This window comes from Neltuma alba, unplaced genomic scaffold (genome assembly GCF_004799145.2).
Source record: "Neltuma alba isolate B1F8T4 unplaced genomic scaffold, ASM479914v2 tig00012515_pilon, whole genome shotgun sequence".
Taxonomy (NCBI): Eukaryota; Viridiplantae; Streptophyta; class Magnoliopsida; order Fabales; family Fabaceae; genus Neltuma; species Neltuma alba.
Window position 1 is genome coordinate 267,924 of NW_021636982.1, and position 281,137 is coordinate 549,060.

Genomic DNA, 281,137 nt, shown 5'->3' on the forward strand with positions numbered 1-281,137 from the left:
GACTTTAATAGTTTATGTTGTTAAGTTATGTTAGAAATGTTTTGAAATTTTGACTTGTTTGCAGTATTAGAAATACGTATGGACTTTTAAATTAAATATTTTATTACGTATGTTGATACAACTATACGAGGTGTTACAAGGACAATCAGCAAACAATGAATATTCATTCTATTGATATACTTCTCTAGTCCCTCATTCAGCACACACTGTCACAGAGGCAAGAGGATTATAGGAAAGAGATATAGAACCAGAGAGGAGGGAGAGAGATGCGAAGAACAGAAACGGAGTGGAAGAGAGATAGAACAAGAAAAGAGGACAATGTAGTTATTTCAAAAGGCATCAAATAATATTTCATTCATCAAAAGACATTGAAACGTTTCAGGCTTTTGGTGGGCATCAGGCCAAGCACTGTTTGACCACATGAGAGGACACAGAGCCACCCTCAACGGCATCGTCATCCACCTTAACTTGACCCCTCTCGAGAATGACATCAAGCTCTTTTTTGGCAGTGAGGCACCTGAGATTGATGCCCTCATCTGATTCCATTTGTTCTTCTGGTGTGATTCCAGTGTTGTGATCGAGGAATTGTCATGGGTATGAGAATTTGGTCTCAAAAAGGCTTTCTTTATCTTAGCATGGTCAGCCTAATTTATGACATCTTTTTGCGTTCTGCCAGAAATTTTTCTTTCCTTGAAACTGCAATTTTAGGTATGGCTCTGAATTCTATCAGCACGCCACTAATGACTTTATACATGCAAAATAATTTGTCGCCAATGATATCTTTTTTATTCCTATGCCTATAGCCACTCTCAAGCCCAAATAAAGGAGAAGGGTTGTCTTGACAGCCAACATAAAACTCGAAACCTAGAGTTGAAGTAATTTCTGGTCTTTTAATTGCTTAAAATACTACTCTATTTTAGCATAATACATGTGACATTGTCTACCACTCTAGTTTAGCACACCACTATTTGGAACCGTGAATAAGTATGCTAAACTTTAAAACTTGAGTATACTGTGTATTTAAAGAAGAAAAAAAAAAAGGAAACTTGAGTATATGATTGGAAGGGAGGGATGACAACGTTTGTCTTCTTGCTGCTACTCACCAATTGCTCTCCGAAGTCATTGAATGACCAGAATCTTTCTCTATCAGAGCTTTGGTAGTTGCATTATAAAAGCTGAGCTTTCTTGTTATGTAAAATTCTAGTAACTGGACCTTCTTTCTTCTTTTGAAATTAGGTGATAGACAGACATTGTTGGAAGAAGTATGCTTTTCAGGTGAACAAATGTTTGGGATCTTAGCTTAACCCATGCTGCTGCCACTATATGATGGCCGATCATGCCAAAAAGTACTTCACACGTGCCCTTGATAAAGTTCTTAAAAACTCATTGTTTTACAAGTACATGTATCTTAGATCAGCGGAATTCATCTCCTCTAAGGTGCAAGCTGCTCTTAGAGAGTTTAGCACGAGTAAGTAATTGTTGGTGTAGAAATTAAAGGAGTCGGTTTTCACTCATCTGTTGGTTTATATCAGGTCATTCCTTCTCTGAAAAGTTTCAACAGTTGATTTCAATATCATTGGTGGTCTCCCATACCCCTTTCAATGGATGGTTTCCTAGATAACTGAAGGCTGAAACACCGACAGGCAATGTGCCATATTTCACCTTACTAGCTCACCGTTCTTGTTATGTGGTTTATGACATTTTGAAACGAGTTACAAATGCCGAAATGGAATTTCGCTGGTTGAAATGAGATCAACTGCAGTGCTATTTTTTATGTTGTTCAACTCAGGTTGAACGCGCCGGTTATAAGTTCGAAGGCTAATATTGAAGAATGTTAAGCTTTCCTATGCCATTTCCATTTGTAGGCAAGTAAAGCAGTCCTGAGTTCTTTTCATTCCATTATCAACTCGTAGTTCACAAGCAAGGTCATAATTTGGAAGCAGCATTCTTATGTCTCAAAGTTCACCAGGTCTGAAATCACCCCTCCCTTCTGAAGCGACAATTAATTTGGAGTGCATAAAAAATCATCACTCGCCTATTATGAGGTTGGATTTTTCACAAGTTGTAAGTTTGAAATCCAAGTCTCAGATTAAGTTGACCTCCAAATGAAAGGTTCTAGTTATGATAATTATTTGAATTTATTTATCTTGTTTTGTTTCTACTTTTAGGAGAGCATACACATTAGCGGCTTAATATTACTAGCAAGATCCATCTGCGATTTCCCATTTTCATATTACTAGACCATAAGACTATTGTCTATCGTTTGTACTTACCTTTAAGGTTTTCTATATTTTGATTTAGTAGTATTTAGTAATATGTAAACTTATACATTTTATTTTTATATACACAATTTTAATACTTTAATTAGATTTTGATGTTTAGAATCTCTTTTTCCTTCTAATTCTCTCCATATGGTCTCATTTTTTGAAACCCCAATGTTGGTTCTTTTTAAAAGAGCTTTAAAAAAAAAAAAGGAAAGCTCACCTTTCCTCCTTCCATGGTGGCGACCAAATTAGACCATTTTTCTCATTAAAATTTTTTTGGTAAGAACTATTTCATTAAATTTTTAACATAATGAGATGACTCAAACAGGATAAAAAAAAACATATTTTCTAACTACTCTATAAATAAGATTAGAGGGGCATATTTGGAAATAAATGCTTTATATATATTAATTACTTATAATTCACAATCAATCACCATTATATCTTGTTAAAAACATGCATTGATACTAATCTCCAACATATCCAAATTAATGTCCAGTTAGAGTGAGCAAAAAGGCCCCCGCTCATAATATTAGAGTGCCACCCAACTTGCTGGGGCCTTTTTCTTAAAAGAGAAGTTACGAATGGGCTCTAAACCTTTATTGTTTTCCTCTTTGCTGGTATGCTTTGGGTCAAACGCCCATGCTCTGATCGCCTAAACTTCAAATCCATTATCCATAAACCCCAAAAAAAGGACAAAAACTATTGCAATAAAATTTTAAAAAAGAAAAATAATTATTAAAAAATCTTAATAACAACTAAGCAGCTTATAATGATAAGTTTCACAATAAAAAATAACAACTTCTCACTTGTCATTGTGATGTTTTAGTAATTATTTACTTTTTATGAGACTCTATTGCAATTCTTCTTAAGCTCTTTTTTTTTTGCCCCCTAAATCGGCACATGTGGGTCCCTACCAATAATATATTGTACTCCTCATGTTCTTAATATAGGACCCAATTATTGAATTAGTTTTAATCTTAAATACAAGATCCATTTTTCATATTTATCAATTTTTTTTAAATTACCTCTATGGGTACTCCCTCAACCATAATCAAGTAGAAGATGAAGATGAGATATTAAGTAAGATGATTATGGTGTTTTAGAAAAAACGTGTCACATTTCTTATAATTAACTAATTTACCTAACTTTCTTAATTTAATCAAATTAGTTAATTGAGTCTTATATTAAGAATGAAGAGTATTTATTATTTGTTCTGCGGTTCCACCAATAATGTATTACAACAACCCAATGACCAAGGCGATACATGCGAAGAAATCCGAAAAGCATAAACGAAAAGCATTGTTGGGTGGCTGCCCAATACGAAGCCATATAGAGATGCGGCCATGAATTCTCACGAAGATTTTAAAAAACAATAAAAAAAATTGGGAGAGCCATGCATACGCAAGATACGTGAAGAATCAAAGTGAAGTGAGCCTCATTTTAGTTAATTAGCCTGTTTTACGTATATGACTTTTTTTCTTATCGCAAATATGAATTCAGTTCATTTTTTTAAACTCCATTTGATTTTATTAGTGTTGTAGGTTTCAAAAAGTTTTTAAAAATAATTAAATATAAATTCATCAAAAAGAAATTACATAATTTAAAGAAAATACATACTCTCTACTTACATAGATTTTGTATGTCGTCTTGTGCTATTCATGACTCATGAATATGGATATGATATGATATTCAATTTTTTTCATACTATACTAAAAGCATATTAAGTAGTCTTTTTTTTTTTTTCCTTTGCCCAAATATTAAGTAGTCTTACTTCCTGGGATTTGCAGGAAGATTCAGATTTTTCATAGCACATATTTTTTTAAAAAAAAAAACAATATACTCTTGTAAAAAGTAACTTGATAATATATCTACATTCTGTATTGTTCTTATCTTCATAAACTCTCTATGCTCTCTCTCTCTCTCACAAAGACACACCCCATTCTTTCTTGAGTACCAATGCCGGTTTTTAGCTTTCGTCCTCCCAATACAGTGCAGGGGCTCATGTTGAATTTTTGAACAAGATTATTGACTACTTTTAAATGTCAAATTTTTTCTTCTGTCCGAAGAAAAAAGTCCAATTTTCTCTGTATATCAATTACTTGTAGTTTCGCATTCAATCACCATTACCTTGTTAATATGATATTCGACCTCTAATTTTTAATATAAGAGCCATTTAACTAATTTAAATAGATTAAAAAAATTAATTAAATTAGTTATTTATCATAAATAGAAATTAATTTTCCTAAAATACGTTTTTTTAATAATAACCTCTCTCGGATGGAAAACTTTAGATGTGTATAATTTAATGGGGATATTTTAAAACTAAACTTTTTATTTAACAGACAAAATAAATTGATATCTAGTAGGATCAAATCAAATTTTCAAGTTGTTCTATTAATGATCGGAGGTAGTACATTACTGAATAATCAATAAAAGAGCGTGATTTTACATATTACACATGATAAAGCGAAGATCAACTAAATATTAGTTAGTCCAGAGTCCACACAGCTTGTTAACAAAGTCAAAAAGTTGATTCCTTTCCCGCTCCTTTCTTACTTTCTCTAGTGTATGGGGGGAAGCTGTAACTTGGATGAATTATTGAAGGAAAAAGCCGCGTGAATTCCACAACCCTAATTCCTACGATCCTCTTGTGGTTGCGGCCGGCGATTCTGGGTAGTGTGGGAGGGGGCGTTTGATTGAGGTTAGTATATGTCTCTTCGATGAATTTTTTCTTTGGTCTGTTGCAGAAATCTTGGTACAAGCTCTGCTATACTCTGCTTTTGGAATTTGAATCCTTGTTCATGAGGAATTAAACGCATTAGATCTGTTTGCCATTTTTTATTCTCTGTTATGCTTTAGCTGAGCTTAGTCTGCCTTTTTTGGTGATAACTTTAGGCTGTTTCTGATAACTGGGAAAGAAAAAAATGAGCGATCAGCGGCCCTGGGTTTGGCAATCTGTGGAACGTGTTTCAGCCGTAGGTGGCCTGGTTTTCTTTCTTCTCAGTTCGACCTACGAAATGTCATTTGGAAAGTGGGGTTGTGGCGGTCTCCTTGCTTATCTGTTCGTCGGTTTAGTTATGTGGTGCCTTGTCTTCCTTGTCAAGAGCATCCAGCTTCCAGAGAATTACCGAGATCGTGTGTTAGCTACAACTTTTATTGTGATCTGTGTGATCTCCGTTCTGCTTGACAAATCTTTAGCTGGAAAATCAGATGCATTGAGCATCATCTCGTATGGTTTATTCTCCTTGATGTCGCTGTCCGTGTCAAGGAGTTCTGAGCTTGGATTCAAGACAGGGTGCTCCACTTTTTTCCTCACCTTTTTCGTTGAAGAAATCCTAAAAATCAGCTGGATCTTCTTATTACCGATCGCATTAGTTCTCCTCTGCATCTGGGTCATCCCCATGCTCCGCCGCAACAACTCAGAATCCAGAGTTCAGGTGAGTTCCATCAGTCCATATGCTCTTATCACGGTGAATTGTTGCTGACGATGAAAACACCAATTTGTAGGTCTTAATTGAGTTTTGCAGCAAAATATTCAAGCAACTGAGCCTGGTACTTGCATTTATCTTACACTTGTTCAGTATTTGGATATAATGCTCTAGTCTCGTATTAACTGACTTCACTTATTTTCGCTTTCATACTGATGTATCATTCTCTTATTGAGGACCATCAGCAAAATAACGAAGATGAGGAAAGCCGTTCGCTTCTTCCAGGTGTAAGTGACCAAATCCAATATAAATATTCATTTTACTGATGTACTGCTCTAGTCTCCCATGCAGCTCACACCGTCAGTGAGAGCCAAGAGGTTCTAATGCCCCACTCTCTAATGCCCCTTGACACGCCCCAACTTCCCAAATGTTTTTTTCTCCTCTCTTTTCATCACTAAATTTTATGTAAAATGAGCAACATTTTTGATATCTTATGGGCAAAAAGTAGTACACTTTAAATTTTTTATGATTTTTTGGTGAGAGGATTATAGGAAAGAAATATAGGAAAGAGAGAGCCTGTTACTTGCATTTATTTTATGCTTGTGGATTTTGTCTTTTGCAGAGCCAAGATTCCCAAGTTTCAGAGCAAAGCCTGTCATCTGCGAACAGTCAGCAAGGTTATGACCAAGATGAGCCTCCTCAAGATGTAAGTGATCGCCAAAACGGAATATAGATGTTTAGTATTTGGATATAATGCTCTAGTCTCCTATTAAATGACTCCACTTATTATCGCTTTCATACTGATGCATCTTTCTCTTATTTAGGACCATCAGCAAGATAACGGAGATGAGGAAAGCCCGCTTCTTCCACATGTAAGTGATCAAATCCAATATAAATATTCATTTTATTTATATGAGTACTGCTCTAGTCTCCCATGCGGCTCACACCGTCAGTGAGAGCCAAGGGGTTCTAATACCCCTCTCTCTAATGCCCCTTAACACGCCCCAACTTCCAGATGCTAACTTCCAAAATGTTTTTTTCTCCTCTCTTTTTATCATTAAATTCTATGTAAAATGAGTGACATTTTGATATCTTATGGGCAAATGTTTTTCTCTCCTCTCTTTTTATCATTAAATTCTATGTAAAATGAGTGATATTTTGATATCTTATGGGCAAAAAGTAGTGCAGTTTTAAATTTTTAATGATTTTGTTGCAAGAGGATTATAGGAAAGAGATATAGAAAGAGAGAGGAGGGAGGGAGATGCGAAGTAACAAGAAGGAAGAGGAAGTAGTTATTTCAACAAGGCATCAAATAATATTTCTTTCACCAAAAGCCTCCGGCATAAGTTGCATGGTGGATATTTATAGAAGTCACTTGCTTGCCAATGGCCCATCTGCCTTCATGGAATCATTACGACTCATGAGGCTGAGGGTTCTACCCTTGCAATGGCCTGGGTGAAGGAAGTCTAGAGAGCTTTATGTGAATAGCATACAGCCATTTTTGGGATGATTAATATCCTTTGTTACGATTGAACTGATCTCCTTGCCTTTCTTCGTTTTCTCTCCCCTCCCCCACCGTCTCTCTTCTGCATTCCCTTTCTTTCCCTCTGCTTCTCTAACCCTCCCCTGGATTCTCCTCTGTTTGAATCAGTGACAGTGTGTTACATGACATCTGTCTCCTATTAAATGACTGAACATGTTTTGTTACTTCCATGCAGACGCATCATTCCTCAGGGATGGGAGAAGTTTCAGAACAGGAAAGCACATCAGATAGGGGCACTGAGCGAAATAACGAACAAGGAGAGGAAGGTCCTTCCTTTTTGGCAGCTGTAGGTGATCAAATCCAATACTGGGGTTTATGTGGGTTATCACATGCATGCTTCAGTCGCGTGTTAACGGTTTCCGTTTTTCGCAGGAATCCCCGGACCAAGATTATGTTCCATCAGGAAACAACGACGTGATACTCCAAATCGAGGAGACGCACCCCATGCCTGGATTAAGGTAGTCCTCTTAAACCCCCATATCATACACTGTTTGTGCTGAATTTTTAGTGTCATGGCAATTATATTTGATCGTAATAGAATTTGCATGGATCATCAAACAAAGCCAAAGGAAACCCTAAATCACTACAAGCTGGGTGTTACTCAACAGAAACTCTGATCAGATAGATGCAGTACTCAAGACAGACCCTATAGCTATTTCCTACCACAAGATTGTTTTGGATTGAAAGAATATAACAGGGGGAGTGAAGTTGATGATGTTATAAATTACTCATCCAGTCCTTAATATAAGACCTATTTAACTAATTTGATTAGATTAAGGAAGTTAGGTAAGTTAGTTAATTATAAGAAAAATGACATATTTTCCCTAAAACACCATAATTATCTTTCTTAATATCCTATCTCCTTCTTCTATTTGATTATGGTTAAGAGAGTATCCAAGAGGTAATTTAGAGAAAATTGATAATATGAGAAATGGATCTTATATTTAGGATAAAAACTAACTCAAGAATTGAGTCCTATATTAAGGACCGGAGGAGTATTAATAATATAAAAGAAGAAGAGTTTTTAGGAGCTATCTCTTCTGTTCTCTACTGTGATTTCATTAAGCTGAGTATATGTTTTACAAGAATTTATACATTATATTTATGACTTGTTATTAGTAAGGGTAATTGAGTAAAAGAAAAATAAAGTGACTCGAATAAGCGTGGTACTGTTTGTTATGCAGGAGGAGGCGGACGCCATCTGGAATTCAAAACATATCAAGCCGCGTTGTACACACGCTTGGGCTGTTGCGGCGCCAGGTGGCCCCCGGCTCTTTTAATTTCCCTTTTTTTTTTTTTGAATGGGAGTCACTGTACAATATGCATTTGACGAGAACCAAAGGAACGGGAGCTGGTTGACTTGGGCTAAGGCATCTTATCTTTTGAGTTGGTTGTCTCCCCCTAAAGGAGCATCCAGGGGCGGAGGGACCCCCTTTGATGTTGACACTCGACACTTTTTCATCAGCTGGCATGTAACCCGAATACAATGCTGCTATCAGAGTCATATGGAAACATTAAGTCGGTTGATTCAGTTCACGTGCTTCTCTCTTCCATCTACTTTCCAACTGCACATGCATTGTTTACATATTACTCCTATTACTATTACTGTTAATAACATCTATAATAATTGTTGCTGCCAGGAAAAAATAAATAAAAATTCCAAGCCATAGAAAGGCAATGCCCATTTTTATGCGTTGACCACGTTATCTTACAATAATTATTTAACGATTAAGTTTTGGCAAATGATTTTCTGTCTGAAGCATGCAGCACAAACATTCACGGTTTATAATATTCTGAGTTCTTGTAATAATTTTGTTTATATGTCACAATTTTATGATGAGATCTTCTCCAAAAATGGTGCGCCGAAGGGCAAATAATCTTAAATATTTATTTCTCATCAAGTTATTTTAGAACAAAAAATTCTCCCATTCAACTTTTGTAATGATCATTAGATTTTAATACTCTTTTTTTTTTCTTTTCCATTCAATGTGATTTTTTAACATATGTAAGATTCTGATTTTTTTTTAAAATTTAATTAGAACGATTTATGCTTCAAGTTTCAATATCTTTAAAATGTATGAATAAAATACTTTATAATCATTTTGCATTTTTACTTCATTTAAATACAAATATTAAACAAAACATAAGTAAAGATAGTTCGCTCTTTGTACCCAAACATCAACATCCAATGATACAAACCCAAGCAAAGAGTTCATTCATTCTTGGTTATTTTGGATATCATACCTAAGCTTTTGACGAAGACAACTTACACACTATGCAGAATTTTTGGGGTGTTTGAAAAAAAAAATCATAATTTTAAAAATAATTTACTGGGTATTAAGTAAGTGAAAAAGGCTCTATCTTAAATTGTGTAAAAGTATTTTTTTTAAAAAAAATGTTTTTTGGGTGACCCAAACACCTTTTTTATGTGAGATAAGTAAGATTTACATTCAAGTTGAAATAGTGGCATGAATCCTCTGAATTAAATCTTAACTGGAATAAAATAGTGAATCTTCCGGACGCACTCCAATGAAGAACCAGTAACTCACTCCAACTTCAAAATTTTGTAAGCAGTGCAGGCTGATCAACCTTCCTCTGCTTCCCAGTTATGAGAAGCTTCTTCATATAACTGCTTACAAATTTACAATTAAAAATGTCGATGAACCAAATAAATCAATATTTATGTCTTAACTTCCAGCCTACATCATAAATTCATTTGTAGGGACTATATAACGAGAACACTCTAAAATTCTAAAGAAAGAAAGGATTTAAAGCAGATTGTGCTAATTGTATTGACAACTAGGAATACTTATTTGGTTAATTAACCGAAGTAGGATTTCTTCTGTGTATAACTTCATTATACCCCTTCTGATTCAAAATATAAGATACACTTTATCATTTACGTTTATCAAAAAATTAGTTAAAATTAATTTAAAACAATAAAAATGCAAGGCATGATTTTTTTCCCTCCAAATATGCCTTTATTAATATAAAAAAATAAGTAAAAGATATAATAAATGAATCAAAAAGGAAAAAATATGTGTTAGAAGTAAAATTAGAAAAAAAAATTATTAAATGTTTAGACAAAATGAATATTATCTCATAAAAAAACTAAGTTCCTTCAACAAAATTTATCTTATACTCTTATTTTGAACCGGATGGAGTAGTTACTAAAACAAATTCTTCTATATGATATGGTCTTGCAGCTGAGGTTGAAAATAGACGACAGATCTGAGGGAAAACGTTGGAGGTGATGAAGCCAAATATTCCCACTCTGTGACATCGTTTGGAATATATTTAGAGAAAGTCTATAACGTTGTCCCACCGTCAATCTACGAATGCAAGATAATTGGTGAACCAACGAGTACAACGCATCGTTTCGTTGCGATTCCGACGAGTTCATTCAAAGACTATTATTGGGACATTTTAATTCAGAAACATAAACACTTATATTTAAGGTTGTGAATTCTCTTATAAATTTTGTAATGTCTATATTTTTCATGAATAGCTGAACTTGGGTTGCATATCCTTAAATTTTTGTTGTAAATCGCTAAATTTCATTTTTTTCATTCACACTTACACACTTATATTTGGGATTATGAATTCCTTTATGTTTTTTATGAATTGCCAAATTTGAATTGTAAATCACTGAATTTTTGTTATAAATTTTTAAATTTTACATACTCATTCATACTTAAACATTTATATTTGTGGTTGTAAATTTCCTTATATTTCTTGTAAATTGCTGAATTTTTGTTGTAAATCGTTGAATTTCACTTGTAAATTGTCAAATTTTATTTGTTCATTTATACTTGAATACTTGCATTTATTTTGTTGTATATATTTTACTTTGTATTATATGATTAAGTGGCTTAATTGGCTTGATGGTCATATTATTTTGGGAAAATGGCAATTAGGTCCCACTTAAGGAAATCAAATACAAAAAGGTCCCTTGAAATCATGAAATTATTTTTAAGTCCCAAAAATTTTTTTGCATTAAATTTTATTTATTTACTTACCAAATTACCCTTCATTTTTTTTAAAGTTTGCATTAACAACTGAAAGAGCAGTGGTTGACAACTCAGGATGTAAGGATTGACAACTATCGTGGCTGGTTTGACAACTTATGGTGTGATATGCTGAGAAAATGTGTTGTCAAACCAGCCGCGATAGTTGTCAATTCTTGCACCCTGAATTGTCAATCACTGCTCTTTCAGTTGTCAATACAAATCTTAAAAAAAAAGAAGGGTAATTTGGTAATTAAACAAATAAAATTTATTGCAAAAAGGTCCCTTGGAACTTCAGAATAATTTCATGATTTCAAGGGACTTTTTTGTATTTAATTGCCTTGAGTGGGACCTAATTGCAATTCTCCCTATTATTTTTGTTATGCCAAGGAATCATCATGAGTTCAAATCCCCTCTTGACCACCATATTTCAAAAAAAAAAAAAAAAAAAGCTAGCTAGGTCGAGTTCTGATGACAATTAATATTTATTTTTTGAAACAGTCGAAAGGAAGGATAACATTGTATTTTTACCCTTAGATTTTTAATTTTATTTGGTCTAAGAAGGTTTACTGAAATTTTAAAAATATTTTTAAGGTCAACTGATATTAATGAAATTTTCCCATTATTATTTCCCAGATTTCCATTGTTCAAAAGCTTTGGACTATCTTCGTGGTGCTCTCCCAATGGATGTGGCAACTTCTGACTCTGATTATGTGGCCTCTCCGGACGACCCTGTCAAGCTCAACGCCGGCGGGGAGCTCTTCGAGGCGTCGCCTGCCACCCTTCGCCCCGGGGGTCCCGATTCCCTTCTCACCGCTCTCTCCCTCCGTAACACCTGCGATAACCACCCTGTTTTCATTGACCGGGACCCCAAGATCTTCTCCGTCCTCTTCTCTTCCCTCTGCCGCTCGTCGTTTCTCCAGGCAACAACTTCCCGATGAAGCCCTTTACTACGGCATCGACGCCCAACTCAGGTCGGCCATGGCGGCGCCACCGTTGGATGGGATCGACGGCTCTATCACCGCAACAATTCCACCGGCGTCTGAAGGCTTGTCTCCCACTTTCACCGCCGCCGAGGTCGACAGATCCATTTGGATAGCGGACGGTGGTCAGATTTCTTGCTACGACTGAAATCTCAGCCACTCATGCACCATTCGGACTCATCTAGACCAAACTGATTCGATTTGCCAAGCCTGCACTCCTAATCTTATACTCACGGATCTCCCATACTTTTCATGCTCAGTACTCACTTATTTAATTAAAGTCATGCAATGATAGATCTGATGCAGTAGTTAATCCATTTCTTTTTTAGTTTTAATTTCCTTTATTCTCTTACACAACTTTGTTCCTTTTTCTAACTTCAAAAGAGCGAACAATAAAATTTGCCCGTGCATTATAATCAGCTTTCTATTTCATTTTACCCATTCATAGAATTTGTCTTCATGACTCTTAAATACTATCTCCGGTCTTAATTATAAGAGCCAATTGACTAATTTGAAGAGATTAAGGAAGTAAGTTGAGTTAGTTATTTGTCCTAAATAGGTATTGTCTTTTCTAAAATATCCTTGCTAATCAAGTGTATTGATTAGAACTATCATTATTTGAAAGGCTATTTTGAAAAAATATATATAAATATGAGAGACAAAGTGGATTGAGGTCTTATATTTAGGATCAGAATAAAAATCAAATGAGGCCTTATATTAAGGACCGGAGATAATATGATGTGATTTTTCTATTTTTTTTTTTTCATATTATGCGGAAAGTATATTAAGATAGTCTTATCGGTTCCAAGTATTTGCATAAAGATTCAGATTTATTAATTTTAAAAAGTGATAGTAGTCATGTTAATGAATAGTGAAAAATGACGTAATAATATGCATACACATTCTATAAAAAATTATTGATAAGCAGAAAAATGACGAAACTGTCTCATTCATTATGAACATCTAACCCCAATTAAGTGGCTCGGGAGGCAAATATATATTGTTCTTATCTCCATACACTCTTTATATGTTGACACACAAACAGTTTTTACATGCCATTCTCATAGTTTTTAGTCACTAATCTCGTCCTTGCAATTAATGTTTTTCCGTCAAGAATGACTACTTCTGTGTACTAATCTTCTATGCACGCGCGCACACACACACAGTAATTACTTATAGATTAACAAGGAAACAGCACTACCTTGTTTAAAATACGTATTGATGCTAAAAAGTGAACTGGTTCCTTTTGAACACGTAGCAACCTCTTTTACATGTTAAAAGTATCCTGAGTTAACAAAGGAGCTTGATTTTGCACATCATGGGGTGTTTATAAATCCTAAAAATCACTTAAAATAAATATTTTTATATAAGTTAAGATAAAATTCTTTTCGTATATTTACTTAAAATTACTTTTAAAAGTCTAATCCTTGTGGTGATAAATCAAACACCATTTTGTTTAGACAATAGTCTGGATGACAGCTTCTTGTTATACTTTTGGCCTTTTGCTAAAAAGTTGATTCCTTTCCCAATTTCCTCTCTACATGACTCTCATGTGGGGAAGCAGTGGTAACAAGAGATGAATTATTGAAGAAAGAAACCGTGTGAATTAGAGCTGAGTGATTTGCAGCGATTCTGGGCATTCAGTGTGGGAAGGGGGGCATTTGATTGAGGTTATTATGTCGTTTTGATCATTCTTTTTTATTTGCTTTGACCTGTTATAGAAATCTTTTTACAATCTCGGCTATGCTCTACTTTTGGCATTGGAATCCTATTTTGGCTATTCTTGACGTTTTAAACACATCCGACCCTTCTCCCATCTCCGATTCTCTGTGGTTCTTTATCCGAGCTTGGCCTGTCTGTCTCTCTCTCTGTTTTTTTCGCTTGTAAGAGAAATCTTTGTACAATCTCAGCTATACTCTGCTTCTGGAATTGGAATCCTTTTTCGGCGACTAGAATCTGAATCCTTATATTCAAGGAATTAAACACATCTTACCTTTATCCCATCTTCGATTCTCTGTGATGCTTTGCCTGGGCTTGGCCTGTCTCTCTCTTTGTTTTTTTTTTTTGGCAAAAATTAATTCGCTAGTGTTTAGTTTACTTTTATTTTCAATCAGGTGTTTCTAATTTATTTTGCTTGAATTGAACCCTTTATAATCAATGCTATAGGCATCAATCCCTGAGTTAAAAATCATTTTAATGTTGTTAATTTCAATTTATAGAATTTATTTCATTTTATGAAATTTCTATGATTTATTTAACACCGTTTTATAGTATTATTGGTATATTTCTATAAATGAAATAATGTCATCAAATATATAAACTAAAATTAACAACTTAAATAATAAGGGGATAATTTTTTTTAAAAAAAAGTATAAAAACTGATTTAAAATTAAGATATAAGTAGAGTGGTGGACTAATTTTCTTTCGTTTTCTTTTTATCAACTTTAGGCTATTTCAGATGCCTAGAAAAGGACAGAATGAGAGATCTTGTATATCATCAGCCCTGGCTCTGGAAATTTGTGGGAAGTGTGTCAGCCATAACTGGCCTTGTTTGCTTTGGTCTCAGCTCCACCTACAAAATCTCATTTGGAAAGTTTGGCATTGCGATCTCCTTGTTTATCTATTCCTCAGTTTAACGGTAGGGTGCCTCATCTTGTGGGGCAAGAGAATTCGAGTTTCAGATAAATTCCAAGGCCCTGTGGCAGCTCTAATGTTTGATGTGATCTGTTTGATCTCCTTGTTGAATGACAAACTTGTGCCTGCAAAATCAGATGCATTGAGCATTATCTCGTATGATTCATTTGCCTTGCTGTCGCTGTCCATGTCAAGGTATTTTGTGCTTGGATTCAAAACTGGCTTCTCCACATTTTTCCTGTCCTTGTTTGCCACAGGACTTTTCAAAATCAACTGGATGCTCTTACCCATCGCGTTATTTTTCTGCTCGCTCATCATTATTCTTCACCACTACTCAGAATCCCCACTGTACAGTTTGGTTCCATCACTCCAAATGGCTATCTTCACCCCCGGCAGTGATAGAAATTGGCGATGAGGATGTCTTAACTGGGTTTTGCAGCAAAATATTCAAGCAATTGATCCCTGACGTGAAACGTCAATTGTTACCTGACTAACATGTGTTTAATCCTTGTAGATTTTGGCTTTTGCAGAGCCAAGATTCCCCAGAGATGGGAAAAGTTCAGGACAAAGCCTATCTACGATCAATGTAACCAGCAAAATAACCAAGAGGAATCTTCTTAAGCTGTAAGCGACAATAATGGAATATAAGTATTCAGTTTCCCGATCGATATACTTCTCTAGTCTCCTATTAAATGATTAACGCTTATTATCACTTCCATACAGAAGCATCATTCTCCAAGTAATGGACAAGAGCAAAATAACGAACAATAGGAAGATCGTTCGTCTTTGCCAGCCGTGGGTGATCAAATCCAATATTTATTAATATTGATTTGGTTGACAAGACCTTTCAGTATTGTGTTAATGGCTTTCCATTTTGTTGCAGGAATCAAGGGACCAAGATCATGTTGATCATCAGGAAACAACACGCTCACAATCCATGACGTCTGGATGCACAGTTCTACCGATCCTGAACTAGTTCAGCAGCGTCACGACGGGAACTCCTAAGGGTCCCCTCTCAACTAACACCCATATATGCTCAATATTAGTATCATGGCAATGATAATTCACGGTAAAATTAGCCACACCATATATTTTGCCCCAAAAAAATCAAATTTTTATGGATATCCCAAAATCAAAGAATACAATCACCAACAGGCAAAGACCATAAAACAGCAGCATTCAACACAAACCAGCAAAAACAAAAGCAAGTGAATTTGGTGAAGTTATTATTATCATTATTCTTAATTAACTTAAAAGTTGAAGAGTTTTTTAGGCATAAGATATGTTTTACAAGAATCTCTACGTTTTGTGCATGAGTTGTTGGTGGGAGTAATTGAGTGGGAGGAAAATGGACTAATTGGAATGATTGAGTAATTAGAATAATAGGAGGAGGAGGAGGCGGACAACACGTGGACGAATTTGACGAGGAAAGATAAGGAGGCCATGCTAGCTGGAACAGATGGGAGGATTGCATTAAAGAAGGACAAGGAGAAGAATAAGAAGACTTGAAAGCTTGAAATTAAGTCATAGCAGATAGGGACAAGAGAAGTACGCAAGTACGTGGTAGATTGGATATTCTTTTGTATTATGAATATAAATTTAGCGCGTTCCCGATTGAGTTTCTAAATGTTTAGAATACGTATATGTGAAAATACATATTGCAATAAGCCAATAAACATACTCATATTTGTGATAAAGTAATCAATAATCTATATGATTGTGCTTTTATTTTGTTCTTGTGATATAAATTAATGCCAGTTGTATATTTGGAAAACTGGAGATAAATTTTTTATGGAGAAATTAATTAGCAAATAGTCCTTATGGACTTTGTACAACTCAACTTTCATTACGTGCAACTGTTTTTTTTTTTTTGTAACCCATCTTTTTTTGTGTGCAATTACCATTTTTTATGCAACTCAATTTCCCTTTGTGCAGCTAAACTTTTTTTGGTGTGCAAGCTATCTTTTCTATATATAACTTAGTCTTTTTATATCCAAATAATGTTTTGTGGAAATCATCTCTTATTTGTGCAACTTAATTTTTTTTTTTTGTGTGCACCTTATATTCCTTTGTGCAATCTATCACTTTAGAAACTGTTTGCCAATTAAATTTTTAATAAATGATTTATTCTCAATTTCCCATGGTATATTCTCTATCCACATGCTGGATTCATGACTCCCGAAATCTTCTACAGCCTTCATGGTCTTCAAGATTTTGCAAGGGTAGTTTTAGACTGCTACAGGATTGAGCAGTTAACAATATCCAGTTTGAGTGAACAAAAACAGAGAAGGACCTCAATTGTAACACTAGTTGCGGCCTAACTTTTTTTTTTAATAGATACACACATACTTCTGTTAGAAGCAAACCTATTTAAGGCACTATAATGTGGCCCAACTTCATGATGATTCATACTTTTTTAACAATTACAAGTGGGTTCAAAAACTTTGATTGATTTTCTATCTGCTTGTACGCTTTGAGCCAAACGTTAATGATCCATTAACTACAGAGAAAGAAAACACAAAAAGGCCTAAACTGAAACGATACTCTTCTATTAGTGCATTGGTTCTCTTTCTTCAGGGTCGGCGCACATAAGCCCCAACCTGTAATTATGTTTATTACTCGTGCTATCTAATCTGTCATTACAAGCCAACGAACAAGACAATGTGAAGATTGAAGAAATTAGTGGATTGTCTGGTTGTGGCCTTTGAGAGGGGTAGTTGAACCCCTTCGGTTTGGCTTGGTTTGTTTTGTTTTTCCTTTCAAACGCAAGTATGCTTAATATAATAGTGATTTTACATATTTTATTGACAAAGCAAAGAGCCAAAGACCAAGTCAAGGTTGTACTTTTGGGCCTCTGCCACCGGAGTCAACAAGTCGATACCTTTACCATTCCTTACTCGGTTTCTCTCCGCGTCAATTCGAGTCCCTTATTCAGAGTTACGTTCCTTTGTTGTGAGACGATTCTCTGGGAATGGGCAGTGTGGCGTGGGAGGGAGCGTTTGATTAAGGTTAGTAGTAGGTCTCTTTGATGATTTATTTGTTTGGTCTGGAACAAAAATCCTAGTACAATCTCTGCTATACTAAGATTTCGAAATTCCTGACAAATTAAACACTTCTGATCTCTTCCCCATTTGTTGAGTCTCTGTTAAGCTTTTGTGGTGCCTACACAAGTGTTTAAACGCGAGTGTTTAATTTACTTTATCTTTCAATCAGATCTTTTTAATTTATTTTGTTTGAATTCAATCCTTTGATTTATTATAGGCATCAATCCTCGGGTTAAAAACCATTTTCATATTATTAATTTTAATTTATAGAATTTCATTCACTTTATGAAATTTTTATCATCTTATTTAGCACCGTTGTAGTATTGGTTTATTTCTATAACTGAAATTTCATCAAATTTATATATTAAAATTAAGAAATCAAATAATGAGGGTCTCATTTTTTTGTTAAATAAATTATGAACAGGATAAGAGATCTTGTATGCCATCGGGCCATGATTTGGAAATTTGTGGGAAGTTTGTCAGGCATAGCCGGCCTGGTTTGCTTTGGTTTCAGCTCCACCTACAAAATCTCATTTGGAAAGCTTGGTATTGGCGGTCTCCTTCTTTATCTATTCGTCGCGGTAATCATATGGAGCCTCATCTTATGGGGCAAGAGAATTCGAGTTTCAGAGAAATTCCAAGGCCCTGTGGCAGCTCTAATATTTGATGTGATCTGTTTGATCTCCGCGGTGAATGAAAAACTTCTTCCTGCAAAATCAGATGCTTTGAGCATTATCTCGTATGGTTCATTTGCCTTGATGTCGCTGTCCATGTCAAGGAAGTTTGAGCTCGGATTCGAAACTGGCTTTTCCACCTTTTTCCTGACATTGTTTGCCACACAACTGTTCAAAATCAAGTGGATCCTCTTACCTATTGCATTAGTTTTCTGCTCCCTCATCGTGATTCTTCGCCACTACTCAGAATCCGTAGTACAGGAGGTTGGTCCCATCAGTCCAAGTGACCATCTTCACGTTGATGTTGGTCCTTCGATGGCAATGAGGTCTTAACAGAGTTTTGCAGCAAAATATTCAAGCAACTGAACCTGTTACTTGAACTAACATGTGTTACATCATTGTGTATTTTCATTTTTGCAGTGGCAAGATTCCTCAGGGGTGGGAGAAGTTTCGGGGCAAAGCCAATTATCACGGCGGGGAGGGGCAAGCACAAAAGCAACTTTTCTTTTTTACCTCTCTTGAATACACACCAATTACTTTATAATTACAAAGAATCTGGATTGCTGTGGAGTTTAACTAATAATTTCTTTATTAATTTCTTTTTTTTGGTCTAGCTTCTAACTGAATTTTCACTCAGGTTGGCAAAGGTTTGTACAAGAATGAGAAGGCGCAAAGACTAGCCCGGCGACATTGGCTTGAAGCTGTAAGGCCTTGAAGCCTTCTCTGTTCTTATCCATTATTCCAATACGTTAGCCAAGAAGAGTACCCTCTGTGATCTTGAAGCTTTTGAACAACAGATTTGATCCATATTAAGTGTTGACAATGTTACTTTCTTTTTGTTTCTTGCACAGGTTGACCCACGTCATCGATATGGTCACAATATATTGCTCTATTATAATGTCTGGCATAGAAGCCAAAGCAGCCAACCATTTTTCTACTGGTAAACACTCGTTTTGAAACTTAATCTCTTCACTGTAATTACCATGAAACATGGTAGATGAGGAACTAATAAGGATTTGGATGGCTAACTTCCAGCTTTTATTACATTTAGGTTGGATGTAGGAGAAGGCAAAGAAGTGAATCTTGAGAGATGTCCAAGGAGCAAACTTCAACACCAATGCGTTAAATATCTTGGACCGGTAAGTTCTCACTAATATATGTATGTTTAACATCCATTTTAATTAGATATAGATTCACATCCAACAGACTTAGCTATGAAGATTTGCTTTTTATTTGGCCTGAGTCTATCTGAAAACTGCTGTTGCTATAGCTCATTTAGCTGATTGATGGTGCTACCAATGCAGAAAGAAAGGGAAGAATATGAAGTTATTGTTGAAGGGGGCAAGCTGGTGTATAGACAAAATGGGAAGGTTCTCGATACTAGAGATAGGTCCATATGGATATTTGTTCTGAGCCCCACGAGGTCTTTGTATGTGGGGCGAAGGCAGATGGGTTTGTTTCATCACTCTAGCTTCCTGGCTGGAGCAGTGCCCGCAGTAGCAGGGAGATTAGCGGCTCATGAGGGTGTTCTTAAGGTACTAATAATATATATCACACAGCATAATCGCTTTCATTCTATTACTTTTTCTAACTTTCTGGTACTTCCACTTGTAAGTGTTGTTGCATTAAAACATTTCAGGTTATTTGGCTTGATAGCGCATACTACCTCCCTACAGTAGAGAGTTTCAGAGAAGTCATTAGCTTTCTTGAGGAGCACAATTTAGACCCCTCCGCTGTCAAAAAACTTAAGAATTTATAATATAGTAATTCATTAGATTAATAGTTATCATATTGACAATACGCATTATGTGATATCTGACATGAATAAAAAAATTTAATAATTATCTATATGTTGCCTTGTAAACATTGTATAGATTGAATTTTATATTTAAAATTTTCTGAATATTAGTATATATTTCATTGATCAGATTTATTATAATATTTAATTACAATACTTATTTGTAAATAAGCTCTTTGTTAGATAACGTCTCTAGTTTTTAACTCAATCCATTTAATATATTGATTCCAACAAATATTGTACGCATTTGAATGATTGCTTAGTTTTTTATTTTAGTGAAAAAGGTATAAAGATCATTCACACTATACCACCAGGACTCTCCCAATCCTCCTCAATTCTAGTTATTTATGTCCTTATTTGATAATTTTACATTATTTACAGATGAATATGACACTTATTTCTAAATAAGATGGCCTATCAAATGAAGCATTACCGACAATTAATTTCTTTAGTTGAATAACCTTGAATTAATTTAAATATGCTAACTATGCAGACAAATGAGATATTTGATCAAACTTAATAAGAAGTGAATATGCAACAACAACTACAATGTATGCAAAGGAGTTTAAGATGTGGTACCACGAGTCATTATTTGTAAGGTAGATCAATTTTTATTGTTTGTTCATGTCAAATTAATCATGACTTGTTATTAAATTTTTAAAACCTAAACATTACTTATTTTCATTAATAACTTTTTTTTATTAATATAGTACTCCTTCGACCCCAAATATAAGATCCATTTTATCGTGTAAATTATATTTAGGACCAGATGGAGTATTAACCATTGCCATTATTATCATATAATAATTAACACCCATCTGATTATTTACTAATAATTCATTATTCAAATGATAATCCAATCCAATTATTATTAAAATCATTGTAGGGGATATGTGTGAGGTGAGAGATTGTAAACAAGTTGTTTAAGATAAAGTTCAAGTGCAAGAAACTTATTGAAAATGTTGTTCTTAGTTTGATGAATTTTAAAACTTGTTCTAATCTTGAACAATTTTGACTATACCATCTAGGAATATAATTCCCACAATATGGTGTGTGGAGAATTTTTCTGTATTATTTATAGGTTATTAGTAAGAAAACCTCAGCCCGTTTCGGATTAGCTCATACCCACACCACAAGAGGTAAGGCTAGACACAGCTCAGAGCCTCATCTTCATCTTTAAATGAAGAACCAGAAACTTACTCCAACTTCGTAATTTTGCAAGGGCTGATCAACGTTCCTCTACTTTCCAGTTACGAGAAGCTTATTCATATCACTGCTTATAGATTTACAACTACAAATGTCGATGAACTAAATAAATAAATGAGTATTTACTCTTTCATGCCTTAAGTCTCAGGTTACGTCATAAATTCATTTTTGCAGGACTGGATAGCGAGAAGACTCTAAAATTCTAGGAAAAAGAAAGGGTTTAAAACAGATTGTGCTAATTGTATTGACTGCCGGGAAAATTTACTTGGTTATTAGCAGAAGTAGGATGCTCTCTCTGTGTAACTTAATCATATTTGCTATAACAAATTCTTCTATATGATATATGATATACTCTTGCAGCTGAGATTGAAAATAGACGGCGATGAGAAAAGCAGATCTGAGGGAAAACGATGAAGGAGACGAAGCCAAAGATTCCAACTCTGTTACATCGTTGGGAACGTTTCGGAAAAAGTCCAACGTTGTCCCACCGTAATTGGTGAACCAACCAGTGGAACGCATCGTTTCGATTCGGAGATGTTAATTCAGAGACCATTATTTCCCAGATTTCCATTTTCCAAGCTGGTCAAAAGTTTTGGACTATCTTCGTGGTGCTCTCTCAATGGATGTGGCAACTACTGCCTCCAGTTATGTGACCTCTCCGGACGACCGTATCAAGCTCAACGTCGGCGGGAAGCTCTTCGAGACGACGCTTGCCACCCTTCGTTCCGGTGGTTCGGATTCCCTACTCACGGCTCTCTCCCTCCGTGACACCGGCGATAACCACCCTGTTTTCATTGACCGCGACCCCGAGATCTTCTCCGTCCTCCTGTCCCTCCTCCGAACCAAGCAGCTCCCCTCCACCGCTCGTCGTTTCTCCAAGCAAGAGCTCGCCGATGAAGCAATTTACTACGGCATCGACGCCCAACTCAGGTCGGCCATGGCGCCGTCACCATTGGATGGGATCGACGCCTCTAGCACCGCAACAATTCGACCGGCGTCTGAGGGCTTGTCTCCCACTTTCACCGCCGCCGAGGTCGATGGATCCATTTGGATAGCCCACGGTGGTCAGATTTCTTGCTACGACTGGAATCTCAGCCACTCATGCACCATTCGAACCCATCTAGACGAAATTGATTCTATTTGCCGTGTCTGGCCCGAAATTGCGGCTATAGGGTCAGAATCCAACGCGGGACTGCACTTCTACGATTTCTCCGATGGGCGCAACATCGGGACGGTTCAGTGGACTGATCCTTCTGATCCCCGTATCTTCAAGGCCCGAGTGAACGCAATAGCTGGCTCAGAGAGTTCCATTTTTGCGGCGTTTGATTGCCCGCACAGAGAGAATTCTGTCCTTGAAATAGATAAAACAAAGCTTCAGATCGTGTCTCAGCTCGCTAGACAATCTGGTAATCAGGCTAAGCATACGGTTCCTGGGAAGCTGACGTGGGTACCCCAGAACGGCGTGCTTGTTGGAAGTGCAGTTACGAGCGGGGCTTTTGGATACTCTGGCTACATCAGATTGTGGGACCCTCGTTCCGGCGAGGTGGTGTGGGAGACGAATGAGCCGGGTGCAGGTAGAAGCAGTAGGTTTGGGGATTCGTTTGCGTGCGTGGACGTCGACGTGGAAGGCTTGGCTTTGTTCAAGCTCTGCTCTCAATCCGGGGATTTGGCAATGGCGAACATGCGGCATTTAAAAGAGGATCCGTGGATTTATTTGCAAGAAAAGAACCCAAGCTTGGTGAACACCGGGAGAGTTAGCAACAGTGTGATTCATTGTTACAGGAAGCAGGTGTTTGTCGGGAGAGAGGGTGATTTAGAGGTTTGGTCCAGGCTCGAAGGGATGAAAATGGTGCAGAAATAGCTGGTGGAGATGCTGAGGGTTTGTATAGAAGAAATTTCGTGGACAAAATAGAGGATTCAGAGAGGGGGATTATTAAGCAGATCGATGGTGGTGGGAACAGGTTGTTTATTAGCAGAGAAGAGGTTGAAGGTATTGAAGTATGGGAGAGTTCTTGTTCTTCTGGCGCGATTTCAGTTTTGTGATCAAGGAATTGTCATGGATATGAGAATTTGGTCTCAAACCGGCTTTATTTAGTTGAGCGTGGTCAGCCTACTTTACAACAGACCCTTTTGCATTATGCCAGAGACTTTTCCTCCCTGGAAACTGCAATTTTAGGTATGGCTTCGAATTCTATCAGCGTGTCACCGATGATTTTATACTTACAAGATACTTTGTCCCCGATGATATTTGTTTTATATCTCTGCCAATATTTCATAGCCAGCTCCAAACTCGAATAAAGGAAGGAAGACGATTGTATTAGGCCCAGATAGCAAAAGTAAAACTTGTGAATGGGACAATTTTTTATGGAACCAGAAATTGAAGTCATTTCTGGTCTATTAATTGCTTAAAATACTGCTCTCTTTTAGCATAATACAAATGACTTTAGTTTAGCACACCACTATTTGGAACTGTGAATCAATATGCTAAACTTTAAAACATGAGCATATCATTGGCAGGGAGGGATGACAGGGTTTGTCTTCCTACTACTACTCACCAATTGCTCTCTGAAGTACTATTGAATGACCAGAATCTTTCCTTATTAGAGCTCTGGTAGTTTGGTGCCTACAGTATACAAGCTAAGCTTTCTTGTTATGTAAAGTTCCAGTAACTAGACCTTCTTTCTTCTCCTTTTGAAACTAGGTCGTAGACAAACATTGTCGGAAGAAGTATGCTTTGCAGGTGAACAGATGTTTGGGATCTTAGCTTAACCCATTCTGCTGCCATTGTACATGCCAAAAAGTTCTTAAGATGCGATCTTGATTAAGTTATTCAAACTCATTGTTTTACTGGGATGTTAGGTAACCAGGATTGAGCTCCTCTAAAGTGCAACTGCCCTTAGAGAGTTTCGTGCATAATGCTGGTCTAAAAATTAAGGGAGCCGGTTTTCATTCATCTGTTGGTTTATATCAAGTCATTCCTTCTCTGAAAATTTTCAAGAGTTGATTTCATTGTCAGCGGTGATCTACCACGCCCCTTTTTGTTTCCTAGATAACGGAAGGCTAAAGCATATACAGGCAGCATCCTATATTTTACATTACCAGCTCACAGTTCTCTTTTGCTATGTGGTTTCTGACACTTCTGAAAGAAGTGTTTGTGAAGACTAAAAAATAGTGCTGAAACTTGTAGAATTGCCATACAAATGCCGAAGTGCAATTTCGCTGAGTGAAGTGAGATCAACGGCAGTGCTATTTTGTATGTTGTTCAACTCAGGTTGAATGTGCATAGTGATTATAAGGTTATAAGGTCCCGAGTTGGTTGGATGCTGGTTATTATGGTGAAGGAATTACGAGATCCGAGGTTAACGACTTTTTGTTGTAAAATGTGTGCATATGGGGATGGTATACCATGTTGTAAGCGACAATGGTCATTCTTATGTAAAACAGTAAAAAATTCGAAGGCTAATATTGAAGAATGTCAAACTTTCCTATGACATTTCCATTGGCAGGCAAGTAAAGCAGTCCTGAGTTCTTGTCATTCCATTGTCAACTTGTAGTGCACAAGCAAGGTCATAATTTAGAAGCAGCGTTCTTATGCCTCAAAGTTTACCAGTTTTTCTATGCATCTAAGGATTTTTCGAAGACTGTCTGAAATCAACCCTCCTTTCTGAAGTGACAATTAATTTGTAGTGCATAAGCAAGTTTCTACTTGCTCTTTCCTGGAAAAATCATCATTCACCTACTATGAGGCTGGATTTTTCATGAGTCGAAAGTTTGAAATTCAGTTGTCTCAAATCAAGTTGATCTCCAAATGAAATGTTCTAGTTGGGGTAATTATTTCAACTTACTTCTCTTGTTTTGTTTTTACCGTTAGAAAGGCGGATATTAGCCTCTTAATAATACAAGCGAAATCGATTCTATGATTTTCATAATTTGAATGAACCTTTTACAAGTGATCTTCTAGTATATGAAATAAATATGTAATTTTTTAGTATACGAAATAAATATATAAGAAGAATTTTGTTGAAGGCGCTGTTTTTATGTAATTACAGGAAGTTGCCCGTATAGAAATTTTCATAGCACTACTCCGTAAGGCCATTGTCTACAATCTGTACTTGCCTTTAAAGTTTTCTATATTTGATTTAGTTGTAATTAATTAATAATTATTTGGTGTCAAGGATGTACTATGTAAATTTATACATTATATTTTTATATACACAAAAATTTAATAATTTAATTAGATTTTGATGTTTAGAATCTTATTGATACTTTTCCCTTCCAAGTCTTTCCATTTCATCTCCCACTTTTGAAGAACGCACCGTTGATTGTTTCTAAAGAAAGGACTTAAAAGAAACAACAAGGACCTTTGCTCGTTCAATGGTGGCGACCAAGTTAGACCAGTTTCCTCATCTATCTCCAGCTACCAAAACAAATTTTAGATTAATCATGATAACATTTTAACTCGACTCGCGACCCTCAGGAAACCCACTAATTTTAATTGACAGAAAAAATCTACGCCCCTTCAATTAGCGGCCCGACCAGTTTCCATATTTGATGAATAGCAAGAGAAATATTTAGTAGGTTTCAACCTGCCATTAATTCAAGCCAACCAGAAGAAGAAGAAGAAGAAGAAGAAGAAGAAGGCAGAGTTGAAAGAGTTATGGAAAAAAATTCTCTTGTGCTTTGAATCAGTAATCCTCAATTATCCAGACTGTGCAAATAATTCGGCCAGTTTAATAAGTGCATCTTTCTCCTATCCCAATTACCTCGTCGCTTTAGCAAAGAAGATATTCTCATCCGGGCAGGAAATTTTAATGGATGCAGGATGCTGATTGCTCCGTGAAAAGGGTTATAGATAAAAAGACTTGCAGGGAGGCAAGATTAATGAGGGGTATTTCAAATATTTTGCTAAGTGCAATATGAAATCGGGTCCCTCATAATAATTTTACTTATTCAGACAACTTCTGTGTAATTTTAATAATTCAGGGTCTTTATTTGTGATTTTTCTTATTAACAAACTGCTTCAGGAAGGTGATGGCTTGGTGATTTTTCCTGAAGGAACCACTTGCTGAGAATCATTTCTGTTAAGTTTCTGTGCTCTTTTCGCAGAATTAACTGGGAGGATTATTCTTGTGGCTATCAACACAAAGAAGACTGTTTAATGGAACCACAGTTCGTGGCCATAAGATTTTGAACCCTTACTTTGTGTTCATGAACAATATTCCCACATTTGAGATCACTTTTCTGGACCAGCTTCCAGTCGAGCTCACATGTAAGGGAGGGAAGTCCAGTTTTGAAGTTGCGAGTTACATTCCGACAGTTCTTGCGGGGACGCTTCGGTTTGAGTGGACGAATCTGACAAGGAAAGATAAGTACAGTATGCTTGCTGGAACGGATGGGAGGATTGCATTGAAGAAGGAGAAGGATGGAGAGAAGAACACTCGAAAGCTTGAAATCAATTAAGTGTGATAGCAGATAGGGACGAGGCAAGTACGTAATATATAGCAAATATAATTTTTTTCCTCAAATATATCCTTATATATAAATAGGTAAACGTGAAAGAGTAATAATAAAATAAATAAATAAATAAAAAGAATATATTAAATACGTCAAATTATAGATAAAATAGGTAATAATACATTAAATGTTCAGATAAACTCAAAGAGGATCTTATAAAAAAAATAAACCTATTCAAAAAATTAGATCTTATAATAAAGAACGAAAGAATACACACAGCAATAAGGCAATAAACAGAATCATATTTCTGATAAAGTAATCAATAATCTACATGATTGTGCTTTAATTTTTTTGTTGTTGAGACATGAATTAATGCCCGTTGTATATTCTCTATCGGTTGCATGTTGGACTAATCAGTCCCGAAATCTTCTAAGCCTTCATGGCTTGAAGATTTTAAAAGGGTAGTTTTAGGCTTCTACAGGGTACTATGTCCAGTTGTTGTGGGCAAAACTAAAGAAGGCCTTCAGTTATAACATTGGAACGTGGCCTAACTTCTTGATGATGTCGTCTCTTAGAAGTTACAAGCGGCCTCAAAAACTGGATTGATTTTCTCTTTGGTTGTATTCTTTGGGCCAAACCTTAATGATCCATTAATTACCCAAAAAAAAACCAACACAAAAGGCCTAAACTGTAACGATACTCATATATTAATGCGTTTTTTTTTTTAACGGGCAAGAGCACAGGCTGTCTCTTCGGGGTCGGCCCATGTGATTCCCTTACCACTATGGTTATTATTATACTTCCTGCATAATCTATCATTACAACCCAATGAACAAGACAATTTGTTGTCTAGGTTTTCCTTTTGGTACCAGAGGACGGAGCTGACCAAAAAACCTTTGCCGTTTCTTCCTCGGTTTTTCTCCAGGTACGATCTCGTTGTGGTCGCCACGATTCTCTGGGAGGGGGCATTTGATTAAGGCTAGCAGGTCTCTTTGATGATTTGTTTTTGTTTCGCCTGTAAATGAAAATCTTAGTACACTCTCTGCTATGCTATACTCTGCTTTTTGGAATTCCTCGGGAATCAAACACTTCTGATCTAAGCTCTTTCTTCTCGATCGGCACAAGCGGGTCCCGATCTATTGTATTTTACTATTTTTAATCCGTTCTACCCAATTTATTATTACAACCCAACGAACAAGACAAAGAAAGCTATGCACTGTGCACACAGCAAATGATATATTGTACTCACGGATCATACTTATACTTATATAATTTGAGGTTTTTCTGGCTAATTAAAATTTTAAATAGGAATTTTTTACTATTTTCCCTTAAAACTAAGTTCATCTAATTGAGCTTACAGAATTTAAAGAAAATACATACCCTCTGCTTACATGGATTTTGCATATGATATTGTACAGCATGTTAAGATAGTAGTCTTTAAGTTATGTTACGATAGTAGTCTTAAGTTCCAAGCATTTGCTTAAAGATTCAGATTTTTCAAAGGACACATTCTACCTTTTTTTTTTGGAAAAAAAATTAATTCCCAAAACTGCTTCATCACGAACATATCTAACCCAGTCAAAGTGGCTTGGGAAGCAAGTATTACTTTTACATCTCCAATGTTCTGTATATTAATTACTTAAAGAAGTCACCATTGCCTTGTTAAAAATATGTGCTGGTGCTAATCTCTAACATGCTTAAATTAATGTTATAATTTTATTTACTTGCACGTAATATTATACTACCTCCGCTCCTATTTTTGCCATTTTTTAATTCTCTGCCCTTTCTTTTTCTGTTTTTTTTTTTTTTGGTTGATAACTTTAGGCCGTTTCTGATACGTGGAAAAGAACAGAATGAGCAATCTTATGAATTTGGAATATGTGGGAAGTCTGTTACTCATTGGTGGCCTGGTTTGCTTTGGTCTGAGCTCCACCTACAGAAGGTCATTTGGAAGGTGGGGTATTGGCGGTCTCATTGCTTTTGCTTATCTGTTCGGCGGTGCAACTCTGTGGTGCCTTGTCTTTTGGGTCAAGAGCATCTGGGTTCCGGACCGTCACCGATTTGGTGTGTTAGTTGCAATTTTCATTGTGACGTGTGCGATCTCCGTCCTGCTTGACACACTTGTAGCTGGAAAATCAGATGCACTGAGCATCATCGCGTATGGTTTACAGCATGTTTGGATCAACGTTTTCAACGGAAAACGTGCATTGGAATGGCGCAAACTAACGTTACAAGCAGAGAAATGCTCAACCAAATGTTTGGGTGAGCGTTTTTGCAGATGAACTTCTGGGTAAAAAGTCGCCTAACACTGAAGCTAATTTTTTGAGCTTTTGCCGTCACAAACGTGGAGAGAGAAAAGATGGTAATGAAAAAAGACAAAATTATCCCTAACAAACCCAATAATTTGATACTACATATTTTTAATATAAGAATCATATAACTAATTCGAAGATATTAATAAAATTAATTAAGTTATTTATTTATAATAAATTGATGTTATTTTGTCTAAAATATTTTTGTTAATCATGTGTATTAAAACTACCCATTAATAAAAATTCTTTAATATGTATAATCATTACAAGGATTACTTGAGAATAAAATAAATCAATATTTTATAATTTCACAAATAAACTATTTTTATTTTGTCATAATAATTCTAGATATTTTTTTAATAATTATCATATTAAAAATATAAAATATCAAACATTACTATTCAATAAAGTCCTTGTCCTTTTCAGTCATTTTATAACTAAACTCACTTTTCCATTAATCATCCAAACAACTTTTAATTTTTTTAACCGACTTTTTAAAAGCACCTATCCAAACATATCCTAACTGACTTTTACTCTAACTTCAGTTACAAAAGTCAATTGGGTTAGAAGTCAATTTTGTTCAACGCTAATCCAAATATACCCTTATTCGCCTTGATGTCGCTGTCCGTGTCAAGGATGTCTGAGCTTGGATTCAAGACAGGGTTCTCCACTTTTTTCCTGTCATTGTTTGTCGAAGAACTTCTCAAAATCAGCTGGTTCTTCTTAGTACCGATAGCATTAGTTTTGAGCTTGTTCATCTTTATCCTCTGCTGCAACAACTCAGAATCCGGAGCGCAGGTGAGTTCCATCCTCTCATCACGGTGAATTGTTGACGATGGAAACATCAATGTGGATGTCTTGATTGAGTTTTGCAGCAAAATATTCAAGCAATTGAGCCTGTTACTTGCATTTATTTTATGCTTGTGGATTGTGTCTTTTGCAGCGCCCAGATTCCCGAATGACGGAAGAAGGTTTAGCGCAAAGCCGGTCATCCACGACCATTCAGCAAAATCATAACCAAGAGCAGCCTTCTCAAGCTGTAAGTGATCACCAAAGCGGAATATAAATATTCAATACTTGGATATAATGCTCTATTATCCTATTAAATGACTCCACTTATTTTCGCTTTCATACTGATGCATCATTCTCTTATTTTGGACCATCAGCAAAATAAACGAAGACGAGGAAAACCGTCTGCTTCTTCCAGACGTAAGTGACAAATCTAATATAAATATTCACATAAATATTTATTTTATTGATATACTTCTCTAGTCACCCATGCAGCACACGCCGTCAGTGAAGGACAAGGGGTTCTAATGCACCCCTCTCTAATGTTCCTTGAAATGCCCCAGCTTCCCAAATGTTTTTCTCCTGTCTTGTCATCATTATTATCGTCATTAGATTCTACAAAAATGAATAGAATTTTGATGTTTTATGGACAAAAAATAGTGCAGTTTTGAATTTTTTATGTTACTTTCATACAGACGCTGACGGGAGAAGTTCCACCTCAGGAAAGCACATGCGATAGGAGCACTGAGCAAAATAACGAACGAGCAGAGGAAGATACTCCGTCTTTGCCGGCTGTAGGTGATCAAATCCAATATTGGTGTTTATTTGGCTTATTACATACATGTTTCAGTCGCGTGTTAATGGTTTCCGTTTTTCGCAGGAATCCCAGGACCAAGATCAGGAATCCCGGGACCAAGAGCGTGTTCCATCAGGAGACAACGACGTCACAATCCAAATCGGGGAGACGCAGCCTGTGCGTGAATTAAGGTAATTGACAAACTCAATTATTTTTATATATTTTACTATCTTTTATATGAGTTTTGTTAGCTTAATTGGTCCCTTTTTGCCTTAATTGATTTAATTTATTTTATTTTGAATTATTATTTTATAAGGGCAAAATTGTCATATTTTGATTTAATTGTGATTAATTGATTTTTGAGGACAATTAATGCTACCTTATTTTTGAATTTTGTTTCAGGGTTTTTGAAAGATTTAAAAATAAAAAAATAAAAAAAGAAAAAAAAATATAATTCAAAAAATAAATATATAATATAATAAAAAGAGGGAGCAAAACGTTGTGTTTTGCTCCCCCAACCTAATATCCAATAATCACCTTCAGCTTGAACGAGGAGAGAGCGATACACGCAAGCGGCGCTGGAGGCCGAAGGAGACAACGAAAACAGAGCAGGCGGCCGAACGAAAAACAGAGACACACGAACACGCCGCACGGAGCAGAGCACACACACGCGGTCGAGCAAGCGGGCTGGAGGACACAGGAGCTGAGGTGCGGCGGACAGAACGAGCAGACGCAACACGCCGAGGAAGCACTATTCATCATCTTCATTGGCGGCGTGAAACAGAGGAGACGGCACAATCACAACCTCCATCATTCTCTCCGTTCGCTGCTCACCTTCTCTGCGTCTTCTCACTGGTGGCAGAGAGAAGACGGCGTGGTGAAACAAAGGAGACGGCCGTGCGAACAGAGAGACAGCAGCTTGAACTGAATGCGCACACACGAAGAAGAGGCACGAACGAGCTGGACGGCGCCTTCCTTATTGTTCTCCACGATTTGTTTCTGGTGGCAGAAATAAATCAGCGACGGTGTGAAGAGGCAGAAAGAGTGACCAACGTGAACAGGATCATCATCACCACCGTCTTCTTCACTGCCATGGCCGAGTGTAGGAGGAAACTGATCGAAGGAGATTCTGAAATCATGGCAAACCGTGGCTAATTATTGATTCTCTAATTCAACAATAATGGCAGGAGCTTGGATCTTCAAAGGGGAGTTCTAGTTACTTTAATTTCCTACTCAATAATTGTTTAACAATTCCTAGGTCTTAGGATAGTTTTTCTGATTGTTGGGATAATTGTATTGCTTAATCTGATTATATTTGGGGATTATTGTGACTGAATTATTGTTTAGTATTTGACATTGGGCTGTTTATAGTTTTGATCTCAATTATAATGTTGTGGTTATGACATTTGTATTGATTTTGGAATTAATATATTGTGATTTTCTAAGGTGGCTTAGAATTTTGGATCATATAGTCTCTTTAGCTTTAATTCTGTTATTTTGGATTTAAGAGTTCTAATTAAGCATTGGTTTTTGGCATCCTTAATCCCATTTTACTATTCTGGTTGCAGTTAGTAAGTTGGGATTTTAGGAAAATATTTTGTGACAACTCGAGGTGGCTCGGTTGTTGGATTAAAAGCTTAATTATAATTCTTAATTCATTGTTTTAACTCCCACATCTTTTAGAGTGATGATTGCCTGCGTTGTTGAATTGGAGGATTGATTTTTATTAGTGTTATTTGTGTGTCTCATTTTCATTTCTTTAATCTCCATTCATTTTAATCACTTTTATATAAAAACAAAAAAAAAAGTATTTTAATTTCAATTTGATTCGTAGTATTTAATTAACAGCTTTTCAAAATCAAAAATCTCTTTTTATAGTTTAGGTTGCTTGCATTCATTTACTAGGGTTTAATTTCGTTTTCGGCTCCTCAAAGTAAAACGACCCGAGTTTTGCACTATATTGCATTAATTCGGTTAATTTTTGGAGTAACCCCAAAGCGACAATTAAGGGAAGTTCAACTTCAGTAATCCAATCCATATCATACACTGTCTATGCTCAATATTAGGATCATGGCAATTATAATTGATCGTAATAGAATTTGCATGGATCATCAAAGAAAGCCAAAGGAAACCCTATCACTACAAGCTAGCTGTTACTCTAACAGAAACTCTGATCAGATAGATGCAGTACTCAAGACAGACCCTATAGCTATTTCCTACCACAAGATTGTTTTGGATTGAAAGAAAATAATTCGGGGAGTGAATTTGATGATATTATTAATTATTAATAATATAAAAGAAGAAGAGTTTTTTTGGAGCTATCTCTTCTGTTCTCTACTGTGATTTCATTAAACTGAGGGTATGTTTTACAAGAATTTATACATTTTATTTATGACTCGTTATTAGTAGGAGTAGTTTGAGTAAAAGAAAGGGGAAATTTCACTGTAGGACCGCAGAAGACAAAAAATTTCAAAGAGCCTCCAAAACATTCTGAAATCTCACTGCAGGACCAAGGGGCCAATCTGATATTAATTCCACAAGCGAAATGACGCCACTGCCCCTCATTTTACTTCCGCTGAAATTTGAAAATAAGGCGAAAAAGCGACGGTCAAAAGTCCTCCCGCTCTCTCTCTATATGCGAACGTAACCCGTGTGCGAAAAGTGTTCCCTCTCCCGCTCTGCGAACGTGCAACCACTCTGGGAAAACTGCTGCGTCTCTCGGTCTGCGAACGTGCTACCACTCTACGAAAAATCTGCCCTCTCCCGACTGCGAACGTGCTACCTCTGTGGGAAGATTCCTGCCTCTCGCAATCTGCGAAAAGTGTTCGACGTGGCCCCCAAAAATTCTATCAGCTTCAATCTGCGGGTTCGTGGTAATCACTAGAAGCGGAAGGAGAATAAGAAGAGGCCGACAAAGGAGGAAACTTGCAAGGCTATCGACAAAGAAGGAAGAAGCAGGGCGAGAAGAAGTCACTGATTTCCATTTGGTAAGCTTCGCGGTCCCCGTTAAATGCAGTAGATTTCTTGGATTTTGTTTTCATGGTAGGTTAAGGAGGAATGACCCACTGAAAGGTGGGTGTGTTTGGTAATGACATTTAGGTTCTAACCCAGGAATGATTACCAATGTGTCACATAGTGTTCGGCCATTTCCCTGACTGCCCTTTAGCAAATGCTCCTGATTTAGTGAGCGAACGCTTGTGAGTGTAGCATGAAGAGTTTGTGTGGGGGCTAAGTAAGAAAGTTATTAATTATTTAGGGAAAAATTAGTGTTGGTAGTTAACTGCATTGCTATAGTGTTTGTAGGCATTTTGCAGGAATAAGGAAAAGAATTGGGAGGGGCAAATGTTGTCGTATGGATTAGGCAAATGAGTTTGTTTTGTTTGGTTTATCCCGTTGATCGTTGGAATGTGAGATTTTGTGGGCTAACAATGGGAGTTAGTCAATTGACGTGAAGAATTAGTTGACTAACCAGTTGCATGTGACAACCTCATGTGTGCATATATCTGTCAACTTAGGCAATTTACACGAAGAATCAGTAAATTACCAGCTATGTTTGTTGGAATCTGATTTGTAGTGGCCTCACAAGGAAAATTAGGAAATTGACACGAGGAATTAGGGGTTTATCCAGTTAGCTTATGTCAAACAGTTTTCATGTTTCCGGGAATCTGTCAAGTTAGGAAATTTACATGGAGAATCAGTAAATTACCCAGAAAGTTTGTGGGAAATTGGTGTGCAGTTGCCTGACAGGGAAAATTAGGCAATTGACACCACGAGTGAGCTGGATTTCCACTTAGCTTATGTGTAACTGTTTGATGCGTGGTGGACTGAGAAAGTTAGGAAATTTACCTCGAAAATTAGTTAATTAACCACCTCTGCTGCATAATTGCATGTTTGTGGGAATGTGGTTTGCAGCGGCCTCACAGGAAAATTAGGTGATTGAGACGAGCAATTAGGTGAATTTGCACTTAGCTTCTGTTTAAGTGGTTGATGTGTGGTGGACTCTGGAAGTTAGGGAATTTACATGAAAAATCAGTAAAGTAACAACTGGCAATTCAAAATTTCATGTTTGTTGGCATGTGATCCGTAGCGGGCCTCACAGGAGGAATTAGTCAATTGACACGAGGATTTAGGGGATTATCCGCGCAGCTCCTGTCTGACGGTTTCATATTTTTGTTGAATCTGTCAAGTTAGGAAATTTACATGGAGAATCAGTAAATTACCCACAAAGTTTGTGGGAAATTGGTGTGCAGTTGACTGACAGGGAAAATTAGGCAATTGACACCACGAGTGAGCTGGATTTCCACTTAGCTTATGTGTAACTGTTTGATGCGTGGTGGACTGAGAAAGTTAGGAAATTTACCTCGAAAATTAGTTAATTAACCACCTCTGCTGCATAATTGCATGTTTGTGGGAATGTGGTTTGCAGAGGCCTCACAGGGAAAATTAGGTGATTGAGACGAGCAATTAGGTGAATTTGCACTTAGCTTCTGTTTAAGTGGTTGATGTGTGGTGGACTCTGGAAGTTAGGGAATTTACATGAAAAATCAGTAAAGTAACAACAACTCAATTCAAAATTTCATGTTTGTTGGCATGTGATCCGTAGCGGGCCTCACAGGAGGAATTAGTCAATTGACACGAGGATTTAGGGGATTATCCGCGCAGCTCCTGTCTGACGGTTTCATATTTTTGTTGAATCTGTCAAGTTAGGAAATTTACATGGAGAATCAGTAAATTACCCACAAAGTTTGTGGGAAATTGGTGTGCAGTTGACTGACAGGGAAAATTAGGCAATTGACACCATGAGTGAGCTGGATTTCCACTTAGCTTATGTGTAACTGTTTGATGCGTGGTGGACTGAGAAAGTTAGGAAATTTACCTCGAAAATTAGTTAATTAACCACCTCTGCTGCATAATTGCATGTTTGTGGGAATGTGGTTTGCAGCGGCCTCACAGGGAAAATTAGGCAATTGACATGAGCAATTGGCAGAATTTTGACTGTTCGCCGGTGTAATTGTTTGATCTGTGTTGGAGTGTGAAAGTTAGGGAATTGACATGAAAAAGTAGTTAATTAACCACCTCTGTTGCATAATTTAATGTTAGTTGGAATCTGATATTTTGTGGCCTGACAATGAATGTTAGCTAATTTACACGAAGAATGGTGTCATTATCCAGTTAACCTGCATGTAACAATTTGATGTCCTGTCGTATGACAAGTTAAGGATTTAACAATAATAATTAGTGTGTATATAATTTCCGGGTTTATGTTACAAGAAATGTTTGGATGGTATGAATGTTGCTGTTTAATGTACTAACTAATGACTTTGTGATTATTGGATACAGGAAGAAGATGGGAAAAAAGGACGCACAAGTTACCGGCTGGAAAGTATTCAAGGGAGAATATTGGGAGCAAAAGAAGCAGGAGATGCATGGAAATATGGGAGCAATCATAGATGCGGCTTCAGCAATTTGGAGGGAGATGAGTGATGCTAACAGGGAGCCGTACAGGAAGAAGGAGGAACAGCTGATAGAGGAGAAGAAGAAGAAGGAGAAATATGTGTCCCCATTTTCTACTCGGTGCTCCCCCACAAAATTCAAGGAAGTGGCAAAGTTTATAAATGGCAAAGAAAATTTAAAGCGCAAGGTAGAAGAAATGGGGTTTGGTCATCTTCTTGGTATTACTTTGAATAAGTTGCCCAGAGATTTATGTCTGGAGTTGATTCATGCATATGACCCCCCAAGTAAACAAATTACCATAAGGGGGAAGACAAAGAAGGTCACGTGTACAGATGTTAGGAGGGTTCTTGGGTTACCAGATAAGGGCTCCAAAGTGAAGTTGGATGGCTTCAAGGATGAAGTAAATGAGCTGAAGAAGGACTATACTCCACTGACATATTCTCAAATTGCGGAGAAGATAAAGAGTGATAAAGAAGATGGAAACTTTGAATTCTATTTTGTTCTTTTCACAGTGGGCACTCTTCTTTGTCCCACGGGAAGTGCAAGTGTGAGTGACAAGGTGCTAAAAGTAATGGCCTGCACAGAAAATAACTGGAAAAAATTTGACTGGGCTTCCTTTGTGCTTGACGAGCTCAGTGAGGAAATTAAACGGTACAATAGGAGCAGTAAGGAAGGACAGACCGAGAGTGCCAGAGTCGTCGGAGGGTGCATCTACTTTTTATTGGTACTTGCATATTTCCTTACAAAATATGGCCTGTTGGATATGCTTTGAACATTAAACTGTTGATGTATTATGTAATTTGAGTTTTGAGTCATATTTTTTCTTTCTCTGCAGTTGCACTTCCTGCAAAGGTTCCCTCTACAGGGAGGTGAACCAAAAGACAAAGACGCCGTCACACATTGGGATGATAAGGCTGTGAAGAGGAGAATTGATGCGGAAAAGGAGAGTCGACATGGCATTTTCTACAGTCCACCCGCTGCTGAAGTGAATGAGTCAACACAACCGGGGAGCAGTACAAGTTTCCATCATCCGGTGAGTAATACCAATGTGATAATGTCTGTTGGTGAGACTTAATATCTGTTTGATGACATACATTTACAATGTGCAGGACATTAAGGAGTTTTGGCTCAATTTCAACACCACATTGAACAATGAGATGACCAAGATTCAAAACTTAGTTTGTGATGAATTAGTTAAGCTGGAAAATAAACTTCTTAACCGGGAGGCAATGAAGAAGAAGGAAAAGAACACCACACTGAGGAGGATGAAAATGAGCGGCCACAACATGATGAAGTTATGACTGTAGAGAGCGGAGAAACACATGAAAGTGGTGACAAATTGCATGATGATGAACAGCAAGAAGAAGAAGAAGAAGAAGAGGAAGATGAAGACGAGAACGACAATGTGAGAGAAGATGAAGCTGCAGATAAGGATACTGAAGATGAACAGGCAGCTCAAACGGAAGAAGGGAAAATGGTGGGCAAAGCAGTGCAGCTACCCACAAGGAGGTCAAGTAGACGTAAAGTCCCAGCAGTTAAATCTCCTTACATGTCTACTTATGGCAGAAAGGTGAAAATGAGTGAGAGGGATGCATTTTATACTGTGTGTACTGAGTGGTGTCAACCAGATGAGGCTCAAGAGTAAGTATAGTCAGTTATTATGGAAAAGACAGCCTGTGAATAATACTACTATGCAACACTGACTACTTATTTTCACTTTCATATTTGTTGTAGGGTCATGGTAGATATGTTTGGGCATTTGGCAACACGATCAGACCTACAAGCACTGGGTCCCAGAAGGTGGATAAGCAACAGGGTACGTGCACCTATTCAAGTTACATCAAAGTGGCCATATATGGAATGTGCCACAATTTTAATTTAATTTTCCTGCTCCTTTATTCTACAGATCATGACTCTGATTGCCCACACCTTGAACGCTGACCAACATGAGAGTGCCTCTGCGGTTAAAAGACACATATTTGATGCAGATTTCACGGTTAGTGCTATCCCCTGTTAATGGATCAATGCTTTAAATTGTGCAATAAAGTTATCGATACAGTTTCTTCACTGACAATTTGCATTGCTGTGCAATTTGCTGTTGTGATAGGCAAGGATGGTGCAGCAACACACAGCATGGCAAGTGGACAAACACCTGAAAGAACTACTTCCCCAACACGTGGGATACAATTTGGCTGAATGTGAATACATATTTGCACCTGTTGTGTTTGCACTGCATTGGTTTTGCTTTGTGTTTGAACCGAGCACACTAAAGTTTTATGTGCTGGACTCTCTGCGTGGTGGTGAGGATACAATGAAGCACCAAAAGAAGAAGAATAAGTCTGATCCAGCATTAAAGGGGCAGCAAATGATGGCGCAAACTTTTGTAAGTGGTGTAATTATTCTGCTACTTTTGTGTTGGACAACCATAGTATCCCCTGTGTGATAATCATCTGTAATTGTGTAGAGGGCACACTTCATTGAAATCCTAAGGAGAGTGAAGCCTGAGCTGGAGGGGTTGGCCAACCCAGATTCAAACAATGACATCTTGTATCCCACGGTTCATGTTCAAGACAATACGTGAGTCTTTTGTTCACTGAAAGTTATTTGTCATAAATTATAATCGACATACATAAGGCAGCATAGTGATGTGTTCATTTTTTCAGTGATGATTGTGGGGTTCATGTCATCACATATCTAAGAGAGTGGCCCAACCCACAAGAGAAGGATGGAGTTCTATTCACCATGCCTTATTATACAGCAGTAGGTGTTGAATTATATATTAATGACATCATGCATTTGTGTCAACTTACTGAGAACAGTTGTTGTTGTCCCATAGGATCAATACACATCTATACGGTGTGAGCTATTGTGGTGGCTCGTGACGCATCAAAGAAACATCAAGTCAGATGCTGTTACCAAACACCTTGACCACATTAACAGACAACGCAAGAGAAAGCGATGACTGATCAAATTCCTACCTTGTAGTTTTTGCTGATAAGCACTGTAATTGTTGTTGTGAACACTTTATGCGGACTAAAATGTTGTGCATACAAACGATGTTAATGAAGACTGTTTTGATGGATTCATATTATCACTACTTGTTTACTTTCATTAGATGTACGGTTAACAACACAAATTAGGGAATTTGCACCAAAAAAACAGGAATTAACACCAAATGTTCGTCCATTTCCAACTGAACAACCTACATCAGGGATTAGACCTTTGCACGAACGATTAGACAATTTGCAAGAGAGACAAATAAGTTAACAACAGAAATTAGAGCATTCACAAGTGTCGTTCATCTGCTGAACAACGTGTCCTCTTAAATATGCAAGTGCCCTCCTTCACCTGAATAAGGTGTCCATTTCCATGAGGAACTAGGGAATTTGCTACTCCGATACATATATTCACAACTGTAATCAGTCCATTTACATGTGCCGTCCTTGACCTGAACAGGGTGCGCATTTGCAAGGGAACTAGCCAATTTGCTAACACATACCTATATTCACACGTGGAATCAGTCCGTTCACATGTCGACTGGTCCAGCTGAAGCATGTGTCCGTGAGGGAACAAGTGCGGGAGAGCGCATTTGCAAGGGGAACTAGCCGATTTGCACAACAAATACCTATATTCACACGTGGAATCAGTCCGTTCACATGTCGACTGGACCAGCTGAAGCATGTGTCCGTGAGGGAACAAGTGCGGGAGAGCGCATTTGCAAGGGGAACTAGCCTATTTGCACAACCAATACCTATATTCACACATGGAATCAGTCCGTTCACATGTCGACTGGACCAGCTGAAGCATGTGTCCGTGAGGGAAGAAGTGCGGGAGAGCGCATTTGCAAGGGGAACTAGCCTATTTATAAAATACATACCTATATTCACACGTGGAATCCGTCCGTTCATATTGGCAAGGGGGACTAGCTAATTTGCAAGACACATACTTGGCTTCACATGTGGACTGATTCACCTGATGCATGCGTCTTCCTTAAGTGTGGGACAGCCCATTTACAAGTGGGACTAGACAATTCGCACCATACATGCATATTTTCACAACTATAAATAATCCATTTGCATCTGACCTACTCGTACTGAAGGAGGTGTCCGTGGGTGAACAGCTGTGCAAGGGCCCATTTGCAAATGAGATTAGACAATTTGCCACATACATACATATATTTACAACTAAAAATAGTCCATTTGCATGCGGACTGATTCACCTGGAGAAGCTGTCCAAGTATGGTTTCTTATACCATTTGCAAGTGACATTAGACAATTGGCAACATACATATATATATTCACAACTGTAATCAGTCCATTTACATATGACGACCTTCACCCGAAGAAGCTGTCCGTAAGTGGACAGGCAGGGGAATCTCCGTTTGCAAGTGAGATTAGACAATTTGCAACATACATACAAATATTTACAACTAAAAATAGTCCATTTGCATGCGGACTGATTCACCTGGAGAAGCTGTCCAAGTATGGTTTCGTATACCATTTGCAAGTGACATTAGACAATTGGCAACATACATATGTATATATTCACAACTGTAATCAGTCCATTTACATACGATGACCTTCACCCGAAGAAGCTGTCCGTCAGTGGACAGGCAGGGGAATCTCCGTTTGCAAGTGACATTACACAATTTGCAACATACATACAAATATTTACAACTAAAAATAGTCCATTCGCATGTGGACAGATTACAGCCTAACATATCCTGCGACAGCTATAGTCACCTACTGTCATGAAATTTTTCAACTATTGACACCACTATACAAAATATAATCGAACCCACCACCAAAAAATCAAAATGGGTTGTCATAGCTACTTCCCCAACAACTCAACAACTACATAGTGGGGCTCATTTATGTACAAAAGTAGCTGTGTGTTGAACCAAAAAAATAAAAGACCATTTTCAGCAACAAAGTCACCCAGGGTTCGGGTTAGTGCAAATCTTTCTAGTGTGACCAGCTTCACCACATCCTGAGCAATGATACGCTTTCTTCTGCTGGAATTGTGATTCAATCCTCCTACCTCTGGGTCTTCCAGCACGCCGAGTTGTCAATGGTGGTTGTAGGAAGATGGTGGACGAGTAATCTTCATATCGAAGGGAATCTGGCCTAGGGATGTCATGGGTCTCAACTGGAATCATGAGTCTGCCATAAATTTTCTTTTGGGCTGAGAGTAAAAAGCAATCCTCGACATATGCATATATATTACCATATACCTTCTTGATTGCAGCACACGCATGTGGGCAAGGTAGTCCTGACATTTGCCAACCTTTGCAGGTACATTCACGTAACACAAGATTTACCCGCACATCTAGGTTTCCCCATCTGACCCTAAATTGTTCATTCCATAATTTTGCACATCCATTCTTTCTGATCTGGCCACATGATCCATCAACTTTTCCTCTATATTAGGTCCCACACCATTGCTCCAATTCGTCATGGCTTCTTTGCTGTGGTACATCTTGTTTGCCAATTTTTCCTGTGCTCATGTATCAAGACAGCTATGTTGTGCTTCCTCTCACCAACAAGCCAAGCATTAAAGGATTCGGCTAGATTTGTTGTGATATTGTCCCACCTCTTGTAAGGAAATTTGCTTTGTGCCCAACGGTCAATGTCTCCATTTGTTTGAAGCCATTGTCCTAATTCTGGACAAAATGCCATTAGCTTTTCCATACTGCAATCAAAGTCTCTATCAAGTCTTGCGTATGCAATAGAATCAAGTAATTTTAGTGCAACTTCCTTTGTCTGTCCGCTGGTCCTCCTCTTTCCCCTGGTTATCTTCAAAAACTCAGCACTGTAATTCTCCTTCACATGACGGTAGCAAAAAGCATGTCGATCTCCTCCAAACACGGCTTGCACTGCACCTTTTATTGAGTTGTGTCTATCCGATACTATTGTCACTTCTAATGAGCCCGTAATATCCTTTATGTTACCAAGAAACCATGCCCAGTCATCAAGCGTCTCACCTCCAACAATCGCATATGCAAGTGGGAATAATTCATTATCCGCGTCATACGCTTGTGCTCCCAATAACGTTCCTTTGTACGGACCACTCAAGTGGCATCCATCCACATATAATACAGGTCTGCCACCTTTCAAAAACCCTTCTACACAGCAACCGTATGCAATAAATACAGCTTGAAATCTATTATCTGATGATGCAACCCACTTTGCTACCGTTTCTGGATCACTTTCCTTCAGCCTTTCACATATCCAAGGGATTAGCATATAAGACTCCTGCGGACAACCATGAATTTTTCCAATGCTTTCTCTTTCGCCCTATATGCTTGTTGGTAGTTGAGCCTCAACCCATACTCTCTTTCCAAATCCCGTCTAATGTCATTTGGAGCTTTGTGCATGCAAGAAATCAACTCATCTATTATGACTGCTGAAGCAAGTTTGCACCTCTTTCTCTGAGGGACAACTAAGTTGTCTTGTGCATAATGCAAGTGTTCATAGTTAAATCTTCTCACAACTAGGAATCCATTATTCTCACCTACACCATATGCTGAAATTTCCCAGGGACAACCCTCTACACAGCACTTCACAATCATCTTATGCCTATCATTCTTTACGTACCGGTAACCAAACTTGTGTGCAAGGCTATACTTATATAATGCCTCTCTAAAATGTTCAGCACTAACAAAGGTTTGCCCTCTTGACATCAACAAATCTGCCCACTTTGATGAATTCATCACCGCTATTGGGGTTGGCAACGTTTCCATACCTACACTTCCTATCAGTGTTGGCACATCTTGTACGGAAGATATGTTTATGTTGTCTGTGTCTAGATCCAATTCCATTGCACATACTGACATTCCACAAGGGCCAACCAAATCATCTAACCTGCATAAACAAATACAGCTATTCAGTATTACAGTTCAATTTATCAAAATTGGACATATTCTTTCTTATCCTACACACAATCTTAATAAAACCAGTTGAGAACAACTTACTCTTGTACACTGTCCAGCTGTGACACTTGTGTGAAGTCTTTCTCATTCTCACAAACATAAACATGGCCACTACTATTGTTGTACTCAATTACTTGTCCAACACCAATATCGTCAACAAGATCCAAGAATGTATCCCGGTCAAAGCTAACTGTGTACTTCATTTTATATTCACGAGTCCCTGGCCACACATCATGAGCTACCATGCATTGTAGTTCTTCATATGTCATCCCTTCTCTAATCAATCTTCCAGTAATGATGCCCCCTTCATAAATGAATTTCCCTTCTGAGGTCTTTACAAAGTGCCCTCTAACATGAAAGATGCAAAATACTTGTTTCCTACTACTGCTAGCCATTTATCCTCTGCTGCTGCACATCATTCAAGTATGACACAACGTACGTTTACATCAGCAATTTGACAATTGACAACAAGAATTAGTATTTTCACAACATTATATTGCTTTTTCTCGCACACAACCAGAATTACCAAATTTACCATCGTACTATGTATTTTCACCATTCCTCTGCGCGTCTACCTGTCATATAACCCATTCCAGGCCACACACCCATTTCCCTTTCTTTTTCGCCTACCTATGTTCCTTCAGCAGTGCATTATTCTCAATATGCACCCACTTTTGAAAACATCACAAACACCACATCTTTAACAACTTAAAACAGCATCAGCATGAATTTCTCAAACCATAAAACCGTAAGATTTGCAACTCACTCCCAACCTACATGCCCATGCACTTAAATACTCATTTCTTCCTCATTCACCCATCACAACCCACCTGTGCTAACCGAATCACACCAACAAAACCGAAATTTTAACAACAAAATCTTACCTCCCACGCCAACCTGACGCTACTTCCAGAGAACACGCAACACTATAGGGCACACTTGCGACTTCTCTCTCTTGCACCAACTCTAGCTTGGAGTCCGAAAGACGGTGGAGGGACGGACCGCAAAAGTGAAGCTCCGCCACTGCGTTTTCTCAGCTCATGGTTGTCAGCTATCTCCCTTCCGCACCGGCGCGCTGCATGGGAGAGGCAGGAAATAACGCCATCTCCTCCCTTTCCGTCTTTCTTCCGTCTTTTACATCCGCTGATAATATGTCTCATTTTCGGAGGAAATAAGTCTTCATTAGGGGCAGTGGCGTCATTTCGCTTGTAGAATTAATATCAGATTGGCCCCTTGGTCCTGCAGTGAGATTTCAGAATGTTTTGGGGGCTCTTTGAAATTTTTTGTCTTCTGCGGTCCTACAGTGAAATTTTCCCTAAAAGAAAACTAAAGTAACTGGAATAAGCATAGTACTGTTTGTTTGTTGCGCAGGCGTAGAATGAGAATTCCAAACATGTCAAGCCCCGTTAGACGCACCCTTGGGGAGTTGCGGCGCCGGGTGGCCCCCCGCTCTTTTAATTTCCTTTTTTTTTTTTGAATAATGCCGGGTTTTTGTCTGATTTTCCCAGACGCTAAGGGAGCCTCCAGGGACCCACTTTGATGTTGACACTTGACACTTCTTAAGAGTTGGCATGTAACCGAACACTATGCTTTTTTCTGAGTCGTGTCACCTATGTAAACATTGAGTCGTGTGATTCACCTCACGTGCTTTTCTCTCCCTGCTGCTTTCCAACTGCACATGCATTGTTTACATGTTGCTCCTATTATTATTAATGTTAATGATATTCATAATATTTGTTGCTGCCAGGGGAAAAAAAAAATTATTCTGACCCATAGAATGGCAATACCCATTTTTATGCATTGACAACGGTATTTTCCAATAATTATTTGATGATTAAGTTTTGGTAAATGATTTTCTGACTAAAGCGTGCAGCACAAATATTGACCTTTTATAATATACTGAGGTCTTGTAATAATTTTGTTTATGTCACAATTTTAAGATAAGATCTTCTCCAAAAATGGAGCGCCGAAGGGCAAATAAATAATCTTAAATAATTATTTCTCATCAAGTTATAGAGCAACAAATTCTCCCATTCAACTTTTGTAATGATCATTAGATTTTAATCCTCCTTTCCCCCCCCCCCCCATTCAATGTGATTTTTTAATGTATGTCAAATTCTGATTTTTTTTATTTAATTAGAACAATTTATGCTTCAAGTTTTAATATCTTTAATAAAATACTATATCATCATTTTGTATTTTTACTTCATTTTTATACAAATATTAAACAAAACTTCAGTAAAGATAGTTTATTTTTTGTACCCAAACATGAACATCCAATGATACAAACCAAAGCAAAGAGTTCATTCATTCTTCATTATTTTGGACATCACACCTTAGGTTTTGACGAAGAGAATTTATATTCTGTAAAGAATTTCTAAGAGTATTTGAGTAAAAACCAAACCATATTTTTAAAAGTGATTTTATGAGATATTAAGTAAATATGTGAGAAAAGTTTTATCTCAAACTGTATAAAAATATATATATTTTTTAAAAACCCTTTTAGGGTAATACAAAAACCCCTTTTATGTATGATAAAGTAAGATTTACATTCAAATTGAAATAGTGGCGTGAATCCTCTCAATCAAATCTTCACTGGAATAAAATAGTGAATCTTCAAAATGAAAGCTTTCCGCTGGACGCACTCCACCCATAGCTCAGACTCTCATCTTCATCTTCAAATGAAGAACCAGAAACTCACTCCAATTTCGAAATTTTGCAAGCAGTGCAGGTTGATCAACATTCCTCTACTTTCATGTTACGAGAAGCTTCTTCATCTAACTGCTTACAAATTTACAATTACAAATGTCGATGAACCAAATAAATCAGTATTTACCCTTTCATGCATTGGTGATCTCCTTGTTTATCTATTACTCATTTTAATGATAGGGTGCCTCATCTTGTGGGGCAAGAGAATTCGAGTTTTAGAGAAATTCCAAGGCCCTGTGGCAGCTCTAATGTTTGATGTGATCTGTTTGATCTCCTTGGTGAATGACAAACTTGTGCCTGCAAAATCAGAAGCATTGAGCATTATCTCATATGGTTCATTTGCCTTGATGTCGCTGTCCATGTCAAGGAATTTTGTGCTTGGATTCAAAACTAGCTAGCTTCTCCACTTTTTTGCTGTCCTTGTTTGCCACAGAACTTTTCAAAATCAATTGGATCCTCTTACCCATCGCGTTACTTTTCTGCTCGCTCATCATTATTCTTCACCACCACTACTTAGAATCCCCAATGTACAGTTTGGTTCCATCACTCTAAATGGCTATCTTCACCCCAAGCAGTGATAGAAATTGGCGATGAGGATGCCTTAATTGGGTTTTGCAGCAAAATATTCAAGCAATTGATCCCTGACGTGAAACGTCAATTGTTACCTGACTGACATGTGTTTTATCCTTGTAGATTTTGGCTTTTGCAGAGCCAAGATTCCCCAGAGATGGGAAAAGTTTCGGGACAAAGCCTATCTAGGAACAATGTAACCAGCAAAACAACCAAGAGAAATCTTCTTAAGCTGTAACTGACAAAACTGGAATATAAGGATTCAGTTTCATCACTCTAACTTCCTGGCTGGAGCTGCAACCATAGCAGCAGGAAGATTAGTGGCTCATCAGGGTGTCCTTGAGGTACTAATAACATAATATATGACACAGCATAATCCCTTTCATCCTATTCCTTTAAACCTTATGGTACTTTCCCTAGAACAGATTCACTTATAAGTGTTGTTATTATATTAAAACATTTCAGGGTATTTGTCCTTATGGTGGACGCTACCTCCCTGCAGAAAAGAAGTTCAGAGATGTCATTAGCTTTCGTGAGGAGCACCATGTGGACCTCTCCAGTCTCAAAAAAATTAAGGATTTATGATATATTAATTCATTAAACTAATAATTAACATATTAGATTAATAAGGATTATGTGACACCTGACATGAATCAAAAAATTTAATTTTTTTATTGATTTATTTTGGTGTAATGATTGTGCTTTTATTTTGTTGTTGTGATATACTCCTCCGGTCCTTAATATAGGACCCAATTGTTGAGTTGGTTTTAGTCTTAAATATAAGATCCATTTCTCATATTTATCAATTTTCTCTTAATTACCCTTATAGATACTCCCTCAACCATAATCAAGTAAAAGAGGGAGAGGAGGTACATTAAGAAAGATGATTATGGTGTTTTAGGAAAAATATGTCACATTTGTTATAATTAACTAACTTACCTAACTTCCTTAATCTAATCAAATTAGTTAAATGGGTCTTATATTAAGGATTAGAGGAGTGTGTATGTTGTGTGTGTGTCTGTGTCTATGTCTGTGTCTGTGTGTGTCTCTGTGTGTGTGTGTGTGTGTGAGAGAGAGAGAGAGATACTCCCAGTATAGGCTCTATGGGTTGCATGTGGGATTGATCAGCCCCGAAATCTTGTAGAACGTTTGCGGCTTTAGAGGGGCTAGGCAGTTAACTATGGGTCCGTCAGGATTAGTGTGAAAAAATAATTTATTTTGAATATGACTTTTAGAAAAATGAGATTGAATAAAAGTTAGATTGGATAGTGTGATTTGTGTTTGGATTGATTTTTACAAAAGTTAGTTTGTAAAGTAAAAAAGTCGTTTAGATTATGATTGAATAAGTAAGTTTAGTTTGCATAATGACACTTTTATTAAATAATGAAAAATAATTAAACATATGAATTTACAAAATATAATAATTTTAAATTATGATAATATGAAAAATCTATATTTAATTAATAAAATATATTTAAATTAGAAATAAAAATTTTTGAACCAAATAATACTACATAATTAATTAGATGATATACTCTGTATAATTTATATAAATATAGAATAAAAATAATATTAAAAATTAAAAATATTATAACAATTGTTAAAAATTATTTTAGAATATTAAAAATAAATAACTAAAAACTAATCAAAAATTACAAGGAATATAGAGAGAAGCATAAGAATAACATATATATATATATCTATATATAAGGACAAAAATCTCTTTTAATTCCAAAAAGCTATTTTTGCATAAGTCATAGTAAGTTGTAGGTGTTTTTACAATCATACTTAAAAAAAACAGCTTTTGACCCTTATGTCAGATTGGTCAAAAACTGTGACAAACAGCTCCTAAATTTGCAAGCTGACTTATCACACTTATAAGCTACTTTTTTTCCCTCCAAAACACCACACCAAACAGATTGTATGTCTACTTGTCTAGTGTAGTTGGATCGAGCAAAAATAGAGAAGGCCCTCATTGGAAAAATTAGAATGCGGCCTAACTCGTTGAGGAGTTTAGAGATTGTTTGACATCACGATTGAAATTATTTTTGTGTAATTCGAGACAAAACTTTTTTCACATACTTACATCATATTTCGCAAATCATGATTAAAAAGCTGCTTATAAGCTACTCCAAATGAGTTCTAATCCGCATGAAACCTCTCCATTAAGCACCTTCTCCATTTAGATAAAACGGTCTCGTTTATCCATTTAAATAAAACACTGCGTTCAACAACCGGGCACTTGAGTAGAGCAGTAATGAAACAACAATGATTTTAGCACTTGTTCTGTGTAGGGGAAAAGCACTAATAAATTAGTCATTATAGGTTAGGTGAAAATTCCTTTCATGTTCTGTGTAATAGATTCAAAAACATGACAAAACCTTTAGGACATAATCATTCCCTTTGGTGGCCAGGAGTAGTTCTACTCCCCACTATTTAGCAGCTTTTGTATCAGCAATATAGCGAGCACTAAAAGATGCAACCTCATGTGGCAAATAAGATGTGCCCTCTTTGATCACCAACTAATGGTAGACACTTCAATTTGTGAAACACCCAACCACTTTGAAAAATAGAACTCTTACTTAGAAGACTGTAGATAAAGCAACGGAGACGCGGGGGTCTAATTTGTGAATCACAGAAGGGCATTTAAAGAGTAAGAAATAAGTGGGTATGGAAGAAGGGAACCTTACCTCTCTTCTCCCTATGACGAGCCAAATCTGGGCGATGGTGGGTGACGGTGAATAGGATCGTGGGTGGTGAAGACTTAGAAGAGCACAATGGATGAAGAGAATCACGGTGGGCAATCATGAATGATCACCAGTGACAGTGAGATGCGTGAAAGAAGAGAAGTCGGCCATGGAAGAACAAAGAACTCACTAGACCGAAACGATATACATACGCCCAATTGGATTAGAAAAGGTTGCAAATTTTGTTTTAAAAAGAAAAAATTGCAATAACGTCCACACGAGAGAATTAAATATAAAAAGGTTTTTTGAAATCATCAAAATTATTTTAAAGTTTCAAAAGACCTCATTGTAATAAATTTTATTTGTTTAATTACTAACTTATTCTTTTTAAAAAAAAATTTACATTGACAACTGAAAGAGCAATAATTGACAACTTAAAATGTAAAAATTAACAATTATCACTATAGGTATTGATAATATCATAGGTTTTTTTGTATTTAATTCTCTTAGCTGGAATTTTGGTACAACTTTCATCGTTTTTCTTTGCTTATATTCTTGAAAAAATTTTGCACGCTCCCAGTGCACCATGTCATCTGTGCACTGTCTAATAAAAATATGCCACGTGAGATTTATTTTATCTTATGTGCCATCAACTGCACTCTCCTCATGTATGTCACCTGACATTCAAACTATTTTAATAATTTGTCCCTTTAATTCCCCCCGGGGGGTCCTGTGCATCAATTTTTCAAAAACCCTCTTTCTTTCTCTTTTTCCCACAGAAGCCGCCATGCTCTACCGAAAAATTTATGAGTTCTGGCCACAATGTTTATGCACAACTCATAACCAGAACCACTGAAGGGAATTGAAAAACGCGCAACGGAAAATAAATTTAAAATTTCAATCCCTTGCCGGATCTACCGATCATGTTTAAGACAAGTAGTAAGAAGCATTACCTTCGATGTTCGATTTCTTGGTGGCTCGGTGATTCTGCCATTCAGGATGCCTCTGCTCGCCTCCTTTGTCGTTCGAAGTCGACAACTTCGGTCGGCTTCCTCTACCGGTATCCACACGAATAGCTCTCCAGTCACGAACGACGTGCTAGCGCCTCTTTGTCCGTCTAGGGTTTTTCAAAGAATCCGTCCTCCTCTCTCTATTTTTGGCCGTCTCTTATCTGCAAGCTTTCGCCTTTTTACTCACCAAAACCCTAGCTCCTAATATGAAATATATAGGATGCTATAGGTATTATGAATGATATTTAATTTCGAAATTAATCCTAAATTAATTCCAAAATTAATGCAATATCAAATATTGCCTAATCAGATAAGAGAACAATTAAATAAATATGGCTTATATTAAATCCGTCTCACAGATTTAATTCACCTATTTATTTAATTCAAAATAAAGATATGACGGAATTAATTTACATAGATCTAATTTATCCTTATAAATTAAATCTAACAATTAATATCTCTTATATTTATGTAATATATATATACGAATTTATATATATATATACACGTCCACCCTATATTATTCATTGAATCTGGATATATCTTAGATTTAATGAATCTAGACATCATAACTCGTGTTGGGCTATTTTGTGTGCGATCCTGTAGGCCCATATGAAGTTGGTAGTGGGCCATTAACTATAATAACTCACAAGTCGTAAGCGGTCTCTAGCAAGACATCACGACTACCCAAATCATATGAGGATCGTTGAACGATGTAACCTTTCATACAACCATATCACGTCCCTTTTGTCACACGACATTTTAGTCATGGATGAGGCATGGAGAACGTCATCCTCTTATTCATGACCGTTACTTTCTCGATCCCTGAGTAGTTTGAGTATAGAAATGGAACTACCTTTCCATTATAATATGGCCATACATTTCTCAGACTCACTCATTGAGGGGCCCAGTAATATCTCTCTACGAATGTGAGGGACAAATTCCATCTTGAACCTTCACATTCCTCCGCATGAAAAACCACTAAGCCTGAACATAGTCTTTATGATCACTTGGTTAAAAGTGACTTTTGACTAGGTCAAAGCTGAGCATTTCTGATGTAGGAATCCATGATGATCTTAGGTCAAAGGGCACAGTGACATGGTTTGTATATGAGAGAAGCTTATGACTTAACCCATGCAGCTATCTCATAGCAGGTCGGTCCAATACCTTGTACTCTTACATGTGCCTATGACTTTAATTTATATCTCTATATATCTTTAAAGTCATACTGGTCTTATTTCATCTCTGCTCCCACATAGATGACCGACCAGGAACATTTAGGATAAATCATGAGTTATCCAAGGATAGTCATCACAGTAAACATGCAAATGATATGATAACATAATCAATAAATTCATAAATCAACAATGTTCATAACATAATGACTGGCCCCTAGGGCACAATTTCCAACATCCTCCCACTTGCACTAGGTACAATCATTAATTTGTCTAATTCCCATTGACCTAACATGACGCTCATGCTTTGTTTGCACAAGCGGCTTTGTTAGAGGATCAGCAACATTGTCTTCTCCTGCTACTTTGCATATTTTTATATCACTTCTATCGTTGATTTCTTTGATGAGATGAAATCGCCTGAGTATATGCTTGGTCCTTTGATGTGACCTAGGCTCTTTGGCCTATGCAATGGCACCGCTGTTGTCACAAAACAAAGTTATTGGATCTGAGATGGTAGGTATCACCCCAAGTTCAGTAATGAACTTCCTAATCCAAACGGCTTCCTTAGCTGCATCAGATGCTGCTATATACTCAGCTTCCGTTGTAGAATCCGCTATAGTGCCCTGCTTAGAGCTCTTCTAGCTTACTGCTCTATTATTCAGGAGGAATATGTATCCCGATTGTGATTTACTGTCGTCCTGGTCAGTTTGGAAACTTGCATCTGTGTAACCAGTTACACAGAGCTCATCATCCAATCCACCATAGACCAAGAATAAGTCCTTAGTCCTTCTTAAGTACTTAAGGATATTCTTGACAGCAGTCTAATGGCCCTCACCAGGGTCCTGTTGATATCTGCTAGTCATACTTAAGGCAAACGAGACATCTGGTCGAGTACATAACATGGCATACATGATAGATCCTATAACCGAGGCATAAGGAACCTTACTCATGCGACCTCGCTGATCAGGTGTACTAGGACACAAATCCTTGCTGAGGTGAATACCATGAGACATGGGTATGAAACCCCTCTTTGATTCCTACATACTGAACCTATGCAGTATTTTGTCTATGTATATGCTCTGACTTAGTCCTAGAAGTCTTTTAGATCTATCTCTATAGATCCTAATTCCTAGGATGTAGGTGGCTTCACCCAAGTCTTTCATTGAGAAAGACTTTCCTAACCAAGACTTGACAATCTGCAAGGTAGGAATGTCATTCCCAACAAGTAGGATGTCATCGACATAGAGTACCAAAAATACAACTGTGCTCCCACTAACCTTCTTGTACACACAAGGTTCATCAGCATTTTGAAGAAATCCAAACCCTTTGACTACTTCATCAAAACGATGATTCCAACTCCGAGATGCTTGCTTCAATCCATAAATGGACCTTTGAAGCTTGCACACCTTACCAGAGTCCTCGGAACGCACAAACCCTTTAGGTTGTGTCATGTACACATCCTCAAGTAGCTTTCCATTAAGGAATGCTGTCTTGACGTCCATCTGCCATATTTCATAGTCATAATATGCTGCAATGGCAAGGAGGATTCTGATTGACTTGGCCATTGCAACCGGGGAAAAAGTCTCATCATAGTCTACACCATGAGTTTGAGTAAATCCTTTTGCAACCAGTCGTGCCTTGTAGACATTTACATTGCCATCCATGTCGGTTTTCTCCTTAAAAACCCACTTGCACCCGACGATTTTTACACCTTCAGGCGGGTCGACTAAGGTCCAAACCTGATTGTCGTACATGGATTGCATCTCAGACTTCATGGCATTAAGCCATTTTTCAGAGTTTGGTCCCACTATAGCCTCTTGATAGGTGGTCGGCTCATTATGCTCAATGAGCAACACATCACGATTGTCAGAAATCAGAAATCCATATCTCTGAGGCTGAAACCGTGCCCTATTAGATCTCCGTGAACCTTGCATGACTTGAGGAGTCTCAACAACTTGTTGTGAGTTATCTCCGATTTCCACCTGTAGGTCTGTGGTGTCTTGTGGCTCTCGAACTTCTTTGAGATGTACCTTGCTCCCTGTAACATACTTTTTAAAAAAAATAATTTTGCAAATCAAAAAATATATAATATTTTATTAGTAAAAAAAAAAAAGCCAACCCCCCTTTTCCACGGAGAGTTGAAAATTGGGGAGGGGTTTTACTAAGAAGGGAAAAGATAGGGGAAGGGAGTGATGTAAGTTGAAAAGAAGGGAGGAGTATTAAATGGAGCAGGAAAAAGAAAGAAAAGGAACGGACAAAGGAAGAATGTTGGGAAAGAATAGTAAATGAAGGTGGAAAAATTGGCAATAGTATTAATTGAAGAAGGAAAAAGGAAGGACGCAGGTTGGAAAAAATGGGGTATAGTACTTGAAAGGAGAATTTGGGGGAGGAGTAGTAGTAGTAAATGATAGAAGAAAAAGAAAGGGGAAGGTACAGATGGAAGTGGAAATTGGGAGGAGGACGGTGGAAAATTACATGTAGGAGTATTATATATATCCTCATCCGGTTGTTTCTTGCAAGCTAGAGGAAGAGAGACGGAAGAGGAAGAGAGAGCGAAAGAAGAGAAAAGAGAGTGAGAAGTAGAGAGAAAAGGAGAGAGAGAGAGAGTTGAGTTGCAGAGTACCTGACAGTTTTGGAGATAATTTAGGTACACAAAACTACTTCTTTTCATCATATTTTCTTTATGAATATTTTCTATATATTTAGAGCTTTATATTATTAGTTTCATTATCAAGTTTAGAGAAAATTTTACCGTTTAGATATGAAGTAAATATAGAGTTTTGACAATATATGACTGTAGAAATTTAAAAATCCATTATTAAGCAATTTTAATCGGTTTATTTTTGTTGAATGATTATTTTGAGAATTTTAAACTAAGATTTTAGTTGAAAATTTTTTATTTAGACTTGTAATATGTTTTTACCGATTAAATTTGAGTTAAATAATTTATTTGAGTTATTTAATATATTATTGAGGTTTTAATCGGTTTAAATATTGAATAAGTTAAAGATATATTGTTGAAATAATTTTTGAAGGCTTGAAAAATTATAAATTGAGAATTTTGTAAAATTAAATAAAGCCACAGTTTGTTTATAATTAAAAATAATATATACTTTTGTTAAATTTAAATAGCCTTATATGTAAATTATTTTTTCAAAATAATATCTATTATAAATGCCTAGATTTGGGAGAGTTAATATATTTATGTATTTTGGTTTAGAGGGTAGTCTTAGAATTTTAGAGTAGCTTTGGAGTAGTTCTGAGTTTATATTAATAAATATTTATGTGCAATTTTGTAGACTTGAGAATTTTGGAGTAATCTTTGTGTGAATATTTGTAAGCTAAAGAGTACCAGGTAACTCTGAAAATTCTTTCTTGTACATGTGAATTGTGTATGATTGTATTATGAATTTACTGTATTTTTATATATTGAAATATAATATTGTGATTTTTCAAAATGTTTTGGTATGTTATTTGATTTTGTTAAGATTTATTGCTATTAATTATGATTAATAATTAAATATATTGATGGCTATAGAATTGTCATGAGTTGTTATTAAACGGTATATAAGTTTTATTGCTATCTTATTTTTAATATATTTGAGGACGTATTTATGATGTAATATTATTGGCATCTGACATGCATTGTTGGGCTAAGGATAGAAGAAGCTTGCATGGATATAAAATTATCACGTGGTATGCCATCACTCGGTGCACAGTGGATGGCACTTGTCAGGGCCCCTTCTTCCATGTTTTCCTTTGGCCGGGAATTCATTGGAGTTGTGGGACATGTGACACCTCCCTATTCACAAAGGAGGGGAGCCATAGTCCGAGCTTGAGCTCTATATCTTTGGCCGGATATATCTCTAGTATCGGTGAGCTTGGAATAATTCAGTAAAATGGATTAGTTCCTATCGGATTATGTGTTAGCCTATAGCTCCAGTCAGCAGTATAAGGGTGGACGGTGATATAAGGGAGGCAGCATATTGTATTATTTTTGGATATATTAGAAAAATGATATTGGTATATTGTTGGGGAAAAAAATGAAATCGAATTGGATGTCTCAAATCCGTGATTTTTAATATATTTATATACACACATATAAACGGATTTTTGGTTTATCATATATGATTTGCTTGTATAGGTTAGAATTTCAGTAGTTACTGAGACGTTTGATCTCACCCCCTATATTAACAATTTTCAGGCGAAGGATCTAGTAGGAATCAAGGGAAGGCACTAATGGAGTGAGCCATGAAGGCTTCTATGCTCCTCAAGCACATGCTATGTTATATTTTTATTTGCCATGACTATAAGACTTTAATAGTTTATGTTGTTAAGTTATGTTAGAAATGTTTTGAAATTTTAACTTAATTGCAGTATTAAAAATATGTATGGACTTTTAAATTGAATATTTTATTGCGTATATTGATATAATTATGTGAGGTGTTACACTCCCACTGGTTCTTTTAGAGATAAATTCTCGTTCGAGAAAGATACCATTTCTTACAACAAACACTTTGTTATCGGTGGGGTTGTAGACATAGTATCCCTTGGTTTCCTTAGGATATCCCACAAAAAGGCACTTTGAGGATTTGGGAGCTAATTTATCTGAGGCTTGTTGCTTAACATAGACCTCACATCCCCAAATCTTGAGAAAAGACAAACTAGGTTTTCTCCCAGTCTATATCTCATAGGGAGTCTTTTCAACTGCCTTAGATGGAACACAATTCAGTGTGAACGCAGCTGTCTCTAGGGTATGGCCCCAAAAGGACAGTGGAAGATCTGTTCGACTCATCATGGATCGAACCATATCTAATAGTGTTCGATTCCTCCGTTCAGAAACGTCATTCCATTGTGGTGTTCCTGGAGGAGTCAATTGTGAGACTATCCCACAACTCCTAAGATGATCAATGAACTCTTGGCTCAAATATTCACCACCCCGATCAAATTGAAGGGCTCTAATTGTTTTGCCAAGCTGGTTTTGTACTTCATTTTGAAATATCTTGAACATTTCAAAAGACTTGGATTTATGTTTCATTAGATAGATGTACCCATATCTGCTAAAATCATCTATGAATGTGATGAAGTACGAATAACCTCCTCTGGCATTTGTATTCATCGGTCCACACACATCTGTATGTATGAGGCCCAACAAATCAGTGGCCCTCTTACTGTGCCTAGTGAAAGGTGACTTAGTCATCTTTCCTAACAAGCAAGACTCGCAAGTATCATATGATTCAAAATCAAATGAGTTGAGAAATCCATCTTGATGGAGTTTAGAAATGCGTTTCTCATTTATGTGGCCTAGACGACAGTGCCAGAGGTATGTCGGATTCAAATCATTTGGTTTGACCCTTTTGGCGGTTATGTTATAGATATTTCCATGATTGAGTTGTTCTAAATTCAATATATAATGATTACCATGCAAATCACCATGAGCATAGAAAACATCATTACGATAAATAGAACATCTACCATTCCCAGCAATGGAAGTATAGCCTTCCTTATCCAAGTAAGAAAGAGAAACAATGTTACTACTCAAAGCAAGAACATAATAGCAATTGTTCAAAACTAACAAAAGCCTAGTGGGCAGAACTAATTCATAAGCGCCTACAGCTAAAGTAGCAACCCTTGCTCTGTTTCCAACTCATAGGTCAACTTCGCCCTTCTTCAGCTTCCTACTGTCCTTTAGACCCTGCACATTTGTACAAATGTAAGAATCACATGCAGTATCTAATACCCATGTAGTGGAAGTAGAAAGATGAATGTCTATAACATAAATACCTGAAGTGATAGCCCCGCTATCCTTCTTGTTCTTTTTCAGATCTTTGAGGTAGAGCTTGCAATTCCTCTTCCAATGACCAGGTTCATTGTAGAAGAAGCAGACTCCTTCCTTTGGAGGCTTTGCCTTCTTTGGTGCAGGCTTAATTGGTTTGAGGATTGCCTGACTCTTTGGTCTTACCAGATGAGTCATGACCTTTACCTTTGCCCTTGCCTTTGCCTTTCTTCTTCATATCCTTTCCTTTCTGAACCATCAAAACAGAACTGGGCTTCTTTTTAACACTCGGCTCAGCAGTTTTAAGCATCCCTGCAGTTCAGAAATAGATTTCTCCATGTTGTTCATGTTGTAGTTCATGACAAACTGGTCATAACTTTCAGGGAGTGAGTTCAAGATCATCAAATCTGTAGCTAACTCCTGGCTCATGGGAAATCCAAGCCTTTCAAGGTGATCAATGTACCCTTTCATCTTTAAGACATGAGCACTGACTGATGCACCTTCAGCCATCTTGCAGGAATGTAAGGCCTTAGTGGTCTCATACCTCTCTTGCCTTGCCTGTTGCTGGAACATTTCCTTGAGATGGACAATCATCTCATAAGCCTCCATGTGTTCCAGATCTCTTTGGAGCTCTGGAACCATGGTGGCAAGCATCAAGCATCCCACATCGACAGAGTCTTCCTTATGCTTTGCGTAAGCATCTCTCTGACCTCTAGGAGCGTTGGCTGCTGGCTCTTCAGGAATGGGTTAATCTAGGACATGTGCCTTTCTTTCATGCTTGAGAACAATTCTCAAGTTCCTAAACCAGTCAAGAAAGTTTGTCCCATTGAGTTTGTCCTTCTCAAAGACAGATCGCAATGATAATGTAGCAGTATTACTAGTCGTCATGATTCTATAATTAAAATATACAATTGAATTAGCAATCTCCCACTAAATATACAACCCTCAATGTATTAATTAGTGGGCTAAGATCCATATTTGGCTTAAACTTAAGTCCGCTTTGGCAGGACGCTTAAAATTAAGTTATTTAGGTAGGTAACACCTTTACTAATTACATCAAATGTAACTCTTAGATGTTCATGGGATTCTATCATCATATGATCCGGCATGTCTTAATCCCATCTAATGCCTTGAGACCCAAAACCGTTTTGTTAGTCTCAATTAAGTCAAACAATAACAAACATATGTGAGTAGCACTATTACTCTTGCTTATCTCCCCAAGATAACTTAAATGCACCCACTTTGGGGGAGGCTACAAGTGAGTGATCGAGGTTTTGACAAGTGTTCATTAATTGACGGCATTATGACTTAAGATTTCATTTAGAGGGCTTAATTAACTATCTAGTTTACTAGAATGCATGTATCGCGGTTGTATCTCATACAAGTAATATGCATATAAAACATACATAGAGTAACATAATCATAAGATGCATGATTTTAAACATGACTCAATATGGCTCACCTACCCTAAGTCCCCTCAAGCCAATGAGAGGAGCTCTCTAATAAGAAAAAGAAAATTACATAAAGAAACCTCATTTTTAACATTGAGGGGAGTGAGATGAGAAGAGAATGTACATCGAGAGAAAGTAGAGGAAGGCACGACACGCAGGCCGTATTTAGAAAAATTACAACACTTGTAATCTAGAGCCATATTGTTCACCATACCCAAACAGTCAAGAATCAATATTCATATTATGTGAAGGGCAATAATGTTACAAAACTAAAACATTCATACATCAAGGACTCACATCACATGCTTGATTACATGTCTTGTTGATCAAGTTTTGATTATTGATTTTCGGGTTAATGTAAATTTTAGTTTCTCAAATTTACCTTCATTTTGGTTTTGATTCCTCAAATTTTAAATCATAGGTCTTAATCTCTCACATTTCTTTTCATTTAAAATATTGATTCTTATAATACAATAAAAATCTAACCATTTTGCTCTTGATAGAGCAAAATTTATGTTTTGAAACTTGAGAGACCAAAACCAAAATAAAGCCAAAAGGACCAAACATTATATCCACCCTTGATTTTCTGACTAACGACGCCGCACAAAGCTTAATCACTAACATCCTCTTAAATGTTGACATCAAATGCTAGTTTTTGTGATCATTTAGACTTTAATTCTTTTTTTTTTTCCCATTCAAGGCGAACAGTTTATGTTCCGAATTTCTTATGTTGAAAACATGTCTGTTTCTTTAAATATATGAATAAAATTATGATTTTGCATTTTTTACTTCAGTTACACAAAAACATTTGAAAAAAAATTAATCTTAGAATATTCCAGTCAAATCCTTTTCTCTTTCCATGGAAAAAAAAAATTCCCCCTTTCCTTTGTGTCCTAACAAGAACATCCAGGGATACAAACCTAAGTAAAGACGACTAATTTTTTAATTATTTTTATTAGGATAGCATTTCAAATTTTGAAGACAATGTGCATCAAATATTGTTGTTATTATTATATATTAAATAATAACAACATAAATTTAATTTTCCCAAAATGAAGTAATTAAAATAAGATTTACGTCAGGTAAAAAAAAAAAAAGATTTGCGTTCAATTTGAAATAGTGGCGTGAATCCTTGGAATTAGTCGCAGAAGTTTCTGCCTTTCTGTACAAAATAAAATTTTGGTAGCGAGACCAGAGGAAGGAATGAAGTAGTGAATCTTCCAAATGAAAGCTTTTCACTGAATGCACTATTTACCCATAGCTCAGACCCTCATCTTCATCTTCAAGTGAAGAATAATAAACTCTCTCAGGCTCCAGGGGCTTCTTTATGTGGCTTTATCCTTTCATGCCTCAACTTTTAGGGGGTGTTTGGATAGAAACCAAACCATGGTTTCAGAAGTGTTTTTACGGATTACGAAGTAAATATATGGAGGAGATTATCTCGTTTTGCAGAAAAGTGCTTCTGAAACCATGGTTTTGGGTTTCCCAAACACCCCCTTAATTCTGGAGCATTACAAAAGAAGTTAAATTAGTTATTTGTAACAAATATGTGTTAACTTTCCTAAAATATCCTTGTTAAGTAAATGTATTGGTTCTAACTACCATGGTTAAGAGGACTATCTTAAAAATATATATAAATATGAGAGACAAAATGGATTGGGGTCTTATATTTAAGATAAAAAAAAAGGTCAAACAAGATCTTATATTAAAGACCGAAGATAGTACTATATATATATTAATGTAATTCCTTGTTGGCTCTTTGTAAAATACTTGCTGGGACAAGGGCTTTCAAATACATCGTAAGTTATACCCGACAAATAACCAATCCATAGAGAGGGTACAGTAATGCTGTGAATAACCCAATATCAAATACTGGTAACAATATCAGCAAAAGAATGTTTTCTATAAAATATTGATTAGCAGAAGAATCCAAAAAGTGCAACATTAATAAGGACATCTAACCCTAGTGCCTATATTGCCTGTTCTTAGCGTCATACACTCTTTATATGTTCCCACGCACACCCACCCCATTCTTTCTTCATTTGCCAAAACTTTTTGCCCCCCTCTTTTTTTACGTGCCGTTTACGTAGTTTTCAGTTAGGAATCCGATCCTTGCAATGGATGGCTCATGTTGAGTTTTTTATAAAGAATAATTTACACGTACAAGTTCCTCTGCATTAATTACTTATAGATTCGCATTCAATCACTGTTACCAGCTTGTTAAAAATACGTGTTGATATTAATCTCTAACATATCTAAGTTAACGTTAATTTTATTCAACCGTACGTAATATATATATATCGGTACGTAGAAAAATCGGAACTGATTCATTTTGAATCAGTAGTCAAAGCTCAAAGTCAGTTTCGTCGAGCTTTCCAAAGGCTGCCGAAGGAGGAGCACCTGGCTCTGTTTCAAGACGTTTGCCAGCTTACAGCTTCTTTTACTAGCTGGCTCTGCGTCTTCTGTTGGCCATAGACGTACTTTAATCGTGTATTTCGCTCATATTATATATATATATATATATATATATATGTAAAAGAATATTACATTGATTTAATTAGCAAAGATCATTTAAATATTCTTCCAGACAGCTTGTCGTTAACGGTTTGATAAGGGGATCAAATGGTATAGTTCTTTTGTTGGTAAATTGGAGGATTAGAAACATGACTATTGCTTTCCAATTGGCTGTTTTTGCATTAATTGCTACTTCATCAATTTTACTGATTGGTGTACCTGTTGTATTTGCTTCTCCTGATGGTTGGTCGAGTAACAAAAATGTTGTATTTTCCGGTACATCATTATGGATTGGGTATGCTTTAGGCCTTGGGTTACCAGGGTCAAAAAGTTTTATTCTTTCCCACTCCCCTTCTCGCTTTGTGGGGAGCGGCAACTTAGATGAAGAAAAAAACCGCGTGAATCCCACAACCCTAACTTTACTATCATCTCGTGGTTGCGGCCATTCTGGGCAGTGTGCGTTTGATTGAGGTTAGCATGTCCCTTGGATTATTATTATCTTTGTCCTGTAACAGAAATCTTAGTACAATCTCAGCTATACTCTGCTTTTGGAATTTGAATCCTTACTTATTTCTCAGGAATTAAACACAGCTGATATTTTTCCCATTTTCAGCTGAGCTTTGTCTGTCCTTTTTTCTTTTGGCTGATAACTTTAGGCTGTTTCTGATACCCGGAGAAGAACAGAATGAGAGATCTTATAAATCAGACCAGGATTTGGATATTTGCGGGATCCGTATCAGCCATAAATGGCCTGGTTTGCTTTGGTCTCAGCTCCACCTACAAAATGTTATTTGGAAAGTGGGGCGTTGGCGGTCTCCTTTTTTACATATTGATCAGTTCAATTATGTTTTACCTCATCTGGCGAGTCAAGAGAATTCCAGTTCCAGAGAGATACGAAGGTCTTGTGAAAGCTCTAATTTTTGTTGTGATATGTTTGATCACCGTGCTGCTTGACAGCAAACTCGTGCCTGGAAAACCAGATGCATGGAGACTTATCTCGTATGCTTCATTTGCCTTGATGTCGCTGTCCACATCAAAGAAGTCTGAGCTAGGATTCGAAACTGGGTTCTTCAGTTTTTTTCTGTCATTGTTCTTCGAACAACTTTGCAAAACCAACTTGAAACTCTCACCGATTGCAGTAGTTTTCTGCTTGCTGGTCCTTATTTTTCGCCACTACTCAGCATCCGGAGTACAGTCTGGCTCCATCGCTCGAAACGGCTATCATCACGTTGAAGTTGGTCCTCCAGATGCAGATGTAACAAACAGTGGCGATGATGATGAGGTCTTAATTGAGTTTCGCAGCAAAACATTATTCAAGCAATTACTGAACCTGACGCCAAACATTAATTGTTACTACTCGAACTAACAGGTGCTTTATGCTTGTGGATTTTCTTTGTTTGCAGAGGCACGCTTCCCCACCGATGGTAGATGTTCCAGAGCAAAGCCCGTTACCTGCCGACAATCAGCAAGATAACCAAGAGGAGCCTTCTCAAGCTGTAAGTGACCAAAGCGGAATATAAGTATTCAGTTTGCTTGTATACTTCTCTAGTCTCTCATGTAACACACACTCATACATGTTTCAGTCGCGTGCTAATGGTTTCCGTCTTTCCCTGCAGGAATCCCGGGACCAAGATCATGTTCCATTAGGAAACAACCACGTCACAATCCAAATCGGGGAGACGCACCCGGTGCCTGAATTAAGGTACTCCTCTTAAAGCCCCCCATATCCTACCCTGTCTATGCTCAACATTAGTGTCATGGCAATTCTAATTGATCGTAATAGAATTTGTACGGATCATCAAAGAAAGCCAAAGGAAACCCTAAATCACTACAAGCTGGCTGTTACTCAACAGAAACTCTGATCAGATAGATGCAGTGCTCAAGAGAGACCCTATAGCTATTTCTTACCACAAGATTGTTTTGGATTGAAAGAAAATAATACGGGGAGTGAATTGATGGTGTTATTAATTATTAATAATATAAAAGAAGAAGAGTTTTTTAGAGCTATCTCTTCTGTTCTGTACTGTGATTTCATTGAACTGAGGATATGTTTTACAAGAATTTATACATTATATTGATGACTTGTTATTAGGAGGAGTAGTTTGAGTAAAAGAAAAGTAAAGTAACTGGAATGAGCATGGTATTGTTTGTTGTGCAGGCGGAGAAGGAGGAGGTGGATGCCCCCTGGAATTCCAAACATATCAAGCCGCGTTGGACATACGCTTGGCCAGTTGCAGCGCCATTCGGCTCCCCGCCTCTTCTTTTTTTTTTTCCTGTGACCACTGCTTCTATATATAGAGTAATCTCATATAACCCGGGGACCCACTTCGATGTTGACACTGGACACTTTTTAAGAGCTGGCATGTAACCCGAACAAAATGAGTCATGTGATGCACATCACGTGCTTTTCTCTACCAGCCGCCTCCCAACTGCACATGCATTGTATGCATATTACTCCTATTATTATTAATGTTAATAATATTCAGAATAATTGTTGTTGCCAGGAAAAATAAATAAATATTCCAAGCCATAGAATGGCAATATCCATTTTTATGCATTGACAACGGTATTTTCCAATAATAATTTGATGATTAAGTTTTGGTAAATGATTTTCTGACTAAAGCATGCAGCGCAAATATTAACGGCTTATAATATACTGAGTTCTTGTAATAATTTTGTTTATATGTCGCAATTTTATGATAAGATCTTCTCCGACAATGGTGCGGCGAAGGGCAAATAATCTTAAATAATTATTTCTCATCAAGTTATTTTAGAACAAAAAATTCTCTCATTCAACTTTTGTAATGATCATCAGATTTTAATCCTCTTTTTTTTTTTTATTCCCATTGAACGTGATATTTTAACATATGTAATATTCTGATATCTTTTTTTATTCAATTAGAACAATTTATGCTTCAAGTTTCAATATCTTTAAAACGTATGAATAAAATACTATATAATCGTTTTGTATTTTTACTTCACTTAAATACAAATATTAAACAAAATGTAAGTCAAAACAGTTCATTCTTTGTACCCAAACATGAACATCCAATGATACAGACCCAAGCAAAGAGTTCGTTCATTCTTGATTATTTTGGATGTCATGACTAAGCTTTTGACGAAGACAACTTATGTACTGCACAGAATTTTTTAAGGTATTTAGAAGAAAGCTAAACCATAATTTTATAAGTGATTTTAAAAGGTATATAGTAAGTAAGTATGTGAAAAAAAAATTTCCTTCGACTTGCTTAAAATAACTTTTTAAAAATTTTTTAGGGTGATCCAAACACTTTTTTTTTTTATATAAGATGAAGTAAGATTTACACTCAAATTAAAATAGTGGCATGAATCCTCTGGATTAAATCTTCACTAGAATAAAATAATGAATCTTCAAAATGAAAGCTTTCCACTGGACGTACTCCACCTATAGCTCGGACCCTCATCTTCAAATGAAGAACCAGAAGCATACTCCAACTTCGAAATTTTGCAAGCAGGGCAGGCTGATCAACGTTCCTCTGCTATCCAGTTGCGACAAGCTTCTTCATATAGCTGCTTATACAAATTTACAATTACAAAAGTCGATGAACCAAATAAATCACTATTTATGCCTTAACTTTCAGACTACATCATAAATTCATTTGCGGGACTACATAACGAGAACACACTCAAATTCTAAAGAAAGAAAGGGTTCAAAACAGACTGTGCTAATTGCATTGACACCGGGGAATATTTATTTGGTTAATTAACAGAAGTAGGATTTCTTCTGTGCATAATTTCATTATACTCCTTCTGGTTCAAAATATAAGATACGGTTTATTATTCATGTTTATCAAGAAGTTAGTTAAAATTAATTTAAAACAATAAATCTGTAAGACATTTTTTTCTAAATATGCTCTTATTAATAAAAAATGAGTAAAAGATGCAATAAATAAATCAAATACAAAAAAATATATGTTAGGGGTAAAATTTAAAAAAAAAAAAAAGTAAATGCCTAGAAAAAAAATGAATATTATTTCGTAAGAACACTAAGTCCCTCTAACAAAATTTATCTTACGCTACTATTTTGAACTGGATGGAGGATTTACTAAAACAAACTCTTCTACATGATATCGTCTTGCAGTTGAGATTGAACATAGACGGCAGATCTGAGGGAAAACGTTTGGAGGAGACGAAGCCAAAGATTCCTACTCTGTGGCATCGTTTGGAATGTTTTCAGAGAAAGTCCAATGTTGTCTCACGGTCAATCTACTAATGCAAGATAAGTGGTGAACCAACGAGTGAAACGCATCGTTTCGTTACGATTCTGACAAGTTAATTCAGAGATTATTATTGGGAAAATTTTATTTTAATTCACAAACATAAACACTTGTATTTGAGGTTGAGAATTCTCTTATAAGTTTTGTAATATTTATATTTCTTATAAATAGCTGAATTTGAGTTGCAAATCGCTAAATTTCACTTATTCATTCACACTTAAACATTTATATTTGGGGTTGTGAATTTTCTTATGTTTCTTATGAATCGCCCAATCTAAGTTGTAAATTACTAAATTTTCGTTATAAATCTTCGAATTTCATTTACTCAATTCTCTCCGAACGACCCTATCAGACTCAATGTCGGCGGGAAGCTCTTCAAGATGACGTTTTTTTTTTCTTTTTTCCTTTTTTTTTTTGTTGGGGGGAGTGCATTGGTTCTCTTTCTTCAGGATCGGCACACATAAGCCCCTACCTGTAATTATATTTATTACTCGTGCTATCTAATCTATTATTACAAGCCAACGAACAAGACAATGTGAAGAAATTAGTGGATTGTCTTGTTGTGGCCTTTGAGAGGGGTAGTTGAGCCCTTTTGGTTTGGCTTGGTTTGTTTTGTTTTACCTTTCAATTGCAAGTATGCTGATGATATCTCAGAATAATAAATATAATAGTGATTTTACATATTTTATTTACAAAGCAAGGAGCCAAAGACCAAGTCAAGGTTGTACTTTTGGGCTTCTACCACCAGAGTCAACAAATCGACACCTTTACCAATTACCATTCCTTACTTGGTATCTCTCCCCGTCAATTCCGAGGCCCTTATGCCGAGTTACGCTCCTCTTGTTGTCAAGACGATTCTCTGGGAGTGGGTAGCGTGGCGTGGGAGGGGGCGTCTGATTAAGGTTAGTAGTAGGTCTCTTTGATGATTTATTTGTTTGGTCTCTAACAAAAATCTTAGTACAATCTCTGCTATACTAAGATTTCGAAATTCCTGACAAATTAAACACTTCTGATCTCTTCCCCATTTTTTGAGTCTCTGTTGGGCTTTTGTGGTGGCTACACAAGTGTTTAAACGCGAGTGATTAATTTGCTTTAACTTTGAAGCAGATCTTTTTAGTTTATTTTGTTTGAATTCAATCCTTCGATTTATTATAGGCATCAATCCTCGGGTTAAAAACCATTTTCATATTATTAATTTTAATTTATAGAATTTCATTCACTTTATGAAATTTTTATCATCTTATTTAGCACCGTTGTAGTATTGGTTTATTTCTATAACTGAAATTTCATCAAATTTATATATTAAAATTAAGAAATCAAATAATGAGGGTCTCCTTTTTTTGTTAAATAAATTATGAACAGGATGAGAGATCTTGTATGCCATCGAGCCATGATTTGGAAATTTGCGGGAAGTGTGTCAGGCATAGCTGGCCTGGTTTGCTTTGGTTTCAGCCCCACCTACAAAATCTCATTTGGAGAGCTTGGTATTGGCGGTCTCCTTTATCTATTCGTCGGTGTAATCATATGGAGCCTCATCTCGTGGGGCAAGAGAATTCGAGTTTCAGAGAAATTCCAAGGCCCTCTGGCAGCTCTAATGTTTGATGTGATCTGTTTGATCTCCGTGGCGAATGAAAAACTTGTGCCTGCAAAATCAGACGCATGGAGCATTATCTCGTATGGTTCATTTGCCTTGATGTCGCTGTCCATGTCAAGGAACTTTGAGCTCGGATTCGAAACTGGCTTCTCCACCTTTTTCCTGACATTGTTTGCCACACAACTGTTCAAAATCAAGTGGATCCTCTTACCCATTGCATTAGTTTTCTGCTCCCTCATCATTATTCTTCGCCACTACTCAGAATCCGGAGTACAGGAGGTTGGTCCCATCAGTCCAAGTGACCATCTTCACGTTGATGTTGGTCCTTCACACGGCAATGAGGTCTTAACAGAGTTTTGCAGCAAAATATTCAAGCAATTGAACCTGTTACTTGAACTAACGTGTTACATCCTTGTGTATTTTCATTTTTGCAGTGGCAAGATTCCTCAGGGGTGGGAGAAGTTTTAGGGCAAAGCCAATTATCACGGCGGGGAGGGGCAAGCACAAAAGCAACTTCTCTTCTTTACCTCTCTCTGAATACACACCAATTACTTTATAATCACAAAGAATTTGGATTGCTGTGGAGTTTAACTAATAATTTCTTTATTAATATATATATATTTTTGGGGTCTAGCTTCTAACTGAATTTTCACCCAGGTTGGCTGTATGAGAATGAGAAGGCGCAAAGACTAGCCGGCGACAGTGGCTTGAAGCTGTAAGGCCTTGAAGCCTTCTTTGTTCTTATCCATTATTGCAATAAATTAGCCAAGAAGAGTACCCTCTTATGATCTTGAAGCTTTTGAACAACAGATTTGATCCATATTAAGTGTTGACAATGTTACTTTCTTTTTGTTTCTTGCACAGGTTGACCCACGTCATCGATGTGGTCACAAATATATTGGTTTAATATAATGTCTGGCATAGAAGCCAAAGCAGCCAACCATTTTTCTACTGGTAAACACTCGTTTTGAAACTTAATCTCTTCACTGTAATTACCATGAAACATGGTAGATGAGGAACTATTAAGGATTTGGATGGCTAACTTCCTGCTTCTATTACATTTAGGTTGGATGTAGGAGAAGGCAAAGAAGTGAATCTGAGAGATGTCCAAGGAGCAAACTTCAACACCAATGCGTTAAATATCTTGGACCGGTAAGTTCTCACTAATATATGTATGTTTAACATCCATTTTAATTAGATATAGATTCACATCCAACAGACTTAGCTATGAAGATTCGCTTTTTATTTGGCCTGAGTCTATCTGAAAACTGCTGTTGCTATGGCTCATTTAGCTGACTGATGGTGCTACCAATGCAGAAAGAAAGGGAAGAATATGAAGTTATTGTTGAAGGGGGCAAGCTGGTGTATAGACAAAATGGGAAGGTTCTCGATACTAGAGATAGGTCCAGATGGATATTTGTTCTGAGCTCCACAAGGTCTTTGTATGTGGGGCGAAGGCAGATGGGTTTGTTTCATCACTCCAGCTTCCTGGCTGGAGCTGTGCCCGCGGCAGCAGGAAGATTAGTGGCTCATGAGGGTGTTCTTAAGGTACTAATAATATATATCACACCGCATAATCGCTTTCATTCTATTACTTTTTCTAACTTTCTGGTACTTCCACTTGTAAGTGTTGTTGCATTAAAAACATTTCAGGCTATTTGGCTTGATAGTGCATACTACCTCCCTACCGTAGAGAGCTTCAGAGAAGTCATTAGCTTTCGTGAGGAGCACAATTTAGACCTCTCCGCTGTCAAAAAACTTAAGAATTTATAATATAGTAATTCATTGGATTACTAGTTATCATATTAACTTAATACGCATTATGTGATATCTGACATGAATTAAAAAAATTAATAATGATTTATATGCTGCCTTGTAAACATTGTATACATTGAATTTTATATTTAAAATTTTCTGAAATTTAGTATATATTTCATTGATCAGATTTATTATAATATTTAATTACAGTACTTATTTGTAAATGAGCTCTTTGTTTGATAACGTCTCTAGTTTTTAACTCAATCCATTTAGTATATTGATTCCAAGAAATATTGTACACATTTGAATTATTGATTAGTTTTTGATTTTACTGAAAAAGGTATAAAGGTCATTCACATTATACCATCATGACTCTCCCAATCCTCCTCAAATTTCAGTTATTTATGTCTTTATTTGGCAATCCCGCATTATTTACCAATGAATATAACACTTATTTTGAAGCAAAGTGGTTCATAAAATGAAGCATTTATCAATCCTCAACAATTAATTTCTTTCGTTGAATAACCTTAAATTAATTTTAAAACGCTAACTACGCAAACAAATAAGATATTTGATCAAACTTAATAAGAAGTGAGTATGCAACAAGAACTACAATGTATACGAAGGAGATCAAAATGTGGTATTGGGAGTCATTATTTGTAAGTAGATCAATTTTTATTTTTTTTCATGTCAATTTAATAATTACTTGTTATTAAATTTTTAAAACCTAAACATTACTTATTTTCATTAATAACTTTTTAATTAATAGAGTATTAATCATTACCATTATTATTATATAATAAGTAACACCCATCTAGTTATTTACTAATAATTCATTATTCAAATGATAATCCAATCCAATTATTATTAAAATCATTGTAGGAGATATGTGTGAGGTGAGAGATTGTAAAGAAGTTGTTCATATTAAGATAAAGTTCAAGTGCACAAAACTTATTGAAAATATTGTTCTTAGTTGGATGAATTTTAAAACTTGTACTAATCTTGAACAATTTTGACTATACCATCTGGGAATATAATTCTGTTGAGAATAGAAGTTTGTAATTTAGGTTATTAGGAATAAATAATCTTGTACTTAGAATTTAAGTTTCTGTTTGGACTTAATTATTTGTCTTGGGCTTTATTTCTTGTAAGGCCCAGTTCGTATAGGATAAATAGGGGGTTTGATGTAATACATTGTGAGTGAATAATCTGAGTAATAATACAGAATTATTCAGGAATTCCTGGGCCCACGTTTTACATGGTACCAGAGCACCAGGTCCGACGGGGACGCCTGGCCCAATTAGTTTAGGGTTCTCCACGAAAGCTTGATCGGAGAATCAAGATTTTCTTCCACTTTCACACGAGAAACCCATCCACGACGCAGCGTTTCGCAACAACAATGGCGGACAAGAAGACGTCCTCCGATGATATCTCCGCAGCAAGCCTCTCCTTCAATCACCCCTTGTACCTGCATCCATCGGATACTCAGGGAGCCACAATCATTCAACAAATTCTCACCGGGACTGAGAATTATACAGTCTGGAGTAGAGGAATGACGATCGCGTTGAGAGGAAAGCAAAAACTGGGTTTCATCGATGGAACGTGTACGAAAGAATCGCAAGAACCACACCTCCATGATCAATGGGAAAGGTGTAACGCAGTAGTTCTTTCGTGGATTTTAAATTCCATTTCGAAGGAATTGGCGAGCGGTATGGTGTACTTTCAAGGAGCGCAAGAGGCGTGGATCGATCTTAAAGAGAGGTTCGATAAAGTCACCGGCTCGAGAATTTTCGGTATTCATCGGGAAATTCATTCCCTTCGTCAAGGCGCATTGTCTGTTTCGGGGTATTATACTCGCCTCAAGCAACTCTGGGAAGAGCAGGCAGTGTTGATTTCTGTACCGACCTGCAAGTGCGAGACCTCGAAGGCATACACCCAGATGATCCAGCAACAAAGATTGTTGCAATTTCTCATGGGACTGAATGAGTCGTTCAGTCCGGCACGCGGTCAGATCCTCCTAATGACTCCTCTCCCCTCCGTTAACCAAGCGTACGCGCTGATTCTTGAAGATGAATCACAAAGACACATTGCTAATTCTACTGCGATGCAACCGATTGAAGGAGTGGCAATGTTAGGAAAGGGGAGAGGTCGCGGCCGAGGGCGTGGCAGACGATCTTCACCGGTGGAGTGCTCCCACTGTCGCAAGAAGGGACACACCAAGGACAATTGTTTCCAATTGGTGGGGTACCCTGCGGAATTCAAAGGATACAAGAGCAAAGGCAACCAAGAAGTGAGTGTAAATCAAACCGGGGTCGAGGTAGGACAACAACCTGAGACGATAACACACTCTGCGAACACGGTATCTCCGAGCTTCACATTGGAGCAGTACGAGAAACTACTTGAGCTACTCAGGAAGGAGTCTGAATCTGGGACCGTTCACGCACTCACTGGTACAGGTTTGACAACTTCTGTTTTATATAAGAATGCTCATACTCATTGGGTTATTGATTCTGGTGCGACTACTCATATGGTAGGAGATTTATCACTGTTGAACAGCTATAAGGAATATATAGGACCCATAAAATCTATTAAGATACCTAATGGACAGCGTGTTCCTGTAACTCATGTAGGACAAGTTAAATTTTCGAATGGTATTGAGTTATTAGAAGTTTTGTATGCTCCTGAGCTGAAATTTAATCTCATATCTGTCTCTAAGCTAACTAGGGAAGCATGTTGCATGGCTGCATTCTTTCCTGATTATTGCATTATACAGGCCCTTCAGGGTGGCAGAATGATGGGGACTGGTAAAGTTGTGGAAGGATTGTACTTGTTGAAACTGAATGAGGATCATGAGCATGTGAATTTTGTTGATAAACATAAGAAAGTTCATTTCGATTCAGATGATATTTGGTTGTTGCATCATAGGCTTGGGCATGCCCCTATCTCTGTCATGAGACATTTACATGTTGTAAAGGACAAAGATATTGATATGAATAAAATTTGTGAGATTTGCATACAAGCTAAACAGACTAGAATTCCCTTTTCCCCCAGTTTTATTAAGACAAATAGTTGTTTTGAATTGATTCATATGAATGTGTGGGGACCTTATAGAACACCTACACATTCAGGGCACCGGTATTTCCTTACTGTAGTTGATGATTTCTTGAGAGCAACGTGGATTTTTTTGATGAAACATAAGACAGAAACTGTCATGCATATACAGAACTTTGTTGCGCATGTTTCTACCCAATTTTCTGTTTCTGTTAAGAGAATCCGAAGTGACAATGGCACTGAATTTATTAATAATGATTTGAAATGCTTTCTTAGAGAAAAAGGGATTGTGCATGAAACTTCTTGTCCATATACTCCTGAACAGAATGGAATAGTAGAAAGGAAACATAGGACCCTAATACAGGTTGCTAGAGGGCTGATAATACAATCTGGGGTGCCAATTAATTATTGGGGAGAATGTGTTAAAATGGCTTGTTTTCTTATCAACAGATTGCCTTCTAAAATCCTGAATTTTCAAACTCCTTATGAAATTGTGTATGGAAAGGTTGCTGATTATACCAATTTGAAAACTTTTGGTTGTTTAGCCTATGCTACTAATTTAGTTAATGTGGATAAATTTAAGCCCAGATCTTTACCTTGTGTCTTCTTGGGGTATCCCAACAATCAAAAAGGTTTTGTGTTACTTAATTTACACAATAGAGCTATTTTTGTAAGTAGACATGTTAGTTTCATAGAAAACAGGTTTCCTTTCAAAGATGCCATGAGTATGAATCAAGGGGGAGTCAGTAAGGATTTTAGGGAAATGTTCATGTTTGATTCTGAGGATACACAAATAACGTTAGAAATTAACAAAGGGAATGAATCTAAAACTGAATATAATCAACAAAGAGATAATGATGTATGCGTAGAGGACAATACAAGTACTTCTGTTGAGTCACAAAGCCAGAATCGTGCTGTACAGCTTTCTACTAGACCTACCAGGGACAGACGACCACCAATCTGGGCACAAGATTATGTCTGTGGTTTGGTGAGCACTGGACCGAATAACAATCAGACAGGAAAAGGTAAATGTAGATACCCTATAGAGAAATATATGTCTTATGAAAATGTTTCTTCCTCTTACTTGTGCTTCTTATGCTCTATTGACTCTATCAGTGAACCACAATCATATAAAGAGGCAGTGAAGGATGTTAATTGGGTCAAAGCAATGAAAGAGGAAATAGAGGCCTTAGAACATAATAAGACTTGGGAACTAGTAAAATTGCCAAGAGGAAAACAAGCAATAGGATGTAAATGGGTGTACAAAGTGAAATATAAGCCAAATGGAACAATAGACAAATATAAGGCTAGACTTGTAGCAAAGGGGTGTACCCAAAGGGAAGGAATAGATTTTCATGAGACATTTTCTCCTGTGGTAAAAATGATTTCAGTCCGAATAGTAATGAAATTGGCAGCTGTAAATAATTGGAACCTTTATCAGATGGATGTGCACAATGCTTTTCTACAGGGTGATCTAGATGAAGAGGTTTACATGACTATACCCCAAGGTTTTGATAGTAAGGGGGAGAATATGGTATGTAAACTCAAGAAATCATTGTATGGATTAAAACAGGCCTCTAGACAGTGGAATCAGAAACTGTCTATGGCCTTGGTAAGTGGGGGATTTAATCAGAGTAAACATGATTATTCTTTGTATTATAAGAATTATCATGATGGGTCTGTGTTTGTACTAGTATATGTGGATGACCTTCTTATTACAGGTAGTACAGAAAAGCGAATTGAGGAAGTCAAAGACTATCTGCACAGAAATTTCAGAATCAAGGACTTGGGTTTGATGAAGTACTTCTTGGGAATTGAAATTGCTAGGTCCAGTAAGGGTGTAGTATTAAATCAAAGAAAATATGTCCTTGATTTGCTTGCTGAAACAGGGATGAGTGGGTGTAAGCCACTATCCTTACCTATGCTGCAGAATTTAAAGTTGTTGGCCTATGAGGAAGGAAAGAACAAACCAAATGAGTTGATGAAGAATCCAGAAAGATATAGACAGTTAGTGGGTAAATTGATATATTTAACCGTTACATGACCTGATATTTCTTTTCCTGTACAGGTCTTGAGTCAGTTTATGCAAAATCCGATGAAATCACATATGGCAGCAGCTCTTGGAGTGCTGAGATATCTTAAGCAATCTCCAGGAGTAGGTGTTTTTCTCAGCGCAGAAGGCAAGTTGGATCTGCAATGCTTCTGTGATTCTGATTGGGGAGCCTGTGGTAGCACAAGAAGATCTGTTACTGGTTATCTTCTCAAGCTAGGAGGATCCTTGATAGCCTGGAAGACAAAGAAGCAAACCACGGTGGCAAGGTCTTCAGCAGAGGCAGAGTATAGGGCTTTAGGTTCAGCAGTTTCGGAGGTTGTTTGGGTGCTTGGATTATTACAAGATCTGGGAATTAGCAGCAGAAAACCGGTTGATGTGTATTGTGACAGCCAAGCAGCAATACACATAGCTTCAAATCCGGTGTTTCATGAGAGGACCAAGCACATCGAAATTGATTGCCATTTCGTGAGAGAAAAAGTGACTCAAGGCCTGATAAAGCTGCAACATGTGAGGTCTTCGAACCAGGAGGCTGATATTCTTACTAAGGCTGTTAGCAAGGAGACTCAAAGGAGACTTCTCAGCAAGTTGGGAACCTTGAATTTGTTTGGTTCTCAACTTGAGGGGGAGTGTTGAGAATAGAAGTTTGTAATTTAGGTTATTAGGAATAAATAATCTTGTACTTAGAATTTAAGTTTCTGTTTGGACTTAATTATTTGTCTTGGGCTTTATTTCTTGTAAGGCCCAGTTCGTATAGGATAAATAGGGGGTTTGATGTAATACATTGTGAGTGAATAATCTGAGTAATAATACAGAATTATTCAGGAATTCCTGGGCCCACGTTTTACAAATTCCCACCATATGGTATATGGAGAATTTTTCTGTAGTATTTATAGGTTATTAGTAAGAAAATCTCAACCTGTTTCGGGCTAGCTCATATCCACACCACAAGAAGTAAGGCTGGACACAACTCATACCCTCATCGTCATCTTCAAATAAAGAACCAGAACCTTACTTCAACTTCGAAATTTTGCAAGTAGGGCAGGCTGATCAACATTCCCCTACTTTTCAGTTACGAGAAGCTTCTTCATATAACTACTTATAAATTTACAATTACAGATGTCAATGAACTAAGTACAATCAGTATTTACCCTTTCATGCCTAAGTCTCAGGTTACATCATAAATTCATTTGCAGGACTAGACAGCGAGAAGACTATGAAATTCTAGGAAAAAGAAAGTGTTTAAAACAGATTGTTCTTATTGTATTGACTAACGGGAAAATTTACTTGGTTAATTAACAGAAGTAGGATGCTCTCTGTGTATAACTTAATCATATTTACGATAACAAATTCTTCTATATGATATATGATAGAGTCCTGGAGAAATAGACAGCAAATGAGAAAAGCATATCTGAGGGAAAACGATGACGGAGACGAAGCCAAAGATTCCAAATCTACTACGGGTTTATTTAGATTGATTTATAAATGATTTTTTAATATGATTTACGGAATACGAAATAAATATAATATGAGAAGAATTTTATCTCGATTCATGTAAACTTATTTAGAAGTTTATTTTAAACAGAGTTTCAAACAAGTCTTATATCGTTGGCATGTTTCAGAAAAAGTCCCACGTTGTCTCACCATCATTCTGAGAATCCAAGTTATAAGTCTTGTCTGGCAGAATAGTGGAATCCTTTATAAATATATTTTTGTATAAATCAAGATAAATTCTCATCACATACTTATCACATACTTATTTTGTATACTGTAAATTACTGTTAAAAAGTAGGTTTATAAACTACTTATAATCTGTTCTAAACATGTTGATAATTGGTAAACCAACCAGTGAAAGCATCGTTTCGTTTCGATTCTGACTCTGAGGGGTTAATTCGGAGACATTATTTCCGAGATTTCCATTTTCCAAGCTGGTCAAAAGCTTTGGACTATCTTCGTGGTGCTCTCTCAATGGATGTGGCAACTTCTGCCTCTAGTTATGTGACCTCTCTGGACGACCGTATCAGGCTCAACGTCGGCGGGAAGCTCTTCGAGACGACGCTTGTCCACCCTTCGTTCCGGTGGTTCGGATTCCCTACTCACCGCTCTCTCCCTCCGTGACACCGGCGATAACCACCCTGTTTTCATTGACCGCGACCCCGAGATCTTCTCCGTTCTCGTCTCTCTTCTCCGCACCAATCAGCTCCCCTCTACCGCTCGTCGTTTCTCCAAGCAAGAACTCGCCGATGAAGCCCTTTACTACGGCATCGACGCCCAGCTCAGGTCGGCCATGGCGCCGTCACCGTTGGATGGGATCGACGCCTCTACCACCGCAACAATTCGACCGGCGTCCGACGGCTTGTCTCCCACTTTCACCGCCGCCGAGGTCGATGGATCCATTTGGATAGCCCACGGTGGTCAGATTTCTTGCTACGACTGGAATCTCAGCCACTCATGCACCATTCGAACTCATCTAGACGAAATTGATTCGATTTGCCGTGTCTGGCCGAAATTGCGGCTATAGGGTCAGAATCCAACGCGGACTACACTTCTACGATTTCTCCCATGGGCGCAACATCGGGACGGTTCAGTGGACTGATCCTTCTGATCCCCGTATCTTCAAGGCCCGAGTCAACGCAATAGCTGGCTCAGAGAGTTCCATTTTTGCCGCGTTTGATTGCCCGCATAGAGAGAATTGTGTCCTTGAAGTAGATAAAACAAAGCTTCAGATCGTGTCTCAGCTCGCTAGACAATCTGGTAATCAGGCTAAGCATACGGTTCCTGGGAAGCTGACGTGGGTACCCCAGACCGGCGTGCTTGTCGGAAGTGCAGTTACGAGCGGGGCTTTTGGATACTCTGGCTACATCAGATTGTGGGACCCTCGGTCCGGCGAGGTGGTGTGGGAGACGAATGAGCCGGGTGCAGGTAGAAGCAGTAGGTTTGGGGATTCGTTTGCGTGCGTGGACGTCGACGTGGAAGGCTTGGCTTTGTTCAAGCTCTGCTCTCAATCCGGGGATTTGGCAATGGCGGACATGCGGCATTTAAAAGAGGACCCGTGGATTTATTTGCATGAAAGGAACCCAAGCTTGGTGAACACCGGGGGAGTTAGCAGCAGTGTGATTCATTGTTACAGGAAGCAGGTGTTTGTCGGGAGAGAGGGTGATTTAGAGGTTTGGTCCAGACTCGAAGGGATGAAAAATGGCGCAGAAGTAGCTGGTGGAGATGCTGAGGGTTTGTATAGAAGAAATTTCGTGGATAAAATAGAGAATTCAGGGAGAGGGATTATTAAGCAGATCGATGGTGGGGGGAACAGGTTGTTTATTAGCAGAGAAGAAGTTGAAGGTATTGAAGTGTGGGAGAGTTCTTGTTCTTCCGGCGCGATTTCAGTTTTGTGATCAAAGAATTGTCATGGATATGAGAATTTGATCTCAAACCGGCTTTATTTAGTTGAGCGTGGTCGGTCTACCTTACAACAGACCCTTTTGCATTATGCCAGAGACTTTTCCTCCCTGGAAACTGCAATTTTAGGTATGGCTTCGAATTCTATCAGCGTGTCACCGATGATTTTATACTTACAAGATAATTTGTTCCCGATGATGTTTGTTTTATATCTCTGCCAATATTTTATAGCCAGTTCCAAACTCGAATAAAGGAAGGAAGACGATTGTATTAGGCCCAGATGGCAAACGTAAACTTGTGAGTGGGAGAATTTTTTATGGAACCAGAAATTGAAGTCATTTCTGGTCTATTAATTGCTTAAAATACTACTCTGTTTTAGCATAATACAAATGACTTTGTCTGCCACTCTAGTTTAGCACACCACTATTTGGAGCTGTAAATCAATCTGCTAAACTTTAAAACATGAGCATATCATTGGCAGGGGGGGATGACAGGGTTTGTCTGCGTACTGCTACTCACCGATTGCTCTCTGAAGTATCATTGAATGACTAGAATCTTTCCTTATTAGAGCTCTGGTAGTTTGGTGCCTACAGTGTACAAGCTAAGCTTTCTTGTTATGTAAAGTTCCAGTAACTAGACCTTCTTTCTTCTTCTTTTGAAACTAGGTCGTAGACAAACATTGTTGGAAGAAGTATGCTTTGCAGGTGAACAGATGTTTGGGATCTTATCTTAACCCGTTCTGCTGCCATTATACATGCCAAAAAGTTCTTCAGATGCGATCTTGATTAAGTTATTCAAACTCATTGTTTTACCAGGATGTTAGGTAACCAGGATCGAGCTCCTCTAAAGTACAACTGCTCTTAGAGAGTTTCGTACAAGTAGGTAATTGTTGGTGTAAAAATTAAGGGGGTCAGTTTTCATTCATCTATTTGTTTATATCAAGTCATTCCTTCTCTGAAAATTTTCAAGAGTTGATTTCATTATCAGCGGTGATCTTCCATGCCCCTTTTTGTTTCCTAGATAACCGAAGGCTAAAACACTGACAGGCAGCATGCCATATTTTACCTTACTAGCTCACAGTTCTCTTTTGCTATATGGTTTCACACATTTCTGAAACTAGAGTTTGTGGAGACTAAAACGTAGTGCTGAAACTTGTAGAATTGCTATACAAATGCCGAAGTGCAATTTCGCTGAGTGAAGTGAGATCAACGGCAGTGCTATTTTGTGTGTTGTTCAGCTCAGGTTGAATGTGCATAGTGATATAAGTTTATAAGGTCCTGAGTTGGTTGGATGCTGGTTATTATGGTGAAGGAATCATGAGATTCGAGGTTAACGACTTTTTGTTGTAAAATGTGTGCATATGGGGATGGTATGCCATGTTGTAAGCGACAATGGTCATTCTTATGTAAAAACAGTAAAAAGTTCGAAGGCTAATATTGAAGGACGTCAAACTTTCCTTTGACATTTCCATTGGTAGCCAAGTAAAGCGGTCCTGAGTTCTTGTCATTCCATTGTCAACTTGTAGTGCACAAGCAAGGTCATAATTTAGAAGTAGCGTTCTTTTGCCTCAAAGTTTACCAGGTTTTCTGTGCATCTAAGGATTTTTTGAAGAATGTCTGAAATCAACCCTCCTTTCTGGAGTGACAATTAATTTGTAGTGCATAAGCAAGTTTCTGCTTGGTCTTTCCTGGAAAAATCATCATTCACCTACTATGAGGCTGGATTTTTCATGAGTCGAAAGTTTGAAATTTAGTTGTCTCAAATCAAGTTGATCTCCAAATGAAATGTTCTAATTCGGGTAATTATTTGAACTAACTTCTCTTGTTTTGTTTTTACTGTTAGAAGGGCAGATATTAGCCTCTTAATAATACAAGCGAGATTGATTCTATGATTTCCATATTTTGAATTAACCTTTTACAAGTTATTTTTTAGTATATGAAGTAAATATATAAGAATAATTTTGCTGAAAACACTTCCCTTAAGTAATTATAGGAAGTTGCCCGTATAGAAATTTTCATAGCACTACTCCATAAGGCTATTGTCTACAATCTGTACTTGCCTTTAAAGTTTTCTATATTTGATTTAGTTGTAATTAATTAATACTTATTTGGTGTAAAGAATGTACTATGTAAATTTATACATGATATTTTTATATACACAAAAATTTAATAATTTAATTAGATTTTGATGTTTAGAATGTTATTGTTACTTATTCCCTCCTAATTCTTTCCATTTCATCTCCCATTTTTGGAAAACGCAACGTTGGTTGTTTTTAAAGAAAGGACTTCAAAGAAACAAAAAAGACCTTTGCTCCTTCCATGGTGGCGACCGGGTTAGACCAGTTTCCTCATTTATCTCCAGCTCCCAAAGCAAATTTTAGATTAATTATGATAACATTTTAACTCCACACGCGACCCTCAGTAAACCCACTAATTTTAATTGACAAAAAAAATCTACAGCCCCTTCAATTAGTGGCCGGACGAGTTTCTATATTTGATGAATAGCAAGAGAAATATTGACTTGGTAGGTTTCAACCTTCCATTAATGGATGCTGATTGCTCCATGAAGAAGAAGAAGAAGAAGGGAGAGTTGAAAGAGTTATGAAAAAAAAAAATCTCTAGTACTTTGAATCAGTAATCCTCAATTATCCCGAACGTGCAAATAATTCGGCCAATTGAATAAGTGCATCTTTCTCTTATCCCCATTACCTCGTCGCTTTAGCAAAGAAGATAGGCTCATCTGGGGAGGGAATTTTAATGGATGCTGATTGCTCCATGAAAAGGGGTTATATTATAAAAGACTTGCAGAGGAGGCAAGAATACAAAGGAATATATGTCGGTCCGTTTGGATAAATAGTAAAGAAAAGCAAGATTCGGATGAAGATGATCTGTTTTTATTTTTGGTGATAATCGTATGAAGATGATCACTTGGTTTGGAATCCGATCAAGATTTCAAAACTTGCCCGGCTAGTAAAACGGTAAGGAATTTGAAGAATCGTCAAAATATACTAAAGGATCCAAATATTGTGATTATGAGGATTAGAATTGAGCTACAAGTTTTGTGGCTATTGTTTTTTTTTTTTCCTTGTTGATTGTTATTGTAAAATGTAAAAGCATTTAATTTGGTTTTTTTACCCCAAAAAATTTTAAAGCGCTTATTTATCAACCAAGAAAAGGTTCTGACTCGATTTTTATGCTGTAAAAATCCATTGATTTGGTTCAATTCTTAGTCTGTCTCAATTTAACTTGAATTAAACTGAATCAAACTCTTTCATATCGAATGGAACAGATCGTATGTCTTTTTATCCAAAACAATTGGTTTGCTTGGATCCGTGTTTTCGCCAAAATGAATCTAATCTTTATACACTCTAAACTGTCCTTGCTACTCTTAATCCGTGGGATATTTGTTATCAAAATTAGGCCTTATTTTAAATAAAAGTATAATGTGTTTGAAATGAAAAAGACACTTTTTAAAAAAATAATTTTATCATCAATATTTTATTTTTATTTTTGAAATTTATTCTCACCGCTAAAATTTTTTAAAAACCTTTCTTTTTTTGGGCGTAAAGCTGAAAAGCGGAGCTCTGGAGCTATAACTTGATTTTTATATTGCTCGTAAAAAATAGAAATAGAACAGGGGCCGACGGGAAGAAGGGAAAGAGAAGGCTAGAAGGGTTTAGGAGGCGAGAGCGAGAAATCTGATACTTTTGCGATGGACGTGATAAAATCTCAGCAAATTTCATCCAGGCCCATAGAGAAGGTCATTGTGCATCCTCTGGTTCTTCTCAGCATCGTCGATAACTACAATCGGGTCGCCAAGGACACGCGCAAACGTGTCGTCGGCGTCTTGCTTGGTAGTTCATTTAAGGGCACCGTCGATGTTAGCAACAGCTATGCAGGTGAGTTCCCTTTGCTGAAATTTCCGATTTTGACTTCTAGATTTGATTGTTTTTATATTTTTAGGGTAAAATTTTGCAAATTTAAAACTCTGGGAGCGAAAACTAGTATTGATTTGAAATTTTGTTGGCCAACTAAGAAGAGAATTAGGGTTAGGTTTGCGAGTATGACTGTTATTATTAATCTAAGAAATATTTAATGCAATTGTAAACACTTGAGTAGCTGTGTTGGCACACTAAGATTGGTGATTAGGACTCGGACAATACAAAATGCGTTAGGACGGTCCTCTTCTAACCGAGTACTTTGTCGAATAAAACTCAGCAATAAATGACAGGATCAGCACCCCTCTACTTTTGAGTATTGCTATCTTAATATCCCCACGGTGTTCATGTGGAAGGGTGATCATGAGGATAGTCATAATTACGTTGATTCCTCTACTTATATTGAGGAACCGGTGTAGAATGGTTGTTGAAAATTTAGTTCAGAAGTGGTGATGAATAGGAATCTGCTTGTGATTACTCTTGTATGGACGTGCCAGTCCCAAATAGTGCTGTAAGCAGACTACTGCTAGGTCTAGGAACTCTAAGACTGGACATAATTGATTGTTGCGATTTGATTGTGCTATTGGCCATTCTTGTGTATGAATCTTGATTTGTTGCTTTTTTTAATTGATTTGTACATGAAGGTCATATTGTCTAGAGATTATTTTCAGTACATTTTCCTTTTCTAGAATTCTGTAATTCTTGAGCATCCATTAATATGAATGATCTTGTAATTTCAGTGCCATTTGAGGAAGATGACAAGGACCCAAGCATCTGGTTCCTTGACCACAATTACCATGAATCCATGTTTTCTATGTTCAAGAGAATAAATGGTAATCTTGCATTGACAATTCTTGTCTTGGGATTTTGAGGAATGTCATTCACACTAATAACGTGTTTTACTGCGATCATTTTTAGCCAAGGAGCATGTTGTGGGATGGTATAGTACGGGCCCAAAGCTACGGGAGAATGATCTTGACATTCACAGATTATTCCACAAGTAAGAACGTGTATCTTCATCTGCTAAGGATTGCTGGTAAAGAATATATGATTTTCTCTGAAAGAAATTGCATCAAATAAATTATATCTACTTGACTCTCTGGGTGCTCAGTACTTCTATGGAAAGCTAGCTGTCCTTACTTGTAAAGCATTTTGGCATATGACCTTTTTTTCCTGTCAAACTCTAGAAGATTGTTTTCCTCATTTGTTTATCTCTTTGTCCTATGCTAGCTATGTCCCAAATCCTGTGCTGGTCATCATTGATGTCCAGCCTAAGGAGCTAGGGATACCTACCAAGGCTTATTATGACGTTGAAGAAGTAAAGGAGGTAAGAGTTACATGGTGATACCTGAAAGCTTTATATAGTGATGAATGATTTGCATTATGATACACTTCTCATGGGGTTTGAAGATTTCAAGTTTTATTACTTTTGTTCCCCCTTCAAATACTTCCTTAATAAAGGCTAATGTTTATGTATCACAACAGAATGCTACGCAAAAGAGCCAGAAGGTTTTTGTTCACGTGCCTTCAGAAATTGCTGCTCATGAGGTTGAGGAAATTGGTATGCTAAGATATAAAAATTGCAGTTCACTATTAGCATTTAGCACATCTTTGCCAATCAGCCTCCGTAGACGGATGCTGAGTTTATCTAAGTTTCTATCCTTATTCAATCTGAGTTCTAATATATTATTACTTTTGTGCAGGAGTTGAACACTTGTTGAGGGATGTTAAAGATACGACCATCAGTACGCTTGCAACTGAGGTTCCAATCTCGCATTTCCCTCTCCATTGTCATTTCGTGCAGTTTATTTTGTTTTCAATCATACTTTCTTCAGTAGCAACTAGAGAGTTAGGGTATGTTTGGACTGAGGAGGAGAATGATGAAGGAGGAATGGAGAAGTAAACGAAGGGGGAGGTTTGTTTTGGATCTAAACCAAGGGGAAGGTTTGAATTGAACCTTCCATTCTCCTCAATCCAATCATAGTTCCAAACTTCAGTGTGTGCAATCTAATCCGCTTAATATAGAATTTGAACTGACAAACTGCCTACTTTGTTCAGGTTTCTGGTAAACTTACTGCGCTAAAAGGATTAGATGCTAGATTAAAAGAGATACGGGGTTACCTTGATCTGGTTATTGATGGGAAGCTTCCGTTGAACCATGAGATACTTTACCATCTGCAGGTACAAGGAATCACTTAAATTTGCAATAATGCTAACTACATTTTGTATTATCTAAAACTGAAATCTTTGTTGGTGTTCTTCCTTTTCATTATCCCCCAATAAAAAACAAAAAACAAAATAGAGTATGTCGAATTTATAGGCGGGTGCATGTACAAAAGCTTATCTGAAGAACTGTCTTAGATATTAATTTTTATCCTGTGATGTGACTTGCTTGTTCTGGTTTTAAATGGCTGCTGTCCATGTCAAAATTTACCTAGTTAAATGTTTTCTTATTTGGTCATACGGCTTGTGCCTCATATATGCTTGTTGATCTTATAAATTTTTTATCCATGATAACTACTTGCACGAAACAATCATGTCTCATAGAGTTCTCTTGTGCACTTGACAAATTGCAGGATGTGTTCAACCTCCTTCCTAATCTCAACGTTTCAGAGTTAATCAAGGCCTTTGCAGGTATTACATGCTTAATGTGGAAGGATTGAATTAAGTGTAGTTTTTAGCCGTTTTCTATTTGAGTCTTCATTACAACATAACAGGTGGTTTATTGTTGATTATGCTAGTTTCTTACCCATTTTGATTAAAAAAAAAATAATAATAAGAAGTTGCATCTTTTTGGAGATGAGATCCCTTCCTTTTTTTTGGCCAGAAGATTCCTTCCAAGTTAAACCTAATGGAAAATGCTCGAAACCCAATGCACAAAGCTCCTGTCAAACTCAGTTGAGATCTTTCGAGTCTCTTTAGATATAAGAAATAGTGTTTCTTAAGGAAGAAATAGTGGTTGCCTTAAAAGCCCAGCGCACATGGAGGAGAAGTTACATTCTAGCCTAGAATAGATTGAAAGGAAAAGATGTATGCCCTTGAATTGCTAGTTTCTTTTGACCTTGGGTCTACCAGTGTGATTGCAATAATAATGCATGTTCATTTGTACCTCTGCAGTGAAAACAAACGACATGATGCTGGTTATTTATCTTTCTTCTCTGATCCGGAGCGTCATTGCACTTCACAATTTGATTAATAATAAGGTGAGTTTTCATCTCTTACGAAGGCTTAAGCGGTTGGTGTGATATCTGTACATCGTTCTAACTTCTAACTGAACTATTTGATTTTCAGATGCTGAACAAGGAACATGAGAAAGCTGAAGATGCAAAGCCAGTTACAATCCCTGCTGTCAGTGGAAGCTGATTTTGGGGTTTCTTTCAAGGCGTTCCAAACCTGCTATCTACATTTGAGGCTTTCCATTCTTAATATTTTTGTATTATATTTATGCGATTAGATATTAGATTTGAATTGGACCTTATCTGATGAAATTTGTCAAATGTAATATTTTAACTTAACTTTTTTTTTTTCCCAGCTCTATCTATTTCTGATATTGTTACTCTGCTATTCGTTGTCAAATCTATTCATATCCCTCTCGACTCTACTTGTTTAAGCTTATAGTCATGTTCTAGTCACGGGTCTTGCTAGTTCACATAATTGTTGGTTTGCCAAACATGCCTGGATGTTGGTATTGCTCAAACGAGGGAAATGATTTTGCCTCGGCAAATAATATCATACGTGTTATGCTAGATTATGAGAATTTTTACTTTTTTTAATTTAGAAATCCAAGTACTAATTTTATTCTTAATTTTTTAAATTTTAATTCTATCACCTGCATTTCATTTCATATGCGTGATCTTAGTATAAGTGCTTCCAATTTTTGTTTCTTCTCATTATAACGAAGTAATATCAGGATAAAATTTAGGTATTTAAATTTTAAAATAAGTTGAAATCATTAATGATAAGTGTTGGTTGCGAATAAAAATGGGAATGTAATTTTGTGAGAATCCCAATTAAATTCAGCTAAAATATCTAAATTTAAATTTAGAGCTAATTAGGAATTTTTTTAATGTTGTAAACTAACTAGCATGCCCTTCTTTCTTACCCCTCTCAAGTCTCAAGTGATCCCTCATTCTTTATGATCATTTTTTCAGGCTAAAAGACATACAAGTAATTAAATTTGTACATATAACTTACACGATTAAAAATATTTTAATAAGACGTTAAATTACAAATATAAGTAACCTTTAAATAAATATCTTTTATTCTTTGTTCTTATAATTTATGTTAGTTTTATTTATTTAAGCAATATTGAATCCAACCGAAAATCTAAATTATTACATTTATAACTAAACATTTTAAAATCTTAAAATAAATATTTGCAATCTAAAAAGAAAAAAATATTTATTTAAAGACTACTTATATTGTAATTTAAGATGTTTTACGAAAATATTTTGAAGGTTTTCGTTATATATACAAAATTTCAAATACTAAAAAATTATTTATATTTCTTGTCTAAATATTAATAATAAGAGATGACGAACCACTTTAAAAAGATAAAATAATCAAATTTCATTTTTAATTAAAGAAGAGCGTTTGGTCATTTAACAACATTCAACAATCCCTAATTAGTTCTAATGTCTTGATTAAGAATTTATTAGAAGTGTATGCCTCAATTTGAATTTAAATATTTTTACTGGATTCAATTGAGATTTCTCCCATAATTTTTTTTAAAATAAGAATGGGAATATAATTTTAAAAAAATATTTTTATTTATAGAAAAATGAAAGTTACAAGGGAACAATAGAACTGCCCAGGTTTCACTTTGCTTAGAATTCGTTTTTTTTTTTTAAATCCGTAAATTTATGTATAATACATAAACTGATTTTTTTTCATAATCCGTAAGATAATGATAAAAATGTTAGATCTCACGCCATGTCCATTGGCGTAAGGAGGATCTAATGTAAGATTCTAATTTTCTCCTAAAAAATAAGATTTTAAAAATTTAAACTGTGAATGGTGAGATTTAATTTTCATTTTTCTTGAAGACACTAATTTTGGGTAAAACTCAAGCTATACTTGAACCCAAGTCTTCTTTCGGGGGAAAAAACAAGGAAAGATTAATTCAACAAAAGTCAACTTGATCAAATAATAACAGAACAACCTTTGACCTAAATATCCTGTAAGGACTAAAAAGATTGATCCATCAAGGTGTAAAAAAAGATTGATCCATGACTAATTCAAATAAACAAAATAAAATTATAAGAGAAGAAGAAATTGATTCTTTCCGTTGTATCTAGGGGTGTTCAATTTGTCCCGTTCCGGTCATCCCGTCCTGGTTCTGGTGAGTTTAGGACGGGACAGGACGGGACAAAAAAAAATTCGGGACGGGACGGGACAGTGACCGGGACGGGGTTGTCCCGTCTCGTCCCGGGATATTTTTTTAAAAAAAAATTATTTATTAATAATTATTATTAGATTATTCAATTTACTTATTATTAATAATAATTATTATTATAGTGATTTTTAACTCTTAAGTTGTAATATTATCTGAACAATATCTCCTTCCTCAATAAAATAATTCATAAAGCCATTATATAGTATTTTTTTTATCGTATTTTTTTTTTACAGTATTGTTTTTACACCTTTTTTATACTATATAATTGAGTTTTCTACATAATATTTTTTATAATGTTTTTATCTTTAAAAGCCTAACAAAAAATAAGCATTATAACATAAAAAATTTCATATAAAAAATTATAGTATTTTTAAAAAAAAAAAGGGGAGGGGAACGGGACGGGACACGGGACTAAAACCCTGTCCCGTCCCTGTTCACCGGGACGGGCCTGTCCCGGTCCCGTCCCGTTCCGTTCTGTGAACACCCCTAGTTGTATCGAGAAAGAAAAAGAAGAAATTGATGAGAGGGTTAAATTTTTAAGAAAGAAAAAAAAGTTTTTTTTTCAAATCATATTTAATGCTCAAGCTTGCTGGACCTAGCGATGAGGCGAGCCCAGGCAGGAGCTTATACAGCGCCGCGCCTGCGTTTCAACTTTCAAACGAACTGTACCTCACAAATCGCAGACGAGCTAAATTTTAACTCTTTCATCCTTTCCCTCTATCATCTTTTATTTTTATCAAACTAAGCTTGATTGCCCTTAATATTTGGCGGGTTCGTGGAATACTAACATTGCGAGTATTCTTGGTGAAAGGAGGCATTTTCAAATACAAAATTGATAACGCAGTAACTAAAAGCCATGGGCAAGGCTTCAAGGGACAAGAGGGTATACTGATATATATCTCTCTGATTATGTTCTCTTACTTTGTTGCTTCTTCGTGTTCAGCTGGATTTTTTCCCTCTTCTTTTAACAGGACATCTATTACCGGAAAGCTAAAGAGGAAGGTTGGCGTGCTCGAAGTGCCTTTAAACTTCTTCAAATAGATGAGGAATTCAACATATTTGAAGGTGCGTTCCTTGGGGGTCAAATTCGAATATCCTGCCACAATAAGTTTTTGTTTGCTTGTTTTTCTTAACGTTTTGGAGAAACAAACGAATGATCAGAAGGATTTCCCGCTGTTTTGTATTTGAGGCTGAGAATGTGATTAGTGTTAGATAGGAATAGATATCAAGCACTGGCAAATAACTGGAAGTTTTAGTGAGTTTTGTAGTTCACAACTTAACAGCACAACATACACACACTTGTGTGCATGTGTATCTGTATAGCTGTATCTATGGGCACAAGTTCCCTTTCTTGGCTTACAGTTACAATTTCTTTTGCAGGGGTGAAACGGGTGGTAGATCTATGCGCTGCCCCTGGTAGTTGGAGTCAGGTACTATTGATTAGAAATATGATAATATTGAGCATAAGAGAGATAGGGAACAATAAACAATCAATGATCGTAATTTCTTTTCTTTTCCTGTATGCTAAAAGAACACTGTTGATCGAGGGTGAATGAAGGATACAACCAAAAGAGCCAGATTTACTAGATCAATATGCTAGGTTAAGGGGAAAAGCATTGACTGATCTAAAAACGAAAGATTTGCTGAATAATGTTTGACATTATTATGAATGGGAAGCACAATCCACGTTGGAGATGAAGATACATCATTGGTGCTAGAACATTGATGTAAAAGTCTTGAGTCATGCATGTGCATTTTCGGATCTCATGTGGATTTCATCTTAGTCACTGGATAATTCCTAGTTCCTTTATTCAGGTTTTGAGCCGTAAACTCTATCTCCCAGCAAAACTTGCACCTGATACAAAGTAAGTTCACTTTCTCATAAAGTTCTTTGCTTTCTTTAGGATTTCCTTGATTTTAACGTTTCAGTGTACCAGTTTACAAATATGAATTATGAACCATGGCATAAATCACGGCCTAAAAGCATTTCACCTTCCCACTGATGAGCTTTTGCATGAAAGTGTCAACATTATTGACAGTGCAGAAGGATTATCAACCGTGGTATCCTTATTAAGCATTTATGCATTGAACATTACAAAAACAGAAATATGAGTTTGAGGATAAGCGACACATAAAATTGCTCTATATGTATCACTATCATATAATTAATCTTTGCATTTGACTATTGAATATTGATACATTGTGTATCTATATATATTTTTCATAAGCTATATACAGTTTTGTTCCTTTGCCTAAAAACTTAAATTGTTTAAGGTACAGTCACAAACTAGTTGGTTTTGACAGTATTAGCAGCCATTGGATTTAAATTTCATGAACATTTTGTTATTATGCAAATCTGATGTTTTGTAAGTGACCATCAAAAAGTCATTGACCCCTTCAAAAGTTTTAAACTTGTGGACTAACTTTGTTTATCATGAAATTTATCTTCAAAAATATCCATTGCTACTTTTTGATTATCATTGATGTCATTCTGTCAAGAACATAAATCTCTTGCTACACCATGATATGCAGGGATGATGATCTTCCTCTCATAGTTGCTATTGATCTACAGCCAATGGCTCCTATTGAAGGTGTTATTCAGGTGCAGGGTGATATAACTAATGCCCGTACAGCTGAAGTGGTATGTACAGCAGTATTATCTCGAAATTTTGATGTATCCTTTTATTTTTAATAGGAAGACATATTAATAATCACGCATTTATATCATAGAATTTTATTAAGAAGTTCATGTTTTGCTTGTCCTTTTTCCTTTTAGATATAAATGATTTTCTTTTGGGGGCGGGTGGATAATGCATGATACTGAAGATATTATGCTTCTGAACTATTTGGGTTAGAATCCATTATTGAAGGATATGTATAGATTGTGAATTCATATGTTTAAATCATTTATCTGCGATTGTATATTTATATTTTTATATCATCAAATCATATACTTATTGCTCCTGGTTTGTTTGAATACCAACTGCATACTCGCAACTCCCTTCTGCTGTTCTTTTCTTCTTGGAGAGAAGAAAACATGATGGTAGAAATGCAGTAAAGAAACAAAAGATAGCTATCGGATTGAAAGAAACTCAGTGCAATTGTGCACAAAATGCAATTATGTACATTGTTGTAGTTCCTTAGTATGGTCACTCAAAGTCATATGCATTTGACCTGGTCTTTAAATGATCCTTTTATCTTATATTTTCACCCTCTAGGAATCGGTTGGAGCTTAAAAGTATAGAACTTGCTCCTTCAATGCTGCTTATCGCCAACCAATCTGACTTTCTTCAATTGGCTTTTGTACCCAAGTATATGAAAGTGTCATTTGAATTGTTTTCTTCAGGTCATTAGACATTTTGATGGTTGCAAGGCTGACCTGGTTGTATGTGATGGTGCTCCCGATGGTAAGAAGCATTCATAATTTGACTTCATAATGTTTTAATGTGTAATATGTATAGTTATGTTTAGACTAGGAAACTAAGATTTGTTCCATATTTTCGTGCAGTTACAGGTCTTCATGACATGGATGAATTTGTTCAGTCTCAATTGATACTAGCAGTAAGTACTTAAACTGTTGTTGTAAACAGCTTTCTTAATGTTTCCCCCCTCTTTTGGTCTGCTATCCTGATAGTTCATGACAATTTGGAAATCAAAATATTATTGAAAGGGTGAATATATGCTGACCACTCAATTTTTATTCAATCCTCTATATTCTCTTGCTGGAAATGTATGAATGATGTTTTCCTTTGATTCCAATCAATAAACTTCTATTCTCGAGAATCACATCCTTTTGGATGGTGTATATATCTATGACATCCCAAATGATTCAAATCAGGCGGAATTGGGGTCTATATTTGAAAGCCATGATTTAATTTTTTGACCTGAAAGCCATGATTTAATTAAAGAAGCTGAAATATCATGGTGGAGCTAGTGGTCTAGCAGGCAAGTTTTTGGCATCAATCGCTGATTGGCTTAATGATGACATTGATCCTCTGAACATGAAACAACAGATTTATGAAATCAATAAATTCACTGAGAGTGTGGTCTGGAATTTCTTGGTATTGGTTTGGGAAGCCCTTCAATACTTGACTCATCATCTTTGGTGACCACGTCCAAAGGTGAGGTTGTTTCCCTTGATGAAGAACCTAGGAGTTATCTTAAGCTTACGGAAAACCAATTTGCAAGTGAGGCTCTTAGCTGTATGCCCTTGCCCATTTGGAAAAGGGATTCTCCGATACAGATCCCGCTCTTGTTTCTAGGTATTCTTGGATTGGAGTTGTTGGTAGGCTCTTGTTCTTCCTCTTATTAAAGAAACAGTTGAGCCTGATGTTCTGCTGGTATTACAGCAAGGATTGCAGGAAATAACGTTAATATTGAAGAGAAGCAATCATTTTCAATTGCTAATTTTCACCTTGAGGATAACGTGAAGCTTGGAGGGCCAGTTAATGATGGAGTCGTAACTTCTTGACTGAGGAGGCTAAAGGCCTATGGGAAGAGCATGTAAACAAAAAAGGGTACAAGGGATTGGCCAGTAGGAAGGGAGAGTTGTGTTCTGTGAGTTTCAGCTGGGGTATGAGTGTGGTGAGATGGATAAGAGTGTGTTTGTGATTGGAGATTTTTATGGAGTTTTGCGGTTTAAGAGAAGCAAGAAAGAACTTGGCTAGTGTTGAGGAAAAAGTCCAAGCCTTTTGAAAGCCTGGGGAGGGATTTCTTTTCCTTGTAGTTTGTTGTTTCTGTGCTTGTGTGTGTTTATATTTTGCGAGAACTGCTGTAATCGCTTGTCTTTCTGTTTTATTTAGCTGAGTCTATAGCAGAGTATGTTTCAGTTTCTTGTTTTGGTTTGGGTTCCATGAAATCTCTTTATTTTGTAATCAAATTTTTTATTGTTCTTTTTTTAACCCCGGGGGGGGGGGGGGTGGAGTTGGGGGGGTTTTTGTTTGCTGCCTTGATAACTCATCACAAATTGGAAATAAAAATAATATTTGAATGGTAGATGGATGCTGATGACTCAATTTTTATTCATTCCTGTTTACTCTCTTGCAAGTAAAGTGTGTGATTATGTTTTATTCTTTGTTTTCAATCAAACAACTTTTCTTCCTAAGAAGCACTTCGTTTTGGGCCGTGTGTAATCGCTAAAGGATTTATTCCTCATCTTGCTAGCAGTTTTGTAATCATTCTTGGCAATCTTGTTAGATTTTGAAGTTTATTACTTACCAGATTACCTCTTGCAGGGTTTAACAATTGTTACTCATGTACTCAAGGAGGGAGGCAAGTTTATTGCAAAGATATTTAGAGGAAAAGACACAAGCCTCCTATACTGTCAGGTTTAATTTGACATTGACTGAATCATGTTTCGCATTTATTTCCTCCAGTCTAACCTATCTGGATAGCTTTTTCAACATCCATGTGAAGGTGACTATGGATGTTCTTCTCTGAGAGTCATGATAGACACTGAGAAAGGAGAACGAAGAATAAGAACCTCTGGAAAAAGTATAGGCAATCCAGTGCCATGAGATTTGTTATTCTGAAAGTTAGGTCGCCATGTTTATAGATGCAGATTTCAGTAAAATTCTCCAACATCAGTTCGACCAGAATTCTTAAGGAAAAAGATGAGCTGACTAGATGATAAGTAATCAATATAGTTGTACTTTGTTAGAAATGGGAAAGCTTGGAGATACTTTCTTGAGAATTAGAAAAGTGCACTAGTAATGGTGGATTGTATTTTTCAAAATGGATTGTATTGTACAAAATTCTTTTGTACAGTTAAAAGAACCTACTCATGCAAGTATCTGAAATTGCAGCCATCCTTGTGACATTATCGTGCAGTTCTAGTTGCTGCTGCCAATTGCAATTGTTTTTTGAATTGTCCTAGAATCTTCTTCCGTTGCATGATTATGTTTTTAATAGCCGTAATGATTTAGTAGTTTTGATGTCTACCTAGATTTATGATTACATGCCCTATGTTTCTTTAGTTATATTCATTTGTTTGTGGGTTTGCAGCTGAAGTTATTCTTCCCTGTAGTGACTTTCGCAAAACCAAAAAGCAGTCGAAATTCTAGCATAGGTAAATTCTGGGTTACCTTCTTTTACTATTTTAACTTTTGACACGGGTTTCTTTGTTTTTTCCCCTTAGAAGGAATCACTTAGGAGCTGAGGGTTATGCCTTTTATGTATGAAAGTTTTGTATGCGAACTTCTGATTATTTAAATGGAGAACCTATTATACATTATCTGCTTCATTAGTGTCTCTATCTTTGTACTACTTTTCTTAGTTTAGCGTCTGCTTCCGTGCCTCCACCGATGCTTATTTTTGTTTGGATGCTAGGAAGGTATAGTTGGTTACTATTTGTACTCATTCTTAGTTTTCCCCCCTCCAGAGGCATTTGCAGTTTGCGAAAACTATTCCCCTCCTGAAGGATTCAATCCCAAAGATTTGCATCGCCTGCTAGAGAAGGTTGGAAGCCCCTCAGGGGCTGATGATATAGGTATATTCAATCCCTTTAGCTAATCTTTTGGCTTTTGTATAAAGTAATTCTGCTTCTAAAACTCATTCCTCCTCTTGTATGCTCAAGCGTCATAATCTGAGAAATTATTACCTTCCATTTTGCACGAAGGAAAATTTTGTTTGGCCCTTGAAAAGAGGGTGGACTTTCAATTTGGTCATTCACATATAGTTGTCACTTTTCTATTTCATTTGCATATAATGTTTAACATCAAATTTAATAATCGGATGACTTGGCTGTTATTGGATGGTTAAATTTGGCTTGACCTTGACTAATGGATGGCAAATAACATCCTGTCAACAGCATTTTAGATTTGGCGTTAAATTTTGGGTGAAACCGAATCATAATGGAAGGGAATTATAAGAATTTGAATTTCATCCATGGGGACCAAAATAAAAGTTCACCTTAGTTTTCTTCTTTATATAAAGACTAGAGTCTTTACTCTTTAGTTGATCTCATGTGACTGTGAAACGCATGCTTATGTGCAGATTGTAGTAGTGGGTGGTTGGAAGGACCAAATAAGGTTTATATTCCGTTTTTAGCTTGCGGGGACCTGAGTGGGTATGATTCTGATCGCTCATATCCACTACCCAAAGTTGCTGAGGGAACATATCAGAGCTTGGATCCTGTACAGCCACCTATTGCCCCTCCTTACAAGAGAGCCCTTGAGTTGAAAAAGGCCTCCACTCAGGGAATCCGACAACTTGAAGATCTCTCCTTGGATTCTTGATAATATGCCTTGCACTGCTAAATCATAATGCTGTTTGGAATCTTTATTCTTTTCCTCCTGCTATGATATAATTAGTGAATTGGAAATAAATGGACTTTTGTGGAAGCTTGGAAACACCTTCTTTTTTTTTTTGTGGGGGGGGGGGGGGGTCCTTAGGTAAATCTAATTCACGTCTGATTACAAGACATGCTTATCCTAGCTTAGTTTCTGTCTCTAATAAATTTCAGTTCATCTTTGAATTTTTTGTATTTTCTACTTGCATCATTGTTGCCTCACCTGGTGGTGATCATTTTGATCGTCATCTTAGAATACAAATGCAAATTCTTCAGAGATGTTGGTCCAAGCTTGTAACTGTTCACGGGTTTTGGTATAGAAATTAAATTTTTTGGCAAATAATTTTTTTAGAATGTTAGACTGAAGCTTTTGTGTAATTAGGACTAGATATATTTATGAATGAATGAATATAAAGATAAATATGAGAGATACATCTTTTAATATAACTAGAAAAATGGAACCCTGCATTGCAAGTCTCATCTCATAGCAACCTGCACTAAAGCATGGAATCTCATGATAAATTGTTCGATTGACCATTTGTGAATATTGTGTATAAGTAACACCCTTTTTCTGTAAAAATTTTTACTAAATGCATGAAGGTAAAGAATTAACATGGGCTGTTGTGCAGAGTTCAGTAGACAGAAACAAGACAAAAAGACTTGAGGTTACTGCGAAAGAAACAATGTAGGGTTGCATCAGTTCTTACCTTTTATTTTGCTTTAAGGGGGGGCACGGTTACCAGAGCACCCAGAATAGGGCTTTGGAGAAACATGAAGACATGACTTTGTATTTGCATGGAAAGATGTTAGCCTGGGTTCCCTCATCCCTCAGCAATAAGCTATTGGACTACAGTTCCTCTGGTCAAAAGGTTGTGTGGCAAAGCAGTGGATTGCCATTTGCATATTTACTCACGCTGGGTTTTTCTTTTTTCCCCCCCAATCCCAAAATTCTTATACGCTGGAATTAATTATGTAGAGAAGGGTATTTTTGATAATTGGGTATTAAAACATATTTACATATTAAAAAAAGAACCTTAGGACTTGAGAGCTGTTTTCGCATTTCATGAGACTTGACAGTTAAAATTCTTGTGTTGGACTTCAAAGTAATTTTCTCTTCTTTCAACAATAATAAAAGTAGTCTGTATATTTGAGCAAAAATTAAAAAAAAAATAAAGAATTACTAAAACAAAAAAAGTGAGATATCCTGCATAGAATCTTTTAAATACAGAATACATTATTACCATAAAAATATTACTTTATAGTGCTTGATATTTCAGAATATGACTGCGAGTCTGACATGTTCAATTATACGTAGAGGAGGCCTTGGTACTCGAGAACGCTTTTGCTTTAGAACTGTGTGTTGTAATGATGGATCATGCTTGAGTTTTCAGAATCTTGATTCTTCCCTGTTAAAATTGCCGAGTGGTTTCATTAGTTGCATTTTCTTCTGCAACTTTTTCAGAGATTGCATTGCATTAAACTAAGTGGCACTATATGATTTTTAAAAAAGTGAACTCACAGTTCAACGTTGTGGAAGACTGAAACTTCATTGTTGCCAAACAAAGTTTTTTAAATGAACAGATTCTTTTGAGTCAATATTATTAAAAAATCAAAAATATTATATATCCTCTGGAAATTCAGTTTTATCAAGATTTTGGAGCATGATCATTCTAGAATGGTTACCTTCTATGACTGAATGATTAAGATAGATAAAAGTTTATAATTTTCTGATGGATTAAAATTATAATACGTAGTCAGTAAGTCATGGATGCTAAACATCATTACTGATTTCCAACCTCTTTTGGGCAATCTAGTGGACATGGTTGAATTAGCAAGTAATTTTGAAATGATACTGCAAATCAACGTAAATCCTAGGTATCTCTTTTTATTTTGTTGACGTTAAGGAAACATTTTTTTTTTCCTTTCATCTTCTGAACCTACCTTCTTCCAAAACTAAAAAATTACGTGGTACAAGCCTCTGTCCAGCTCCTCCTTTTGTTGCAGTTCAAATTCTAATTAATTGTTAACAGTTAGTCACTGGTCAAATACAGATGAAATGGCAGACGAAAAAAGAACAGAAAAAATGGAAATCATACCAAAAATATGGTGGCGAATTAGATTGACTCTCAGAGAACTCTAATCAATAAGAGATTGCAATTTGCAATTCTATCTAACTAGTTTCTTACTCATTTCATGAACAAATTCATCAAAAATCAGACGAGCATCTCTTCAAATTCTACAGAACGACCAACGCAGGACTAATTCTTCAGAAACAAAAACAAGACAATCCTCAGATTACATCGAAACACAATATTATTTTTTTTTTCACGCCATATCATGTTTCTGGGATAACATATAATAGATTCTCAACTGGGTCTCTCTCTAGAAGAAGAAGAATGCAAGAACTCGATACAATCTTCAACAGCTTCAGCTCGATGAGAATCAGAAGAGCCTGCAGATAAGGAACGTGACCTAACCATGGTGGAAGAAGACACCTTTCTTGAAGATCTTCTTCTTATAGAAACAACCTTCATAGCTCCCGCCATCATCGTCTCTCCTAGCCGCAGCAAAAAGCTCACCGGCGACAACCTGCCACCGTCGCCATCGTGCTTGAGAAAGACGGTTGATTTCTCGTTGACATCAGGACTGAAACACACCCTTTTGCTATTTTTTGACATGGAGCGAAAATTTGAGCCCTGAGAGGGATGAATCAGAAACTGCGAATGTCTTCGGCTCCGCTCCTATGAGCGAGAGAGGAAGAGAGGAAAACAGAGCACGAGACAGACGGCGAACAAAAGTGAGAGGGGACAGTCGTATAAGTTAGCAAAGCATATACATATAAATACATGAATATATATATATATATAGAGAGAGAGAGAGAGAGAGAGTTTCGGTAAGACGCTTCACAGTAAAAACTAAAATGGAAAAGGAGATATTGTAAGATCAAAGTCAAGGAGCAAAAAGAGAGAGCGATGTTTGAATGATAGTTAAATCTTGAAGGAAATTTCAAGCCTTCAAAGTTCAAACTCATCACACAGAGAGAGAGAGAGAGGTCAGGTTGACCCTAAGATCAAGCAAGCCTCTGCTTGTACTTTCTGCGAACATACATTCATATAAAATTTTAATATATGCATCTATACACATAATTAAAAAATTTTGAAAAGCAACCCATTATTTTATCATAAATTCATAATAAACAGTATGCCTTGAATGTGATTCACACTAACTTTGTTTTATATTTGGTTAAGTAAAATAATTGCTCATGAACAGGCAGAAGATCAAGGAAGTTGATACTTGTTTATTCTCCAAAGTCTAATGAATCAAATCTCATAATTTATAAATAGGATAGCCCCTGCTCTAAATTTTATAAAACATTTGTGTCACTTTAAAGTAGGACCAAATAATGACATTTAAAGTGGGGTGTTGAGCTCAAATTTAATTAAGACTTGGGAGATTAAACATTTTCACGCAGGATTACTATTTCCAAATGTATTTTATGGTATGAACGATGTCATAAATATAATGTCAGCATGTGGGAAGATAAAGCTCAAGATAACATTAACATGAGTTTGGTTATAAACATACGAGAAAAGGACACATGCAGAGGTAGTGCTAAAGTGGAAATGACAATTCCAAATTCAATTAATGAGAGATACGTAGCATCATAAAACTAATTAGATGCAAGAGCAGTTGAGAGAAAAGCATGAGATTAAGAAGAAGGAGTGGTCAAAGAGAGAGGGGGAGAGAGAGAGAGTAGTGAGCGTTACTTTTTAGGTGTTTTCCTGCAGAGCCTATCCCCCTCCTTCTTTTTCCTCATATTCTCTGAACTTTGATGCATGACATGTAAATATTATATATAAAGTATTGTTATTAAAAGTACTACCTCATATTCTTATTATAAGATCCCGTTTGATTTTTTGTTTGGTTCTAATTATAAGACCCCAATCTATATTGTCTTTCATATTTATGTATTTTTTTCCAAAATAATCCTTCTAATAATGATAGTTCTAGCCAATATACTTAATTAGTAAGGATATTTTAGAAATGACAATACTTATTTATTACAAATAACTAACTTAACTTACTTCCTTAATCTCTTTAAATAAGTCAAATGAGTTTTAAAATTAGGACAGGAGGTAGTATATGATAAGTGTGAAGAAATGGAGGATTAAGATTTGGGAGAGAAAGAAAGCAAAAGAAAGTTGAGGAAGTGAAGAAATGATGGTCCCCATGAAGTAGAAAGCTATTGAAGAGATAAAGGAAGGAAGGAAGGAAGGAAGGAAGGAGAAGGATCTCTTTGTTTGAATGTGAGTCCGTCAACATGGCGTGAATATTAGGGCATTCTTTCTGTTCTTCATTCCCCTTTTTTGCCTTTTCCCTACGCTACTTTGCATACAATATATAATCAATCGAAGACGAAATTTCGGTATTTTAAATTAAAATGACCATCGAAATTATTCATATATATAATTTTTTACAATGAATTATTTTGATTTAAAATTGGAGGTTATGTGATTTTTTTTTTTTGGTGAGAAGGAAGGGAATTTGGGTGAGAGAGGAAAATGTGGAGACATGATGGGGGTGCAGTTTTTGTCTTTTGAGCTTTTTGAATAGTCAGGTTTTGTCGGGTCATAGGGCTGTCGTTTGGACCCTGCCTTTATTTCCCTCTTTTCTCACCTCATTCATTCCTTTGACCCAATCAAACTATAATCCTACCTCCGAAAATAACATGCATAATTAACTTATAGATGTTAGCTAAATTGATTGTTTATAATAAATTGGTATTATTTATTTTAAAATATTTTTATTAATTATATATATTGAAACTACTCTTTAGTGAAACTTTTAACATGTGCAATAACTATAAATATTATTTTAATTGAAAAGGACTAAAGTATACTTTTAATATTTTAACTTTACACAAGTTTTATTTTGGTACTTTAAATTTAAAAAGTAAATTTTTAGTCTCAAGTCCTAAAACTGTTAACAAAAAATTATGATACTAAGCTTTTAAATATTGATAAAATATTACTAAATACTAAAATATTAAGTTTAATTTTCAAAATAACTATGATTGTTATAAAAAAAACATCATTTAAGACTAATAATTTTATGGTTAAAAGATCAAAAATATACTTTTTAAAATTAAGAAACCAAACTGAAACTTTACAGAAAATTAAAAATAAAGTGAATATTTTGGTCTTAAAAAATAAATAAATATATGACATAAAAAAATAGGAGTACCACCAATACCACATTCACTTTTTTTCTCTTACTTTGATTTTTTTGGACAATAAATTAAATGTGAAGCTGTTAACAAGTCTTAGTCTGCGTCCAATAGTACAGTTGAATGAATTACGTGTCTGAAGGATGATGTCCTGAAAGAAACAAATTTGTATGCTCATGAGACACAGAACATGAGCCATGAAAATAGTGCTGTCACAGCAACCTTTGTTTTCATTATTTGTGTTATAAATAGGCTGCTCCTTCCAACTTCCAACTTGTCTTTCCCTTTTTTCCCGGTTAACCTTAATATTGCACAAAAGAACATTTTATTCAGTTTTTTTTTTTCTGGCGTTTTGGTCGACAAGTGTTCAAATCCCATTGACTTCAAAACTTGCACTTTAAATCAAGGGAAAAAAAACCGGACCGGACCGGCCGGTTCGACCGGAAAACCGGTGAACCGGTCTGCAGTCCGGTCTGGTTAAGGAGTTGAACCGGGATCCTATCGAACCGGTAAAGAACCGGTTGAACCGGTCATAACCGGTACAAAACCGGGTAATCCCGGTTCACTGGGTCAGCAGGTTCCGTTTTAAAAAAAAAATTCCTTCTTCCTTTCCTAATTCCCTTTCCCGTCGACTTCCCCCTATTTCCCTCCCCCGAATCTGAATATCTGATTCCCCATTTCCTCTGGCTCGCAAAATAGCATCTCGCTTCCCTCCCTAAAACCAAAATCACCTCCTCCAAAATCCTTGCTCCCTGGCGTCACTGACAGCACGGCGATCTCCGGCAGAGCTCCTTGTTCGGCAGAGCTCCAAAATCGCAATCTCGCAAGTCTGATCTCCGGTCTCCCTCAACATCTAAGCTCGTAAGTCTGAGGGTCTGAGCCCCAAAATGCAAAATCGCAATCATCGCAAGTTGCCGCAGGTCTAAGCCCCAAAATCGCTTCATCGCAAGTTAGCGTTCCCTTCGTCTTCGATGCATTAAGTTGTGTGTGGGTAAGCTCAAATATTTTCCCTTTCAGCTGGATTGTGCCTTCTTTCTCTTTTGCTGTTGAACGAAAGGTTTGGGAAGGGAGGAGATAACCGGTTATTTCCTACGCTGCTGCGTATGTAAAGATTGTACCTAGGAAAAGTATCTTTTTTTCGTTTTTAATTTTAACAAGAGAAAAATCTTTAGTTGAGAGATAGAGGATATGATTTATGGCAAAAATATACTTGCCTTGCATTGGAATTTGGAACTGTAAGTAAATTAATGTTAAGGCATCGCAACAAATAAGCTTATAAACAGCATTCACCGTTCTTGCTTCTGCCCCCCCTCAATCACAATTGATAGTACTTTTAAAGTTTTAAGATGGAGTCAACAAGATACATCGTATTCAATTGATGAGGAGTATATCCTTTACTGGTTGCATTTTTATCAACAAGATACATAATATTATGAATTAAATTATTTTATTTTAATATGACCGGTCCGACCCCGGTCCGACCTCGGTCCGACCAGTAACCCTTGACCCACTGTCTCAACCGGTTTAATACCCGGTCCGGTTTTTTGTTCCTTGCTTTAAATCTCCCCACGCAAAGATGACCACAGAGTGGAAGATACATGGGGGTACTGATAGAGATGGGCCTATTGAAATGTGTTAGCTGTTCACAACACAACAAATTAACGTTCAAGTTTGCTTGCTTTGAGAATAATTTTCACGTTTAGTTCTTTTTACCTCAGTTAAAAAACAAATGTGCACTAGTAAGAAAGAAGAAGAAGAATGAGAAAGAGATACAAGAGTAGAAAAGAAATGAGGAGAGAGATGCACATAATTTTCAGGGGTGATTTTCATTGCTTAGGTTCAAAGCTAAGCTTTCTTGTTATTTTTGTGTGTTTGAAAGTGATAGCATGCATGCTGGATGAGGATGCTTATTTTTCAAGCATTTATCAATAAATAATGGGACACATTTTGTTTTTAGCATTTTTCAACTTTTTGCTATATTACTAATGTCTAAAATTGCAGAAATTCAAGAATTGCATTGCATAGGCTTACCGAAATACATTATTGGAGGTCAGCTATAATAAATGTTTCGGGGTTTTATATTCTAATAGGTGAGTCCCATGTACTACGGAATTTTAATTAAAAAAAAAAAGAGTTTCACCAAAGTTATAATTCTCTTTTGTCAAAAACTCATAACCAAGTGTGAATTGTTAGAGATTTTATGTTACATGTAATTTTTTTTAAAAAAAGTATCTTTCTATTAAAGACAATCTTATTCAAGGTACTGTCAGGCACTACATGTGAGCATATCTCTTAACAGGGATTTGAATTTTGGTTCACCATGTTATGAGGGACTAACCTCATCTCCTAAACCCAATTCTGTTTTTATGTTAGAGATTTTATGTTATATAATGTTGGTAATATGAGCCAACCCGCAACCGTGGCTAGTTGAGCCCGTGACGGCTTGGACTGAAAAGGCTCGGTGGAACCTTAACCCAACAAGGCGGGTTGGAGGATTGGCCCATCACTTTTTTTTGGGGAAATTTTCTTTTACTTTTTAATATTTTTTTATATAATGTCCAAAAATAATAATAAATTTTTTGTTTTTCCTTGAAATATCTAATTGAAAGCATCAAATAAATTATATAAGTATTTTTTAAAATTTTTAGATAGGATATAATATATAATAATATAATTATAATAATTAAAAATTTTAAATAATAAATAATAAATAAACGTAGGTTAGCTTGCGGGTTGGTAGGCTAACTCGCGACGAGTTGCGGGCTTGGCGGTGTGGATTAAAAAGGCTTGTTTACTACAGGTTGGCTTTTGATCAATCCTAACCTGTTATTTTTGGCAAGTTGACAGGTTGGACTCGCAAGTTGACAAGTTGGACTCACAAGTTCAACCCATATTACCAGTTCTAAGTTTTATGTAAATAATTTTTTTTTGGGCTAAAACATAGGTATCCTCCTATTAGAGAATCCTGTTCGAGGCACTGTCGTACACTAAATGTGAGCACCTCTCCAAATAAAGAGTTAAACCTTAATTCACCATACTATAAAAAACTAGTCTTTTCTGCTAAACCTAACTTCGTTAGTATGTTACATGTAAATATATTCAAGTTTGAGAGTAACAAATGCGCTGATATTTTTGCGTTATAGGCCCATTTATTTCACTTTTTGGACATTTGAATAAGCCCACTTAACTCTGGCTAAAAAGACTAAGCCCAGTTCACGGCCCCAAGGGCCAATCTCTAATGGGTTAACCATCTCGGCCCAATAATAGCCCATGCTGATAATACTGCTTAGACCCAAAACCTAAAAATCTGATTTATTTTCCCACGGTTGATTTTTTTTTTTATTGTTATTCTTCAGCACAATTGAAGATTCTTTTGTTTTTTTTAAAAAAAAGTTATCATAACATACCATTTCAAATATTACTAATTGAAAATCACGCATGAGAATGATAAATGTGTATTCCCAGATATTGATTACTCTAATCTATCTCTAAGAGAGTGTTTAAATGGAAGCCAAATCGTAATTTTAAAAATGCTTTTACGGTATACAAAACAAATATGTGGAGGAGTCTATCTCGTTTTGCAAAAAAGTACTCCCTCCATTCCTTATTATAAGAGACATTTGATGCTTATAGCATGTTCATATATATAAGAGACACTTAAAAGTTGTCTCTACTTTTTTATGTTAATTTCCTATTTTACCCATATTTATTATCTCCAACTCACACTCTCTCTCCCTCCCACTTCTTTTTCTTTTAATAATTTAATTGTTTTCTCTCATGCTCTCTCCCCTTATTAATGAGGGCATTTTTGAAAAAAAATTATATTTTTTACACATTGATTGTTCTTAACTAATTTTAACTACTTTTTTTGTCAACGTAATTCGGTTATTTGTCTCTTATAATAAGAAACGGAGGGGGTACTTTTTAAGAGCACTTTTCCTTCTTGTCAAACACCCCCTAAATTGCATATGAAATCAGACGTGTTAAATTGGTTTTACGAATCGTGGTAATATTTAGGACTGATAGTACTGTAAATACGCGTAACAAAGAGACTTTCATATATTATTATTTATCCAATTAAGTAACGTAATTTGAGACAATATTAATATTAAGAGGAAGAGTATTTATTATCTAAACACGCTATCGATCGGCTCATTTATTTGTCTCTATCATTAACTTGAAATTTACGCGTTTTAAAATTTTATCGTGAATCGAATTAATCAATATACACATGTGTTACACTAGTTAATTTAGGGAAAAGTATATATTGGGTGCTTCAACTTGATGCAAGATTTCAGTTTGATGTAGTTCTTAAATTTTAACATTATTAGTTTGAAATGATGGTTTTTTATAACATTCAAGATATCAATATTATCATTTTTCATTAATGAGCAGTTTTAGCATTAAAAGACTAAAATTATAATTTTTAAAGTTAAGGAATCAAATTAAAACTATATATAAAGTTAAATGATTAAAAGTATACCTTAATCGTAAATTTAGGATTAAGATGTATCTAGATTATTCCAGGTGCATCTAGTAGCATGAAGTGTTTTTCTGGTACATCCACTACCTTAAAGCATTTTTTAGTGCAATTTTATAAAAATTAAAAATCAAAAGAAGAATATGCTTAACTTGGGGTTGCCCATTAATTAATGATGTTTCTTATCCAGCTCAAAACAAATCTTTGTGCACGAAAGTCTAGTTGATTATTTAACGTTATTAAATATTGACTTTATCAATTTTATAAACTAAAGGGTACTCCATCCATTTCTTTCTACTTGTAGTTTACGATTTGTGTGTGTGTGTAACATTTTTTTTCCTACCAAACAAATATTTCATTATTTCATTTCATCTTTTCTCTCCATAATGAAGTCCATAAAAAAAACAAAATTAAAGCTAGCGAAGAAAGTACATATTGTCTTGGCTACTTTTAAAATGACACCTAATAGATTTGTTTTCTACAAAATGACAAATAAAAATGGAAGGAATGTGTGTGTTTGTGCGCGTTGAAATATTGAACGCCATACAAGTTATTGTTTCGACTTCAAAAACTTAATTAAAAAATGGATAAACTCTGAAGTTAGGCAGATAATTATTGTTAATTATGCTAATATGAATTTGTTGTTATATGTAATACATTTATCTTCTTTCCTTGGCATAAAAAAAAAAAAACATTTGTCATCTTTCTGAACATAAAACGCCCTTACTAAGTTGGGTTATTTAATTAAAGTTTTTAAGTAGCAAGGATGTTTGTTTATGTTAAATTCTGGATAATAATTAAAAATAATAGAATACCGAAGACATTATTAATTATCTTAGTTGAGTGACACATACCTGAACAGCAAATTGAGACAAACCATGCGAATAAGTAAATTATAATTTACTCATGAATTATATTATTGATTGATCAAACTTGTGATCATATCTGTTGAGATTCTATAGCTAGCCAATCATGTAATCTTAACAAGTTTTCTATATACTACTCTTCCGGTCCTTAATATAAGACCTATTTAACTAATTTGATTATATTAAAGAAGTTAGGTAAGTTGGTTAATTATAAGAAAAGTGACACATTTTTCTTAAAACACCATAATCATCTTTCTTAATACCACATCTCCCTCTTCTATTTGATTATAGTTGAGGGAGTATCCATAGGGGTAATTTAGAGAAAATTGATAAATATGAGAAATGGGTCTTATATTTAAGACCAAAACAACTCAACAATTAGGTCCTATATTAAGGACCGGAGGAGTATTAATTATGATTCACATGACCCATTAACATTAGATTAAGAAAGTTTTTGGGTGGAAACCAAACTATGATTTTAAAAGTGATTTTATGATATACAAAATAAATATGTAGAGAAGTATGTCTCGATTCGCAGAAAAGTGTTTTTTAAAAATATTTTTAGGTGTTCTCAAATACCTCCTGAGATGTAATTAAGACGTTTGGATATATAATAATCTAAGGTCTTGTTTGGTACAAAATATTGAAAATAAGGGATTGAGATTGGGATTACAATTGAAAAAAATAATTAAAATAGTATTTAGCATAAGTAATTGTTTATTATATGGGATTAGACAAATTCATAGAGGTGAGATTGGGGAATACCACTTCCTTCATAGTATTCTCCAATCCTATATACAGAGGTTTGGCTAATCCTATATAACAAGCAATCTCTTATGCTAAATACTCTTTTAATAAATTCTTTCAATCACAATCGTAATCCCTACCCCTAATTTTTAATACTTCTTACTAATCGCAACCTAATTGTTTGCTTGTGGCCCAGATGATGATCACTTGCAAGTTGGTGGCCAGACGTTACGTTGTGGATCGAATATCCAATGGAATACGTTGTTCACATTTCCTTTTTCTTGTCATCAACTCTTCTATATATGAGATAACCATTGATATACCTTTCTTAATCCAACTTCGTCTTATGTTATTTTTTTTCCCCAAATGAAGAACTTACAAGTTTGCCACAACATCATCAACCATGTGGATGGTGTAACCTTAGGATCTGCCACTCGACATTATATTGCTCTATGTATTATTCTCCCAACTGCATTGAGACAATCGTATGAACCGATAATGATAAGGAAATAAAGAAGGGAAAATGACATACAAAGGTCTTGTCAGTGTGAAGAACATAATGACATTTTAGGACTTGAGATTAGGAAAATTTTCTGACGATCAAAAGGATGTTTATATCAACTTTTTAAAAAATAATTTTACAGTAAACGAATAATTAAGTACGTGAAAGTAGTTTTATCTTGAATTTTATAAAAACACTTTTTTTTCAGTGATTCTCAGGTTTGCCAACCTACCTTAAAAAGCGATATTCTTTACTCATGCCATGAATTCAAATGATATTTAATCAGGAACACTGTTACCCTTTTAAAGAAATTAAAAACTTAGTCAAAGAAATATGATGGTCAATTATGAGTAATATAAACTTAACAATTGACGTATTCTAGCTTCCAGTTATTTTCAAATTTAGGTACGCATATATCATTTGAGTCTTGAAATTTAGAAGTTTAGTTTAAGAATCAAATTGAAAGCATTGTAAATAATGAAAGTTTGGTGATAAACTATTTGAAACACTCTTTGAATTCTAAGCTCTTTGATACTCGGCCAGCATTTTTCAAATTTGAGAACTTTGACTGCCGTTGTATTTTATGGAGATAATCTCTATTAAATGATGGAAATTTTAGGGACGACACAAACACAACGCAAAAAGATGTCTGGTCAAGTTCACAACTTGACACTGACATTTCCAAAAATTGTGTCCTCACGTGTAAACACGTTTTTTTCTTTAAAAAAATCCTAATAAACTAGTACATGCATATACTGTTGGAATATTATTGATATTTTTTTTTTGTGGTTATACAAAGTCTAACCAATAAGATACACTACTCAATACTCATAACTTGTAAACAAAGCTGCATTGATATATTGATTTGCAAAGGTAAAGATGATATACTTTTTTCAGATATTTGTATCTAATATTCAATATAATTGAGTGAAATTTAAAGAAAAACGTTTAGAAGGTTATATAGTAATATAGATTAATTGTGGTCACAACTTAAAATTTAACCCATTTTTAGTTTATTTCGAACTTGAAGTGATAGAGTTGTGCATAAATGTTGAGTTCAACTTGGTCTTCTTTTTAAATTCCTTCTAATGACGTAAGGACTTGATAATAATCTAAAATAAAAGATCGATCCCTGCCAAAGTAACATGTTTTAAGGTAGTTTATTCCAATTATTAGGCATACAAAATCAAACAGCGTACCTTTTATATACTACCTTCAGTCTTAATTATAAAAGTTAGTTGATTAATTTGAGAAGACTAAGGAAGTAAGTTGAATTAGTTATTTGTCCTAAATAGATGTTGTCTTTCCTAAAATATCCTTGCTAATCAAATGTATTAGCTAGAACTACTATTATTAGAAGAACTATCTTGAAAAAAATACATAAATATAAGAGACAAAATGAATCGGAGTCTTATATTTAAAACCAAAATAAAAGTTAAACAACATCTTATATTAAGGATCAGAGGTAGTATATATATATGTATATAATATAAGATGATATTTTACACACACACAATATATATATATATATATATATAATATAACGAGAGATAGAGTAAGTGATAATTCTTGAAAGCTCTGCAAGTATCCACCTAACATTCAAAGCACCTGATGCATAATTGAAATCAATTGTAAAATTCGAAAGCATAAATAGTAGCAGTAATGAATAATATTGGAAGAGATTATTTTTGTCTTTTCGCTCTCTGTTTTTCTTTTTAAATTATCGGATCCCTAAGATGTGTTTTAAAAAATTAAGATATTTTAACGATATAAGTTTGACTAAATAGGTTTTTTTAAAAACTTTTTTGGGGTATTTTGCGTGGTTAAAAGAAAAATAATTTATATTATTTATTATTATAACTAGATGGCTGATACATGCCTTTAAAAAAATATATGGTGAGTAGTAAAAAATATTGTAATTATTTTGTAAATCATATTATTCCGGTTTTAGATATAAAAGTTAATTGATGTGATTATTTTCATTCTAAACAGAAGACCTTAATCTCACTTGCTCCTACTACTTTTATTTTTTTCCAAACTATTCTTTTTAATTACATATATTTATATATGTAATTAATAAGAGTAGTTTTAAATGCGAAAAAAAAAAATAAAACAATGAGTATTTTAAAAATAGATAAATTAACACATTATAGAAATTAATTTCTATCTACTGCGGAAATGAGGGAGTATATATATGTGTGTGCGCGCGCGTGTTTATATACCTTTTAGCATGGATTTTATGTAATATATTGATATATTAATTGATTGATGCACGGGCGTTTGATTGTCATTTTCCCAAAAGACAGATATGCCCCCACGGCTCCTTTGAATGAAAAGGGTAAAAATATGAAACAGACATGAAGAGAGGTCCCCATGCAGCACCTAACAATTCCAGCTACAAGTCTCAGTCCAAAAAAGAAATATTTCAGCTAGCTGCTAGTCTCCTTTATAGTTTGATTTTAATTTGTAAGGAGAAATCTTTTTTTATTTTTCTTAAAATTCAGGTCTGTAATTACGTTTCATATTTAACTACTTATTAATTAAATCATAGTTAAGTTAATTGACAAAAGAAAATTATATGAGTCTTTTGACAAGCTATACGAGTCTATCTTGATAATGCTGATAAGAATTTGATAACATGAAAATTTATTTGTACGAAATGAAAGATGATTATTGAAATAATTCAGTGTTAAAGCTATTTATATGAATATCTACTTCTTTAATCCTATTTATAGGGTAAAGAGAAAAAACATCTTGTAATCCTTAATATAAATTACCCCATTAAATTTATTGTTCTTTTTTATTTTTATATCCGTCTCTTTTCTCACTCATTATCCTTATAAATAAAAATATACATGGAAAAAAATTACATTTCTTACTTATTTATTGTACCTAACTCATTTTAATATAATAAAAAATTGCATTAGGGTCCTACATAAGTGAATTAAATACAATTTTTTTTAAAAATCATTAAATTAATCTAAAATCTCAAAGAATTTCATTGCAAGATATTCCACTTGTTCAATTATTAAATTACTCTTTTTTTAAGTATGTGTTGACAACTGAAAGAGTAGTCATTAACAACTTAAAATGCAACGATTAACAACAGTCGTGGTAGAATTTTTTGTATTTCATTCTCTTGGGTGGACCTTAATATAAATCCCTTAATTTAATTAGTTTTTACTTTTATATATATAAGGATGGAGGAAATTATATATATATATATATATATATATATATATGAAATAGAGAAAAAGACAGATATAGGGCCAGCGGCAAGAGATGAGAGTGAATGGTCCCAACTGATGAATGAACAAATTCCATTTGGCGGTCTCATGAAACATACTTGCAACCACTCGGCCTCATAATTCATCCCTTTTGGGTCCGTCTTAATTGCTAAAAACATTTGATGCTTATGACATGTTCTCATATATAAGAGACACTTAAAAGTTATCTCTATTTTTTGTATTGATTTTCTATTTTACCCCTATTTATTTTGTTTCCAACTCATACTCTCTCTCCCTCCCACTTCTCTTTCTTTTAATAATTTAATTGTTCTCTCTCATACTCTCTCCTTATTAATGGGGGCATGGTTGAAAAAAATATTATACTTTCTACACATTAATTGTCCTCAACTAATTTTAACTTTTTTTTTATCAACATAATTTGATTATTTGTCTCTTATAATAAAAAACGAAAGGAGTATCTCATTCCAAAATTAATCCGAATTTGAAAGCATCTCTCTCTACTCAGGCAATGAATAAATTCCATGTGCAGGGTTTCAAAGTGGGAGGAATTCTTAGGTACTCCCATAGTGCCACCTCATTCAAACCCTGTCTAATAAATGTATTCCAACTCCAAGCAGGGGCATTTTTATCTGACATGTAATTGGTAAAAAAAATCAGAGAACATGATTGTGGGTCCCGCTATTTTTTTTTTTGAAATTACTCCCTGCCCCTTGCAATTAATTCTCCCTCGTCCTCGGTTTTTACCCCGTGGCTCCTCTCCCTCTCGCTCCATATTATATCTCTCTCCCTTCACGACTAAGAGGTGTTTAGCAAGAAACAAAATCATAATTTTAAATGTATTTTTACGATATACGAAATAAATATATGAAGGAGTTTGTCTCAATTTATAAAAAAATGCTTTTAAAAAATGCTTTTGAGGTTACCCAAACATCCCATTAATTGTAGTGTGTTCACCAAAAAAAAAAGAACTTAATTGTATTGACAATGGGATGAAGAGGTTATTACTCTTCCGGTTCTTAATATAGGACCCAATTCTTGAGTTGGTTTTGGTTCTAAATATAAAACCCATTTCTCATATTTATCAATTTTCTCTAAATTACCCATATGGATACTCCCTCAACTATAATCAAGTAGAAGTGAGAGATGATGTATTAAGAAAGATGATTATGGTGTTTTAGGAAAAATGTGTCACTTTTCTTATAATTAACTAACTTACCTAACTTTCTTAATCTAATTAAATTAGTTAAATAAGTCTTATATTAAAGATAAGAGGAATAATATTTAGGCGTCTAAATATTTAGGCGTCTAAGTCAAAGCCACCTTCATTTCCCACGTGATGGAGAATCCTGTAGCATTCTCTGAAGGCCAAGCTCCTCCCTCTTCACCCATGGTGATGTCGCCGTCTAGCACCATCTCGGCTCCTACCCTTGCAACCTTTCCTGTCTCATCACCGAGTTCCCTCAGCCCGAACCCAACCTCCTCCTGAATCCTTGGCTCCGTCTTTAATGCCAGCGCCCAGGTCTTCCTTTATAGCACAAATCTCTGTGGCTTCCACACTTGGAAGCGACGCCTCTGTTATTGGAACTAGAGTCTCAATATTCTTATACTTGAAGGAGCTCTAATGCTGCTAGTTTGAATAAATCATTGAAAAATATTTTAGTTTTGGACTCCATTGCTAGAAGTTGAGACTGGATTTTGGCAGTAAAAAATAAGGAGGGAAAAAGAGGGGCCATAGGGATGGAGACGGAAAGGAAACTGTAGGGAGGAGGAAGTAATTTCAGAAAAAGAAAAAGCTGGACCCAAACTATGTTCTCTGATTTTTTTTTTTAATCAATTCCATGTCAGATCACAATGCCTCCACCTGTAATATATCTATTGGATAGAGTTTGAACGAGGTGGTACTCCTATAGCACCTAAGAATTCCTCTTCAAAGTGGAAGGTGGATTAGCATTTGCAGGAATGAATTCTGATTCCTTCAGATTGACGCCGCCCAGCTTCCTCCGAATCACATTCCTTTCCCACCCTTTTCCTCTCACTCACTTTTTCGCCTCTTCCATTTCAAAAATACTAAAAAGTTCCCATCTTTTAAAAAACTAGATTTCGTTCCTGCTCATGCCAATACTTGAATTAGGTATCCCTTTTACCTTCCACTTTCAGTCTGTCTGGCGAAATAATCACCACTTTGAATTTATTTCCCTTTTAACTACTTTATTCAAAACAAAAAAACAGTGCTTTTGAGAATTACATATCTTTTTTTTCATAACCACGCATACGTCATTTTTATTTTTATTAAGTACATAACACTCTGGAAAAAAAAAAAAAGCCCTTCGGGTATGAAATTTTTTCAAAGTCCTTTTCACCAACTAAATAACGGAAAGAATATAATTTGCTTTCCATCTGGCGCTGGAAAATGACGAAAGCGAGTCTGAACGGTTAAAAGGAATATGTTCCATTCTTGAATGACACAATTTCAAGATGTGCTGCTGATATTATTCGGTTTAAGATATTGAGAATACATTAATCACCATAATTTTCAAAATAACTTTCATATTTTCATTCAATGCCATCCATAAAAAGTTTTTACATTTCTCGATCGTGTTCAATTTTTGAAAACTAAAAAAAAAAAATCCATCATCTTCAGACCAGATTTCCGCTGTGATCTTTTAAAACTTATTATTACCTAATTCCTAGTTCTGAATTAAAATCTCAATTTCAGCCAATCGTGTAATTTAGATAATTAGGTGGGATTCAAATAAGGCCTGTACATCAGTTTGGATATATTGGATATATGGATTATACAAATATATATACTTCTAAAATTGAATATATATTTTTTTCAATATTCCTTCTTGTCAAATCTTTTACACGAATCAGAATTAAACGATGCCGAATTTGATTGATTTAGTGAAAGCGACTTTGACTTAAATTTTATATTCTGGTTATTGTGAATCATTAATTCTGCAAATATTAAAATGCTAATTTTCTATGTGCCCCTCGTGCTGTTCAGAAGAGGGAGGGAACACATTTTTCTAATGAGAAATTCGGCCCAGAAAATTTAGAAATTGTTAAACTGACCCCCACTGGACGAAAGAGAGTGACCCAACAGCATATGCTCGCACGCCTCCCCTTTTTATTCCTTACAGACCCGCCTTCAAAAAAGAATATCCGTAACAAGAGTCCTTTCCAAGTGTGTGAGATTCCTTTTCCTTCATTGGTCACTCAACCTCTCTTCTTTCTCTCTCTACCTTCCTTTGCCCAACACCTACTGTGCGAAACTAATGAATATATTTTAATTTCACTCGCTCACTTATAAGATCATGTGCGCTGCTTCTCTCTCTATAAAACCCTCTCTCTCTTCTTTTCTCTCCCTTTAGCGTCTGCTTCATTGTCTTCTTCCACATCTTGCTTATTCCCATCACAAGGTATTATATTTCATCATCCTCGCTCGGTGGGAGCAAAGCCCAGTAATCTTTACTACAGAAGGGTGCGATTCTGCCCTTTGTTGAGGTCAAAGAGCGTGAAGGGTAGGAAAAGTTTTGGTCTTGAATCTGGCAGGATGACCATTGCGGAGGCTGATTTACATGAGGAGGAGGAGGAAGGGCCTCCTGCTTTGCTTGACATTGAGAGTATCTCGACGCCTCGTCGAATTGCCCTCTTTGTTGAGCCTTCTCCCTTTGCGTGAGTTTCTATGTTGATCTTCACTGTGCTCAATTTTCATTGGTCAGTGTGGGGGTGTTTGAGACCCCTTTTAATTTTTCCTTCTTTTCTCAAGGCTTTAACTATTTTGGGCTCCAATTTTCAAATAAATGACTTGCCTTATTATTCCGATTAAGAGTTGACTTCGTGGAGTTTGGTGGCATCAGCTTTAAGGTCAAAAGCGATAGGCTTCTGTCTGCTTTGTTAAGTTGCAGGAATGTCTGTGAAATATGCTTTCTTGCTCAACAATGAATTGCCAGAAAAATAAATAAGTGAATGAATTTGGAGAGAAATAATTTAAGGATGCATATTGCTCAATAACGTTTCAGATTTACTGTTCACTGCATATCCTGCTGTTGTAAAATTGGAGTTCGTTGGGGCCACACTATAAATGAGATTCTCTTCAATCAGATGAATCGGCCTTGACCGTTTTTTTTTTCCCAGTCCTTTTTTAGCTGGTATTGAGCTCATCATTTCTGGGAGTGTCAAAATGCTCCTTATGCGTGTTCCGAAGTCTCTTCATCACAAAAGTTTAATTTTACTTATTCTATGACTTTCTCAATATTTAGGTGTGAATTCTCGGCTCAAATCATCATTGATCTATGAGCAGGCATTAAATTTGTTGTTTGTTCTGTATAATGGTGAATTATCCTGATCAGACTAGACGGCATTACCTTTGACATAATTTATGTGTGATTCGAGCTCTTCATTTTGAACGGTACCCTTATTCAGAACTATATCTATTTTGCAGATATGTCTCTGGATACAAAAACCGGTATCAGAATTTCATTAAATACCTCCGTGAAATGGGAGACGAGGTGCTTCCCACTAGCAATTCCCGTCTTTTATTCTTCTACACTTGGTACTTTTATATAGTAGCTTCAATTATTTGAAAACTGTTTGGGATGGAAAGCTCTTGCTCCATTATTATGAAGACATTAGCATGAATAATGCAGCTTCTACTTAAGCATTAAATTTTCCTGGATTTATTTGGACTTTGAGCTGAGTTGCTGAGCCACTTGTCTTTCAGTAGTAAAACTTATAACTTGAATTATGCACATTCTTGTCTTAGGAATTTTTAGCTGAACCTGCAAATGGGCTAATAAGAACAGGCTGGCTTGAAGTTTTGAGCTCTGATATGCCATTTCTGAATGTTCTTATTTGTGAATGTAGGTACTGGTTGTGACCACCCATGAAGGAGCCCCCGAAGAATTTTATGGTGCCAAAATTATTGGATCTCGGAGGTTGTTAAAAATAACTTTTGCGGTTGTTTTAAGTCTCTCTTTGTTTACTTGCTTGTGAAGTGAATAATGCTTATACTCCTCCAGGCCTAAATGTAATACCTATTTTGTAGTGTAAATTACACTACAAAATGGGCATTACATTTAGGACTGGAGGAGTATTTGTCAACTATTGTTCTACCTTATCTCATCTCTTGCCAGTACATGATGTACACTTTTTAGTTCACCTAACTAAACATCTATGTTTTCTAAAACTTCAAAATGCAGCTTCCCCTTTCCTTGGTATCAGAAGGTACCACTCTCCTTGGCACTTAGTCCCAGAATAATTTCAGAGGTTGCCCGGTTCAAGCCTGACATAATACATGCCTCATCACCAGGCATAATGGTTGGTCTACAATTCTCGTGACTTTATGTTTATTTTTCATTTTTTATTATAAGGCATGATGCTGTGTTATAGATCTATCTGGCACACGTCTGACATTGGCTGAATTTCAGGTTTTTGGTGCTCTTGCCATTGCTAAACTTTTGTCTGTTCCTATTCTTATGTCCTATCATACTCATGTACCTGTGTAAGTTTCATTCATATTATGATTTCTCAGCCTTGTTCACGCTAGAGGCATCCTTTTGCTGATTGCCAAATTTTTTCCATTCTCAGATACATTCCACGATACACATTTAGTTGGCTGGTCAAACCCATGTGGATGATCTTGAGTATGTATCTTTCTTCAGTAATCTGATCGGACTTTAGTATTATGAACATAAAATAATACCTTTTGCAATTTTCTATAGAATTTCTTCATCGAGCAGCTGATCTGACGCTGGTGCCATCAGCTGCCATTGGAAAAGATCTTGAAAAATTTCAAGTAACAGCAGGTAAATTAAACATATTTTAATCAGTTAGTTGTCTTTAGACTATGGTCAATTGATTGCACTAGGTGAGCACTAACATCCCTTGTCATGCATTTTTTAGCTCACCTGTTTTATTTGTCAATGCTTAGCTAATAGGATTCGTGTGTGGAGCAAGGGTGTTGACTCTGAAAGTTTCCATCCGAAATTCCGTTCACATGAAATGCGACTAAGATTGAGGTGGAAACCATTTATTATTCCTTCCATAGTCACAATTTTGACATCGTGGGAATTTTCATCTTAATTCTAAACTTTTGTGTCAAACAGTAATGGGGAACCTGAAAAGCCCTTGATAGTACATGTTGGGCGACTTGGAGTTGAAAAGAGTTTGGATTTTCTCAAAAGGTAGAATTTTTATCTATCTCAGTTAAGGAACCACTGTTTCATTAGTTTATAAATTTGCCTTTGATGGAGTTGCAGAGGCTTTTTCCGGAATGTCTTAAAATCCACAAAATGAGAGCGCGGTGAAATCTTCTTCGTTAATCATTGATATACTTTCCTTCTTCATGCCACACCAGATATATTTTGAATGGCAATTTTAATATCTATATACTTCCTTTGACATTTGGAACACATTTTTTGGCAGCCTTATGGACAGGCTTCCTGAAGCACGCATTGCTTTTATTGGGGATGGGCCATACAGGTAATTCGCTCCGTTGCTTGTTCTCTCAAATATGTTCAAAGTGCTGCAGGGGACTTACTTCCTTGCCCGCTACTGCCCTTATGAAAAGGGTTTTGACTTTTCACTCTTTCCTTTTAGAAGGGCATGCTGTGTGTCCTACCATCTTTCCCCAGTACTAAAAGCATAAATTTGCAAATCATATAGTCCCGTTCATCTCTGGTGATGTGGTATAAGGAGTTATTGAAACTCAACCGTCTTGCATGTGACGTTTTTACATGAAAAATATCTCTAATCCATCTCTTTGTAAAGCAATGCATCCTGATGCTATTGTGTTTGCCACTTCTTAAAATATTTGCTTCTAATTGGCAGGGAGGAGCTGGAAAAAATGTTCGAAGGGATGCCAGCAGTATTCACAGGAATGTTAGGAGGGGAAGAACTCTCTCAAGCATATGCCAGTGGTGATGTTTTTGCCATGCCTTCAGAATCTGAGACACTTGGGCTTGTTGTTTTGGAGGCCATGTCTTCTGGGATTCCTGTGGTGGGAGCACGAGCCGGTGGCGTTCCTGACATAATTCCTCCAGATCAAGATGGAAGGATAGGCTATCTCTACAATCCGGGTGATATTGAAGACTGTTTAAGCAAATTAAAGCCTCTGTTGCATGACAGAGAGTTGAGAGAAACCATGGGCACAGCCGCACGACAGGAAATGGAAAAGTTCGACTGGAGGGCAGCCACGAGAAAGATTCGCAATGAAAATTACAATGCTGCCATTTGGTACTGGCGCAAGAAACAAGCTCAATTGTTAAGACCCTTACAATGGTTGGCTAAATGTATTTTCCCAGACCCGGACTACAGGTGATGCTTTTATATTTTCCAAGCTTATGCTGTTTTTGTTTTGCAAGCTTGGTTTGGCTTTAAAGGAGCCTTGTATTTGAGAGGGATGTGATTAATTTAGTAAAACTAAACATGGTGACTTGTGCTGTATTTTTAGCCACTATTTTTTCAGGTTGACCAATAAATACTTTTAAATGAATTATTACACTTGAACGTCCAATAAATTGAGTTTATACCATGAGCACCAAACATTCATCGTCATATGCAGCATAGTCTGCAAGAAATCTGACTTCTGACATTCTGATGTACAGGGTAATTACACAAGGTGCGAAGAACAGTTAGCAAGGAAATGAATTCATGTTCAGAAGCACAGAACCTGCACGCTGGTGATGAAGAAGTGGATGATGAAAGAGAAGGCTTTGATTGGTAAATCTTCAACCTTCTGGGAAATAAACTGGAGGTGTCATTTTGAAGGAACCTGGCTAAAATATTGGGTAATCGTTTGAAGTAGTGGGTCATAGACTCTTGAGAAAAATAGGAGGAAAAAAAAGTTCAGTGTGAATCTGTTGATTTATTGGAATCGTGCTTCTCAGTACTTGCGTACATGGTTATTGTGTGATGGCAAAGATCACAACTTGGTTTAATTGTATCCTGTGCATTGCTTAGGTGTTAATCATAGCTGCGTCTCTAATTTTCGTTGGTTAAGCTTTAGTAAGTCTATTTATGTCTCTGATGGGGACTATAAGATGGTACAACTGTATAGGTTCTCTAATTTTACATTGAGTGAGTTCATTTATGAAATACTTGGGTTATTTGTTCGTCACCTTATTATGTTATAATTTTCTATATTCACTGGCAAATTTGAGGGAATTTCTTTCTTTTAGGATCCTAACCCATCAAATGTTTAAAATCTCTTATTTGACTATATGCGGTAAATATGTTTTAAAATAGTTGATAGGTTGATCTATTATATGAAAATTTCCAATCAAACATAGTCATAACTTTTTACTTTTTTTAGGGGTTAATATCATCTTTAGTTTCTAAAGTTTAACTTTAACAACTGAAAATACTATTTTAAGGACAAAAAATCCTTAGACCAACCAAAATGATACCAAATTTCAGGAATCAAAGTCAAGGATTTCAAATTTGATCGGCTAAAACTAAAATGAGATTGAATGTCAGATTAAGCATGGTATTGACATTTTTTTTTTTAAAAAAAAAATCTAACAAAATGTAAGTATTAGGGGTGTTCATGGAGTCCAGTGGCCCGCTATGCCCGTCCAAGCCCGTCCTAAAAACAATGGTCTAAAAGATATATTGGGCATGTTCGAACTGGGCAAATTGTCGGGCAGGACTGAGCATCGAGCACGGTATGCTGCCCTGCCCATGTTGCCTTGCCCGCAAAAATATATATAATTTTATTTATATATATTTTATTTGTCTCGTATTTATTTCCTGAATCAAACACATTGTTGCATCAATATTCAATATTCATTATACTTATTTATTTTCAAATGATTTTGAGAGTAAACGTGTTATCATTTACTGTGATTTGTATAACCATTTTCTCTTTTAATACAAACATTATGACCATTAGCAATTTGTATAATTGATCCATGCTCTTATGAGTATTTGGGAGTTATGGGAAAAAAATATTTACATTTGGTTGAGAAATTTTAGAAACTAGAAAAGCAATTAAGTTTAATAAAGTATACTAACAACATTTTTGTTTGTCATAATTAACTCCTCTTAGCTACTATAAAATGTTGTTTCATAATATATTAATTAGAAATAACTAAATTAAAATCAAGTTACCATTTTAATATAAAGTTACATTAGATTATCTAGAACATAAATAACTAGTTAAGTAATATAGTATATTGATTTGATAGGCATGGAAGCCCGCCCTGCCCAGCCCGCATTTGTCCAGCCCGAACTTAATAGGGCTTTTCATGGGTTGGGCTGGGCTGGACAATGGGCTACATTTTCAAACCCGTTCATTTTTCGGGCCGGCTATCGGTCAAGAGTCTTGCCTTGTCCAGCCCTACTCATGTGCAGTCTTAGTAAGTATCGCTAGCAAAATGAACACAAAATACAAGGGATATGTACGTGTGTCTGTGGCCTTTCACCATTGGCCATCTCTCTAATGAGGTGTGGATTGATTAAAGGTACCCAAAAAAAAAAAAAAACCGGTATGCGTCGTAATCTACCTAAATGAGGTGCAATTAAATTGTTCTAAGCACATTCCAATCCCGAGAATGCTATTCTGTCCTCTTCAGTCTTCAATATATTCAACATTGTGCAGCACCGACCCTTCTACTTGAAGCCTAAAAGCATTCATAATGAGATCTTCTAGCTTCATTTCCTAGATCCAAATTATAGTTATTGATCCCCTTGCAATTATGGATAATCTTTACCCACTTCTCTTGCACTCGCATGATTCATAAATCCGTCACCACGTTGATGAACAATCTCTCAAGGATAAAGGCTATCCTCCTTTACTGCAAGGAATTGTTCCATGAAGATTCAATTTTGTCTGAAATTTTTGAGCAAGAGCTATAGGTATTTAAATGTTTTTTTTGGATCCAGTACTACCAAAATCGTGAGTCAATTGAATTTACGATATCAATCAATCAGCATCATCAACTTTATACTTAAAATCTTATAATATCCTGTTTGCTTCAAAATGAGTAGAGTTAAGTTGAAGAAAATTTTCAAAGTCATTGAAATTGTAAACATGTCATAATATTTATTAATTAGAACATTAACATTTTTAATAATATCAATCATCAATTTTATACCATCTTATGCATTGCACGGACGTTTCTAATGAGCTCAAAATCGAGTCCATTTGTTTATAAACTTATAAACTTAAAAAAAAAAAAGTCTTAAATCATTAAAAATATTAACTGCCAAATGTTAGTTATCATTTTAATAAAAAACACAATCGATTTCAAACTACTTCTTCGATCCTTAATATAAGACCCATTTAACTAATTTGATTAGATTAAGAAAATTAAGTAAGTTAGTTAATTATAAGAAATATGACATGTTTTTCCTAAAATACCATAATCATCTTTTTTAATATCCCCTCTCCTTCTTCTACTTGATTATAATTGAGGGAGTATCTATATGGGTAATTTAGAAAAAATTGATAAATATGAGAAATTAATCTTATATTTAGAACTAAAATCAACTCAATAATTAAGTCCTATATTAAATACTAGAGAAATAATAGATTTGAGGACAACATTAAAAAGTTTTATCTAGTCGATGATGAGGACATTGATCCCCAACGGCCAATTCTCCTTTTGAAAAATGAGCGCCTTTTTCCTTTTACGAATGTGCAAAGGGCACATTTTCCATACATTCATAACATGGTCCCACCATCCCATCCGTCACAAAAGCCAACGTCGTCGTATCATCCTCCTGTGCCATTCATTTTGTCGTATTTCCGAGATTAACTAAGCTGTAACCGCTCACGCCGTTCAGGTTACGTACTGCATGAACTCCATGTCGTTTTCGAGCCCCGCCATCGTTTCTGGCGCCAAAACGACTTCCAAGTCAACGCTCCCGTTTCCTTCCCTCCCCGGAAACGCAGAGATCTTACCGTCAAATTTGTTGGCCTTCCCGCTCCGAATCGCTAACGGTCGGCCCCACCCAAAGTCATTGTCGTACATGGGGAAACGCGGAGAGCTACCCATGGTTATCGAAGCGCCGTCGAAGTTACCAAGGGGAAACAGCCTGGGGGACTTCTCCCAATCCTCTATGCCGCGCCGCACCTTAGCGTCGTCATGTGCGACGACGTTTTTATGCAGCAGATCCGCACACCACCGTAGATCCCGAGACAGAATCTCCCCGACCTCGGCAACGGTCGGGATGCTCTGTATCGCGTTCCCGAAGTAATAAGCGTCCATCTTCGGCTCCAGACGTCGGCGGCAGTTCACCGCCATGCGAAACGTCGACATTTTGCGTGGGTCCAACTTCCTCGCACGTGTCACCGAACGCCACAGCTGTGCTGATAATGATTGAAACGACGAAATCTCTTCCGTCTTGTGGGCGGTCCCGTTCGCCGTGACGGGCGTTATCTCGCCGTTAGCTTTCTTTTCAACGAACTCTGTAGAATCCGTGACACCGTTCCCGCCATACTGATTAGCTGTGAGCTTAAGTTTTTGAATTGCCTCCCTGCTGAAATGGAATACTCTTTCCCTCAGCGGCTGTTCGTCGTCGAAGGTGACCTTGGGGCCGCCGGCGGGGACTTTAAGCACGGCGGAGGAGTTGAAAACGGTATCTCGAGTGAATTCGGGGAATTCGGAAATTTTCGCTCCTCTGCAGATCTCAGCGAAGGTGTTGAAGAAATGCCAGAGGGAACTGCCGTCGACGATGGCATGATTAACAGTGCATCCGATGAAAACCGCATCAGCAAGCTCAGTGACTTGGACGGCGACAAGGGGGAGAGTGTGTCCAGTGTAGGAGATAGTCTTGCTGTAAGCGAAGAACTCCTTGAAGCAGCCAGGGACGTCAGTGAGTGTGGGAGAGTAAAGGATGGAGTGAGTGGCAAGGTGTTTGGCGGAGGCATGGATGAATTCGACGCCGGCGTCGTTGCATTGAATATGGACATAGCCGTCGGAATCGGTGAAAAGACGACCGGCAAGGGGAGGGAAAAAGGAGAGAGTAATAGAAAGAGAGCGCTTAAGAGAGAGGAGAAGGTCAGGGAAGGAGAAAGGAGGGGGAGGGAGGAGGATGCCCTTTTGGATGTAGTGGCAAGAGAGCATGGGGAGGTCGGAGACGGAGAGCTTGAGGGATTCCAGGGAGGAGGGCTGGCTAGGGTAGACAGTGCATTTGGAGACGGTGGTGGTGGAAGAACAAGGCATCTTTTCTTTTCTTTTTGTTTTTCCGTTTTCGAGAAGCGAAGATACAGTTGGCTGGCTAGGGTAGACAGTGCATTTGGAGACGGTGGTGGTGGAAGAACAAGTCATCTTTTCTTTTCTTTTTCTTTTTCCGGTTTCGAGAAGCGAAGATACAGTTGGAGGTTGAGGAGGTTATGTGGAGGTTGGAATAATGATAAAAAAAGAGGGCCGGGTTATGGGATTATATATAGGAGAGGAGGGAGAGGAGGGTGGGTTTTGGATGCATGCACTCAGGTAGAGAAAGGATATGTTGCTGGCTGCTGTTACGTGTCCCCTCTCTTTTGTTAATAATTTCTTAAATAAATAAATAAATATTCAATTGACAGCATGTCACACAGCTGATTAAGATCCTTATTGGCCCCGATTCATCATAGGAGAATGATAGATTGGAGCAAACAATAGGAATCAAGGTGTATGTACCAAGTTCGCTTATTTCCATATTTGGACGCATAGGATGGTCTTCCCTCAAGTTTTATTTTAGACTCGGTTCTAATAAAGTCGGTCAATTGAACATATATATGAAGCATATGATATCTTTGAAAAAGAAAATAAAATATAATGAATAATCAAATGGTATGTGCAGTTGTGCACTGTGAGGATATTTTACCCAGTTTATTCCACTGTTCATGAGATGATGTGTGTGTGCATGAGTTCCTTTCATCAAAGAATGATATAAAAAAAAGTTAATACTCTTAATATAAGACTTATTTAATTAATTTGATTAGATTAAGGAAATTAGGTAAATTAGTTAATTATAAGAAAAGTGACAAATTTTTTCTAAAACACCATAATCATCTTTCTTAATACCCCATCTCCCTCTTCTATTTGATTATGGTTGAGGGAGTATCCATAGGGGTAATTTAGAGAAAATTGATAAATATGAGAAATGAGTCTTATATTTAAGACCAAAACCAACTTAATAATTGGGTCATACATTAAGGACTAAAGGAGTATTATTTTTAATTCTTAAAACTTGATTTCGTTTTGGTTTTAGTCCCTGAAATTTGAAATCAGTTTAATCCTTGAAATCTGACATATTTTTTGCGTGTCCAAAAAATTTTTGTTCCTAAAATAATATTTTTACTCTTGAAGCAAGATTTTAAGGATGAAAAATCAAAACTACTGGTTTTAAATTTTAAATACCAAAACCAAAATCCACAAAAAGTGTGAATTTCAAAAATATCCAAACCATTTAGTGATCTGCCAAAGCATTCAATTTGAAGTAGCTTTCCTAATTAGGAAAAAATGGTAAGAGACTGACGTTATGAAGCTGATGACGATCATAGTAGTCAAAACTATCAATTGGGTTTATGACGTCCCTATAATATGAGAATTAATGTGAAGGCTGAATATGATGTTAATTAATTACAACACCACCTGCTAAGTAAGACCAAAAAAACGAAAAGGACAAATTTATGTGTAATTTTCCACACTTGGACTAATAATTCACTCTCGTGATCAATATGTATAAATATTATATAAACCGAAGTTGCATGAAGGTGATCATGGTTGACCCTAATGATAAATTAATGGGAGCGTTAATTAAGAAGGATGAGCGACTATGGTAACGTATTGTCCAATTGATAGCTGACACCTGTTAGCTAGCGACAAAAGCAGAGACGAAGGGCTAAACGACAAAGCGTTTCGTTGGGTAGTGAGAATAAAAACTATACAGGTGTGTACGTTTGACCGAGGACTAATTATAACGTACATCGTATATGGAGGTGGCCTGGGGAGAGTAAAAGATGCAGTGAATACTGGTGAGGAAGCGCCGTTTTGAGGAAGTTATCTGGAAGGGAACGCAAGTAGTTAGGAGAGGGCCAAGCAAGCTTTTCACACACGCCAGGATAAGATTTCTGAGGACCCTCAACTCGCAGCCATACATATGCCATTCATCCTCATGTCCCTCTTCTTATTGGTTATTTTCATTCCAATTTGGATATTTTATGCATTTACTTTGACCTCCTCAAATACTTGGACCAAAAAAAAAAAAAAATCCCTCCCCTTCCTTTTTCATGGATAAGTTTTTTCCTTGGGGTCAAGTGATTCCAAATATCAGTTCTAGATGATAAACACATACCCATCGCTTCGATGTTAATTTTCTCATAAATTTTTATATTAATTTCACACTCTCTTCTAAAACTACATATATGTATATAATTTGAACTCACAACCTCATATTTAATATTTAAGAAAATCTTTAAAAGAAAGTACTTGGTGTCTTTTATTATTAGGTTAAGGTGCAAATTTGTTTTAAAAGTTTTTATTTAAGAATTCTGGATATTCGAAAGTTTTTTTTTTAGGAGCAAATTTATCTGAAGATTTAAAATTGTAGCACTATTATCCCTTATCCTCAAAAAATGAATGTTAACTATCAAAATAGTGACATTGGCTGTTAGCATTTTTAATAACAGGAGACAATAATATTATTACGATTTTAAACTTTTGGTGCAAATTTACTTATAAAAAACTTCTGGATATTCATCAGCACTCCAAAGTAAAAACTTTCAAGACAAATTTTCACTTTAATCGTTTATTATTTAGGACAATGATGATGATATTTACAAGTAGCGGGTCTAGGCATTTGAGTTTCATGAGTTTTACCTGTTTTAGAGTGTTGATGATTCAGAAGTATATGGAGGAGAAAATTAATTAGAAAGAAAGTGATGTGAACTGAAAAGAAAAATAAAAATGTCTTGTAATATATTTTAAAATATAATTTTTTTCCATCACTATTTTAAAATATAATTATCTAATAGTTAATTATTATCAAGTCAAGTTTAAATATTAATAAGTTTAATTGGAGATATCTTTCCTAATATGATTTTTGTAAGATAAAATTAATCTGCAAGTTTAATGAGTGATGTGAACTGATCGGTAAGTTGTCAAGGATATGCTAAAAAAAATATTACTAAGAATTATAAACTTTATGGTCGTCTCGTCCTAATAACAAGAAGAGAAACGCATCAGAACCATAAGCATCCATCCCTATACACACGTGCAAATTTAATTATGGTAGGTTCCGACCAGGAAGCTAGTACTTATTAAGCACGTGATAATTGAGTCATGTAATATAGTGTTCCTTCTAAATGTTACAGACGCCATTTGAACAGCAAAACTAAGATTCGAATTTTAAATCAAGTAAAGTTGAATATATAATATCCAATTATAAAATTTAAACACACGAACCGACCGAGAAATAGAGTTTGGCAGCAAAATGTTAAACGTGGAAGAAATTAATGTGTTGGGTTTCGAAACTTTATCATTCTGATAATTTTGATGAAGAGTGTAAAGCTAATGCAGGACTGCGTTTTAATTTTCTTCTTCTTCTTCTTCTTTTTTCAATTTTAAAAATTTATAGAATTTTTTTAAAAAAGAACAGAGAGCTGGCTTTATCATTCCATTATTATATTCTAAAAATTAAATAAAAAGAAGAAGAAAATAATAGATGGAAAGTGACTGTGATATATAGTGTTGTTTGTGAAGTAAAAGCTACAATTAAGGAATTTTGGTGTTACTGGGAGAGTTGCGTGTGGATATACATGAAGAGGCGTCTCATTCATCTTCATCGTTTTGTAGTTATCTGCTTTGGAAACCATGGGCACCGTTACAATACCAAAACAGGAACTTGTTAGTTGTTTCCCTTTATGTCTAGTTTGTAACAAAGATGTTTTCTAGTTTCATATAAACTACCATATACTAGAAACAATGAATCCACTTCTAACTAGACTCCTATTTATGTTCATACACTACAAAAAACTTGACTTTTGTCGCCGCTGAAAGTATAAAAGTCGCCGCTAAAAAGTCTTTTAGCGGCGCCGCCGAAAGTGTTTTTAAAGTCGCCGCTGAAAGTAATGCCTAAAAAGAATTGGTTTTACCAACGCCACATCATCGCCGCCGGCCGCCACGTCATCGCCATCGGTCGTCGGCGGCCACATCATCTTCGACCGCCACATCATCACTGGCCACCTCCACGTCATTGCCACATCACTCCTCCTCGCCACGTCATCGTCCAAATATTTTCATCTTAAATGTGTCTTCTTCAAGGTTCGAACTCGTGACCGTCTCCTTTCGTGTCCAATCTTCTTGCCGCTGAGCCAGATTGAATTTGTTTATTAATATTGTAAAATAAAATATATATTATTATATTATACTTTCAGCGGCGACAAAAAAAGTCACCGCTGAAAGTCTTAGTTTCAGCAGCGAACTTTTAGTGGCGACACCAAAAAGTCGCCGCTAAAACTAAGACTTTCAGTGGCGACAAAAAAAGTCGCCGCTGAATGTCTACTTTCAGCGGCGACTTTTTTGTCGCTGTCGAAAGTTGTCGCCTAAAGTCTGTTTTTTTGTAGTGATACGAACTTCTCCTTTTCTAGTTTCACATAAACTAATCATGTTTCAAATAGAATTGTTTCTAATAAAACGATATTTGTAAGCAATAAAAAAGAAGTGTATTTTGGCTAATGGCACAGATTAATCTTTCTCAAGTATATTGAGAGTGGAAAGTAATTAAGCTCTTCTCGACTATGTTACTACATATATATAAAGGGCTAAGAGTGAAACTCCGATTAATTGATTAAGCGATAAAAGTCACTATCACATGTATGCCAATCTCTCTTGATAAAATGACATCTTGAAGCCAAACCAAAAAAAAAAAAATTATAAAAGAAAAAAATGGTAAAAAGTTTCCTATTAAAAATAGGAAAAATTGGGGATAAATCCCCATTTGGAAATCTATTTGGACTTGGTCCCTAAAAATAATAAGAGACTGAGGTCCTTTAGTGTAAATAACTATAATAAGAAAAAAGACCAAAATACCCTTAGACTTTAGTGAAAAATCATTTGCACATGCACTGAATATAGTTGCACACAGGAAAAATATCTTGCAAGTTGTGGAAGTTAAATTGCACACTCCATGTTTTGAATATAATGAAAGATTATTTGTACATACACTGAATATAGTTGCATATAAAAAAAATATCTTGCACATTGTGGAAGTTAAATTGCACGGTTTTGAATATAATAGAAGATCATTTGTACATATACTGAATATAGTTGCACATAAAAAAGATATCTTGTATGTTATGGAAGTTAAATTGCACACTCCATGTTTTGAATGTAATAAAAGATCATTTGCACATACACTAAATTTAGTTGCATACGGGAAAGATATTTTGCATGTTATGGAGGTTCAATTGTACCTAATGTAAGTTGCACAAAATGGAATATCAATTGCACCTTGACTAGTATGTAAGGAAAATGTAGTTGCACCTAACGGAAGTACACATAATGGAAGATTAATTACACCTACATAAAATTTAGTTGCACTTAAGAATGATATATTACATGTTATTAGAGTTTAGTTGCACGCTATTGGAGTTCACTTGTACCTAACATAAATGCACTTAATGAAAGATCAATTGCTCTTATAAAAGAAAAAAAGATCAATTGTACTTATACAGAATTTAGTTGCACTTATGGATGATATCTTGCACGTTATTGGAGTTTAGTTGCCCATAACGTAAATGCACTTAGTGAAAGATTAGTCACACCTATATGAAAATTAGTTACACTTGGGAATAATATGTTGCACATTACTGGAGTTCAGCCATGTGGGTGTGCGCTTTTTAAATTGCCTTGCCCTGATTTTCCTCATTGACTTTTTTTTTCTTTTAAAAAAAAGTTTTAGTTAGGGCAATATAGTAATTTCATCTGGATTTTCTCTTTACACTTGTGGACCTCAACCTTTGACAAGTTTTCAGGACCAGTTCCCAAATGAATTTCCAAATGGGTATTTTTACCCAATTTTCCCTTAAAAATATTATTTGTGAGAATAATAATTCAATTCATTTATAAAACTCTATACAACTACATTTTTATCTCTGTGTTTGCATGACAATAAATATTTATTATATGTATTTAGTATGTCTATATATGCATATAACAATACATTATTTTGTTATCCTTAAAATTATTATACCAGTTTGTCCTTCACATATTATTATAATATACACAATAGAATAATAATATTATATATGAACAAATAACAACTCCAGAATATATATATATATATATATATATATCGTCTAATTCCTACAACGCATGTGTGTGTGTGTGTGTGTTAAAGAATTCATGGCATACACTATATATTTGATTAATTAGAGTGCCTAGAGAAGAAACTGTAAGGTTCATGCATCTAAAAGGGTTAGCCGTTGTCAAAATGCTTATAAAACATATATAATTAGAATGGAGAGTTGTATATATTGTAGTCATAGATTATAGATATAAAATTAATTAAATACCTAGCCTATGCGTCATTCCTAATCTGATATTATTTTTAAATCAGCACTTTATTTCAAAATTAAGCATTATTATATGCAGCCTCCCTCAACATTGTCCGCCAGCAAACAAACCAATTATTTTATTCATTCTCAACATACTAGTCCATTTTCGGTTCTACTAAAAGACAAGAATCTCTGCCCCATTATATTATTTTGGGAAAAAATTGCATTTATCCACCTTAAATCATACCTGCTTCAAATTAATATTTTTATTTAAATAGAATTGTTTTGGATAATTTACTGCCACTTTTAATTTAATCTCATTGCTACTATATTACTTAATTATTCATCAAATTAATTAAATATTTCTCAATTAAATATCTTTGAGGATATTTGCCTATGTTTCCAAAAGATTTTTTAAAAAAAAAACCCGAGAGATACTTGTCTATTGAGCTTTTGAAGCCGTGCTTACTTAGTAAACCGACCAATGGTGTTACCTTCACCGGTTAAAAATAGTATAATTAATTGATAATTCAACTGAACCCTAATGATTATAATTGTGAAGGGTACATGAATGTGTTCTTTAAAAGATGGTAGAAAATGGAAATCTGATATGACTCGTGTTTTGGTTCTCATCCCAAATTTGTAATGCGTGTTTGTGTGTGCATAGCAAACTCACTTACACACACATTATCATTTCGACAATCTCGGACTACCAACAACTAATTGGATTATTGGAAGCTAAATTTGATCTTAATTTTCTCAATATTTTAAAATTAATTAATTATTTAATTCTTATATTAAGAATTGTGTACCATCTAATTTGGATTTACCAGTCTTTTTTTTTTCTTTTGGAGATCTGACCCTTTATTTTATCCAGTAAAACTGTCCTAGTATGTATAACCGACACAAAAACTAATAGTTATCTTAGTATTTTGTACTAGTGGAGCACAATATATTAAATCTTATATGAAATCGCTACCTTTTTTTTTTTTGGGAAATTGGGAGTATCTTTACCGATAGTAAAAACTTGCTTACGTGCTCTGGTGGTGTAGAAGGCAAATGACAAATCCCTCCTGGTTAGTTTTCTCCATACACATTAGTGGAGAATTAAACTACTACTCCTCCGATCCTTAATATAAGACCTATTTAACTAATTTGATTTGATTAAGGAAGTTAGGTAAGTTAGTTAATTATAAGAAATATAACATGTTTTTCCTAAAACACCATAATTATCTTTCTTAATATCCTCCATTCCTCTTCTACTTGATTATGGTTGAGAGAGTATCCATAAGGGTAATTTAGGTAAAACTGGTAAATATGAGAAATAGGTCATATATTTAGAACCAAAATCAACTTAATAATTAGGTCTTATATTAAAGACCGGAGGAGTAATTAACTATTTTTTTGAGACAAGAGCTTGTTATATTTTCCAACAGAAATTTGATGGCATTAACTAGAAACAGAAAAAACACATCAAAAGCACTGTTCACCTCTTGGTTAAGAGGCAGAGTGATTAAGAATATGAAAATTTCTCCTAATACAAGAGGTAAATTTGGCCGATTGACCAGACATGCTAAAAGTCTCTCTGGAGACGTGATAAAACATATTCTCAAGAGCCCGTTATCACAAATGTTCTGCCTCTTTATTTGTTTTCCCCCCCCTAAATAACACTTTAAATTTAATGTTTCAAATATAAATCATCAGTATTGATAAATTTGCTTGCTATCAAATTACAATTGATTCTTTTTACCAGGAAATGAAAATTGATTTGTAAGTAGATTTTACACACACACACACACACACATTTTGACTTACTGATCATCAGATTAAATGTTCAAGGATATATTTTATGATTGTAAAGCTTGAATAAAAGCTAAAAAAGATGTTGCATTTATTTCCACCATTCACCATATGGAAAAATTCACATAACCTGAATGATACGTAACAGTGTTCAAGTTTGATCTTCTTTCTACGCTTCTTACTTTCGTTTCAATTCCAACAATTAATAATGAAGAGAAGACTAAGAGAAATCGTATTCCAAAAGATCAGGCTTTACAAGGTGTGGAATCCTACTCGAACAACGCTTCCTAGTGCATATATCATGAACCCTAACCTATCTGGTTTAATAAAAGGAGCTGACCAGGGCTAGCTGAGTAGCCTGACCTAGTCATCGAAGCGCATGATTAATCTCTCTTTCAGCTAAAGATGATTAACAATATGGTGATTGATTGTACACAATACACTGAATCTTCCATTGAATGTCAAAGATTAACTGAATGTGCTTATCCTACCTCTTTAATTTATAGGTACGCAAATCGTATAGACTTATAGACACATTCACGCCCACAACATGTTGGAAAAAAGGTAGCTAGTAAAATAAGTCTCTTATGAGGCCGGCTGGCCGGGAGGTTTGATTTAATTTTTAAGTCAGCTGACAAAACTTTGAAGGGACTTGTATTGTATTAATGTCCATATATATCGTTATGCAATAAATGAGGAGAGCAAATTGTAGATGATGGTACTTGTAAAATTCAAATTCGGTGGATGGTTCCTTGAACGATAACCATATCTTGGTGAGAGACAAGTAGACACAAGTGTATGGTGATGGAACAAGTTGGTGCAAACCCATTTCCTGTGCCCTCCATTTCCATCATCCACCTCATCTTGTTCTCTTGTCCTGTCGTCGATCTATCATTCCTACTAATAACTCACAACTTAGCCAGTTACTTCCTCCTCTTTAATTATATACATGAGCCAGCTTCCTGGTTTACAGATACCAAAAACAGATAAGATTAGTCAGCATCTAAAATATTTTTCTTCCAGTTTTCCCCTAAACTCAATATCATGGGTTTTCATAACTTGAAATGGGTTTTATTGAGTGATGGGCGATGGTGAGACTTTAATTTATTTAATCAGTCATGCTTGAGAGAGGTAAGCTTGAAAACCTTTTTAATTAGTCCTAAAACGTTGTAAACGATCTTGTAAATAGAGACATTACAACCATTAAAATTGACTCTTATAGTTAGGGTCGAAGAGAGTATTATTCACATATCTTTCCCCTATATCCTATGTATAATAGCTAGCTTGTTTGGCCAAAAAAAAAAAGCTAGCTAGCATTGAAGTCAAATATTAATAAAAGGGGAACATATGGAAGTCACCCTGTAAATATATATATATATATATATATATATTTATGTATAGGTCTATAAATGGGTGGGTTTTGACATTTCAGTCGTTGTTCGTAGTTAAGTTTTAGCATATAATTAATTAACTAGAATGGAAGTTAATTATGTGCCTTGGATAGATAAAGAGATGTTATGTTTATAACTCAGGAATAGTGTCTATTTTTATATTTTGTATAATCGACAGATATATATATATATATATATATAGATAAATAGATATATAATTCGACAGTCTATAGGTTGGGGCGTTCCATGAAATATATTGCTTGTAATTTTAGCTGATACTATATTCAGATACATGATTAACTTGACTATTTTTTTAAAAAAAGGAATTGTAATACTTAAAATCATCAAAGTCTAAACAACAATAATGTCGTGCATAAGCCATAGAGTATTAATTGAACCACGTTATTATTATTGATGCAGAAACATAAGAGGAACCTTCGTGTGTGGTGTGTGTGATCAGATCAGATATTTGTAAATTCAATGTTATTAGGATACAGATAATTTGGGAGGAAAAATGTCAAATATTTCTGTGGTGAGATATTGATGGCGGGCTGCCTAGTAGGAGCACGACACAGAGAAAAAAAGGACATGGTACTTGGTCTTTGTGTCAGGGCTTCAATTAATCAATAATTAATTTAAGACCAAAGTGTACGTAATTGGTGTGACATTTTTTTGGTTGATTCAGGCACATTCAAAATTTGATGAATTGATCCCACTACGCATCTCATCATTGTCACTTCTATAATCAGTTACATGCATATGTCTTGAACATTTTATGAAATTTGTCAAATCAACCCCCACCTGGGTGCTCCTATTTCCTCGCATATAATGACCTCACTCCACAAATCTACCATTACGTTCAACAAGTATAAATTCTAATCATATGGGACATATATTTTTTAATATTATAAAAAAATTAAAGATAAAAAAATAAAGATGACGTGCTGTGAAAATATCTCTATTTTTCTTTTTCGTATCCTGCTTCTAATCCTTATTATAAAAACTAAGGCACTAATTTACAAATATTTAAAAAGTTAGTTAAATTGGTTATTTATAATAAATGTATCTTAATTTTTCAAAACTATCCCATTTTAATCATATGTATTGAAACTACTTTTTGATTAGAGTTCTCTTAATATGTGCAATCAATGGAGTTATTATAAGGAAAAAATTATAAATTTAGGAAGCAAGTGAATTGAAATCTTATATTTATAAATTTAGTTCTTACATTTAAAATTAGAGAACTTGGGATGTGTAGTCCTTGTTATTTGTTAACATCTGATCACGGACATGAATAAAGGGGACATGTCTAGCCACGGACAACCCTTGGACAAGAGTATATATTTGGTGTTTCAAACGTGAAAATTGAAGGAGAAAAAAGAAGATTCGACGTTTGTTTTGGCTCCTCGCTCTCTCTATACTTGGGTTTTGAGATGGATAAAACTGAAATTTTAACCATGATCTTATTTTTTAGATATAATTTTATCCTTGATGTTTTCAGATTCAAAATTGCGCCCAATAAAAAAAATCAGGAGTAAAATTATATCTGAAAAATTAGATTATGGTTAAATTATACCACTAAAAATATCAGAATGAAATTACGCATAAGAAATGAGATAAAGATAAAATTGTATATTTACTCTTGAGTTTTTGGAGGTTTGAATATATTACTTTTAGTTCTAATTATAAGACTTTTTTTTTGTCTACAAACGAGGCCTTATAAATAAAATTGGAGGTAGTATTTTCAAGTTTCCAGTCACTTGAGTAAATTTATCAAATCAACCCCATCTGCTCGATCATAGTGATTACTTGGATCATAAAAACTTCATTCACTCCACAAATCCATCATTGAACAGAAAATTTAAATTCTAGCACTACAGTATGATTTTGTGTTGACTTAGCTAGCTTCTTTATGAACGTTATTTATGATAGTAATTTACATAGACAAAATTCATACAGGGATATATATTTGTATATATTAAAGAAGACTAAACAAAATTCAACATTTTGCTGGTAAAAAAAAAAACAAAATTCAATATTTTGCGTTTCAGACACATAAATTGGAGGAGAAAAAGAGGATTCGGCATTTTAACTAACTCTCTACCAGTGTTCTAAGATTTGGGGACTCCCAGTTACTTGGGCAAGTCAGTGTCTTTACCCTTAAATTTTTAGGTTCTATGGCATGAAAGTATCTCAGCCTTATATCGCCTCGGATTCCTTGTACCCATTCAACAAAATGTCTCAACTCGCAGATATTGGCCCTGCTTTTTCTCTATGTTCCTGTTTGGCAACTCGCTTGGATGCTCCTTATTTCCTAGTTAGTTTTAAGCTCTTCCCAAATTTGTTTGAATTGCTTTAAAACCAAACGCACTTGCTACGTTAAGTTTTTGTTTTTGGAGGTACAATTGGCAAGTTAAGTTGTTTTTTTTTTTTTTTTGACTAAAACATAGGTATCCTCCTATTGGAAGCAATTCTATTCAAGGTACTGTTAAGCACTAAATGTGAGCACCTCTCCCAACAGAGATTCAAACCTTGGTTCGTCATGTTATGAGGAACTAGCCCATTTTGCTAAACCCAACCCCTTTTGGTAAGTTTTTTTTTTTTTTTAGTTGCCCAGATGTGGGCCACCTGAACGGTAAGAGACTAATCTCTTGGGTACTGTCAGGCGCTGTAGCGGGACCCTTCCTAACAATATTTTTTCACACACACCGTCCCAGGGATCGAACTTAAGACATGATGTTTAAGGTGCCTAAGTCCCTTCCACTTGGACCAACACTTGTTGGTCCGTTGGTAAGTTAAGTTAATGTAATTCAACATATTCTCACAACAAGCCCAAATCAAAGAGGATGGGCCGATCTTTTCTGTATCCACGTATTTAGAGGTGTAAGTAAAGGCCCATTGGTGATGAGCAAGGCCCATACCAAACGTCATCCAATTGGTATTTTACAAAAATTAGGCGGCAATTGATTTTTTTTAAAAATTTTTTTTCTTTGAAATAAAATGATTTGAGTTAATTATGAGAGAATATTATTTATAAAAAAACTATTTTTTTTTTAAAAACCAATTATCTCAATTCATATAAGTTGATGTTACATACAAGGAAGAAGAGATGAATCAATAGGCGTTGATTCTAATAGAAGAGGCTTTAAACATTTGAGCCAGAAGTCTCATCAAATTTGTGTAAATGCAAAAAATATGTTTGGAAGAACCATAATTAATTGGATTGAATAATGCTCGAGTCTAACCTAACCAGATAGCCATATTAAAAAAAAAAGGACAGAAAGAGATGAATGGAGTAATATTTAATTAAGATGAAAGGAGGGGCACAAGGAAGCAACAAAGAGGAGTGGACAATGATATTGGCATACACACAATGAACAGTTCACAGCTCATGCAATCAGCTTTTAATGTTGTCCAACTACCGCTCTCTCTTCACCCACTTCTATTATTCTTTATAATTTCTTTTTATTCCTTTCTTTTATTTCTTTATTCCAAAATTATATCAAAATCCCAGTGGTCCACGGCTGACTACCTCACTTTCCTTTCAACTTGCCAACTCTGGCATGGCCTTCCATTAATTATACTTACAACAATAATAAAATGATAGCTTGCTTAAAGGGTGGTATGGAAAGTTAATTAAGACTTCAATCTCATGGATTAAACAAGTTTTAATGAAAAGAGAAACAGTATTGTTTTTTTTTAAAATCATTAGGTTCATATTGAGCAAAAACAAAGCTTCTAAATACTCATAACTCATTCGTGAATACTTTCAGAATGAAAATAACCCTTGACCCCATTAATATGTATAGGGGGAAACTATTTTCAATTAATTAAACTTGACATTATTTGAATTTCAACCTCATAATATTAAATATCATGTATTTGTATTGACTATTGAGAGAAGAAACACAAAACAATCAGTACCTTAAAGGAATCTAACCTATTGATGATGCAATAATAATTTTTTGTATGGTTTATGTTTTTTAGAAAACTTTTTTTACAACCTATGCACAAATATCCACCGATCCATCTATTTTTTTCCCCCAAAAAGAGGTAAACGTAATTAATTAAATGATGGTGGATTAGCTGTAAACACCCATAAACAACGTAGAGATTATTTGTTTTACCTTTGCTTGTGGTCCTCTTTGCCCTTCCCAAGAAGAACAATTATGGTGTAGGTGTACAAATTGCATTATACTTGTATGTTTTGGCAAGAGGAAGGAAAAAGACTAGACGCATGTGGTCATGTTGATATAAATATATATATATATAAATGAGTTTAGAGAACATAAAAAAATGCAAAAATGCCACTTCTAGTGGGTGCTTTCCTATATATGCAACTAACACCAAAAACAAACAAAAAAAGTGGTGGCCTTTTTTGTTCTCCTTTGGCTGAAAGGGAAGTGGGGATTTTCTTATTGATCATCATGTACAAACTTTTATATCTTTGTTGCCATTCTGTATGGTTGTTGGTGGTGAGACCAAAGCTTTGAATTTCAATATTATAATATGAAAAGTTTGTAAAAGTGTACTTTTAAAATAGGTAAGATACACAGGAAAAATAATGTTAATTTGTGTAAGATGACAACACACACATATATAAGGAGAATTATTGTGAGGTCTAAAAAAAATCTAATTACTAAAAAAAATCTTAGTGATAAATGAGCAACTAAAATATGTTGTTAATTCTTATTCTGAAATCCCCACTTCTTGTGCCACTTAATTGCTTATTTTGAAAATATTTTAATAATTCTAAGACCCAAGGCTGCTGTAATGATGGCTGGTTGGCTTGTCTACAAGCTTGCAAAAGCAACGACAGATTTAGTGCCACCAATGGGCAATACCAATACCAGGGAAAGAGAGAGAACTGGGGAGCCAATTGTTTTAGGCCTGGCACATCTTTTTTTATTTCTTAATTTTTATCTGGGCAAACCAGAGGTGAACGTGGTCATCTAACGGCCAAGAATTGTTAAGGGACAATTTAGTACTTAGAATTTTGAAGCTCAATTTACAAAGATTCTTCTCAGATCATAACACTGTACAAGATTCTTGTCTAATATATCGAGCACGTGTGCATAGAGATATATGTCTCGTCGACAAGGATTTTAATATGTAATGCACCATAACAATAGTAATCCCAAAACCAAAATTGATGTCCGATCTCCTTTCTTCAAATTAAAGAGCCTGCTTTAATTCGCTAATTAAATGTTTTTTATCAGATAATTTTGTTCCCCTCCCCCCCATAAAGCACCTGCTCTCACATGTATCTTTTGATGAGGTAAATATCTCCTTCTAACTGTGATACTATTGTCAGACTATTTAATTGTTTCATTCATTTCTTAAGTTCACTACGTTGCTTCCCTTTTAATTCAGTGAATCAATCGGTAAAAAAAGACAAGAACATTAACTTTTTTTACTTATCCTCCAAATATACATTTTTTTGGTTGGAAAAAAAATATAAATTTTTTTCCAACTTGCCCCTAGAATTAATGTTGATAATACATACGTCAATCTTGATATATATATATATATATATATTGATTATCTTGAAGAAAAATACAGGCTGCGTGTATTTGGAAAAAAAGAAAAAGAAAAGAGACATAATTTTAATATTGTGCGTTGCGTGTGTGTATCTCCAAACAATGCATAGTAATCTAGGAAAGTGTGAAGGCCGCTTTCAAATATGAAACGGGTCCAAGCACTAAGACCATAACTATGCGAATATATAATTTGATTTAATAATGTTCACATAGTTACATCCATATCCATGAAACTGAAAAGCAAAAGGAGGAATAAAATTATTTTATGCTTATGGAGAGAACAAATTAAAGTGGTAAGAATATATAAAGATAGAGTGGAGCATGAGATGCTCAAAGTAGTGGCCTTTATTTATAATAAAACTATATGTATATATATATCATCATCATCATCAGACTGAGTCAACACAAATCCATTAGTTTCTTGTTTTAGTGACTAGGAATCAAGAAATAAAGGTAATGAATTAGCGTGTTTGTATCACTACGCTTTCAAGAAATATTGCAGTGTGACTCAGCAATGACTGACCAATCACATGATGATGACATGGCCTATAGTGTCCAAATCAACTACTTCCACTATACCCTAAAAAGGACCTCCATCATTCTTTTTCTAAATCACGCCACTAACTTAAAGTCTTGAACAAACACACACACAAACAAAAACTAAAGAATAAAGCAAATTAATCAAGTTAATTTTGAAGAAGCTTGTAAATATATATATTGATCTCACCTGAACCTAGTTTGCTGATAGGATGAAATGAAAAATCTAGGTATTGGTTTAGATATAAATCATCTTATATATTATTAATGTGACTAAAAGAAGATGTCCATGCATAATGCACAAGCACAGTTTTTTGGCAAGTTAGGAGCATAGCATCTGTCAGATACAAAGGAAAGGTGAATGAGAAAAAGAAGATACCATATTGACTGCTGAACTGCTGATAATGGTAACAGTATAACTGATATTGTACAAAAAAGAAGTTATTTTATTTTTTGCGTGCTCTCTCTAGTGGGTATATATGTACCTTGTTAGGAAGCATTAGAGAAGGATTTATATATTTTTTTACTGTATCAAAAATAAGATACACAACATTTATTATATATTTATTACATTTCTTGTTAAGGGTAAAGTTACACTGTTCAACTGTTGTAGGCATTATATATATACAGCCGATGATTATTGTTTGCCTCTTGCTAATTTCCTTGTGGAGTCTCCTTAAGATTTTTGTGCTTCATTATATGGTCACTTCGGACATATACTTAATTAGTCTTCACGAGAGATGATGAAACCTATTGGAGGCTATAACCACGCATATTTAATCGAAAGTAATAGGTGGATCTCATGATGGTTGCACTTAGAGCAGTGTTTAATTTACTGCAGAATGGTGGACTTTGAGCTAGCTAGGATCTTAATGTCCACCGCAAAATACAACTATGTTCTAGTAAGAAACTTGTTGGATATGAGCAGTCTATTCCAGAAGAGGAGTATTTATTATTTAGCCTCACATTGTCCCCACTATTATTAGTCGCTTACATTGATTATGTTTTAATCAAATTAATCATTGTAACCATCAAATTATGAGAAAAAGCTGTCTTAAGTCTAGCCACTTGGTAATTTATTATACCATAATTACCTAGCATCATTGATTCTTCTGCTATATATGTTGATTGGAATCAACACCAAAAACACTAAGACTCGTTCTGCTGCTCTCTAGATCACCCTCTGCTTCTCTCTGGCTTCTATATTTTCTATCTGATATTTCTGATCCCTCATTAATTCAGCCAGAAATTGTTTTATTTCAGTTGATCATACCGCTACATCAAACTGTCTATGATGTGGCATAATCATTTTTAATTAAAGACAGTGTTTGGTAACGTGATTTAGATTATTTAAACTCCTTATTTGGCAAACAACCAAGGTTCAAGTGCCTCATGGGCTTACTTTTATTATTTTAATACATGAGCCATTGCATCAAAGACCTTCTTTCTGCACAACTTCCCGCCTTCATAGGTAACCACTTTAACTAAACCCTAGCTAAGGTGGCTTAATGGAGAATCACAAGTGAAAAAGCTTTCCGTTGATCTAATCATTACTTTGTTAGAGCGTGCTTGTGTTTCATTGATTGAGAAAACTTAGGAACTGCATAATTAATTCCAAGCAACTCATGAAAATATGGAGTTAATTAATATATCTACAGATAACTCCTCTTCTTTTCTCAAGGAATTCTGCAGATAAATCTATATTCTGCTTGGACTTGGGAAAATACGCATCAGATGCAAGTTGATAGGAGTTTGTCACCTAACCATAATCAAATTACCAAACAAGTGATAATGAGAGAAAATCATATATTACATAAGCCCATGATCATGCTTAAGTCAACTTCCCTTGGTTGATCAAGACACCTAGAATTTTAACATCGGAATACATATGAGCTAGTCTCTTCTTAGAGTCTGATTAATATAGGGACTAATAAACTCAAGTTCTTCCTCAACATATTCACACACAAACCCCACAAAGCAATCCAGCATCACTGAATAAGATTCAGTAAATGAGTACCTTCAGGACTCTATAAACCTTCACCGATGATGCTGCATCGATTACAGTTGAAAATTGAATCATAAGATCCAAGTAAGTTGATATCCTTAGAGAGAACCTCTGAGTAAACACTGCTCCTGAGGTCCAGATCCTACTGAAGAGATCCCGAAATAGGGTGGCATGAACATGTTTCCATTTGATGAATTGAAAATCATTGGCAGGGACTCGTACGGTAATTTTGAGTCATACTCCTGTTTAACCATGGTAGAGAAATTTGGATTCTTAGGCAGATCATTCACAGCCTTCACTGAGCGATCAGGAGAAGAAGGTCTGTGACTGCAGTCTGATGTGCAGGAGATGATGACTTGGTTTCAAGGTTGACAATTGTGATGTCATGGATGCTTGATCTCCTCTTGTCCTTGCCTCCAGTAAGCTGCCGGATGAAATACTTCTGAGCATGACTAGCAACCTGAGTGGGAGTCCTTGTGGTCACAAAATTACGAGATATGTTTCTCCAGTCCCCTTTACCATACTTCTTCAGGCCCAACAGAAATTGCCTGCAAAGTTTAAATGAGTCAGCATGAAATTTACACTAAAGTTGGCAAAGAACACAAACTGGACGATAGGTAATTATGTATAGTACTCTTGTGACAATTACGCAGTTATCTGAATAGTTTTATAATCGAAACTCTTGTTATGGTTATTACAATTTAAAAGTATTCCCGAACTTTCTCTGAGTGATCTAAAAGGTGTAACAACCTCCTACATTTGGCGGGTGCGTTTAGAAATTTACTATGATTGTGCTCCCACAAATGAATCCATGTAGGGTACTATCTCTTTTTAGTTTCTACTGGTTGACTTGACCGGTTTGAGTCAAGCTGCTAAAGTTCAAGACTCAAAGTTCAAGTTTCAATATCAGGGATGTGATGAACAATGATTTAACTAAGGATCAGCTTTGAAGCACCAACATCTTAAGAATTGAACTAAGGAGGTTGATGATGTGAATTTATTACCTGTGCTCCTCTTCAGTCCATGGCACTCCTTTTTTCCTTTCCTGCTCAGATGGTCGAGTGGAAGAACCCCTTTTCTCACCAACAGTATAGAATGGCTTGAAATCCTCAAAGCCTTGGTTATTGGCCCATTCCAAAGTGAAAGAACTGCTATCATCATACTCAGTGACTGGGATCAACCCTGCCTCTATGACACTAACATCTTCTTCAAGTTGTTTGTACTGCCTAATCACATCTCCCACTGTCTTGCCTGGAACCTTAGCTGCAACTTTCAACCAACGATCTGGAGTATCTTTGTCGTACAAGGCCAAAGCGTCCTCAAACCGCTTATTCTCTTCTGGGGTCCATTTCGTTCCTTTGCTCTCTTGAAACAACCAATTCGAGTTTTCAAGGTAAGAGGCTGGAGAAAAAACTTCAATTCCCCTATTCATTGTTGTGGCTAGACTAATAGTCGCACATGGCAAGCGTACAAGAAGTCAATACAGGAAGTCCCTCCCTCTTTGAAGTTTTCTTCAAAGAGAGAGACGACACAGAGAGGAAATGCAAAGAAGTGGAGCTTGCAATGGCCAAAGAAGCATTATATCAAATAACATGAATACAGAATCTTCGGCCCTTTTCACGTACACCGACAACCTGAAGAATCTTGGAAAGGGTTTTTCTTTCCGAAACCCAAGGAAAATTCCGGATTGGACAGTTTAGGGGGGGGAGCATAACCCTAATAAACCTGCTCAGATCTAAAATACAAAGAAATCAACACACAAAGCATCAAGGAGAGACAAAACCCAGGTTAAATTTTGACAACAGACGCAGAATGAGCAGGGAATTAATTGCAAGTGACACCCAGTTGATAAAAGGCCGTGAAATGAAAGAAAGAAAAAGCAGAGTGCGAGGAGGAGAGAAAATCTCTCAAAAGAAAGGAATAAACTTTGAAAGAGGAACTGAAAAATGAAATATGAGTACGGAGGAGAAGGGGCAGAGGAGGTAGTACAGATATAGTTATAGGGTGAGAGGGTGCACAGGAAGGGGGTGTCAGGTGTTTGTAGAGCTAGAGAGAGAGGGGCCGATCTGTGTATGGAACAGGGAAGAGAGGAGAGAGGGGAGAGAGAGGGAGGTCAAAGGAGCAGAGTTGTGATTGGCGGACAGAGAGTGCTTGTGGGCGCTGAGAATAAAGAGAGAAAGAGAGAGAGAGAGAGGAGGAGCGAGAGTGACATGTTTCGGGTGGGTATTGGGTAGAGACAGAGAAAGTGTAGACTTTTGGAGGGCCAAATTGGTAATGCAAGGCAACAATGACAGGACTCAGGAGGAGCCTTCTTTTTCAAAACAGGAGAAATATAATAATTTAATGTGTTGTTCATTGGGAAGACTAATAAGCTTTGTCCTTTGTGCTCATTACTATGGTTCCTGTTGGAATTCGTCCATTCCCCTGTTTCATTTCCAGATTCCAACTATTGCTATCACTTTGCATGGGGTCAAGTCTTTTTCATCATCATCTATCTTCGTGTCATATGTTTCGAAAAGTTACCTGCTCTGTTCCAATTCCAAACGAATGTATGGTGATTTTTAACCATCTCACCAAAATTTAGTTATTTTATTAAAATAATCTTTAAAATGTGTCAATAATTTTTTTTTTTGGTTAACAAAATGTGTCAATAATTTAATAATACTAGACACTTTCTTCAAGTCCTTTTGAAGTGCGAGGTTACAAATTTGACCCCAACTCCTATAAATTAACATGATTTGAGAATGCAAGTTTCTTATAAAGCGTGGCCTAGTCCTATATAAAGAGTAAGAGCAAGGGCCCCTTAATTATTCTTATATGTATGAAATTTAACAGGTATTCACTCATTTTTTGTAACACAAAGGGAGAGGTATTGGCCAGAGGAATAAGGGTGTGTTTGAATTGGTGATGGCAAAACTGACTTTTATTCTAACTGATTTTTATAACTGAAGTTAGAGTAAAAGTCAATTAGTGTAATGCAATTTATTTTTAGATATGTGCTTATAAAAAGTCAGTTGGAAAAGTTAAAAATTATTTAGATGATTAATAGAAAAGTGAGTTTAGTTGTAAAATGACTGAAAATGGCATAACTTTTATTGAATAGTAGTGCTTCATATTTTATATTTTTAATATGGTAATAGTTAAAAAAATTACCTTAAATTATTATGATAAAATAAAAATAGTTTATTTGTGAAATTATAAAATAAAAAATTTGTTACTGAGAAAAATTTGAAAACACATTGTAGATGATTAATTAAATATATATAATAGACAAACATGAATATAAATTAAAAGTCATTCATCTCTAATTAAAGTAAATGCAATCACATAAGTAATTAGATCGTAAGTTTTGCACAATTTGGTCTCTAATTAAGTCACGAACATGATTCATTTGTGCGGCAGATGTTAAACTTGACGAGGATGCCTCACCAGCTGTATAATTACTGTCTTCATCTATTACACTTCCATGTTCAGCTTGTACAAAGTGGTCATTAGTTGAAGAATTTTGCCTGATAAAATTATAGAAAGCCATTGTTGCACAAATTATGTAGACTTGTGTTTGAAAATTGAATTTGGGCATATCTCTTAAGATTGCAAATCTATTCTTTCAAAGCCCAAAAGTTCTTTTAATAGTGCATCTCAAACTTGAATGATAATAATTGAAAAGCTCATTCTCATTTCTAAATCCTAGGTGAGAATTGAAGTCTGGAAATTGATAGAGCTCACATTTGTGGGGGGCTAAGATATCCTGCTTGTGATGGATAACCAACATCAACCAAATAATATTTGTTTAGAAAATCATGACTCAATTATATTGAAGTGAAAATAAGGCAATTGAAGTTGAATTTAAAAATAATTGACTTGAAATTTAAAGATATATACCTTTAGGTGGATGAGGGAAATTCATGGATGGAGTCAAAATAGCAAAATGAAAGACACGAGCATCATGTGCATTACCTTCCTAGCCTGCCAACACGAACATGAAGCACATATCCCAATCACATACGACTATGACATTTTGACTGGGAAATTCCTTCCTCCCAATATATTTGTCTTTTCTGGCTTGACTAACCTTACAATTTACGTGAGTGCCTTCAATTACTCTAATGGAATCCTTAAAAAATGGGAAGTGTTGTGCATCATTTGCTATTTTTGGGTGACAATAAGAAAATACAGAATCAATTAGCTTGATATTTTCTCAAGATAAATTGAGGCAAGCGTCCAATACTTTATGAAAATACCGACTGACAGTTTCTCCTAAACACTAAAACATTTCTTGAATCATCCTATTACACTAGCCATGCGCAATTATATTCAAGAACATGACAACAGATTCATGGACACCTATATACTTAGAATTTTGTAACCCATGTTCAACCAATTTAGAGCATAACTGATGGGATGTCTCTATTTTCATTCGAAACATAGTCTTAGACCATCCTTCATGCCTATGCAAAAGTTCTTGTACCCATAAATAACCTGTTTGTCAACTAGTTCTACATGGCCGTTTGCACAGAAAAGGCATCACATACTGACCCATTAACACACTTAGCTTTGATGATTGTGTTGTGTGTTCATGTAAAGCGAGAAGTAATTGAGACTGTTCATCTCCCCCATCATCACCCTAACCCTCGCCCCAACCCTCTGTTGAATTAGACATAGATTATGTAACCTGTGAGTAGTTAAATACTAAATGCGAGTAATATTTTCACAAAAAAGAAAAGATAATACACAAATAGTCATTAAACTTTAACATAATAATTAAACATAATCATTAAACACATCGTCGTAACACATAGTAACCAAATATATTAAAGTAGAAAAACATAAGTCATAATAAGTCACTCGACACAACTGGGTGCAGCATATGGCGGTGGGTTTTCAGTATTGTACTTCAACCAAGCTATTAATATCCCCTGATTTACTCTCAGACCTGCATATATGTCCTTGAAAGTCTTGTTTGCTAGAAGATTACAGTCGATGACATAAAAATGAGTGTCACTAGTAATTTCCTCCATACTCAGTAGATCAGTGGTAAGCTCAGTAGTGATATCACTATTAGACATTTTGTTTACTGCCTCTGCTATATCCTTTGAAGCAGTAGCAATCAAACTTACTGCATCTGCTATTCTTTTTGTCGATGGCATTTTTTGCTTCTTGTACTCATCAAACCCTTGACCTCTCTTCCTCTTCCCTTGACTTCCTAAACTACTAGGTATAGTGGGTGCAGTGTTTGATGTGTTTGCAGTTAAATTGATGCAGTCCAAATCGTCCGAAACTCCTGCACGGCATCCAGTGTCAACACCTAAAAGCTTGTCTTCACTATCCCCTAAACCTTCTTCTCAATCTATTGTTAGTCGGTACTTATTTGGCTGATCAACCCTTTGTGGCTGAGGCTGGGTCTAAGATGGTACCCATATATCCTCTTCTGATATCATAATGTCCTTGAATATGGTTTCTAATTTAGTTCAAAACTTTAACCCATGGTGTCTAAACTTTTGATATGCTGGATTTTCCTGCAAAATCAAAAATAAACCAAAGTTAAATCACTTCCAAGAGTATGATACTACTTATAAATTAACACAAGCTAGTTCATACCTGTTTTTTCCTCTCCCACCATTCATCATATGCCACCATTATGTTCCTTTTAGGGTCCTACCCTATACCGATCTCCTTAGTAATTAGTGATTCAAATGCCTTCTACATTTTTCTCAAGTTATCTAAACTATTTTTCAACTGTTTTTTTTTTTCATATCCTCTCCCTATCTTTTTATTGAATGCTTTGTGAATGTTTTCTCAACCTTGCTTTGTAAACGAAGATCCTTGATGATATTTGCTATCAATTTGGTCAACACATACTTTGAGAAAAACACCTATAGTGTTCACATCCCGATATGTTTTGCCTTTATCATTCCTCATAGTTCTTGTTGAAATTACATATGTATCAAACCCACAATTAGTCTGGAATCAAGCAGTATAAGCCCGCAATATATGTTAATCAAGAAGTGGATATCATCAAAGTTCCTAAAAGTAATTTACTTTCAAATTACAATGATGCATTGATATGGTTGTTGCATATTCACATTGAATATTGAAATTGTTAAACATAGACTAGTTTAAGCACAAAAAATTGTTTGGTTTGTACAATTTCTTTTTTTTAAAAAAACACTATGCTTACACTTTTGGTCTTTTTATTTAATATAATATTATACAAAATTTAAAAACAAAATAAAGCCATTGATCGGTTTATAAATGTTAAATATAAGTGCTACTAGATATAAGCATGAAAATATGATTGGTACTAAGGGTGGAAATAGGCCACGCAGCTTGTGGCTTGGCCTGTAAATGGCTTGGCCTGACCTGGCCTATTTAGCTATCAGACCAGGCTCAGGCCTATTTACTTTATCAGGCCACGCTCAGGCTTGATAGTAAGCCTGTTAGGCCTGTCAGGCAGCTTGGGCCTGCTATCTTTTTTTTTTAATGTTAAAATCATAAATTGATAGAAGGAACTTTACTATTCTGATTGGTTAATTGAGAAAACTCCATCCACATAAACGTGTTATGTAGAGCCTATTGCATGCGTCATTTCATTTCCATTCTCTATAATAAAAATAATTGATATATGTATAATGACATATATTTGAACATAGAAAGAATAAGTGCATTAAAAAAAAAGCATCATTCATTTATTTGATCCATGCTTATAGAATATATATATATATATATATAATTGACCTATTATGTTTTAGACCGTATATATGTGTGCTTAATCTAATTCTTATTATAATAGTTACTTAATTAATTTAAATAAATTATAATAACTATAACATTTTTTTAAAACAACCATGTGTAACAATAGGATCAAATATCATTTTGTTAATAAATTAGTTTGAATAAATAATAAATTTAAAATATAAAAGGGATTAAGGATGTTTCATATTTTAAATTAGATCTAGTCATTAACTAATTTTTATACTAGAGATGAGATGAAGTGATATTTTTTTTATCAGAATGAAATTATGTTTTCTAATAATTTTTCATATTAGATTTTTTTTGGGCCTAAGGGGACATGTTTTACAAATTGTGTTAATTTGATAATTTCATATTTTTTGTTTGTATTTTAGATGAATTAGGTTGAATTATTATAATTTTGAATTGATTTATGTGTGTTAAAAATTTATTAAAAAAACAGGCCTTTTAACAGGCCACAGGCCAGGCTCAGGCCGATTAAAAGGCCTTTCACAGGCCACAGGCTAGGCTTAGGCCAACAGGCCTCACCACAGGCCAGGCCTGTTTCCACCCCTAATTGGTACTCCCTCATCCTATATATTTCATTAAGAAATAATCAACTCCAGTATTTCTTTTCAAAATACAAAATCTTAAAATTCATTAATGATATTTAAAAACTTTAATAGAATAAAATTATTAAAATTTACCAATCTTGTCCATTTTATACTTCAACATGTTTCAAACAGAAAACAAATAATTTTGAATGATTACAATTAACAAACTCATTGAACAAATAACTAGTATAAACCCACAAATTTTTGAACCCATAGAAATCTCACACTGTCGGCATTAGGATGCCTCATCACAAATTGAACAGAGGTCATTCGCAACATAAATCAATAGATTTCCAAAAGTAAGATGCCATCACTCAGGAAATGCAAATGGTAGTTCATTAACAAAGTCACAGATGGTCAGATCCACAAATCAATCACACAGCCAGAGTCATTAACAGAGTCATTGACAGCCAGAAGGGAAATCGATCAATCAAAGAATAGAGGTCTAGATATGGTTATCCAACTACGTACCTATATCCCAACACTACACAACAGACCACAATGGAGCAATGTTGAAGAATCATGAACACCAGTGGCCATGCAAACGGAAGAAGAGACAAGGAGGACAACACTGATTTGGATTGAATAAAGGGAGGCAATGCAGACTGAACAAACTCCTGCCACGCTGACGAAAGAAGAAAGGGAAGCCTTTTCAAGTGTTTCGGCCGCGAGAAGTCCTAATGCGCTAGCAACAGTGATGGAGGGAGAAGAGCGGCTAGAGGGAAGAAGAGAAAGGTAGATCTGTTTTTGACGTCTGTTGTGGTGACAGTGATGGAGGGAGAAGAGCTGGCTAGAGCGACAGATGGAGACACTGGTGAGAGTGACAGACGGAGAGTTGAAGTGCCGAGAGTGAGGGAGGTAGAACCACGGCTGAATGCTTTCACAGTTTGAGTAGCACAAGCACTCTTTGTTTGAAGAGGAGAAGAGCTCGGTCAAATATAGGGGGTAAAATTGATAGGTGAAAATTTCAATGCTTATTTGATGCAATCCTAACAGTAGATTGCATTTTCAAATAGTCCAGAAGTTACTTTGCCAGCATTTCCAACAAATGTCATTTCCTCCCATAAGTCAGTTAGTGTAGAAGCCCATCCAAACAACCAATTAAGTTACAATAAGCTACAAAACTCAGTTTCACACTTCCGCACATGCTTTTGCCATCTCCAACGGAAATCCAAATGTGGCCTAAGAAGGACCCCAATCAGGTCATTGGAATAAAGCATGCTTTTGCAATTCTCAATAAATATGCTCGTTAGTAACCTTCGAATCACGCATCATTATCATTCTTATATCATCAACTGCACCGAACACCGGGTGGTTTCTATCATGGATGTTCAAGTTAGGATGTCGTCAAAGAGCTTCCGTGAAATCCGTGAAGATCTTTATTCTCCTAAAACTTTGACCCTAACAAAGGTCAAAGCCTTATTTGATGTCCATGAGTTCGGTTATTGTGCTTACCACTCTATTTCTTATCATGGGTCACTTGTATCTCAAAAGTTTGTTTAAAATATAAGTCACTTGTAGTATAATTAATGATCTTTTTCCAATTTTACCCCTATTAATTTAATAAAAAATTAATTAATCTCTCTCTCCATCTCTCTCTATATTTTTCATTTCCTATGTAATCCATCCCCTCCCCCTCTCTCTCTCAACTTTTAATAAGGGTTAATATGAAAACAAAAACTGGTTAATTTAATGTATTTCTTGATTTGCGGATTTAGGATACAAGTGACTTATAATAAGGAACAGAGTGACACCTTTTAATTTGTCAAGTTTCATATCTCTACCAACAGTACATGCTTGTTCTCTCAATTGGGCTGTTGGGTTGGGTCTTCCGGATTTGGGGCCTAACCGCAAGTAGGCTAAGTATAAGCTTCATCGCATTGGTCCACCACTTTGTAAATGAAGCAACTGAGATTTTGAATCATCATGATTACTGACATTGTGTAACTCCTCTAACTCAATCTTGCTATGGCAATTCCTATTTTTACTTTCTATTTTACATTTTCATAACGAATGCTTAAGTGCCTCTCTGTTTTAAGTAGTTCTTGGTACAGTTGGCAAAGTATCTGCTCCTAATGAGAAGGGCTATCTTCCAAAATGACCATACTGTTGATGATGGCCAGCACATGGGCCTTATGATCAGAGAAGCTCTCTTCACTTCCCTTCTTAATCAGAGGCCACCTTCTCTCTCTTTATGTCACTTATTTAGGTCAGTTTTAGGTGATTCTTGTATTTTCATTTGATATTATTGAATTCTTAATTGTTTTCTTGGGTTGTGTTTTGTGTTTCCTTAAACTAGTAACTTGCCAGTATTTTGTGTGGAATAGCTTTCTCTGTTACGAAGATGGCTAAAGGAAGCTGTCTCTGAAGTTACACAAAGATACACACACACACACACACACAGAGAAGGTGTATATATTTCCTGTGTAAAGTAATTTTTCAGTTTCCATCGTGGCACTCAGTCATTAGTGGAACCTCCAATTTTTTGGAGAAAGTTGCTGTAACTATCGTTTATAAGCTGCATAAGCTGTAGTTTGTTTTCAGGGGATGTATTCTAAAGGCATTTCTAGTGTTGATTTTATTGTAACTTTATGGAACCTTCACCTAATTTAATACAATATTAAATTCTTAATGCAAGCATTATTAAAGTGAAAATGTCAAAGGGAACACAAGCAACATAAGGTATATCACGTTTGGATTTCATTATACAGTAAAAGCATACACTTGTTGACTCCAATTCTGAATCTCTAAAAATAAGGGGAAAAAATGTGTGTGTAAGAACAACAAATTGCTGGCTCGATTAATTTATTTAACTTGGGTTGAACAAGTTCTCTCATTTGTTAAAAAAAAAAAAAAAAGAAATCAAAAGGATCTTGTCTTCTCTTCTCTCTGTACCTCCAACTCATCTGTTGTCAGTTGGAGAGACTTATGTTTCTATGTATATTTAATTTATGGAAGTGGGTGTATCAGCATTTAGGAAGATCTTTAGGAGGTGGTATCAATGACTGTTTGGGACCTTTTCCATTATCCACCAAAAATGCCATCTTTAATCCCCAAGTCGTGTGCACCTCAAAATGACAGTGCATGAACCACACTCCTGCAAAGAACATAGAGTTAGAAAAACATAAAAACAAAATGTCAAGAAATTCAAGTTTGGACTTGAAATGTCAAAACTTTTTTAAGATGACATGACCAAATTTGCAATGCTTGAAGCAGAGTCAAATAAGCAGGAACCAAAACTTATACCTGGATTATCCGCTCTGAATCTAATAGCAGTCCAGCCTCCAGAGGGCAATCCAATAGTGTTCCTCTCAACAGGGTCAACAAGGTTGAAGTTCTTAGGATCATTTTTAGGGTCATAATTCCCTATTCCTCTTCCCACAACAAAGAAATTAAACCCGTGAAGATGAATGGGGTGGCTTTCTGGTGCAATAATCCCAGTGTCTTGTAGAACCAGTTGCACTGTGGAATTAAAAGGAAGCCTGTAAAGCCTTGTTCCACTTGTAGTCTGCAAACTTGCAGGACCAGCACCTGTGTAATTAAACACATGAGGTGGCTTAGCAGGGAAATCTGTGGTGAAAACCCCAGGGATGTTGAAATAGTGGGCTTGAAGTAAGGCAGTGGTTGGCATAACAAAAGTCACATTGTTCACAGAAGCAACAACTCTACTCCCATTTGCTGGTTTACAGGATGGGCATGGGTTAATTCCTAATCCAACAGTGAAGAACAGTGAATGGTCAATCTTCAGAGGGACTTTTGCTGGGTATTTTTTGGAATTCAAGCTTTTGAGGGAGTCAATGAATTTATTAGCAACTTGTGTTGCATTTTTAGGAGGGGGGTTTGTGAGAACTGTAGTAGCAGCAGAATTAATGCCTGTGTAATGAACAGTTGCAGTAGCAGTTACGTTGTCTACAGCTACTGGAGCATCCATGAAAGGAGAAGCTGCAACTAAGTATTTTCCAGATTTTTGGTCTGCGTTTAAGAGGACGTTAGTGGTTTGGCCTGGAGCTATAATGATTGTGTCAATCTTGAAGGGCTTTACATAAGAGGCATCAACTTCCACTACAGTGAGAGTATGGCCAGCAATCTTGAAGAAAAGCTCCTCATTAAGTGCAGCATTGACAAGTCTTAACAAGTAGGTCTTCCCCTTCTCCACTGGAAGATTGTACACTTCTACACAAAAGAACACAAACATTCATGTTTACTTAGTATAGGTGAAACCTACTGTACGTACATATACATATATATTGGAACAATTAATTAATAGGGAAGAGTACCTTGTGAGGAACAATTAGCCACAGCCCCTGGAAGGCCATTAATGGTATGAGCATCTGAGACATTTGGTGCCAATCCTGATTTCAAAGCTTCATTGATGACAACTTCAGTATCAGATTTCCACCATTCTCCTGCAAATATGGAGGGACAGAGTCAGAGATTGGTCTTGGAAAAACGTACGTAAAATAAAGGGAAATATATATATGAATATATATATTATATATGCACACATGTTTTGGCTCACCTAGTACTACAACAAGTTCATCATCTGGTTTTGGAAAAGGATAAGGAACATCACGTTTTGGCAATATAACTACGGCACCATGCACCGTTGACCTTAGCCAGTTAACATGTGCGTGATAAAAGAGTGTCCCTCTTTGCCCTGTGAGTGTGAAGTTGTAGAGATAGCTTTGCCCTGGCTGGATAGGACACTGTGTGATGTACGCCGGTCCATCAGACCAACCGGTTCGCAGTTGCCGGACGCCGTGCCTACAAGTCCAAAACAAGCTTGTTATTCTCTTTCTCTTGGATTCTAATTAAGTTTATGGGCTTCAAACAAATGTGTGCCTTACATACCAATGGATGGTAACATTAACATTGACATGATTGCTAACTCTGACCAATACATTGTCATCTTCTCTTGCGTAAATTGTAGGTCCTGGGAATTTCCCGTTGATGGTAACTATGGATTTGCTTGAACATAACCTTGTGTAGTTCTTCTTAACTACCTGCAACCACATATAGAGAGCAGTATGTAAGTTTGAATGCAGAAATATAGAGCAAGCAAAGTGCTTGTGGGTGGAACAAGTGACTAATAAACCATAATTAGGTGGTGATTTACGTTGGGCAAAATTACGTGGTGATTTAACGGGCTTTACATTCCAAGTAATTAACTGTTTTTAAAATGTGAGCTGTGTTTCTGGTTTGAATTCACATAAAACTTTCTTTTAAAAAAGAATTGAAATATAGAAGTAAAAAATTACCAAATAAATTGTTGGTATAAGGTTTTTGATGAATTTTTACATTATAGAGGTATTGTAAAATTTAGAGATCATTGAAACAGGAACGCACGCAGCATGAAATTATGTAAGAAGTACCAACTCCAATCTCAAATATAAGAGCTAATTGACTAGTTTGAGTAAATTAAAGAAATAAGTTAATAGGTGTTGTCTTTTTTAAAATATCCTTACTAATCAAATTTATTGGCTAGAATTACTATTATTAGAAGGATTATTTTAGGGGAAAAATGAATAAATATGAAAAAAGAGTGAATAGAGGTCTTATATTTAGGACTAAAATAAAAATTAAATAAGATCTTATATTAAAGACCGGAGGTTGTATATGCTTTTTCTTCAACTTTCTTATCTTCTCTTGACAAACTATCTACAAATTTTAAAATTTTACGGAAATCAACTTAGATTACTTGATGATTTGGTGAACTAATCAGTGATTATTACAACATGAATTTTATTATTAGCTCTCGCCGTACTTTTTAAACTAAAAATAGCTGTCACTTTAATCAAGAAAATGTTGATATATGTGATAAATAGCCACCGGGCTATATTATGTAATGTACTAAGTGTTCGGTACGTAACACAAAACACCATCTCACAATGTGATCAAATTCGACACAAAATTGATAAAACTAAATGAAAAACGAAATCTCCAACTAATATCCATAGTTGAAATCCATATCTCGACTCGATAGTGTTTTCATTTCGTCGAGAGTCCACACTCTAAATTATTCTACAAGCTAATCTACCACGCATTTTTTTTCCTTCGAAGCATTTATTTTGGGGCAAGATTTTTAAAATAAGATTAATGCAAAATCGAACCAAAACAGCTCTTCTGAATCACGTCCTTAACCTCTGTGTTTGTACTACAGTTAGCATATGTTTCAAAACAACGTACGTAAAATGGAACAACATGTCGCTAGTTGCTTCTTACAATTAAACTTATATTATGTATGGGGGTCTCTTTAACTTCAAAACAAACGCAAATCATTCACTTCTTGTTACAAATGTTATACAGAAAAGTGTTCATGAAAAAGATGGTGGAATAAAGCTTAATTATTCAAGCATTATTCAATCACCTCACAGTATGTTACTACAAGCTTCCAAGTTCTGAAGCCCTCTAAAACGGCACAAAAAGTGTATGATTAAAGCGTACAATTAAGTTGATTGATACTCACATTGAATTTGTAGTGCCTCACTCTGCACTCAACCATAACGGGAAGAATGCAGAGAATGAGAAGTAGAAATCGACCCCAAGAAGAATCCATTTGTTTCGACTTTCACGGAGATAGATCAGTCTCCTTCTTCTTCTGCTTCACCTGATCTCTCACTCTCTATGTCTTATCTTGTATAAGAAGATGTGGTTTGCTTCAGTTGCATTCATGGACGACCAGCCAACGCACAGTTTTATAGGCAGACCCAACCAGACATTGCTACCACGTCGTTTTTACTCAGTTAGGTAGGTTAGTGGAGCGAGCAAGTATCCTTGGAAAATAAGAGAAAACAGACAAAGCTTCTAGTTATGTCATGTTATCTTGCATGTCACGTAAAGCTGTACTTATTTCTAACACATTTTTATTTATCCTGAATAAACTTGATTTATTATTATAGGTACATGCATTAAGCCATCTAATTATATATATATTTTGATCAACAGAAGTTGTCGTTGAACGTAAGTTGTTCCACATACACACACACATTAATCAGTCTTAGTTTATACTATATTTGTATAGGCTGGTGGGTGTGTCAAAATTTGTTAGTTCTACAAGAAAGAGTATGCTTTGCTACGTACATATATATATTTATTACTTAAATTACCTATGTTTAATAGATATGTTGCCTACTTAAGAATATATCCCGAGTGATAAGGTGATTGGTTGTGTCATGTGAAGTTTAGAAGCTCCTTTCTGCATCTACTATAACTAATTTAGCATTAACCTACAGAAAGTTATGTTAACCAATTAGATGGCGTTAAACTTGTTAATGTTTCTGGGGGAATTAATGTTGCCAACTAAGATATATTCATGGAACATATGCAATCCTACAAGTACAATCAATTAGGTGAAGTTAATAAATTTAAGTGACTTTTCTTTCGCTACAAAAAAAACATCAAATTAGTGACAAAATTTAGTGACGGAATTTCCGTCACTAATCAAAATTAGTGACGGATTAGTGATAGAATTTAGTTAGAATCCAAATTTTTTTACATCACTAATTCAACCATCATTAAATAATTAGTGACAGAATTCAAAATTCCGTCGCTAATTGACAGAAATTTTCCGTCGCAAATTAATTACAGAGATCCCATAAAAATTCTGTCACAAAATAGCGACGGATTTGTGACGGATAATTCCGTCACAAATCCGTCACTAATTTTTTTATTTTCTAAATTTAAAATACCACGTGGCAATAATTAATTGCACCACATGTCATGTTTGTGATTGCCATCTCATCACCGGCTGCCACCTCATCAACCCTCTCTCTCCCATGTTGCCACATCATCGCCACATGTCTATCACTATGAGCTTCCATGTCATCACCAGCCACCACCTCATCAACCCTCTCTCTCATGTGTTGCTACGTCATCCAGCACCTCATCAATCCTCTCTCTCCTATGTTGCCATGTCACCGCCACGTGTCTATCATTGTGAGCTTCCACATCATCACCAGCCACCACCTCATCAACCCTCTCTCCCCATATTGCCACGTCATCTTTTCATCTATGTAATGGCCATGTGTCCATCATTGTGAGCTGCAACATCATCGCCTTGTCCACATCATCGCCACGTAACAAACTGGCTCAATTTTGTGAATGAGTTTTGGTTTGATCCTGGGACCTCCTACACCCGTACTGAAACCTTTACCAATTGAGCTGAGAAGCACCTGCAAAATTTTTATACAAAAATAAATATATAATATTTCTAATAACAAATACAAATATATATAATAAATATTATATACATAATTTAATATATAGTATATAATTTAATATATTATTATCTATTTGAATTTAACTTTTATATATTAGCAAAAAAATTAATAATTTATATTTTTAGCCATATATTTAACGAAATAACAAGTTGTATACTGTATATTTTTATTTTCTTTTATGATATTTTTATGTTTTAAGTTTTATATAATATATTATTTTAAAATATGATATTTTATATTTTTATTTGAATAATAATTTTAAAAAATAATTATTATATATTTATATTATATTTTTTGTAACGGATTAGTGACTGAAAAATTCCGTGACTAATTTCCGTCACAAAATGTTTTGTGATGGGATTTAGCGATAGATTAGTGATGAAAATTAGTGATGAAAAAATCTCATCACTAATTTCCGTACAAAATGTTTTGTGATTGAAGTTAGCGACAGATTAGTAATGGAAATTAGTGAAGGAAAAATTCCATCACTAATTTCTATCACTAATTATTTAAAACAAAATTACTGATGGACTTTTGATAGAATTTAGTGACGCAATAAAATTCCGTCACTGATCTGTTGCTAATTTAGTGACAGAATATAATTCTGTCACTAATCCCTGGCTAATTTAGTGATGGAAATTTTTCGTCACTAAATTCCGTCGCTAGAATTTGTAAAGGATTCGGGACGGAAAATTCCGTCACTAATTTCCTGTTTTTTTGTAGTGTTTCTCTCTTTAAATTATTAGAACACACACACACATATATATAATAATTTCTAGTTTGATTAACTTTCTTGTCCATTATTCTCAACGGCCAACAAGAAATTACTCCTCTGGTTCTATTTATAAGGTATTTCTAATATGTTTCACCTAGACCAAAGAAAACCTTAAACTTCATTAACTTTTATTTAAAATTTAATGACTTTCTAACTTTATTCTTATTTAACATACATTATACTTTATATAAACAAAGTCAACACAATAATAAATGAGGGGTAAAATTGTATATCGATGCAAAAGATTTCTTTCAATACTCTATAAATAGAATTAAAAAATACATTCTCTCTCTGTCCTATAAATAGGACCAGAGGAGTAATATGTAAAAAAGGGCAAAAATAAAGAATGTATATATTACATGCTTTAAATTAATGTAGTTTTGTTTTGGCCAAAAAAATTAATGTAGTTTTGCTACTTATTTGGCATACAAATTCAATATAACTCGAATATTTTCAATCCAATCTTGGTGAACAAAAGAATTTTTACTAACTATACATTTTGATTTGTTAATTAGGGTTCATTGCACCAAATCATTCACTATCTGTATTAAAATTTCTCCCATAGAATTATATACCAAAATTCACTCACTATATGCAATATCACAACTTCGATGATTATATGACAAGTTCAGAGGGCAATTTGAGGTTCATGTGCCAAACTAAAGAAATTAGACATACATTTTCAACCTAATATGGAGGATTAAGAAATATTAACATATTTGATATTAATTGTTACAAAAAAAAAACATATATGATACTAATATAAGGGGTTCATATATACTCCCTTCCCTTCTTAATAAAAGATATCATTTGACTTTTATTTTGGTAATAACTATAAAATTCTAATTCATTTTGTCTCTCATATTTATTTTTTTCCTTCAAGATATTCTTTCTAATAATGGTAGTTCTAACTAATAAACTTGATTATCAAGGATATTTTAAGAAATACAATACCTATTTATTATAAATAACTAACTTAACTTATTTTCTTAATCTACTCAAATTAGTCAAATAGCCCTTATATTTAGGATCAGAGATAGTACATGAACTAAGCATATATATTCTCAAGTTTGCTGACAAATTAATTATATGCACTTCGATTGGCCCTAAGAAGCATGGTCACAACATATTCATAAGTACAGTAAAATTTAAAATGTTGATAAGTAAGTTAATTATGTCGGTTGAGAGTCTATAATTATATATCTTATACCATAGATCGTGAAAGAAACAAGTTAAAATGTAGTTTTCGAATATTTACTGTCATCCTTGTTTGCATCAAACAATATCAAAGATGAGACTATTTGTTGGAAAACGAAAAAAACGAGTGAATATTGGTTAAGTAAGTAAGAAAGGAATATTATTATGAAAAGATGGTTGAGAGATGGCTTTCAGGTCATTAATAAAAATATAGTGGGAATGCAGATGATGATTAGTTTGAAAGCCAAGACTTTCCGACGTTGGGTAACTAACAACCATGTCACATTCCTGTCTGTTCGGTTCTATCTAGATTTCTCCAATTTTGTAAAGATAGCAACAACAACAAAAAATTAAGAATAATCGCAAGAATTATAACAATATAGTACTTCCGGTCCTAATTATAAGACTCAGTTAACTAATTTGAAAAGATTAAAGAATTTAGTTAAGTTAGTTATTTGTAATGAATAAATGTTACTTTTTCTAAAATATCCTTACTAATCAAATTTGTTATCTAGAACTATCATTATTAGAAAAATTATCTTGGAAAAAAATGAATAAATATGAGAGACAAAATATATTGGAGTCTTATATTTAGGATCAAAATAAAAATTAAATAAGATCTTATATTAAGGATCGAGATAGTATAACATAATAATTAACACATTTGTGAAGATTAAAGAACTTAGCTAAGTTAGATACTACCTCTGGTCCTTAATATAAGACCCTATTTGACTTTTATTTTGGTCCTAAATATAAGACCCCAATCTATTTTGTCTCTCATATGTATATATTTTTTTCCAAAGTAACCCTTCTAATAATGATAGTTTTAGTCAATACGCTTGATCAGTAAGGATATTTTAGGAAAAATAACACATATTTAGGACAAATAACTAACTTAACTTATTTTCTTAATCTCCTCAAAATTAGTCAGCTGGCTCTTATAATTAGAACCGGAGGTAATATTTGTAATGAATAGATGTTATTTTTCCTAAAATATCCTTACTAATCAAGTTTGTTATTTAGAACTATCATTATTAGAAAGATTATTTTGGAAAAAAATAAATAAATATGAGAGACGAAGCAAATTAGAATCTTATATTTATAATCAAAATAAAAATTAAATAAGATCTTATATTAAAGATCCAGATAGTATAACAGAATAATTAACTCATTTGTGAAAGGAATATAATGAAAATTAGGTTTACAGTCAAATTGGGCAGAGAAGTGTCCGCATCGGGCAGCTCGTTGCTTGATGGTACGGAAGGTGGTACTTTTTAATCATCTCATGCCAAAGTGACATGTATCTTATTCACACCCGGATTTTCAATTAAAATTAAAAAAAATTAAATTTGTAAGGAAAAATTGGTCAGAAGTTTTTTGGTTGAAAAATTAATTGTGTTTTTGTGTATAGGTATTTGAAATCTGCTTAAGAATTTGGGTAATACCTATTCTTTAATATTTTGTTTTTCATGCTCGCAAAAAAAAAATATTTTTTCTTTTTCAACTCGACTTTAGAGTTGAAATACCTCATTAAGGAATTGTTTTCAACGGACCGGAAAGAATTAATGGTAAACACAAATCTCTTATGATACACCACATTTGGATTGAATTAATTTTCTAATTAGGGATTTTTCATAATTTCTCACTTAATGTAATTAGGAAAAAAGACAATGGTGAAGTTGGGTTAGCAAAAAGTAATCAGTTTGATAAAAATCAGTGAACGGATTTTTTTAATTTGAACTGATTGGTTTGGAAAATTGAATAACGAGGAAAGAAATTCATTACTTACATGTTTAAGGAGTTGGCCCAAAGAAAATTTACATGGTTAAAAAGATTCCTAATCAAATTAAAACAAAAACGTTTTAGCTTAAGTTAAATAAAATAATTAATAATAAAATCTAATGTTATAAATGTTTCGTTAAAAAAAAGTAGGAAATTAGTATCTCATAGAATAGACTTTAAATATTAAATAGATATAAGTACTCATTTTGTCCTTAATATAAGACCTAATTGTTAAGTTAATTTTAGTCTTAAATATAAGATTTATTACTCATATTTATCAACTTTTCTAAATTACCTTCATGGATACTCCCTTAACCATAATCCCTTAAAAGAGGAAGAAATGATATTAAAAAAGATGATTATGATGTTTTAGAAAAAACATGTCATATGTTTTTAATTAACTAACTTACTTAACTTTCTTGATCTAATCAAATTAGTTAAATAGGTTTTATATTAAAAATCAGATGAATGTTTCCTAATATATATGTTAAATATTTGATACTCTCCGGTTCTTAACATAAGATATATTTAACTAATTTGATTAGATTAAGAAAGTTAGGTAAGTTAATTAATTATAAGAAATATGATATGTTTTTCCTAAAACACTATAATCATTTTCGTTAACATCCTCCCTTCCTCTTCTATTTGATCATAATTGAAAGAGTATCCATAGGGATAATTTAAGAAAAATTGATAAATATAAAAAATACATCTTATATTTAGGATCAAAATTAATTTAATAAGTAGGTTTTATATTAAGAATCAGAAGAGCATTTATGCAAGGGTCTAAGTATGGAAGGAGGAAAAGCCGAGTGGGAGGATGCTTCGAAATTGCCTATGTTGTCAAGTGTTTTGGTCCAGTTGCGTAGGAAGCCCAAAAAAAAAAAACCAACCGTTAAGTCCAAGTGTTTTGGTTCTAAGACCACCCGTATCCGAAGTCAACAGCTCCGACTCATATGTGCCCGACCCAATAAGAAATAACTCTCACAATTACATCATCTGCATTTCTAACGCTCAATGATAGAATCCAATAGCTGATGGCTAAGCGACCATCAAGTCAAAATGTTAGTTTCAAGGGAAAAGAACCAACAGGAGTTGAGTCTAGTGAGAAGAACTAGTCCCTTACAACGTGACGAACCAAGATTCAAATCCCTGCTGAGAGAGGTACCCACATTTAGTACCTGACAGTATCTCAAATAGGATTGTCTCCAATAGGAAGATACTTATGCTTGAATAAAAAAAGTTTCAAGGGGAAAGACCTATGAACATCCTGAACCGCAAGTAGAACCAAATGATAATTGGCCAATATAATACTCGGTGAACATGAGACGGGAAAAAAATTAAGAAGGAAAGAATATTAGGAAGAAAAACTTTTAAAAATAGTATTTTTTTACTATTTTTTTTAAAAATTGTCTTTCACTTTTTCCTCCATTCAAACATAAATGGGAGAAGTGAGGAGGGTATGCCCTGTTGTTTTATTATTATGTTTGATAATTGATTAATTATTTCTTATTATGTTGGTTCATGTTGTTTTCTTTTTCAATTCTCATGCCCATATTATATAATTTATGAAAGTTATGGTAAGGGGGATTACTGAATGGGAGTGAGGACTATTTATTGAGATCATGGGGTGTCTGGTATGCTGGATGCCATATTTACATGAATAATGGTGAGATGAAATGAAAGTCAATAAATGGTAATTAAAATTTAAAATGATGAAAAGGGTAAACTATATGGTCCAAAGAAGATATGAGGTGGGATGCGTGGTTGAATATTATACTTTATTTATGGGAAGCATAGATTTAAGGCAATATGACATTTAATGTCTTGAATGGAGAAGTGGGCCATCAATTATTTTTGGTACACCCAGACACATTGCTATCATCTTTCTTTTTTTTTTTTGTTGCTGGAGATTGCGATTCTCCCATTTGCCACTTTTCCTTTTAAGACTTGTTGCAGGGGTGTTTGGTTATTGTCAAAAATATTTTCTAAAAATATTTTTTTTGTAAATTAAGATAAATTTTTATATATAATTATTTTATAAAATTATGATTTAGTTTTCATCCAAACATTCTTATAGATGGCAATACAAGTCCACAGTTGTGTTATTGGTATTAAAAAATATGTAGAAATTTGTATTATTTATAAATGGTTAAATAATGTGGCCTATTTCAAACTCTCTATAACAATATGATGTGCATATTAATAAACTTTTTCTATGTTTATCAATTATTAAAAAAATTATTAATTTTTTAATAAGTTTGAAAAGCATTGAAAAATGATAATCAAAGAAGCGTTGAAAATTGTATATTGACCTTAACTGAGGTTTTTTTTTTTTGGGGCATGATTTTACACTTTTAATCAATTCCCATCAAATATGAGGAAGTCGTGGATGATAAAAAGGATGAACAAGCCAACTAAGGTCGTAATGCAATTTTCTTGGGTTACAAAAAAATGTTACTTTCTTCATAAAGTGCATATTTTTAATTTCTTTTAGTTAAGGAAAAAAGAGTGGATTACCAATTCAATTCTCAACTCGACAAATTATACTATAATGTAACGTATATAGGATCCGAAAAAATGCTTTCTGAAAAAAATGAAAATCAGTGTATACCAAGAAAAAATTGAGATAGATATATTTCTATTTTCTTGTTTAATTAGAAAACACTTTTCTATGTCAAACATGGCACAAATTAATCTTTTTCTTGCTAAACTATAAATCAGTTTATATCCCTTCCTTCTTATATATAAATAACATTCACTCTCATAAGATTAGTCTTAAATATAAGCAATATTTTTAAAAAAAAACTTTTAGGCTACTATTTCCATTATTGTTATTTTTTTTCTAAAGCATAAGTATCCTTCTGTTACAGACAATCCTATTTGAGATACTGTCGGGCACTAAATGTGGGCACATCTCCTAACGGGAATTCAAACCTTAGTTTATCACGTTGTGAGAGACTAACGTCTTCCGCTAGACCCAACTCGTGTGGGTTATTTCCATTTTTATCTTCCTTAAAAGACATGCGCAGATTGCAACTATGGCTCCTCTCCACAGGTTTCCCAGGACCGTCTTTTCCTTTTACCTCCATCGCGTTCCATACGGTTGACTTCTCAACAAAATCAAGCCTCCTCGGTCAATGCTCTGTCATACATCTAAATTTAATAAATATTAATGATATTCCACAACATGATTTAAAGCAAAATAATCACAACACTTCAAGGATTTGATTTCTGATTTTATTAAACCTCTATTAAATTTTATAAATATTATTAATGTCATTTAAAATCATAATCTTTTCTTGTAATTGCGTGGTTCCCTTCTCATTCTCACCCAAAATATCAATTGGCACTTATCTTTGAGCTCTTTTTATTATTATTATTATTACTATTATTATTATTATTATTTCCTCCTTTATATAGTTTTTATATCTTGTGCAATTAATTTACTGTCTTTCCATTGGCCGATATTAATTAGTTGTTTTCCTTTGCGTTTCTCTCTGTTGCTCCTGCGGACACTGGTTGACGGCACTAACCACAAAGATCTCCATGATTCGCTCGCATGATTAGACATTACACATAACATTACCCTCAACACAACCCTTCTTCTTTTTCTTCTCTCTGTCGGTTTTTTTTTTTTTTGCTTTCTTTGATCCGAATACCGTCAATAGCACTCACATACTGCGAATTGAGAACCTGGTATATCCTCTGCTTCTCTTCTCACTCGTATGCTTCTCGCTTTCCATGGTTTCTCTCACTCTCTCTGGTTTGCTTGCATGTGTGTTCGCTGGTCACTGATTGTTTATGATTCTGCTTCGTTCTGCGAGAATCCCAGAGCTTTGTTTCGTGGGTCCGAGTAATCAAAATTTTATATTTGACTAATCTCCACGTTTTTCTACCTTCTCGCATGGCGATAGAAAAACAAACTGCGCTTTTAGAGGCTTTTTTCGATATTCCGTTAGTTGCGAATCATAACTTCATATGCAGTTTCGTTGAGAAATATTCTAGCCATCGTGAAATCCATAACTGGGCTTGCACATCTGAATCTTTCAACTAGTTCCTTTATACCGATAATCTTTCAAATTAATCATCCCTGACCTTGAAAATCCGTAATCTGAACTTGATAAAGTTTCTTGTATGTTTTACTAGGACGTCGTTTTGATGGACATAAAAACTGATCTCAGTAGGTGGCGAGTTTCTTGAAAGAACCACGAACTGATCCATGGCAGACGAGGATATATATGTAAAAGATGGGACAGTCGATATCCGCAAGAATCCAGCCAACAAGAAGAAGACCGGAAATTGGAAAGCATGCCGCTTCATTCTTGGTATTGCATTTATATTGTTCATCCCAACCCCCCCCCCCCCAAAAATAAAAGAATCCTTTCACGTAAACTTGAAAAATTTTGTGGCAGGCAATGAATGTTGTGAAAGACTGGCCTACTATGGTATGAGTACGAACCTGGTGAACTATCTTCAACAACGGTTTGGCCAAGGTAATGCAACTGCTGCAAATAATGTCACGACCTGGTCAGGGACATGCTACATCACACCGTTGCTTGGAGCCTTTGTAGCTGATGCATACCTGGGAAGATACTGGACAATTGCTTCTTTCTCAACTATCTACGTCATTGTAAGTTCAGATTAAGACACTATTTTCTCTTCTTTGTTTCATTCCCCCTGTTTAATTCAAGCATTTCATGAGAACTCTATTGTATAATTTTGCATTTTATTTTCTACTTGGATCCTAGTCATCACAGATCAACATTTTAACTACCTGGGAAAGGTGGTTCTGTGACCATGATGGTTGTCTGTCTTTACCCATTGTATTAATTACTTGGGAAGCTTAATCTATAATGGTGCTTCAAACTCTACCAAAGAAAATATGGGTCAATTTTCATTTCAAACAGCGTGTGTCACTACAAGTTATTCTATCTCACTTAACCTGCATGTCATTTAAAATCATATTACATTTGTCCTGCAGGGAATGACACTCTTAACCTTGTCAGCAGCTGCTCCTGGGCTAAAGCCATCATGTGATGCCAGCGGTTTCCATCCATCGACGCAGCAAACGGCAGCTTGCTTTATAGCACTCTACTTGATTGCTCTTGGGACTGGTGGTATCAAGCCATGTGTGTCATCTTTTGGTGCAGATCAGTTTGATGAAAATGATGAGCAAGAGAATAAAAGGAAGAGTTCTTTCTTCAACTGGTTTTACTTTTCAATCAACATTGGTGCACTTTTTGCTTCCTCTTTGCTGGTTTGGATTCAAATGAACGTTGGCTGGGGATGGGGTTTTGGAGTCCCAGCAGTTGCAATGGTCATTGCAATTATATCTTTCTTTTGTGGCAGTCGGCTGTACAGACTTCAGTTACCGGGGGGTAGTCCCCTTACAAGGATTTGTCAAGTTATCGTTGCAGCTTGCAGAAAATGTAGAGTGCAAGTGCCAGCTGATAAGGCCCTTCTGTATGAAACTGAAGATCCAGTGTCTAACATCAAAGGAAGCCGTAAGCTTGACTATACAGACAACATTAAGTGAGTTACCTTATCCAGGTTTCTGTTTTATCTTTATAAGGCATATTACTGTGTGCTTATTTCTTTATGATAAATGGCAAATAAGTTGCTATTTATTAAGAATTAATTGGATTAGACAATTATAAGAACATGCAGATATAACTAACAATTTGATTTTGACCAAGGCCATTTAGATGTAGTACCAAAAAATTAGTGAATCCACAATTCAGGCTCCAAAGGGCCAAAAACAGCCAACTAGTTGCATGTTCTGTCAAGATCTATGGGTTACCTGCTGTACTTATTAACATTCAAAGACTAAAGATCAATGAGCCTAACAATTTTAAGCACCTACTTGCCTGTTTGTTCGTGATATTATTAATATTAATGATGTATATCTAATACAAAATGTTGATTCTAGATTTTTGGATAAGGCAGCAGTACAGACTGAATCTGATAAGATGGGATCACCAAGTCCATGGAGGGTCTGTACAGTTACACAAGTACAAGAGCTGAAGGCTATAATTCGCTTGTTGCCAGTATGGGCATTACTGATCATCTCTGCAACTGTATACAGCCAGATGCATACCATGTTTATTTTACGAGGCAACACAGTGGATCAACATATTGGTCCTAACTTCAAAATCCCATCAGCGTCCCTATCCCTTTTTGACACTCTCAGTGTCATATTCTGGGCTCCAGTTTACGACCTCATCATTGTCCCTTATGCAAGGAAGTTCACTGGCCATGAGAGAGGATTCACACAGCTTCAAAGAATGGGCATAGGGCTTGTCATTTCCACTTTCTCCATGATTGTTGCTGGCATTTTAGAGGTTGTTCGTCTCAACATGGTTCGTAGAAACAACTACTACGACTTCAAGGTCATCCCCATGTCCATTTTCTGGCAAGTTCCACAGTATTTTCTGGTTGGATGTGCTGAGGTGTTTGTTAACATTGGTCGGCTGGAGTTTTTCTACAGTGAAGCGCCTGATGCCATGAGAAGCTTGTGCTCAGCTCTGTCACTCACGACTAATGCTCTAGGCAATTATTTGAGCACTTTGCTTGTTACTATAGTGACTAAAGTGACCACAAGGCATGGCAAACTTGGTTGGATTCCAGATAATCTTAACAGGGGTCATCTTGATTATTTCTATTGGCTCTTGGCTATTCTTAGCCTGCTTGATTTCCTTGTGTTTATCTGGGTCGCAAAGAGGTATACATACAAGAAGACCACTGGATCTGCTTGCTGAGGCATTGGCAACTCTAAAGGGCTTCAACCTAAGTCCTTCTGCTAATTATTCATTCCTTGCATTACTAGGAAACTTAACTTCAATGGCTTCTTAGACATCAGTGACTTTGGGTCAAGAATTATTGTTAGTTGCATTATGGTCATACATTTGGATATGTATATATTTTACTTGTGTTGTTTTAATTATTATTATTTAAGATTGCTTCCATCTTAGTTTAAACCAACCTTTGCGTGAAGAGTGAACTTTTTTCCTGTGACGTTGAGTAATACTACCGATAATTCTGCCACTAGGCACAAAAAGTGTATGATTAAAGTGTGCAATTAAGGGCCTGTTTGGCAAGCCCCCCAAACCATGGTTTTGGGACCCAAACCATAGTTTGGGAAAAATGTTAGCCAAACCATGGGGGTGTTTGGCAAAATCAAAACCTAGGTTTCAGAAGCACTTTTCCGCAAAACGAGATAACCTCCTCCACATATTTACTTCGTAATCCGTAAAAGCACTTCTGAAACCATGGTTTGGTTTCTATCCAAACACCCCCATGGTTTTGAACCCCCAAACCATGGTTTTATCAGAAGCAGATCAAAGTTGCTTCTTGGCTCCAATTATTGAAAGCTTACGGTGGGCCCATCACAGATGACCAAATAGCCCCACTCAAATAATTGCTCTTCCTTTCCTCCTTTGCTCAAATAATTGCACAACAAAATAATTCATCTTCTCCAAAAATATTTTTACTCTTGTATTTTATGAATATATATACATGTGGTGACAATTAATTAATTAATTAATTAATTAATTATATTAAACATCGGAGGTAATATGTTATTACAAAAACTAGTTGTGAAAAAATGTTATGGGATTTCATGTTTAAAACTTTAAAGAAAATTAATATTTTTCTGTTAGAAAAAAATTCATTTTTCTATAAACATATTTAATATTATGTTTTATAAATATATATACATATATTAATTATGTATTAATTATATTATTTTAAATATTATTAATTATGTTAGTAAAAATTATTTCATTAACAATTTTATTTCTTCAAATCAAAATATATCATAAAATTTATCCCTTATATAATTATCATATTAACTTATACCCTTTTTGGTAATTTCTGCATGTAAAAAGTGTTTCTGGTAATAACTATCCAAACACTCTCACTTCTCAGAATTAGGGGTGTTCAAGGCCGGCCCGTCCCGGTTGGCCCGTTCCGGTCCTGGTCTTATTGGGACGGGACGGATCCGTCCCGAAATATTTCGGGACGGGACAAACCGGGACGGGACAAGAAAGGAGACCGGGACGGGACGGGGTCGTCCCGTCCCGGTCCCGTTTTTTTTTTTTAATTTTTTTAATTTTTATCCTATTTATATAATATCATTTTTTTCATATTTTTTTAAGATTTGAGACTATTGTATGTAACTATGGAAATATTTATTTAGATTTTTATATTTGTTAATGATTTGGGATCATTGATGATTAGAATTTTTAGCAAGTTTTTATTGTGTTAAAAGCTTTTGTTTAAAGTTTTTAATGACTATTATATGTAATATTTTGAGCTTTTGTTTAAGAGTGCCCAAACAAATAAAAAAGAAATAAAAAGATGTTTTTATAAGGTTTAAGCCCAAAAAAATATAATTAAAAAAATTAGATTTTTTTTTAAAAAATAAAAAAAATTAAAAAAATTAAAAAAAATTAAAAAAAAAAAGTACATTCGGGACGTCCCGGTCCCGTCCCGGATCCGTCCCGTCCCGACCGGGACCGGGACAATCCCGGGACGGACCGAGACACGGGACAGAAAATCTGTCCCGTTACTGTTCATCGGGACGGAACCGGGACGGGCCTGTCCCGGTCCTGATCCGTCCCGTGAACAGCCCTACTCAGAATCACTTTTTTCACAAAATCTATTCTCCAAAAGCTATTCTTTAAACCACGGTTTGGTTTCATCCAAACACCTTTTTAGTTGATTGATACTCACATTGAATTTGTAGTGCCTCACTCTGCACTCAACCATAACAGGAAGAATGCAGAGAATGAGAAGTAGAAATCGACCCCAAGAAGAATCCATTTGCTTCGACTTTCACAGAGATAGATCAGTCTCCTTCTTCTGCTTCACCTGATCTCTCACTCTCTATGTCTTATCTTGTACAAGAAGATGTGGTTTGCTTCAGTTGCATTCATGGACGACCAGCCAGCGCACAGTTTTATAGGCAGACCCAACCAGACATTGCTACCACGTCGTTTTTACTCAGTTAGGTAGGTTAGTGGAGCGAGCAAGTATCCTTGGAAACTAAGAGAAAAAGACAAAGCTTCTATTTATCCCATGTTGTCTTGCATGTCACGTAAAGCTGTACTTATTTCTAACACATTTTTATTTATCCTGAATAAACTTGATTTATTATTATAGGTACATGCATTAAGCCATCTAATTATATATATATATTTTGATCAACGGAAGTTGTCATTGAACGTAAGTTGTTCCACACACACACACACTAATCAGTCTTAGTTTATACTACCTCCGATCCTTAATATAGACCCTGTTTGACTTTTATTTTGGTTCTAAATATAAGACCTCAATCCATTTGTCTCTCATATTTACTCAATTTTTTCCAATATAGTCCTTCTAATAATTATAGTTTTAGTCAATACACCTGATTAGCAAAGATATCTTAGAAAAGACAACGTCTATTTAGGACAAATAACTAATTCAATTTACTTTTATAATTAGGACGGAGGTAATACTATATTTGTATAGGCTGGTGGGTGTGTCAAAATTTGTTAGTTCTACAAGAAGGGCATGCGTTGCTACGTACATATATATATATATATATATATATTACTTAAATTACCTATGTTTAATAGATATCTTACCTACTTAAGAATATATCTCGAGTGATAAGGCGATTGGTTGTGTCATGTGAAGTTTAGAAGCTCCTTTCTGCATCTACTATAACTAATTTAGCATTAACCTACAGAAAGTTATGTTAACCAATTAGATGGCGTTAAACTTGTTAATGTTTCTGGGGGGAATTAATGTTGCCAACTAAGATATATTGATGGAACATATGCAATCCTACAAGTACAATCAATTAGGTGAAGTTAATAAATTTAAGTGACTTTTCTTTCTCTCTTTAAATTATTAGAACACACACACATATATAATAATTTCTGGTTTGATTAACTTTCTCGTCCATTATTCTCAACGGCCAACAAGAAATTACTCTTCTGGTTGTATTTATAAGGCACTTCTAACATATTTTATATAGACTGAGAAAAACCTTAAACTTTATTAACTTTCATTTAAAATTTAATGACTTTCCAACTTTATCCCTATTTAACATATATTATAACTTATATGAACAAAGTCAACACAATAAATGAGGGATAAAATTATATGTCGATACAAAAAATTTCTTTCAGTAACCTATAAATAGGACTAAAAATACATTCTCTCTCTACCCTATAAATAAGCAAGAGGAGTAATATGTAAAAAAGGGGCAAAAATAAAGAATGTATATATTACATACTTTAAATTAATGTAGTTTTGTTTTGGCCAAAAAAATTAATGTAGTTTTGCTACTTATTTGGCATACAAATTCAATATAACTCGAATATTTCCAATCCAATCTTGGTGAACAAAAAATCTTTACTAACCATACGTTTTGATTTGTTAATTAGGGTTCATTGCACCAAATCATTCACTATCTGTATTAAAATTTCTCCCATAGAATTATATACCAAAATTCACTCACTATATGCAATATCACAACTTCGATGATTATATGACAAGTTCAGAGGGTAATTTGAGGTTCGTGTGCCAAACTAAAGAAATTAGACATACATTTTTAACGTAATATGGAGGATTAAGAAATATTAACATACCTGATATTACTTGTTACCAAAAAAATAAACATATCTGATGTTAGTACAAGGGGATTCATATATACATAAACTAAGTAATATATATATTCTCAAATTTGCTGAGAAATTAATTACATGCACTTCGATTGGCCCTAAGAAGCATGGACACAACGTATTCATAAGTGCAGTAAAATTTAAAATGTTGTTATGAAAATGAGAAATATAAGCAAGATTTAGAATGAAAGAGATGAGTAAGATAAGAGAGAAATTGAAAGAAAGAGGAGTGTATTCTTATTCATTTGGATGATCAAAATGTGCATTACATAGCCTTCTATTTATAGGCTCCAAAACTAAACCAAAGGTTACATAAAATAAATAACAATATTAATTCACATAAGTGTGGTACATGTAACCTTTAAGTTATGGAATAAAAACTCCTAAAAACTATTCAATGGAGAGATTATAGAGTGTAGAATATGAAAGGTCAAAATTTATAGACATCCACATATTTTAATATTTATAACAAATGTTGATAAGTAAACTGATTAGTGTCAATCGAGAGTCTATAATTATATACTCCTCCGGTCTTATATATAAAACTCATTTTCTAGTGTAAATTACACTATAAAATGAGACTTATATTTAGAATTAAAAGAGTATCCTGTACCATAAATCATGAAAGAAACAAGTTAAAATGTAGTTTTCGAATATTTACTGTCATCCTTGTTTGCATCAAACAATATCAAAGATGAGACTATTTGTTGGAAAACGAAAAAAATGAGTGAATATTGGTTAAAGGAATATTATTATGAAAAGATGGTTGAGAGATGGCTTTCAGGTCATTAATCAAAATATAGTGGGAATGCAGATGATGATTAGTTTGAAAGCCAAGACTAAAACGACGTTGGGTAACCAACAACCATGTCAGATTCCTGTCTGTTCGGTTCTATCTAGATTTCTCTAATTTTGTAAAGATAGCAACACCAAAAAAAAAAACCAAAGAATAATCGTAAGAATTATAACAATATATAACAGAATAATTAACTCATTTGTGAAAGGGAATATAATGAGAATAAGGTTTACAGTCAAATTGGGCAGAGAAGTGTCCGCATCGGGCAGTTTGCTGCTTGATGGTACGGAAGGTGGTACTTTTTAATCATCTCATACCAAGCGACGAATATCTTGTTCACACCCGGATTTTCAATTAAAATTAAAAAAAAACAAAATTTGTAAGGAAAAATTGTCAGAAGTTTTTTATTGAAAAATTAATGAGAAAATTCTTAAAAAATAACTATTGAATTTTAAAATCCCAAATCAATATTAGCTACTACACTTTTAAAGAAAATAAATATATTTAAAAAATAAATAATAATATATTTTTGTAGTAATTTTTGATTTGTCATTTTAATTCAAGAGTTATTTTTTTTATATTTTTTCAAAATTAATTGTGTTTTTGTGTATAGGTATTTGAAATCTGCTTAAAAATTTGGGTAAGACATATTCTTTAATATTTTCTTTTTCAATTTGACTTTAGAGTTTGAAATACCTTGTTAAGGAATTGTTTTTCAACGGATCGGAAGGAATTAATGGTAAATGTAAATCTCTTATGATGCATCAGATTGGATTGAATTAATTTTCTTATTATGGATTTTTTTTATCAATTTCTCACCTAATATAATTAGGAAAAAAAAAAAAAGACAATAGTGAATGTGGGTTAACAAAAAGTAATCAATTTGATAAAAATTAATGATCGAATTTTTTTTTTAATTTGAGTTGATTGGTTTGGAAATCAAATAACGAGGAAAGAAATTCATTACTTACATGTTTAAGGAGTTGGCCCAAAGAAAATTTACATGGTTAAAAAAATTCCAAATCAAATTAAAACAAATAGGTTTTAAATTAAGTTAAAATAAAATTGTTAATAATAAAAACAATATTAAGATAAATGTTACGTTAAAAAAAGGTAGGAAATTAGTATCTCATAGTATAGACTTTAAATACTAAATAGATATATATATATATATATATATAAGTATTTCATAATATATACTACTATATGTAAAATATTTAATATTTATGCAAGGGTGTCGGTAGGCAAGTAGGAAAGGGCGAGTGGGACAATGCTTTGAAATTGCCTATATTGTCAAGCGTTTTGGTCCAGTTGCTTAGGAAGCCCAACTAAAGCAACCGTCAAGCCCAAGTGTTTTGGTTCTAAGACCACTCGTGTCCGGAGTCAACCGCTCCGGCTAGTCAGTGCCCGACCCAATAAGAAATAACCCTCCCATCCACTTCACCTTTGTTTCCGTCGCTCAATGATGGAATCCAATTAGCTGATGGCTAAGCGACCATCAAGTCAAATGTTAGTTTCGGGAAGACCTACGAGCATCTTGAACCCCAACTAGAACCAAACAGGAGGAATTATAATCACGTCTCATAAAAAAAGAATAATTATCAAAAAGTTTCAATAACAATCTTAACAGCCTATAATGATATATCTTAGTGCCAGATTGACAACTTCTGAGACTTATTTTTTTAATTATTTTTCTTGTTTGAGACTTCATTGTAATTTTTCCAACCAAATAATAATTGAGCAATATAATACTTAGTGAACATGAGCCGGAAAAGAATATTAGGAAGAAAAACTTTCAAAAATAGTAATTTTTTTACTTTTTTTTTTTTTAAATTTTCTTTCCCCTTTTGCTCCACTCAAACATAAATGGGAGAAGGGAGGGTATGCCCTCATGTTTTATTATTATGTTTGATAATTGATTAATTATTTCTTATTCTGTTGGTCGACGTTGTTCTCTTTTTCAATTCTCATGACGATATTACACAATTTATGAAAATTGTGGTAAGGGAGATTAATGAATGGGAGTGAGGACTATTTATTGAGATCATGAGGTGTCTAGTATGCTGGATGCCATATTTACATGAATAATAGTGAGATGAAAGCCAATAAATGGTAATTAAAATTTAAAATGATGAGAAGGGTAAACTATATGGTCCAACGAAGATATGAGGTGGGATGCACGGTTGAATATTATACTTTACTTATGGGAAGCATAGATTTAAGGCAATATGTGACATTTAATGTCTTCAATGGAGAAGTGGGCCATCAATTGTTTTTGGTACACCCAAACACATTACTATCATCCTTTTTTTGTTTCTTTTTTTTTCTTTTTTAACGCTGTAGATTGCCATTTTCCCATTTACTACCTTTCCTTTTAAGATTTGCCATAGGGAGTGTTTGACTATTGCCGAAAATGTTTTCTAAAAGTATTTTTTTAAAAATTGAGATACATTTTTTCACATATTTATTTCGTAAAATTACTTTTAAAATTATAGTTTAATTTTTTATCTAAACACCCCTGCAGACGCAGATGGCAACGCAAATCCAAAGTTGTGTTATTGGTATTAAAAAATATATGAAAATTTGTATTGTTTATAAATGATTAAATAATATAGCCTATTTCAAACTCTCTATAACTATATGATGTGCATATTAATAAACTTTTTCTATGTTTATCATTTGCTAAAAAAATTATTAATTTTTTAAAATAAGTTTGAAAAGCATTGAAAAATGATAATCAAAGAAGCGTTGAAAATTGTATATTGACCTTAACTGAGGTTTTTTTGGGCATGACTTTACACCTTTAATCAATTCCCATCATAAATGAGGAAGTCGTGGATGATAAAAAGGATGAAAAAGCCAACTAAGGTCCTAATGTAACTTTCTTGGGTTGAAAAAATGTAACTTCCTTCATAAAGTGCATGTTTTTAATTTCTTTTAGTTAAGGAAAAACGAGTGGATTACCAATACAATTCTCAGCTCTACAAATTATACTATAATGTAATATACTACCTCTGGTCCTAATTATAAGAGCTAGTTGACTAATTTGGAGATATCGAGGAAAGAAGTTAAGATAATTATTTGTAATAAATAGATGTTATTTTTTCTAAAATATCTTTGCTAATCAAGTGTATTGGTTAGAACTATTATTGTTAAAAGGACTTTCTTGAAAAAAAATGTATAAATTTTAGAGACAATGTGGATTGAAATCTTATATTTGGGACTAAAATAAAATTCAAATAAGGTTTTGTATTAAGGATCGGAAGTGGTATATAGGATCTGAAAAAATGCTTTCTAAAAAAGTGAAAATCAATGTATACCGAGAAAAAATTGAGATAGATATAATTCTATTTTCTTGTTTAATTAGAAAACACTTTTCTACATCAAACATGGCACAAATTAATCTTTTTCTTACTAAACTATAAATCAGTTTATATCCCTCCCTTGTTGTATATAAACAACATTCACTCTCGTAAGATTAGTCTTAAATATAAGCAATACTTTTTTAAAAAACTTTTATACTACTATTTTCATTTTTATCTTCATTAAAAGACATTCGCAGGTTGCTACTATGGCTTCTATCCGCAGGCTTTTTTTCCTCCACCACGTTCCACACTACTAGTTAGCCATACTAGCATATAGTTGACTTTTCAACAAAATCAATCCTCTTCGGTCAATACCCTGTCATACGTCTAAATTTAATAAATATTAATGATACTCTATATATGATTTAAAGAAAAATAATCACAAGACGTCAAGGATTTGATTTCTGATTTTATTAAACCGCTATTAAAATTTTATAGATATTATTAATGTCATTTAAAATCATAATCTTTTCTTGTAATTGCGTGGTTCCCTTCTCATTCTCACCCAAAATCAACAGGCACTTATCTTTGAGCTCTTTTATTATCATTATCATTATCATTATTATTATTATTATTATTATTATTATTATTTCCTTCTTATCATTGTTCTTAAGATAGATAGATAATTTTTATATCTTGTGCAATTAATTTACTGTCTTTCTATTGGCTGATATTAATTAGTTGTTTTCCTTCGCGTTTCTCTCTGTTGCTCCTGCGGAGGCTGGCTGACGGCACTAACCACAAAGATCTCCATGATTCGCTCGCATGATTTTACACATAACATTATCCTCAACACAACCCTTTTTCTTCTTCTTCTCTTCTTCTTCTTCTTCTTGGTGGTTTCTTTGATCCGAATACCGTCAATAGCACTCACATACAGCGAATTGTGAACCAGGTATATCCTCTGCTTCTCTTCTCACTCGTATGCTTCTCGCTTTTCATGGTTTCTCTCACTCTCTCTGGGTTGCTACTTGCTTGCATGTGTGTTCGCTGGTCACTGGTTGTTTATGATTCTGCTTCGTTCTGCGAGAATCCCAGAGTTTTGTTTTGTGGGTCCCGGTAATCAAAATTTTTATATTTGACTAATTTCCACGTTTTTCTACCTTTTCGCATGGCGATAGAAAAACAAACTGCGCTTTTAGAGGCTTTTTTTCGATATTCCGGTATTTGCGAATCATAACATCATATGCAGTTTCGTTGAGAAATATTCTAGCCATCGTGAAATCCATAACTGGGCTTGCACATCTGAATCTTTCAACTAGTTCCTTTATACCGATAATCTTTCAAATTAATCATCCATGACCTTGAAAATCCGTAATCTGAACTTGATAAAGTTTCTTGCATGTTTTACTAAGACGTCGTTTTGATGGACATAAAAACTGATCTCAGTAGTTGAAGAGTTTCTTGAAAGAACCACGAACTGATCCATGGCAGACGAGGACATATATGTAAAAGATGGGACAGTCGATATCCGCAAGGATCCAGCCAACAAGAAGAAGACCGGAAATTGGAAAGCATGCCGCTTCATTCTTGGTATTGCATTTATATTGTTCATCCCAACCCCCCCCCCCCCAAAAAATAAAAGAATCCTTTCACGTAAACTTGAAAAATTTTGTGGCAGGCAATGAATGTTGTGAAAGACTGGCCTACTATGGTATGAGTACGAACCTGGTGAACTATCTTCAACAACGGTTTGGCCAAGGTAATGCAACTGCTGCAAATAATGTCACGACCTGGTCAGGGACATGCTACATCACACCGTTGCTTGGAGCCTTTGTAGCTGATGCATACCTGGGAAGATACTGGACAATTGCTTCTTTCTCAACTATCTACGTCATTGTAAGTTCAGATTAAGACACTATTTTCTCTTCTTTGTTTCATTCCCCCTGTTTAATTCAAGCATTTCATGAGAACTCTATTGTATAATTTTGCATTTTATTTTCTACTTGGATCCTAGTCATCACAGATCAACATTTTAACTACCTGGGAAAGGTGGTTCTGTGACCATGATGGTTATCTGTCTTTACCCAATGTATTAATTACTTGGGAAGCTTAATCTAAAATGGTGCTTCTGACTCTACCAAAGAAAATATGGGTCAATTTCATTGCAAACAGCGTGTGTCACTACTAGTTATTCTATCTCAATTAACCTGCATGTCATTTAAAATCATATTACATTTGTCTTGCAGGGAATGACACTCTTAACATTGTCAGCAGCTGCTCCTGGGCTAAAGCCATCATGTGATTCTGGCGGTTGCCATCCATCGACGCAGCAAACGGCAGCTTGCTTTATAGCACTTTACTTGATTGCTCTTGGGACTGGTGGTATCAAGCCATGTGTGTCATCTTTTGGTGCAGATCAGTTTGATGAAAATGATGAGCAAGAGAAGAAAAGGAAGAGTTCTTTCTTCAACTGGTTTTACTTTTCAATCAACATTGGCGCACTTTTTGCTTCCTCTTTGCTGGTTTGGATTCAAATGAACGTTGGCTGGGGATGGGGTTTTGGAGTCCCAGCAGTTGCAATGGTCATTGCAATTATATCTTTCTTTTGTGGCAGTCGGCTGTACAGACTTCAGTTACCGGGGGGGAGTCCCCTTACAAGGATTTGTCAAGTTATCGTTGCAGCTTGCAGAAAATGTAGAGTGCAAGTGCCAGCTGATAAGGCCCTTCTGTATGAAACTGAAGATCCAGAGTCTAACATCAAAGGAAGCCGTAAGCTTGACTATACAGACAACATTAAGTGAGTTATCTTATCCGGTTTCTGTTTTATCTTTATAAGGCATATTACTGTGTGCTTATTTCTTTATGATAAATGGCAAATAAGTTGCTATCTATTAAGAATTAATTGGATTAGACAATTATAAGAACATGCAGATATGACTAACAATTTGATCTTGACCAAGGCCATTTAGATGTAGTACCAAAAAATTAGTGAATCCACAATTCAGGCTCCAAAGGGCCAAAAACAGCCTACTAGTTGCATGTTCTGTCAAGACCTATGGGTTACTTACTGTACTTATTAACATTCAAAGACTAAAGACCAATGAGCCTGACAATTTCAAGCACCTACTTGCCTGTTTGTTCCTGATACATTATTGATACATTATTAATATTAATGATGTTATCTAATAGAAAATGTTGATTCTAGGTTTTTGGATAAGGCCGCAGTACAGACTGAATCTGATAAGATGGGATCACCAAGTCCATGGAGGGTCTGTACAGTTACACAAGTACAAGAGCTGAAGGCTATAATTCGCTTGTTGCCAGTATGGGCATTACTGATCATCTTTGCAACTGTATACAGCCAGATGAATACCATGTTTATTTTACAAGGCAACACAATGGATCAACATATTGGTCCTAACTTCAAAATCCCATCAGCGTCCCTATCCCTTTTTGACACTCTCAGTGTCATATTCTGGGCTCCAGTATACGACCTCATCATTGTCCCTTATGCAAGGAAGTTCACTGGCCACGAGAGAGGATTCACACAGCTTCAAAGAATGGGCATAGGGCTTGTCATTTCCACTTTCTCCATGATTGTTGCTGGCATTTTAGAGGTTGTTCGTCTCAACATGGTTCGTAGAAACAACTACTACGATGTCGAGTTCCTCCCCTTGTCCATCTTCTGGCAAGTTCCACAGTATTTTCTGGTTGGATGTGCTGAAGTGTTTGTTAACATTGGTCAGCTGGAGTTTTTCTACAGTGAAGCGCCTGATGCCCTGAGGAGCTTGTGCTCAGCTCTGTCACTCACAACTAATGCTTTAGGCAATTATTTGAGCACTTTGCTTGTTACTATAGTGACTAAAGTGACCACAAGGCATGGCAAACTTGGTTGGATTCCAGATAATCTTAACAGGGGTCATCTTGATTATTTCTATTGGCTCTTGGCTATTCTTAGCCTGCTTGATTTCCTTGTGTTTATCTGGGTCGCAAAGAGGTATACATACAAGAAGACTACTGGATCTGCCTGTTGATGCATTGGCAACTCTAAAGGGCTTCAACCTAAGTCCTTCTGCTAATTATTCATTCCTTGCATTACTAGGAAACTTAACTGCAATGCCTTCTTCAACATCAGTGACTTTGTTTGGGTCAAGAATTATTGTTAGTTGCATTATGGTCATACATTTGGATCTGTATATATTTTATTTGAGTTGTTTTAATTATGATTATTTAAGATTGCTTCCATCTTAGTTTAAACCAACATTTGCGCGAAGAGTGAACTTTTTTTCTGTGACGTTGATTAATACTACTGATAATTCTGCCACTAGGAGAGAATCTGCGTCTGAAGTCATGTGTTTACTTCTATGACCCCAAAAGTCATAAAATAAAATCATCGGTAAATAACGAAGTTTGTATAAAGTTTGTGAATTGAATGTTAATAATAATTCAAAAAATAAAAGAAAATTGGAGAAATTGCAAAAAAAGACTTTGGAATTACAAAAACGTAGAGTTATCAAGAGTCCCTATCTACGTTTTTACAATTCCAAGATCTTTTTTTGCAATTTTTCCAAGAAAATTTAGGTTTATGTTCCCAGTTGCTAAACGGCCTTTTTTTTAATGCCTAGGCTAGGAATCATTTCCTCGAATTAATAGTTCCTCTTGTTGGACAATGGGTCTCAGTCTGGTTTTAATGGGCCGGACTGTTTGATCTAAGAGAGAAGAACCTCTTTGATCAAGAGAATCAGAAAATGAATGATTAATTGACGGGAAAATCAATCAATCATTAAAGACCTTATTAGAGTTTAAAGAGAAATGAATTAGGCACTAATTATTGATTGTGGATAAGAATATTATCTGGTTGCCCTGACACTATTTAAGTGCCTTTGTCCCTTTTCTCTTCACCTCCAACCGTTGAGCTTTTTAGTTATTTCTTCTCATCTTTCATCTTTCTGGTGCACCGTTACAGTCCGGCCCCGGCCTGGGCCTGGGCCTGGTATGATTGTCCCCCCTCTTATTTGTTTAGTTTCTAGTTTCTACTTTCTACACCCCCAAGTCTGTCCCATTTGTCTCCTGGATTGGGCACAATGTTTTTAATAATTTGGACCAAAACAAGTTGGACCAAATTATGGAAAATACAGGATCGCTGCCCATGGCCCAATAACATATAATCAGACTATAATGACCTCTATTTTTGGGCTGGTTAACTTATGCGATTAAAATCCCTAAAACTTCAATCACATTTTCGTCCCCAGCCCCAAAAAAAAAAGGTCATTTTTGTTGAAAAAAATTGTATAATTTGTTCTGAATTATAACTCAGCTTCTAAATTTTAATTTATTACAATTTGATTCCTATAATTTTATTTCAATTGCAACTCATTTTCCAATATTTAACTTCATACAACTAAATTTTTATTAACAATCGTTAGTATCTAAATGTTTTTTTTCAAAAAAAACTTATTTTCAGAATTTTATTTTTCAAAATGCAGGGACCTGGTTAAAATTATAAGTACTGAATTGGTCCCAATCAAAATTACATCAACGAAATCATTAATTTTTTTTTGGGGGGGGGGGGGGGAATCACATATAATGACCTCAATTTCTTGAATAATAAGCCTTCGAATTCTCACCTCACCTGTCTCCTTAATCCTATTATTTATTTATTTATTATTTGCTAGCACAACGAATAATGAAGGAAATTATCTAGAATGAATATCCATCTCCATCGCTTGTCTACAAAATCCATATAGATAATGTAGAGGACGAGAGGTTCAAAATACATTCAGCGGCACGCCAAAATTCACTTCTCAGAACCCCTTTCTCCCCCAATCCTCCTCGTTTTCTTTCTGTTTGGAATGGAAAGATGATTGCCGTCAAAGCGATCAACCATTCCTTCTGCCCTATTCAGGACAGTACTCTCTACCTGGCCAGATTTCCCAGCACCAGAAGTTCCATTTTGTGCCTCTGCAAGTCCAGCGATTCAGATCCCCAATCTCCTCCTCCTCCACCACCAGACGGAGATGCTCGCAGCCAAGAACTTCTGGCTAGAATCGCCATGCTTCAAGCTCAGAAGGTTCGCCTCACTGATTACCTGGATGAGAGATCCGCGTATTTAACCCAATTTGGCGAGGAAGCCATCGCTGAGCTTGACAAAGTCGGAGACGATGCTCTCAAAGGCTTAGATGAAGCTAGCGAAAGGGTATGTCTCTTACTTTAACTAACAAATCCTGTTCCGCATAATAAACTGTCCATAGATTGTTTTCTGTTGGTATTTTTTTTTTGACGCAAAATTTTTACTGATTCCTACATCATTAGTAAGTAGTCCATTTTTTTTTTAATTTTTTTTTATATAACTCGTGTTCAGGTAAGTTAATTAGTTGTAATAAATAAATGTTGTCTTTCTTAAAATATTTTTACTAATAGAGCTACCATTATTATAAACACTATCTTTAGAAAACAAATAGATAAATATGAGAAATAAAGTGAATTTGAGTTTTATATTTAGAATTAAAATAAAAGTTAAACGAACTCTTATATTAAAAACTAGACGTAGTATATTGTTACATATTAATAGTGGATAATAACACACTATTTTCAGGCCAAAAAAAATAATGATAACACTATTTTTTTTCAATCAATGTAATAACTAATACTCTTCCGGTCCTAAATATAAGACCCTTACAGTAACACGCTAGCGAAAGGGTATGTCTCTTGTTTTAACTCTAATACTCCTCCGGTCCTAATTATAAGACCCAATTGACTTATTTGAGGAGATTAAGGAAGTAAGTTAAGTTGATTATTTATAATAAATAAGTGTTGTCATTCTTAAAATATCCTTACTAATTAAGTATATTGGCTAAAACTATCATTATTAGAAGGATTATCTTGAAAAAAAAATGCATAAATATAAGAGACAAAATGGATTGGGTCTTATAATTAGGACCAAATAAAAAGTCAAATTGGGTCTTATAATAAGGACCGGAGGAGTAAATCCTGTTCCACATAATAAACAGCCCATAGGGTGGTTTCTGTTGGTATGACTCATTTTGTATAATAATTTTTACTGCAATATTTTTTAGAAATATCTTTAATCAAGTTAGAAAATGACATTTCTTCCTTGATCATGTTCCACATAATAAACAAATGTAGCATAATTTGCTGAGTACAATATTTCTTGATCATGTATAGATAACGGCAAACATAGAGAGCAGCATGCTAGAGTTTGAGGAATTTGCAGAACTAAACAGACGAGAGATTGAGGAGAACGAAAACAAGCTAGTTGATTTTGAAGATCAAATGGAGGATGACAGAAACGAAGGCCTCTTCTTTAAGAATCTGAGGCAGAAAGCTCCTGTAGTTGACAAAGAGAAAGCCAAAGAGGAAGCAGAAAAGATCAAAGATGTGACTAAAGAGAAAGCTGGAAGCAGAACCAGAAAGAACATTTACTTGTTCTTCATTGGCCTCCTTTCTTTTGGAATTGTGGATTCCCTTTCATCTTCTTCACCTACTGATTGGAGAAAAGTTGCAGCCCTTGCAGCCATTCTTGTGGCTTTAGTTTCTCAGTTCATCTATGAACAGAAAATGTCATCAGAAAGCAGTACGATATCACAGGAGGAGACCAACCAAGATGATGATAATGAAGAAGAAACTAAATGAAGCGCATCTATGTTTGCTCTGATTCATTGTAAATAGGAAGAAAGAAAAAGCTCACATCCTTCTACTTCTTGTGGTTGATTTCTTCCATTGTTGTGACACAGAACAGCTCTTACTCAGCACCCTTCCTTAACATATTGGCTTCACAAGTTATTAAAATACATTAAGTAGGCACAGTAAGAGTCAAGAAGAAGTGAATTTGATATGAGGATATATTCGTTTAGGTTCGTTTGTTTAATTTTTTTTTTTGGGAAAACTAATTTAAAAGTCCTTATAGTTTACATTAGTTTTGAATCAAGTCCTCAAACTTTTTTTCTTTTTTATTAGATCCTTTACCTTTCTACTGTTAAAATCGTTAGCCCTTACTGTTAAGTGATTTTTTTTTTAACCAGAAACTGTTAAGCAAAAATAAACACTGTTATCTCATCTCCTTACGCAACGTTCTCCCTTTCTCATCATCCTTCACATCTTGTCCTCTCCTTGAAATTTCTCCAATGCCGCAAGATTTCCTAAGAAATAGATTGTCAATCAATTGACCCATAAGATTCAGCATACATGCGACGAACTCCTCGGCGGAGCAAATAAATCGAATGTTCTACTAAAAAAAATCGAATGCATCTACCAATTAAAATTGCATCGAAGGAAAAAAGTTCATAGGATTTTCAAGAGCGAGAGGAGCATTCGATTTAACTCTTGAATCAAGAAAAACTCTTAGAAAAAAGAGAACCAGTCTTTAATTAGTAATAAGGTGAAGGACAGTGATAATAACACCTGAGAAAAAAATGGGAACAGAATCAAAGGGAGTGATTGAAGGAGCAAAAAACAAAGGGAGTGGAGAAGATAATAGAGAGATGGCTGTTAAGAAGTCTGGGGAACAGAGTAGGAGCTGTGCTATGACCCTTCTAAAAGTCATTTAGCAGTAGCGTGGGGGAGCAAAATAACACGACAAAGTGATGATCTGGAGAAGCAAGACTACACGATCAGAGCAGTGGAGGAATGATAAAGGCCCTGGGTTCCTACAAGACAAATATATGAGATGAATAAGTGGAATAGGAGGTTTTCAGAAGTTTGATGAATGATTTTGTGCTTGGACTCGCATCGTCAGAGCCATGAGCCTTCTTCCTTCCTTGGAGATAGGACTTGGTCAAAAAGGTGAGGAGGGATGGTGAGGTCAGGACTCAGGAGAACGCGGTTGGGAAGGAGATGTAATGAAATTTTTAACGGTGTTTGTTCACATTTAACGGTAAGGAGTACCGGTATTAATATTAGAAAGTTAAAGGATCTAATAAAAAGGAAAAAAAGTTTAAAGACTTGATTCAAAATTGATGCAAACTACAAGGACCTCCAAATTAATTTTTCCTTTTTTTTTTTTGAAATGAAAAGATTACATTTTTTAAAAAAAAATCTATAATGGAAAATCTTAATGAATACGAAATCAGTTTATAATAATTTCAGTGATCAAATAATTAATGTATTATGGTCAACTCGTGTAGTACGAAACTATGCTAAACGGGAAATTCTAATTATTCCAAATCAACAAAAGTTTATCAACCACAATCAAATTACATTTAATTACATTGACGCTCAAATTCTTCTAAACAACGAATCTAGTGACTAGTTTCCTAAGCTCCTGGTTAATAAATTAAAAGAATATTTGTAGAAGAAAATACAATAGAAAAGGAAATGGAATGAAAAAAGTGATTTTTAGATATGAAATGCCATTACATATATCCCTAGATAAAATTTAATAATATGAAAAATATTTGTTGAGTAATGATTATAGGAAATTAGGAATATAATGAATACTTTACATCTTGACTGGCATTGCGAAGGCATTACCTTTTATTCATGGTAAATAAAAGGGGGCCAAAAACTTGGGTTTGACAAGGTTGTAAAAGCTTGAATCTTTACTAAAATGAATGCATATAATATATTTGGAAAGAGGGGTATGCATATTTGAAAGAGATAGCTTAATTAATGCTTCTTCCATATCTAAATTTGCGAAATTAAACTCCAAAAATCAACCATTAGAGAAGTATTCAAAGCCATACAAATTAAGCTTCTACCATTAACCTAAAGCAGGAGAATAATAGGAAGACAGACAGAATCATTGGCTTGCTGTTAAAATGCCAATAGGAGAATAATGACACTGGTGAGGAGAAGTTTATCAGAATTCCTCAGTGATGATATTTCTTGATCCCTAGTTTATCAGAACCATGCATGATAGCATCAGGCCAAGTAGTGATCCAATTTCAATTCTGGTGATTATTATCAGGAAGCTTATTTAAAGGAGTTCCTAAGGTCAAGCATTTTGGATAACTCAACCAAAACAAGTTTGCACATCTTCTGTTCATTCATCCAAGTTACTCCTCCAATCCTGAATATAAGACCCTTATATACATTATATAAGGGTCTATATTTAGGATCAGAGAAGTAACTATCTATTGATTTTTCAAAGTAGGATTCAAGCATGCAAGCAAGAACAGAGATCACAAGCTCCAATTATAAATATAAAAAGCTAAGTGTAGATTCAATTTAGCTTTAAATATAATACTTGAATTTATTTTTCATATTTATTTATTTATTTTTCAAAATAGTCCCTATAGTAATTGCATATTTCAAAAAGCTTTCACTTTTAATACACATGGTTAATAAGAATATTTTACGAAAGACGATACTCATTTATCACAACTGACTAACTTAATCAATTTTCTTAATATTCACAAATTAGTTATTTAGTTTTTATACTAAAGATTTAAGGTAATATATAAGCAGGCTAGTGCTTATGAATTGTAACAATGTTATTGCCTAGCTTTGTGACTTTGTGTAGAGACTTTATTTTTCTTTGTGAAAACAAAAACATCATCAAATCCAATCGTCATTCTTCCATTTATAAAAGAATTCTGTAATTCAAAATGAGACATGGAATCGTGGAATAGATATTAATGTAAAACCGTGTTGCCAAGTGATCCATAAATAAAGGCCTTGAACAAATGACTTCTTCTCCACTTACCAAAATGACGCCTAATAAAGTTAGGCCATCACATGCCATTGGGATGCCAACCCCTCTCTGTTTTATATTCCATCCTCCGTTTTCCTTATGTCATCTTCAGGAGGAATGTCCACAACGCCAGGCCCGGTACACCCACACGAGCCCGGAAAAATACCTAGCCCAACCCTTAAAAACACAGCCCAATAAGAAAATGACACTTTTGGGCAGGATGACGGGTAGGGTAGGATTGCGGGCTAAGTATCTTACCCTATCCATTTGCCCTTACCCGAAATATCTATAGTAATATATTACTACTTATGGTCTTAAATATAAAAGTTAGTTAACTAGTTTAAATAAATTAAGAAAATAAGTTAAGTTAATTATTTGTGAAAAATAAATATTGTCTTTCTTAAAATATCTTTACTAATCAAGTTTATTAGCTAAAATTACTGTTATTAGAAGGACTATCTTGAAAAAAAATAAATATAAAAAAAAATAGATTGGAGTTTTATATTTAGAAACAAAATAAAAATCAAATAAAATTTTATGTTTTTTCGGATTGCTCCCGCCGCAGGGTAGGCTTCTCTCCTTTTCTTTTTGTCTCCGCTACGGTCCGCTGTCTCTTTCTTTTCCCCTTCTTTTTCAACCCTCCTCCAAGCCTTGCCATGTTACCTCTTCTTCCCACTTTCTCCTTAAACACCTCATCTATGCGCCCAGGACAATATGAAAAAAAACCCGGAAAAAAAATAAAGAAAAGAAAAGGTAGACACACAGGCATATGTTTATTTCTGTTATCTTGATATAATTGATTTTATTTTATATTTTTGCTAAAAATTGATTTTATTGTTAACTCCTATCAGTTTTTCTCAATCATAAGTATTAGCCCCTATATTCATAATCTATTAATTATGACTAGTATAAAGATGGATTATACAACATATAAGTTGCCAAAAAATACCAAATGTAAAAAATATTATTACATCTTGTCTTTAATATAAAAACTAAATAACTAATTTATAAATATTAAAAGATTAGTTAAATTAATTTTTTTGTCAGAATTAGTTAAGTTAGTTATTTGTAATAAATAAATGTTGTTCGTCGTAAAATACTCTTATTAATTATGTGGATTAGAATGGAAACCTCTTAACATGTGCAATCATAATATCACCTACTTTGGGTTTTTTAAAATTATAAAAATGATAAATTGAATTTGGGTCATCCATGACTTTGGATGGTCTAGATTAAGATAAACATAATAGTCCCTCTAGTAATTTGATCCTAAATATAAAATACCAATTCATTCTGTGACATATATTTATTTACTTTTTCCTAAATAGTTCCTATTATGACTGTAGATGTTAGGGGGTTTTTATTTTAATATACATTATTAATAAGGACCGAAAAGTAATAATATTTTTTACATTTGATATTTTTTTTGGCAACTTATATGTTGTATAATCCATATTTACGTTATAATTAATAGATCATGAGTATAGGCTATTTATGATTGAGAAAAACTGATAAAAGTTCACAATAAAATCGATTATATCAAGATAATAATAAATATGTGCATGTGTCATGTGTGTACCCCTTTTTTTTTTTCTGTTTTTGGGGTTTTGTTATTTTGTCCTCGGAGCATAGTCATGGATGAGGTGTCCAAGTTAGCGAGAGAGAGGAAGGAAAATGCAACCTGGCAAGGCTTAATGAAGAGTTGAGAAAGAAAGAAAATTTAATTAAAAAAAGAAGAGGGCAGCGAACAGTAGCGGAGGGGACAAGAAAAGGAGAGAAGCCTAATCCGCGCCCTAGCTCCCCTGGATCTCCCTCCATCCCTCGTCTCCCTCGATCTCCAGCTAATCTCGATTCAGACTTCAGTTTCTCACTCCGTCGCGTCTATCGTCTCCCCCCTCTCAGGTTTGTGTTTCTTGCTATTTTCCTGTTTTCATTTTCATTCCAGTTGCCCCATTTTTTCATCCTCAGTTCCTTGTTAGATTTCTTTGATTTGGTTTCAGGTATTGATAGTTAATTATACTGATAGCAATAATAAATTAGTTTTGAATCTTGAGTTTAAAATTGAATGATAGTTAATAAAAATCGTTGGGGTGATGATAAAATTCTTGTGTTGAGTTAAAAAGAGGAACTTTTCTTGTGAATAAGGCTTGACAGCTGATATACTATTGGCCTCGAATGTAATTGATACTTTATTTTTCTATTTTGAATCAAAGTCAGTAACTGATTGTTCATATATATGTGTGTGTGTGTGTGTGTGTGTGTGTGTAAGCTTCAGATGCCTAACTTTAAACGAGGGATGGATTTCTTATGAACTGTGTTAGCTGCTGGTTTATTCAAGTTGTTGTGTTTTAAAACTTTTTTTACTTATGAATCAATGAAATCAATACTAGCTGCTGATTTGGTGTGTGTTTTTTGAACTGTGAGATGTAATTTTTAGGTGTGGATGGAATTTTTTTTCCATATGATATTAGCATGGCATCACTTTTTGGGCAATGAAACCTGTCCAGCCTTTTTAGGGCTTCTACCGACAGGGTCGGGCTCGCACATATTTTGAGCTGGGCATCGGGCAGGGTCCCGCCCTGCCCAGCACCGTCTATGTGCACCCCTAAATCTTCACCATTAAGCAAAATGTTGGATTTTTTTTAATCTTATTTTTCTCGTAGCTTTTTGACTTCTGTGTCTAACTTGATGACAATTCATCCTTAAAAATTGTTTCCAAAAGAGACAAAGCACAATGGCCATATCACTTCGCAATTGGATTTAGACATAATGATCTTTCTTGTTGAACCATGATCGTTAGATTTAGTTGTTGTCATAGAGTTTTCTTCCTTTAAAAAAAACTGAACATGAAAATACATATATGTAATTGAACGACACATTTGGTAATGCACATGTATATCTTTTAAGAGCGAAAACACTGCAACATTAAAAATGGCAGAATTAAATGGCCTATTTAGAAGTTTATGCATGCATCAACAAGATTTAAAAAAATTGAAAAATTGCGTCGAATTAATAAGCTCTTCATGCATTAAAGATAGATAATAATAATAACAATACATCCTTCTGATCTTGAGTTTATTGAAGAAATGTATTAATATTTCTTTATAAGGATTCAAAACTTCCAAATCGTCGTTTTCATTTTCTAGAGTTTGATCTGAGTATGAGCAGGGAGGTTAGGGTTCTAAACCCAAGAGAGTAAAACCCGTCGTATAACCCCTATCTAATCCGATTCTGTGCTTGAACCGATGAGTCACACTGCTTCAGTTTCCATTTTATTAGCCACTTTTTCTGTTCCATCAACATAAATGTAAGCTAGGCTGCTTTTTTTTTTTTAAAAAAAATTTACATAGAGAAGATTTTTTAATTTTTAGACTCCAACAGTCCATCCTTACCCGACCTTAATCGTAACTGAAGGCTGACAAGAACTTTAATTTATCTTGTTTTTAAATGGAGACCAACCGACCCAAATATTTTGTAATTCGGCCTTCCGGAAGAGCAGTTTCATTGTTGCCAGAAATTGCGTGCTTTTCAGAAGAACATCCTAGGTTCATGCTTAAAATACGATGAAACAGCAATTTCACAGCTTCGATTGAAATGGAGGGTCCTCCTTCCAGCGATTTTTGTTCCGTGTGCCATGGAGACTACAACAATCCTTGCCAAGCCAATTGCTCTCACTGGTTTTGCGGAAGATGTATTATGCAAGTGTGGCACCATGGATCTACTGTCAGGCCATGCAGATGCCCCTTATGTCGCCGTCAAATTACATTGCTGGTTCCAACTGAGGACTTTTTAAGGCAGCGTTATGACCCTGAAGTTGCTGAGGTTCTACAAGGTATTGAAGCATACAATCGTCTGTTTGGTGGTCAGGCAACTGGTCTGTTTCAGAGAATGCAAGATCTTCCTTTTCTCTTGCGAAGGCTACTGAGGGAGCTGATGGATCCTCACAGATCACTTCCTCTTGTCATTAAGGCTCGTGTCTATATGGCAATGATATCAAGTGTTGTTTACATTGTAAGCCCTGTTGACATTATTCCAGAAGCGATGTTGGGAATATTTGGTTTGTTGGATGATCTCCTTGTTGCGCTCCTCTGCTTCCTCTATGTTGCTTCTCTTTACAGATCATTGCTCTATTTCCGTCATGGGGGCTCTCGTGTCTGAACTTAATCCTTGATGTTATGCTTATTTACATTGTTGTTTCATCCATAATTTGTTGTATGCTTGTCTTTTTCGTTTTCCATTGTAAGTCCTGCTGACATTATTCCAGAATCAATTTATGTTTTATAAGGTGTGTCAGTTTATATTTTTAATCTAAACAAAAAAATACGATGAAACATGTGAAGATGGGCCATTCATTTAATCGTTCTTTAAAATATTATTTGGCAAAAAATTAACTCATAACTCCTAATATTATAAATTTGAATTTTATTGCAGATGAAAAAGCCTTGTTAAGTACTACTGTTGATTCTTAATATAAAAGTTTATTTGATTTTTAATTTGATGTTAAATATAAAACTTAAATTTATTTTATCTTTTATATTTTTTTTTTCAAAATAATCCTTGTAAGTTATACATATTAAAAGTTTTATCAAATAATAATTCTAATTGGTACACATTATTAGTAAGGTTATTTTAGAAAAGATAATACATATTTATTTCAAATAACTACTTTAATTAATTTCTTTAATCTTCTCAAATTAGTTAATTAAGTTTTATATTAAAGACAAAAAATAAATAGTATCTCTAGTTAGCATTTTTCAAGTCTTAAAATTCAACTCACCTAAACTATCTTGTTTAAAAAAAAAAAAACAAGAAGAAAGCACGTTAACAGTCTCTGTTCTCACAAGCTTTTGGACCAGATATGAGCCAGGATCACAGGCTCCTTCAATTCAATCCAATTGCTAGTGAAAAAGCACATTCGTACATTCGTAGATTAGTCGTGAATAACTTCATCATGGTTTCACTGAATCAGATTAAGCTTAAGCCGACAAGTATGGTTCATTACTTGGGCCATGAAAGACATCTCCTTAATGTTTCTCTCAAAGATCTGAGAATCTAGCAAAACTAAATCTCCTGTGGTTCTAGTGCCATGTCATAAACACGAATAACTTCTCACGACTAATACCATGAGCAGGAAGGAAGATGGTTAAGGAGAGAAGGGATGGCAATTAGCAACTAGAGGGATAAGCATTAAGCAACTGTTAAAATTTCTATACCGAATAAATTTGTACATTATGGTAAAAAAGAAAAAACACATCAAGTTAACACATGCTGTCGACTTGACATGCTAGTTGCAGTAATATTCCCCAGTTTCAAGTTAATCAGTAGCTCCTACACAAATCTGCAAAATTGTTCTTCTTTTCCAAACATGGAGGGCCAACCTTCTGCACTCTTATTTCTATGTATCTGCTAGCAGTTTGTCTTCTTCTCCTTACTCTGTATCCACCTATCTTATGTCCTCACAACTTTTCCTGTACCTTTCAGGTCCATCCTCGCCCACATCCTACATCACTAAAACCACAAAAACAGTTCAAAATTTAGGACACACTGTGCACAACAGAACCATTAAAAAACCAAGTCATAATATCACAGAAAGCCAACTTTGCTACAGTATTACTGTTGAAAGCCCTAAAGGAACGTAACCAACAATAACATGGTCTTAGCTATGAAGCTGGAGGATTATAAGTTGCGGATATATTGAAAGATCAACAAATTCTTTCAATTCAATCCAGCCTGGAATGTACATAGCTGTGCTGATATGGCAAAACTAAAGTGATTTGTTGGGACCATGGCCTGGGGTAAAGTCACATGTAATAAAGTATGATTAGTGGGTGGAAAAGGAAAAGGGACTTAGACAGAGGTACAGTGTTATACTCTAACAATCTATGACGAGAAGCAAAACAAGGTGGCGTGAGCCCACCTTGTTACCACTTTCGCAGGAATATGTAACATGCAAAAATAAAATAAAAATTCAACTACAAAAATCCTTCACAATTATAAGCCTTGTAACCTTATACCAACCAGCTAACCTTTTGCAGTATAGAGACAGAAAAAGAAACCAAATCGTTCTCATATTGATATTGTCAATGGATCCGTATGCATGTCCCATGCCTTTTCTGGGAACAAGAGGAACTAATATGGAAGAATAGGCAAAGAATCATGCCCACTGGAAACAGCATTTTTAGAGCAAAAGAGACATTGAAAATTCTTGTTATTCCAGAGTAACTGAAGAAGCATGCGTTGCTACTCACTGTGAAAGAAAAATGCAGGGTGCTTTATCCAACCAACCAATACACAAGCATATGTTGTTTACACAACAAATGGAGCAAAATTAACTAACATCAAACCAAAGAACACCTTAAGGACCTTCAATTTTAGTACAATCGAAGTACACTCCTTGCAATAGAATGTGCCTGGTTCGACCTGCTTTTCACGAACCCATTTCTCCGGCTGCCTCTCAGTGGCGTCAAGTAGAACCTTAAGAGACCATTGTCGAAATGGCTGGGAGAATACCTTGCACTCCGATTCCTTTCCAACGCAAACTCATCTTTAGCCTTCTTTCCCTGTCCATTAGCCTGAACACCATTCTTCCTCAGAGGGCCATCAAATGATCCACCAATGTTTTGTGCATTTCTCCAGCTCACACTGCTGTTACTTCGAAACACCTTGGCATTGAAAGTACTCCTGGCATCTACATTGCGATTCCCTCTTAAGTCTGGCCAAGATTCTGAGTAAGAACGTTCAACCCCGTTAGCTCTACTATACCGATCTTCATCCTCATCTTTATTTCCACCTCTGAAAAAACTCCAAATGCTCCAAGCCTTGCTCCACCGGCCAGACTTCTTAGACCCTTTCCGGTCACCACTCCCAATAACAGATGAAGTGTCTCTAAAACCCATATCAAAGGTCTCAGAGCTATCATCCCTCATTGAATTCGAGTTTGAATCTCTCAAGTCTCTATCGGCGAAAACCGTTTTTTGGCCATGCAAGTAATCGGCAGACGCAGGAGTCACCTTGGCGTTTGAAACTGGCTTCAATTCATCCATCTCCGCTACGACTGCTGCTGCAGTTTTCCTAATCGAGTTGGACCTATCAAGGCTCTTCCTTCTCCTAGAATCCGAATAGTACTCTTTGGTCAGCGCGGACCCACCAGGAGCCATATCATTTTCATTAATCGCATTCGCGGGCTCTTCAGTTAGGATGTGAGTATCCGTCCTCAAAACGGGAACTGGATCATCTTCCACCACAGAAAGCATAGTGGGCATTCTCGGAAACGTTCTTCCGATCAAGTAGCCATCCCAGGAAGCCCTAGGCTCATCTAGAGAGTAACGAGGATCATCGAACGACATTCGGCCAGCATCAAGCGAGAACCTTGGATCGGTGTCGCACGATCTTCGCCCAAATCCATAATCTGCGATCTCCGACTGTGTATCTCTGAATTGCCTCCCAATAGGCTTCTCCACAGGCAGTCTGGCGGACCCACCACCATGTCTGCGTTTCTTCATCTTCTGATTTTGCCTCCACTTCTGTAATTTCTTGCTGAAAACGGAAGCCGCAGACCAGAAGCTTCCTGCAATCTCTTTGAAATCTCTCCCAGAAGTCTTCTTCGTCTGGGAATCGAGATCTATGTGGTCCTTCATGGTCTTTATATCTTCCTCAACGACTAATTCCGGCTCCACCTCTTCTTCCACAATTTCTTGAACCCGATTCTCAGTCACATTACCCACATTTGGCTCCTCCACAACCATAATCTCGTCTTCATGATCTTTAACATTTTCTTCCTCATCCCCATGTTCGTCCTCATCCTCTTCTTCTACCTTCGACACGAATGCCGGGCCCTGATAATTCGAAGAAGAGGCTAAATTCCTCGTTTCAACCTCAACCTCAGCTCGGGGAGCTTCATTCTTCGGAGGGTTGCGTCCGTCGTCCTGATTGAAGAGGGACCAGAGAGTGCTTCGAGCCCTTACGTCACAGGACCTCCTCTGGGGCTCAAAGACACCCGAGAAACCCTCGTTTTTGGAAGCAGAAAACGACTTTGTCCGGCGAAGCTCCGGCAAGAATGAAGAAGACGAAGTGGGTGGCCGGTTTCCACGACCTGAGGCGTTCCCCCCGCCGCCTCCACCACCAGAGGAGGGCCTGAAGATGGCTTTAAGAGCGGCGGCGGCGGCGGCGGAGGAAGTTGGTGGTTTCCGGCTTGAGGAACTGGAAGACGAGGAGTTGGGATCGAGTACGGCAAGGCGCTCGCAGAGGCATAAGGGGCAAAAGCCTGTGAAATGCTCTTGCGGGTGGCGATCACAGGAGGTGGAAGGTCGATTGGGCTGCAGCAACTGCTGCTGCTGTAACAATGGCGGTGGCGCTGCTGCAACAGCGGAATCGACGGCGGGATTCATAACAGAAAATGGAGAATGAACCTCTCCACTCTGCTCATGTTACGATCGAAGAAACCCAAGTGAAAGGAAGGTGAGAAATGAGAGCGTGCGCGCTCTTGTCTCTCTCAGGGTCTATGACAAGGAAAGAAAGGAACAGAATCAGAAAGAGAAAGAGAGAGGGTGTGTGTGTGAGAGAGAGAGAGTGAGAGAGAGGGGCGTCTGTTTGGTTCCAACAGACAGCGAGAAAGTGAGAGATAGAGAGAGGGGAGGGGAGAGAGAAGCGACAGAAGCAACGGGAAAATATAAAAAGGATTGGAAAAAGGAAAAGGAGAAACCGGGTGGAGGCCGAACAGGGAATTAGGGATTACCCAAACAGGGCATAAGCTGTATCATTAAATTCTCTTTTGAGTTCCCTGCGAGACTTCTTTTCGTTTTGTTTCGCTTTAGTCTGTGAGTATGGTGTGTTGGTTTCTAGGGGCACTCGCCTCCGAAATGACCCTTTCGTCCTTCTGAGTTGTCACTATTTACTGAATATTACGCTGACCCAACCAGAAGTCTTTTTGCTGCCAAACCAAAAAAAAAAAAAAAATTTCCCTGAGGTTCGAGCGACTTGCTGCTCCTAATGAAATATCTTCATGACAAATTTAAATATTTGGATGTCAAATTATTTTGATGTGTGGCTTGTCAATTATATTTTAGTTACTCATCTAATTCTTAATATAAGATTTATTTAACTAATTTGACTAGATTAAAAAAATTAGGTAAGTTAGTTAATTATAACAAATATGACATGTTTTTCGTAAAATACCATAATAATATTTTTTTAATATCCTCCCTCTCTCTTTTACTCGATTATAGTTGAAAGAGTATCTATAAGGATAATTTAAAAAAATTGATAAATATGAAAAATATATCTTATATTTTGAATCAATATTAACTCAACAATTAGATACTGGAAAAATATAATTTAATTGAATACTCAAATGACGCTGTACTCTCTCTTGATTTTAAAGAATGTACATCATTCTTACACAAATGCTTTTAAGATTCTAACTTGGGAAAATCTCACATTTAGATTCTTTAATTATTGATCGGCGTATGAATAAGGCTTTGTATCCATGTACAATTCACATACATGCGACTTCCAATTGTGTTATCGATCAAATACTAAGTACAAACACATGCTAATTGATTCTCCTTCGTGAATATCACATGATCAGTGCCCAAACTAGGATGCTAGGTTAGTGGGGCGACATTATAATTTTAAAAAATATTACAAATAAATATTAATTGTTGCCACCTTAAACTTTGACATTTTTCCCTATATAGCTCCATCTTTAGAAACTTTGTTACCTACACTATTATAACAAATTAAGATATCATCTTGGTCACAAATCAACATACTACCCCGTCCTAAATATAAAAGTTAATTGACTCATTTAAGTAGATTAAGAAAATAAATTAAGTTACTTATTCGTAATAAATAAGTGCTGTCTTTTCTAAAATATCTTTGTCAATCAAGTTTATTGGTTAGAACTATCATTATTAGAAAGAATGTCTTAAAAAGAGAGAGAGACAAAATAAATTGGGATCTTATATTTAGGACCAAAATAAAAGTAAATGAGGTCTTAATTAAAAACAGAGGTATTAATTATCAAGGCACAAGATTTATTTGATGTCATACAAGGCAAACCAGACCCCTTCCTTCCATGCAAATTGGAAGAATTAATATTTCTTTTTTGATTAATTAATTAGTTAATTAATTAAGGCTTCTTCTTTCTTCTTTTATTTTCATTTTGATTTTATTTTTTGGTCTCATGGGATTCTTTCGTTTTTTCAAAGATTCCTCTCGAGACAAAAAGTGTTTTTTAAATAAAAAAAAATCACGCCTTCCATCTCCAACACATACCTTTTTTCTCACATATCACTTTCTTTTTGCTTTGATTTTTTTTTTTTTTGGCCTCTCTTATCTCTTTTGCTTTCCGTTTCTCCTTTTTCTTCTTTTGCTGCGTTGCTTCCCCAGAGTTTTCCTTTTTGTTTTTCGGCTTTCTTTTCTCCCAAGCAGCTTCAAATCCACATGTACCCCTTTCCCCACTTGCCTCTTCCTGTTTCTATCACAACCAAACAAATCCCAACAATCTCCGCAAGCCCCACTTTCAAACTCTTTTTTCTATTTTATTCTTTTGACCACCTAAGCTGGCCGCAAATTAATTAAATTTTTAAAAAAATCTCTAAAATTTTAAATTTCTAAATAAAAATAACTACAAAAATATGTTATCATTTATTTTTTGAAATATTTTTAATTGTTATGAAAGTGCAATGGATAAGACTGATTTAGAATTTTGAAGTTAAAGGTTTTTTTTTGTTGAAATTCTTCATTAATTAAACTTTGTTTTCTTTCTTTTAACCTCAAATCGTAATATTATACCAATGCAATAAATAACAATAATAAGAATAGGATCATATCTGTTCTGAGTTCCAATCTCCAAGGTATGTGTATGTTAGTGTGTACTGTAGCTTGTAATGCTGCCTGGTACTTAATGGATTGTTATATATTTTAATCCGAACAATTCAATAAGGAAGGAGAGACCGAGAGACAGACAAGAAAACTATTATTGCTTGGAATTTTCCTTTTTTAACAAATGTTTTATATTTTTCATTATTAAAAAATCTAGAAACAATCAAATAAGGAAGGAAGATAGTAATGTCTCATTAATAATTTTGGATTCTCTTAAATGTTTTGCCCCAAGGAGGGCATTATGCATATGAGTTTCATAAAGGAAATGCCCTTTTTTTCTTCTTATTTTTTTTTCCTTCTTTACCCTCTTAAGTATTTTAAAGAATCTAAATTTCTCACTAAATTAATAATATGCTTCAAAATCAGGATGCTTTGAACTATATGCAATAAAAGTGAAGAAAAATATAAGTTGTGTCCAAGTGGAATCTGTAGGTAAAAGGGTAAAATTCACTCCTCTCTTTAGTTTAATTAGAATAATTCTACAAAGAATCTTGCTAGAAGTTATAATATTCTGGAGCAACAAAGAAATTATTATAAAATCATGTATCTAATTGTACTACTCCAGTGCTTACTATAAGACATTGTTTGACTTTTATTTTGGTCCTAAATATGAGACCTTAATCCACTTTTTCTTTTATATTTATACATTTTTTCTAAGATAGTCCTTCTAACAATGGTAGTTTTAGCCAATACATTTGATTGACAATGATATTTTAGGAAAGATACCACTTATTTATTACAAATAACTAACTTAACTTCGTTTCTTAATCTCCTTAAATTAGTCAATTAGCTCTTATAATTAGAACCAAAGGTAGTATTATGTAAATTGAGCTAGTATTTCCATCTTTTTAAATAAAAACTGTGAAATATCTTTTAAATAAAATAGTAGTATATGGCATGTTAATTGTATTTACATTTTGGCATTTGATTTGATAGGATTTACTCGTATGCTATATTTTATTATATTTTACTTGTTGTAATTATGACAGAACATTTTGTATTTATTAAAATATGTTAACTTTTTTAATACAAACATTTCTCCATGAATACTAAATAGACAATTTACTTCATTTATCATCTCTTCTCTCTTTATTGTAATTATTATGGAATATTTTGTATTTATTTAGTTTGTGGATGTGTCAAATAAAGTCCCCATTACTTTAGTAAGAGGTAGATCAAGATTATAAGGAGAAAATGTGTGAACTTAGAGAGTAAATGGGCTAAGAAGAAGGTAAATCTCATACGCACAAGAAGTCATCAAAAGGCAAATGTAGTTGAAAACTGACGATTTGAGGGACAGTTTGATATGATTTTGCCCCTATCCTATGTTTGAATGTTTGTATTTAATAGGGTAATTTATTCTTTTGCTGCACATATATAAACCTTTCTGAATGAATAGAGCAGTATGACATACTTCTTTCTATATTTTTCTAGAATATTTTTTCTTTAAGCTTACCTATTTCTTTCATAACACAAAAGATTGAAAATTTTATTATGAGAGTTGCTTTTGCATTGTAATGCATTGAACACAAACTGATGAAAAAACAATTACACATCTAAAGTAGTTTGATATTGAAGTTTGTAAAGAGCAAAGTGTACATCAAGGGATTATTGGCTTTCCAGATTTAAGGTATAAAAGGGTTCACATGAGAGCATGAAAAGAATTGACATTTTAATGAACAAAGTCCCTTGTAAAGGGAAAAAATGACGAAGAAAAAGAAAAAGCCATCTCTCTTAACTCTTAAGCAATTAAGTGAAAGTAAAGGCCACAAGTTCCTCTTCTTCCTCCTTCTCTACTCCAAAAAAGGAACATCCTTTTATCCACACAAGTTCTTTCCATATTCCAAACTCTCTTGGTCAATCAATTTTTGGCATCCCATATAATATATCTACCTAACTCTTTCTCATTAATTAACATGCTTGTATTTTCTAACATTCTAAACTCTTTATAATTCCATATCTTTCCATATTCTTTTATGCCATTTGCTCAATACGCGCATGAATTAGAGATATTGAAACAATTAAATGAAATGAAATTCATATATAATTTATCCCAAAATAAATAAGGTACTGCTAATTTGTGGAATAAATTTTATCTTACATACATGAAAAAAAAGAACAAAAGATATTTTATTTGGTGTTATACCGCACTTACATGTTAGAAATGAGGCTACCATTACATGCCTATTTTTTCAACACTTTTAAGTTAAAGTATTTTTAAAAAAATCAATGAGTTAAAATGTTAAATTTAAATTTACATTAAAATAATATTTTTAGAATTTAAAGAATATAAAATGAATAATCGATTTAGCTCCATAAGAAAGGAAATCCTTAAAAATTTAAATTAAATGTTGCATGTTCACACAACCAACTTGTCTTCTTTGACATCTGACCCTAACATATACCATATAATAAAACCAATGAAATGGGGGGCCCACCAGGGAAGTTCATGGGAAGCCCATCAAACACATACGTGCATCCCACCGCATGTGATGGCAAAATCAGTGTTGCGTGTTGGCTCCACGTGTACCATTTATTTGCTGATCGGTTGGTTTTCACGGGTTGCATGTATTTTCATTTTCCATTTCTACTTTATTCTAACCATCCTATTGTATGTGCTTATCTTTCATTCATGTTATCGTTAACAAAAACTAGTACTCCTCCGATTCTTATTATAAGACCCAATTTGACTTTTTATTTGATCCTAATTATAAGACCCAATCCATTTTGTCTCTTATATTTATGCATTTTTTTTCAAGATAATCCTTCTAATAATGATAGTTTTAGCCAATATACTTAATTAGCAAGGATATTTTAGGAATGACAACACTTATTTATTATAAATAACCAACTTAACTTACTTTCTTAATCTCCTCAAATAAGTCAATTGGGTCTTATAATTAGGACCGGAGGAGTATCTAATTAAATGACATATATATACATATATATATATATTATATTTTTAAATATTCAATTTATATGTAGGAGGTTCAAATAAATGATATGTGCGTTACAGTAGTGTTTTTTAACTAAGGGGGTGCTTGGATAGAAAAACCAAACTATAGTTTCAGAAGTGTTTTTACAGTTTATGAAGTAAATACGTGGAGGAATTTATCTTGTTTTACGAAAAAGTGTTTCTAAAACTATAGTTTGGAGGTTGCCAAACACCTCCTAAATAAATGAACAACAATGAAATGCCTTAATTACATCATGCCAACGATATATGTTGATGCCTCTTTTCATTGTTTTTTCGAAGGCCTGAGATCTCTGTCATGTTAGGTTCTAATTATATGAATCAAGTTCATCATATTTGTATACTATCCTCAGTACTAAATATAAAATCTAGTTGACTAATTTGAGTAGATTAAGAAAACTAATTAAATTAGTTATTTACAATAAATAAGTGTTGTCTTCCCTAAAATATCCTTGCTAATCAAGTTTATTGGTTAGAACTATCATTATTAGAACGACTATTTTAAAAAAAATAAATAAATATATGATAGATAAAGTAGATTAAAATCTTATATTTAGGATTATAATAAAAATCAAACAAGATCTTATATTAAGAACCGGAGGTAGTATAATTAAAATTGTCATATAAAATTTACCGTTAGTAATATTGTTTATGAATAAAAAAATTTTACATCGTGGTTTTCATATTCATACTTATTTATATCCACACAAACGAATTCCAATAAGACACTAAAAAGATATTGATGCGGGGATAAGATATATATATATATATATATATATATAGAGGTGATGAGGAAATATATATAGATATATAAAGTTAAAAATATAAAAATATTGATAACTTACACAAGGATCAGGGGCCTTGAACTTCATGTCACGGGCTCTCATCGCTCTTAACTCCCACGTCCTCCACAAGTGCCTTCCTCCTTTGCTTCCAAGACAGGGAAACTCTACTACTCAAATATTACTTTCAATAAGGACTAATTAATTAATTTGAATAAATTAAAAATTAATTAAATTAGTTATTTATAATATATATAGGTGTTGTTTTTTCTAAAATATTTTTACTAATAAAGTATATTAATTAGAATTACTATTATTACAAGGACTATTTAAAAAAAAAAAGATAAATATGAGATAAAGTGAATTAATATCTTATATTTAAAGCTAAAACAAAAGTCAAACTAACTCTTATATTAAAGACCTGAGGTAGTATTAAATTTTTTCTCTAAACAAAATTCCAATGGGTAACATTAACTCTTAATTATTTCAGTTAGTTTCTGTTATTAAATTCTATGAAGCTCCCTGATTATCTTATTAGCCAACTGAGATCGATCTCAAAGGAAATAATGTGCTTTTAATTAGTTCTATATCCATATGTGTGTGTCATCTAATCTACTACTGTATGTTAACTTTAAAACGTAACTAAGACAAGGACCAGAGGCCTTCATATGATACTCAAAACTTGTTTGAACTCTGTCAAATATGCTCGCTTCTTTATATTTCGAAGCCTTCTCTAAATTTAGCAGTGAAACTAGTCCTCACGGTTTAATCTTCTCTTAATTCATGCTCCCTTGAATGAGGATCCAAGTTCCATATATATAATTAAGTGTGAAATAATCAATGAAGTCCTCATTCCATTAATGTGCGTGTACGTGTGTATTCTTGTTTTCTCCCTCCCATTAATGTATATATACATAAACACAGAGCCTAGCTAGTTAAACATCGTAAGAAGCATATTGTAATAGCATGATTAGACACAAGGATCATCATCATCGTCGTCATCAAAATTTGAAGGCGCGTGGGAATCGATGAAGCACCGTGTAGAGAAACTCCAAAGTACACAAATTTATAATTGAAGAAAGAGGAGATATATGGTGGGCGAATAATAATAACAACAATAACAACGTAAAAGGATATATATATATATATATGTGTGTGTGTGTGTGTGTGTGTATAGAGTCTGCAATTGTGGTAACCTACGTATAGTGATATGTGAGAGCATATTGGTGCATGGAATGTGGCGTAAAGTGTTCACCTGTCCTCTCTTTTTACCCTTTTTCTTTTCCCCACAAACTCCACTTTACATATATATATATATATGTATATGTTATATGAATGTATATGTAGCTTATATAGTGCCCTCTCTCTCTCTCTCTCATGTTTCTGTCTCTCTCTATTCTCTCTGTATCATCACTTTGGTCGGGTATAGTGATTTGTCTTTGCAGGGCAAAGTGTGGTTGGTCGATCGGAGACTGATCTGATATGGGAGCATGCATGGCTGAGGTGACAGAACAACCAAAACAAAACATATATTATTACAAGTATTTGGATCTATACCAGACCACACAACAGAATATAGATATATATATATATATATATATGGGTTTATATGTTGTTGTTGGGACCATATATATATATAATTGGGAGCTCAAAGCTTGATGTGGTCCCCATGAATGGATCCCACACTGTATATACATAGGAGCCATTGTTTTCAAGCTCTCACTTTTTCATTTGTTGTCTTCTCTGTTTGTGTCTCCGCACACTTCTTCTGTTTCTTTCTGGCTCTCCCTCTTCAAATTTTATTATGCTCACAAATATTCAAACTACAATAAAAGTAATAATGTGAGTGTAAGGATTAAATAAAACACAACTTAAGTACGTGAATTTGACCCGTCCATGATGTTTATTTGAGTAACTCGTTTTTATTACTCATAACAGTAAAATTAGTGTTGAATTGTTCATTCATTTCAATTACAACAAAGTTAAATGTATGGCATATTGATATGGAATAAACTAAATAGATATATCTTCCAAATCTTCGAAGTTTTAGAGTCTTCTCTATCTGATTTTTATAATTTATTTACTGAATAATATAATAATAGGAGGGAACGATATAATGAGGACCATTATATTAGAGTATGATACACACACACACACACAGGATGAGTGTAATATGAATAAATAATAATGCAAATGGATGGTGAAGGGCTGCCACCTACCCTATAAATAAGATAACTTGGAGGCTAATTATATTAAACACACATTTTTCTTTGTAGGTGATGACATGGAAAGTGACACTGATTACTGATTAGTACTATTCCACAGCATGCTAACAAAGATTATAGAGAGACAGGGGAGAGAGAGAGAGACAAAGTCAGACAAAGATAACACTTTGAGATTTGGAGGGCCATTCTTAATTTTTCTTTTAACACGAGATTCTGTGGTCATTGACAGACTTAATGCTTCTGTCCCTATTTTATTTTATTTTATTTAGACTCCCTAAAAGTTTTTTTGTTTTTGGGTTTTAATGCAGTGACGGTGAGCTTTCAATTCCCTCCCTTCTTTATGATTTTGTCATCTTCTAAATGAAAACTACTTCTGCAATCTGCTATTAGTACTCACTCTTATACATACATATATATATATATATATATTCTTTTTTTCATATTTGGAAAACCATAAAAGTATTTTTTCGTAAATCGAAACAAACTTTTTTATATATTTACATTATATATTATAAAATTATTTTTAAAATCATGATTTAGTTTTCACTCAAATATCTCTTTAAACACACAACACAATACACAACCTTAATTAATCACACCAAAAACAATTAATACATCTGGTTGGTACTTCAATTTGATCATGTCCCAAAATCTGCTCAACAGATAAATATATGCATAAAAGTATATAACCCTTGTATATTTTTCATCATAATTTAATCAGACTGTTAATTATATATTTCAGACAAAACTGGGCTTTATTCCATCAAATTAAATTAAATCCACATAGTGATTGACACATATATATGGAGCTAAAGATAATGTTAAGATTGAATGGTCAGGTACTTAATGATGTGTTTGTTTTTGTTTTGCTTTTGAAAATGACTGAAAGTTCAATATATGTTATTATTAGTCAGGTTCCGACATATTCCTCCCAATGGGTCATTTCTGATAATGACATGTTATTTAGGGCTCTAAAGCTTTGCCTTTTCTTCATTATATCACGCTTACTTGTGAATGGAACAAAACTTCAATAGTAATACACTTTTTTGAATGTTTATTACTATTACTCTTTTTTTTTTTGGTTTGCCAACGTTTATTATCACTACTCCTGTAGTAATATTGCAAAATTGTTTTGTAAATTATAAAAAAGTGGACAAGCTAACAACATATATATATAACACTAAGGGGGTGTTTGGGTAGCTGCAAAAATACTTTTAAAAATATTTTTTCGCAAATCAAAGTAAACTCTTTCACATATTTACTTTGTATACTCTAAAATCACTTTTAAAACCATAATTTTATTTCCATTCAAGCATCCCTAAGAACGGTCAATTAACTTTGTTTCTTTTACAATTGACAAGCTATTTGCACAATCAAGGCAATGCAGATCATAGATAGGCGGCAGATGCCCACCTACAAATTAAAAAGGTAAAAAAATAGAATAAAAATAGATGTGGGTTTCATATATTCTCTATGGAATCGAATGAATTATAAAGTTTTATTGTAAAGGTCATTAAATTTGGAACTTCACTAAAATTTAGTAATTGAGAACATGGATATAATTTCCCCTGGATTCCCACCAAATCCTGCCCAGCTACTATATCCAATTATATTGTCTAGGTATATTCAAGGATTATTATTGTCCATGATAACTATAAGACCCTGTCTTTCTAAACTATAAGAATTTATTGATTTTATTAAACCGTTTTCTTTTATTGTGATAAAAAAGAATAAACTTTGTTACATACACTAAGGATAATGTGCAAATTTGTCTCAAAAGTTTGTGCTTAGGAACGTCGGGCATTTGAAATTTTTTTTGCCTCAATATCACTCTGAAAGTTTTTAAATTGTAGCAATGTTGTCTTGACTGTTATTTAAGTTAAGTTTGACTATTAGTTGACCAACTATGCTAAGTTGGCAGGTCTAAGCATCGTTCATGTCATTTTCTTTTCTAGGTTAAGATGCAAATTTATTCTAAAAGTTTTCACTTAGGAATGCTGAGTATTTAGAAGTTTGAAATTGTAACAATGTTACCCTAGCTCTTATCCATATTAAGTTTGATCATTAACTAACCAAATATACTAAATTGGTAGGTCCATGTGTGATCCATTATATTTTTTTCCAAGTTATCCACTTCATTCTTGGTTCAGAAACTTAATGCAATTTCTCCCATAGAAGAACAAAAGCATAGCAAAAAAAAAAATTACTAATATACTTGTAGAGAAGAAGCCCATAAGAATTCTTAAAAGATGTAAATGATCAGGTTGATTTTGGGGATAGCCATAGGTTTGGAAAGTATAGAAGCAATAATTTTCATAGAATTAGTGCTAAATCTTCACTTTGAGAAAGAATGAAGTGGATCATACTTGAACTTAACAACTCAATATATTTGGTCAGTTAATGACACTACAAGAAAATGTTACGTTAGTAGCGGAACATTTCTAGCGGTTCAACAAAACCGCTAGAAATTCTAACCTTTCTAGCGGTTTTAAGAAAAATCACTGCAAATTAGCGACGCTTTGACCATGTAGATGGTGGGACCCGCATATTTCTACCGGTTATAACCTAACCGCTAGAAATTTACAGCTAGAACCTTTCCCGGGTTTTGGCGGGAACTTGGCGTCAAAATTGTAGCATTTATTTTCTAACGGTTCAGGCCAACAAACCGCTAGAGACTGATAATTTCTAGCGGTTTCCACTTAAACCGCTAGAAAATATTTAATTTCCTGAGGAGATGTACGTGACCGTTGCAATTTCTAGCAGTTTTATCAAGAACCGCTAGAAAAGGTGTAAATTCCCAAGGTGCCTAAATGCGGTGAGTGACCGTTAGCATTTTATAGCGGTTTTGTCCAGAACTGCTAGAATTTTCTAGCGGTTATTCCTAGAACCGCTAGAAATGCGCGGCCTATATATACCCCCTCACTTTCACTTCTTCAGTCGTTCAGGAAGTGAAGCTCTGCTGAATTTTCTCTACAAAATATATCCGAGTTCTGATTCAGGGATTGCTCATATAAAACTCTGGAGTTTGCGGGACATTCGGAATGAGATGTTATGCTAGCAGCAGTGATGGCGATATGCGCTTTGGAGGCGTCACTTACTATGGAAAGCTAATTGACATTATTGAGTTGAGTTACCAGCTTTTCACTGTGACACTGTTCAAGTGCTCCTGGGCAAATACGACAACTTCACGGGGACTCGCTACTGACCATTTGGGCATCACCTCAGTTAATTTCTCTAGACTTATTCATACGGGGGCATCTGAAGATGATGAGCCATATATCTTTGCTTCTGAGACACACCGGGTTTATTATGTCGAGGACGAAAAACATAAAGACTGGAATATGGTCGTTCACCTCAAGCCACGGGATCTTTATGATATGGGTGATAGTGACATTATTTACGACAGTGAACCCTTCCAACCCTCGAATTTTGAAGACTTCTTTCCTCAAGGAGATGATAATTTGCCAATTATCAGGTATACGTCTTTTCTTAAATTATTTAAATAATTAACTATTAATTACTAATTTTTTCTAAATACATTATAATTCTAACAAATTTTTTTAAAATGTGTCCTTTCAGGCCGAATGATGATGGAGAATAGCAGCATCCAAAATTATTTTTATTATTAAAAAAAATTTCCGTCCATAAATACATATGTATAAATTAAAATTGGTACATCTTTTTTAAAAATAAAAAATAATAAATTTGTAGCGGTTATCTAACCGCTACAAATTATAACCGCTACAAATACTAGCGGTTACGTGTATGCTAGAAAACGACTAACAGCTACAAAAAGCAAAAAACCGCTACAAAAAACCGCTACAAATGTGTCCCTGATCTCTATAAATATCATATCTTCTCTACATTCATTTACTCCATCTCTTTTCTTTCCTCTCCTATTCTTCCTCATAATTCTCTCTTTTTTTCTTACTCTTTCATATGGTGGTTTCTTTCTCTTTACTGTATGGGTAAGTGAATTTTATTTTATAAGTCATTGTATCTTTTATTTGTTTTTACTTAAAATTTACTAACATATTTATTTCTCCTTTTCTTTCAGATTTTTCTTCTTCGCACTTGTCATGCCCTCCTCAACTGATTCAAATACTCCTCAACCTAACACTATAGGTTCAGTATTACAAACTATCTCATCTTCAATTCAACTATCTTATTAAATATTCAATTCAATTATCTTATTAAATTAAATTCACTTCTTTTGACACACTCATAATTTATTACATATTGTTTATTACAAAATTTAAATATATAAAATGTAACACATAACTAATTATACAAATTAACAAAAATTCTTCAACATAATCTATTTAATGGTTTTTAAAATTATAATATTATATTTTATAATAATGAAAAACCACAAATTTTTTTTCTGGCACGGAAAACATTTCTAGCGGTTCTAAACCACTACAAATATTTCGTGAAATTTAAATTTTGCGCCAAAATTTCTAGCGGTTCAAACCGCTAGAAATTTTTTTGGCGCCATTCCAAAAATTTTATTGCCTGGAAAATTTGATTTCCCCGAAATTTCTAGCGGTTCTTGAACCACTAGAAATTTTGGCGCCCTAATGAAAATTTTTAATTCCCGGCAAAATGAGATTTTTTTCAGAATTTTTCTAGCGGTTATAAAACAGCTAGAATTGTTTTCCCTTTCAGCATTTTCTAGCGGTTGGTTAACCGCTAGAAATTGTCTAGCGTTTTGACCATGCTGTGTAGTGGTTGCCATAACCGTTAGAAATTTTTTCTTGCACCTGGTTTTCTAGCGGTTTTGTTAACCGCTACAAATGTCTCACTTTAACCGCTACAATTGACATATTTTTTTGTAGTATGATCAAATTTAACAAGGATAACAACCGAGGCAATATTGCTACAATTTGAAAACTTTTGGATATCAGACACTCTCGATTAAAAATTTCTAAGGCACATTTGCACTTAACTCATAAAAGAAAATAACATGGATAACACGTGAACTTGCAAATTCAGCATAGTTGGTCAACTAACAGTCAAATTTAACCTAAATAACAGCCATGATGATATTGTACGATGTGAAAACTTTTAGGGTGATATTGAGCCAAGAAAAACTTTCAAATACTGAGCGCTTCTAAGTGAAAATTTTCTAGACAAATTTATATCTAAACCCAATATACTATCATAGTAAAAAAGAGTTTAATTATGCATTAAAGGCTTTGTAAATTTCATCATAGAATTTGTAAAAGTATTGATTTTATTCATTTTAGATTTTATTACTTTATCTTATTTTTAATCAAATTAAACTTAATTAGGCTGAATCATTCTTCATAATCTATCCAGACACAATCCCATATAGATTTGTATGCTTCAAACAACACAATCAATCCACCCTAAACCTCAATTCATTCAATGGCATCAATTCCTAAAAGCACCTAAATTATTATTAAAATCGGGATATGCTATAATAACGAAAACCATTTGCACCTCAAATATTAAAAGTGATTCTTCTTGTTACATATAATATGTATAATTGGAATAATTATTATCCTTCCTTGAGGCATGTTCTACATAGAACTGCAGACGCACACATAAAATATATAAATATATATATGTGTGTATATATATTTATAGAAAGGGAGAGAACTGTAGAAGTCCATGCTTGAATTTGTAAGTGATAAGAAAAGGAAGGGGAAAAAGAGAAGTAATAATTTGCAAAGGAAAAATTGGTTCAAAAGGACAATCAAATTGGAACTCCTTTACCCCACAAACATACATCACATAACATAAATCAGAGGCTTTTTGATTTTTGTGAATAAAAAACCAAATGTGAATGAATGTGTAGGAGAATGATATGATATGATAGGGCACTTTAAAGTTTAAACAAAGCCTCCAAATTGGACCCCCAATATACATATGTCTGTCTCTGCAAAATCCTCTTTCACATTTTGCCCATTTGCTCCTCTTATGATGGAATTATCTCTCATTATTCTACCAGCATGAGTTTGGCATTATGAAAAACCACCTTATTGCTTTTCTTAATTATGTATATGGCAACAAAAGTGTCAGTGTGCATGTGTAAAATTCCAGAACATTATCTTTCTCTCACCACTTGGAATCTAACTCAATGATCTCATTTTTCTTAAGGAAGTGCCTAAACTAGCCATGATTACTACACAGATTTCTTGGAGACTTAGTTCACCCAATATGATCAAGCAGGCCTATCATGGGATAGAAGACTTGAGTTTTCCTTAAGATTGCCTGAACAGAAAAAAGATTTGATTTTGAACAAAAAGTCCGACAGCACCTTGAGTTATAATATACTCTTAAAAACCTGGCATTACGTACTTTGAGATGTCTTGAGAGGAGGAGATTAATGACACCAACGAAGAAGTGGATTCGCTCCTCTTTTCCTTCCTTTATTCCTCTGAATTATCTGGTTTGAGTCGTTCAGATAAAATCTGATTTGAACTATTTTTTAGTTTATGCTAAAATTGTCTTAAAAGAAGACAAGTAATTAAATCTACACCATTCATATTTAATCTTGAACGACTAAGAAGAAAATATACAAAGAGAAGAAAAAGCAAAGAATCTCATTTTGGCATGATATTCATATCCCTCCAGTTGATACGTACGATAAACCCTTGAGAAGAATATAATAAATTTAGACGCACAGAATGATGGAATCCCAATGGAGAATGTGAAGTTTGGCATGTTACTAAAGCAAGACAAAGGAAGCAAATAAGCATTTCAGAGTGACGTATCTGGACATATACCTTCCTTGGGATTTTCAAATATATTCCTGTATAGATTAGTGTGTGTGTGTGTGTGTGTGGCTATTATTATTATATATTTCTGAGACCAGCCTTGCTTACTGCTGCGCGCCTTGAAAATGCAAAAGAGGAAGAGAAAATATAAATAAAAAGATGAGATAGATATAAAGGCGGAGGTGAGAGAGATTTGCACCTGCATAAGAGTTTTGTGTTCAAAGTTAGTCTTGCATGAAAATCATCAGTAGTAAAATTGGTTTCCAACGTTGAAAGGATAGCAAAAAAGAAAAAGATGGATTTCACTTTTGTTTGGTTCTTTTTCTTTTCAATGATAAAGTGGGGGAGACTGAGAGCAATTATGCATGAAAGAATATGTACATTAAAGAGTGTGATCCCACATGAAGGAATATAAAGCTTAAACATGTTCAGCACCTATATATATATAGATATGTGTAAGTTAGAGTAAGCTTCCCTTCGCTTCACATGTAGAGACTCCAGGAATTCACAAGCTAGAATTTAGTAGTTTAATATCACTCATTAGAGCTTTATTAATTTACCAAACGGTTTTTTCGTAGAGGATTGAGCAAAATGAGAATTAAAGATTCATGACTTGTAAATTTGATAATCACAAATTTTAAAATTAAAATCTTTTCTTAATAAAAAAATAAAGATAAACTATCACCAGTTCTTCTTAAAATTACTAGTCCTTTCCCCCCTTTGAATATTACAATAGTGTTTCCATTAGAACAATAATAACAAATTTGGAACATTGTTTTTATCATTGAGAAGATTCATTAAGAAATTCCCATTCTTATAGTTACAAATTGATTTTTTTTTTTTAAAGAATTTTCAGGTATCAGTAATGTAATTTATTAACACAATCAATTGCTCGTTAGGTTCTTTTGCTTTGTTTTTGATCGCATGGCTCCTTCTCTTTTGGGAGGTCACCCCATCAAATTTTGATGACCCAATGGCAGATTATTGTCCCAACTATAAAACAATTTAGGCCAATTCAAAACAATAATGAGCTATCACGAGACTTTGGTTGAGTGACGCAGGAGTCTTGTCAAGAGTTCAAGAATTGAAGTCCAAACTTTTGTAATTAGTTCATTTAGAAAGAAATCTGTGATGATCATGCAGTAAATTCGGCCATATTGACAGAGAGTGGACTTATAAATTTGATGAGGTTATTATATTTGATCATATCGAAAAGTCAAAAGGGGGAAGAAAGTCAAGCTTTGCACGGTGATGGACCCTAGGGAGACACTTAAGAAGGCAATTTTGATTTGCAAGTTCAATACATGTATAGGGAATCCTATTTATGCTTGAAACTTAAAGCAAAATGTTCGGAGAAACACCAAGAAACAGAGCTCGGACGGCCGTATTTCATTGGGAATTTCCGACAAGTCCATTGGTTGGGAATTCGTAACAAGTCCATTGGTTTCGGACTTATTCTAGCTCCCCTGTTTTCCCACAAGTCTGAAAATCTATGTCTAGCTCTACTATCTTCAGTAAGACTGATCACCCTATTTTGTTATACATATATATATACGTATGTATGTATATATTTCCTGCTAAATTATGCAAAAGCCCATTATACTTTAAATTATGTAGAAATAACTTGATTGGCATTTGAAATTAAACGAGACCCTGCCAAACTACAAAAATTGGGCACATGCTTCTCTAATCATCAATCATTGCGTTATCTCGCCACCAAGATGTTGTCCATCATTAACCGCATATCCTTTTAGTCTTCGCAAATTACTCTCTCCGATACAGAGTCGCGCAAATGATCTAGCTATAGACAAGCAAACCTCATGTTATATTCTTTCAGTGAAATAATTTTTTTTAAAAAAATTAATGACAAGAAAATTGTTTGCATAAATATACAAAGTTCACTGTAAAGTTTTAAAATTTAAAAATTTAGCCCTTGCATCCCAATCTCATGCCAATAACAACTGACCAACAGATAACTCGTACAGATGCCATCAAAAGCTGGGCATTTTGAGACACAAGTAATAAGCAACAAGACAACAAATCGTAAAGAACTATAATCAAGAGCTAAACTTCAACTACCAACAAAAAAGATGTACTATTAATTTAGCCCTTTAACTTGATGATGAAAGGCCACTGCAACATCAATGTTACAATTAAAGATTAAGCTGCTAAGTATACACGAATCATTCACATTAGTCGATACATAACAGTAATCACTAGTCAGTGTTTCTCGAAAAAGATGGAAGCGGCATCGCATCTTGTGGGCGGAAGATGACAAGTATACCAAACATTCCCAGCATTGGAAGAACAAGCAACCACTTCAGAAGCTTATAATAGTACATATGGAATGTAAGGGAGAACTCATCAGAGAAATGGAGTCCATTCTTGTCAACCATCTCAACCAAAACTGTTCCTGTAGTCCTAACCGCCACAGTTGGCAGCTTAATCCGATATTTCCCTGGGTGATGATAGATCTGGCTCTGCTTTATGGTTCTCTCTCCTTGGTAATTACCAGGGACTAGCAAGGATGTCTATGCATGCAAGGAAAATGATAAATAAGATTCAGATACTCAGAGGAAAAGTAACGCACAATCAATTTCGTTGTGAACTTACAGTGACATTGTATGGTCCTTGATGCCCAGATGGATATCTGTACTTATCTACAATCTCAATTTCCACCCAAAATTTCTTGCCTTCTTCATCACGGAAAGCTCTAGAAGGATGGGTCACATAGATACCTTGACGATTGTACCTGTTTGCTACATTATTTCTTCCTTGATTAGGTAGTCTCCAAGCCTGAAAGAGAGTACAGGGTAACCAAGTTAAAACAGAAATCTTCAAAAAAAGTTTTCATAATTAAATTTTGAATATATCGTACCTTCAAGGGATGATGAGGGGAAGGAGTTGAGAAGCAAAAGACATTTCCATTCATGGTTGTGACGATAAGATCAAGATCATCCCCTCCATCAACATTGTCTGCCAAAACCATACTATATCTGCAACGGAAGTGACTCAAATTTAACTTCTGAAAGGTCATAGACAAGGAAAACCCATGACACAAGGACTCAATAATATCTTACGAAGTTTCACCAATGTCAACAACATCAGCACATCCAGTAGGTCCATCAATGAGATACAGATAACCATCAAATGATGAGGTAACAATAGTTAATCCCTTCTTTTTCTCCCCACGTTTACTTAAATCAACCAACAGAACTTGATTCATAACTCTTCCATGTGTTCGGTATGGATAGTGTCCAACAGATGACCCATCTCTGCCATCAAGAACATGAATCTTCCCAGATAGTGTTGGCACCACAAGTTCAGTGTGGCCATCTCCATCAACATCACCAATTGTTGGACTCTGCATAACACATTAATAGGTGACATTATCAATCAATGCCATAAACTTAGAATAGGTCAAATGGTTCCTGTTTAGAGAAGAATGAAAGTCATGGAACTTGTGCAGAATTACAAAGAAATGCAAGGTACATTTGTAGCTACATTTTAAGGATGCCACACCTTTGAACAAATTAAATTACATCAGTTAAAGGGCCATTTCATGTAGCACCAAAGGGTTTTCCCTCTGTTCACGATTTCTTCTGCATCTTTTCTCTTTTATTTTCTTTAAATTCAAAGTTTCCACACACCATATATGATGTTCGCCAAATTTTGGATATAGAGCTTTGAGTATCTAGGGTATAAGACATTCAAATTAGTACAGCCAGTTGGAAAAATAGACATGCTGGTAGTAGAATAAGTCAAGTAATTTGTTGAAGCTCCAGTGATCCTTGTATAAATCCGATGACTTAAGGAAACTGAGATAGGGACTTACCTGTGGGATAAGACTCTTGAGATGCTTTTCCCATATTAAAGCTCCTTTCGGAGTCCATGCAGCAACATTTCCATGCGTGTCCGCAGTAATTAGCTCAATCTTGCCATCATCATTAATATCAGCTGCAACAACTGCACCTTGAATCTCAGCCATTTCAAGAGGGAACTTTTCTCTAACCTTCCCTATTTCAGGGGAAAAAACAACTTTTAGCATAGAATTAGACAAGATATAAATATATATACATAAGCATTTATAAATGCGACTTTATCACAAATAAGCATCTTGAAAACAATTTTTAAAAAAACAAGCAAACCCACAGCTCAAAAACATGCTCCACTGAGTAGTTTCCTTAAAATTGACCAGTGAGTTAACCCAGATAATTTATGAAGTTAAAAAAAGCGAAACATTTTCTTTTGTAGCGGTAAAAGAGGTAAGCAAGAATGAATAGCATATGCCATACTGAGGTGAGCAGGTTCAAAGTAGGAGTAGTTGTCAGAAAACAACAGCAGAAACAATCACAGCTTCATACAATTGTAGTTACACAAGCTCAAGCACCTTACTATAACCAGCCCAGATATTGCTTTTCCAGTACATTTTTTCAGGTCAATTTATGTCATCTGACTCTGACTACCACTTACTAGGAAGCTCTAGTAGGAATATTGAAGAACTCAGGGCTGCTTGGGAATTTCGAGAAGAGTGGACTGGAATGATCAGTAATGGAGTGGGGTGAGGTGCAACGTAGTGGGTAGAGGAAGAGTAACTCCTCAATTGTTTGGAGGCTTAGTGAGAGAAGGGATAGTGTTCCCCTTTACATAGTTTGGACGTTTTGTGGTTTTTACAGAATTGCCCTAGTTTTTCCAATTTATTTCTCAATCTTGAGTGATTTCATTATTTTCTCTATTTTGCAGTAGTTATAATATTCTATACGTTGTGTTGTACAGGCTTTTGACACCCTGAGAAAAAAATAATTCAAATGCTTGATTTCTAGTCACTGAACAGGACTATTTATATACAGAAGAGGAGTCTCTGTCTTTAATGGCTCGTCAATGTCCATATGTATATGATTAAGCTATCCCTAGAGTCATGTAATATGCAGTCACGATATCTACAATAAATAGGTAAATATTATCTATTCTAAACAGTATGGAACGAGTACTAGAATTGCGTTTTTGCTAGATGCCTTAACATGCAACCGAGCAGTGGAAATTATGAGGTAAAGATTAGACGTAGTAGTTGAGAGCAACTACAAGAATATGGAGAGTCTGTTCATTGAAAGCAGATCAAAGAACCAAGAAACGTTGGTGTTGAGTAATATCTATGCTCTCTCTAAAATCTGACATATTACTTTTCTGTTTTAACTTTTTTCACAGATATTTTCTGTTTAGATTTAGATTCTAGATTTTTTTGTCGTCTGGCTGAGATCTTTCCCTGATTTTTTGGGAAATGACCTTTCTTCTAATAATTTCTGATTCTTAATAAACAGAACTCGAAGCCTTGTGTTCTGCAATTAACTCAACAAATGCTGGTCCCCTCAAAATACACAGTTTTCCTACCAAGGACATGCACTAGTTGCTAAACCTATTGATTTGTGGGAATATACGCTGTTGATGGAGTCCAGACCATCCGTTGTTCAAATTTCTGTGTTTATTATTCTCCACTAACAAGAGCTACAAATTATTGAAAGTAGGTGATTTAAAAATATATGCTGTTCCCCGAACAAAATAAAAGAACGAAATATATGCTTCTATTGTTACCCTTAATTATTAATTTTGTTGAATGCATGAGAAGGATAAAATAGTAATTAAAATAGATAATGGGGAAGCAAATTATTCAACAACCTCAAAATTTGGGGTTTGGAAATTGGGATGTGACCTGGGAGGGGAAAGTTTAAAAATACATCATAATCCACGCCACTTTATTACCTCCATCAACAGAAATAACGGTTCATATTCTCTTCGCAGTCCTATCCATCCCCTAACCACCCCAATCATGAATTAGAACTTTAAAAAAGATCATGTAACGAAGGAAAAATCACCAAAGAAGATAACAAATTATAATTTATCATGCTTGGTAGCGGCCAAGTTTTTCTAATAACAATCACCAATAGTGAACCAAAATCCAGGCGAAAATGGCCAAAGTCAACAAAGGCATTGCAAGAAAAATAAGACTTTAGATATTACCATGATGATCCAACACATAGAACAAGCCATAGGAAGTTCCAACAAGGATGTCCAGATTCCCATCACCATCCAAATCGACCAAAGTTGGAGAAGCATATATGTAGGCTCTAAAGTTTGCAGTATCAGTACTCAGATCAAGTTCCGTGGTCCACTTAACTTGCTTTGTGTCCAGATTAAAAACAACAATAGCACCAGCAACATATTTCCCAATATCAATATCACCCAGTTCTTTCATATGATCCTGATTGTCATAATACCTGTCAGCTTAAAAAGTGGCAATTACTGACAGACCGGTAAATTGATAAACCACACCTCTTACAAGATAACATCAACATAATAAAGCCAACTCTCATTCTTAAATCAATGTCAGAAGTCATGCATTATTTGCTGTGGAAAAAAGAAGGAAAATTCCCCCAATTTCTAGATTTCATAAATTACCAGCAAAATTCAGTCCAAGTGTTCAACAAATAAAACAAAAGGATAAGAAAATGATTTCAGCATAAGTAAAATTGCATGCCGTCTTGATATTCTGAAAAAACCCCATTCTCAGCAAGGTGCTAAAGACAAGATAAGGATAATGCGAAATGTTATGGACATTACTCTGCAGCAAATGTCATAATCAATGCATCAAATGACCACACATGAAGTTTCTATTTTCTCAATTAGCAGAAGTTCAAAAATTGTACTTGGTTGTGGTTGCACAGTGATTTTTTCATCCGCATTTTGTCCATACACCATATAGATTGAGTCAAACCCGTTTATAATGAATTTTTTGCTCTGCTATTAAGACTGTAAGCTTCTAATAAACTTTCTTTTATCAGTCAGTAACCTAGAAATACAATGGCACTACTACGATGACATTCACCGATTTTGGTGACAGATTCTGTTGCCAAGATAAAGATGCAGAAATGATGAAGGAAAAGCTATTTCTTTTAGAGGCTATCTATTCTCCTCTCTTGTAATCCTCTTTTCCAATGAAGTTTCTTTTTCTGCCAACAATAATCATATTAATAACAAATAAAAACCACACACGATTGTTAAATATTCTTATATTCAAACATCTATATAAACACATGTTTTGTTATCATGAAACAAAGCAGGCATAAGAAGACTGAAAATAGAAGTCTAGAGACAGACTCACTCGTGGTCAAAGAAATAAGAAACAGCAATAACCATTTCTGATATGCCATCATTGTCAATATCTGCTATGACCTGGGGAAGCCAAAAAAAAAAAGGGGGAAACAAACAAGAAAAATTGTTTATATTCTTGCACAGAACTTTAAAATTTAAACAAGGATAAAATGAAGAGTTGGACTCACAGGAGTGGATAATATGTGAGAGTCAATATTCACATAATCCTCCAATCTCTCATGTTTCTCTTCAGTAAATTCTTCACCACCCCACATTGATTCATCAATATAATCATCATAATCATAACTATACTCGTCAGCCAGCTCATCATTATTGCGGAATAACTCAAAGGATGAATCAGCATCTGCTTCCAAACCTTCACCATTTTCCACAGTAGCAGCATGAAGATCCTCATTGGATTCAGAACCACCTTCCTTTGCTCCGTTTGAGTTGTTATCTTCCAGAAGACGTCTAGCAGTACCGGTTTTATTACCCACATGACCAGTTTTCACAGAACCAGCATTCGAAGATGAATTGTCGGCATTGGTAGACATCTTAATATTTTGTTCTATTTGACTTTCATTTTTTTCCTTGTCAGGATCTGGGTTGGACACGTTCCCATCACCAAGGTGACTTTCTGTTGTGATATTTGAAGAGTTGTATTCATGTCTACTTTGAATTGTTTTATTGTCAAACTCTGGATTAGGTACATTACCCACACCAAGGTGACCTTCTGTTGATGTGGTCGCTGAGGTGTTGAGTTCATGTCTACTTTCATTAGCATCTACAAAATAACACATTACTCACAGATAGAATTAAGTTTCCACAACAAGTGCAGATTTGACAAAATATGAACCTTGATATCCCATACATTAATCAAATCCACAGCCCAATTATGTAGGTGACGGAATAATGCCAAGCTCCAATCACACACACTAATGATCAAAAAGTAGCAAAAACTTACGAGACATGGATTTCTTTATAGTTGATTCTTGGACAAGCTGATCATCATGGACATCGGGATGAGAACGGTCTACAGGATCTGAATCTAGGCCTGCATACCAATCTTTACGCACTTTCCTACGAGGTACTACAAGTTTATCTGACATCATATAGCCGGAGACCCTAAAAGTGATGTTATGATAACCTTAAAACAAGTACTCAAGTAATGGATAATTTGTTGATAGGAACAAATTTGGCAAAATAGTCACCTGAAAAACAACACTTCACCATTGAAGGTTGCCAAAGCTATTTCTCTCACCCCATCCTTGTCTATGTCATATAAAAGTGGACTAGAATGCACTGTTGACTGGTGGAAAGCAGGCCAACCTTACAAAGCAGTCAAAAAGCTGTCAGTTATTCAAAACATCTTAAATATTAGTGAATACTAAATACCAATTTGCACTGATTCTCTTCAGTATTTTATTCTGCTTCATATACACCACACACCAACATTTTCATACTGCAACATTTCTTATCATTCAGTGCTTAAGAAACCCAAGAGATTGATAGGCCATACTGAGAAATAAAGAGTGTTGCGGATACCCTTGATCAAAACAATTTGGTTATTTCATATCCAATTACCCAGTACCACGGTTGCTTTGGAAATCTTGTTAGACACTGGCAAAATGCTGCAATTAGACTGAAATTTTCATGTTAAGGTCTTGCCAAGGAATAAATTGCAGGCTTCTTTTTTTTTTTTTTAATAATGTGATTGACATTGCATTCTTTGATTCCAGTACCACGGGTCTTTCACAAACTCTCTGAAACTAAACAAAGACAGCAACTAGGTTTAGCTTCATGCTATTCTGGGTCTCATTATGCAGTCAACTGCTGGCCTTTATGAAGTCTTTCGTTTTCTTAACATCATATCAGGTAACAACAGTACTTTAGTAATCATGTTAAACACTGAGCAAAGACTAAAATTAGGCTTAAGTTTCTTCCTTTTTTATTTTGGGCATACTCTTTACCATGTATTTGGTATAATTATCATGTGAAAAGGACTAATAAAAATCCAGTTAGCATAGGTGATAAAAATCATATTCATACCAGCACCACACTTAATAATAATGTGGACAAAATATTCTCAATCAATTTTGCAATCCACAATTTGTAAAGCATTTACCAAGACACTTCTGGAAAGCATCAGAATTTCCAAACATACCTTCAGCATAATCTACATCTTTTTTGTGATAAAACATTTGTTAGTATGATGTTTTACTACCTTGATCTTAAGTCCTTGTTTTATGCTTGGTGAAATTAAACTCTGCAGACTCAATTATAGTCTTAGGCTAAAGTCCTTTAATCTTGAGACTGATCACAAACATATCATATAGAACTACTATTTTGCTTACATCTACTCCTATAATATAAGGGAATACATTAATCAACGCATTATCCTTGATATATCTAGTAAGATTAACAAGATTAAATACACAGAAGATGATGCAATGCATGCCATTATCATGATAAGAATTTAACCCGTCATTTCTATACCTGGCATTTTATCCCCATCAGAACCTTCAAGAACTTCAAGGTAGTGAACAAAAGAGGGAACAACGATCTCAAGCTTACCATCACTGTTAAACAAAAATAACATATTTTATTCAAGTGCAGTGCCACACTAAGTTGCTTATGTAGGTCCAACACGCAGTCCAGACTTACATGAAATGAAATTCTACCCATATCGGAATTTGATTAACACAGAATATCAATACAACTATAATTCCAAATTGAATAAAAAATGAAAGCAGTGGTATGTTATTCGGATAACACAGTTGATAAGTTGGGATCCTAACAATTTTACCTGTTAATATCAGCAACCAAGGGGGTAGCATATATACTGGAGCTAACTTCTGTTTGCCATCTTAGCTCCAGATTCTTCGGGCATTGTGTATTTAACAAAGCCTCCTCATCTCTGACAACAGATATAAGATATCAATTACCAAGGCAAGGATACAATCGTAACAAAAACCAAGTATATGCTTCGCGGAATTGAATAAAAAGGAACATGTCATGTAGACACGTTATACTGCACATAATACGTAATTAATAAACAAGGATAATCAGAAGAAAGGCTTGGCTTACATTTCCGGATATCCGAGGGAATCATCAGTAGCTTCTCGCTCCCGAAATGCATTCTTCTTGGACTCCTCGCCGAGAACGAAACTCAAGCAAGCACCAAGAATCAAAGCAAGCAAAAGAACCTTAGTCGCCGACGATTTCATATGATCTACCTAGGTTCGTTTAAAAATTTCCTAATACCCGTCGCAATTAGAGAACAATCAAGATCAAATGTAATTGCTTGGGCAATGAAATCAGAATTCCCTTCCCATAAGGAAAATATAGTCCATAAACCCTAGAATTGTATCTGTGGGATCTTTATCAGATATGGGAAACGATAGATACTGATTCCAGAGCTGAAAATAAAGAAGAGTTCTGAAAAACGGCGTGGCTTCTATTGCTTAAGACTTTAGTTCATTGCAGCTCTGACTTCGGAGCTCATTTCTACACACAGTGGCCGCAAGAACTGTGTAGCTCCAGGCACTGAAAAAGCGAAAATTATTAGGCTAGTCTTATTTGAAATTTTTATTTTTCTGAAAACGATTTCTTATTAATAATAACAAAACACCATAATTGATAAAAGATGAACAAATATCATAATTATTTTTGTTTTGTAGACAAAAGTTTCATGCTCATTGAATGTATTTTTAAATATTAGTCGATCATATAAATGTCAAAATGAATGATGCATGTAATATGTAAAAAAGTTGTGGCAAAAAAATATTAAAAAGAAGAAAGATGAAATAATATTATAGATATGCAACACAATTTTATAAACAAATTAATGCACTTTGAATTCAACGTTTTAACAAATAAAATAATTTGAGAAATTTTATTTTGACTCTAAATATAAATTTATTTTATTTCTAATATTTCATATTTTTTAAATTAATTTATCTACCTTATAAAATGATATATAAACTAATGCTACATAAAAATATTTTAGGAAAATTATATCAACTTTTAAAATCAAGTAACTTAATTAGTTTCTTTAATTTACCTAAATCAAATAGCTCTTATAATAAGAACCAAGAACTAAAATACTCCTTTGGTCCATTAGCATAAGAAACAATTAGCAAGTTCGCGCGATTTAAAATGTTAGTTAACTTTATTTAAAAACAATGAATATGTAAAATACATATATTTTTTTAATTATATTCCTGTTTATAAGAGGGTATACGAGAGACGATGAATGAAAATTTATTATAAAGAAATAATAAATAACATCCATTCAATTAAGTTAAAGGTTAAAAAACTAGTTTAAATTTTCATTAAATTTTTTTTTATATTTTTAGAAACACCACCTTAAGAAAAAAAATTTCTTCTAAAATGCAGGGGAAGAGTAGTATATAACATTAGAGGGACTTCAAAATAACAAGATGGTTGATAAGCGGTACTATATCCACTCCTATTCTGCACTCTCAGCTTTAATGCCTCGTGAAGGTAAATTATCCCTCAGTTATTATTGGCCACCAGTAAGGCAAATTATCCAACTTCGTTGAGGAAAGCGATAAGCAAATAAAAGCACTTTTTTTCATTAGGGGCTGAACTCTGGACCGGAGCCTTTCCATTTTTTTGGAAGCTATAAACATCAAACAATAGCGGCGACGGCAAAATGAGGTAGTGCTCAGCGCCCTGGTGTGGCTACAATGGTAATAGAAGCAGGTGATTACTTCTCCAATTAATATTCACATCCAGGATAACCCCTGATCAATGTAATGGAATTTGACTCTAATACACAGCTACCCTTTGAACAACTTATAATCACTAAAAATGAGAAAATTGATCAAATAATATACACTGGATGGATCCTAAGCCTAACTCTATTGATCTAGAGTCCTAGCTAATTACATAACGAGGAAACCTCTCAGAAGATGGTTATATTATAGCTATATCCAGGTAAAGAAATCCCAGTGAAAGGGCATCAGTGGATGGACTTGGTTCTTTGCTTAAGCACAGATGTGGCAATATCCCGAAACCTGATTCTCCGACCAGAAAGATGAAGCTGCTGCAAGAGTTCCAGATTTGACAATGGTAATTACCTTCTCCGCGCTGCGTTAGTATGATGGTGTGCTTTACTGTCAATTCTTATCCTGTCAGCATACATGGGAAGGCGAATAATCTCGGATATCTCATTCAACAAAACATCTTCCGTAATATTGTCTCTTATGCTTCGCATTACCTGAAAGAAGGACAAGTAAAGATCAGGCCCAAAAAACGTACAGATAAAGAGAAAGAATGAAGAGGAAACAAAAGAAGAGGCCATTAGACCTTCTTGAAAGTATTCAACTCATTTGGAGTTGATTTATCAGTTCTCATTCGCATGAATTCCCATTCCTGTTTATCCTTGTCCCAAGAACACTCTATGATCTTTCCAGAATAAAATGAGGGATCTGAACCACCTGCAGATGGGGAAGTTTCCAATAAGTAGTTGCGGTAAAAGTAATTGGAAAGTACAATTCATATGCAGCACAATCATTCGATGGATTGAGTTATTATTGTTCCAGGAAATTTATAGCCCCTCTCCAACCCACTTCACGGTGCCGGTAAGGACTGAAATCATAATAGAAAACTTGGACATAGTATGCCATGGTTTGAGCATGCACCACGCCGAAAAATAAATCAAGCCATGACTAGACCATCTCTTGTTTCATCTCTAAAAGGTTTTTTACTTGCAATAGACAGATCTATACAACAGCATATTTATTTAGAAATTTAGATCTTCCTGACCTTTGAATGCTACCCTCTCTCCTTCCATGAGCCTCTTCTTTCCTCGTTCGTAAAGAAAAAGTTTCTCACCGTCATCATCAATCTGTCCACAGAAGTAGTTAGAAATTGGAAAGCTGCAAACTGGATGTGACCAGTGATAAGCAAAGCATAAAGCACAAATTCTTTACTTTCTTTGAAAAAAGACCAAATCACACAGGCCTCCTCTGAATTACGTTAGAATTATCAAACCATCTCCTCGATTTTCAAAATACATACAGATCTTTCTTTAAACCCCCAAAAAGAAAAATATCCAGAATTTTAGATCAAATTTTAGATTTTTCCCCCTACTATAATGCCGTCCCTTAACCAAAACACATCTTTGTTTAGCCACAAATTTTTCAAAGGGTAATATAATTTTTTCTTTGGAGGGACGGAGATTTGTTATTTGACAATAGAAAGAAGGTCTACGAGAACAAAGTGTGCAGTTTATCCAAGGAAATATCCGAACATTGCATGTTAAAAACTGACGATACAACCTCAAAGAGGAAATCAACTGAATTCATCTCCGGATACTTCCACTTCAAGAGGCCTTCATGAGTGCGTGGTACATAAGGATCATCCCAGCCCTGGAAATTAATTTTGCAAGTAACAACTTCCATTCAATCCAATAACAAGGGTAAGAAGAAAAACGATCCAAGTTTGAGCAATGAGCAATGAACAACGAAGACATTCAACTCTCATTTGGAATACATCTCTGTAGCATGTAGACTCCAGTGTGAGAGACAGTCAAGGGATAAAAGTAAAGATTGCAAGACATTATAAGGCCAAGTACCTCATAATGATTAAAATGAGTTTAATCTGTCTAATGACATTATTCCATAAGTTGGAGAGTAGCAAGGGAATAATAAATATAATCATCTGAGATTGATTCAAATCTACCTGAAAGATTAGGCCGTCAGCAGCATGAGAGAGTTTGGGAATGAATTCCCTTAAGAGCTTTGTGACTGTAGAGAGCAACCAAAAATCTTTTCTCCTCACCTGAGAACCAATCCATCAGGAAGAAAAAGAACAAGAAATAAAGCTTAAACCATGCTCAATCTACAGTTAGAAACAAATACCCTGAATGGTTCCATGTCATATCTATAGTATGGGTTTCTGCTCTGGTATATATTATGTCGCTCCCAATTCCTAGGTTCAATCACTTCTTTCTCAAGCATCTTCCACCTTTCATAAAAAGGTCGCTGTGCCAAATTGAAGATGTCAGTTAAAGATATAAATAAAGAATTCACACAGTAGTCAGCATATCATAGAAGAAAAGCTATTCACATATAATTGCTGGATTTTACAAGAAATCAGGTGATGCCATTGTGGAAATTAATCTCATAATCAATGTCAAATCAATTTTGATTGCAAACTACCAGCATATGTTACAAGGTGACCCAAATATCAATCACACCAATTTTTGATTTGACAATGAAACAAACAATATCAACAACTGAAATATCAGCTCTTACTTCTAACGCAACAAATAACTACATCATGGAATTCAAGACCACTTATAGGTGACAAACCAAACCTCTATTACTGGTACGTGATTGATGGCTATCAGATCATATATAAGGTATCTCCTCTCCTGCTTCTTTGAATCAGGCAAAGTATCAATAATCATCTCCCCATCAAGTAGTGTGTAGTGGTGGGTCTTCTCGGCCAGCACCTGAAGAGCCAAACATTAAGCGATAAAAACTATCAGCTGATGCATCATGAAGTTGAAAAGGTCCTAAAAAATAATCACAAGTCACTTTGAATATAAAGTCGCACACATACCTCATTTGTGCCTCTGCAAGGAAACCTCATTTGGACCCTTCGAAAATTGAAGCTTCTATCAATTAAGTAACATCCATCCATTGTTATCAGCATCATATATCGTGTTCCATCAGCTTTCCATGTTGCATAATAATAACGCTGCCGTAACAACTGCAAATTTTCCCTGTATTATAAGAAGACCTGAATCATTAGGCAACAATGTGTTGCATGTTCCTCAAACAACTGATACAAATACTAAATATATACAAGTTCATCAATAAGTCACCAAAGATATTGGAAAGATTCATAACAGAAACTTCAGAATTTAAAACAGCAAGCAGAAGAAATCAACTTTAATTAATTGGAGTCAACATAATATGGAGAGAAGTTCATATACTCATTTAGACTTCGATTTTCAGTCTCAGAGCAAATATGTTTGACTCGACCCCACATATATGCCGCCAAAAAAAAAAAAAAGGTGTACCATAAATATTTTAATGCTTAAAAGGTTCTGAAATTAGAATGTGATATAGATTGATGCAATTTGACTTGGAGAAAATGATTGCAATTGCAAGCTATTAGTCAATGACTGCATCAAGAAAAGACAATAGAAACCAATCAAGACGAAGAATGAGGACAACAATCTTCTGGTAAAATACTAAGGCATTTAAAAATTATCCTGTTAGCTCCATCTTACACACAGTTGTTAACAAGTAGCACCATTGAAATTTTGAATAGAAGATAAATGTTAGGCCATAGATAAGGGGCTCCATAAAACCCCTTTGGATGAAATCATTAGGAGAGAACAAAAAGTACGCTTTATGCTAAGCATTGATCATTTGCATGGATGTTTAAGAGAACAGAGGGACCAAAAAAGTAAATGACTGTATGGCATAATAAGCATCCAATGCTAACAACCATGATCAACCATGTGATAAGCCATAGCATAACAAACCAACACGTAAAATTCTGTTCTTGTATTAGTTAGGAACAAGTAGTAGTAACCCCATCCTGAGCACACAAACTCAGAGCAAAAAGTTGAACCTGTTCAGAGATACTGGGTGTGACCCCGGAAATTGTGTGTGTCCTCTAGCCTGCATGTGAGGAAATTAGTAAAATAGCTACAAAAAACACAAAAGGTACACAAAGGCAAGAAAATTACATAAACAAAACAAAGAAAAACAAATATAAAGAATAAAATAAAGAACGCTGGCAGCAACCTTCAAAAACTGTCACTTAGACTTACAAAATGTTGTCAAATAGAGCATGTAGGAATCGATACAAACACAAGGCACCTGAGCAATTTCATGAGCATAAAAAATTCATAACGGCACATCTCAAAAATTGTCACCCCAGCATGAATAATGAAAATTTACACAACAAAGTAGGCATCTTAAAAATTATAATGACCTTTACTGATGCTAAAATTTAACCAGCCATTCATGTGATAAATGGCCTACTGACTCTTCAATCAGCATACACAAGTCCTCAATAAAATATGGCAGAATAAGTAATTATAATTGAAATGAATGTTTAAAACAAATATGATTATATATTAAAGGTCCAACAAATATGATTATATATTAAAGGTCCCCTAAAGTGGTAAAAAATAAAAGCATCTCAAATAACATTTTCTAACATAAATAAAACCAAAGCCTCCAAAAAATAAGATGCCTATAGAGCAGAATAAACAATTTGGAAACACATGATAAACCACCAACACAAAAGGGGGGGGGGGACCTGCAATATGACAGAGAAATCATTTACAAGGCTTACCCCAGCACCCAATTTAAGTGATTGATAACAGAATTGCCGGAATGAATCTTGCTGATCATTAGGTATCTCATCTCCCAGGACATCATCATTTGTCATCAATACATCTGTCTCGTGGTTCTCCTGAGTGTGGTGGAAAGATTTTAAAAAATAATAATAACAATATCGGAAATGCTCTAGGGTTAGGGTATAGTAAGATAGACAGAACCAAATGTAGAACAAAGGACCACACAGTCAAGCTCTCATTGACAGTTATAAGAAGAGCACACATAATTTGTCTTTGGGCCCAAGGCTTCACCACATTTTCAGTTCAACTCTAAACAAATAACAAAGGGTGTGCGTGGTAGAAGTTAAGAGAAGGAAAGTTGGAAGAAAAAAAATTTACACCTATACGGTGTCCATATAATTTTCATTATCCCTTAGCCTATTTTCAACCATCCCATTTATAATCCAATAAAGCACAGGAAAGGAACAACTTCTCAAGAAATACCATGATTACCATCTAGACCTACAGATACTCCCACGTCTTAATTACAACAAATCATTCGTATAATAGAAATTTAGAAATATCAGAAGTCACTATGTATGTCATCCATACATCCAAAGTGGGGTCGGGCATTCCATCATCATCATCATCTGGCACTGCTTCACCATTAAGATCAAATTCAGAGGATCTCTTCCATTCTGGAGTAGGAGGACAAACCACCATGTCAGGCCTTTTTTCATGATAAAATGTATACAACGCATCAATGTAATCAGGTTTGTAGATTCCAGGAGGGCGTGCATCAGAAAATATTTTTATTGCCTGCAGAATGAATGAATCAGCAAATCAGCTACCTAACATATTCAAGCAACGTCCTAGACAAAGAACAAGGTGATGAAGTATCTTGTCAACTGACCTGTGTGACAGACATTGACATGGCACGCATAAGATAATGGATGATCATGTATCCTGTACGATTATGACCATGTGTACAGTGGACAAGTATATATTTCTTTGAGTGTTTTTGACGTGACAGAAATTGCGTAACCTGAAATGTAAACAGTCACTTGGTTAAAGACTTTACCTCCATAGCTCTAAGAATTGTGAAGAAAGTCAGCATTTCTTTCTTCTGAAGGACTTTTTGACTCAGCACTAATGACTTATGGCTTTATAATTTTCTTCCATAACTTCACTCATAAACAGACAAAGTGGTAGGGAGCACGTGATTACATGTATAACCAAAATATAAATGAAGTTAACAGAGAGTTAACTATTTGGTGCAAAGAAATTGATCAAAACAGAGCCTTTTCACTCTATTTTCATTGGATAATCATGCGAATGCATATAAGATTAGGGAGCTACACAAGACCAATCCTAATCCCTAAGAATATAGGGTAGACCAATCCTATCTAAACTAAACAATAAATAATTAACAATAAAAGAAACAAATATAAAATAAGATAAGAATAAGAAGTATAAGTGAAACTCAAGAGTATGGGGCCTGGACTCTTGTGTTTTCCAACAATAAGCCAAATATTAGAACAGTGGTTTAAAACATAAAGCAATCCAGATAGCATACTGAAGATTTGCATTCTGAAACTTCTAACCTTATTTCATAATAGAAGCTGCAATATATATATATATATATATATAGATAGATGGATAGAGAGAGAGAGAGAGAGAGTGAGAGTAGGCTACAAAAGATCAGTCGACATAAAAAGGAAATGAACACAGAACATAAAGCCTTATGAACCAGGCATATTTATTACCAAAAAAAAAAAAAAAGGAAACAGGACATTTGACTTCAATTAACAATATACAGCCATGAATCTGCCTTCGAATCACAACCCAATAGCATATATCCAAATATGATTCTTCCCGAGAATCATTCGATTCCAACATTCCCCCTCAAACTGGAACAGCTTGGACCTAGCATTGCAAATCTTCTCAATTCATTTCTTAACCCTTTATCATCTTCCCCTCACTACTTGAGTTCGGGCATCCTCTTGGGCCCATGAAAATCATGATCATGAAATTTCCCACTTTATTTCCAAACAAAAGCTGCAAAATACAAGTCGGCCATGGAATAGTGGCAAATCAATTCTCAACATGAAAGAAAATAAACATCCAACAGAATTAGTTTCCTCAAATCCATTATAGACTAGAAAATCAACTTTAGTTTCCAATTAGCTTATTGTTTGAATTAACCGAGGAGGAAAAATTACATATAGAACCTTTGCATTAGAAAACACAAACTAAAACACCAAACAGGAAAATTTTTAAGGATAAGAAATGCCCACTCCTAGAGTATATAAGGAAAGGACATAGCAATGGTTGATTAATGGAAAGAAACAAACACTCGAGCCTCATACACAGAGAGAGAGAGAAAGAGCAAACACCACATGCTTCAGAATAACTCAAAAAGATTAGAAGAATATTGGTCGAGACAGGAACAAACCTCATGGACGAATTGATTCACGGATAAATTATCAGGTACAGAACCACGCCCCTTGCATTGTATCTAAACCACATATAAGGAAAAGAAATTGGACCCATTGAATGACAAATTTAGAAAACCTTGAGATGGTGACAAGAATTTGCTGGCTACAAACCTTTACATGCTTGATGCCCTCTTTCTTTAGATCTGCCACTGGATAATACCGAGAAGTATTTGTCAAATCAATCACCAAACCAAGCTGTAAACCAAAAGAATAAAATATGAAAAGGATGATAAAACAAGAAAACCATTTACTAACAGGTAGAGTTTTTCGCAGATTGTGTAAACAACCCCATCAAGGGTGGTTATCTTTATTCCTCTCTGGGCTTATGAAGTAATTGGCTTCATTTGAACAAAATTACTCCTAAGAGCCCATTTGGTTCCAGAATGGGTAATGACAAGGGAGGAATGAAATGGAATAGAATAGAATGTTGATCATTGTGAATTTATTTGATATGATGTTAAGACTATTGGAATCAAACTTATGTTCTTTATACTTTTTCCCCTTACCCTTCTCCTTTGTTCTTCCCTTCTTCCCATCACTGCCCCTCCTTCCTCACCACCCCATTCAACCCTTCCACACCACCACCATCTCCTCCTGCCTCATTCTGTCTCCTCTCAACGGCAAACACATCAAGTATGATAAAATGGTCCTTGGTCATTCAGCCAAGATATCAGAATCAGGACATCAACCAACAAGAAATAAGACCCCCCACCGGCATTCTTTAGCAAATACAAGGTGGCAGTGTTCAGAAATCAACAATGATTGTTTGTAGGCATCATCAAATAGATTTCTGGTGGTTTCGATTCTCAAATAGATCGGCCAGCTCAACAGTGATGCTGGCAGAAGCTGGTGATGTCAGTGGAAGATGGGGAAGAGGAAGAATATAGGTCAATGGTGTGATCATAAATATTTTGGTAAATCTGGCATTGGTTCCAGCATGGGAATGGGCATCTCATTTTCCAGAAGAATGATGATTCCGAAATTCCAGGCAACGTGCTTCTCGACAGAAACCTCTCTGCAGCATTGAATGCCAGCCAACCAAACACTATATCCTAGGGAATGGCATCAGGATGCCTATAATTTGGGCATTATAGAATTGAACGAAATGGGCCCTAAGTTTTGGAAAACGAAAAATTCAATGATATCCTACAAAGGAAGATACTTGGCAGATCAAAAGGAAGAAAAACGTAAAAATGATGCCACTCAAATAAGGCAACTGCCAAAAAGAAACTTCCTGGTGAACGATTGGATGGTTGACTGTACCTCAAAAACAAGGCCAGCACAAGCAGTAGTGTAGTTTGTGCAGATGCATGCTACGCAAGTAACATTACTTAAACTAGATGGGAACAAACATTTTTTAAATAAATCCTACTTACTTTTCTCCCTAAAACTCTTTGTTGATGTATCACTTGTTTGAATGAGTATCTTCTACCAGGAGCAACACAATCATTGAACGATTCACCAAGTGGAACCTTAGAAGGAATCATGCAAAAGATTTCCTGACCATATGATGGGCAATCCAACCACCCTGCGTGTAAAAAAATGATATACAACATCTCACATGAAAGTTTAAAATTTATAATGTCACATAAACCACATTCTAACAATTCCCTATACTGATGAAGCACAGCAGGGAAAGCAATATCCATCTGCATAACATAAAGCAGGAAATCATTCCATATGATGCATCTTCTTTTTCATCTTTCAATGAGATACTAATACTTTATCTTTCTTCAAACTCATAAAACAAATTGTATTTGTTGTGGATACTAATACTTCACAGAAAGCATATAAATTGCCAAAAAAAAAATTATTTGAGTTTTGAATTGCTCGAAACTATAGCATCACATGATATAATAGGTCACAATTGCATCAAACTAGGGCTTTTGAACCCTCATCTCCCCAAAACAAAAAAGGGGAAAAAAAACTAAAATACATATAACTCCCCTGAACTTTAGGTCAATTGCATGACCACCTTGAACTTTAAAAATTTCAAATTAGCACCCTCATCTTCAAGATTTTGACCATAAACTCCCCACTATTAAAAACACCATTCAATTTAACAGAAAATGCCATGTCAGACTAAATAAAAACACATGGCAATGACAACTGGTAAATGACCTGGAATTGAGTAGTGTAGGAAATTATAATAAATAAAAATCAAAATTAACATCATCACCGAAATGCCATTTTATCATCCTCTTTAACCCCTGCCATTTCTTCATTCAATCCTATATTTCGCCTCTACTTTTTGTCTGGAAAGCTTTATGAGATCATATTCTTCCTTCGAAATCCAAATAGTTATGCATCCCATCTCCATTAACCTCCTCAATTCATTCAAATATGGTAGTGGTATTACATTCCTGTGTTTTGATTAATTAAACCGCTATTGACACCTTATATAGCCACTCCTGCAGCACCATTTCTCAGCATTTTTCAGAGCAATTTTCTCCATTTTTCTGTTCTGGGAATCCATCGATAGTGAAGGTGCTAAAAGTGAGAAGGAAGTGCCACCTTTTCTCCCAAAAGATTATTTATTTATGTTATTCTTTTAATCTTCTCTAGAAGGAATGGATATTGGTGATAAAGAAGCCAAATAAAATGTTGAAGGAAATACTCCATCTGCATTACCAAAAACTAACTTTTGTAGAAAAGGGGTACTGACACTCCCATGTGAAGCAAATGAGGCATCCATTAAGAGATTAACTAAGATTGCAGGGGGGAAAAACCAAAGAATGTGGCCATTTCATCTTTCCTACTTGCAAAACTCATGATCAAAGAAATTGAACAAGAAAGAAAAGGTAACAAGCAACAAGGACGGCCATTTTAAGATTTGCAAGCTTCAAAACCAAAAGTTTTAACACACGGCTAATTATGGTGGCAAATAATCCTAATACGCTACTAATCCATAAAGCATAGTATACAAAGGGGAACTTTCTTTTTAGATCTTAGAAGCTTGTTATATAGGTGAAGTTAAATAACAAAGCCCCACTCAAAGATCATTCTCCTTCAAACAACCCTCAATTGTTCTTCTGTTGGATATGCTTACTCCGCTGAGAAAGCTTAATCTTGATCAAATAAGATGAAGAAAGCTTTGCAGAAATCCGTGGACAAATATGGAAAAGCCAAGCTTCTGATATGTGCAAAAGGCTTTGAACTGCCATGAATTGTTCTCTCCGTGAAGGAAGAAATCGGGAGAAGAGGATGAATTGTCATATGCCAAGTGTTATTGCCGTGTGTTTTTACTCAAAATATTTTATGGCAAAGCGTGACATTTAACAGTAATTTCACAGAGGAGGTTAATAATCAAAATATGGAAGATTAAGTTGTTAATTTTAAATTTTTAAAGTTTCAGGGAATTATATGCAATATACCTAAAGTTTAGGGGAGTTACATATATTTCAGCCCAAAAAAAAAAAGAATTGCATTAAATTAGTAGTTACTGTAGCCTGGTATTTGACTGGGGCATAAAATCTTACCTGGAGGAAGCCTATTTTTATCATATGATTTAAGGGACTTCGCTTGAAATAGCTGATCATAACCAGGTGAAGGTGATACATAAACAGATCTTTCATCTGGACGTTCTCTTTTCAATCGTCTTTTTCTTTCTTCACGCTCCTGACAAAATTGAAAAATTAGCCAATTATGCACCAATTAGAACACATGTAAAGGGTAAAACAAGAAGAAAAATCTACAGATAAACAAAACATTTTGCATACTAATGTAGACCAAGAATAAGTAGATTGTGTGATCTTCAAAACAATTGGATAGCCGAAAGAAATCTCATCAGGAACTATAGTTTGCTTAACAGACAATACAGCTAAGACCCAAATAATTCAAATTATGGTGATAGATTAAGGTTCTACTGTTTATTAAAGGAGCTTTCGAATTTGCCAATAAACTGAGGGTGCCAATGGGGAGAGAGTGGCACAAGGATAAAGGCTGATAACTATTTCGATATTTTTCCAGGTGAGGGGGTGATAGCCACCAGATTCATAATGTTATGAACTGCTTTAAAAGAAGGGGACAGAAAAGAAAGAATAGAAACTTTACCGGGACAGTTATTTCGTTCTGACATTTATCATTAAAGAATTGAAATAATCTATCAAAATGCAGTTCCAAAACTAAACCAATGAAAATCCCTTACAAAAGTATATTTAATCCACTGTATAAGAGAGAGAGAGAGAGAGAGAGATACACTGCCACCACACGAAGCACCTTCTTGAACTTAGATAGCCATGACAAATCAAGGGTAAAAGAAGGGTACCCGGCGCGCTATATCAACTGCAGTTTCTACGCGTTCTTCTTGCACAGCGAAGTCTTCTACATGCCCTTCAAATGCGTCCTCATCTTCCTCTGGAACGGGTGAGGCATTCAAGTCCATAGCAGCTGTCATTAAGCATTAAGCGAAATTCACAGAATCTTGCCCGCAATTAGCTTAGTTTGTCCCTAAATACAATCTTCCAGACTGCATCATTTAAATACCAATCCAATTAAGCCCACATGGATAGCAAGAGAAAAAGGGTAGCCATGGATTCTACAATTTTATAGTGCACACATCATGGTATCTTCTTCGACTACAATAAGCCAAAGCAAATGAACAAAACCAAGTAAGGAAATAAATTATATGTGAGAACAAGCCAAGAAGAAGAAATTGCTTTTCCCACCCCAGTCAAGCAAGCACCAAATTCAAAAAAGTTCCATATCGCGTCCCAACTGTAGGAGTAAACACTAGCACAATCAATGCAAAATAGTAAGCATTCTAGATGGGATAGATATCTAAGAATCCGGTGAAAGATTGAAATTAGAAAATTGAACAGTGGACAAAAAACCAGGAGGAAGGGAAAAAGCTCTAAAGAGGAACTAACCTCAGCAGGCAAACGAAATCGATGGCGAATTCTGGTGTGATGCTACGACTCTGCTTGCAACAGAGACTCATTAAATCCTTCGCATAAGACCAGAAAATGGAAATTTCTCGATCACAATTAGTGACAAGAACGCGCCCTAATACAACAAAGAAAAGAAAAAGCGAACAAGAACCCTACAATTGAGGAATGAAGAGCTTGTTCTAGCTCACGTCAGTGTGGAAACCCTAGAGAGGGGGGTTGTTTGTTGGATTAGTGAAAGAGAAGTAAAGGTTGTATGTACGTATGTTTTGTCATATTTAAAGAGAATCCATCGAAGTCCAAAGATATGGTACGAGGATGAGAGAGGGAGAGAGCGCAAAGCAGGAAGAATTGCGATTCCGAGTCCTCGTCAGTGAATCGCAAAATCTAAGTCCAGTCACTAATTAATTAGATTTTTCAAAAGAAAAAAAAATTCCTGTTTATTTAAAAATCCCAGTGAAGATGGATCACCACTTACCAGCTCAAGCGACCGTTTATACTCCAGTACTTAATATAATACTCATTCGATTCTTAATACAAGATCTATTTAATTATTTTGATTAAATTAAAAAAATTAGATAAATTAGTTAATTATAAGAAATGTGATATATTTTTCCTAAAATACCATAATTATCTACCCATCTCCCTCTTCTATTTAATTATGGTTAAGGGAATATTCATGGAATAATTTAGAGAACATTGATAAATATGAGAAATGATTCTTATATTTAGGATCAAAACCAACTCAACAATATAGGTTGAGTTGGTTTTAGTCATAAATATAAGACTCATTTCTCATATTTATCAGTTTTTTCTAAATCATCCCTATAAATATTTCTTCAACCATAATCAAGTAGAAGAGAGAATGATGATATTAAAGAAGATGATTATGGTGTTTTAGAAGAAAAAAAGTTATATTTCTTATAATTAACTAACTTACCTAATTTTTTTAACGTAATCAAATAAATTAAATAGGTTTTATATTAAAGACCGGGAAAATATTACTTACAGATTTTTCTGACAACAATAATATTTATCCTACTTGTAAAAATCCATAGAATCAAATTATTGCCATTATGTTTTATTTTTCAAATATAATGCATAAGACTTGAATCTAATTTGATTAAAAGCTTGTTTTACACAAATTTAATGGCTGTAAACTAGCAAATTTCTATTGGAATGTATTCGGGTTTTTATGTATCCTAATTCCTAAACATTGTCTATATGATTAAAAAACAAAATTTGAAGCAACATCTAGCAAAATTACATTTGGACAGATATCAATTAATTGACAATAAAACATTTTTGTCACTAAAAATGTTATGTTTTCAGCATTTGTAAAATTAAATTAGCTGCATACACAAATTTGTAATTCATATCATAATAGTATCTGTAGCACAATCGGACAAACTTTCTCTTTTGCCGGAGGGTAATCTGACACGCTTTATAGCAATGATTAATGATTAATTAATTTTTACAAATATTTTAAATAGAATTGAACCAAAGCGGCTTTTTTCTCAGTGTTTCATGAGAGTTGTTCAATAGGATCCAATTTTTGGTACAAATTACATTACAAAATATGTTTTACATTAAAAATGACAAGAGTATTTCGGATTATAATGTGAATTTGCAAGATTGGTTTAAAACAACTTTGGAGCTATAATTTTTAATGAAAGAGGGGAAAAAATTTCATTAACCAATGGGTTTTTTCATCATTAAGGAATCAGCATTTATGAATTTTATGTGACATGTAAAAATAAAAAACCTGATAATACAAGGCCTGTTTATTTTTGTTCTTTATTTTTTTCTCAAAACAATTTTATAAAGTTTTGAAAACAAAAAACAAAAGAAATTGTTTGGATAATAATCTTAAAAAATCACGTTTGAAAAAAAATTATAAAAAATCACACTTGGTAAATAATAATTGTCGCTAATAGTGATAGGTAATGAATAATAATTAAGAAGAAAAGAATATTTCTAAAAAAATTTCAAAACAAAAAATACAAAAATATAAGAACAGAAAAAAAAAACCTGTAAAAGTTATTTTTGTTTTTTAGTTTTTAAAAATATGTTACTGTTTTTTTAAAAAAAATCAACTAAAAACAAATTATCAAACAAGTTTTTGTTCTGTTTTTAAAGATAAAAAGTTATTTTGAAACCAAACAAATCTATAGTTTCTCTTAAGATTTGGCAAGAGATACTTTCAAAAATAATTCCAAAACCAATTAGGATGCGCGACTATGCCGCTCGAGCCAATTAGTTGGAATATGAATCGAAATCTAGAATCAAAGTCCTCTCTGACCCAAGGAGGGGGGAAAATACAGGGGACGGGTGACCCGTCCTATCAAACTCTCACGGACTTACGACTTCCACTCTTCCAGCATGCTCGGGTTTCATGCTACATTTGAAAAGAGAGAATTACAATAAGATCTCAAAGGAAAAGATTACAAAACAAGTAGAATTTGAATTCAAAAGATTCACCAATCACGAACAATCTACCTCTGATCCCAGTAGTACGGTGCTTATGCCAGTGCCACTTTTTATTTTTTGAAAGAGATAACCACGCACACACAACACAACTCATTATAAGCCTCTCCCATAAGGAAGGAAAAAGAAAGATTGCACTTGGATCAAGCGAGTCACTAATAAGAAAACGACAATTAGTTACTCCAGATGGGAGCAGATATCGAGTAGAATAATAGCATTATAGCACTAGCGAAACGAGCATTTATAGAATACCATAAAGTCATCTTATTAAGTTCCTTGAAACTCAAATCAATCTATACAGTGTTCATATCCAAGTCTATTAGGGGGGGAAAAGTCACCACTTTAACGTGAATTATGAAAGAATAGACCAAAACTAAAAAGAGGAAAGAAGAAGAAGAATTAAATCATCCAAGAGTGAACTAGAACATATAAGCCGAAGGTACAAAATGATTCTCGCTTCATTTCTCCATCTGGTCTTCTACTGGAACTTGGAAGATGGACAGGGATATCAGCACAATTTAAATGGCATCTCCCTGGTGTCCCTTTGAATCCCAGAAGTTGTACTGAATAAAGATAGCTATGATGCCGGATGGCATATCCAATACGAGCAGCTCAGAAAATGAACCCATCGTGCAGTTTTTCACTGTCCCATTCATATAACTCAAGTCAGCACCGTTTCCACCAGTATTGTATTAGAAGCAGGCGGACAGAAAGATATATGTACAAATAACGCATTATGTTATGAAGAGCCAAAAGTTCTATAGTGAATAATATGGTAAAAATAGAGAAAATATCATATTTTCCATTCAATTCAATCATTCTGAATCCTAAATCACAGAAATCCATCTTGAATATGCGTTTTGGGGTGTTATAATGATTTGAACTTAATGAGGCGGCCAACCAAACCGATCATGCAATTTGATATGTAAAGAAAAAGTAACGTCTCCCTCAGAATGGGTACCAGAAACAAACCAGACTTTCAACGGAATGTTTAAGGAGAAAAGATTATAGGACTGAAATGAAACAAAAACAATCTTGCAAGTAGTAAAATGATCTGAATTTTTTCAGAACCAATTGATATTGAGGTCATATTTGGAGGACCAAAATAGTATTTCACTGTTGACAAATAATATATGCAGTAATAAAATTGGCAGTAGATTCTCACATCAAGAAAAGGTGCGATTTGCCCCAACCTGCATTCTTAACTTATCATTCGTCAGAATGCCTCCAGCTGGATCTTCATTTTTTAAACTTCCATCAGATTCTCCAGAAAATTCACCCTCCCTGGAAATCTTAGACGTCAGATTCTCGTACTTCTCCTTTAAGCCTGAAGAATCAATGGCCTCTGCAAGGCTCTTCTTAATTTGCTGCTCCAATGCAGCAATTTTATTTTTTGATGTCAAATCTGGTGAGTTTCCCGCCTTGGCAACCTCTATTTTCAATAACTCTATCTTGCTCTTAAGGTCTGATGAGTTAAGGGCAATTCCAATTCCCTTGTTGATATCATTGTTCAGCTCTTCTATCTCTGACTCAAACTCTGAGACTGAGGAGTTCTCAATGCCGCCTCGTGTCTTTGCTTTTACAACATCAACTTCTAATCCCTTCGACTTCAGGGCATCAGCTAGCTTCAGCACTACCTCTTTCTTAAACTCTATGATTTCCTTCTTTAACTCGACATCCAAATCACTAGGTGAGGATACACCAGAACCTTCAACTTCAGCCTTCATTGACTTGTACTTTTCCTTCAGTGACTCATATTTTTCCTTTATACTAGGGTTATTAATTACATCTTCAAATTTTGCCTTGAATTCTTCCTTCAACATGGCAGCCTTCTTATTCCTATCTGACAAAACCTTTGCTTTAGAAAATGCTTTCAACGTGTCAAGCATTTCCTTTAGCTTTCCATAACTGGGAGCTTCTGACAGACGCTGGTCGAACTCTTCCTTTAGATTTTCAATCTGATCCTTCACTGCTGGATGAATAAGTTGGTCCTCTGAATTCGCTTTTGAAACTTCCTCTCGTAGCTTTGCCAACTTGTCTGTCAAACCCATGGCTTTCACCGCCTCAGAGTACTCTCGATCAACCTGCTTTCTCAGTTTCTGGATTGTCTCATCCAGATCTAATTCTGGAAGCTTGGCGGAGGATTCCTGGGCCTTCAAAATTTGCTGCTTCAGTTTCTCCACATCACCCTCTAATTCAGCATCTGGAATCTTCTTAGCAACAGGTATCTCCTTCCTCTTCATGTTGATTTTCCTCTGAGGATCAACAGGAATTCCTTCCTGGAACCCACCGACACCAATTTTCCGGAACTTAAGCATGCGATGCTTTAGTAGATCCTCGGTTTTCATCTGAGTAAGCTCCTATACAATGAGACACAATGAGACAAGCAAGAGATTTATAATTAGCGTATGGCTGTGCATATTTGATTTAAGTAGAGAATTTGCTGGCCTAAAAACTTACATCCATGGCTTCATTGATTGCAACTTTTATCTGCTGTGACACCCAAGATGGATCTGCATGTGCACCGCCAAGTGGTTCCTATTACCCAGAAGAAAAAAATGGAATTCCAATTAAAGGGCAAAGAATGGTCTTTCGCCCACATACAAATACATAAAATGAGAAATTATTGCAGGAGGTACTGGTTTGACAAAGCTAACAACTGATTATGAGAATAAATTATACTGTGAAGTTCAAATCCATGCGAATGGAAAATAGCATCATGTTTCAAAAGCTGCCTCTCAAATGAAACAGAATTAACACCCATTTCATACCAGTCGTGCCATGCTTGGCGGAAAGGAATATACTATAATGGAAAGGAAAAGAATGTAAGGTGAAATATGACATGACGCTTGTGTTCCTATTTTAAAATAAGTCAGAGGAAAAGAATGCTATTAAGTAATGATTATAAGCATACAACAGACATTGAATAACATTTTTTCTTCCCAGTAATCCATCCTCTCTCTGTTTGGTAACAAATGCTGTAATGAAGTTATATTGATAGAATGATGCACATTAATAACAGGGGTCTTAAGACAAAACAAGAGAAATTTAAGATTGAGAGATATAATGGTTAGGATTGTTACCGGAATAATCCCATCTGCAACTTGCAATTTGCACAACTCAGATGCTGTAATCCTGAGCCTTTCGGCAGCCTAAAAATGGGGTAAAAAAAAAATTAACGGCATATATTTTGGTATACAAAGATAGGGTTATATTTAGGGATTGTATAAACCTTTGGAGAAGCTTTAGCACTCTTCCACAAAATCGCTGCACATGCCTCTGGACTAAAACATAAAATAACAGAAACCAAACCAGCAGAACAGCTTACAAGTCAGCACACAAAATTACTACAATTGTTAAAGCATAAACGTGAACTGAGGACTCAACCATATAACCACAAGGATGTCAAAGAAATCAAAAGCCATACACGCATACATAAAACACACCCAGAGGGTTACATCTGAATATAGTGGAAAATTTGCTCATTTAACACCCAGCAACAGCCTTCTATCATATTCAACTTTTTTTTAAAAACATTATTAGATTAAAAAGGTTCATGGTAATCGTACAAATTGATAGAGGTTGACCAAGAAGCACATAATAAGAAGATTAATATTATGCTATTAGAAGTAATCGTACAATTGAAAACACAATACGAGGTACAACACGGTTCTGAAGTAAAGATCACAGATAATATCAATAGAACTGCGACTTGCAAAGCTGACCTATGATATCCATCTAATATGCAGTAGAAAAGAAGAGGCATGCATAACAAAAATAAACCAATATTATAACATTTTGCAAATATTTGGTCAAAGATTTAAATCACCTGGCCACATAGAAAACTGCATTTTCAAGCATAAGTAATTTATTAGCACAGCCAATGGCAAGAGCACCACCAGAACCTCCCTCTCCAATAACTATAGACACAATTGGTACCTTCAGACCAAACATGGTCCTCAAATTGTGGGCAATGGCTTCACCCTGCATGCATGAAAATCAATCAAACAAATTAACATACTAAAAACAGGAGGTCACAGGGGAATCTCAAGCATACTTAACTACATACTTGACCGAGTTCCTCTGATTTAAGGTCAGCATATGCCCCAGGTGTATCGATGAAAGTGACTATGGGGAACCCATGGTGATCTGCGTAACGCATCATGCGAAGAGCTTTCCTGTAACTGTTCAAATTGAAAATTCATAATCAATATCAAAAGCAGAGAAAATGATAGCTCCTAGATTAAGTCAAGCAAGTTAAGAGGAGTCATCATCCCATCTTCCATTTAGTCGGCTTCTCAAATGAAACCTAAAAATTTAAAAAAACAAAAAAAAAGGATTTTAAGTGGCAACATACCCATGGGGAGTTGGCATTCCAAAGTTACGCTGTATGTTCTCTTTAGTGTTTCGACCCTTCTGGTGACCCATGAACATATATCTTCTACCATCTATGGTCCCTATGCCGGTAACAATAGCCGGGTCATCATAACCTGCCCGATCACCATGGAGTTCCACAAACTGTAACGCGAGGAACCATGAGACTTCTGCTAGCATTAGTGGTTCAGTAACGATTAAGTAGGGATTGTAGAGTGTAATTACAAAATAATAATGCGTGGTCGACCTTTTCAGTTATGTTAAAGACATGATCAAGGAAAGTAGGCCTGTTAGGATGCCGGGCAATGCTGACACGCTGTATAGGAGTCAGATGCGTATATAAATCCTTTAAAGCCTGAAATAACAAGGGAAGCTGTGAGGAAAATACAGAAGCATTGCATATTCATCAATTGCTGCTCCAAAAAGAAAGCGTTAACAAGTTTGATTCGCTTTAACAGTTAAAATTGTAAAAAAAAAAAAAAAAAAAAAACGCAAAACTTGCAGTAAGAGAATAACCAAAGGAACAAAAATCATGCACTCGTGCTTAAGAGGGATTTCGAGGACGGTGTTGGGGCATGTACAGATATATAATCAGCTCTTATGAGGACTCTCAGCACAATAAGGCAACCAATTTTTTGGCAAGAATAACAATCATGATTAAACCTGCCGATATTTGGTCTCTAGTGAGATAATCTGATCACTGAAGTCCAGGCCAGTTTCAGAGGCCATCTTCCGCACCTAAAAAAAAAAAAAAGTACAATCCTGATGAAGCAAACTCTGAGAATTAATTCTCAGTTAAATAGACAAACTAACCAGCACAAAGGAAATTACATCAATAATCTTCTTTTCCAGGTCAACTAGCGGTTTTTCAAAATCCAAAGTGACTGGCTTTTGTTTCTCTTTCAGCGGCTTGAAATACGAGAGATGACTTAGCACACCACCTTTCACATTGGGCTCAGGATTATCAGGCCAGGGATATTCATGCTTCTTGACCTTCCTAAGCCTGGCGGCAACTGTAAACTCCCTTCTTTTAAAACCTAGTCGAGTCCTTCCTAGAGCTCTCAAAGGAACACCACTAACGCCATTAGCGGAACTTCGGAGAAGATCAGAAGCTGAAGTTCCAGCAAATGCTACTGCACAGTGAGATGCAGAAGCCATCCTCCGTATACAATAGCAACTTGCTGTGATTCCGCACCAGGATTCTCAAATTAGATCACCCAAGCTTATGAAGTTCGTAAACTGTGAAATCAGAACCGGAGAAGAAACCCAGAAATATGACCATATAGGTTAATACTTTTGCAAAAAGAAAATAAAGCCAACAAAACACAAAGCTGTTAGAACACTTGTAATAAACCCATCAACTGAAACAAGCATAGCTTGTTCTTTTCTTTTGGAAAAAGAGAATTACCTGAAAATGAGGGAGAAATTGGTGATGCGAGCGTGGTTATGGATTGGGAGATAAATCTGAAAATCCAAAAAAATGGGAGGGAATGAAGGAAAGAAAACAGAGGATTACTAAGGAATGAGAGAGAAAAGAAGGGTCATCGAGGACATCGTCAATGAATGTTGTTAGCTACGGTTGGGGTATTGTTCGAAGAAAAGGAGTTGGGGGGGGCGATACTAACAAGGAGCGCGAACTTGGAAGGGGGCCTGGGTGTAATTAAGTTAGTGATCTATCGGTTTATAAATGAGGCAACTTTTTTCGGTTTGGCCGTTAAGCAGCGAAATTTGCTGCCACTCTATGACCGAAGCACGTCTGCATTGTAAGCCGTGATCTCTCCGTGCCGGCACAGCACGCCCGCTTGCTCGCCTCCTACGTCACTCCCGACAATCTTTTCCCTTCCTTGTAAGATGATATTTATTTGTAAAACACAGAATAATTTACAACAAGTTTTTTAATGATAATTTATTAAGATAAATATATATAAAAATTTTAATTTACGTAAACTATGTTTATAAATTATTTTTAAAGCTACGCCAAACAGGCTAACTAACGATAAATTAACATCACCAATGTACATTAAAATTGTAGTTTTTTAATGTGATTTTGCACAAACTAAGAAATGATCATATCATTTATATAGTAAAAAGATTTTTTTTAAGCCAAAAGTAAAAAGATTTGAATCTTGTTAAAAATTACTGTCATCATCAGTCAATCAATATCAATCATCCAACAATCAATTAATTAATCTATATATATATATATAAACAAGAATAAGTCGTGCGTGGAAAAAATATTATGCACCTGTTTGGCTCAACGGAAAGAAGAGAAGGGGGGGATTTTAATTAAGGGAAGAGAAGGGCAGTTACAGAGGGGAGGAGAGGGGAGGGGGGAAGAGTTTTAATGATCCCCTGTTGGATTGATCAGAGGGGAGGGGAGGGAGCAATTTTAATGATACCTTATTTTGTTCTAATAAAAAATTGACTATTTTAACCTTATAAAATTTAAATGAATTTTCTCACCTTTTTATTTTATCAAGATATAAATATATATATATAAAATACAATTCACTAATTTAGACTTACAAGTCACAGTTACACACTTATAGGATATCAAGATAAAAAGTCGTGAGTGATAGATTTCAATTAGAGAAAAGATCTTAAAGCTGAAAAAAAATATCGACGGCCTCTTGGAATTAGAAGAAGAGAAAAAAAAAGTTCAACAATACTCATTAATTTTGGAGACAACTATATCGACAACCTCTTCCTAAATATTCAAAAGAACTCTCTTATGTATAAATATTTATGACTAATTAGAGGTTAACAAATCAAAAGAATATATGAGGAATTAAAGTATTTTAGTTAGGCCAATTTTAAAACTTAAAATTTTATCCCTCATCTCCTCTCCAAAAAAAACCTACTTTTAGAGGGGAAGTTAGAAGGGAAGAGGAGGGGAGAAGAACCCCTCTCCTTTTTAAAAAATATCTTAACCAAATAAAGTGAGGGGAGTAACTCCCCTTCCTTCCTAAAAAATTGTACCAGTCAAACAAGAAGAGCGGAGCAACTTCTCTCCCCTCCCCTCTAAAAACCTTGTGCCAAACAAACATAGTGTTAACGGATGTTATCGTGACATATGAACAATTTTAATTTTCAATCTAAATTGATATTACATGAGTTTATTCAAATCTCATTCAAAATTTAAATTGATATCACATGCATTAATTTATAGGGTTAAGGTGTGCCCAATACCCCAAACTATTTTTCTAGGTGTACCCAGTGTTCTAAAGTAATTTTCGGTGTATCTAATGTTCCAGACTAATTAAAACGGTGTGTCCATATCCCAGGCTAACAGAAAAGTTAAGTTTGACCGTTATCTTGCTGACTCAGCTGAAGGTTTTCAGAAAAATCCTACATGGCAAACATGCAGGCGTCTAATGTGTATTATTTTAACTGAAGCTCCTGAGACAAGCCCAGTGGCCGCAGGTATTTTCTTGGGAGGCTATGGCAATGTCGAGGAGAGTGACCAAGGGGAAGTTTACTGTGTTCTATGAGGAAAAAAGCAAATGCGAGTCGGATGAGGAGTTGATAGAGACGGAGACGAAAGTGTGCTGTGATGGTAGTTGAGGTTTCAAATCGGAGTGGTGAAAGAAATGAGATAAAATGTTAAAGACAAGGATAGGATTAAATAGATGGTACATGTACCAAGATTTAAGAAGGTGGATCGGTGGTCTTTCATTCTTTTTTTTAAAGTTTAAAAACTGGTAGAAGATAAACGTTAGAAGAGAAGGAAATAAATTGAATTTTCATTCAAAATAATACACATCAGACGTCTGCGTATCCGCCATGTAAAATTTTTCGGTCAACCTTCAGCTGAGTTAGTAAGATAACGGTCAAACTTAACTTTTTCTGTTAACCTGGGATATGGACGCATCATTTTAATTAGTTTGAGACATTAGGTACACCAAAAATTACTTTAAGACACTGGGCGCACTTAAGAAAATAATTCGGGATGCTGAGTGCATCTTAACTCTAATTTATATTTGGTATACTATTTAGAGGTCATGAAAACGTGGAACGAGAAATAGTTTGCTACATGTGACTGATGATCAAAATTTCTCATAAGAATATTTCATGTAAATAGTTTCAACATTTACTTGATGTCCCCAGTATGCTAGTAAATCTGCAACACAGTAAATTAGCTCATTGAGGAGACATAGATCCTCTATAAAAGGTGAGGAAATGGAGTTCATGCTTAAGAAAAAATAATATTGTTATTTCGATGAACAATGAGACAATCATTGAAGTTTTCCCATTATTTGTATATTTCAGATAGCTTAGACACAATTTAATCCCAAACCCAACGTCTCCTTTCACTGTGATAACCTTTTGTCCTATATTTTTCTTCTCTTTACCCGCACTTTCAAGAGATTAAGAGAATTCCCATGAAAACTGGACCCACGTTATTATAGATTGAGAAACATTGAAGGAAAATTAGTTGTTGCTAATTATTTGTTTAGAATGGAGTTAAAGCTATCACCATTGGAGGAGAAAGAACCATGAAGTGATTTTAGAGGCTGTGTGAGAGAAGAGAATCTTTATAGTGGGGAATTCATCCAAAAGAAGACCATAATCTGATATGCAAATTTGGTTCCTAAGAATTAAAACTAATACTACTTTAGTACTTAATATAAAAACTAATTTGACTTTTAATTTAGTTTTAAATATAAGATCCCTATCACTTTGTTTCTCATATTTATATATTTTTTCTAAAGTAATTCTTGCAGTAGTTGCATATATTGAAAATTTTACCAAATGATAATTCTAATCAATACACTTGATTAGCAAGGATATTTTAAGAAAGACAATAACTATTTATTATAAATAACTAATTTAATTAATTTTTTAATTTATTCAAATTAGGTAGCAAGCTTTAATAGAAGTAGTATTAGATTGCTTCACAAAAAGTTAATAACAGATGCCTAAAAGTCCTCATGAAAATTCATATTCTCAAGCTACGTTGAGAAGAATTAGAGGTTGTAAAGAAATTATGCAGAATTGTAATAAGGTTTCAAAGACGAAAGATATTCACTAAAAAAATCTCATAATAACCGAATAGCTTATAATAACAAATTTCAGAATAAGAAATTACATGTTTCATCTATTTATTTATCATTTAAAACTGTTAGTAATTATTTTTTCCTTAAAGTCTCATAATAATTCTCCCAAGAAACTACTGCAACCAAGGCATGGCAAGAGAATAACAGGCGGCTGTTTTATTTATTTAGTTAGAACTGTATTTTAATAATAAGAGTTAGTTGACTAATTTGATTAGATTAAAAAAGTTTATTAAGTTAATTATTTGTAATAAATAGGTGTTATTTTTTTTAAAATATTCTTGCTAATTAAGGATATGAACAAGAACTATCATTATTGAAATGATTATCTTAAAAAAATAGATAAATATGAAAGACAAAGTGAATTAAATCTTATATTTATAATCAAAATAAAAAATTAAACGAGATTTTATATTAAAGACTTAAAATAATATTATTTTTAATTTCAGTAATGGATAAGGATCCCCAACCCCCCCCCCCCAACCTCCCCAGTCGACCTTTCAAAAATTGGAAGTCTCTTTTTTTTGGTGAATAAAAATTTGAAGTCTTCATATGAAAGAAATTGGGGTTAAAGGGTCAATAAACGTCATTCTCCCCCTTCTCGTCGTCACCACTCCGACTCGGCTATTCTTTCTTGCGTAGTTGCTGTCTCGTCCTTCTGCAAAGTCTCTCGATGGCTAGCAAGCTTTCAAATGGTAATCTCAAGAATCTCTTCAATATTTGGCATTTTTCGCTAGCTCTTTATATTTCGGTCTCTTTCTATTACTCTGCAAACAAACAGAGAGCCTACACTGGCCCTCGCTGGAGGAGTATCTTCAACTCATAATTGCTGCTATTACATACCAATACACTTCAATTGTCTATTTTTTATGTTTGACATACACAGAGGCTATTCTTGAGCAGCTGAGAAACGGGACTGCTAAATTTGAACTTGTTTCCTCTCCACTTCCATCAATTTCAGTCGCTGCTCGTAACTTGAAGACAAGTTCCTTTGGAGACAACAGTAGCAGGTTCTTTGCAAGGATTGGGTCCTCGCTGTAAGTTATCCTTTTGTTTGTTTAAAATTTATCTCTTGCCTTCCTTTTCTTTTCCTGTATTTTATTTTATTTTTTGGGTGCTTCAAAAATGGATTGCAGTTTCGTTAAAGACCCAGATATTTCTTCTCTTATATGCCGCTAGACTCTAGGCTTGCATATTTCTTTTCTTTTCCTTTTTTGGTTTGGCATTTTTAATTTGCCTGCATTCTCCTCGTTATTTGTTCACAGCGGCGGGCACTCACCTGCTATGAAGAAGGTTGAGCGTTTCTCAGTCGTGAAGGTTACTGGGGATGGCCGGTGTCTATTTCGTGCGCTGGTATCATCTTTATTTCATATTATTTTAATCTCCTCTGTGCTTTGTTGTAAATGGAATGTTCATAGTTGTACTGATTGCATTTAATATTTTCTTTTTATCATTTAGCCTTTATTGACGTCTTTTACCTTCGAATAATTTAATGGCCTATGCGATTTGATTTTACATTATTACTTGCCCATAACATGCCAAATTTCTTGTGTGATGAGATGCTGTGTGGGCTTGGTCCTTGTTCCCTAGGGCAAAAACTGAAGTAAAGATAACAACACAAATAACTAGCTAGGTAACGCACTGTCAAGCTGCATTTAGATTTTTCTATTAATGCTTGTAAGCTGTAAATCCTAATAAGAAAACGATAATACTTTTTGGAAGACATCTATAGCTGTTAACCTGTCGACTTTGGAGCTGGACAAATGACCTCAATAAGTTAGGGCCAAGTCTGAGAAATGTACAAACTTTAATATTCTGTATTCTTGGCAATCATGATTAAAAAATTAAAGAGAAGACATGGAGTAACTGGAATGCAACTTAACTTAGATAACAGTACCTCATCTATTCATATTGTGGCTGCTGATGGTTGTTTCTTTGGAACAAGACGGGAAACTGGATACTTTTCCTCTTGTTCCAGACTTTTTAGAGCTCTATCGCTCAAATTTCTTAATACTGACTTTGTACTCTGACATGCTGTTGGATGACTCACACACAATTGCGTCTTGTTTAAAGTAATGACCTCTGTTTAAGTTATCATTGTTAGCTAGCATGGAATGATATTGATTAGGCTTAAGATCATGAAGGTATTGGATGGCACCACTCTTTGACAAATAGTCCTTCAAAGTTGGATGTTGAATATTACACTGTAAATCATAATTTCTTCCCTTCTTTCGCCTTGTTAGGGGGCATGGCCTTTATTTTCTCTAGTAAGTAAAGTGCCAGAGTCCATTCCCTGGCATCCTTGTTGATATGTTGAATTGCCAAGTCCTTCTACACTTGGGACCACCGCATACAATCACAGAAAGTAAGTTGAGTTGCAAAGCAAAGCTTATACAATGTATTTGGCCTAAATTTCTCTTCTTCAGGTCAAAGAAATGGCTTACAATAAGGGAATCGCTGTTAACCCACATGAGGAGAGAGAAAATGCAGGTATTCTGATACACAGACTGAATGACACGCAGATGGAAAAATTAATTGATATTTTCGCGCTTTTCAAATTGCAGAATTTTCACCATATGGCTCTTAGATATATATATATTATCATAAATTTAGCTTTAAGACTATCATGATATTAACCTGGCCTGCTCATCTTCTATTCTTTTTCTTCTTTTCGTCAATGGTCAACCTCTGGCTTGGCTGCTGATAGCACAGATGAATTAAGACTGGCCGTGAGAGAAGTTATCTGTGAAAATAAAGGAGAACGCAAGTTATATGAAGATGCTCTGATTGCCATCACAGTTGATGAGTCTCTAAAACGGTATGCCCTTTTTTAAACTTTTTTTGGGAAAATTCAGGAAGCATTGACAGAAAAGACCATAGGAAAAACAGAAATAAAGATCATGAAATGTTGCCTTTTGTGTAATTGATGGCAGAAGTACTCAGCACAATTGGGTTTGTTATTCTGTAGTTACTGCCAGCGCATTTTGAGGCCTGATTTCTGGGGAGGAGAGTCAGAGCTACTGGTTAGTTTTTGTGGTTTTTCCTGGATATCTTGGAAGTTTTTGTCTTTTTGTTTTTCCCCACACTTTCATGATTTCAATATTAGATCCATTTTTTTTTTTTTTTGCCAACGATATTATATGCATTTTATGCTTTCGTATAAAATTAAACGTATATTTTACTATTTTAACAACCAAAGTTATAATATTCTTTAATGCATATTTTATTACTTTAATATCAGACATCAGAAGAAAGTTATATTATTTTACTTTTAGTGGGAACTTGTGCTTAAAACTTTATCTGGACCTAAAAGTTTGCCATCACTTGTTTTTATATATTGACTGCTTAATCGCACTGCCCCCTTAATTGAAAATTCAGATACTGACTAATGTCCACATTCTGTCAGGTGCTCTCAAAATTGTGCAAGCAGCCAATTATTGTTTACATACCAGAGCATGAGGTATGCCTGAAGTAACTTTATGTTCTAAGTAAATCAATGGTTATCTATTTATAGTTGAGAAAGAAAAACTTGTAATTAGCGTGTGCCTCTCCACTTCCTTTTTCCCCACAGCCATGCTGGACTTTTTCTAAGCCGTCTTACTCTTCTCGTTATGTTACTGTGTATGAACAATAATGCATTTCAGACAGATGAAGGTGCTAATCTCTTATGTAATGCGGAGATCCATTCATAGGAAATGAGAAATTAATTGGTCACCATGTCTTCATTATTTTGGGCACACTGAGTCAGTATATAAGCTAATTGGAATCTGATAGAATCAGCTTTATTTACCAGACCTATAAAAGTAAAATTAGCAAGATACATGGAAGAGTAAAATCACTTTCTGCTACCCTGGACGTTGGCCTCAAGCTTTATTGTCTTTTAGAGAAAGTTATTGAGCATATTAGTTACTCTAGGGTGGCTATAGGCCTGACCTAGGAAACTGTTGTATTGGGGGTTGTGAGGATCACTTTTTGGAGTATTAATATTCGTTGGGTTCTCAGTGGAAGGGGGACTTATTTTTTGGACTGAGTTTGGTGAGGAGAGTGCTGGCCCCTCGAATGCCAGGTGAGGGGTGGAGGAAGAGAGTCTTTCTTCATCATTTTCTTTGTATTTCAGTATGTATTTTAGTGTGCTAGTGAGTTGAGTGACCTTTGTTGTTTCCTGTGTGAACTGTGCCAGTTATATATTGTATTGAACCCAACCTTTTGTGTGATTAATATCAGTTTCAGCATTACTTGTCTACTGTTTTATCTTGGTCTCTATCATTTTGGTATCAGAGCAGTGAGATCTTGGGGCTGTAGGTAGGAAGAATGGTGGTGAAGGATGAAAGATGGTACAAAACACTACCTTTTTTCTACGGAGAGGATCCCTTTGAATGGCTCTGTCATGTGGAAAAATATTTCCTAAACAACTTCATCGCAGAGGATGAAAAGTTGGAGGTTGCTGTGGCATGTCTTTGGGAAAAAGCTATGGACTGGCTTATTTGGTTTGACACCCAAGCAACCATACAAAGCTGGAGTGAGCTCAAAAGAGAGATAATAAAAAGGTTCTCTACTAAACAAGAGCTACGAAAAGGAAATGAAGGGAATAAGTTTGTGGAAGCAGAGGAAAACTCAGAGACAAAAAGGGAAGTTGAAGATGGGGTAATAGAAGAGAAAGAAGACAAGAAGAAATCAGATGAGCAAGAAGAGGGACAGGAAGAGCCTACTGTTCAGCAACAATTTAAGTTGGCGCCTTTTTCACTTGAAGAGAAGATTGAAAAAGATCAACCTGAGTTGCAGCTTGTAACGGCACCAAAGTCCTTTGATGTTAAAAGAAGTGATTTCATAAGCCCAGAGGAAGCCACAACCGAGAATGAAGTAGGGAAAGAACTGAAGGCTGAACAACTAATAAAGTTTCAACCTTTTTCTGAAAGAGAGGAGCTTGAAGAAGTTTTCAGCAACCATCCAAAAGAAAGGCTGATACACGAAGGTTCTCAAGTCTCACAAGCTACCAAAATAATGATAAGCAGTTCCATCGAAACTCAACAAATGGGTGCCGCTGCAGCAAAAGCGACCGAGAAGGAGACACGAACCTATAATCTTGAGAAGAGGAAAAAATACTGGAAATATGATAAGCGACGAAGAAAGAAGCTAAAGGCAGAGTTGAAACCGTTGACTTTTAAGACCTTGCGAGACGTTGTTGAAGATTTTCAGTTAGAAGGAAAAATGCAAGAAGATGTTGAGAAGGAAGATGAGAAGCAAAATGATGATGAGCAAGAGGGAGAAAAACTTGCAGCGGCTGGAAAACAAATTAAGATACCAATTTCTTTGGGCAAAAGTAAGATGCGGGAGACGAAGGAGAAGGTGGCAGTAGTAGGGCATGCAAACAATGATGCGTTTGAACGTTTCGCACAAGGGGAGTCGTCATTTGAATTCAGTCAAGACGGCGGAAACCAACGGCCCCAAAACTGGTCGTTAAACACAGGAGAGAGAGGAAAAACGGCAAAGGTAGGGTGAAAAGCAAGTGGAGACTGGATCGGGTTAAGCTAATTGCTTGTAGTGGAAGCCCAAAAATAGGTAAAATTGGGCCCAATATCTTCTTACATTATGAGAGGGGAATGACCCAGTCGCATACACCAACTGATTTCAGAGTTATTAAGAGGAAGATGGGCTTGGGCTTTAAAGTAGCCCAAAGCCTTCAATCCATAACGCCGCAATCCAACTCATCTTCAAATAGATTGACGGGAACATTTCCATTGCGCTTTTGGGAACCAGCCAAGGGCAGTTTGAATACAGGGGTGGAAGGCGTTGAAACAGAGGCGACTTTCTTTCCTACTAAAACAACCCTCGGTGCCTACAAGAAATTCTGCAAATTCGTATGTTCTAGTTTCGGAGGTTTTAGCGATGTACAGCAATGTCTCTTCTGTGCAAATACCGACGATACATATTGGAAGCTTGGGAAACAAAAAATTCACTCCACCCCACTTGCTTATTCTGGTGCTGCATGTTCTGGGATTAACGGGTTGACTGGCCCTATAGGAAACAAATCAGAGGCTCATGATTTGGAGATTTTGGGTTTACGTAGAGAAATTTTCTGGGTTATTGAGACTTCTGAAGAGACAGATTATTGGGCCTTCGCATTCGAGAACTTCAAAACACTAAGGAGGGTCCAGTACACCCAACGTCTCCCATCAGTTTATATTGCCTCTGACTTACTTCTCTGAGCAAGGACTATGTGTTGAAGACGGTAAAACGTGGGTCAGGGTTAAAGGTCTTTTTGGGGAGCTATGGCCCAACCAAGGGAGAATGACCATACATCTTCAACTTCGATTCTGGTTAATGGGTAAAAGGTTTTTTGTGCTGGAGATTATTGTGTGGGCTGTCATAATTTCTAGTCAAGGGATGTTAATAATTACTTTCAATGCTCAAGTGGCTGGAGGTGATAGGTCTGCATCTGTTCTGCATAATACTTCAGATATCTCTGCTGTTTTTAAGCTGCTAATTGAAGCTAGTGATGAATTAGACGCATTTAGGGCCATCTATCAGAATATAGTAATTTTATTTATGGCCCATTGCTTCCGACAGGTGGAATATCCTGACAAAATTGAGGGACTAACTAGAATTTGTGGTTTTGTCAGCAAAAGAACAGATATTCAGCTACAAATTTTCTCAAGAGCCAATGAAGAAAATGGAAGCGCATTTTCAGGCATAGAAGTTGAAGATATCGCCCAAGGATTGACGAAGAATGGCATGATTATTGAAACAGATGAACATGTAATTCATGGTTCTGCCACCTATCACCTTGAGGACAAGGTGCAGCTTTTAGGGGAGGGTAATGATAGAATCAGCTTTATTTACCAGACCTATAAAAGTAAAATTAGCAAGATACATGGAAGAGTAAAATCACTTTCTGCTACCCTGGACGTTGGCCTCAAGCTTTATTGTCTTTTAGAGAAAGTTATTGAGCATATTAGTTACTCTAGGGTGGCTATAGGCCTGACCTAGGAAACTGTTGTATTGGGGGTTGTGAGGATCACTTTTTGGAGTATTAATATTCGTTGGGTTCTCAGTGGAAGGGGGACTTATTTTTTGGACTGAGTTTGGTGAGGAGAGTGCTGGCCCCTCGAATGCCAGGTGAGGGGTGGAGGAAGAGAGTCTTTCTTCATCATTTTCTTTGTATTTCAGTATGTATTTTAGTGTGCTAGTGAGTTGAGTGACCTTTGTTGTTTCCTGTGTGAACTGTGCCAGTTATATATTGTATTGAACCCAACCTTTTGTGTGATTAATATCAGTTTCAGCATTACTTGTCTACTGTTTTATCTTGGTCTCTATCAGAATCTGAGACATTTCTAATCTAGTGATGCTTCCCTATGGGCAGCTTATCTAATAATATCCGTATGATATGCACTGATCTATGACTTATGACTTAATGATATCATCATGCCAGGTAATTTAGCTATTGAAAGTTAAAGTGATATTATATTGAGTTTATTTACGTGAATCTGATGCATAGTAAATGACTGTTCTGTCATTTAAAGATGATGGCATATTGGCTGTTTGAGATGCTGCTTGTATCTATATTGGAAAAATTACTTACATCCTTGCAAGGGAAACAAGAGAGATGTAGATGTACGACTGTGATTTTAATTTTCAAGAAGCAAACATAGCGCAGGGGGAACTAAGGATCATCAAGTATTTAACTTGAACACTTAGGCTATGAAAAAACGTTTTTAGCCATTGGTGATTGTGGGGAACCTCCCCTTGCTACTGCTTTTTCAATTTCTTCTCTCTTTTTTTCAAAAAAAAAAAAAAAAAACGAAAAATGAGAATAAGAATGGCTTTAGGGCCAGTGATTGGCAAGTTCCAGATTTTACAAGATAATTGGATGGCTTACTTTCAGAGACACCTTGCTGTGTCTTAGAGGTGGCATTGTAACTCGAGATTGTTTTAATATAGCACTCTATATATTTTAAGCAAATAAATGAGATGGAAAGTTGACTCATGAGTCTCCAGGCTTTCGAATTCTCCTTCACTCCATGGCTGGTTTTCAACTAAAGTAAACACCAAATTTAACTGGGGAAATATAGGCAAAAGCAACATATAACCTAGTCTATAATTAGAACAGGACCCCTATAACCAAAATTTCAAACATAGCATTCAAGCAACGACCAAATACACTGTTAACAAAAGTAGAGTGATGACTGAAGGCTAATTACGGTACATTAAAACGTTGTTTATAAAAACCAAAAATAATGTCCTGCTGTTATCTTCTTGGACGATGATCCCTTGTCATTTCACTAGATTATGTGTATTGTTGTCTTGTAGTTTATGTTCTCTCTGTGTTTATCAAATTATCAGTATCTTCTGTAATAGCATAAACATATTAGTAGAGACTAGAGACAAGGGACTGCCATCGGTCTTCAAGCCGTCCATCAACACTCAATTCGACAGCGAATTTCAAGAAAACCAACTATTTATGCATTTTGGAACAAGTGGTTGTGTTTGGTAGGTGTAAGATTGGGTCTATTAACATATATCTTCTTATTAATCAAATGCAGCATAGGGGGAGTGGATGGGGATCTGGTTTCATTGCCATTGCGGAATATGGAAGTGATTTTAAGAAGAAAACAAGGAACTCGAAACCCAAGAAAGTTGTGAGGCTATTATACAGCGGTAAGAACCATTATGATCTTCTCTGTTGAGGAATAATTGCATAGATGAATGGGGCGAAAGGAAAATTGGTGCATGATTCAGATTTTATTTTGTACTCTTTCCTTTTAGATATTGTAGAGTAGGATTTCATGTGGCTTTGACCTTAACAGTAATAGAAACACTGTGAATTGTCATATTCTCATTCTCTTTTACCTTTGACTCTTGAACGGTACATGCAAATGAGGAGTAGCTAGTGTTCTTCATTCGTGATGTCTTCCGATTAAACACACGTATGGACCTCAAATGATTGATTATAAACAATTGTACTTATCGTATCATTAAAAAAGACTAAATATTTATCATGTTTAGATTGAAGAATTCTATCATAAAGATGTCAGTCGTGGTTATGCATGAAGCATGGTAAATAATTTTTTTACCTAGTCCTTTTTTTTTTTTTGGGCCTGTTAGCCCGATCCGAAGTCGCAGTGGTTCAAGAGTAGATTTACACAACCCAGTTGGAGGCACAAATTGAGGGGGTTGTAGTGCCATAAATTCGGATCCTTTAAAATTGAAGATAAGTAGAAAGGGATACAATGATGAGAGCTCTCGTGAAAATGATTTTCTCTTCAAAATAAATTTCTCTTCACAGTAAACGGTACATTGTAATGATGATTACCCGATTAATCTTTACCATATTAAAGGCTGTGGAATTTATCCGTAGAAGAGAGAGGGGCTAAGAGCCTAAGAGCATGTTGCTTATATACATATCGTAAAGCAAAAGACTACTGCATTCGAGAGGGGCCAATCTGTTCATAAAATCAATGTCTGTGCAATGGGTCAAGCGTGCAATTTAATGAGCTTAGGAATTTGCTTTTATAGGCATGTAATCAAATGAGATGGTCCAATAGGCGAGTCTCTAATTTCTTTGATGAAACTAGGAGAAATGTTCCGGCTAAGGCATAAACCCTTCTTTGAAATTGCGATGATTCTTGAACTTCTTTGCACCATTGAATCCACCAAAGCTTTTAACGCAATGCATATGAGCTTAGCTAATATGATCGGACAAGTGGCCAAGTTTATTGGAAAACTCTAGGATATCATTTGATACGAAATATTAAAAATGAAGAATAGAGATTTGAATTGAAATTAAGAAAATAGTGTTTAGTATAAAAAATTATTTGTTGCATGAGATTAGATAAATCCATGTATGTGGGATTAAAGAATACTATGGGGAAAGTAGTATTCCCTAATCCTACTTTTATGAGTTTGCCTAATCCCATGTAACAAGTAATTAATCATGCTAAAAAAATTTTTAATGATTTTTTTCACTTATAATCCTAGTTTCTATCCCTTATTTTTAATATTTCGTATCAAATGGGATCTTAAATATCCTCTGGTGGCCTTGCTTCTTGGATCAACTGAAGTATCAATATTAAGTTTGGTTGTCAAATTAATCATCTAATTTTTATATTAAGGACTACAAGTATTATATTGATTACCTTCACAACCTAGTCCCATCAGGCTTAATACTCCAAAATTTAACTCACTTCTACGTGACTCATTCATACCCTTTCTTTTCAACCAATTCCCATCTTTTCTTTTTGTTTCTTTCACGGAGTAGCTTTGTCGCTTTTTAAATTCAAAGCATCTATCAACAAGCCCTTTTTTTTTTTGGTGAACAAAGAAATAAACCAAAATTACATTCTGATCACACGTGGAGTCCCACGTCCTTCCCTGTCCTCTCGAAGCAAGTCTCTGATTTCCGTGGGGGGTTGTTCCCAGAGCTCATAAGAGCTCTTGAGTAGAAGGCTTATATGTGCTAGGCAATCGGCGCATCGATTAACTTCTCTGTATATCTGATGAAACTCCACCCTCCAGTCTCTGTTCGTCCACTCTAGTACCTTCTGCTGAATATGTGAGTATCCTACGATAGTGGTTTGAGCTCAAGGAATCTACTATCTGTTTCGCGTCGCTTTCTACTTGATGAGTTTGAAACCTATGCTCCAGCATAGCTTCATGCCCTCTAGAATTCCTACCAGTTCTGCTTCCACTATGTCCATGTTTCCCAGCTTCTTTGAGAATCCTCTTAACCATTCACCACAATCACCCCTTATCACTCCTCCGCAACCAGTAACACCTTCTCTTGAGACCGTTCCATCTGTGTTTAATTTGCACCAATTTCTTGGTGGTGGGGTCCATGATACCCATATGGTCTCCTGTCTTTTAACTTGCAACGCATCACTCTTTGTGCCACACTGATAGTGCTTCAGGGCTTTCCAAATTTCGTTTGCTCCACTGTTTGGTGGTTCATAGTCTTGGTTATGGATTAATGCATTCCTCCATCTCCAAATGAACCAGCAGGTCACTGTGAAGATATCAGACCATCTCCAAAGTTCGTAGCTCTTTTTCATGTTTGTCATGTTCATATACAACCAAGAGTTCCAATCAGCATTGAGGAAGTCAACTCGATACTTGACAGGTAAAATATTTCTCCAGATTGCCGTGGCATGAGGACAATTTCTTAGTGCATGGAGAATTGATTCCTGTTCTTTTTTACAGATTGGGCATGTTCCAGTGGATCCATCCCATCACTTGGCTATTTCCTTTGTGATTAGCCTCTTATGCATGACCAGCCACATGAAGATTCTGGTTCGTTCTGGTACTCTCAATTGCCAGACTAGAGTCCATTCTCTTTGTTGCTCGTTTGCAGTTCCCCTCAACCAGTTGTAAGCTGAGGCTATTGTGAATTTCCCGTCTTTTGTCAATTTCCATTTTATCTTGGGTCCATCTTTCGATGACTGCTGTTGCACATATTCTATGTTAGAGTAACATCTGTCCCACATCCTGACCATCCCCTTCCAAAGTCTTGAATCACTTCTCTTTTCAATTACATTCCCCTGCTATATCTCTCTATCCCCATACTTTCCTTTCAAGACTCGAGCCCATAATTCATTTGGCCTCTTTAAGCTGCGCTAAATTAGTTTGCAAAGGAACGCCTCATTCATAGTCTGAAGAGTTTTTATTCCCACACCTCCCGAATTCTTTGGACTACACATTTTATCCCATGATATAGCATGCCATCGCCTTTTGCATTCATTGTCTCCCCATATAAATCCACGCTCTTTTTTCTCCAGTTCATCAAGGATCCCTTTAGGAATACTGTCATGTTGCATCGGGTACAGTGTCATGGCGTTAACTACCGACTTGGTAAGCGTGATGCACCCAGCAAGAGAAAGACTGGAAGCTTTCCACCCTTGTAATCTCCTGTTTACTCTTTCCACTATGTTCTTGTACTTATCTCTTCTTCTCCGGGGAAACGAGATTTCCGCTCCTAAGTGTCTTGACTCTGACTTTTTAAACACGAGGTTTCGATTTTGAAATCCTACTTCTAATGTGAGGGACTTCAGTGAAAAAGGGGTACCTTTCATGGGAGTGAATTGTAATTCCATATAAAAAAAAAAGGGGGAAATCTGCCCTTGTGGCATCGATTTAATGAAATGGGCCTCCAATCCAAATCTAAATCTCCCCATCCGGGACAGCTCCAGTATGCATACGTGGCAGTGGCACGCGCTCCCATATCATAACGTCCACGCGCGAAGACTGAAAATCTCCACAAAACGAAACCGAAACCGCAACCAAAGCCCCGATATTTTCACTTTTTCAGTTCATTCCATTTTACTCTTTCGTTTCTTCCTTCTCGTCTCCTTACCAAATTCGTCGAACACATAATCCTTTATATAAATTCTAGGGTTTTATAATTTATTCTTTTAGCGTCATCTGCATTCGCCGCGAAATCGTTGATAGGGGTTGTAAATTATGGAAGGGGCCAGCAATGGTGGAATGTTGTACCATGAGGTACAAGAGTCAAAGCTCTGCGCTATGCATTGCGTCAACACAGTGCTTCAGGGGCCATTCTTCTCCGAATTCGATTTAGCGGCTTTGGCATCCGATCTCGATCGCAAGGAGCGTCAGATGATGCTTCAGGGTGGCGTCTGCTCCGGCGATTTTCTCACCGAGGAGTCCCACAATGTGTCTTTGGATGGCGATTTTAGTATACAGGTTTCTTCAATTTCCTCTCTTTTATAAGTTTTAGTTTCAAAGTGTATTCTTTTATCTTCCCCTCTCACCTCTTTCTCATAGTATCAATGAAAGCAGGCAGAAAAACTTTGGTCAACTTATGTGGTATTGTATTGCGTGCTAAAATGCTGATTCCTGCGAGCATTATATAATTGTCGAGGTCCAACTCATTTTAAATCTTAAACTGTTAGGAAAAGGCTCGGAAAGGGCTTTTTATTAATATCTACTGAACACACACTTCTGGTGGAAGTAGCAAGTCTCTCTTGTTTTGGCTGAGTACTACATGATTACTCGCTAATTGTTGATTGAGCTTATTTGAATTTACATGCGTATTTCATGCTTTAGTTGATGAATGAACGTGGACGTGGAACAATGAGTTCTAATGGTCTACTTGAATGATCTATGGGCATCCCTTGTTGCATAATAACTGCTTACATTTTTTCGCCCGGAGGGAGTTTCCTTCGCTTGGACCAGATTGAGTAAGGAAGGGCGCACCTAAGTTTAAAATAGAATCTTATTCAGAGGTTTTTTCTTGTATATGGCAGTTTCAGCCCCTTCTCGATTTTTCTTCGTTGCCTGGAATCTCTACAAGCAAACTTTTGGGCGTTGTTCGATGCCTTTGGCTCTAGTGCGCAACTAAGTTTGTTTATCTATACTTTTACTGATTGGTGTGGATCATATGTGTATTCTAATGGTCATGCACCTTGGTTGAGCAAGAGATTTAACAGTTTGGCATCTTTTTCAGCTTACAAGTAAACTGGCAGCATGTTATATTTTGCATTCTTTGATCCTTTTAATGCTTAGATTGCATGGGCATGGTACGGGCATGAGATATGGTGTTTTTGGGGGGTAAGGCTACAGGCTTAGCAATGTATGCTATAGAATTAACGAACATTATATTGTATAACAGATCTTAGAATGATATTGTATAACAAATCTTATAATGATAAAAATAGTATATGATGAACCAGAATAGTACTACATTATGGTCCCCGTTTATTTCATAAAACTTTTGTTTGCTTGAGCCTTTTGAACGATAATTTTATTTTCATATATGATAGTCATATGCCAGATAGTCTTGTGGGGATATTTGATATTTGAAATTCTAATAGCTACTTAGCATTTCGTTAGGCTAAAAGTTTTCATAATCATATAAACATTAGCTTGAGGACCAAGTTAACTTGTGTGGCACAAGTTTTGAGCTTTATTTTTGGCACTTTAATGGGAAAGCTGAGCAAGAAGTTTAAAATTTATACATGTGGGAATTAATGGGTGGCAATACCAATTGTCAGGGCAGGTCATTTTTATGACAGGTTGGGCCTCTTACCACTGTAAAAAACCCATAGCGAGTACCTAAATAACAAAAGGTTGTTATTATTTCCATACGTAAGCTAAGATGTTTGACAAATTTTGAATGATACTTTGCAGTTGTTTCCCTTATTTATGTTCTCTTTTTCTCCCTCAAATAATGTCTAACAAGCCTTTGGAAGATGATGAGTTAATGTCTGTTTATGAATGTGCATTTATACTTATTTACTCTGATGATTCCATAAATTTTATAGGTAGAATGCCAAAAATAGTGAGCAAATTGATATGCATGTATCTGCAGATGTTGGCAATGTCGAGACAGGATGAGGAAGTTCACCAATTGGAAAGACATGCTATTTTTGTTTTGGTTGAGAATTTTAAGACACATACACAATGCTCACTTTGTTCAATAAGTTGATTGGGTCTTAGATAGTTGTAATGCTATTTAATATTTCAAATTTTCTAAGCTGCTCGCATAATACGCCATTTATCTTAGCATGATTGTGCGAAACCTGAAATCTAACGTGAAGTCATGTTAGGCCAATTGAACTGAGTTTCAGATATATGTTAATGAGAATCGTTACTGATCTGGTTTCCAATTCGACTGCAGTCCTCTTATGATTTTTTAATTAATACATGTGCATCAATTAATCTGGATTTTGATTAAATGTCTTTTTTCCAGTGTGTACTACTATTTTGCAGGCTTTTGTCTATAATAGCCAAATCAAGTTTCTATGATGTCATCAACTAATCCTTAATTTCCTTTTTGCAAGATGTTGAAAGTAGTTGGATTTTGTTGGTGAAATATTTCCCTTCAATTCTCTAATAGGTGACTAAATCAGGATTTGCATCCTTTAATGTCACTTTTTGCCATGCATTTTGATGGTTTACTTAATGATGCAAAGTTTTTCCTGTAGGTTTTGCAGAAAGCTTTGGAAGTTTGGGATCTGCAAGTCATCCCCTTGGACTCTCCAGTTGCTGAGCCTGCCCAGATTGATCCTGGACTGGAAAATGCTTTTATTTGTCATCTGCAAAACCATTGGTTTTGTATACGCAAAGTGAATGGGGAATGGTATAATTTTGACAGTCTCTATGCAGCGCCACAGCACCTGTCAAAGTTCTACCTCTCAGCCTATCTTGACTCCTTGAAAGGCTTTGGATGGAGCATATTCCTGGTCAGAGGAAACTTCCCAAAAGAATTTCCAATATCCTCATCTGAAGCTTCAAATGGTTTTGGACAGTGGCTGTCACCTGAAGATGCTGAGAGGATAAATAAATCCTGCAACTCGATACAGGCTCCTGGCCAGAGAGTCGATGAGCCCCAACACCATCCTGATCAATTCCTTTCATACGGAGAAGAAGAAATGTTTTCAGACGGGGAAGATGAGGATTTGAAGGCTGCAATAGCAGCTAGCCTTATGGATTCTTCCCCAGCCGTGGCCAGTGCTGAAGCCAGCACCCCGCAAAATGATAATCAAAGTAATAAAGAGGTGGCAACTACCAAAGCCGATGCCCCTCCAAATGATCAATCCAACAAGCAAGTGGACGCCCCTCCAAGTGATCAATGCAGCAAGCAACTGAAAGCTACTGAAGCTTCTCCTGATGGACATGATCTAAACAACCTAGAGGTGACCTCTGTTGTTAGGGTCCCTCAAGGTGAAAACCAGCATACTAAAGAAAATTAGTGTTTGAGAAAACATTGCGCTTGTTCCTGGAAAACTATTTTCCATAATCGAGGACATTAATATATACATGTTCTGGTTGGTCAAAACATACATCATAGGCTCAAATTCAAGGTTATGTGCAGTATGTACATTCTCAAGTTTGATGGCAATGGACAACCTTACAGCTTTTTCACATGATTAGGAGTTAAGTTGAATATATTACATACACTTTTGTTTTGCAGTGTCATGTTGCTACATGCTGCCATTCTTAGAAGCCATAATGCCTCAAGAACACCGATTAGATTTACATAGCGAATTGAACGGGTAGATGACAACTCCTTTTGATACTAGAAAAGGTATGATTAAGAAAAGAGCGGCTCAAAAAAAGTTGATGCATGTCTAGACATGGCCGCAAGTCCTTTTTGCTGCGGCAGGATGGGTCGGCCTAGTCTAGGTCTATCTAGCCGAAAAGATTTGCAAGGTTTTTTAATTATTTGTTTATTTCTGTAACCAACCTTCAACCCTAGTATGAATATAAAATGTAAAATTATAGTAAGTTATACAGTAAGTTATGAGTAGTACAATTCATCTTAAACTAAATGTAATACATTAATTTATATGATAATACCAAATAAAAATGTACAAAATTATACATGTGTTCTCAACAAAGTAAAACCGTATTAACTACAGGTAAACATAAAGTAGTTATTCTGCATTTATTTATCTATATATAAATTGAACAAGTTAATGGCTTCTAATTCAATTGCATGTAAAATTGGCCAATCTTGATTTATGTCGCATCGTGTTTTTTGTTAAAAAAATATATTTCGCTTTTTTGACATCTATTATCATCTATGCATCAACCTCTCATCGTTTTTCAGAATCAGAGGTTCTGATTTCAAAGTAGCATTTCTCATGGGAACCATGATTCTATTGCTTTCCTCCCACTGGACCTTCTCAATTATTTCCCCATTCTTTTGGGGAAAAACGAAAATTTTATAGCCATTAGACACCTATTGAAGAACTTTTAAAATTCAATGAGAACGAAACTATCCAAAGACAACTTGAATTAATATTGGATAGCTCAAGATATTACCCTCTTGAGTCTAAAACACAAAACTAGGAATCACCCTGAAGTTAATCATCCTAACACCACTTTCTTTCATGAGATACCATAACACTGATGATTGGGAATCCTTGTTAGTCATGTTGTCCAAATATATCACAGTCATCATGCTGCTACCCACAACCACACTCAACGAACTCCAAGCTCATCAAACATTTAAAATACTATTTCTATTCCGGAGGTTACAAAATGAGACCTTGGGGGGCACTGAACGTCACACCTACATCCCTTTAGCATCTCTTGGATCAGTAATCATACCACCCTGAGCTTGATCAAAAGGTACACCGGTCATTCCTGCATTCCAGGCCTGAGGATAATTTGCTGGAAAATTTGGGCCACTTACAGGAACTCGTGGGTATCCAAATAGTGAACCCTGATCGAAACCTATTTCAGAAGACGAGTTCTGCCTAGGCATGTCATAGGATGTAGCATAAAAAGGCTGAGCTACCTCTTGTGGGTAAGGGGGGTAACTAAATGCTATAGGAGGTTTCGGAAATGCATTGGGATTAACTTGCATGGCAACATCGGTTGGCTTGATAGAATGCATGGGTGGATAATCACGAATTGGGGTCTCTGAAGAAACTCCTTGCTGTCTCTCAACGAGATGGCAGGGTTCACGTTGGGACTGCTTCATGTCAAAACTCTGTGAATGGAAGTCCTGTTGAATAGCTCCAGTGTTGCCTGACTGAGGATCCAAAGAAGGATTAGGTGCTTGACCCAAAAATGGTGGCTTTGGCTGTTGAATTGACCTTGAAGGGGGCTGCTCTCTCGTTGGTTGTTGACGGCTTTTATCATCCCAATCCTGAAGCTGAGACTTTGAACCAGGAGAGAAAACGGGCCTATGGGGACCTCGAGCAGTGGAGTCTGATGCTGTAGATTGCCTAACACTCTGTGCCTCTGACTCATTTCCATCCTCTCTCTCTGCATTAGGCCGAAGCAGATCAGAGTGGTTTTCTTGGATGTGAGATTCAAATTCAGTCTTCTTCAAGAAAGACTTTAGACAATGGGGAGCAGCGCAAACAAAGATTCCCTCCATCATTTTGATGGTTTGAATCTTCTGGATTCGTTCATCACACCTGTTCCAAGGAAACAAAGTCATTCTATTTGTCAAACTGTGAAAGATATATCTCGTGAACCTTAAAGCAAAACGTCTATTAATAAAATGAATGAACAAAATTATCCTTGTCCCCTCTAATACTCCAAGCCACTTTGATATTGCAAAATGACATGGATAAGTTTAGAATGTGTTATGAAATCGTGTTAGCTAAATACTTAAAAACTACATCAAATTCATGTTATGCAACGTATTGAATACAACTCAGTAGTAAAATTCAAGCCCGAAATCAAAGGCATTCGAACTAGGACTCAAAGCTGTTATATGTGTAGGTTGGAAGAAGACAACCTATGTTGAGCTGGAAACTAAAATCTTCCTAAACAAATAACCGGGTATTCATTGCTTTCCTATTCGACGATCAGAAGATAAGAAACATTCTTACAGGCAGCACATTGGGTCACTTCTAGCACAATCAAGGCAGAAGGCATGCTCGCAAGGGCTCTGCAAGACCACAAACTGTCAGTTATAGCGAGCCACCATCAAAGAATGCAAGAACTTAAAGCATACGTTCAGCCCATCTACCCTTCCGGGAAAACAGCCCAGACAAAGAAAGTGAAGCCGAACACAAATCATGACAGCCATGATGTCCCGATGACATCAGAAACTGAAATACATCACTAATGAGGTCCATATCAGAACTATACAAAGAAAATAAAACTTCTTAAGACTAGAAATGCATTTCAGAGATACAGATATCCTAAGAAACAGGTAAGTCATAAGTGTAATAGCCATATAATTATCTAAATTGAAGAGAAAAAAATCTAATAGATTGGCAAAGGAATGCTTTAAAAGTAAACCAACTGTCCTCTATCACAGAAAAGTCATCACAGAATGAAGAGCAGGAAAAAGAAAACAATGTGAAATGTTCATCTCAATGTTTCTGCCATAAAATACAAACATGAAACAGAAATGACCAGCCTAAACAAGCGCAGGACTCGGGTAGTTTATGCAGACCTCCCATTCATGACACTCTTGACCCCACTTTCAATCATGCATTAATCAAATGGCAGCAACTGACATATACTTCGTACAACTATTCAAATGACAAACCAAGTTATAATACACTTTTATGCATCATCGACTGAGGAGAATTGGGTGTGAGTAAGAATGAGATTCTCTTAACAGCTATAAGCATAGCACAACTGACACGACATTAATCTTTCCTTTGACTCGGTTGCACACTACTAAAGAGAATGAAGTCAGTTTCAAATAATTATTCAGCTAGAATGTTCTATTTTGTGAATTTATTTTCCCCTATTAAAGTACTTACCAATCGTCCATAGATAGCTATGGGAAAATCACAACGAACACAGAAATGAACTCTATTGCCGAGCTGGCGGCGGGACCTCCGTCCTAAACTCTTCATAAGTGAAGTGGCAGTGGCTGCACCGATGCCCTTTGCAACAGGTAGATCAGCCAGGACTAGATGGTCGGGGCATGCAATTGCAGTCTCGACAGGTGCAGACCTCGCCCCTGCTGAACCTTCCGAGGCCGGTAACTTACTAAGCCGAATCTGAAGCATATTCAATAACTACTTCTCACAACTCTCCACGTTTTAAAAGGAAAAAGGAAGCCAAGTTCCGTCCTTCAAACTGCAAATATAGCTATAGCAAAGTAAAAGATAAGCAAGTAGAAATGCTATAATTCCAAGACATCCAAACTACCATTCCGATTATAAGGAAATCCAGAAAATATAGTATCATCTTCCAGCATATTCCACGATATCCAAACTTAATCAAAGAATCAAGAAATGCAATTTCACATTAGCCTCTTGGAATTTTTTATGATTGAAGGAAAGTACAATACTCATCTCATTAATCTAACCCAACACCATTTCTATTGTTAGGAACCTCGACATCTTGAAAACATATCATTGGCCAGAATATATTGCACGAGAACTACCCAGCCTACGCACAGTCTCCATCGTCAGGTTATCCAAACTTCATAAACAAAAGCATATACATTGGCTAATTCGGTGATTAAAGGCAAGTCCAACAATGTGCTTAGATGTTTTATCATTTTAACAGGTATTTGGTAACCAATGCAACGCACACGAGAAAATAAAAATTCAAAATCTGAAAGAAAAAAACACAAGAAAGCCATATCCAGTACATGTCTATGCATCTCAGCCAGAAAAGCGAGTGCCAGAAAGAAAAACAGGGGAATGAAATGCAGGAAGACTAAAAGAGGAATCGTTAAGAAAAATCTCTCACTTGCGCCAAGAAGATCGGAAGACAAGCGAGAATTCTTTGCCTCGACACACCTCAACGAAGTTTGCGAGTTGAGAATGACATAACATCGACAGCGATGGATTTGGGAAATCCGGGAAAACGGAAACGGAGGCTGCGGCTTATGTGATTTATTTCTTGGAGCGTGATATTTAAAACGAAAGTTATTTTATAAATATTATTATACTCTCTTATTAATTATAAGAACTAATTAACTAATTTAAAAAAAATCAAAAAAATAAATTAAATTAGTTATTTGTAATAAATAAGTGTTGTCTTTTCTAAAATATTCTTGCTGATCAAGTATTCCTCCGATTTTAAATATAAGACCCATTTTACAGTGTACTCATTGTAGTGTAATTTGCACTACACTACAAAATAAGTCTTATATTTAGGATCGAATGAGTAAATTGGCTAAAACTATTATTATTGAAGAAATATCTTAAAAAAATAGATAAATATGAGAGATAAAATAGATTGAGATTGAAAAAATGGATAAATATAAGAGATAAAGTAGATTGAGATTTTATATTTAAGATCAAAATAAAAGTCAAACAAGATTTTACATTAAGGATTATAGAGTAGTATATACTAATATGCATCTTTGGCCAAAAAAGAAAATATTTTTTTGCCGGAAAAAAAAAGAGCACATGTACATACATGCATATAAATAAATTAATAAAATGTCATATTATTCATAAAAATAAAAACATAAATATTATAGTTCACCTCACTTATTGACTATACGAATTACGTTTAAGATTTCATCTCATACAAATATTTTAATATTCAAATAAATTAAAAATACAACGAAACATTACAAGAAAATAACAGAAAAAATGTATACAACTATTAGTATGAATATATTCTTTTACCTTTTGACAATATTAGTTTAATTGGAAAAATATTATTTATTTATAAAATTTTAATCTTTCCGTTTATTGCAAATATGTAAATATTATTTTGGAAAATTAACAGATAACTAGCAGGATCTAACTTTTTTTTTATTCAGATTGAGATTTTTTTCTTAAAAAAAATCAACAAAAGATTATATTAGAAAATGAAGATGAAAAACTTTTTTATTAGGAAGATAGAAAAATTTGAAAATATTTTAATAGGTTCTGCTATATTTTATATATTTGGAAAAAATTTATTTGTAAGATCAGAATAATTATTTGATAAAACCCGTTATATTTATTTTATCACACATCCCGGTTTTGTTTTTGAATCAAAGGGTTAGACACTCAAAAAATATGTCTTTTCACAAAAATATCTTCACGCGCCGGCGAAAGCCAATTACGGATTTAAACTTATGACGCCCTCATCTAAAAACCCCCGTTAAATACCCTGCCACTACAATTATACAAATAATATTAAATTGATGTACAAATAAGATTAAAAGAAATTTCGTTAAAAATACCTGTTTGAAAGTTTACAGTTCATAAAGACATGAACTATACGAAATAATTAAAAATAGATTGCATATAGTAGGGAAAAAAATTACACTCTTTGCAAATGAGTTGTAACGGATTCTTTTGGACAATAAGATTCCGAAAATTAAATTTATTTGCTTAGTATGGAATAAAAATGTGTTTTGATTAACCAAGGATAACTTAAAAATTAAAATTATACTGAAACTTTTTACCAGAAAACGTCTTCATATTATCTAAAAGTGAAGAAAAATGATTCTTATATATGATTAATATAATTTATGGAATGCCTATCTAATTATGTATTTTTCCCGATTGGCCAAAAAATTTCTATTATATACCTGTAAACACGTATATTTAATTTAAAACAATTGTGCATAATCTAATCAAAGATGAAAAAGGATATCAAAAATTCCATATAAAACCACCCGAAATAGAGAAATCTCAAATTAGGCTGGTGGACTTAATAAATCTCTAATTCATTCATGGACCCAATTTGAGATTTGTAAATGTTGAGTATTTTACCAATTTACCCCTAATGTTTTTCCCAACGCCACCTCTGGCAAGGATCGGACATCACCCCGCCATTGGCCCCTTGGAACCATTTATTCAATTGTTCATCACCAAACTGCCGCGGAAAGCTTGTTCGTTTGAGTTTAGTAAATAAAAGTGATTTTGATTAAACTAAATATAAGCTAAAAATGCATTTTCTTCTAATAATCCTTTTTATCTAACTGAAGGTTCTTTCAACAATTTTCTCATGCGGCTTAATTAAAATAATTTTTTATTAAGCTTAAACAAATGGCCTCTAATTTATATAGAAACTAATTTATTATTTTGTGCAAACGACTTATTTACTAACTGGGACATTTTCATTTATAGATGCTTATATAATTTTATTTTCTAAGAGCCTGAGGGTGATAAACAATATTTTTATGGGCCAAAGACTTTATTTAGATTTTAAAAACATATATAAAATTACTATAAGTCTAATATAAGGATGAACGAACGAGCAGGGAAGTAAAATCATGTTAAATAACAATAGTTTTCTTTTACTGAATTGGTTTGGTAGTCAAATAAAGGTTTTCCAAAACAAATCTTCTAATGCACCAATTAGTCTTGCTCGTGAAAAAAAATGCACCAATAAGTCCAGAATTTTTAAACTAAACTTTTAGATTTCCCCTCATGGAATGAATGAATGACACAGTTTACATTGTAATCACAACTGAAGCAAGTATAAAATCAGCGACTCGGAATGGAATGTTACAGAATAGATGACAATTTATAAAAAAAAAAAAAAAAAATCCCTAGTACCTATATATCTAATTATCATTATTTCCTCGCAGAAAAGAGAGCAAGAGATCTATCCCTGGCTAAATGGAAAGAATAAAGCTATTGTTTTCTCAACAATATCAATCCATTTGCAGTCGGTTCCTCAGACAAGCCAACTTATGTTTGGTTGTGTTCAAGATGACTCAATTTTTTTGACGACCTTCTTAGCCTGGCATTAGAAGAAGGTATAGATTAGCAAGCAAACACTAAATGAAGCAAAGGGAGAATTTGCCTGAAGGATCCCCAGCCAGGCCCATTTCCATAATCAATATTTCAGCATTCACATGCCTCATGCTTCAGAAGATTTCTTGGACAAGTTACTGTTTTTCAGCAGTAACATGTATGCTAAGAAAATTCAAGCGCATAACACGTAATTCAAATCATACCTGTTCTAAGGTGAGGAACATGATCACATTCCATGATCCTAGCCGCCCGAAATTGGGGATGAACCCCTTATAAAAGGCAAGAGGTCCCTGAAAAATATTAGACTCCAATCAGAGGAGATAAATTACACCAACTGACAATCCTGTTGTCTGATCAAAACTCAATATAAGATGAAGCGATCAGACCCAGGACACCCCAAACCCAGGGAAAAGGCATATCTTGTGACAGAAACGAAAATGATCAATTATTTTCTGACATGGAAGTAGTGTTAACTATGCATAATGTGTCATGGAAACCAAACAACAGTGGTTTACGTTTCTGGATACTGCCCACCATATACAATGAGCTGGGATAAAATTCTGAACTCTAAAGAGCTGAACTAAATCATCTTGACAACTATGGATCCGCTTAATTATGCATATACTACCTAAAGCAGATGGCAATGTGACCTGAGAGAATGATGTAATGTGAGAAAAAAAGAAAGCATACATCATTCTTTAAAGTTTTGATGAAACAATCAAGGGTACTTTTGTAAGTTGAATCGCCCATCATTCTGGATTTGACCTGGGTATACAAACCAGAAGTAAAGCAGAAGAAATGAATTAGTAAAATGTCAACACTGCAAGAGAAGGAGACCAGTTGGCAGTCAAAATGTACATAATGTTAGTCACGTAATAATAAAGACCAGAAGAAAAATAGGGCTATTTCCTTATATTGATCTACCAAAACGGACTGCAAAAGGCCCACTTGTCAACAAGAAACCTAATCAATCTCTAGATGCCATATTAGTCCCACCAGTTTCTAGTCATGACCCGATTATGAGGTTATCATTATTGAACATAACAAGACAAGAAGCACAGAATATATGAATTAGTAAAATATTAACACTGCAAGAGAAGGAGACCAGTTGGCGATCAAAATATACATGGTGTTAGTCACATAATAATAACGATCAGAAGAAAAATAAGGCTATTTCCGTATATTGATCTACCAAAACGGACTGCAAAAGCCCCACTTGTCAACAAGAAACCTAATTAATCTCTAGATGCCATTACTAGTCCCACCAGTTTCTAGTCATGACTCGATTATGAGCTTATCATTATTGAACATAACAAGACAAGAAGCACAGAATATATGGTGTAGGCATCAGCATATATTCTTATGTGGACGACATGGAGTTACCACATCAACTGGGGAGCCAATGCAGACAGCAAAGAACCCAGCCCCTAGACCAGCAAGTAGATGAGTTACAACATTGTCGGTGAAGCCTGGAAGTTTCAAAATGGTCTGCAATAAAGTAAATTGATTATATATTGAAAACAATAAGATAGGGACAAAAAGAATAGAAATTGACTCCAAAAGGCAAGCATCCAGCATCTTGTAAATTACCTGTTTCACTTGATCATAGCTGGCTAGTTCTGCAGCGTTAATAATAGCATTTCTTGCCACGTTGGGGCCAAGCCCAGTCCAAAGAGCCCCAATTCCTTCCTGCGAGTTAGATACACGTTTAATAATACATGTTGCTGAACTAAAAAGACTAATGTGTGTGCGTATTCCTTTCTGAAGGTTAAATATGCAGACCTGTTTTACAATTGTGGAGTAAGCATTTAATGATCCAGAGTACCGTCTGGGCACACCAGGAGGTAATTTTCCTTCAGCTTGAAGTCTAACTTTTACAAGGTCCGTTGGATTTGCCACAGTAATTGCCACAGCACCTGTCAATAAGACAAGTAAAAATGCGTGGAGATCACAGTTCAAGTAATTTCCATTTAGACAGAAATAACATTAATTCCTGCTAGAACGGGCAATAGTCTGCATATATAGTAGCAAAGTCATTTTAATAGTAAATAGACGAAATATTCCCACAACGATGGGTAATGGACTCACCAGTGGTAAGGGCAGCAAGAATTTTCTTTGACAATGGGGCATCTCCTACGAAATCCTTTCCAACATAGAAGTTCTTGACCTATGGAAGAAACCATATCATTTAAGTGATTGGCTCGCATAAGTAAACAATACACATGACCTAAAAGAATTCAACAAGTTAATGTGACAAAACTTTAAACTCACGGGCTCATATAACCCAATTCTTAAACCTCCATACACACATTGGCGTTGTAGTCCTGGCACAATGCCCTTCCACAGAGCGGAAAGACCTTCTTCCCTGGCAATGGTACCAACCGTACCCAACAAACCCCTATATTTAGGTACGGTCACTGCTTCACCAGCTACTGCTTGTTTTTGGATCTGGAGCCTCACTTTAGCAGTGTCCAAAGGGATTGTGCATATCTATGCAATATAATACAATTTGATTAGAAATTTGAGCTTTTGAGCTTTAATCAGGACCAGAATAGAGTGATTATCAGAGCAACATAACACGTGAACTAAATAGATGAAAGAAATTCAGTAATTTAAAACAAATTCCAAGTCGATCTCTCTGGAGAACAATTCAGGACAATGTTCCATAAAACTAATATAATGCAAAAGCTATTTCATATACAGGTTTATGCGGCACAATTCAGCTCTCGGCAAGTAAATTTTCAAATTTGCCAAAGTTCCAAACACATAACCAGGTAAGTCCGCAGAAGCCAGAGATTATTCGTCCAGACCTTTGTCTGTCATATGTATCGTCAGCACTGATCAATATGATTTCCAATCACTAGCAATCAATTTATACCACTAAGCTAGTTCCAATATGTAAAGAAACTGCCTATATTCAGAGCTGCACGCTAACAATCAAATCAGAGTATTTAATATAATTTCTTGTTCGTCATTTATTGACCAATAGATAAGATTTTTTTTTTTTTTTGGGGGTACATATTCAGCTAATCTACCGGAAAAATACTTTTAGCACGAAACGTGGTCAGACAACTGGGAAGCAAGACCAAAAGAAAAAAAGTAGAAGCAACGAGAAACCAAGAAATCTACCAGTCTCTTGCACATTAGAACCATATCCTTTCAAAGAGGAAAATTACCACCCAAAAACAATATCAGCAACGAATTGTCTTCCACATGAATGAGGGCACACGTAATTAAAGAATACAAAAAGATGACGCAGAAACCAATCAAGAATTGAATTACCTCCGCAAAACAGGCAGCGAAAGCACTGCTAGCAAAAGTTCCAGCGAAGGAGATATCAGATTTGGATTTGCTATCGGCAACCATGGCGTCGCAGAGCCCAAAGAAATGATCAAATCACGGCCTAGACAGAGTACTCAGTGCAGAGCAAAATACAGAGACGATCAAAACCAATAGTACAGATGAAAGAGATGGGAGATCTTGGGATTGATTATAATAATAATATAATACAAAGGAAGAAGAAGACGGGATGTGGGCTCAAGCCAGGAATTTACTGGGAAAGTAAACAAGAAAGTGAAGAAAATTGCGTAACTATTTTTGTTTTCCAGATCGTATAACGGCTCACCGTCCGGTACTCACTCTTCCCCCCAACCAAAGCCACATGGTCTCTGAGCTAAAATGCCCTATTGAGTTGTTATTGTTATTACAGCTACTATTACTACTGCCAAATGCTATTAACACTTGACTTTATATTGATAATTTCTAGTTTTCAATTTTTAACAAATTTGTTACTGGTCCGGTCTTTAATATAGGACTTAATTTTTGAATTTGTTTTGGTCCTAAATATAAAACCAATTTATCATATTTATCAATTTTCTCTGAATTACCCTTATGGATACCCTCTTAACCATAATCAAGTAGAAGAGGGAGATGGAGTAATAAGAAAGATAATTATGGTATTTTAGAAAAAATGTGTCACATTTCTTATAATTAACTAACTTACCTAACTTTCTTAATCTAATCAAATTAATTAAATAGGTATTATATTAAGGACCGAAGGAGTATTTGTTAGTTTTTGTTTTTTCATTTTAGAGCTGTTTCTTTATGATATATAGTTACAATTTACAAGGTTTGATTTCTTGCAGCAATGATATATGTCAAGTTAACCAAATTTTAAAAAATAAAATAACTTGTTAAAATTTGATTCGTATGTTTCTTGCGTTTTTTCGAAAATAAAAACCGAATAAAATAAATTCTAGAATCATGTATAATTTTTGTTCTTCGTTTTAATTTTGCTGGAAGAAGATGATGTCATTTTTGTTTATTAGGTTAGAGTGACAACACCACTGATACTAATCAAGATTTTAGATTTGAGCTTTCGTGTAATGTGTAACGAAACATATCTTGCTTATCTTTATAAAACAAGATCTATTTTTTAAGTTGTGTAACACTGTTGATGCTATTTTAAACATATTATCCAAACAAACAATTTTTATGTAATATTAGATAAAATGATATTCTTTGGACAAAAAAAAAAATTCTCTCCTTTGTTGTGTCGATCGCTTCACATTTTATTATTAAATTAAGTTGTTACGGGCTGGAAATTAGGATTAATTGATTATGATTAGAGATAGATGCGAAGACAGTCATCGACAGATCAGAGTCCTGAAAATTATTCCTTTTTACGTTGACCAGAAGAGTTTAATGTCTGAATTGTTTATAATACTACCTCCGGTCTTAATATAAGACCCTGTTTAATTTTTATTTTGATCCTAAATATAAGACCTCAATCCACTTTATCTCTCATATTTATACATTTTTTTTTTCTAAAGTAGCCCTTCTAACAATGATAGTTTTAATCAATACACTTGATTAGTAAGGATATTTTAGGAAGGACAACATTTATTTAGGACAAATAACTAACTCAACTTACTTCCTTAATCTCTTCAAATTAGTCAACTGGCTCTTATAATTAGGACCGGAGGTAGTAATACATTTAAGGTCAATTAATTAACTTCTTAAACTCTCTTAATAATTAGACAAATGAGGCACTTCCAAGTGACGAATTCGAATAGATATTAGTATTTTTTGAAGGCAGCGCTACATATTAGTATTTACATGTTCATTCACACGAATATTTGACGAGAAAAATGCAACGCAACATAGTGAAGTCCATAAAGCATAATAATTGTGGAATTATTATTATTAGCAAGTTAAAAAATAATGCAGCCGCACTAAATTCAAACAAGTTAATCAACTGAGTTAGGCTTAATTAATCAATTACAATGATGACCAAATCCTGCTTAGTTTGAATATGGAATGGTGCCATTTCACAGCCAGCACGAAGTCGCAGGACATCTATCACCGGCTGGCCGTTCCCTTGAAACTCCTAAACCATGTTGCTCCCAAAAAGACATATTTATTCCACACGTTTGGAATATGGCATACACCCAGACCCGTCCTCAGAAAATATGTCATAATATATATATATATATATATATTAATTCAATCACAGGAAAACAAACTACTGTATATACACCACACAATACTATTTAGGGTGTGTTTGGGATAGCGGTGGTAGAAGTGACTTTTTTTCAATCTGATTTTTACATAAATGAGATTGAGTAAAAGTCAGATAGTGTAATGTGATTTATGTTTGGATTGAGTTTTGAAAAAAAGTCTGTTTGAGAAACTAAAACTTGTTTGGATTATGAGTGTAAAAGTAAGTTTCGATGTAAAATGACTTAAAAGGATATGAATTTTATTAAATAGTACATATCTAATATTACATATATATATATAATGTGACTATTTTTTAAGAAGTAAGGAAAATAAATTATTAAAATTAAATAAATTTAATTTATTATTAGAAAGAAATTATATGTATAATGTGACCATTTTAAAAGAAGTATTGAAAATAAAATTATTAAAAATAAAAAAATTTAAGTTATTATTAGAAGAAAATTGAAAAATAATAAAATACTTAATTATGCATACTAGCTTTTGGCAGCACGCTTTGTATTATTCCCTATTAAATACATTTCGGCTCCCAATTATTTTCCGCCCGTATTATCCCAACGCCCTCCTCACTAAAAAAAAAAAAAGCCCCTTCTTTCGTCTTCTTACAGAAGTCCATTTTAGCTCCACAAGTTAGATTTCACAAACATGGGCCCAAACATTATTGTTGAGCAGCCTGATGACTTCTTCTACGGCGATGCACGTTTGGAGGCCTAAATATGATTCCAAACACAGTCTTACTGCAAATGAAAAAAAAGGAGAATAAAAAAAATATTTTTGAATTTCAAAATTCTAAATCAGTTTTCTTTACCGCACTTTAATAACAATTGACAACATTTGAAGAGTAAATGACAATATATTTTTATAGTCATTCCTGATTTGAAATTTTAAAATTTTAGAGGTATTTTTATGGGGATTTTCCTAATGTTTGATGGCAGCAAGAAATTTACTAATCCCGAAGACTTATTGCTGTGTTTGGTGATTGCGTTACTTCTCCTCTTTGATGGGAGTAATTGTCAAAAATTGACCCAATCCGATTGTCAAAGCTGATGTAGAGATCAGGGAAGCCTTCAAGATGTTCACAGCCTGCATTCATTCATATAATTAATCATGTTCGAAATCAGAACAAACGTCGTAGAGAGTGATTGGGTGTTATAAGAATTGCTTTTTAAAAACACTTTTCGTAAATCGAGATAAATTCTTTTACATATTTACTTCATATACCGTAAAATCACTTCTGAAACCATAGTTTGATTTCCATCCAAATACCACCGTAAAGTCATATGAAAAACAAGACATGCTAAAATGCTTAAACTTAGAATAGATTCAATGTGACATGTAAGAGTATACGTACCTCCTGGACACCAACGCAGATTGTCCTTTCTTCCAAGTCATGCTCAGAAACTTTAGTTCTTCCCTGTCATGAAATCAGAGGAATCAAATGTAAGTCAAACTAGGATACAATTTGTCGATGCTTCCCAAACCAGAGTTTCCTTCTAAAACTCTCTCCACTGCTCCTAGTGGGATTGCCAGGAAGCTAAGAATCTGGTCCATGAAATCTTCATCCACTATAACAAACAACAATGTTTTGCACTCAGATTTTGCAATCATTCTGTTCATCTTCATCTTCCTATCCTTTCCGTCATATACCTCACTTATCTCGAACGTCGTGGCTTTGGGATTCTCAGTGATTTGTTTCCTTCGTAATGATGAATGTGCAAGGGCTGTATTTGAAACCAGCGAGCACTTGAGGAGGTCCACTACCTTCAATTAAGGGACAGATTAAAATGTATTGAGATGATAAGAAATCTACGAAACGCATTCACCGCACCCTGACATAACACTAAGATTGATTACCTCCTTTGAACTGATATAAAAAGTGAGATCCTCGATTTTGTCTTTAGTACGTAGACTCTTAAGCAGACACAACGTTGTAGTCAAATTGACAGGCATTACATTCACTACAAAAGAAAAAGCTTTTAGCGACAGAATTTGTTCCGTCGCTAATTCTTTTGTTACTAATTGATTAGCAACTCGATTTTTTAAAAAATAAAACAAAATACCATGTGGCACCTCTACCAATTGCCACGTCATCAGTGGGGATCACCTCTACGTGTCGCTACTACCTCACATCCGCCTGTCACGTGTGCGCCACGTGTCACCACCACATAATTCTCTCCTCAAAATGACTTTTCCATGGCTTGAACCCAGAACCTCCTCCGTGCGCATGTGCGGCTTTACCAGTTGAGCTGCAATGAACATGTTGACTTATTATGTAAAATTAAATATATATATAATATTATTTTATACAAATAATTATATATACATATATATTATTAAAAACTAAAAATATACTATATGATAATTTTAATCATAACTATTTTAATGAAAAAATAATTTTTAAATATTTGCTTTACTATTTTTTATATTTTTTTAAAAAATATTTTAAATATAATTTTAATTTCTAACGACACTAATTTTGAATTTTAAATCATAAATAATTTTTTAAAATATTTTTTAAATTTATTTTTTAATTAACATTGATAAGATATACAATTTAATTATATATATTATATTACATTATATTATATTATGTATATGTGTTTTATACATTTGAAGAAAATAATTTACAATTAGTCAAAAAATCTTGTTATTTAAAAAATAACTACTATAATAAAATCTAATAAATTATTCTATATAAAAAGTTAAATGATTTAAATAGATTATGATAAACAGTATTTTCCTACTTGTATATATATCCTATATAATTTATTTTCTTAAAATTTGTGATTGAATTTGCAACGAAAACAAATTCTGTCGCTAATTTTTGACGGAATAGCGAAAGAATTTCCGTCGCTAATTTTTTTGACGGATTAGTGACGGAATTTTTTGACGGAAAAAGATTTCGTTGCTAAATATTTATTGATGGATTTTCTGACGGATTAGCGATGGAATTTAGCAACAGACAGAAATTTCGTTGCTAATCCGTTGAAAAAATTAGCGACAGAATTTCCGTTGCAATTCCGTCAGAAATTAGTGACGGAATTTGTTTCAGTCACAAATTCTGTCAGCTAATCGCTGTTTTTTGTAGTGATTCAAATCGTCATAAACAACAAAAGATACCTCCCGTACGTAGCCTTCCCCCGTATCATCTTGCAAACGAACGAAAAGTCGCGTTCAAATATAATTTTGTAGTTAACTGTCAAATAACGATAATAAAGGTATCTATATAATATATTTATATATATATATATATATATATATTGCAAAAGAGATTATATATACCCCCACTTATCTTTTAAGCAAGCCCGTGTGTCAAATTCTTGCCGCATTTGCATTTTGTATTGTTGAAGGTGCACAGCAGCAAATTAGAAACTCTACGGCAACGGGGCATGCCACAAGCATACAATTTGGTGGGCTCAGTGTTGAGTTTGAGTTTTTGATTGTGACGTTCCACTGAGTTCCTTGGCCGAAGTAGCATTTACTTACGCGTCTCTGAATTCAAATACTTGGCCTCCAGATTGGCCACACTTTGATACAAAGAGCTTATGGATCCAAATCTCAAAGGCTTCATATCAGAATCCTGATTCACCAGTCTAGCAATAGTTCCCAGTGGTAGCGTTAGGAAGCTTAAAACAACACCCACAAGATCCTTCTCTGCTTCGGCATAGAGCACAGTGTTTATCTCTTTGTCTACAAAGACCCTCAATGAAATTTGTTCCGGAGTTGCAGTTGAAGCGGTTGAGTTTGAAGCCATAGGAGCAATCCTGACCAACCAAGCCCAGAGATTGGAAAAATGAAAACTGAACTACCACTCCGTCATTTATTATAAGATCCTTTTAATTAAATTGTAAGGTTTAAGAAAACAGTTAAAATTAGTTAAAAATAATTAATATATATCAAATATAACTTTTTTTTTTTTCAAATATACCCTTATATATAAATGGGTAGATGTGAGAGAGTAATAGTGAGATAAATGAAAAAAGAGAATGTATTAAATGTATTAAATTAGGGGTAAAATATGTAATAATACATTAAATGTTCTGATAAATTTAAAAAGAATCTTATAAAAAGAGACAAACCTATTTAAAAAATTAGATTTTATAATAAGGGACGGATGGAGTACAAAATACTCCTCCAATCCTTAATATAGGACCCAATTTTTGAATTGGTTTTGGTCCTAAATATAAGACTATTTTTCATATTTATCATTTTTCTCTAAATTACCCATATGGATACTCCTTCAACTATAATCAAGTAGAAGAGGGAGAGGGAGTATTAAGAAATATGATTATGGTGTTTTAGAAAAAAATGTCACTTTTCTTATAATTAACTAAGTTACCTAACTTCTTTAATCTAATCAAATTAGTTAAATGGGTCTTATATTAAAGATCGGAAAAGCAGTAAAGTTTAAAAAATATGTGTGCGCGAGTGTGTGTGGGGATAAGGAGACACTTGAAGCAGGAAACTTCTAAAGTCACTTATTGCCTTGTTGGCTCTTGTTATTAATCCATATAATGGCTGGATGATTTGAATCTGATAATACCTAGGCCTTCATGACTCCTCGTTTGTTCGTCAACTTTCAAGCGGGCCCATCGTTTGTGTTGCATGTAAATGCCACTGAATGTTGCACCCTCTCGTTACTTTGGATCCGACTCTGCAACTCTCAACGGATTTTGAAATGATAAGCCTTTGATTATCACTTCACTGGCATTTATTACGATGGTATATAATTCCACTTCTTGTTAGCATTTCAAGTTTGAATTTTCCTTTCTTTTTTCTATAATAAAATTCTTAAAATTTGAAGGAAAACAAAAAAGAAAGCTAAGGTTAACATATATAAATATATATATATTATCTCGTCTCATCATTTTTTAACCTTATAATGAAACATTTAACATTGGTTTTTCATATTGATACTGATAAAATAAGTTATTTTAATATTTTTATGTCATCATAAAATTTCCTTACACTTCCTTGTTGCGAACATGAGATTGTACAGGAGATAGAAAATTTTCATTCATTTTATAATTTTTTTTAAAAAAGCGAGAAATATAATATGTGCAAGGGTTGAGTAAGATTAGCCTTATTTAATGGTTTCAAAATCAATTAAAGGGTGCTACAGCCTCAAAGAGAACCTGAAATAGAGACGTTTTATTGTATTAATATTACAATATTACAATACAATAATGCCGTTACTCGCATATGATTATTGTAATATTATTCTCATTTCTTTCCCTTCTTTTAACAAAAAAAATCAATTATTGTGTTACTGTTATTTGCATAAAATAATTAAATTCTTTTTTTTGTTGCCAGCATAAAAAAATTAAATTCGACATGTAATAAAGTGTCAAAGGTTAGAACCTGAAGGTTTGCGAATTACATCAGAATTTCGAGTGCTCCTAGTGGCAACGTTAAGAAACTAACAAGTTGGTCCCCGAAAGCTCCATCATTACTTTCAGTTTTTAATATAAAAACTAATTTAATATTTAATTTGGTTTTAAATATAAAATCCCAATCTACTTTGTTTCTCATATTTATCTATTTTTTTCAAAATAATTTTTATAGTAGTTGCATATGTTAAAAATTTTATAGTGGTTCTAATAAATACACATGATTATCAAAAATATTTTAGAGAAAACAATATTTATTTATTATAAATAACTAATAAAACTAATTTTCTAAATTAACTCAAATGAGTCAACTAACTTTTATATTAAGAAGCAGAAGTAGTATTTAGAAAGTCAATTTTCAATTATGATTTTACAAAAACTGAAAAATATGGTTACTTGATAAGCTCTGCACCAAACCACCATCATATAATTATCTATTCGATTAATCACAAGACATCACACATCTTCAAAACAAAACATCAAGGCCAACGGATGAAAGCAACTCAAGAAATCGATCACCAGTCAGTATAGCCACGTTGCTCTCAGGCTTCCATTTAGTAGTATTTGTGCTTTGCGTCTCTGTTTCACCTCTCTTCTTTAATGCTCAATCGCTCTTCTTTAGTAGTATTTGTCAAAAAAGTTCAGACCAATTCTCAAAGCTGATGTTGAGACCAAGGAAGCTTTCAGGATGCTCAGAACCTGCAATACACACGAGTCTGATATAGCAAAGTAAAAACAACCAAAAAAAAAAAAACCATTTAACTTCAAATTTGCATCATCTCCTCTGTTCTCTGTCTAAAAATCAGAATATGATTGCATAGGGGATTTAATTTGATTGGCGATACTACGTCAAAGATTACAAAATACGTACCTCTTGTGCCCCAACGCAGATTGTTCTTTCTTCCAAGTCATGGTGATGCACCTTGAATTTAGCTAAAGATGACAAAACATGGTGAGATGAAAAGGGTTTCACAGACAGGTCATCGGCAACCATGTACTTGGTTCTACTCTTTGCATATCCATTGCCTGACTTTTCCTCCATTATTGGAGACTTAGGGTCAGACATTCTTAGTCCTCTCGCAACAGGTTTACTAAACAACGTTTTACCGGAAGTCAAATAATATGAACGAACCAATTTGCTATAACAATAACTCAACTCTGATGGACACTTCAGTTCATCGATAGGTAACATCTGGTCATTCACCTTAAAATATGGTGCCACCTTGAGGTCGGCCAACATGTTTTTCATCTTCTCTGACTTGAAGTCTCCGGTTGAATCGAAGTTGTTCAAACTGTTATATAATTTGTCCACACACACCAACCCAGAGTTTCCTTCTAAAACTCTCTCTACAGCTCCTAGTGGGAATGTCAAGAAACTAAGAAGCTGGTCCACGAAATCTTCCTCAACTTGAGCAAACAATATCTTAGACTTTGATTTTGAGATCAATACCTTCATCTTCATCGTTCGGGTGCTCTCTCTGCCTCTTCTCTCGTCAGTTGTCTCGAACGAGGTTTCGGAATCCACAAGGCTGTGCTCTTTCCCTAACAATAAATCTGTGAGTGCCGTCTTCGACATCAACAAGCACTTGAGTAGGTCCAAAATCTTCAGAAATATAATAAAGCATCAGATGACGAGAGATAATAAGATCCATCACAACGAAAAATTAATTTTTCCAAAAGATAACCTCATTTGAACCAAGAACCACAGTGGATTCCTGGGGTGGATCTTTAGAGTGTAGATTCTTTAGCAGACACAATATTGTCTTCAAATCAGCAGGAATTATGTTTAGATCCTCAGCAATAAGAAAAAATGCAGTCTCCTTTACATAGCCTTCCAATGTATGAAAGAAGCAATATCAACAGTCGAATCAAATATGGTTTGTTTAATAAGAATAACAAAACTATAAAATGCGTTGCAAAAGATATTATTACCTCTAGTATCACGAATTTCGTTTTGATCGGATCCACTGCATAACAACGATTTGCAAGGCGTCAGAAGGAATGTAGAATGCCCCCCACATTCGCATTTCAAATTCTCCGAACTGCTCACCAGAGAACCATCTTCATAAAAACAAGAGTCACAAGCATAATACTTGGTTGGATCAGTATCGTCAATGTTAAGTTTGAGTTTCTGATTATAACGCTCCATTGGGTTCCTTGGCTGAAGCAGCATTTGCTTGCATGTCTCTGAATTCAAATACTTGGGATCCAGATTACACACACTTGCATACAGCGAGCTTATGCATCCGAATTGACAGGGCTTCGTGTTTGAATCCTTACTCACAAGTCTGGCAATAGTGCCCAGTGGCAGGGTCAAGAAGCTTAAAAGAATATCTACAAAATCCTTCCCTGCTTCAGCATAGAGGACTCTGTTTTTCCTTTTTTTCACAACAACTCTCAATGAAATTTGCTCCGGTGTCGCAGTTGAATCCATGGGAGCAATATTACTAACCCACCAAAATCCAGCAGATGTTTCAGAAACCGCAACGAGGACATAACCTATTTGAATTTGAAATTGAAATATATATAAAGCAAGCAAGAAGATGTATAGTACCTGTATTAGAGAGTGGCTCTCGTTATGGAGGTTGTGGCTACGAACAAGGGCTCTTGAATTATTGGAAACTAAGGATATGACGAAGACTTTGCTGCTACTCCTTCATTGGCAAGGTAAAAGCCTGCACTCTTTTGGAGGTCAAAAAGTTGTTGCCTTCCTTGCTAAGTTAAGAATTTTTGTTAAATACCTTTTCTGCCCATCTTAGCCTCTCTGGCTCTTCTCCTTAATTTTCAGGGTCGCAATCAAGTACAGCATGTAATTACAATAATTAAAGAAAAATAAAATCACCTGAAACATGAAATAAATTATAATATACTACTTTCAGTCCTAATTATAAGAGCCAGTTGATTAGTTTGAGGAGATTAAGGAAATAAGTTGAGTTAGTTATTTCTGGTTAAAAAAAAGATTAAGTTAGTTATTTGTCCTAAATAGGTGTTGTCTTCCCTAAATTATCATTGTTAATCAAGTGTATTGACTAGAACTATCACTGTTAGAAGGGTTACTTTGAAAAAAAATGTATAGATATGAGACAAAGTAGATTGTCGTCTTATATTTTGGACCAAAATAAAAGTCAAACAGGATCTTATATTAAGGATTAAAGGTAGTATATAAGACAATACTTAGATCAAATTCTTATATCCATTACATTAAAATTTTTTAATCACACATAAAAATATATAACTAAAATAAATACGTCTTTATTTTTTAAGTTGTGCTCGTTGATCTTATAAGACATAAAAGTCACTCATCATTGTTTTTCTGATAAGTTTTTTTAGAAATTCATTAATATAACCATAATTATATTAATGAGAAAATTATCTTACATTTTGTTTTAAAAATTATACCCTAAATTCAAAAGAAAACCTTACTAGAACATATCCTATACGTATGAACGCAACATATAGTAATATTAAATTCATTATACAACCTTGTTTTATACAGACATGTGCCAGAAAACAAACCCTATTAGTCTTGTATCCACAGTGTTGCATGAAACATGAGAAAAACCGCATTGTTTATATAAATCATAATATCATTGGTTACAATTTTTTTTATTTACTTACCTGACACAACTGGATTCCAACATTAAGAGTCGGGAGAATTACTATAAAGTCCTAAATAAAAAACATAATTACTAAAAACTTCTAGAAATGATAAGCTTTAAGATTATAAATCACAACTTTGTCATTGAGACTTACTAGTTGTTGAGACCTTAGTGTATTTTTTGGTACGAGAAAATTTAGATAGGTTGGGATTCGAGGGTTCACTAGGACCCAGGCATGCTTCAAGCTCAGAAAGCACTTATAGAGTTTGTTACAGAGTGTCTACCAACAAAGTTCTTACATCAATAGCAAGATTCGAATTCATGATCTTGTGAGTTATGAGCTAACTTCTTACCAGTTGGACTAACTCTTGTTGGTACAAATTTTATTATCCTGTTGCTGGGGCCTGCTCTTATCCACAGGCCTTGCCTTGTCTCAACAAACGGTACCATACATGGGCTTATATTTAATTATTTATAATCCCCATTGGACCGTATATAATTTTTTTGGGCAAAACATTGGACCGTATATATTGAGGATTGAAAATATATTATCCTACAATATTATAAAGTTATTAGAACGGCAACTAGATGCGAATAATTCTATAAGTATTGTACTGAAATCTTT

The 281,137-nt window shown here is 35.1% G+C and overlaps 24 protein-coding genes, 3 long non-coding RNA genes and 2 pseudogenes across 44 annotated transcripts; 16 read left to right on the forward strand and 13 right to left on the reverse strand.

The window, feature by feature from the left end:
• The first annotated feature begins 18,358 nt into the window (after positions 1-18,358).
• Positions 18,359-20,507, forward strand: LOC114727946 (IQ domain-containing protein IQM5-like). Its single transcript, XM_028914737.1, has 7 exons — positions 18,359-18,844; positions 19,001-19,063; positions 19,218-19,283; positions 19,432-19,520; positions 19,632-19,719; positions 19,885-20,115; positions 20,220-20,507. The coding sequence occupies exons 1-7, from the start codon at positions 18,359-18,361 to the stop codon at positions 20,337-20,339; spliced, it is 1,143 nt and encodes a 380-aa protein (XP_028770570.1). The 3' UTR covers positions 20,340-20,507.
• A 1,469-nt stretch (positions 20,508-21,976) lies between these two features.
• Positions 21,977-23,951, forward strand: LOC114727916 (BTB/POZ domain-containing protein At3g09030-like). Its single transcript, XM_028914701.1, is given in 2 exon segments — positions 21,977-23,421; positions 23,424-23,951. Coding segments are annotated over 2 exon segments (1,422 nt in total). The 5' UTR covers positions 21,977-22,203; the 3' UTR covers positions 23,628-23,951.
• Positions 23,952-30,545: 6,594 nt separating this feature from the next.
• Positions 30,546-31,121, forward strand: LOC114727920 (uncharacterized). The gene is made up of 3 exons (XR_003738622.1): positions 30,546-30,559; positions 30,835-30,933; positions 31,020-31,121. It is a non-coding gene; the product is annotated as an uncharacterized LOC114727920 (long non-coding RNA).
• Positions 31,122-37,686: 6,565 nt separating this feature from the next.
• Positions 37,687-39,351, forward strand: LOC114727947 (uncharacterized). The gene is made up of 7 exons (XM_028914738.1): positions 37,687-38,030; positions 38,124-38,205; positions 38,296-38,385; positions 38,497-38,772; positions 38,854-38,966; positions 39,053-39,149; positions 39,226-39,351. The coding sequence occupies exons 1-7, from the start codon at positions 37,687-37,689 to the stop codon at positions 39,349-39,351; spliced, it is 1,128 nt and encodes a 375-aa protein (XP_028770571.1).
• A 2,491-nt stretch (positions 39,352-41,842) lies between these two features.
• LOC114727948 (uncharacterized) lies at positions 41,843-43,715 on the reverse strand. Its single transcript, XM_028914739.1, has 3 exons — positions 43,363-43,715; positions 42,722-43,252; positions 41,843-42,608 (listed from the first exon to the last, which is right to left on the reverse strand). Exons 1-3 carry the CDS (start codon positions 43,713-43,715, stop codon positions 41,843-41,845), a joined length of 1,650 nt encoding a protein of 549 aa, XP_028770572.1.
• Positions 43,716-66,858: 23,143 nt separating this feature from the next.
• LOC114727949 (uncharacterized) lies at positions 66,859-67,781 on the forward strand. Its single transcript, XM_028914740.1, has 3 exons — positions 66,859-67,404; positions 67,497-67,563; positions 67,720-67,781. Exons 1-3 carry the CDS (start codon positions 66,859-66,861, stop codon positions 67,779-67,781), a joined length of 675 nt encoding a protein of 224 aa, XP_028770573.1.
• Positions 67,782-67,956: 175 nt separating this feature from the next.
• LOC114727921 (uncharacterized) lies at positions 67,957-68,606 on the forward strand. Its single transcript, XR_003738623.1, has 3 exons — positions 67,957-68,016; positions 68,128-68,214; positions 68,380-68,606. It is a non-coding gene; the product is annotated as an uncharacterized LOC114727921 (long non-coding RNA).
• A 2,495-nt stretch (positions 68,607-71,101) lies between these two features.
• LOC114727951 (BTB/POZ domain-containing protein At3g09030-like) lies at positions 71,102-78,207 on the forward strand (annotated as a pseudogene).
• A 2,730-nt stretch (positions 78,208-80,937) lies between these two features.
• Positions 80,938-84,869, forward strand: LOC114727918 (26S proteasome non-ATPase regulatory subunit 7 homolog A). Its single transcript, XM_028914705.1, has 10 exons — positions 80,938-81,215; positions 81,995-82,087; positions 82,173-82,254; positions 82,485-82,581; positions 82,740-82,815; positions 82,958-83,016; positions 83,313-83,435; positions 83,831-83,888; positions 84,372-84,457; positions 84,546-84,869. Exons 1-10 carry the CDS (start codon positions 81,029-81,031, stop codon positions 84,615-84,617), a joined length of 933 nt encoding a protein of 310 aa, XP_028770538.1. The 5' UTR covers positions 80,938-81,028; the 3' UTR covers positions 84,618-84,869.
• A 2,405-nt stretch (positions 84,870-87,274) lies between these two features.
• LOC114727908 (putative tRNA (cytidine(32)/guanosine(34)-2'-O)-methyltransferase) lies at positions 87,275-94,145 on the forward strand. Its single transcript, XM_028914694.1, has 11 exons — positions 87,275-87,532; positions 87,621-87,714; positions 88,030-88,079; positions 88,465-88,514; positions 89,182-89,290; positions 89,996-90,056; positions 90,158-90,210; positions 91,884-91,976; positions 92,653-92,716; positions 93,029-93,136; positions 93,643-94,145. The coding sequence occupies exons 1-11, from the start codon at positions 87,506-87,508 to the stop codon at positions 93,882-93,884; spliced, it is 951 nt and encodes a 316-aa protein (XP_028770527.1). The 5' UTR covers positions 87,275-87,505; the 3' UTR covers positions 93,885-94,145.
• Positions 94,146-96,030: 1,885 nt separating this feature from the next.
• LOC114727973 (uncharacterized) lies at positions 96,031-97,753 on the reverse strand. Its single transcript, XR_003738625.1, has 2 exons — positions 97,705-97,753; positions 96,031-97,032 (listed from the first exon to the last, which is right to left on the reverse strand). It is a non-coding gene; the product is annotated as an uncharacterized LOC114727973 (long non-coding RNA).
• Positions 97,754-112,347: 14,594 nt separating this feature from the next.
• LOC114727977 (sulfoquinovosyl transferase SQD2) lies at positions 112,348-116,511 on the forward strand. 2 transcript variants are annotated; one of them, XM_028914768.1, is made up of 11 exons: positions 112,348-112,685; positions 113,455-113,521; positions 113,877-113,947; positions 114,212-114,329; positions 114,440-114,513; positions 114,600-114,655; positions 114,734-114,817; positions 114,943-115,030; positions 115,118-115,195; positions 115,437-115,493; positions 115,842-116,511. In XM_028914768.1, exons 1-11 carry the CDS (start codon positions 112,564-112,566, stop codon positions 116,329-116,331), a joined length of 1,305 nt encoding a protein of 434 aa, XP_028770601.1. In that variant the 5' UTR covers positions 112,348-112,563; the 3' UTR covers positions 116,332-116,511. The 2 variants fall into 2 exon arrangements, with proteins under 2 accessions (XP_028770601.1, XP_028770599.1); XM_028914766.1 differs by having other exon boundaries at positions 112,680-112,727.
• Positions 116,512-119,688: 3,177 nt separating this feature from the next.
• On the reverse strand, positions 119,689-121,371 carry LOC114727893 (BAHD acyltransferase DCR). Of its 2 annotated transcripts, XM_028914664.1 has the most exons (2): positions 121,266-121,371; positions 119,689-121,160 (listed from the first exon to the last, which is right to left on the reverse strand). In XM_028914664.1, the coding sequence occupies exons 1-2, from the start codon at positions 121,283-121,285 to the stop codon at positions 119,795-119,797; spliced, it is 1,386 nt and encodes a 461-aa protein (XP_028770497.1). In that variant the 5' UTR covers positions 121,286-121,371; the 3' UTR covers positions 119,689-119,794. The 2 variants fall into 2 exon arrangements, with proteins under 2 accessions (XP_028770497.1, XP_028770496.1); XM_028914663.1 differs by having other exon boundaries at positions 119,689-121,371.
• A 17,135-nt stretch (positions 121,372-138,506) lies between these two features.
• On the reverse strand, positions 138,507-140,904 carry LOC114727891 (transcription factor DIVARICATA-like; annotated as a pseudogene).
• A 2,707-nt stretch (positions 140,905-143,611) lies between these two features.
• Positions 143,612-144,188, reverse strand: LOC114727952 (uncharacterized). Its single transcript, XM_028914741.1, has 2 exons — positions 144,185-144,188; positions 143,612-144,051 (listed from the first exon to the last, which is right to left on the reverse strand). Exons 1-2 carry the CDS (start codon positions 144,186-144,188, stop codon positions 143,612-143,614), a joined length of 444 nt encoding a protein of 147 aa, XP_028770574.1.
• Positions 144,189-148,782: 4,594 nt separating this feature from the next.
• Positions 148,783-167,007, reverse strand: LOC114727898 (laccase-4-like). Of its 3 annotated transcripts, none has more exons than XM_028914679.1 (6): positions 166,823-167,007; positions 150,965-151,116; positions 150,633-150,877; positions 150,391-150,519; positions 149,360-150,286; positions 148,783-149,210 (listed from the first exon to the last, which is right to left on the reverse strand). In XM_028914679.1, exons 1-6 carry the CDS (start codon positions 166,910-166,912, stop codon positions 149,080-149,082), a joined length of 1,674 nt encoding a protein of 557 aa, XP_028770512.1. In that variant the 5' UTR covers positions 166,913-167,007; the 3' UTR covers positions 148,783-149,079. The 3 variants fall into 3 exon arrangements, with proteins under 3 accessions (XP_028770512.1, XP_028770513.1, XP_028770511.1); XM_028914680.1 differs by lacking the exon at positions 166,823-167,007 and adding an exon at positions 152,580-152,782 and having other exon boundaries at positions 149,360-150,283; XM_028914678.1 differs by lacking the exon at positions 166,823-167,007 and adding an exon at positions 152,580-152,780.
• On the forward strand, positions 162,249-165,123 carry LOC114727897 (protein NRT1/ PTR FAMILY 8.1-like). Its single transcript, XM_028914677.1, has 4 exons — positions 162,249-162,414; positions 162,502-162,719; positions 163,071-163,621; positions 164,019-165,123. The coding sequence occupies exons 1-4, from the start codon at positions 162,309-162,311 to the stop codon at positions 164,845-164,847; spliced, it is 1,704 nt and encodes a 567-aa protein (XP_028770510.1). The 5' UTR covers positions 162,249-162,308; the 3' UTR covers positions 164,848-165,123.
• Positions 167,008-173,711: 6,704 nt separating the features above from the next.
• Positions 173,712-177,111, forward strand: LOC114727895 (protein NRT1/ PTR FAMILY 8.1-like). Of its 5 annotated transcripts, none has more exons than XM_028914671.1 (5): positions 173,712-173,818; positions 174,313-174,456; positions 174,545-174,762; positions 175,113-175,663; positions 176,072-177,111. In XM_028914671.1, the coding sequence occupies exons 2-5, from the start codon at positions 174,351-174,353 to the stop codon at positions 176,898-176,900; spliced, it is 1,704 nt and encodes a 567-aa protein (XP_028770504.1). In that variant the 5' UTR covers positions 173,712-173,818; positions 174,313-174,350; the 3' UTR covers positions 176,901-177,111. The 5 variants fall into 5 exon arrangements, with proteins under 5 accessions (XP_028770504.1, XP_028770506.1, XP_028770507.1 ...); XM_028914673.1 differs by having other exon boundaries at positions 173,749-173,759; positions 174,316-174,456; XM_028914674.1 differs by having other exon boundaries at positions 173,751-173,759; positions 174,423-174,456.
• Positions 177,112-178,585: 1,474 nt separating this feature from the next.
• LOC114727899 (uncharacterized) lies at positions 178,586-180,651 on the forward strand. The gene is made up of 2 exons (XM_028914681.1): positions 178,586-179,062; positions 180,052-180,651. Exons 1-2 carry the CDS (start codon positions 178,727-178,729, stop codon positions 180,517-180,519), a joined length of 804 nt encoding a protein of 267 aa, XP_028770514.1. The 5' UTR covers positions 178,586-178,726; the 3' UTR covers positions 180,520-180,651.
• A 4,607-nt stretch (positions 180,652-185,258) lies between these two features.
• Positions 185,259-187,804, forward strand: LOC114727900 (E3 ubiquitin-protein ligase RNF170-like). Of its 2 annotated transcripts, none has more exons than XM_028914682.1 (2): positions 185,259-185,419; positions 185,955-187,804. In XM_028914682.1, the coding sequence occupies exon 2, from the start codon at positions 187,112-187,114 to the stop codon at positions 187,673-187,675; it is 564 nt and encodes a 187-aa protein (XP_028770515.1). In that variant the 5' UTR covers positions 185,259-185,419; positions 185,955-187,111; the 3' UTR covers positions 187,676-187,804. The 2 variants fall into 2 exon arrangements, with proteins under 2 accessions (XP_028770515.1, XP_028770516.1); XM_028914683.1 differs by having other exon boundaries at positions 187,050-187,804.
• An 894-nt stretch (positions 187,805-188,698) lies between these two features.
• On the reverse strand, positions 188,699-192,155 carry LOC114727894 (protein OCTOPUS-like). 6 transcript variants are annotated; one of them, XM_028914665.1, is made up of 2 exons: positions 189,938-192,155; positions 188,699-189,017 (listed from the first exon to the last, which is right to left on the reverse strand). In XM_028914665.1, the coding sequence occupies exons 1-2, from the start codon at positions 191,902-191,904 to the stop codon at positions 188,966-188,968; spliced, it is 2,019 nt and encodes a 672-aa protein (XP_028770498.1). In that variant the 5' UTR covers positions 191,905-192,155; the 3' UTR covers positions 188,699-188,965. The 6 variants fall into 6 exon arrangements, with proteins under 6 accessions (XP_028770498.1, XP_028770503.1, XP_028770502.1 ...); XM_028914670.1 differs by having other exon boundaries at positions 188,699-189,025; XM_028914669.1 differs by having other exon boundaries at positions 189,881-192,155.
• A 16,959-nt stretch (positions 192,156-209,114) lies between these two features.
• LOC114727936 (protein DEFECTIVE IN EXINE FORMATION 1) lies at positions 209,115-217,799 on the reverse strand. Its single transcript, XM_028914730.1, has 13 exons — positions 217,362-217,799; positions 217,081-217,191; positions 216,771-216,853; positions 215,486-215,603; positions 215,239-215,399; positions 214,463-215,058; positions 214,285-214,355; positions 213,144-213,400; positions 210,964-211,145; positions 210,209-210,492; positions 210,007-210,124; positions 209,742-209,924; positions 209,115-209,659 (listed from the first exon to the last, which is right to left on the reverse strand). The coding sequence occupies exons 1-13, from the start codon at positions 217,499-217,501 to the stop codon at positions 209,345-209,347; spliced, it is 2,619 nt and encodes an 872-aa protein (XP_028770563.1). The 5' UTR covers positions 217,502-217,799; the 3' UTR covers positions 209,115-209,344.
• Positions 217,800-218,980: 1,181 nt separating this feature from the next.
• LOC114727906 (mRNA-capping enzyme-like) lies at positions 218,981-231,361 on the reverse strand. Of its 2 annotated transcripts, none has more exons than XM_028914691.1 (19): positions 231,152-231,361; positions 230,975-231,024; positions 230,374-230,574; positions 229,586-229,724; positions 227,483-227,634; positions 226,218-226,301; positions 226,064-226,126; positions 224,522-224,653; positions 224,221-224,427; positions 223,626-223,745; positions 222,894-222,943; positions 221,871-222,033; positions 221,623-221,760; positions 221,165-221,287; positions 220,986-221,084; positions 220,583-220,672; positions 220,068-220,149; positions 219,609-219,739; positions 218,981-219,519 (listed from the first exon to the last, which is right to left on the reverse strand). In XM_028914691.1, the coding sequence occupies exons 3-19, from the start codon at positions 230,500-230,502 to the stop codon at positions 219,376-219,378; spliced, it is 2,046 nt and encodes a 681-aa protein (XP_028770524.1). In that variant the 5' UTR covers positions 230,503-230,574; positions 230,975-231,024; positions 231,152-231,361; the 3' UTR covers positions 218,981-219,375. The 2 variants fall into 2 exon arrangements, with proteins under 2 accessions (XP_028770524.1, XP_028770523.1); XM_028914690.1 differs by having other exon boundaries at positions 230,975-231,051.
• A 2,338-nt stretch (positions 231,362-233,699) lies between these two features.
• Positions 233,700-239,011, reverse strand: LOC114727905 (acetyl-coenzyme A carboxylase carboxyl transferase subunit alpha, chloroplastic-like). Of its 2 annotated transcripts, none has more exons than XM_028914689.1 (11): positions 238,685-239,011; positions 238,517-238,591; positions 238,101-238,208; positions 237,837-237,997; positions 237,549-237,663; positions 237,309-237,463; positions 236,712-236,763; positions 236,563-236,631; positions 235,940-236,017; positions 234,673-235,839; positions 233,700-234,122 (listed from the first exon to the last, which is right to left on the reverse strand). In XM_028914689.1, the coding sequence occupies exons 1-11, from the start codon at positions 239,009-239,011 to the stop codon at positions 234,120-234,122; spliced, it is 2,310 nt and encodes a 769-aa protein (XP_028770522.1). In that variant the 3' UTR covers positions 233,700-234,119. The 2 variants fall into 2 exon arrangements, with proteins under 2 accessions (XP_028770522.1, XP_028770521.1); XM_028914688.1 differs by having other exon boundaries at positions 234,645-235,839.
• A 6,324-nt stretch (positions 239,012-245,335) lies between these two features.
• LOC114727911 (OTU domain-containing protein At3g57810-like) lies at positions 245,336-251,879 on the forward strand. The gene is made up of 5 exons (XM_028914697.1): positions 245,336-245,397; positions 245,620-245,725; positions 245,876-245,930; positions 246,314-246,367; positions 251,448-251,879. The coding sequence occupies exons 1-5, from the start codon at positions 245,343-245,345 to the stop codon at positions 251,589-251,591; spliced, it is 414 nt and encodes a 137-aa protein (XP_028770530.1). The 5' UTR covers positions 245,336-245,342; the 3' UTR covers positions 251,592-251,879.
• Positions 251,880-255,268: 3,389 nt separating this feature from the next.
• Positions 255,269-258,831, forward strand: LOC114727907 (ataxin-3 homolog). The gene is made up of 2 exons (XM_028914693.1): positions 255,269-255,600; positions 257,844-258,831. Exons 1-2 carry the CDS (start codon positions 255,358-255,360, stop codon positions 258,609-258,611), a joined length of 1,011 nt encoding a protein of 336 aa, XP_028770526.1. The 5' UTR covers positions 255,269-255,357; the 3' UTR covers positions 258,612-258,831.
• A 1,105-nt stretch (positions 258,832-259,936) lies between these two features.
• LOC114727953 (E3 ubiquitin-protein ligase HAKAI homolog) lies at positions 259,937-263,112 on the reverse strand. Its single transcript, XM_028914743.1, has 4 exons — positions 263,044-263,112; positions 262,101-262,422; positions 261,213-261,271; positions 259,937-260,792 (listed from the first exon to the last, which is right to left on the reverse strand). The coding sequence occupies exons 2-4, from the start codon at positions 262,350-262,352 to the stop codon at positions 259,937-259,939; spliced, it is 1,167 nt and encodes a 388-aa protein (XP_028770576.1). The 5' UTR covers positions 262,353-262,422; positions 263,044-263,112.
• Positions 263,113-265,780: 2,668 nt separating this feature from the next.
• Positions 265,781-269,591, reverse strand: LOC114727972 (mitochondrial uncoupling protein 1). The gene is made up of 9 exons (XM_028914763.1): positions 269,286-269,591; positions 268,275-268,493; positions 268,092-268,170; positions 267,786-267,919; positions 267,594-267,692; positions 267,387-267,491; positions 266,694-266,768; positions 266,207-266,293; positions 265,781-265,989 (listed from the first exon to the last, which is right to left on the reverse strand). The coding sequence occupies exons 1-9, from the start codon at positions 269,367-269,369 to the stop codon at positions 265,954-265,956; spliced, it is 918 nt and encodes a 305-aa protein (XP_028770596.1). The 5' UTR covers positions 269,370-269,591; the 3' UTR covers positions 265,781-265,953.
• Positions 269,592-277,495: 7,904 nt separating this feature from the next.
• LOC114727933 (uncharacterized) lies at positions 277,496-279,551 on the reverse strand. 2 transcript variants are annotated; one of them, XM_028914721.1, is made up of 5 exons: positions 279,468-279,551; positions 278,846-279,360; positions 278,599-278,744; positions 277,785-278,498; positions 277,496-277,612 (listed from the first exon to the last, which is right to left on the reverse strand). In XM_028914721.1, exons 2-5 carry the CDS (start codon positions 279,345-279,347, stop codon positions 277,532-277,534), a joined length of 1,443 nt encoding a protein of 480 aa, XP_028770554.1. In that variant the 5' UTR covers positions 279,348-279,360; positions 279,468-279,551; the 3' UTR covers positions 277,496-277,531. The 2 variants fall into 2 exon arrangements, with proteins under 2 accessions (XP_028770554.1, XP_028770553.1); XM_028914720.1 differs by having other exon boundaries at positions 277,785-278,516.
• Between the last annotated feature and the right edge of the window lie 1,586 nt (positions 279,552-281,137).

What these genes read in the sequence shown, in the direction of transcription:
- LOC114727946 (XM_028914737.1), top strand. Translation starts at nt 18,359, where the DNA reads ATGATTTGGAAATTTGTGGGAAGTTTGTCAGGCATAGCCGGCCTGGTT. An exon ending in AGCCAACCATTTTTCTACTG is followed by an intron (nt 19,521 to 19,631) that starts GTAAACACTCGT and finishes TATTACATTTAG; the next exon opens with GTTGGATGTAGGAGAAGGCA. An exon ending in CTCATGAGGGTGTTCTTAAG is followed by an intron (nt 20,116 to 20,219) that starts GTACTAATAATA and finishes AAAACATTTCAG; the next exon opens with GTTATTTGGCTTGATAGCGC.
- LOC114727947 (XM_028914738.1), top strand. Translation starts at nt 37,687, where the DNA reads ATGACTGTAGAGAGCGGAGAAACACATGAAAGTGGTGACAAATTGCAT. An exon ending in GAAGGTGGATAAGCAACAGG is followed by an intron (nt 38,206 to 38,295) that starts GTACGTGCACCT and finishes TTTATTCTACAG; the next exon opens with ATCATGACTCTGATTGCCCA. An exon ending in AAATGATGGCGCAAACTTTT is followed by an intron (nt 38,773 to 38,853) that starts GTAAGTGGTGTA and finishes GTAATTGTGTAG; the next exon opens with AGGGCACACTTCATTGAAAT.
- LOC114727948 (XM_028914739.1), bottom strand. Translation starts at nt 43,715, where the DNA reads ATGGCTAGCAGTAGTAGGAAACAAGTATTTTGCATCTTTCATGTTAGA. An exon ending in CAGCTGGACAGTGTACAAGA is followed by an intron (nt 43,253 to 43,362) that starts GTAAGTTGTTCT and finishes TTGTTTATGCAG; the next exon opens with GTTAGATGATTTGGTTGGCC. An exon ending in AGACGGGATTTGGAAAGAGA is followed by an intron (nt 42,609 to 42,721) that starts GTATGGGTTGAG and finishes GATATGTGAAAG; the next exon opens with GCTGAAGGAAAGTGATCCAG.
- LOC114727949 (XM_028914740.1), top strand. Translation starts at nt 66,859, where the DNA reads ATGATTTGGAAATTTGCGGGAAGTGTGTCAGGCATAGCTGGCCTGGTT. An exon ending in GTCCTTCACACGGCAATGAG is followed by an intron (nt 67,405 to 67,496) that starts GTCTTAACAGAG and finishes TCATTTTTGCAG; the next exon opens with TGGCAAGATTCCTCAGGGGT. An exon ending in ATCACGGCGGGGAGGGGCAA is followed by an intron (nt 67,564 to 67,719) that starts GCACAAAAGCAA and finishes ATTTTCACCCAG; the next exon opens with GTTGGCTGTATGAGAATGAG.
- LOC114727918 (XM_028914705.1), top strand. Translation starts at nt 81,029, where the DNA reads ATGGACGTGATAAAATCTCAGCAAATTTCATCCAGGCCCATAGAGAAG. An exon ending in AGATACTTTACCATCTGCAG is followed by an intron (nt 83,436 to 83,830) that starts GTACAAGGAATC and finishes GACAAATTGCAG; the next exon opens with GATGTGTTCAACCTCCTTCC. An exon ending in GTTAATCAAGGCCTTTGCAG is followed by an intron (nt 83,889 to 84,371) that starts GTATTACATGCT and finishes GTACCTCTGCAG; the next exon opens with TGAAAACAAACGACATGATG.
- LOC114727908 (XM_028914694.1), top strand. Translation starts at nt 87,506, where the DNA reads ATGGGCAAGGCTTCAAGGGACAAGAGG. An exon ending in ATGCCCGTACAGCTGAAGTG is followed by an intron (nt 89,291 to 89,995) that starts GTATGTACAGCA and finishes TGTTTTCTTCAG; the next exon opens with GTCATTAGACATTTTGATGG. An exon ending in AGTCTCAATTGATACTAGCA is followed by an intron (nt 90,211 to 91,883) that starts GTAAGTACTTAA and finishes TACCTCTTGCAG; the next exon opens with GGTTTAACAATTGTTACTCA.
- LOC114727977 (XM_028914768.1), top strand. Translation starts at nt 112,564, where the DNA reads ATGACCATTGCGGAGGCTGATTTACATGAGGAGGAGGAGGAAGGGCCT. An exon ending in TCCGTGAAATGGGAGACGAG is followed by an intron (nt 113,522 to 113,876) that starts GTGCTTCCCACT and finishes TTGTGAATGTAG; the next exon opens with GTACTGGTTGTGACCACCCA. An exon ending in AAAATTATTGGATCTCGGAG is followed by an intron (nt 113,948 to 114,211) that starts GTTGTTAAAAAT and finishes TTCAAAATGCAG; the next exon opens with CTTCCCCTTTCCTTGGTATC.
- LOC114727893 (XM_028914663.1), bottom strand. Translation starts at nt 121,285, where the DNA reads ATGACTTGTTCTTCCACCACCACCGTCTCCAAATGCACTGTCTACCCT.
- LOC114727897 (XM_028914677.1), top strand. Translation starts at nt 162,309, where the DNA reads ATGGCAGACGAGGATATATATGTAAAAGATGGGACAGTCGATATCCGC. An exon ending in AGCATGCCGCTTCATTCTTG is followed by an intron (nt 162,415 to 162,501) that starts GTATTGCATTTA and finishes ATTTTGTGGCAG; the next exon opens with GCAATGAATGTTGTGAAAGA. An exon ending in GACTATACAGACAACATTAA is followed by an intron (nt 163,622 to 164,018) that starts GTGAGTTACCTT and finishes TGTTGATTCTAG; the next exon opens with ATTTTTGGATAAGGCAGCAG.
- LOC114727898 (XM_028914679.1), bottom strand. Translation starts at nt 166,912, where the DNA reads ATGGATTCTTCTTGGGGTCGATTTCTACTTCTCATTCTCTGCATTCTT. An exon ending in GTTAATGTTACCATCCATTG is followed by an intron (nt 150,878 to 150,964) that starts GTATGTAAGGCA and finishes TTGGACTTGTAG; the next exon opens with GCACGGCGTCCGGCAACTGC. An exon ending in GGCTAATTGTTCCTCACAAG is followed by an intron (nt 150,287 to 150,390) that starts GTACTCTTCCCT and finishes TCTTTTGTGTAG; the next exon opens with AAGTGTACAATCTTCCAGTG.
- LOC114727895 (XM_028914671.1), top strand. Translation starts at nt 174,351, where the DNA reads ATGGCAGACGAGGACATATATGTAAAAGATGGGACAGTCGATATCCGC. An exon ending in TCTCAACTATCTACGTCATT is followed by an intron (nt 174,763 to 175,112) that starts GTAAGTTCAGAT and finishes TTTGTCTTGCAG; the next exon opens with GGAATGACACTCTTAACATT. An exon ending in GACTATACAGACAACATTAA is followed by an intron (nt 175,664 to 176,071) that starts GTGAGTTATCTT and finishes TGTTGATTCTAG; the next exon opens with GTTTTTGGATAAGGCCGCAG.
- LOC114727899 (XM_028914681.1), top strand. Translation starts at nt 178,727, where the DNA reads ATGATTGCCGTCAAAGCGATCAACCATTCCTTCTGCCCTATTCAGGAC. An exon ending in TAGATGAAGCTAGCGAAAGG is followed by an intron (nt 179,063 to 180,051) that starts GTATGTCTCTTA and finishes GATCATGTATAG; the next exon opens with ATAACGGCAAACATAGAGAG.
- LOC114727900 (XM_028914682.1), top strand. Translation starts at nt 187,112, where the DNA reads ATGGAGGGTCCTCCTTCCAGCGATTTTTGTTCCGTGTGCCATGGAGAC.
- LOC114727894 (XM_028914665.1), bottom strand. Translation starts at nt 191,904, where the DNA reads ATGAATCCCGCCGTCGATTCCGCTGTTGCAGCAGCGCCACCGCCATTG. An exon ending in AATGGGTTCGTGAAAAGCAG is followed by an intron (nt 189,018 to 189,937) that starts GTCGAACCAGGC and finishes TTAGTGATGTAG; the next exon opens with GATGTGGGCGAGGATGGACC.
- LOC114727936 (XM_028914730.1), bottom strand. Translation starts at nt 217,501, where the DNA reads ATGAAATCGTCGGCGACTAAGGTTCTTTTGCTTGCTTTGATTCTTGGT. An exon ending in CTCACATATTATCCACTCCT is followed by an intron (nt 214,356 to 214,462) that starts GTGAGTCCAACT and finishes TGGCTTCCCCAG; the next exon opens with GTCATAGCAGATATTGACAA. An exon ending in CTATGTGTTGGATCATCATG is followed by an intron (nt 211,146 to 213,143) that starts GTAATATCTAAA and finishes CCCCTGAAATAG; the next exon opens with GGAAGGTTAGAGAAAAGTTC.
- LOC114727906 (XM_028914691.1), bottom strand. Translation starts at nt 230,502, where the DNA reads ATGACAGCTGCTATGGACTTGAATGCCTCACCCGTTCCAGAGGAAGAT. An exon ending in CTGACGGCCTAATCTTTCAG is followed by an intron (nt 220,673 to 220,985) that starts GTAGATTTGAAT and finishes ATTAATTTCCAG; the next exon opens with GGCTGGGATGATCCTTATGT. An exon ending in CAGTTGATTTCCTCTTTGAG is followed by an intron (nt 220,150 to 220,582) that starts GTTGTATCGTCA and finishes TTCTGTGGACAG; the next exon opens with ATTGATGATGACGGTGAGAA.
- LOC114727905 (XM_028914688.1), bottom strand. Translation starts at nt 239,011, where the DNA reads ATGGCTTCTGCATCTCACTGTGCAGTAGCATTTGCTGGAACTTCAGCT. An exon ending in TCTTTAACATAACTGAAAAG is followed by an intron (nt 237,998 to 238,100) that starts GTCGACCACGCA and finishes CTCGCGTTACAG; the next exon opens with TTTGTGGAACTCCATGGTGA. An exon ending in GCAGTTTTCTATGTGGCCAG is followed by an intron (nt 236,764 to 237,308) that starts GTGATTTAAATC and finishes TTTATGTTTTAG; the next exon opens with TCCAGAGGCATGTGCAGCGA.
- LOC114727911 (XM_028914697.1), top strand. Translation starts at nt 245,343, where the DNA reads ATGGCTTACAATAAGGGAATCGCTGTTAACCCACATGAGGAGAGAGAA. An exon ending in GTTGATGAGTCTCTAAAACG is followed by an intron (nt 245,726 to 245,875) that starts GTATGCCCTTTT and finishes GTTATTCTGTAG; the next exon opens with TTACTGCCAGCGCATTTTGA. An exon ending in GAGGAGAGTCAGAGCTACTG is followed by an intron (nt 245,931 to 246,313) that starts GTTAGTTTTTGT and finishes ACATTCTGTCAG; the next exon opens with GTGCTCTCAAAATTGTGCAA.
- LOC114727907 (XM_028914693.1), top strand. Translation starts at nt 255,358, where the DNA reads ATGGAAGGGGCCAGCAATGGTGGAATGTTGTACCATGAGGTACAAGAG. An exon ending in ATGGCGATTTTAGTATACAG is followed by an intron (nt 255,601 to 257,843) that starts GTTTCTTCAATT and finishes TTTTTCCTGTAG; the next exon opens with GTTTTGCAGAAAGCTTTGGA.
- LOC114727953 (XM_028914743.1), bottom strand. Translation starts at nt 262,352, where the DNA reads ATGCTTCAGATTCGGCTTAGTAAGTTACCGGCCTCGGAAGGTTCAGCA. An exon ending in TAGCTATCTATGGACGATTG is followed by an intron (nt 261,272 to 262,100) that starts GTAAGTACTTTA and finishes GTGGTCTTGCAG; the next exon opens with AGCCCTTGCGAGCATGCCTT. An exon ending in AGTGACCCAATGTGCTGCCT is followed by an intron (nt 260,793 to 261,212) that starts GTAAGAATGTTT and finishes TCCTTGGAACAG; the next exon opens with GTGTGATGAACGAATCCAGA.
- LOC114727972 (XM_028914763.1), bottom strand. Translation starts at nt 269,369, where the DNA reads ATGGTTGCCGATAGCAAATCCAAATCTGATATCTCCTTCGCTGGAACT. An exon ending in TCAAAACTTTAAAGAATGAT is followed by an intron (nt 266,294 to 266,693) that starts GTATGCTTTCTT and finishes AATATTTTTCAG; the next exon opens with GGACCTCTTGCCTTTTATAA. An exon ending in TGTTCCTCACCTTAGAACAG is followed by an intron (nt 265,990 to 266,206) that starts GTATGATTTGAA and finishes TTCTAATGCCAG; the next exon opens with GCTAAGAAGGTCGTCAAAAA.
- LOC114727933 (XM_028914720.1), bottom strand. Translation starts at nt 279,347, where the DNA reads ATGGATTCAACTGCGACACCGGAGCAAATTTCATTGAGAGTTGTTGTG. An exon ending in CGAAATTCGTGATACTAGAG is followed by an intron (nt 278,745 to 278,845) that starts GTAATAATATCT and finishes ATACATTGGAAG; the next exon opens with GCTATGTAAAGGAGACTGCA. An exon ending in TGGTTCTTGGTTCAAATGAG is followed by an intron (nt 278,517 to 278,598) that starts GTTATCTTTTGG and finishes ATATTTCTGAAG; the next exon opens with ATTTTGGACCTACTCAAGTG.